This window comes from Hesperophylax consimilis, chromosome 8, assembly GCF_061612785.1.
Source record: "Hesperophylax consimilis isolate HC1 chromosome 8, BYU_Hcon_1.0, whole genome shotgun sequence".
NCBI classification, from domain to species: Eukaryota; Metazoa; Arthropoda; class Insecta; order Trichoptera; family Limnephilidae; genus Hesperophylax; species Hesperophylax consimilis.
Genome location: NC_142843.1, coordinates 30,874,409 through 31,132,576, shown reverse-complemented (window position 1 = coordinate 31,132,576; position 258,168 = coordinate 30,874,409). Strand labels below are relative to the sequence as shown.

The 258,168-nt window shown below is 33.8% G+C and overlaps 2 protein-coding genes and 3 non-coding genes across 5 annotated transcripts; all 5 read right to left on the bottom strand.

Annotated features, from left to right (window-relative positions):
- Positions 1–10,882: 10,882 nt before the first annotated feature.
- On the bottom strand, positions 10,883–12,392 carry LOC149421878 (uncharacterized). The gene is made up of 4 exons (XM_089634324.1): positions 12,387–12,392; positions 11,618–11,756; positions 11,298–11,474; positions 10,883–11,132 (listed from the first exon to the last, which is right to left on the bottom strand). The coding sequence occupies exons 1-4, from the start codon at positions 12,390–12,392 to the stop codon at positions 10,969–10,971; spliced, it is 486 nt and encodes a 161-aa protein (XP_089490450.1). The 3' UTR covers positions 10,883–10,968.
- Positions 12,393–70,526: 58,134 nt separating this feature from the next.
- On the bottom strand, positions 70,527–256,928 carry LOC149421874 (5-hydroxytryptamine receptor-like). The gene is made up of 4 exons (XM_089634123.1): positions 256,731–256,928; positions 232,793–233,134; positions 115,159–115,402; positions 70,527–75,286 (listed from the first exon to the last, which is right to left on the bottom strand). The coding sequence occupies exons 2-4, from the start codon at positions 232,989–232,991 to the stop codon at positions 74,401–74,403; spliced, it is 1,329 nt and encodes a 442-aa protein (XP_089490249.1). The 5' UTR covers positions 232,992–233,134; positions 256,731–256,928; the 3' UTR covers positions 70,527–74,400.
- On the bottom strand, positions 210,202–210,275 carry TRNAS-UGA (transfer RNA serine (anticodon UGA)). The gene has a single exon. It is a non-coding gene; the product is annotated as a tRNA-Ser (tRNA).
- TRNAS-UGA (transfer RNA serine (anticodon UGA)) lies at positions 210,349–210,422 on the bottom strand. Its single transcript has one exon. It is a non-coding gene; the product is annotated as a tRNA-Ser (tRNA).
- TRNAS-UGA (transfer RNA serine (anticodon UGA)) lies at positions 210,496–210,569 on the bottom strand. Its single transcript has one exon. It is a non-coding gene; the product is annotated as a tRNA-Ser (tRNA).
- Positions 256,929–258,168: the final 1,240 nt, after the last annotated feature.

Here is a 258,168-nt window from a genome sequence, read left to right as displayed (position 1 = left end):
GAACTTTGATTTGTATTTGTATTTGAACGTTGATATTTCGAACAACATTCATCTCCTTAGAATTTTAATACCGAGACAGAACTGAGATAGTCGTACAATGTAATAATAATGTACTATAAAACATTATTCCTATATAATAAATTATTGTAACTATCTGTGCGCGGTGATCCACTGGTAATCCCCTGAACATTTTTTCTCTCCGTAATATCTTTGCTTCACTTTATTTTTATTTATTCTGCAAATAATACGTATTTTTCGTATTTTATATTTTTCGAAAGTATCTTATCATTTCTCTAGCTAGTAATTAATTAGTATTATATTATTTTTTTAGTTTTATTACCTATAAATCGTCGTTTTAGGCGGTTTCATACAATAAGTAGACAGGGATAGAATTATGTGCTTACAGAGGAAATAAATCACAAAAGGAAGGGTATAGATAGGACCTTCCTTTTGTGTATATCGTAATTCTTCATAATACATCATTTTTGATAAGTAATTAATTAACTAATCGACATGCCGTTTCCCCGCAGGGCTAGGCAGAGAGGGCGGAGCGCAAAACATCTAGGTCTTGGAAAACTCTTCTATTATTCTAGCTCTTGACATGGCCCGACTCAAGTATCTGATTCACTTGAGTCTTCCTCGGACGTCCCCGACCTCTGCTACTATTCACATTTGCGTTATATATTCTCCTTACATTATTTTACTCGTTCATTCGCCCTACATGTACAAACCATCTAAGCGTCGCATTTTTATCCTTACTCATTACGCTTACATCAGCCTTGCCTTACATTCTTTGCGGATCCCCGCATTTCTCACACGATGGTTTTACCACACATATGCCTTAGGGATCTCATTTCTAGAGCATTCAGTCTATTTTCATCCTTCCTACCCGCAGTTTCATGCCTCACTGCCATTCATCAGGGTAGGTACCAGCACTACCATCATCATCAGTATCATCATAAATACACAAAATCATCCACCTGCTCCAAGTATTCATCATTCACAACTATATTACACACTGTTTTCGTACTCTCTCTTTCAAACACCATGACTTTAGACTTACATTCATCATTAACTCATTCTTCATACGAGTACATACTTTTTTCAATCTAGACTCGAGATACTGTAAATCTATCTTACTGTTAGCAATCATCGACATTAACAATCAACAGGCAACATTATAACATTAGAAAGAAAAACAAAACATTTGTATGAACACAATTATCCTGGGTAAACTACATAGGATAAGTACATACAATTTTTATAAAGTCAATACAATTTCATTTAATTTAAGTGAGTACAATTAAAATAGGTAAAATTTAATTTAATTGAAGTAAGTACAATTAAAGAAGGTAAAATTTCATTTAATTTAAGTAAGTACAATTAAAGTAGGTACAATTTCATTCAATTTAAGTGAGTTATTACTAAAATAGAGTCAACCGGCGTATGGCTGGCGATTGGCGATTTATCCCTGGCACACTGAGGAGTACTAACTGGATCGCGGGAGGATTGCATTTAAGGGTTATAATACGAAAATATTTGAGGCCTACGGCCTAATAATGGGGCCTAGAATCAAAAGTTATGACAATTTATGTTGGAAGTTATCGTAGTACATATTATTGTTGTGTTGATTAAATTTAACCTATTATATCTATGCACTTCAATAATTATTTAAGGTTTCCACTATATTCCTCTTACGAAGGTGTCAGATGTTCGAGACGGAACACAGTGGCCCCTCTAGTATGGAACGGCGGTGAAAAACCTATAAATTTTGATGTAGAAGGATTTTTAAAGACAGTAAATATCGAAGAAAGCAATCACTTTGTGGCTTGACATAATAATAAAAAGAGAAGTTACTTTGTTTTCAAACAGTTTATTATGTATACTTCATGTCAACTACTATGCTCTATTGTTTTCTAATAAATAGTTTTTTTCCACTTTACTGCTACATTTCTACCCTATAAAGTTGCCCTCCCTAAGCTGCTACTTTTATGACCACCTTAACTCCTGTTACTCCAGGCTTTCCGTTTCCCTGTTAATTTGCTACAATGCAACCTTATACCCTCTAGAATAGCTCACCTGCTACCTTAATAAGCTCACCAGCTACTGATACCATGCAATTTTGTTATCTTGCTTCCTTACTACTTTCCTACCCTGTTAATTTAATGGCATTTCAAACCCCCCTGCGACTCACCCTCCAAGGCCTATACATTTCCCTGTAAAATTATGCTGACACATTTGTAGCTTCCGCGCAAGCTGTTACCGGCTGAAACTGTCCTCCTCCACTTATCCACTACCCCAAAACATCTACCAACCACCCCTTTAACAGCAAACAACCACATGGCAGATGCTGTATTAACCTTGCAAATTGAAACGCCTTTTTATGCCATAATTGCCTTAAAAAGCAAAAAGAAAGAGCAAATATATATATATATTCGTATACCAATATTTTTTACATTATCTCCACACAGGTGGCCCTGATGAAAAGAATTTATCTATGGCTACCCCACGAGAAACTGTGGAGATTTTAGACTTAACCCAAAATAATCTCTATTTTAAAGGATTTAAAATTTTCAATGAACTACCTACAGATGTCAAAGAAGCTAAAAGCCTTACTGCTTTTCATGGGTTATGCCTAAATTCTATAAATAAAAAGTTTTAGCTGTAGTGTAAAGCGTACCTAAATGTTAAGGCGATGCCATACGTAGTAATGCAAAATCATGTGTTTTTGGTTTGAAAATTTGGTCGCCTAGAAATGTTTCAGATGCTTTAATTAAATACTGCAAGTGGAATACATCTTGGCCTTCGAAATAATCGTATATTTTTTAGATAAGTCTTTTTATAAGCCCAGAAAAAAATAATGTTTAAGGCCTATGAAAACTGCTCTAAAGTTCAAAATCTCCTACTTACGAACCCATTTTCGGTTATGATTTTATTGTATAATGTGGCAAATTAAGTTATTTATAAAATGATCGAAAAAAAATATTTATGCCTCAACATCCACAAAATAAAATAAAAGGCACTTTTTGGTCGTGTTTTTTTCTTGCATAAATCAAAACAGGCGGATGGTGTTAAGCGGGAATTTAAACCTTATCGCCATTTACGTAAGGGTTGTTATTGATAGCGGCTCAATTTAAAATATTACACAACGTAGTGCATCGCCTTGTGGTTATCGTGGTGTATAAATGAAAAGATCTCTCACTCAGGTATAGCGTTTATTGATAAGTTGTCAGCTGATTTTACAATCACAATATTTCACGTTTATTATGCACAAATACTATGAACGCTCGCGAAACTAGGCCGTAGTAAGTAGGTGCAGCCGACGATAGTAATTACTGAACACTGATAATATGCTCGCTGCGTCGGGCCTATTTATATTGTTCGGCCGGTGGCGACAGCAGGTAGTTAAATGGCAACTAAATCGAAGACACTCGCTTGATCTGGACCTTTCGCGAACTTTCGACGGCGTGGCAATTATGCCTAGGCCGTAGACTCGAACCTTCTGGCGAGTTCTCGCAATGTTTAAGACCGGCTTGCAATATTATTGTTGTCGTTAGACAAGTAGGTCTTGTAGTACGTAGATTACTTTGTTTACGATGCGATGCAGGTACATAATTCGAGAGTAGGTACTAAGTAGGTCGAGCGGTTTATTATTAATTATTTAATGTAGATTTTTCTCGACGCTACAGCCTTAAAGAAATAAGTTGTTAGTAAAGGTTTATACTAAATATAAAAAATGTAATTTTCTACAACTAAATAAAAGCACACGAAAAGGGCATTCGTCTTTGAGGATGCTTTGTGAAGGGGTTTTTTTAAGGAAAAGATCTGAGAAAGAAAAAGGTTTGAGGGGTGGTAGGAATCTATGGTCAATGTGTGCAGGAGTGAGAGGAGTGATTTGAATTCATCCCTATTACTGCGGTGCAAGGCGATGGTTTGAGAGTCCTGCTGAAGAGATAAAAAGATCTCCTACAACCAGACCGGTTTTAACAGTACTTCTGTATTTGATGGCATTATTTTTATAACAGTCCCGATGATGATACGGAGGTACCAAAACCGGTAGATAGTGAAAATATATCAATAAAGTTACTTAAAACCATGTGTTTTCAATTCATTTATTTAAAATGTCAAGTCACAATGTGTTTTCTTTTTTGAAAAAGAAAAAAAGTCTTACGTGCACTGAGCAGACATTCCCTAGACACACCTATTTGAAAAAAAACTACGCCAACGTACATAACTCGACTCATTGTTTGTAAAAAAATATTTTTTTTTGTTATTGGTGCCCTTTTTTACTCATTTAAAGTACGCTGTAGCGTGTTTAAATCGCACTTTATGGAACGCGCGTTTTTTAAAGTTACCATGGCAACATCAACAAATCAACAAAATGTGAAGTCCAAATGTCAATTGTGTTTTTCATTTCCATGACAACAAGATATTGTGATGTCACATCACGAATTCATTAATAGTTCTTATTTCCAAATTTTTAATAATAATATCAATATTTATGTTTTCAAAGTGTACCAATAAAAAAAAATAGCGTAAAGTATTCGTGGATAACTGGTCTTCAAAACACTTGCTTTATTTCGAGCACTCGGCTACGCCGTCGTGCTCAAAAAATCGCGCGTGTTTTAAAGACCTGTTTATCCACTTATACTTTAATATACTAATTTACCTTCTTAATTTTAAATAAACCTTGTTTATTGAATATTTGATAAACGAAATACTTTATTTACCTATATTATTTTAATATTTAATTTAAACAAACCTTTCTTGAATTTTTGTGAAAAAATTACCTATTATATACCCTTGCATGGTTTTATTTCACACGTTCATGTTGTTTTCTCCATGGTGACATTAGATAGTGATGGCATTCCTTTTAAAATTTTGGTAGAGGTACCGATTTTAGCTGGTGATCGGTCGGTGGCTGAATTTACATCGCGTTTGGGTCCCACCCAGGATTGGTGTGTTCAATTCCTCGGCTGGCTAAGTCGTGGTGGTATGAGTAAGGTGGTAGTAGGAGATTTTAAAATATCGTTAGGTTATTCGTAACCCCGGAATGTTTGTCTTTCTTTTAAAAAAGTAAAGTAAGTAAAAAAAGCTAAATTAAATGAAATTTTTAGATATTCATGAAAGTTACCGAATTTTTCCAAAAGCTACGGAAGTTGTCGAAAATCTAACTATATTACCGAAAATATAACCACTAGCCCCTGTAAACATTTGATGATCTACCGATTTTCTTTTGCAATTTTTTTTTTTATTTTGACAGCAGGGTATTGGACGTAGATGAAACTCGTCAGTGGGTGGCCCTCTAATATGGACCGTGTTCAAATGATTCAGGGCTAAAGGGAGTTTGCCGTGTATGTCCATCTTTAAAAACTGGGTTCCATGATAACTCAACACAGTGACATTTCAACACACTTTTAAAAAGTGATGTAAAGTCATTAGAAACGATGAAAAAAAAACTTTAACCAATCATCTTGAATGATGAGGCCCATTTCCACCTCGGTGGCTTCGTCAACAAGCAAAATCGTCGCATTTGGGGCTCGGAAAACCCAAGAGTTATTGTTGAAAAGCCTCTCTTTCCTCAACGTGTGGCTGTTTGGTGCAGTTTATGGTTCGGCGGAGTCATTGGACCTTACTTTTTCGAAAGTGAGGCTGGAGCAACAGTTACGGTGAATGGATGGATCGCTATCGACAGATGATTAATGATTTTTTATGGCCGGAATTGGATGGTATTGATCTGGACAACGTTTACTTTCAACAAAACGGCGCTACGTGCCACACAAGCAACGAAACCATTGATCTTTTACGATTGACTATCAAAATAACACCTCTTATTGGAAAACCCTGTATTTATATTTATATGCAACATGATATATAAGTACTGTACTGATAGTAGAATATATTAATAATGATAAAAAACAAAGATTTCTTTATTTAAAAGTGTTGAACAATTTCTCCAGAAGTTAGGAAAAATTAAACTTCTTCGGCCCACGGAGAAAATTGTGAAATCTCGTGTAACATTTTAAATCAGGCCGCAAACAGTAATACTCCTTATGTAGATGGCGATAAGGTTTAAACTCCCGCTTAATACCAACCGCCTGTTTTGATTTATGCAAGAAAAAAACAAAGCTAAAAGCGGTGGTCAAGCACCATAAAAAAATTTTCGGTTTTTTTCTTTTGAAAGTTCTGCGATCTTTTAAGGCTGGGAGCATGGTTATGTTTTGTTTTTTTTTGTTAGTTTATAATTTCTCATTTAAATAACTACCTCAAAGATTGTATTCATGCCTTTATGTATTAATAATGTGCACTAATCTAATAAGTACTTACCCGAATGCATGACAAATGATTTTAGTTTATGCTTCGAAAAATAGAACTACTTGTCATTTTGTGCCTTTTCGGTGTCTATTGTCAACGAAAGTTGTTTTGTTTGTTTTGAAACTTGGCATCCGTGAGTTTTTTTTTTTAAAACAATTTTGTTCTCGTCACAAATTAATTAAAGTGCCACTTGATGAGACAACAATCTGTGTGCATATTGCATGGGACAGACAAAAACCTTACGATTGCAGGAAGGGATCTACAACAGGTAAGTGCACATTTTTATAATACGTTTAGGCAATTATAGGCTATAATCTTTGAGGTGAGAATAATTTCTCAGTCATACTTTTTTGAGTATAAAGCCCGTTTTTGTTGGTGCTATTTACACGCTTTTGTTTTATTTTGCGGACGTTTAGGCACAAATATTTTCACGATTATTTTCTAAATCTGCCACATTATTTTTAATGTTTTACAATCATTTTCTAAAGAACTTAATTTGCCGTATTATACACTAAACCGTAAGCAGGAGACTGTGAACTTTGAAGCAGTTTTTATAAGCCGGATACTTAATTTTTTTTCTGGCCTTATGAAAAAACACTCGAATATATCAAAAATGTATTGTAATCGCAGTATTTATTTAAAGCATCTTAAAAATTTTCTAAGCGATCAAATTTTCTTACCAAAAATACATGATTTTGCATTACTAAGTAGTGCTTCGTCTTGAAATGAAAATAAAAACACTCGAGGATAAAAAATATGGCTCATGTAACGAAAAAAGTTTCATCTATAAGATGCTACAAAAAGAAAAAAAACATTAGCGGTCTTACTAAAAACGTAGTGAAAACTTTAATCAATTTATAAAAGACTGTGTATGTGAAAACCTTACTAATTGAAACGTAAAATAGAAACTGACATATAATATTTTATGGTACGATACATAAGATATATACATTGCTTTTCCAGTCACAGAGGTTTGTTTATCTGTTGTGTTAACTTCAAATAATAATAAGTTCTAATCGAATTTATGATTTTTTTCAAATTTTTTTAAATTACCCGTCAGATTTTTGTATTTGAAAAAAAAACTAATCACAAACATCTTTGAACAAAACGTAGAAAACTTTCGTACAAAATTCAAAAAAAAATCAAGAGTACAAAGGGTATAGCTTATAGGTTACCTCCTATTTCTTCCAGTTAACAACCCAACATACACATTATATTACATAACTCAACAATTACATGTTAACAAATGTATGTAAATAAAAAAACAGAGGTATTTAATTTATGTAAGGTATTCATTTAAGGTGTAGTGACATTTGTTTAAAATAAATGTATTTAGTGCTGATTTAAATTTAAGTATTTCGGTTATTTGTTTATTGCTACGTGGAAGGTTGTTATATACTTTAATGGCCATGTAGTGTGGTCCTTTTTGATATATGTTTTTGTTTGCTTTTGGGATTAATTAGTTTTCAGTGAACCTTGTAGTGTGTTTATTGTACAGTCCTATTATTTTAATTATTTGTAAGAAAATTGTCACTTGACTTTTTATCTCGTTCATAAAATTAAAAATTGTTAAGAATTATATCAATAATTTCCAGAGGATAATAAAAACAGGCATTTTTAATTCATTTTCGCACAATATAAACTTTGATTTTAAAATTTGTTTTAACATACATATGCAGAAGACATTAACGATATTAAAAAAACATTACTTTCGTTGAAGATTTAATTAATTCACGCGGTATAAAATAGTATGTAAAAAATAACCTAATTTTTCCGGTAACATGAAAACATATTCACAATATGACATCATTTCCCAAAATGGTTCAGTGGCGAGCTAATTAACCTAGTTATCTGTAAAAAAATTGCACACAAGAACTTTAAATAATCGAACTCTCTTAACGACTACAAGATATTTCACAACTATAGAACTCATGTAAAAAACTATCAAGAAATTCATATTTCAATTATATAAATGGAATCGAAAACTCTATTTCTTCTAATATACAATACTTTTTCACTCACGTTAACCCTCTTAGGGCCGTCTGTTTCAACGCTAGCTATAGTAAAAGTAAATGCTAAAGTTAAATTTCACCAAAATGCGTTTTTCAATCAATTTAACTCCTGGTTCTACGTCACTTTTAACTTTTGTTTTAACTTCCCGAAATCCGAGAGTTACTCGCGAGTTATTCGCGATTCTCGAGTTACTACGCCATTTTGACATATTTGACAGTTCTATGCGTATATAAGGTTCTTCTGTTGAGTGTTGTTACGAAACGATTATTAATCATGATTAATATTATCGAAGATGACAGTAGTGAAGATGAATTCGTCATGCAATATGTTTTACAGCGAAAGCCAAAAACATTTCGACCCCGTGTTAATAATATGGTCATTTGGGATGATTCCAAATTTTTGGCACGGTATCGCATGTCGAAAGAGCTTGCAAAATTTGTGACGGATCAAATTGAGGGAGATATTACGACTACTGGAAGGTAAATAATATTTTTTTCCGTGTAATATCGTATATATTATAACAGGTCGTCATTTATTTTTAAATACTCACAGAAATATTTTTCTAGGAACAAAGCTGTCAGCCCCATTGACCAAGTACTGATGACATTGAGATTTCTGTCCACTGGAAGTTTCCATATGAGCAATGGTGACTTATGCGGACTCAATAACTCAACCATCTCCAGAGTCGTGTGGCGGGTAATTAAAGCAATTGCTAGACTGAGGCAACAGTATATAAATATGCCAGTAAATGAGGCAGAGATGTCCGAGGTTGCATGTGCATTCTACACCATTGCAAAATTTCCCAGTGTGATAGGAGCCATCGATGGAACTCACATTCCTATCCAGTCTCCAGGAGGGGATGATGCTGAGGTGTTCCGCAACAGGAAATCAGTATTTTCATACAACGTGCAGGCTGTTGTGGACGCCAAACTAAAGGTTATGGATATAGTCGCACGCTGGCCGGGCTCTGCCCACGATAACACTATTTTTAACAATAGTGCTATCAAAGGGCGACTGATGGCCAAAGAATTTGGTGAACGTCACCTTTTAGGTGACAAGGGTTACGCAAACTGCGATTACCTGTTGACGCCACTTCGCCTCCCAGCGACCCCTGCAGAACTTCTTTACAATGAGAGCCATATAAGGACTCGAAACACAGTAGAGAGAGCGTTCGGGGTTTGGAAAAGGCGTTTTCCAGCTTTGTCGCTGTAACTGAGGATCAAAAAAGACAGAGTGCAGGACACAATTGTCGCAGCTGCTGTATTACACAACTTGTGCATACTTCATAAGGAGATGGAGCCCCCAGAAAATGGCCCAAATCCAGAAGAGCACCCTGACGAAGAAACGTTGGGCGGGCCTTCACTTGGTGGCGGTGGGAGAGGAGATAAGAGAAATAAATTAATTAATTGTTATTTTTCTAACCTTTGAGCAATTTATTATTTGTTGTGACTTTGCAAGAATTTTTTTTGTACATTTTGTTATTTATTCCCATAATACAATGTACACCTAGCACAGAATTATTAAATGCTAAAGAACTATGAGCTAATGACATGGTCAGGTAATTAACATACCCCCGCTTGAGATAGAATTCGAGCTGATGTGTTAATAATTGTGTATATTGTATATGGCATAATACCCCTAAAACAAATCACTATAAATCTTATTAAACCCTGTATATTAAAATGTTTCAATAAATATTTTATAATTGAAAAGAAACAATGTATGTAATAAAAATAAATCTTTTTTCATAAAGTTTGGTAATACAGAATAATAGCAATAATACAAAGGCAAAGAATACGTATACAGATAACACAGGCAATAACATCATAGGCATTCACACACTCAGAGGCACTCAAAATAATCAAAAACACAATATAATCTTACATGGCTGTATTGTGAAACGATGTCAGTACAAACAATCTTATTGAATATAGTAGGCATCTTATTGAATATAGTAGGTACAAGGTAATTGAAAGTATAAAACTTATTATTATATTAAACCCTGTATATAATGTTACTATATACATATTATAATTGAAAAGAAACAATGTAATAAAAGAATATCTTTTTTCATAAACTTTGGTATAAAACTTATTATTATATTAAACCGTGTATATAATGTTTCAATATACATATTATAATTGAAAAGAAACAATGTAATAAAAGTATATCTTTTGTTCATAAACTTTGGTATAAAACTTATTATTATATTAAACCCTGTATATAATGTTACTATATACATATTATAATTGAAAAGAAACAATGTAATAAAAGTATATCTTTTTTCATAAACTTTGGTATAAAACTTATTATATTAAACCCTGTATATAATGTTTCAATATACATATTATAATTGAAAAGAAACTATGTAATAAATATATAACTTTTTTCACAAAGTTTGGTTGGAATTATTTCAAAGGAAACTAGCCCCTCCAATACTCTCAAGAAATTATTCCTAAAACTATAAATCGATCTTCATCATGTAAGTAAAAATTAAATTCTGAAATAAAATTTCGAACACAATAACAAACAAGAAGTCAGAAGAAAGAAAAAGATAAAAAATGTACAAGTCATGATCATTTTTTATCTTTTTCTTCAACTCCTGTTTAGCTTTAGCAGCTAATCACTCAGCTTCAGCAGCTAAGCACTCAGCCTCAGGTGCCACTGGTGAAGCTCAGATTCTCGTACTTCCTTTCTCTTCAGGACGTCCTGACTCTCATCGAAGTACTCCAACTTCCTCTTAGTTATAGCGCTGAGGTTGTTTCTCAACATGGCCGGAGTGACTGCCGACTTCTTCTTTGAACCTGCAAATTCCAAATTTTTTAAAGTTTTGTCTCGGCGGTTCAACGATTCCACTATATAAAACAATATTAATTCCAATTTTCAAAATTGCATGGGGGTGAAATAATAGTAGATATACTGTAACATATTAGAGAGTAAGCCCCACAAATAATCATTATAGTTCAGACCTGTTATTAGTGGAGTGGCCATCTTTCTTTTGATAACGGGCTTTTCAGCGCTCATTACGTCTTCCTCCTCCTGATCAAAGCTTAAGGGTCCAGCTACAGATCCGCCTTCAGCTTCAGCTTCTTCCTCTTCCACCAGCTCGATGGTGGTCGTAGGGTTGCTCAACGTACCGGGGTACCCTACACAATGTATTATGTGTACATATTGTTAAAATTATAGTGTTTCAACATAAACATAGTGTCATTTTGCACACTCGCATGTTCCATATTTGGTTTTGTTTATATATAAATTATGATTGAGTTAAATATGTGTAAAATAATACCATCGCAATCCGAAGTACTGGCTTCCCCCACCATGGACGTCTGCAATAAGCCCTTGAGCCACAGTGTGGTCTCGGAAACGTCCGATGGAGGGGGGCCACCACCTGTCTTTCTCTGCTCCTGCACAACATTGCTCCATTCCTATTGCTGTTATTTGTGATAATTCAAAATAGAAATTGCACAGTGATTGTACAAAGTGTGACAGAAACACCGTTTAACGGTTGTGAAGTGATTGTTTATTACTAAGGCTGTATATGTCTACGGTTTCATTCGTTGTAACATTTTAAATACATTTAAACTGTACCACAGGGATTATAAGAGCTTCGTTCCTATCTATCAGGGGGTAAAATCTCATAACATGTTAAAAATCCATAAAAAACTTTACAATCATTAGTCCTGCTTGTCACTTTATTTATTTTTATTTGTTAAACTAGCTGTACCCCGCCACGCGTTGCTGCTATTCAATTTTTCTGTTCACATAGCGAAACAATAGCGCGTTTTACTTGTACGCCTTTTACTTTTTACTTGTAACAGATGGTGCTGTTTAAAAAAAAAACATATTTTTTCCTGTCACAGCTAAGATTTATATAATATAAAATAATTTCCAAATACTACTAGTGGGCCAGGGCAGACATTGTCCTGCCACAGACCGCCTTCTATGTAGACCGCATTTTATACAGACCTCATTTTATGTAGACTGTCTTTTATCTGTTTTCGCTGTTGTTGGATATATTATGCCTTTGAAACGCATAAAATACATGCGCAAGTCACATCCATCGTAGATATTATTTTGTCGTTTCATTTGATATCGATCATTTCAGCAGATTGTGATTATTATTCAGTACGATAGAAAATAATTAAAAATGCGACTGGTACCGTTCTATACTCTGAAATATATTTTTTTTATTTTTTTATTTTTTATTGTTTAACTTATAACATTGTTACATTGTACATAAAATTAGGTAATAATAGGTAATAGTGTAAAACATATGTAATTGAATTTCTACTCCAATGAAGAGTGCTAGCTCTTGAGCTTGGCGTAGGAGTTATTTGACAATTATTTCATGTTTATATTGTGATGTTTTGGACACTCACATAAAATAAACGAAACGAACGTGCTCAAAAAAAAAAAATTGTTTAGACAACGACGGGAGATTTATTGACAGACAGGCCTTAAGTGAACACATTCCACAGGAAGGGATAAAATACAGACAGTCGAGTTTTGAACTTGGGTGCATTGACAGCCCCGAGAAAGGGATACAAATCAGAAGTGTTGTTTGAAATTGCAGTTAATTATTGAATTCAAATGGTATTAGAGAATATTGCGGAATATTGAATTAAAGTGAAAGATTATTGATCCGGTGTTTGTGTGAAGTGAAAGTGGTTCGACTCAGTGGGAAAACAATTAATAATAATGACAATAATAATAATTGGATAATTTGTAGAGCGCCGTTTTGTAAAAACCCACCTCAGGGGCGCCAGGTGTTGTGCAATCGCGATTGTGTTATAAAGTTGTGTTGATTTAAACGTGATTTCGTATACAGTTCGAACTAGATTGCTTGTATTAAAAACATGAAAATAATAAAAATAATGATTGCGTTTTTAAAATAGAGTGAATGTACTTAAAGGCAGGAAGTGTTTAATCGGGCTAAGTTATTGATTTGGCGAGATGGCATTCTATCCACGGAGACCGAAAACCAGAGAATCAAATAGATTATTAACTGTGGGTTCGAATCCTAACAGATTAGGGAGGTACAATTTTATTTACAGGAATATTTAATTACCCTTTTATAAGCGTAGGGAGGAGGTCGAAAATTAAAGTGATTTAGCTATATAGTGTAACCAGGTAAGCTTCACGCTGAGAATGAGAGGTGCCTAACTGGGTGAGTTTTTTATATTATTTATTAAATTTCAGAGGACCTTTTTAAAAGACGGATACAACCGAGGTACAGGAACTAAGTTTACGACACCTGCCGCCCAAATAATGTTATCATTAACAGGGATGTGCTAGGCGAACCGTCAATCAGCTGTGAGCGAGAGACGAGTCAACGACCTTTTCATATATAGGACAAGGCGCGGTGTACAGTCAGTCAAAGGGGAAGTTTTGCTAGCGTATGCCGTCCCAAATTGAAAGCGATCGGATGCAACCAGACGGAACAAAATGAAAACTTTTCTTCCGTTATTTGACCTTCTAATTTAATACTTTTCATCTATTATTTGACTTTCTAAGTTACGAATTGGGATGCACAAAAACAAATCTAAAGTCGAAAGAGGGAGATGGTAATCTCCGAAATAAAACTACCAACCGAACAACTTTTCTCAACAGGTATCTTTCGAGAGGTAGGCAGCCTCTTTAAATTAAATGCAAAAAATCAAACCAATTATCCGTTTATACCTTACCTGAGAGGATAGGTATTCAGTAGAAGTTACCCATACCTAATACACGAGGATGCTAGTAACCTCATAAAATAAATACTGGAACCAAATATTAAAATACAGACAGTCCTCATCCCAAATTTGGCATTTCGAGTAGACCTTACATATATCTCACATGATAATTGGCTGAATGGGTAGGCACACAACCTATCGTTAATAAGCAGGCAAAATGTCGACAAGATCGTCGTGTGTTACCTATGTATTGACCTAGAAAGGGATGTAAATCCCCGACGGCGTGGGAGTTACAACGTTTTCTGGAGGTGGCACGTAACTTAGGACCTTGCGTGTCACATTTTCGCGACTAGATTCGTGACAAGGGATGTCATGGTTTTCCCCTTCTACACTCAGTAAAGTAGATTTTCCTGGAGGTGTTTGAGATTGGGGCAATTCTGAAATTGGTGATGAGACCTGGTTTTCTTTATTCTGGCGTGAAGGTTGCCGATTTGGAACAAGGGGAGACCCGGCCGGTTGTGATATCCAGACACGCAGATATCGATCGCCTTGCTCAAATTATCATCCATCAGTTTTGTTTGGTAAGAGGAGGAGTCAATCTTAGCTTGAAAAAAAATCATTTCCTTTCCTCTCCTTCCCCTCCCAAAATATATACATGGATGGCGCCGACAACTAACACCATAAACTTATCGTATGTATATCACATATATAAAATCTAACACTTTATTATATTCACATTACCCTACGATAGGTAGAATCGAGTAGCTAGTGGGGGGGGAGCAGGCGACTTAGAAGATAAGGTTTATAAAATGGTTTTAAAACACAGCGGTAATGGATTCAACTCACTCTATCTCAAAAGAACCAAGGGATACCACACATACATAAATAACTAGGTTTCTAAACCGAGAAACAAAAACCCAACACAACGTTCGGTGAAGCCTTTTTATACTGAACCGTCACGTGAAATGAGTACGTTCAAGGTCGTACGTCACGTAGACAAACTAGGATGTACACACTTGAAGGGGTGTGTAATAAAGAAAAGACGGCAGGGAGGACCTTCCTACCCCGGATATATATATAACCAAAGCCTTATGGAAAAGTTACCTACGGGACTTAAGGAAAATTATCGTAGAAAGAAGAGAAGGAAAAGTTTGAAGTAAAAAGGGCAGATCATTACAATATCAGTAATTAACATAATTACAGTACAATAAATATAAACTTAAAAGAGGATTGTGACGTTAATTTTGGTTGTAACATGAATTGAAGTTATAACATTTGATAGGTGATATTAATTTTTTTTAAAGATAAATTTGACCTTCTTTTTGAATAAAATAAAATATGGTATTTTTTTCACTTCTTCGGGAAGACTATTAAAATATCTTATGCCTTTGTAAATGTAGTTATTGTGCATTTGTTGTGTTGAAAATAGAGGAATTTGGATGTTAAAATTATGCCTTAAGGATGAGTTAAATTTAAGTTTTTTTACTACAGTTTCTTTATATATTTGTAATATTGCATCTTTTTTATAGAGGTCTTCAATTTTTGGTACTTCGAAAATTTTGAACAATGATGCTGAAGAGAAAGTTGGTTTTTTTTTCAAAATTACTTTGATAATTAGTTTTTGTACCACTTTAACAGAGCTTAAAAAATTTTCATATGCACCTCCCCACCCAATGATTCCATACTGAAGTAATGATTGGACTAGAGCGTAATAGACTTTTTTCAGGTTGTTTAGCTTGAGAACATTTCTTAATCTAATGAATATATAGATACATTTTCTAATGCGTTTAACAAGTTCACATATGTGTCTGTTCCATTTCATATGTTGGTCTACAATTACACCGAGGTATTTTATTTCAGTTGTTTGGTTTAGTATGGTACATGATTTATTACAAACATCTTTGTTACATTTTTTGTTGTGTATTATTATATGAATGTTGGGGTTAGTTTTGAATTTATTTATTGTGAATGGTATATAAACTGTTTTTTTTGCGTTAATTGTAAGTAGATTTGTATCGAACAAGATTTTTAGGATTTGGATGTCATTATTTGCATTTTCATTTACAATTTTCCAGTCATTACCCTTAATTATGATAATTGTATCATCTGCGTAAGATATAACTGTTCCACTGAGGTTTTGTTTGAAAATATCGTTTACGTACATGATAAAAAGTAAAGGACCCAAAACAGTACCTTGTGGTATCCCAAAATCACTTGTGAGTGATAGACTAGATGCGTGATTAATTTTTACAACTTGTTTTCTTTGGTGAAGATAACTTTTTAGCCAACTTAATGCTGTGTCATTAAAACCTACGATCTTTAATTTTTGTATTAGTTTGACATGAGATATGCTGTCGAAGGCTTTTTGAAGATCAACAAAAATACCAACACATTTTAATGATTTGTCTAAAGCGTCTTGTATGGTACTAGATAATTTAGCGATGGCGTCTTTTGTGCTTTTGTTTTCCATGAATCCAAACTGGTTTTCGTGAATTATATTATTAATCTTTATGAACTGAGTTATTCTTTTTTTGGCAATTTTTTCAAATATTTTTGCAATGTTTGATAGTAAAGAAATAGGGCGGTAATTGGTTGGTTCTTCCGGATTGCCGGTTTTAAATATTGGTATAATTACAGATTGTTTGTACATGGATGGAAAAACTCCGCTTTGAAAACTTGTATTGATTATATGAGTTAATGGTTTTGATACTTGTGATTTTATGCATTTCAGTGTTTGTATTGTGACCCCATCAAAACCAGGGGCAGAACCTCCTTTCATACCTGTAATAATTTGTTCAATTTCTTCTGGTGTTGTTGGTTGAAATAATTCAAATTTATGCTTATTATTTACTGTAGTATTTGGGTCATTTGGGGTAAGGCCTTGTTGGATTTTTTTAGCGAGGTTTTTTTCTACATTAGCAAAAAAATTGTTAAATACATTTGCGGCTTCTAGAGGTTTATCTTTACAGCAGATTTTTGAATCATTACGATTTACATTGATGATTGTTTTATTTTTTAAATGTTTTTTATCAACAATTTCATTTATGATGGACCAAATCCTTTTACTGTCATTTCCAGATAATTCAAGTTTTTGTTTGTAGTAGTCATCCTTTGTGTTTTTTATTAGATATGTAAGTTTTTTTTTATAAGCTTTGAAATGTTTTTGTAATGTTATATTTTCCGGTTGTTTTGTATATTGTTTGTAGAGTGTTTCTTTGTGTCTAATTGAGATGATTAATCCGTGAGTTATCCATGGTATGATTGGCTTTAGTTTTGAAGATGTTTTGTTAGATTTAATATTTCTACAAGCATTTATGTGAAAACTCAGTTTTTTATCAAATATTTTGCAGCATTCTTCTACATCGTTACATTGATATATTTCTTGCCATTCTTTTTCGTTACTTAATATTTTAGTGAGAGAATTTATATTAATACTATAGTTGTATTTATCAGTATTATTAACGGCCGTTGTGGTTGGTAATGAGAGGTTTTGATGTTTGTAGTCATATTTAAATATACATGCAAAATGATCCGTTACAGATGTTTTAATTACCGCAGATGATATATTTTGTATATCTTTGGTGTTTGTGAATATGTGATCGATACAAGATGGTCGTTGTCCGATAATGTTTCTGGTGTATGAATTTATACATGAAATGTAATTTAATTCTGCTAACATATTTAAATAGTTATCTTTATCGTTAGAGGAGTAGTCATTAGCGATATTTAAGTTAATATCTCCGATGAGTATTGTTTTTTTGTTTCTATGATGTTGTAATATTTTTTTTAATTCTTCTATGTATGTGGTTATAGCAGAAGAGTGTGTCCGATAAATAGCAATGATATTAAATGAATAATTCATAAAATTTATCTCCAAGTTTAATAAATTGACATTATTCACCATTATTTCATTTACACTTGTGACAGCGTAAATATTTGATACAAATATGGCGACGCCGCTATTTCTGTTAATTTTATATTTTGTTGCATAGTACGAGTAACCCGGTATATTATAATTAATTTCACTCGATGAATGCGTTTCTGATAATATTATACAGTCAAGTCTATTTAATTGTTTAATAGTTATTAGAAATTCTTCGAAATTTTTTTCCAAAGATCTAACGTTCATGTGTATTATTATTAGGCTGGCTGTAGGTTTTATATCTATAAAATCGTTTGTATTATTTACCGTGTCAAAAATCCTTTCGTCTATTTTAAATGAATTATCTATTGCGTTTATTACAAAGTCGTTCATTTTGAGGTAGTAATAAAATTAACAATAATGTTGGCGCTGGGAATACACTTCACATTTGCAATTATAATATTATATGTGTTGGCTTGTACATTATCACTGCGTGTTAACACTTTGCGGGCGGGCTTTTCGTAATATTTTTTTGAAATATTGTGCATATTATTTAGGTTTTCGTTACACTTGTAATTAATAATAATCATCATTAGTCGTAATCGATGCGATCTCTCGCAATTTTCAGCATTTTGTTTCTATAGTTGCACCTAATACTGTTGGCTGCGTGGTCCGTGGTGTTTTTTTCTCCATATTTAGAATTTTGTCTGGTGCAGTTTACACATGCTGGTACTGTTTTTTCTCTTCCCGGACATTTTGAAAGGATGTGATCGCCCATGCAGTGTGGGCAAATTGGAGGGCTGGTTCGGTGTAGGCATCTTTTAGCCGTATGCATGAACATACAGCAATGAAAACATTGAGTTAATGGATCGCAATCTTCAATTTTTACTCGTTGAAACTGTATATTTAGTTTACCGAGTGCAAGGAGACTTTTTCGCATTTTGCCACTAGTTTCCATGATGTAGCTAGTGAACTGGCGCTGCTTTTCGTTTATGTTTGTGTTTTTTATCTCCGTTATAAGTGTGATTTTGTTGTCTTCACTTTCCTTGTAAACATCTTCAATTCCTTCGTTCTGGGTAATTATTCCGCAAACTATTTCGTCTTCAGTAAGATTGGATTTTAATCCTTTTATTATTATTTTTGGTCTTTTCTTTTGAATTTCATTTACCACCAAATCGGTATTCAGTTTTTTTTATTTCGGCGGTTAAGGTATTTGCATATTCCTTTTTTGGGCATGATATTATTATTTTTTCTTCTTTTGTTTTTCTCAAACCATTTATTCCTATCTTTATGTTGCTTAAATTTATTTCTTTTTTTATTATCTTTTCAATTTCTTCTGCTTTAGCATTATTTTTGGTCGACGAAATGATGATTGAGAATCTCTCTTCTTCTCGAGGAGTGACTTTGGTTGTTGATAATGCCTGTGCATAGGATGGTGTTGATGCGCTTTTCATTATTTTTTCAAAGTTTCCCACCAGTTGGTCGTTTTTTTCGATAAGTTTGTCTTGTAGTTGAATTATTTGTTGTTGCATTTTTAATATTTCAGATTTCACTTCATTGTCAAGATCAATAATAATTTTTTCGATATTAGTTTTGGTTTTCGAGTCTTTAACGGTTTGTATTTTTTGAACTTCATTTTTTAGCGTACTCAACAACTCTTCTACCGTCATGAAAGTGTTACGTTGCGTTGTAACGAGAGCGCGAAGACAGTACCGTGCGGGCTGCCGTTACGAGCGTAAGATTATAACTGGTCCACATTAAAATATGCCTTTCACAGTTTGATAGATTGCCGTATTCATTTTTTTTATTTAATATTCAAGTGTAATAAATAAAATGAATCTCAATTTACAATGAATAAAAATTAAATGTCATAAATGAGATAAATAAAGGTTGATTTTTGAGTCTAAACAATATTGTTGTTTTAAATTATAGCAATGAATTTTAATTTAAAGTTGTGCGAGCGATTTGGTGAACAATATTTTTGTCAATCCGTCTTTTGCCAATATGAATACATAGATAAAGCTTACACAACTTAAGAATGAATTACGACTTAAGTCTTACTTACGAATTAGGATTTTGAACAAACGAACATTAACATTGTTAAAAAAAATTATTTTAAAGGTTATTCGTCATAGACAAAATGATAATTATATGTGTAAAGAAAAATATAATTTTCTTTAATGCAAGGCAATGCCAAGCTTGTCTCGTCATTGTGGCTATGTGTGTCGTGGACTGTCACTGGCTGGATTTGCGCCACAGTACCTACACAGTCGACTCGATATTTCGTAATCTATGGTTTAAGACATAGTAAAAATAATCCATGGGTCCGACAAGGCAGATTGATGGGAATAATTTCAATAATTTGTAATTGCTATCGTGATTGTGATTGAGGAATTGACATAACAATTAATAACATTAAATGTCGTTTCTTTCCTTACAGGTAATGTTTTGTTACTGAATGCTTTTCTTTATGTAAATCTTGTGAGATTAACAAAATAAACCTCTACTTTTCTTACAGAGAAACTCAATTGTGTTTTAATTGACTGTGTCGTTCAAATCACGAGGAAAATATCATTATATATGTATACATATTTGAGGCGATCCGACATCAATAAACGAATACAAATATTTTTTTATTTTTATACCTTTTCAAGGTTATACTTATCAATGTAATATATCATTGAAGGATAAGATTTTACTAATAAATCTAAACGAAATGTGAAACAGTACAAGATACAGAAAAATAAAAAGATAACTGTCACAACTAGGAATCCAACCCGGGACCTCTTGTCTTACCGTAAGATCTTCGGTTCGATTCCTAGTTGTGACCGATACAAAAAGAATAAAAAATTATCTTCAAGAAACAAACTACTAATTTAAAAAGACTACAAACCTTTCGAAATAAAGCCATTCGCATGGCCCTGGAGCTCCCAATTGGATGATGGTTTCTCAACTACACCGGGATTCTGAAGTTCCCCTCCAGATCATATCTTAAGTCTCGCGGAAAGATTTTATGCGGGCTTTCCCACCCATGAAAACACGTCTATCAACTGCCTCGCACAGTACGATGAAAATATAATAACGACTCATAAAAAACCTAAACAAATCTTTCGTATGTTTAAATCCCCCATATTGCAGCCATGTTGCCTAGCAAAAATAATCTCTAATAACTCAAAACTATACTAATACTAACAAAAATACTAACTGAAAAAAAAATAACTCAATTAAAATAAAATTTAGTTTTTGGACTGCTAATTCGTGGTGGAATTCCATTGTATTAGAATTGAAATTTAAACAATTAACAGTCCAAAAACTAGACTCATTAAAAGCAGCGAACACAGCAACACTGAAGAGACATACAAGAAACTCAATCTGAAGCGACGTATGGCAACACAACACCTTTATATAGAGACAGTGTTGTGTACCCCTGCCTTAGTTTGTATAAATTCCGTAGCGTAAGAATTTCAACTACCAGTCTGAAAATGTCCGTAGTAGGATCAAGCCGGTCAGGTGAAAATAAATAAGTGGAAAAAAGTACAAAAGTTGTTTAAATTTCAATTCCAAAATAAAACTATTTATCCTACAGCCAATATAAAAATCATGATGAAAGAAAAAGGGACCTTTTTGGCCCGGAGCTCTGTACGCCAATATTTCAAAAGTCAAAAGTAGTTGTGACCGTTATCTTTTTATTTTTTTGTGTCTTGTAGTGTTTCATGTTTCGTTTAGAAATATAAGTATTATCTTCTTCTTTAATGATATTTACATAGACTACATACACTCACAAACAACTTACCACGACGGCTACTAGACAGACTGAGTAAAGTTGGTTCAACCGTTCACCACGTTACAGGTTATTCAAATTGGTTGGCGGTTGGGTAGTTGGATGGTGATTGGATACTCTGTCTGTACAACAATTCAACTTGATAGTCACGTCCCCTTATCGCATACAAAGCATATCCACACGATTCAACTAAGCATTCAACTCAACCAGTTTGATAAAACCGCTTAACCAAATTGAGTGGTCTGTATCGCCCATTAATTATTATTACCTAATCTATTAACCATTTTATCTTTAAAGCAGTTTGCTCATTGTAAACCCGTCATAATAATTAGTTTTATTTTTTGTAAAAATAATTAACTCATTACATTTCTTTGATACGCGTAGAGCAGATCGACACTCTGATGTGTGTGTATTTAAAAACGGAGTGAATACCACACTAGAGCCCTAACAGTTTCCAACTGCCCGGAGCCACCAATACTATGTCATTCCTACTGAATAGACACACTAGAAATGTGTTCCATTTTGATTTGAATGGAAACTGGTGTGACTTAATGCGTTTTGGTTCTAGCCCGTTTAGAACGCACTCTGTCTCTCTTGTATTATCTGACACTAAATTTGAAATTAAAGCAAATAATTTAGAACTTTAAGATAACGAATCACAATTTCAAAAAAAAATAAAATTCCTAAAACTATTTGGAAAGCATTCTAAGTACCTACCTACAGCGTCTTTAGCAAGAATTAGTAAGGTCGTAAAATAAGAGTACTTTCACGAACAGATTTGTACTATAGATGCGCTAAAATGATTTTATTACCGACACTAATGCGAGGTAGGTACTTTTGAATGTCATATGAAAGTAATTTTTAGAAAATTATTATCTTCCATTTTTGCAGCGTTCCGTGTTTAAACTAAGGTCGAATTGTTGTATTGTCCCATTTTCCTGTCATAGGCAGCTGAGGCTGTTCGGAGTGCTGGGACAAGACACTGAAGATTATCCACCGCTTACCCACCCTGGTATAAGTAACAGATGGTAACTCCTTCAGGGCTCTTGCAAGGACTCTTTTTTAAATAAACTAAGCTACTTTTTTATTTATTGCTATCAAGTTCAATTTGTAGAACTCCATTTTAATTTTAACTTTTTATATATTCAATAATATTGTTATTGGGTTTATAAAAAAAGTTTATTATTATTATTATAAAAAAACTAAGCCACCTTTTGTTTTTTAATAACGAAACTAGACCTCCAAGGTTCCTGAACGGAAATAGCAATATAGTTTAAAACTTAGTCCCCGTGTGAACTCAGTTTTTTGCCTTACTATTATATTGTCTTTTTTTAAATATTTTTATTCTAGATAAAAGAAAATTATATTTTTCACTTATTTAACTAGAAATAACATATATATTACACATAAGTATATTACACAGCGATATTATTCACTTTCATTGTTTTGTCGATTGAGCATAAAACTGAACATTTTTTTTTTAAATGTACCTATACTTTTTTCATTTTTAATTTCGTCTGGGAGGCAATTATTTATGTTGTTCCCTCGTAACCAATGGATTGCTTGCCATAATTAGTATGATGGTGTTTAAATGTATTTTATCGTGTTGCCGTGTAAAGTGTGTGTGTACTTGGGACGTTTTAATGAGTTCTGTATTTTTATGTATGAGTTTATTATTTATTTTGTAAATAAGGAGACATGTATTATATTCATATAATTTTCTTAAATTTAATAGTTTTGTTGATGTTCTAGGTTTGAAATGAAATAGCTTTTTGATTACTTTGTTTTGTGTTACCTGTAGTTCATTTATATATGTTTCACATATATATTTTCACATATCTTGTTCCAGATCAGTACAGGACAGTGGGACAATGCAACATTACGACCGTAATTCAAACACAGAACGCTGATAAAATGGATACACGACGACGCGCGTTACGAGCGAATTCGTGAAAATATTATTCGTAGTTGTGTTCGCGGGACTCGCTATTGTCCTGTCCGTGGACACGACACAGGACAACGTGGCCGTCTGCGGTGGTGGGAGTAAGACACTGTCCTGCGTTATAGCCTGCCCATCTATCGCTAGGACAATGTTTTGGCCCATTGTCCTGTCCTCCTACCTTCTGCTAACATTAGGACAATAGGTCCAGTGCTGGGGCAATGGTATATGTTGTCATCGTGCGAACTATATATAATACGGGTTGTGACAAATTAGCTAATTCTAGCTCACTTCTCGTTTTATTTTTACTAGTAATTATAAATATTTTCTTATTTTTAGAGAAACTCTTCTTAAATTTCATCACAAAATCAATTTTAAATTTAATCGGGCTCTAAAAAAGAACTTCCATCTCTTTTTGGTCTGAGACCTATGGTTAAAACTCGTAACAATTTAGTTGGCATTCTAGGTACAGCGTCTTAGCTAATAATTAGTAAAGTTTCAAACCAATAGTAGTTTTACCACAGTACAGTTTCCAATATAAGTGTGCTAAAATGACTTCATTACCGACACTAATGCGAGGTATGTTTTTTGGGGAGTATTAATGTTATTTTTTTATATAAATATGTTTCACATTATTAGCATACACAACGATGTGAGCTAACTTAAAATAAATAAATAAGTCATTTTTAGAATATCATCCTATTCCACTTTAAACACAAACGGTCATACTAAAAAACGTGGAGAAGAATTTATTCAATTTATAAATTGATAAACTTACTAATAAACGAAACATAGAAATAATAAACGAAACATAGAAATAATAAACGAAACATAGAAACCGACATAAATAAGTTAATGGAAAGATCCATAAGATATATACAATGCTTATCCAGTCATAGGGGGTTGTTCATCTGTTGTACTAATAACTTGAAATAATAATAAATCTCATTGAATTTCGGAATTTTTCCAAGGTGTTTTAAATTTTCTATATTTTCCTTAATTTTAAAGATGTCGTAAAAACAAATTCTATTTTAGAAACTAGATAAAATTACCTTTACATATATGTTTTGATTTTCTAATTCTCTTGTTATTGATTTTTTCATAAATATCTTATCGCTGTGATTAATGTAAATTTTTTAGTTGACAAACTCCTCTTTCTTTTTTTTACATTAACCCCACGCAGGAGGCCCTGAGGAAAATAATTTCACTCAGGGCCTAGATCATCTTTTGGAATGCCTTGTGGGGGTCTTTTATAAGGGAAGGAAGGAGAGGAACTTATAAGAAGGTAAAAGGTATGAAGGTTGGGTAGGAATATAGAGATCAGTCTATCTAGGAGCGACGGATATATGAACATATCCCTCCCACTGCGGCGAAAGGCAATAGGTCGAGAGACCAGTTTGAGGGGTCAAAGGGTTTCTCTAAACCAGCTTCCCCCTCCCGATCTGGCACGCCACGCAGCTGGTGGTCAGGCTCCGCGGGTTTTTTGGGAATTTCACATTTTTCTTTCGGGAAAGACCAGTTGAGTGGGAAAATATTTAAAAGAGAGTTTATTAAAAAAAATCTTGTTAATTATATCTTCTTTTATATTAACATGTTTTCTAATTTCTAAGAATATAAATTATTTATTTGCGATGTTATCCTGTGTGAAGTATTTTAAGACCTGAAAAAACAAATTGCATATAACCATAAAACAATAAATTCATAAAACAAATATCATTTAATAACGGTTATTCTAATAAATTTATAGTTGAAATACTAAATAAAAAAATAAACATGATCTCTTCAAATGGTATATTTACCCTATTTCTAAAGATAGAAATAAACAATGGAGTAGAATTCTATTTGTGGATAACGATATTTCCAAAATTACCTATAAATAAAAACATTCCTGGTACTATTCAACCGGCGTTTTACACTACTAACAAAATAAAAATATATATTCATAATAAAGATAGCGATAATCAAACCAAAAAATCGGGAGTTTATAAACTCAAATGGGATGATTGTATTTTCTTTTACAAAGGTAGAACCAATAGAAACTTTGAAGTCAGAACTAAAGAACATCTCGGAGCTCTAAATGGAAATACTGAATCTGAGTTTGATCATCTATTGAAAAATGATCACACTTGTTAAAAATTCAGGTCTTAAAACACTTCACACAGGATATAAAGCATCGCAAATAAATAATTTTGAAACTGTAAAAATAAGAAAACATGTCAATATTAAATCAGATATAATTAATAAGCAAAAAAAAATTATAAACCCTCTTTTAAATATTTTCCCACTCAACTTGTCTTTACCGTCTAACGATATTGTAATTCCTAATTCTGATAAAATCCGCCCACACTTACCACCCCCCCTACTTCCACTTCTTCTTGCCAATTGTAATCTATATTTAATTTTTGACTTCAATGTATACTTACTCCTGATGAAGTGAACTTCGTTCATGTAACGTGTAGAGGTTGTATGTAATTGTGATGTAAACAAAGTTATTTATGTTTTAATAAAATAAATAATGCCATCAAAAAGTGATAAGCTTCAAGAAGAAATCTTCTTAAAACGCTTGTTAACACGTAATACCCGGAGGTTCAAAATAAAACACATGCGGCGATGGTGGGTCGAGATTGACCAGGCTGAAATTAAAAGGCTTTTTAAACAAAGTCACAAACAAAAATCACAATACTAGAAATGTGCCCGAATGGTTAACAACAGCTGCGCGGGACTGTGAGAGACAAAGACGGAAGGAAAGAGCAAGAGATATGCTGTTTCGTCGGTTGCTCGAATTCAACTGAGAAGAAATGGAATTTTTGGGTGTTTTTATACACAATTATTCTAATAAATTTTTTAAAACGTGTCCGATTTTAATCGTTTTTGAGTCGAAATGTGGGTAAATATTTGATGAAAGAATAGACAAAAGGAAATTAGCCTAAACGAGACATTTGCGGCAAAATCTTTTATTTAAAAAACACTGGGTCAAATCAGACCCATCACTGGAGTCGAGGTGTTAGTGGTCAAGTAATTTTGCGTATTGTTAGCTGCATATTTAAATATTCGCGCCAGTCATTTGGTTCGTTCTTATACTGCCAGAGGGGCAGAGTGGTCGAATTTTGCCTGCAGACCCCCCTTTCGGGATTTACCCGAAACATACGATTTGAATTCGACCAATCAGAGGGCCTACACTGTCCAGACGCTAGCGTAATAATACTATCAGATTGAATAATGTTTCTTTTTTAAATAATCATAAATATATTACATGGTGATTTTTTGTTCAGTTGAGTGGTTTCGGATTCAGTCTGTATTTGGTGTCAGTATATTATCTATTTCGGATCTCCCTATGTTTTGTATCCAGCTTTTTATTTGACATTTAAATGTTAAAATATTGTTGTGAGTTTTTAAAGAGTCGGATTTTGTTGTAGTTTTGTACCATAGTATAGGAAGCTTTTTTGCCCAAATGTTGTATTTGTAGTTGCTTGTTGGATATGTTTTTGACCTTGAGATCTAGTGTTTCTAATATATTTATTAGTTGATATTTCATGTGTTTAGTATTTATGAATGTAAAGGAGTATTGTTTTAGAATAGAGTTGTTTAAGTGACAGGTTTCGTCAGTGCTAGTTTTTACAGGAACTTTCATAATAATTTTCATTATAGCTAGCCAGGCCTAAAATAAGTCCTAAATATAAATAATAGGTATCCATTATGAAGAGTAAATAAATAAATGCTTCCCTTGAATCCAAATATGAACTCGGAACTATGCAAAGAATTAACAGAGAATAGATGTTGAAATACGTGGATGATTCTATTTCTCAATACGTTGTTTATTTTGTTCCGTAAAAAGGAAACAACATTAACCTTGTGTTACAAGATATTTTATTAAACAATTGTTTATAAATGGCTATAAAACAAACAAAGTTTTATTAAACAAAGCATTCAATTCTATTAAACTTTCAATCAATGGTCCATTTATCCTATAGGACGTGACAATAAAATTGTTTTCAAAATCTAAATTATTTTTTAGGTGCTTTGGAGTTAATAAATTGAAGAAATTGAATAGTTTTTATGTTGAAAAAGACCTAAACAGACTTATTTTGTATTTGAAATATACTTTAATGTTAGAATATTGCAATATTTTAATATCAAACACGAAAAAAGTGGAAAAAATTTAAACACAAACATTTTTAATCAAATCATCGAAAAATTTCAGAGAATTAAAAACTCAAAGAGCACAGTACTTTTATTTAAAGATTTTTCAAAATAACTGAACTATGACTTTACTTTTTATCTCGTTCATACAATTAAAAACTATTATTTTAATATAGATCATATGGGTTACATTAATATTAAATAAATAATAAACTCATACATACAAATACAGAACTCATTAAAACGTCCCAAGTACACACACACTTTACACCGCAACACGATAAAATACATTTAAACACCATACATACTCATTATGGCAAGCAATCCATTGGTTACGAGGGAAGCAACATATACAATTGCCTCCCAGATGAAATTAAAAATGAAAAAAGTATAGGTACATTTAAAAATAAATTGTTCAGTTTTATGCTCAATCAACAAAACAATGAAAGTGAATAATATCGGTGTGTAATATATTTATGTGTAATATATATGTTATTTCTAGAAGAAGTTTAAAATGTTATTATAATAATGTATATTATTCATAGACTTAATTCCTATGTCTGTGATACTATTATAATAACATTTTAAAAGGCCAAAATAGCTGCTACAATAACAAAGACCAAAAGATACTTGCAGAACTTAATAATTATATTATTAAATTTGATTTTAATGAAATTTTTGAAATGAAAAAAATAATAATAGTATTAATAAAATAAAATATACCACATTGTAAATCTATCACATTCAAATTTCATGTGTAAGGATGATAAGAGGAGTTAGAGTTTGTGAGTAACCCCAAAGACACAACATTTGTTAAAATAAATTAAATTGATTTCATTTTAGTCAAGGGCTTTTTACCTTTTTCATATTCTGAAGGAATGCAAACAAAAGGCAGAAGTTTTGTATTTTAGAGGTTTTTTTTTACTTCAATTCCAACTATTTTTATGAAAAACTTGTTCTTTTAGGCCGCGGGCTATTTCAAAAAGATATTTTTCTTGACGTTGAAAAATAATAAATTTGAAAGGAAAAACCTTTCCTTCAGAGTATAGAATTACCAATCAATTTTTTAACCAAAAAAATCGCGGGCATCGTATAAAAATACTTACAAGACAGTGCTTTCTCAACCGAATATTTTGACTACAGTAATTTTTAATGTTTTGATATTTTTTTTATTTTAGAGATATCTTAGTTTTATAGAGAAATAACTCAAAAACTGAATTTGAAAATATATCAAAATTACATCAATTCCATTTAAACTAATTTTGTACATTTATGGCATAATAGAAGACTTGCTAATAATGTATCAATCTAACATATAAACTAAAGTTTTTTTTAATTAGTTAAAAAGTAATCTCACTCTCACTTATTTTCACCCAAACTTTTCATTGAGATCCTTTCAATCCATTGAGTATCTCGCCCTTTAAAACTAATCTTTTTTCGTGAACAAGTGAGGAGTAGAACTGGCACAGGAAGGATGAAAATTGACTGAACGCTGTAGAAATGAGATCCCTGCGACGTTTGTCTAGGAAAACCATGTATGACCGTCTAAACAATGTGGAGATCAGGTAAATACTTGCAAGGCAGATTGATGAGAATAGAATTAAGACAGGGTCGCTTAAATGGTTTGCGCATGCATAAGAGGATGAACGAAAAAATGAGTTTAAGACAATATCCTAAAACAAGCCAGAATCTTAATGACGTAAGTGAAGCAGCCGTGCACAATAATATGCCACACGCAGCCCTGGACAGCCCTTGGACAGACCTGCGGTTGAATTTGCCCTGTCAAATCTCTAAAATCAAGTGGGAATCTTAAAACGACATAAGTTATGAAATCATGTAAAAACAATATTCGGAGCTCGGACCGGTGTAATCGACGGACCTACGGTCGACTTTGCCCTAGCAGACCTAGAAGATCGTTTTTTCCGTGAGATTTGTTTTAATTATTTCTGATGAACTTATTAATAAAATCTCAAGTGTTTGTAGAGGGTTTCCTCGGGAAGTTACTAATTCATCTTCTAGAAAAATAAAATCTGATGTTTACCGCTTATTTTACAATTAAAAACATTTTATAAATTTTTCAAACCGTTTTACATAAAATTTTTAATTGAAAGGTCTTTTTTTTATTTATTTTAAATATATATAACTTACATCCGTAGGGATTCCTCTAAAACAATTGAGATTTTAGTAATCATCGGAAATAATTAAAAAGTGAGCGTCGAGCAAACCCGATTAGAGTCTTATGTCACCTTAAGGAAATGATAGGATGTGAAAGGGAATGGTGGAATAAGTCAGTTACGTTCGACATGACAATTAGACATGGCACGATCGATTGAATCAAATATTTATGTGTGGTAAAGTTGGGCGCATGTATGACAGAGGCGGATCTAAGAATCAAAAGGCAGTCATCAAACGTATATAAGGGGCCCTTGGAGGGGGCTTTTTAATACCAAACTTAATTTTGGATTTAAGGTCAAAATATCTAAAGAAAACCTATGAACAGAACAGATTTGTTTGCAAATCAAAAGGTCTATGAATTATCTAATGCTTTCTGTGGACCTCGACCATGTTGTCGTAAAGCATTTCGCTAAATGACTTGCGTATTATGTAATGCGATGTGATGCACAGGGAGTGGAAAAAATGTTGTAACTCTCATTAAGACACGGAAAAGTAACGCTGCAGGTGAAATTATTTACATAGTAACCCCAATTGAGGTACGTATATGGTGTGGGCGAAGAGAATAAAAAAAATTGTTTTAACTCTCACGTCCACGAAACCTGTAAGGCCCAGCATACCGTATTTTGAATTGTAAATGGACAGCGCCCACCTCTTTTAGTTTTCACAAGTTCGTATAGGGATACCATAGTCATTTAAAGATAAGCGAATTTAAATTTATCATCTCTTGTATTCGCGACATTTGTCTGAATTATTGACAACTATTTACCAATGATTTAGAAAAAGTATCCATGTAACACGTAATTAACAAAAGTCGTCATTCATTTGACGGCTACACGAAGAAAGGGTCGATGGGCTGAGGCCGGTGGTTAGGTATTTGGCACTTGATAAATAAACTTTTATCTCGGTTGACGAATACTAGCGATGTGGATTTTGGCGCGCGGACCAGTAGTTAAAATGCCGATAATTCTCAACCTGTGGGATATTACAGAGTTAACAAATTATACATATTTTTTAAATATTATGTTAAAATTTAAGTCACTTATGTACATATTTTACTTTTATCAAATGAATACATATTTATTATCTACTTTCGTACATTTAAATAAATTATATACCCGTACATTATGTTTGCATATAATACATACCTATGATGATAATTTAAAACAACACGAAGATAATTTATAATGCTTTAAGGTTGTTTTCTATCAAAAGGGTTTGAGCCCCAGGTACAGCAAAACAGACAACGGAGTTTAAAGGCCTATTTAACTAACTTACAGAAATAGGGTTTATTTTATTTTATGACTTATTATGATTTATTCGCAACACATGTTATATTCAAACAATATTTTCGACATAAGGTCAACTCTTTGCTCTGACTTGAAAATAAGGTTTTCACATGCGCAACCAAAAGGCGAATGATCACATATAGATTTCAGTTGGTTAATAAGAAAGAAATGTTGATGATGCAACTTTCTTCTCCTCCTTCGACTGCATCATTTTTATCCAACCTATAAAAGCAAAAGCAGCATCAAAAGTGGAGAAGTATTAACTAATTAATAATTAATTAATTTCATTTTCTATTTAATTTTTAATTTATTAATCTCTTTATTTATTTTACTATATGTACAAATTATTTGTACTTATATCCTCTATGGGATGTGTGGGATTGCACTAACCTCCCCACATCCTGGAATAAAGAATTTATTATTATTATTATTAACTGAAAATATAAACACTAAAAAACATTTGGATGCCAATATAACTATTAAAGGTTGTAAAAATGTTTGTTATTGCCGAAGATAGATTTTTTTCATATGAAGCAGAAACTTCGTTATTATTTCCTCCCTTTTACAATACGGATCTCTTCAAGACCCAGTTTCATTATTTCCTTTCCTCAAAAATACCCTCGACTTAGCATACTTAAAGATGACACAGTGTTAAGTTACGTTAAAAAACATCATCATCATTCAAAGGCCAATACAAAACGAACTTATTCTGTTTTTCCAGTTACCAACGTGTTAAATAAATCTTCAAATGGACGTATTCTTAAAAAAATAAAGTATCTATATGTAACCATAAAATAATAACAAAACATAATTTTTACTAGAATAAGTTTTACACAATTTTTATACAGCGTTGTCCCCAAGCGACTTATTTCTAATACTGAGGTTTGTTTGTTAATTTATACAGAATTGTCCCTCAACATTTATTTGAAATACTGAGGTTTGTTTGTTGATTTATATAGAGTTTTCCTTTAAAGATAATTTCTTACACTGAGATTTGTTTTTTTTTCTTTGACTGTTTTTTTTTAAATTTAAGTAAAAAAAAATTAAGTTGAATTTAATAAATATATATGTAAATTATATAAAAGTATTCGTGAGAGGTACATTTTAATTAGTTAAATTATTAATATAAAAAAGAACTGCGTAATTCATCAAATCAATAATCTCCCCACAGTTTTAGAATTATCAGATACGCGGTGCGGTGTTGTGAAAAAAGATTATGCGAAAAACCCTTTTTACACATATTTAGAAATTCGGTTTTTTAAGTGGATATATTTCTGTAAAAGTTAATTCTTACGATTTAAAAACTCCACGTTGTATTTAAGGATTGGCATTGGAACAGCGGCAGATAATATTTATCGAAACTTCAAATAAAAAATAGTTTTCGTTGGAAAAAATACCAATCACGACCTAAAATATACCAACGATTGGAGCTTGTATATTGATGTGGGCGAGACCGTTTTTGTGGTACTTTTTCAGAATATAGAACAGTAGAACGTCCCATTTTATGTAGTGAAATTTACGCTTATGCAGGCTATTTCATTTCCATGATACTGGCAATCTGATACAGAAAATTTGCAACATAAACTTTCGTGTTTAATTAAAAAAATATGAGGTACTTATTTGGAGTAAAAAACGTATTGTAACATAATATGTAAAAATAATATCAAAATATAATAATAAATAAACGGGAATTATGTAAAATGGACTTGCACGCCCTCAGTAGAAAATGTCGCAAAAATCTAGCAGTTACCGTCCAGATAATAATAATAATATCTTTATTTAGGAAAGTTTAAACATTACAACTATACATACATATTATGGCGTACATTGATTTGTAACTTTTATATTTTAGGTTATAAAATTAACAAAAGATGAAGAACTATTAATACAAACATAATATTAATATACATTGCAACATGTGTGACTTTTGGAGATTTAATATTAATTTCTTAGAATTTATTTCCCAATTTTGAAAAACAATATTATTTTACCGACAAAATGCTATACACACGTAAAATAAATTATTCAAATATATGTATAATATGCGATATTCGCTGCCGTCATGAGCTTTCGCGGCTTGCGCGAAACTAGAACCCTTCAAATTCCGCCAAACCGTCTGGGTACGCGGTATCTCTTCGCTTGTTTTGCGAAGTAGGTAATATCGCTATCCATTTCAATAATAAGATTTTTGCACTGGTCTCGCACGATTACAGTGTACGTATTTATTCACAGACGGCACGAACGACTAGCGGAAATCAACAACGTTTCGCCACCCATAGCAGAAGCGAAATCCGCCTAAGTTTGAACCTAACAGAATGTATATTAGAATAACGCATACCCATTCGGTTTACACTATCCACAGCGTCAGCGAATATCGCCTATATGTGAATAGGCCTTTATGTACGTTAGCGAAGATTTGGAATCGCTAAACTTTAATAGTGAATTATAAAAAAGTAATTTATGTAGGGTGTAGTAAAACCGTTATTTATTTTAATATTACAGTTATAGTTCAGGAAACATTCATCTTCTCGCATAACAGGTAGGTCGTCCTTCTCGGAGTTATCCACTGAACTCGTATAATTTCTCAATATCCCGCTTTGACTTTTTCTTCGAGAAGGAGAATAATACAGAGCCGACTCGTTCCCTCTAGCAGCCTCCACCGGTATTTCACTATTAAGGTGACAGACGACCTCCACCTGAAGGCTGGTGATATATGACGCCAGGCCACGAGCTCCTACCCAGATCTTTCTTCTTCTTCTCACTCCCCTATTGCAGGCTTCTACCGCTCTTTGCGGGTAGCTAGCTACAAGCAACAAGCTACAAGTAGTATTAAACCGAATGTTGGTTTAATTATTGTTTTTTTTTGTATTACTTACAAATCTTCCTCTTCTCTTTGCAGAAACATCTTCCACTAAGAAATGTACAGAAAAAGTGAGGGATAGTTCTTTACGCCATATAACCTGTAGCTTCAGTTTTGAATTAAAGTATTAAATTAATCTGATTGCTAGTCCCAGAAAAACACTCGAATGGTGGGATCGGTGAAAAGAAATTAACGCAGATTTTACTAAATGGAATTTCGAAGATCACGTGAAATTATAAAAGCTCACGGCGTTTTATATCAGGTCTCATTATTTGTATTCGATGTTAATCACAGTATGCTAATAGTTATGCTATTTGTACTACAAAATAAATAAATACATCCATGTATCCTGTTATGCTTACATACTGTGATAAAGTGTCAATTTCTTTGTAGAAGCCCAATAGGGCGTTACTGAATAATAAATAAATTTTAATTAAATTTATTTGAGCCACTAACCGATTAAAAAATCAAATGAGTTATACACTCTGATTTAATTTAAAAATATATACCCAACCCAACCATATCAAAGAGGGCCAATAGTCAACAAATGGCAGTAATTTAATTGTAAATAGATACATCACACAATAACTTAGCGATGTAAATGTTAAATCTATTTAGTATTATGTATTCGTATCCAATTACAAATATAATTAGTCAAACATTCGAGTAGGGCTCACACCGAGGTGTCTTCATTGAACCACGTGTGAAGTAGGATGTAGGTAATCAGAAATCACCACTCCGAATGAAGACAGGAGTAGGGGTTTACCTTCCCGTTGTCTCCTTATCAATCTCTGACTAGTGGTCTAGTTATTGGCAGTTTCGCCAATGTGCGAATGTATATATTATAAGCAATGTACCCCCGGCAGTGGCCAGCGGCCACCCTTGTGCGTGTGTATATAAATATAGTGCCCCACCTGTCACAATCACTGAATGTGACAGGTCACGCCACGTGGGGTAGAATACACAATATAATATGTACAGTTGTACAGAACTCTGACAATTTATTATGGCTACCCTCATTGTTCCTCTAAAACTTAATTTCAGGCATGTTTTATTAAAAATAAGCAATGTTTCCGTCAAAAGTGTATTTACTAATACAACTTTATAAGCTGAATTAAATAAAAATGAACAATTAAATAAAAAAAATTAAATATATATATTTCCAAAACCTTAAAAAAATACTAGTAGTTCTGTGGACCGTTAGTGGACCAAACATTCAAAAAAGGATGTTTCCATATTACCATTATTTAATAAATCCAAATCAATATTTACTCCTAAATCGTAGGCTTTGTAAGTAGATACTTAAATGCCTACCTACTTAGGTATAGACCATATTGTAATTTATGTAACTTTAAAATAAATCAAAAAAGGAATTATACGATCTGTAACTTCTCTAATAATTTATCTCACTTGTTTAATATTTGCTTAAACTAAAACAATTTTCAATAAAATGATCTTTCGTATCAACAAAGGAAGGGCTTCCCTATAGGAGCCCCTACATCTCCCCTTATCGCAGACATATTCGTGGACAATTTAGAGAATAATATTTTAAACTGTAATTCACTCTTATTAAAATATCTATTATTATGGAAAAATATGTCGACGATGTTGCATGTATGCAACATTGCACGATGTTGCATATATATGTTGAAAAAAAAACGCGTAAACAAAGTTCACAGCTTAACTCTCTCAAATAAATAAACGCTGCTGTCGTACGTATAACTAAGTGCTGAGATGAGTAAAATTAAAATCAGTGATCAATTCACAATTTCGGTGTCAACACTAAGTTAGCCAACAGTCATTTTTTAAACTTAGTCAACAAAAAGTTTAAAAAATAAAAAAAAACATTGATAATACAAGTGCGGTAATAAATACGTAAACCTTAACACGCGTATATCATGTAACGTTAGCATGTAATTGTTGGTTTTTGTAACATAATGTGTATTTGTTGGGTTAGCTGGAAGAAATGAGATGTTACCCATAAGCTATACCCTATGTACTCTGTATTTTTGTGCAATAAATGTTTAATGGATTTTGAATTTTTAAATTTAGAATATATGGACCGAAAATAGGCGCCAATTAAACTCCTTCCTACACTAAAATATTTCCACAAACAAATGAAATTCACCATAGAAATAAGAACCAATTCTACCTTAAACTGTTTAGATCTTAGAATATCAATCATAAACAAAAAAAAAAGAATTTAAAACCGTAAATCTAATAACTCTAATATAACCATTCATAATTCCTCTAACCACCCCATCTCCCACAAACATTCCGCCTTCCATTTCATGATCAATAGGCTGATTACGGTCCGTTTATCATACACCAACTACATACTAGAATTATCTAATAAATCGCATTAAATGACGGTTATCAGATAAATTTAGTTAGTATAATTCGAAATCTAAAAAATTTGCGAGAAGTAAAATTCGTTTCAACAGCCCCCTAAATAATAATAATATAAAATAACCAACGCGTAGAATCTTGTACATCAATAATAATAATGTTTTTTCTCAAAAAAGCCTACAAAATGTCTCAACAGATATCAAACCAACTTTTTATACAACAAAAAAGTAGGTAAATTTTTAGTCAACAGAAAGGATAAAGAACATTCTCGTAGTGTAAGCAATTCAGGTTTTTATTCACTCCAATGCTGCGAATAATATCCGGGTCAAAGAGCACTTAAAATGCCCAAATAGTAACGGTTTCTCCGAATTTGCAAACCACCAAACCATCAATGAAACGGATCATAAATTTAATAAAAAAACCAGGAGTCACTTTACTTCGTAAAAATACAAAAGGGATCAGACGGGATAACTTTAAGCCAAAAACATTAATGGCCAAGACATCAATAATCAAATCAATCTAAATTGAAGCCCAATAAGTCGCCGTTCTACAAAGTCTATTCTCAAGCCTTAGAAAAGGTACAAAATAAATTTCTTCGGTACATCAATTTTAAAATGAATATTTCCATCGAATTTATAAATTATAATAACTTACGTACCAGATAGAAGAGTTTTAACTCATATATTATTTTTATTCAAAATTATCAAATCTCTAATTAACAGCCCTGAATTATTGGAATTAATTTATGTGGATGTACCTGCCAGACCAGTCCTGGATTTGTCAATAGGCCTTATAGGCCGCGGCCTAGGGGCGGCAGAGTTCAGGGGGCGGCACTCGCTCGCTTTGGTAAGCCGTGTATGTGATTATAAACAAAAAAAGTCCCTGTGGATAGACAGAGTTTTATAACTATTAGACGATAAATATCATTTTTTAAAGGCGCTAATTCCTAGTACTTTAGTTAGATAGTTAGGGCGGCAAGGGTGGCGGGCGGCGGATCGGGGGCGACACATAATATACCGTATCACGCTTTGCACTGCCGGGCCAGCCGGCAGTGCAAAGCGGCAGTTTCGTGTATATTTATGTCCATTTCGGAAACATCGCACTTGTCGCAACGTTTTCTTCGATTTGATATCCTATAAGATTGTAACGAGTCCGAATACATTTCACTTTTTGTACATTGTTTGTTGGCGAATTATAAGTTAAGTGGAAGTTCGTTCTTGATTACGCTCCAGTTTCTGTTCACAGGGGTGTGAAAGGTGAGTATGTTAACACAATAATCAATAATACTAATACATATTCTGGTTCTGCTGGGCTAGATAGATAACTCTAACTAAATGATTTCGGCTCGCTAACAAAAACAAAGATTACTCAAGTTTCAAAAACATTAAAATTCAGAGTGTCTATGACCTTTATTACAGCGTCATCTAGTCCAGAACCTTTAAAAGTCGGCAAAAATTTATGTAAAAACATATATATATTTTTTTAACAGATTTTTAAAATACTTCATATTCATATACTGACGAAAAATGAGTGATGGAAGGAAGCGACTGAGTGGTGCTGAGTACAGAAAGATATCAAAATTAAAAAAAGATGAACAACAACATGCTTTTCAGAAAATAATTTTTTTTTTTAAGTGAAAACAGCAACGATTAATTAAGTATTTCTCAAGAGAACTCGGAGAGTGGGAGTAGTAGTAATAAGGAAGATCAAGGTACTGGTATTCCAATTGAGCTGACGAGTATGCATCATCTCAATCAGTCAGATCAGCCATGTTTAGTAAAACCTGTTCGTCCTTCTGATTCCGACATTTCTGACAGTGAAATACCTTCAACAAGTGGCAGGAATTTGAAGTCACGCTGTGAAGAAGTGTCTCTTGTCGCGAAAACTACTGAAATACAATCAACCACAAAACTGAACAAAGATCCAGCCTTATGGGAAATAAACGATTCGACGAGAGACATTATTGCAAGAAATGGTTTCGAACAAAACAAGTCCTGTGATTTCACAAAAAGTGGGAGAATGTATTCCGATCATCGCCGTTATTTACAAAAAAATCTATTTTTCAGAAAAATGAAAAATAATGAAGTAAAAGAAAGGAATTGGCTTGTCTATTCGGAAAACTAAGGCTCCGTATTTGGCGGACCCTGTTTGGCATTTGGATCTACTGAGAACAGGACCCAATTTGACCAGCAAGGTTTCAATGATTGGAAAAATGCAGAAATTCGAGTAGCTCAACACGAAAACTCTCCAAATCATAAGTCCTGTATTCTCGCTTTAAGATCTAGAGGTTTGATTCACGGTTGTATTCGATCTTCACTAACTGCCCAACTAAACGAGGAAATTACTTATTGAAAGAACATTTTAAAGAGGGTCGTTGCTGTAACGAAAGGATTGGCATCAAGAGGTCTCGCTTTCAGAGGAAGTAATGAAAAATTTGGTGACCCGCACAGTGGGAATTACATAATGCTACTTGAACTAATAGCAGAGTTTGATCCATTTTTAGCCAAGCATATTGAAAGACATGCAAACCAAGGATCTGGAACTACTAGCTACCTATCAAAAACTGTCTGCGACGAGTTCATTTGCTTAATGGCTGAGAAAGTACTGAAATGCATTAGTGATGAGATAAAAGAAGCGAAATACTTTTCTTTAATTGTAGACTCTACACCGGATGCAGCACACGTAGATCAACTGACACTTGTGATTAGATATGTTTTAAATAATGGAGAGCCATGTGAGAGATTTTTTAAATTGTTACCTTCTGTAGGACACAAGGCTCAAGATATGTTTGATGCCATTACTTTAGAGCTAGAAAAGTTGAACATAAATCTAGAAGACTGCCGGGGTCAGTCATATGATAATGCCTCGAACATGTCAGGAATTTATAATGATTTACAAGCCAAAATTCAAGAACAAGCACCACTTGCCATGTTCGTCCCTTGTGCAGCTCATTCATTAAATTTGGTGGGAACCTCGGCCGCTGAGTCTTGTACAGAAGCCTGTCACTTCTTCATGTTGCTGGAAGAGGTATATACTTTCTTTGTGAAGTCAACCGATCGTTGGAAAAAATTGCCTAGTGAAATAGGAAAACGAAAGACGCTGAAGAGAGTAAACCTCACACGTTGGTCAGCAAGAGCAGATGCCTGTCAAAGTGTAAGAGATTCCTGGGATGAAGTACTTACGGTTTTAAAAATGTTTGAAAATGACGCTACACAGAAACCCATCCCACGAATTGTAGCAAAGGGAATTCCGCCTTAAATTGGAAAAACTGGAAACGGCATTTATGATCGTATTTTGGACAGATTAAATAAAGTGAGTGCTCAGATTCAGAACTCATCTGTTGATGTACTGACGGTATCTGATCTTTATGGATCTCTTCTCGAATTTACAATAGTAGAGCGAGAAAACTTTGATTTTTTCGAAAAAAGTGCAATTGAAATGAGCGCACTTAAGCAATATCAGGGCGACATTAAGAGTAAGAGGAATCCTAAGAGAAAAAACTTCATAGACGAAGCATCAAATGAGGAAATCGAAACAACCTCCAGAGACTCTTTCAGAGTCAACACCTTTTTGGTAATTCTGGACAGACTGAGAGCTGAATTAGAGAGAAGACATGGTGCATATATAATCTTTAAAGAAAATTTTTCATTTTTAACAAGAATGAGTGAACTTTCAACACAAAGAGTCTCAGAAAAAGCTCAGTCTCTTGTGCAATATTACTGTAATGATTTAGAAGACGATTTAGTTCAGGAATGTGTACACTTTTGTAGTCACATTTCCTCTAATAAGACGGCAGAGAAACCTGAATCGACATCATTACTGAATCTTTTTAAGTTTTTGAGGAAACAATCTCTGCGTAATGTTTATCCAAACTTGGATATAGCTCTCCGCATCGCACTTTGCACCCCGGCCACAAATTGTTCTGGAGAAAGGAGTTTTCCTGTTTAAAGCGTGTGAAAAATTACCAAAGGTCTTCACTGTCGCAAGAAAAACTTAACTCTTTGGCTCTTCTGAGCATTGAAGCAGACTTAATGAATACTATAAGCTATGAAGATATTGTAGATAATTTTGTCAATAAAAAACCAGAAAAATATTTTAATTCTTGTTATTAAATTTTACTAATTAAATTAAATTGTACTAATTCGTTTGTTTATTTTATTTTTGAATACCTACTTCCTACATTTAAATATTTATTTTGAAAATTGTGTGTCACCTAATGGCAGCCTAAAAGTGAGTGTTTATGTTTTTTTTTATTTTTTTTTTTATTTTATTTTTTTTAATGATATATATTATCGGTGGCAATTTCCAAGAAGGGGGTAGGGGGCGGCGCAAACGAAGTGGCCTATACTTGTGAAAAGTACAAATACGGCCCTGTGCCAGACAAACTCGAAGCAGACACTTTTAAATGTAACAATAACCTCAATACTAACTAGGTACTCTATTTATTCACCAATTCCAAGAATTCATCACCTTGCAAACAAACACTGTGAACTTATTGATATATTTGGCGTTAATAATTTGGTGAGTTTCAAAAGGCAACTTATTTCAGACCTATTTGCTAGTTATTAACTTGTATTATTTATTAGCTTTAAAAAAAGTCTTCTCTGTATCTCACATACTCCTTATCAAATCAAATCAAATCAAATATTATTTATTGTAAAATAAAAATTACAAAAGGTGTATAGTTAGTTTATTTGTTATTTTTTTAGACGCAATATGAATGGCTGTATGCATGTACGGTCATACTTGATACGTATATTATACTTTGATTTACTTTACCATTTCACTTTATTATTTAAATTCGATATTAATTACGGCGTTGGTATTTTGCCATAACTGATTAGTTTTTTTTTATAGATACAACATGCATTATTTTTCTTATTTTTTTAAACATTTGTTTTATAATTCAAATCAGTATATTATATATATATTTATTTTTTATATTCCTTACGAGTGAATTATTTTCCAGTTTTCAGTCTTACTGGTTTGCAACAAACATGAATAATTATATGCATATACGTATGTACGTACGTACTTATGTAGAATGTACGTACCTACTTACTTTTAATTTGAAACTTTGCTTTATTTACAATATTAGGTGTTATTATTTGGTTTTGATGTTAATCTTAGTATTAGCATTTGATTTTTTTTATATATAGTTAAGATAATATCAATGTATTATGTTACACTTAAACACATAAATTGTCAATTTCCTCTGTAAAAGCCCGATAGGGCGTTAATGAATGATAGATAAAAAATAATAAAAATACTTAAGATGTTCCCTATTGACAAAGACCACAATATTCCCAACCCCCTACCTACTCCTACAACCTCTTCCACTGGAACTCAATACAATTTTTTGCAACCCATATAAACTTCATATATTGATAACACATGTATTATACAGCCCCGATGAAGCTACGGTTGTAGCAAAACTCGGTCGGCATTAAGTATAAAAAATAAAAGCAATGTTTACTAAGTTATTGTTTTATTTTAAAAATAAATAACTATGCTTGTTCTTAGACTTCGTTTCTAATAAGGTAAGCTTAGCGCTTTATCATTTAATTAATACGCGGTATCTACTTTCCAGTTTGATTTAAAACAACAAATAATAAATATTATTTTTCTATTATTTTTTTTTGCAATTTTTCAACAAAAACCTGTCAAATTAGTATTTAAGAAATAAATAAATAAGGTAACATCACATTATTATATTCTTTAATAATATTTGGCAATGTTCGATGAAATGTTCACTATATCCAACCTCAATAGGGAATATGCTAGAAGGTAGTTAACAGATGACCGATGGAATCATAATATCACCAATTGGTGCCCTTGGTCGAGAGAAATAAATAAAGACATTGTCGACAATTGATATGAGCTGACGTCCTGAAGATAAATTCAGGATTCGGATTAAGTATTGAAAAACGCAGCCATTTTTCAAAGGGGATCTGAATCTATTGCATGGCACCAGAAAACCTTTGAAGAAGTAACAGGTAATAATTTTGAAAAAACACATCACCTACTAACATTAGGACAATGTCTAAGGACTTAGTTTTATTAATAGATACTATAAATATATGAACGGTGTCGGGAAACTCGTAGTACAAGGGGAAACTGGTGAATCTACAACACACTTGGAATCAATTTTGATTTGAGCTTTGGTTTTCGAGTAACTCCAGTTCGAATATAGATTATTTAAACCAAATTTTTAAAAAATCGATCGCTCCTGGGTTAATACCAACTGTTTAATGTCTTTTAAGCTTCTTCGAAACATAGACCCGGCTACAAAACTTTTTTACCCCAATTATAAGTTGACAAAAAATAGAAAATCGCTTTTGGGTCCTCTATGTGACGCAGATTTAACAGTTTCCAGCTTGTACTACAAGTTTCCGGACACAGTGTATTTACAGAAGAAAAGAAGTACCTATCTGACATGCTTTAAAACAGTGATTTATGAAGTTATTTAGAGTAAAAATGTACATGACGTTTTGGTGTTCAGTGATTTTTCTTTCAAATTAATTATACATTCAAAAAATTAGTAAGTATTGGACAGTTAGGTGTGGGGCTTTGGGCGGTTACTCGGCTGAGCGACCGATGACTACATGTGAAAGATATTTTTTGTTTTTAAGTAACAAAAGACAACCAAAAATATTTCCAGAGATAAAAAAATTGTTAAAATTTCTTAATCCAAATAATATCAGTAATCACATGTTAAAGTGGGTCAATTACGTCTCTTAATCTTTTCATTATCATCATTTAACGTAGGTAGGTACTTTTCCATTCGAATAATATTGATCGCTAGCCTTTACTATTAAAGAGATTTTTTCTCGACCTCAAAGTAGTGCCTACGTAACTATTATTTCGGAAAATAGACTTGGACGTAAGAGTGACGTAAGAACATTATCGATGTTTTAAAAGAGAAATATGTTTGTAAAAACTCCCGCGGCGCGACATTGACTTCCTCATCCCTTTAGTAACTTTCTTTGTTTGTCGCCAGGGACCGCCCGTCGCGCGTTCTTTCTCATCTTGACTCAGAAAAATATTACTACCAGTTTCTTTTGAAGGTACCTATCATCAACCTATCTACGGGAAATGCGTAGAAGTTGTAAAATTACTATCCACTATCCACCAGTTGGTTTGAGAATTAGTTTTCCAAGTAATTCTAACAAATATTTCTATTTTTGAAAGTGTTATTTTTTCCTGGAAGTTCTATGTGAAATTTTGATTTAAAAAGTTTACGAGTTTGTCAATATTGTAAATCGGTTTTATTTCGATTTAGACATCTCTTCTAGTAGACTGAACGGACTGGAGCTCAGAGTCGTAGCAGGGTAAAACCAGACCATTCTAAAATAAATATGGAAAACTAAATTAACATATCATGGTTTAATTTTTTTACTATTATTTATTGTTAATGTATTTAACCAAAACCTCCTAGATCACGAGGACGGGCCACTCATTCAAAGCAGCCTCCTAACATGTATGGGATTTTACAAAAATTTTCCTTTGTTTTTTTTTCAATTTATTCTTAATTAAAATCTTAGTTAATTAAAAAAAAGGAGTAAAAATAGATTTTTTATAGCTTCCCATACAAATTAGGAAGCTGATTTGATTGATCCCCGGCCTTGTGATCTAGAAGGTTTTGATTTAGCTCGTAGAACTCTATATTTTTTTTTTAAATTAAAAATAGTAATATTGGTGGTTTGTCTTTATGTCTGTGGGACTACGGATCGATGACCTCTAAAACTGGGAATTACTCTGATTTTCACGATTGGAACTGATTGTGGGAACCATTCATACAAGCTATAAAGTAGGTACCAAAATGATTTTATTAATTAAAAATTATAGTTTTGAAATTTGTATTTCTTTTGTTAAAAAGAAAATTTGTTTGACAGACGTCGTAGTTTTTAATTTTTATTAACGGTTACATTTCTGATCGTCTTTTAAACGGTAATGATCACGAAGGAGATATTTTTTTTATTAATACTTTCAGCTTTACAAACCTCACAATATCTCATGATTTTTCACTGGTCTGGTTTAAAATAAAACCAAATTTAATCATGTAATTAGTAGGTATGATTTGAGATTTTCACGGCCAAAAGTATTATAGTGATTTGTTTTTGGGGTATTATGCCGTGTTGCGCTACCTAATTTTTTAGCCAACGTTTCGGACATCAGGGCAGATGTGTAATTGTAAATCATGTAATTAGTAGGTTCTGTAAGTTTTTAGTTGTTTTTTTTTATTGTGTCAAATGTTACGGCGCTCATGGTCATTTTCAAACTGTGGTTATGCCATATTAAGAACATAATTAAATTTGATTTACTTTATTTAAAAAAAAACTTAATATAAGTTTCATTTCATCACTGACGGGTTTTTGATGTGGGTAGGTAAATACATTCTTTATGTATTATTGTGGGTTCCATGATAACTAATCAAAATGACAATTCAACACACCTATAAAAAGTGTAAAGTTATGAAAAGTGAGGAAACAATTTTTTTGTTGTTTCATCACTTTTAATGACTTTATAACACTTTTTATAGGTGTGTTGAATTGTCGTTTTGATGAGTTATGCGATCACCATTATTGTGATACCGTAGATACAAGAGTTTCTACTAGCCGAAGTTAGTACAAATAGTGGTATACGTAAGTGAAAGTATTTATGGAATAGGTATCTACCTCTCTATTTAGATATAAAAAATAACCTATAATATTAATAATACCTCCAACTTCTGACATTTCCCATGCATTCTGATGGCAACATGCTACACTAGCGCCTTCTAGCGGCATGAATTGTCCTTTTCTAGATCCCCTGATGCGAATAGCCAGGTACTTTCTCGACCTTTCTCTTCCTGTTTCTTAAATCTATTAACTGGGAATGCTGTATTATATTTATGGCTTTGGGCATTTGTAACTCGTGTGTTCTGTCACATGAAAGAAAAAATAAACTCATTTAAAGAGCAAGGTAAAAAAAGCGCTCAAAGCGAAAAAATGACAAACAAAATCCAAATGAGACATAAAATTTGATGGACAACACCAACTTGTGGAGAAAGTAATCGATCGATTGGTTATTTCTTAAGGTGTTCCCCCGGGAGATTCTTATGATTGATGGACGGGCGACTCCGGGGAAGGTGGGGACACCCCGCAGCTGTGACATCACGGGCACGGGTCCTAACCTAAGGAGGGGGTTCTCAATCAACGCTTGATCTCATTAGGATAAAGGTCCCGCCCATAATCCCCGTGAAATATGATTAATGGTTCAGCCACGGCTCAGAAGCGGTTATTGTGTTCGAATGTTTTGTGCGGCTAATTATATTATGGCGGTGTTGGCTTTCAATAGACTAACCGACACCTTCTAACGAACAGCGGCAGTCAAGCTTTATCTCTGACGGCGGATAAAAGACTCTGAAAATTTACCTGAAACTTTATGCGGATGGAACAACGTTTCCGAAAGTTATGACGCGATATAAAGAAACATTGTGTGATACTGGAAAACTGGGCGAACACGATTTAAATGGATCCTCGATAGAATGGTAACAAAACAGAACCATGAAGAAAAGTGAAGAAAAATAACAAAACCTGCCTAACCTAACCCAAATTAACCTAACCTAATCTAACCTAACCTAACCTAACCTAACCTAATCTAACCTAATCTAACCTAACCTAACCTAATATAACCTAACCTAACCTAACTACCACTCTGACCTAACCTATAATTCCATTGTGATCTGTTTTCTCCGGTTACCGGTTTAAATGGAAATAGGACTTTTTTTTAAATCCGTATAAACACTTTGCAACTCCATAACATGAAAATTTTTGGGTAGAAATTTTGAATGCAAAGGGTTTGGACTAATTCAGGGAAAATAATTACCAACCTAAAGGAAAACCATTCAAGTAAAAGGGTCATTCAACAAAGTAGATTACCTGTGATGTATTCAAATCTGAGTTTCAGATGTCAAGGGTCGAGATTTATTGATTCACGGAGCCCATAAAATGAAGTATTTTTTTAATGCATTGTTTTCCAAATAAACATAGCCCTTTTTAAATACAATACGGTACAACGATATTTAAAAAGGTGTTTCAAAAATAAATAAAAAGTATTTGCAGATATTTGTTTTCAATAAAGTCTTCTTATTATTTTGGTGCCATCTTCTATAAAAGGTTGGCTATTTTCACTCTGCAGCACATTTATAGTAAGTAATGAAAAAAAATCATCGCAATATGTGGTAGCACGTTACATAATGTGCTACAAACCCGTAGAAATTCAAATTATAGAGGAGCCAATCAAGTAAAAGGAGAACAAACCAACTTGCGCGAAGCAAGGGAGGCGGCGTGATACAAGTCCTTTTTTACAATGGAGCGCAAATTGCAAGGCTGTGTAAAAAAAAATAACTACATTTCCTAAATCGGTTAAAAAAAGTTCGGGCCTGTTTCCAAAATATAATATTTTATTACACCTTTAACAAATGTATTGTAACTCAGCCAAATCTCTCAAATTTATCAATCAGTAGTCACCACAAATTGAGATACAATATAAAATAAATAAAAATAATATATAATTAAAAAAAATAATGTATGGGTGAAGCAAAGACAAAAATAGGACATAGCATATAATTAAACATTAGAGAGAATTATTCAAGTAAAAGTCTGAATAAAGTTTGGTGGAGTCCACGATATCGCTCCTAAAAAGAGTATTAATAAATAAATGGCGATTTAAAAAATACATAATTGCGTCATGTTTATTTTCGTAAAGACCAATGAAAATCTTTTAGACTGGCACAAAAAATGTCAATGCACTGGCTTGAGTTAAGAAGTTATAATAAGTCTTATTATTATGGAGAGTGGAGAATGGTATCCATATGATTATGCAATAGAGTTATTATTACTTATTTAGGTTGATTGAGGAAAAGCAATTATTCCTGATTTCTGAGTTTACTATAAGGAATATTCTTACAACTTTTAAAGGTCACTTTTAACTGTATCATACTTAAACATATCACCTGTTGGTAGTTCTTATTCGAAGTATGATACAGTTAAAAGTGACCGAGGTGGATAGGGTCCCATTAGCTCAGTTGGTAGAGCGGTGTCCCGGAAAGCAAGGGTCTTGGGTTCGAGTCCTAGATGTGACCGTATTCTTTTCTGATTTTTCTGTTTCAGATTTTCGTTTAGAAATCGCTAATATTGTCTTCAATAATTAAATATTACAATTTGAGGTTTTACTCAATAAAGTTATTCCGAAAAAAAAAATTTTTAAAAATAATAATTTTAAACTTGCAAATGACACCAAAAATTTTCCTACTCTTACAAATAAAGACATTATTGGTTTGTTTAATTTCATAATATGAATAATCGCCTCTTACTTGCCCTATGTTCCGTGGAATTCCAAGTAATAAGCGATATTATGCGGACTCAATATCAAGACTATAGACATGATACCAAACGATACTAGTATAAAGCATAGACCACAGAAACCAAAATACGATGGGAGGGTATCTTTGTCTTGTACCATCTACCCTTACAAACGAACGGGTGCTTGGCAGGATGGATGCATGTTACCGCAGCTATTTAACATGTACATGGATGAACTAATCACCAAAGCATCTACCCAATGGAGCTAAGTTTGATGTTGCCTTTGTGATAAAACAGTGAACCATATAGGTTATGCAAATGACTTGACGGTATATTAGCACGATCCTTATAGACGTTACGATACTTTTTAAGCTTTTTTACATTAACTCCACACAGAAGGCTCCAAGGAAAATCATTTCCCCCAGGGTTCATGTCGTCTTTGTTGATGCTGTGTGGAGGATATTTGTAAGGAAAGGAAGCGGGAGAAGTCTTGGAAAGAAAACAGGTAAGAGATTAGGTGTTTCCTACCTGTGGCGTGCATTGTAATTAATTAATTTTAAAAACTAACAAAATTAATAATGCTATGATATATTCTTTAAAAAAACATGATGTTCCCTATCAATCTCCAGGATATAAAACAAGTATACTTACTATTAAAACTGAAAATTCTAAGAAATATTCAAAAATTATACTAACAATTAAAAAAAAAATGTCCATAATCAAACGAACTGTCAATATTACAAAAAAATACTTGCTCTCACGGAACAAAAACTGGAATATTGTTATAAATTTTAAAGATGTCTATAAAAATATTTCATATCTATTCTCAATGTCTTACAAATATGCATGTACTTTTGAATATCCACAAGCTATAGAAAATAATAATAATATAGTCTATACATTAAAAAACCGACAAATCTTTCATCATTCTACATACTTTAAAGTCAGGATATATGTATTTAAAACCAAAAAATTTAAATCATTCTCTATATTGAAGATAAAAAACCTAAATATTTTCTTCATGATAACACATCTCTACTTAATACACTTTTATGTTTATTTTTACAATTCATTACATCTACGTTCTACATTTGTATATTCCTACCAGAAAATAGAAAATACAATAACAATCCACAACTGCATTTATCGAATGCTAGTAAATTACAGAATACTAAAGTCTAATTATAGATATATTAATTTGTCAAAATTATTATTATATACATTACTAACCCATATACCATGCTGCCAATATTCTATAGGCAATAAATCTCTACACTATATGTTCACTTGTACTATTGATATATTCTTCCAAACGCTATTTTTTATTGTAATTATTATAAAAAGAAGAACGAATCAAATTAATTATTGCTGTCAATTAAACAAACACTCACTATGTCTCCGAGTATTATCTAAACATAAAATAAATCTTATAGAAAAAATCAAAACCCCACAATTTTAGATATGAACTGAAATCGAGCAAGAATAGTGTTACACTAATTATGAGCATTATTACTTATTCATTTACTCGTAGAATTTTATATACATATTTTATCACACCTAAATAAATACAATGGAAAATTTTAACTTAAGCGAAATTGATAAAAATCTAAATATAGAAGAATACGTATGTGAAGCAGCCAGTGAATGCAATAAGATCTATAACAATATAATAAATAGACTAACAATCTTGCACCTAAACATTAGAAGTATAAATAAAAACATGGATGAACTTTTGGTATCCCTAAATACATTATGTTCACAGCCAGATTTCATAATACTATCCGAGGCGCACATACATGCAAACATAAATATACCAATCATCCCAAACTACAAAAATTACAATACAAATTATCAGATTAATAAAAATAGTGGAATTGTAGTATACGCTAAAGAAAAATTTACTGATATCAATATTACCGAAATACACATATGCAAAGCAAACTGTTTGTCATTAAATTTTGTTTTAAATAATATGCCATTCAATATAATCGCAATATATCGAACACACAGTTCTGATGTACCTTTATTTATAGAAGAATTAAAAAAAATACTATGTAACAAAAACCATCTAAATTGTATCGTAATAGGTGATTTAAATATTAATATTGGTCCTAATAACCACTGTAAAAATAAATTAGATTATATAAATGCTATGAATGAAATGAACTTTATATCATGTGTAAATAATTTCACAAGAGAATTTGCAAACCAATCGCCATCATGCCTGGACCACATATGGAGCAATATTAAACACACAGAAAAAATTAAATCTATTATATGGAAAAATGATATAACAGATCACCATACAAATATTTTTATTTATGATTTCAATAAAAACTTAGGATTAAATGACTCTAGAAAAAATATTAACATAATTTCCAAATTGAACAATGTAAAATTAAACAATAAATTAAGTAACGAATCTTGGTCCTCAATACTAAATTGCCAAAACCCAGACATGTGCGCAAACTTCTTTGAAGAAACTTTAAATGCTCATATCGCAGACTGTACAACCTTTATAAATAATCAACCAAGTTCTAAATTAAGGCAAATCAAACCATGGATTACGCAAGGATTACTCATATCTATCCGGAAAAAAGAAAAACTTTTCATAGACACAAAAAAAAACCCTACCAATAGCCAAGTAAAAAACGAATACAAAATATTCCGGAACAAACTCATTAAAATTATCAAAGACACAAAAGAAAAATATTACAGGGAGAAAATAATCCTCACAAAAGAAAACCCTAAAAAAACATGGAACACTATAAATGAAATAATGAATAAAAATAATAAAAATAAGTCTACAATAAATGTCATAAACAATAATGGAACTAAAATAAATGCTATCCGTGAACCAAAAATGTGCGCAAATATTTTCAACAAATTTTTCGCTACCGTCGGTCAAAAACTTGCATATAAAATTGACCAAAATTATCAACCTGATGACATACATGAAGATAAAATAACAAATAGCAATCTTTTAATTTTTAAACCGACTTCAGAAAAAAATATTGAAAACATAATACAATCACTTAAAAATGGTAGTGCGCCAGGATACGACGGTATAACTACAGAAATCTTGAAAAAATACTGCAATTTTCTAACCAAACCGATTACGCATATAATTAATATAAGTAATAAATACGGAATATTCCCGTCTAACTACAAAAAAGCCATTATAATCCCAGTATATAAATCCGGAGATCCAAAAGAAGTAAACAATTACCGCCCAATATCCTTATTATCAAACATTGCAAAAATACACGAAAAAGTAATAAAAAAACAAATTACTGATTATACAGATAACCAAAAAAGTATTAACCCTAGTCAATACGGTTTTAGAGATAAACTTAGCACACAAGACGAAATTGCAGAATTAACTAAGCTTATTTACAAAACATTAGATAGAGGCAAAAAATGCTTAAGTATATTCATTGACCTCAGTAAAGCTTTTGATAGTGTCTCACATTCAAAATTAATTAATAAAGTAAATAATATAGGAATTACTGGCAAAGCTAAAACATGGTTAAAAAGTTATCTCTATCAAAGAACTCAACAGGTTAAAGTAAACAACGAATTAAGTGAAATAGAAAATATAGATTTTGGAATTCCACAAGGAACTGTTTTGGGACCTTTACTTTTTATATTATATGTTAATGAACTTTTTCAACTCCCAATCATTGGAAACATCATAATATCTTACGCAGATGATACAGTTATAACTATTGAAGGAAATTCATGGAATGAGGTCGTAGTATCAGCTAATAATGCAATAAATATCGTTAAACTATGGTTTGACGAAAATTTATTGACACTGAATGTCGAAAAAACCCATTTTATACCTTATAGCCTAACAGGGAATAACTCAAATGTAAATCTAAACATAAAAATTCACGAAAGAAATTGCCTCCTTAAATTCGCACCCTGTAATTCAAACTGTATAAACATTAGTAGTAAAAAAGAAATAAAATATCTTGGAATAATTATTGATAATAACATTAAATGGAAAAGTCAAATAAATTCCACAGTAGACAGAATGAGAAAACTAATCTATATATTTTTTAGACTAAGAAATATTGTATCATTAAAAATACTAAAAGATATTTATTATGTATTGGCGCACTCTGTCCTACAATATGGAATCGTGGCTTGGGGGGGTGCATATAAATCATCCCTACTCCCACTGGAAACTATTCAAAAAATACTAATAAAAATCATCTTAAAAAAGCCATATTACCACCCAACTATAAATGTTTTTCAAGATTTCCCGGTTCCCCCACTTACAAAAATTTATGACAAAATTGCACTTCTACAAATACATAAAGATTTCTTTAGTAAAAATAATTTACCACAATTGAAGCAAAAGAATAATATCTGTTGGAGGACTAACCGTGCCACTAGCACGAACCACAACAGCACAACATCACTATATATTCAAGGGTGTAAAATTATTTAATAAATTACCCCTTGATATACGATCGGAAGAAAACTACGAAAAATATAAAAAAAAAATTAAATTAAAATACTCTTGTACCACCTCATAACTTTACTTATTGTTTAGAAATATGTTTTTGTCTTTTAAATTCTTTGAATCATTTATTAACTAACCTATATTTTTATTACTTTTATTGTTATTTTTGTGTTATTTTTTGTTTTATTACTAATATTTTTTGTTTAATTTAAACAAATGTAAAAATATTTTTGTTGTCCTCTCCTAAACACAAGCAGCTGCTTTATTAGGAGAGTGATTGATATATTGGTGTTTATATTGTTAAAAAAATTGTAACCTTGTTTATATGTTTCAATAAATAAAAAAATAAAAAAATAAAAATAAAAATTGTAAACAGGAGTGACGAACGTATGAATCCAACTCTCCCACTGTGTACAGGAGTGACGGATGTATGAATCCACCCCTCCCACTGCGGTGCAAGGCGATGAGTCCTGAGAGTCCAGCTGGAGAGGTGAAAAGGTCTCGCTCAACCGGTTTCTCGCCCATATACAAACCCACCCCTCATTTTCCTTCCCAGAACTTCTTCTTCCTTTCCATAAAAAGACCCTCACACAGCATCCCAAAGATGACAGGGCCTCCTGTGCAGATGTAAACATCCTAATGTAAAAAAACCCATGACTATTTACAAAATAATTGAAATATTTTGATAATGAAACGATTAATTACCCTTGAGGTAATCTTTCCGATTTTATGTCCGGGTTAAATCTTCCCCATAGGAAATAACTAAAACCTTCCACACAATTTTCCACAAATGATAATCTAGTCAATCAACATTATGCAAGTGCATTATATAAGCAAAATAAATACAAAACAATACAAGAACAACACGTCAACTCACCAGAGATCAAATAGGAAAATAATTCACCGACTCCAGATATTTTCATATCAGAGGGTTCGGCTCGGTAAAACTCCTAACAGGGCCTATAAATCCTACTGATCCCTCAACATAAATATTTAAAAAAATCTTTCGTTATCCTACATGTATTTAAAATGACTAAATTACTTTTTATTAAATTACTAAATTACTTTTTTTTTGTTGAGTGGGCATAGCGCTTGGGTCTCACCCGAGCGTCGCGTGTTCGATTCCTCGGCTGGCTAAGTCCTCCATCACAACACAAGCAACATTTTCGGCTTTCTGTGGTGGTAATAGGAGATTTTCAAACATTGTTGGGTTATTCGTAACCTGGGAATGTTTGTCTTTCTTTTTAAAAAAAAAAAAATATATATATATATAAAGAAAACAATTTTAAACTTTTTCTATTTGTTTTTATTTGACCGTGACCGGTTTCAGCCTGTTAGGGCCATCTTCAGACTGGTACAATTTTTGTCTTAAACTAGGGTTTATATAGTAGGCAAATTACATTGAGGGGAGGGGTTAACATAATAGGTTGGTTTGAATTATGAGGGGTTTTTCGTGAAATATGATATTTCCCAAATAAGTATAATACTACCAATTTACGGATTTACCCATCGTAAGGTTATCAGCTAATTGTTAACTATTAAAATCAAATGAATTTATTAATAGAACTATGATTATTATGCCTATTAGGAATCTATTGTGTGGTTAGGTAAAAATATTTTCATGGATTTTATATAATTCAAATACATATTTAGGATAAGTGACATACTGATTATAATGGATATAGCAGCGGAGATTTAGCAACTGACCCTTATGGTTAACAATAAAATACACGCTACTTACTAAAGACAACTTAAAAAACTAACATATTGGACAGAAAAACAAGTCAAATTAACACTTACGGAAAAGACAGTAAATTCACTCACCCTATTATTTTACGATAAGGTAGTAAATACAACCGATGTAGAATTTAATGATACCGAAATTAAAATGCTTGAAAAAGGTTTAAAATACTGCCCAAACTTACCACTTCACTTAAAAGATCTCGAGAATCTCGCTATAGACACAGATATAGCAACGTCAGATTATGGCAATAAATACCTATGCGCTAAAATAATTAAAAAACGCAACGACTGAGGGTAAATTTTCAAGCGAAGCACACACAGTAAAATCATTAAAAAGTAAAATCAAACAAAACAACCTTATTATCTAAAAAGCAGATAATGGAATAGTACAGTAATCTTAAACAAATCAGATTACATAGAAAAAGTCCAAGATGTGCTGGACACTAGTAAAGTAACCCTATTGAAAAAGAACCCCACCTCGAAATTCGCATCAGATGTAAACTCAATCCTTAACTATAGCAAAGTCCTTATTAAGAATAAATTCCATAAAGATAGTCTGTCTGTTATGAACCCCCAATGCCCACGCCTTTATGCACAACCAAAAGTACATAAAAATAACATGCCAGTAAGACCAGTAGTATCGTATAATTCAGCTCCTGCCTATAAACTAGCAAAATTTGGAAATAAAATCATCAAAAACACTGTCAATTTTAAATCAAAATACGGCATAATAAATTCCCTACAATTTATAGACCTCATCAAAGACATAAACATACCTAACAATGCCACTCTGGTTTCGTTTGATGTTGTCAGTCGATTCTCTTAACATACCGACAAACGAATTAAAGATAATTATTAACAACTACATGGAAAAACAAAATACTAATTTGATAGAACGGAAAGAAATAACTGAAATACTAAAGACATGTATAGAACAAAACTTCTTTAGATTTAATGATAATTTTTATTTAAATATTGAAGACAATATTAGTGATTTTTAAACGCAAATCTGAAACAGAAAAATCAGAAAAGGAAACGGTCACATCTGGGACCGTTTCCTTTTCTGATTTTTCTGTTTCAGATTTGCGTTTAAAAATCACTAATATTGTCTTCAATATTTAAATATTATAATTTGAGGTTTTACTCAATAAGTTATTCCGAAAAATAATAATGATAATTTTTATATTCAATCTAATGGACTAGCCATGGGCAGCCCGATATCACCGGTGCTGGCCGAATTTTTCATGGATCACATGGAAGAACATATAGAAAAATTTAAATCATTTAAAAATGTTACCTTCTATCGTAGATACGTAGATGACATTTTAATTATCTGGACGGGAACTCACAGACAGTTAGATAATTTTCTAAAAGAAATTAATAAAATCAACAAAGCCATCCAATTTACAATGGAAATGGGGGGAACTAAAATTAATTTTTTAGGCATAGGTATCGAAATAATTCATACAAAATTAGAATTTACAATTTACAGAAAACCAACATACAGCGACAACATTATACATAACACATCTAGACACCACATTTCTCACAAGTTATCAGTATTTAACTCACTCATTCACAGACTCTTACATATACCCCTGAATTGTATAAATTATATTAATGAACTCAATATTATTAAAACCATAGCAAATAATAATGGATATAGTAGTGAACTTATTGATAGATTATTAAAGAAAAAGGATAAAAAACTCACACTGGCAATTTCATCGCAAGGTCTTACAATCAACAATGAAAATGATGTCACAAAAAAACAATGGGTTAAAATACCTTATGTTGGTGATATATCCACAAAAATGTCTAGAATAACCAATAAAGACAATTGTAAAACAGCATTCTATAATGTAAATTCATTAGGTAAAATCCTAATAAATAATAAAGATAAAAGGGATAAAATGGAAAACTCAGAAGTCCAAATCAACTGTGCCAATTGCCCGTCTTACTATATAGGCCAAACAGGTAGATCATTCAAAACCCGCATAAAAGAACATTTTTTCAAGCTGGGTTTTTTTTTATTTTTTTTATTTTTTTATTGAATAAATAGTTAATACATAATATCAAAAAACAAGTCCTGCTAAGCCGATTTAATTGGCTTGTCAACAGGTGCTTAAAGTTAGTTTCAAATACATTTTTTAAAGTTATAATTTACATCTTATATCTACAGAATTAACAATTTTTTCATACAATATTTCATACATATTAAAATAAATATTTTTTTCCGATAGCCAATTTTTCCCCATATATTTAACCTTATTCATAGATTTACATTGCTTTATAGTGTCAGGTAATAAATTAAATATCTTCGGTATGTTGTATTCAAACGTTCTCTGTCCGTATTTATTATTAAATTTCGGAACTATTAACCCGTCATTGCGCGTGAATCTAGTACTGTATTTATGTTCTAATTTTTCTTTATGCTGCGGGGTAAATATATACTGAATTATGATTTTTTGCCATAGTATAGCCTTAACAGGTAAAATTTTGGCACTCTGAAACAGCAACGGTGTATTATGTCTCTGTTTAAAAATATTAGGGACGACTAGTAATTTTACAATTGCGTTTTGTACAACTTGGACTTGTTTCAGATTGGTTATACTAGTATTTCCCCATATGGTTAATCCATATCTTATAATAGATTCTGCCATTGACATATAAATTATTTTAAGTGTTTCAATTGATAGGAAAAAATTTAATGTGTACATTCTGCCAGCAATTGATCTGAGTCTTTTACAGGTTTTTTTAATATGTTTGTCCCATTTGAAAAAGCAATCTACTGTAACACCAAGATAGACATATTCTGTAACTAATTCTAAGCTTTCACATTTACAGTTAGTCGGGATATTTTTATGGATGCAATTAAAACTATGAGAAATAATATTAGGATTAAATTGAAATCTGGCATTAGGTGATCTTATATGCAAAACTTTGGTTTTTTTAGCATTTATTAATAGTCCTGCATCATGTGACCATTTACAAAGTTGATTAAAGTCAATTTGCATGAGTTCAATTGCAATTTTTAGATCTTTATGTGATATGACCAATGCCGTATCATCTGCAAATACAAAATGTTTAACAAAAGAGAAAAGTTTTTTCATTATAGTTACATAAATTATATATAGTGTAGGTCCCAATATGGAACCTTGTGGAACTCCTGCAGATACATTCTTTGTTTTACTAAAAGTATTATTTATTTTGGTACATATTTTTCTATTTCTAAGATAATCTTTAAATAAATTTAACACATTTCCTCTTATTCCAATTTTTTCTAAGGTTTCTAGCAGTTTTTTAGAGTTAATTGTGTCAAAAGCTTTAGAGTTATCGATAAATAACACAATAACATGTAATTTATTATTTAATTGATTATTTATGTAATTGGAAAAATCTTGCAGTAATTTTTCAGTATTTTTTTTTCTTTGAAAGCCATATTGATTTGGATCTATGATAGCGAATTTTTCAATGTAATTATTTAATTTATTTGATAAAAATTTTTCGAGAATTTTTTCTAACGCAGGTAGTATACTAATAGGCCTATAATTTCCCAGTTCAATGTGTTTTCCACCTTTAAATATTGGTCTAGTAATGCTACATTTAAATTCTTGTGGAATTTTTGCTTGCTTTATTATCGTATTGATTAAATGAGTAATTATTGGCCCAAGAGTTTTTATATTTCTTTTTAAATCAAACATTCTTATATTGTCAATACCTGTGCTTTTAGAGTTTTTCATTTTTTTAACAATGTTTTCAATATCAGTTATAGTAGCTCTTGGTATAAATAAACTGTGAGGCAGTTCTTCCAGTACAATATTAGTAGCTTTGTGATTGCATTTATGTAACATGTTGCTGATGCTATCCGAGAAGTAATTCACAAAATCATTTGACACAGAATCCTCAGTTCTATCTTTTAACATATATCGTGTTATTGTTTCATCACAATCGTTTTTGGGTTTACGTCCTAAAATATTATTTATCACATCCCAGGTTTTTTTTGTATCATTAAAACAGTTTTTAAACTTATTATTATAGTAGTTAGTTTTATCTTTATTTATAATTTTATTGACAAGGTTTCGTGATTTTTTGTATTCTGTTTCATATGTTTTGTTTGTTGGTGTACTTTTCCATTTTTTATATGGTTTATCCCTTTTATTTATTTGACATAATAATTCACTGCTTACCCATTCATTTATTGCATAAGGTCGTGTTTTCGGGTTTTGCACTATCGTTTTAGAACTACTCTTGTAAAATTTATTAAATAAAGATTTTATTTTTTCATATAATGAAATACAATCCTTATCCTCTATAAGTTTACTCCAGTTATAATCTCTGATATGTCTATCAATATCCTTTTGTGAGATGATTTGAATATACTTATTTGCAAAGTCTACCTGACGTTTATGACATTTTATATTAATAGCAGTGATAAAATGATCGGCAATATTATTTTCACAGACGCAAGCTGTTATTTTCTTGCCTCTAAATTTGGCAAATATATGGTCAATACACGTGCGAGTAATTTGTCCATTTGATACAGCTTCTCTGGTTACTACATTGATGCATTTAGTTAAATAATGGTTAGTAAGTAAGTTTTCATACGAAGTTACAATATTATCTTGTTCATCAAGCAAATTAAGATTTATATCTCCAAGTAAGATAATATATTCCTTACTATTAATTGTCTCAAGATATGATGATAATTCCGTCAGAAATGAAGATTTACTGAAATTAGGAGGTCTATAGATAGCTATTATATTGACTTTAGTTTTGTCCTGGAGTATGAGCTTTCCTGATATATTTTCAAAATGTATTGATTTTAATGTTTTTAGTCTAAATTCAAATTTGTTTCTTATATACAATATAATTCCTCCTCCTGACTTATCAGTCCTGCAGTAGTTATATGCATTATATCCAGGAATATTGTAAATACACATACTTTCAGTTTGAATAGATGTTTCACATAGCATCAGAATGTCAATATGCTTCAAACAATTAATTAAATATATATGCAATACATCCCAATATTTTTGTATAGATCTAATATTTAATTGAATACAAACAAGATTATCAGACGAATTTATGTTTTGTTTTTTTATCCAATCTTCTAAATTATTTACTGTACTACTTTCTATTTCATTATCATTATCTATATAAGAAAAATTATTCTGCGCCATTTAATTCGTGATGGTAATTAATTGTTTTCTTGTTTTGTTTAACAGACATATTTTGAGTATAAATTGAAGAATTTAATGTTAAATATTTAACAAAATAAAAGTGATTGTATTTGAAGCTAATTGGTACAAGTAATTTTTGATAAAGGCTTAATAAATATAAAATAAACTGTATGTTCACATCTAGTGTTATTTCAGAATATTTTTCATATTTAAAAAAAAATTTATAAGCTGTTTTTATAATTATGAATGTGAAATATAGTACACAGTGAAAAAATGCATGTTTAAGTAAAAAAAAAATGTTTTTGAAGGTGACGTTATGATATTACTATTAAAAAAATAATGTAATATAATAATGTTATTTTTGTTAGTTAATTTGTGATTTTTTATAATTTTTATAACGATATTTATGTAATAAAATGTAATAACACTAAATCTATTTTGAGACAGGTTTAATCTTATTTCTAGTCAATATTCTATTTTTTCTTTTGCTAAAAAGCTCATTTTTTTATACACAATACATTTCGTTTTATCGTTTGCAGAATGCCTGATGTCAATATTCCAGTTCATTTTTTTATTTTTTTTATCACAATTTTTACATTTAGGTTCTTTATCTTTGTTAGCACAATCTTTGTATGAATGATCACCAGCACAGTGTGTACACAATGGTTTGTCCTTTTCTTTGTGAAGACACCTGACAGAAGTATGTCCAAAGCCCAGGCAGTGATAGCATTGCACTAGAGGATGGGCATCCTCTACTTGTATTCTCTGGTATCCCACATAGATTTTACCGGTATATACTAGCCTTCTTCTTATTTCAGTACTAACTTCTATTATGTAATTAGATGTGTTATTATATTTGTTTTTCAAGATCTTTTTTAACGTCACCTCAATTTCTGGTTTATCTATCATCACATTTTTTTTTTTTTTTTAATATTTTTATTTATTTTATAAAATACAGTATAATGTTTAAATTTACATAGTAAGAACATATTTCAATAAAAATTAACATGTTTACCTTTACAAGAGTCTAAAACTCGTGTGTAAAGGGAAAATAATAAAAACTTAACATACATATGTAAATAGAAGAAAAAAATAATCATAAAAACATATAAAGTGAAGAGATTTTAGTTTTTTTATACAATAATTTATAAAATAATATAGTGAGATATCATCGTCATTCTAATTCGTTAAATTATTTATTGTAGTGAAGTTAATTTTATTTTTAAATTTATTAAAGTCCGGTTCTAATCTCATCTCAGTCGTTAATTTATTAAACCATACCACTCCAGTGTACGTGTAATAGTGTTGTGCAAAACTGGTATGCATTAATGGAGTCCATAAGCGACCCATTGTATTTTGCCTATTGCTCTTGACACGAACCATGGCATGGTGTGACTTCTTATGCAGATCTTTGTGGATTTGAAGTAGCGTATTTTTCGTATATGTATTTTTTAGTGATGGGACTTGAAAATCTTGGAAAAGTTGTAAGGTTGGGTAGTCTGATGGTTTTTTTATTAAAATTTTTATTAACAGCCTTTGAGTGATTTCCAGCGGTAAAAGTGATGATTTGTAAGCTCCCCCCCACGCAACGATACCATACTGTATTATTGAATGGGCTAGAGCGTAGTAAATATTTTTAAGAATTTTTAAGTTAAGTATATTTCTTAGACTAATAAATATGTAAATGAGTTTTCTTAATCTATTTATGATATTGTTTATGTGAGTTTTCCACTTAAGTTGACTATCTATTATTACACCTAAATATTTAATTTCATTTTTATTTCCTATGGATAAACAGTCATTATTTTGGCAAGTAGATTTTTTTGATATGCATTTTTTTGAATGTATTTTAATATTTAATGTAATAAAAGGGTTTATTTTGTTTATACTAAAAATTATATAATATGTTTTTTCAATATTTAATGTTAATAAGTTTTTATCAAACCATTCTTTTAACGTATTGATATCATTGTTAGCAATTATTTCAAGTTCATTCAATGAATTCGCTTGAAATATAATTGCAGTATCATCTGCATATGAAATGAGTTTTCCTGTTAATGGTAATTTAAAGATATTATTAACATAAAATATGAATAGAAGAGGGCCCAATATGGTGCCTTGTGGTATTCCAAAGTCACTTGTGTTCGGTTCACTGAGAGTGTTATTTATTTTTACATATTGACTTCTAGAGTTCAGGAAACTTTCTATCCACATTTTGGCATTATCTATAATTCCTATTTTATTAAGCTTGTAGAGTAATTTTTTGTGACTTATGCTGTCGAAGGCTTTCTTTAGGTCTATGAATATTGCAAGAGATTTTTTGCCTTCGTCTAGTGCTTGATGTATTTTTGTTGTTAAATCTATGATTGCGTCCTGTGTGCTTATTTTTTCGCGAAATCCAAATTGTTGGTCACTCAATATATTATTAGTTTCAATAAATTTTAGCAGTTGCTTTTTTGCTACCTTTTCAAAAATTTTTGAGATATTTGATAATACTGATATAGGTCGGTAGTTATTAATTTCTTTAGTATCACCTGATTTAAAAATCGGTGAAATAATAGTTTTTTTGTAAATAGATGGAAAGATTCCTTTTTTAAGACTATTATTTATGATATGTGTAATAGGTTTTTTCAAAAAGTTAAGATTTTTTTTTCAGAATTTCAACGGTTATCCCATCAAAACCTGGTGCGGACTCAGTTTTTAGGTTTTGTATTATAACAACAGTTTCTTGTTCGGTTATCGTTTCGAATGTTTTTACCGTTTTATTTAATGAAGCTACTGGAATTCCTGATGTGGTGGTATCATCTATGTTGTTAGTTATTTCGTTTGCGAGATTTTTTCCGACATTTGAAAAAAAATTATTGAAAGCATTCGCACATAGTTTTGGGTTATCAGAAACTTGCATCATATTATTGTTAATGTGCAGCTTTAAAATGTCACTTGTCTTTCTTTTTTTATCAATTATTTCATTTATTGTTTTCCAAATTTTTTTACCACTGTTACCTGAATTTAACATCTTTTGTTTGTAGAATTCTTCTTTGGTCATTTTAATTAGTGCCGTTAGTTTATTTCTGTATTTTTTAAAGTGTAAAATAATCGAATTATTTAGTGGGAATTTTTTTTAAAGTTTAAATAATTTTTCTTTTTCTCTAATGGAAACCACTAGACCATGGGTAATCCATGGTTTAATTTTTTTGATTTTTTTTTTATATATTTTTTTGTGTATTTCACAGCTTGAATCTTTTATATGCTTTTGTAAGGTGTCATGAAATTTTAAAGCACTATTATTTACATCTTCTGTGCAGAGTATAGATTCCCATGTTTCGTGAGACAGTTTTTCATGAAGTATTTGTTGGTTTATCGATATTTTAGGCATGTTAGATTTATTACTATTATTAATGTTTTGTTTTTCTATGTTAAGGTTAAGAATACATGTATGATGGTCCGTTATGTTGTTTCTCCATATTATTGTTTGAAGATTATCAATGTAGTTGGAATTACACCATATGTGATCAATACATGATGGTATTTGATTATTAAATTCTCTAGTATATTTATTAATACAGGGTTTAAAATTTAAAGCGGTCATCATGTTAATATAATTGTCCTTTTCAATAGTGTGATTATTTTCAGCAATGTTAATATTAATATCGCCAATTAGAAAATTATTTGTACATTTATTATTTAAAATAATATTATTCAATTCTCCAATAAAACTGGATATAACAGCAGAGTGTGTCCTGTATATTGATATTATTTGTATAGGTAGTTTATTATTAATGCTCAGTCTTATAATAATACAGTTTGCATTAGTCATATTCGTTTCAGTAAAGAGTACGTCTTTAAATATCGTCTTCGTGTATATAACAATACCACTATTTTTGTTAATATAATGTGAGCTCTGAAAGTAGTTGTAATTGGGGAGAGTTGGGATGATTGAGTTGGTGTTTAAATGTGCTTCAGTCAGTATGATTATGTCAGGATATTTGTTTAATAAATTTAGGTTTACTAGAAAATGATCAAAATTTTTCTTTATAGATCGTATGTTTAGATGCATTACGGTAAATGAATCTGGAGTCGTTTGAAGTATTGTGTTACAGTCATTAGAGTTGTCACAAATTACATTTTTTACGTAAAATTTTTTTTCCAGATGTTGAATAATGTAGTCATCCATTTCTAGTTTTAGCAAAAGGATTAAATAATATATAAGCGTTTGATGCATTTTTGTTCAGTGAAGCGAAGGAATATATTTTAAAAATATTATGATATTGGTAATCGTATTGTATATAGTTTTTAAACGGTTGTGAAATGTTTTCTTTAAACACATTTAAAGTTTTGAAGAATTTAAACGACATTATAATTTGTAGTATACAATGAGAGTTTTTCGTAAATGGAAATAAATTGATATGTAAATTATTGGGAATTAATATACAGAATTTTATATAAAGTACTGAAGGTATATTATAGTTTTTATAATACAATCTAACTAGTAAATTAGTTTTATGATATAGTCAGAATTCTATTTTTTCCAAAGCTATTTTAAGCATTCTTTGATAATATGGGCAAGCTTTATTATTTGCTAGGTGATTTGTTGGTATTTTTAGATTGAATCTTTCATTTGTTGTGGCACAATTTTTACATTTTGGAGAAGTTTCCTTATTTTCACAGTCCTTGTAGGAGTGGTCTCCTGCACAGTGCATACACGACATTTTATTTGTTACCTTTTGTAGGCATCTGCTTGATGTGTGCCCAAATTTAAGGCAAAAATAGCATTGTACGACAGGATTTGTGTCTTCCACGTATATTCGCTGATACCCCAGGTTGATTTTTCCTTCTTTTATTATTTATTTTCTGACTTTGTTGTTGATTTCGACAATGTAGCTAACATTGTCATTAAATTTATTTTTTATTATTTTTTTAATTTCAAATAGGGTACTTCTGTTTAGACCTTGAGTTATTATTTTTATGCCTTCATTCTGGTTGATTATGTCCTCAACAAAGTCCTCTTTATTGTAGTCATTGGAAATTCCCTTGAAGATCATTGTAGGTTGTTTTTTCTTTATTTCTTCTGCATTTGCTTCCCTGACTTCGTTATTTATCATACTTGATAGTTTGTCTACATCTTTTTTTTCGGGACACTTTATGACGAGTCTGTTTGATGAAATCTGTTTTATAGCGTTGATACGAACACCTAATTTTCCCGGCTTGACCTTTTCTTGACCTCGATATCTTCATTCTGTTCGATTATATCTTGTATAATATCATCCTTATTATAGTCATTAGCAATGCCCTTAAGTATTATAGTTGGTCTTTTCTTTTTAATTTCTGTAGCGCTGATGTCTTTGAACTCGTCTCCAATAGCTTTACTCATTTTTTCCGCATTGTACTTTGTCGAACATTTTATAAGTATTCTATTTTTAGATATGGCATTAACACCAATCACTTTTGCACCAATCTTACTTAAGTTAATTTTCTTCCTGATTTTATTTTGTATATTTTCTGAAGATTCGTCAGCATTGTTCGATGAAACTATTAATTTGTAATCACTTTCCAATGTTTTATTTTGGTTTTCAGCTACTTTGCCGTATCCAAATGTTGGTTCGACTATTTTTCCCTTTGCTTCAGATAACTGAAGAGTTAGATGTCCCATCCAGTTAAATATAGCACTTGTTTTTGTTGTAATTAAGTTAATTTGTTCTTTATTAAATTTATTCACTTTATCTTGAACACAATTCAATAAATCATCAATTGCCTCCTTCGCAGAATCCATGAATTGATGTGGATTCATATTTTTTTTAAAGTAAAAAACACCGTTTTTTAATAAAAACCTTAATAGGTTCTAGATATGTAGGATAAACTTTAAATTTCGTTATGTTTCACTGTTTGTTAATTGTTTAATTCACTAAATTGTTGTGTCTTATTGTCCTTTTTTCACAAACAATGAAATAGAGCACAGATTCACTTTTTTAAAGTTTGAAAACACACAAACAACACACGATCGTGAAATCAATGTATTCTGCACTTTTTTACTGCTTAAATATAGCTTTATTTGCGTTTATTTCTTTAAATTAGTATGAGCAAGGATGAAACGTCAAGTCTGTAGGTAGATAAAATTATTGATGAATGGTAATTGAATTGGTAAATGACAAAGGCAAAATGTCGAATGTTGCGGCACACTTACTTGAGAATAAACACTCGTTTGACAAGGATAGAGACGTAAAATTTTTACATACCTGCGACAAAGGTCATAAATTAGATAGGCTAGAGTCATTAGAGATAACCCGCCTAACTAAAAAAGTAAACTCCAACAATGTTATGAACACAAAATTAGAATCAGTTGCTAAATCTCCGCTGCTATATCCATTATAATCAGTATGTCACTTATCCTAAATATGTATTTGAATTATATAAAATCCATTAAAATATTTTTACGGAACCACACAATAGATTCCTAATAGGCATAATTATCATAGTTCTATAAATATATTCATTTGATTTTAATAGTTAACAATTAGCTGATAACCTTATGGTGGGTAAATCCTTAAATTGATAGTATAATACTTATTTGGGAAATATCATATTTCACGAAAAACCCCTCATAATTCAAACCAACCTATTATGTTAACCCCTCCCCTCAATGTAATTTGCCTATTATATTAACCCTAGTTTAAGACTAAAATTGTACCAGTCTGAAGATGGCTCTAACAGGCTGAAACCGGTCACGGTCAAATAAAAACAAATAGAAAAAGTTTAAAATTGTTTTCTTTATATATATTTATAATGGAATTCCACCACGAAATAACAGTTTCATATATTAAAATACTTTTTATTATTATTATTACCATCAGTGTTGTTTGGGATGGCTCGATATAGCAATGCTTAGACCATCTTTTTAAAGCTTAAATTCTTCCTAAAATACCTGGTGCTGTTTCACGTATCATTAGATACTTCTGAGTATCATCTGGATCAAATAACAAGGAATGGCAACGTTTCAACTGAATTAGGTAAATATTATCAAATATACCTACTAAATATAAAATATATTTAGCCCCTTCTATCATTTACGTATATTAACCCCTCAGGCTAATTTGTTCGCTTTTGGGAACAGCTCATAATGGTATCATAAAAGTCGTTCTCTCTCTTACTGTCGTTGTGAGAAATATTATATAAATGGTATTAGAAAAAGAAAATACCACGCTTTATATTCTAATCTGGAATTAACCACAGAATAATTCAAATGTACACCTCTATAAAATCAAAGGATCGGCCGCAAGTTTGAGAAAAAATTATAAAACTTTATGAGTAGGGTTTATAGTAAATTTTCCTAAAAAAACGTCTGTGTGTTTGTCTCAACTTATCATTGCAAACGTATAAAATTTATCTATTAAAATCATGCAAAGAAAGAAGCCTAAAATCTGGTCGAAACGTATTCGACTGGCGATAATAAATTGGGGCGCAATTTGGTGGTTTGCGTTGTTAGCTTTGGGAGCGTTGTAGGTCAAATCGGACTAATTGGACGGACAAAATTTTATTCTATTTTTACACTTCATATCTCATCTAAATATAATACACCAATGCAAAAAACACGGTTTCTTCACAGAGCACTAAGTGTGTATTCCAAAATATTATCCAATAACTCAATTTTAACTTTCACCTTTCAAATTAATATTTATTCGTGACAAGGCATTATTAATGCGGTGGATCCACTTATTTATTTTGGAATTCCTTTGAAATTCCTTTGAAATTATTTTTAAAATCAGTCAATCAACATGTTAAATTCACTTAACAATTGGTAATCCGAACTTTATAGTAATGGTATTAGTGTGCAGTGTGTTAAAAATGAATATTCAAAAATTCTGCTAAAAAACATTCGAAATTCACTGAGGTTGAGGATCAGTAACTGTCGGTACGCCAGATGTTTTCAAAGGAATTCTTAGAAATTCTGAAGGCTGAAACTCTAAGAAATATTTCGTTAAGCTCAGGGTAATTTATTGTCCCGACCGTCGCTTTTTATTGCGGCCACAATGCACCAGTAACACAATCACCAGGAACAAGATTACATGGAGATAAATGATGGAATTGCCAAACGTCACAGCGGTGCTGCCAAGTTCTGTTATCGATGTGAGGATACTGCGTCAGCGCTTAATTAGCAGCAGACACATACCTGGACGGATGACGAACCTCGTGCTGGCACTGTTGGTGGACGCGGCGGACTCTTTCGTTGCAGCAGCTGGTCCAGTTTACTCACCTCATTCTTGCTGCAGAGTCTCAAACTCCATTTTCTATCTTCGTGTCACCTGTTCCTGTATTTCATCACCTCTTCATGTACTTCATTTTATTCAACTTAATTCCACTTATTTTTGTAATATTTATATTTTTGTAATACCTGCATCAACTGTAAAGCGCCTCTGAAGTGATATCTCACAAAAGCGGCGCTATACAAATTGTCCAATAAATAAATAAATAAATATCTATAGATTTTTCTATAAAAATAGACGGTTTGTTAGATGATTCACCACCGGTTGAAAATGCCTCCGGAAGGCGAAGCATGCCACGCGTAAGAATAAATACCTAGTTTGAAAATCCTAACCCAAATATTTTCTAGAAATTATTTTTAGTGCAATAAGTCGATATAAAATTTGTAAAAGTGCATCATTTCAAAGCTTTGTGCCGTTGCATACTTACTCCATCTACACCATGTCTACGTCACATAATAATCATTTATTTTTATACAGCTGAAATCCCCGGCGTTGTACGGATTTTTTCGAAATCCGATGTAGGCAGTAATTTACCTTTTATTTTGAACGCCAAGTTTTACTTAATTTCCCTATGAAGTATCAACATTCTTCTTTAAGAAGTTGGAAAATAGATGACGTGTTTTTTAGAAATTTCATATAGAAAGAGACCTTCCTATGCTGAAGTCAAGTGTACAAAATTTCATCAATCTCAGTGTCCACCAAGCGGTCACCCACCACAGACACTCTTCTTTACCTTTCTTCACCAAAAATCGAGTCTCGAAACTGCAACTCCAATGTGTGAGTTGGTGTTAGAAGGTGCTGCTGGGATAATCCCTTTGCAACACGCTCGAAGGACCAGTACAAAACTATGTCAACTGCGATTATATTATATTAGTCAATGTGTAGGACAGATAATTTTCTACGCATCCGCTGAACTCGATGGTCAGTATTCCTCTATATTATAAATCTGTGCTTCTGGAACATGATATAAGCCTAAATTACATAAATTATTATTATTATAATGTAATGAGCAGGCAGCATTCTGCTGATGCGCTCATATCTGATTTCACAACAAGTTTGTAAATAGAGGTATAGTGAACCCACCATTATATTATATGGTCTACCCACCATTATATTTTTATTTAAAGCGACGATTGAATGTTTCAAACTCTTATGAAGAAAATATGTAATTTTGACATATTTAACATAAAAGTACATAGGTATACCAAGACCTATTATAGGTGTGAAGGTATATCTAGAACACAATATTGCTATAATTTAAAATAAAAATACAAGTTTGACAAACAACTAATTAAGAACCAGATGGTTTACGAAGCAACATCTATAATATTCGAATGATTAAATTTAATTCCAGAACTTTGTCGAATGTCGGCATCAGTCAGGTGAGTGACGGACCTCCCTACTCCCCACTCTCAACTTTCATCTCCCAACCCCCCAACTCTCATCTCCCAACTCCCATCTCTCGGCTCGCATCTCTCAGTATCCCTGCCGATAACTTCTGTGTGTCGTGTAACATGTAAGAGGTATTATTATAAGAGATAGATACTATTATAGAACTCGGCCAACAGAAGGTAAATATTGCTATTCCCTTCCCAATCTCCACCAGCCATTTCGGTAGAGGTTCGTAAAAGGTCAACAATAATACTGATTACTATTATTCCCTGAATTAAATAAGAGGACTTGTTCCGTTCTACCCGGGTGCCTGTCTCAGCTAAATAGGGAGGGTGGGGCAGAACTTCCGGCCCAGAAGCCTATGGACCCCTAAAGCACCCTCCCCGATATCATTGGCCAAAATTTAAGTCACGTATTGCAATCAATAATTGATGAACCATTTTCCGGTGGGACTACTTCTGTAAGAGGGCTAAAATAGCGAGTGTTTTTTGAATCGGCAAGTTACGTCATAACGTCGGGGGTTTATTGATTCAATTATTTTTACGCCATTTTTTATGGATTTATTTATGTAGCTTCTATAAACGGATATTGCATACATTTTAACATGACGAGGTAGCTAACCCTTGTATAATATACCTACTGATAAAAAACAATCCCAAATTTTACAATCCAGTGGAAAATAAATAAATTATTGAAGACAATATTAGCGATTTCTTAACGAAAATCTGAAACAGAAAAATCAGAAAAGGATACGGTCACATTTAGGACTTGAACCCAGGACCCTTGTCTTTCGGGGACACAAGGTCCAAGTGTCCCGGAAAGACAAGGGTCCTGGGTTCGAGTCCTAGATGTGACCGTATCGTTTTCTGATTTTTCTGTTTTAGATTTTCGTTAAGAAATCGCTAATATTGTCTTCAATAATTAAATATTACAATTTGAGGTTTTACTCAATAAAGTTATTCCGAAAAATGATAATAAATTAAATAAGTGAAAAAAGAATTACTTTCGTTAAATTTTTGTTGGCATTTTCGCAAAATTTTAGTATAAATGAAACACGCAACTTTGAACACATAAAGTTATTTTTAATATACAACCAACCGGTTTCGCCAGGTCAGATATTATACAGTGAATATCTGCTCCATTCTATATATACTTTATTGCTTTGCTGAAATTAACTCACTTTATCAACTCTGCCACAAATATTTGTTGGGTTCCTACCCAGGCGTCGTGGGTTCAATTCTCCTACTGGCTACGACATCATTATTGCACAAGCAAATATTAAAAGTATCTCTCGATAGCATGATCATTTTCAGTTGCTGGGTACATCCTTCGTCATACAGTGTGTTGCGTAGAGCAATATTAAGCCATGTCTCACACTGGACACAGGTACCTACAAAATAGAAAGTATTACCAGAATAAAATGAGGAAAGCAACGATCTGATGAGATTGTAGCCCAAATATATATTTACAGTCCACGCTATTTGAATTCCTTAATGTGACAGTGTCCTACTCTTCAAACAATGTGAAAGTTAGTTGTACAAGATAAGTTTAGCCATCTGTCTGCTAGTTTCCTGCTAAATGGATCGGCGACAAATCATTCTGGACATTCACTATTATATAGGTATAGTGAAATATTGCTTAGGGACAGGATCGGTAATCAAAATGAAATGCTTGTAATTTGTAAAGAATAGTTTTTAATATCCTTAACAGTTTAATACGCAATCAACGTCCTTCGTAAAAAGATTGATCGTTTCCTTCATTCGTTAATCAAAAATGTACTAAAAATGTTTGATATTAGATCAATAAAAATCCTGACGAGACCCGTATTGTATCACAAAGGCTGAAGAAGTACAAGTTCATTTCAAATAAAATATAATTACCATAGAGTGATTCGCTACTAAAATATGTAAATATTCAGGTTAATTTGTGTTTCAAGTCTTCTGGTAGATGAAAACCCCAGATTATAATTTCTGACTTTGAGCGTATTCTCAGATAATGGGAAAATATCGGAAGATTGTTGATCTAATGATTGATTGATTTACACGTAGCTTGGACTACCATGTTTACAACCAGTGTGTGTGAAAATGAATGAATGCATTGCCTCTTAATATCGGCTGTTCAGTGATCTTACACGAATCTTGTTCTAACGTGTTTACACTAGTTGTACATACATGGTAGTATGGATTGTCCCACTTCCATAAAGCTTTGGTCAAAATGTTACATGCTTACAATACTGAGTGTTTGTGGGCACGGAAATGTGTATAATATGTCCCAGTGCTGGATGTTTGCCGATCTCACACGAATCTTGTTCTAACGTGTTTACACTAGTTGTAGATACATGGTAGAATGAATTGTCCCATTTACACAGAGCTTTGGTCAAAATGTTACATGCTTACAATACTGAGTGTTTGTGGGCACGGAAATGTGTATAATATGTCCCAGTGCTGGATGTTTGCCGATCTCACACGAATCTTGTTCTAACGTTTTTACACTAGTTGTAGATACATGGTAGTATGAATTGTCCCATTTACACAGAGCTTTGGTCAAAATGTTACATGCTTACAATACTGAGTGTTTGTGGGCACGGAAATGTGTATAATATGTCCCAGTGCTGGATGTTTGCCGATCTCACACGAATCTTGTTCTAACGTGTTTACACTAGTTGTAGATACATGGTAGTATGAATTGTCCCATTTACACAGAGCTTTGGTCAAAATGTTACATGCTTACAATACTGAGTGTTTGTGGGCACGGAAATGTGTATAATATGTCCCAATGTTGGATGTTTGCTGATCTTACACGAATCTTGTTCTAACATGTTTACACTAGTTGTACATACATGGTAGTATGGAATGTTCCACTTACACAAAGCTTTAGTCAAAATGTTACATGCTTACAATACCGAGTGTTTGTGGATACGGAAATGTGTATAATATGTCCCAATATTGGATGTTTGCCGATCTTACACAAAGCTTGGTCTAACATTTTTTTAAACACTGGGTGGACAAGGAAGTATAGATTGTCTGTCAATATCGACATACTGCTAATCTTACACACAGCGTGGACCAACGTATTTATATGACTGAATTATGGAACATAAAACATCGGCTGATTGCTGATCTTACATGATGCTTTGGCAAACATGTTTACAACACCAAGTGTGAATATGTAGTTATATCTGACAGCATCGGTGTACAATATTGAGTGTAAGTTTTATGGAATATGGCCCAATTTAGGCTGATTTATAATCACACAGAAATATACAAAATGAATAATAAACAAATATATACAAAAAAATACACAACATCTGAATACATCTAAATATTGCGCAAACATAGTTTTATCACGAAGGAATTAACTACTCCTAAGGGTTGGTTCCACTGGGAGAGGGGATGAGGGCAAAGGGAAACTAGGGGGGGGGGTTGATTCACATTTGATTGTACATCACATATACATTATATCATCTTTTAAATCTAACGGGAAGGTCTGAATATTGATTTACTTGCCATCAAACCCACATTTAGATTGTATATTTTCTTGTAAATTCGTTGCTTCGACATTCGACTATCTAATTATACGGCAATACTGACGTTATAATAAATTAATGTTTGGAAAGCTAATTGAATCCTTAAAATCACAGAAGAATGTTTTTGAAATCTTTACGAATCACAAGCTTCAAGACTCAGACAAGATAAATGTGGAGATCTTTGCGATAATTCGTCAAATGTGTATAAAATTCTATAAAACTAATGCTTTAAAACCTTGTTAAACAAGGCAAAAATTTACACTCAACAAAAATTAAGATATTCAAATCCAACCCAAATGCCACAATTGAAATAAATATGAACTTGCCTAGGCAGTTTTAGCATAGCAAGAATAATATATTTGACACAAAAGAGCTAAGGCTTCGACTAACGCAAATATCTTCAATTCGCTGTGCAAAACAAAAAGTTTGATATTCTCAAAAGGTCTGACAAAGAGCCCGAAGAGACAAGGCAAATCGACAAATACTTTGGTAAATAGAAACAAAGCAAATTCCTCTAAAATTCATTGGTATAATACGCACCAAAATTATTAACTAAAACTCAAAATAACATTCAACTCTGTCTTGGCACATACTTGAGTATTATTTATTTCACATTCACATTTATGCAACGTCAAGTGTAAGCAACACAATATGTAATGCAATAAAATAACATAGTGTGTACCTACGTTGCTTTGCGCACGAACCGCCCAACGAACGGACATAAACATTTGTTGCATTGCACAACATGTTGCTTATATTTGTACGCGGCTTTACATAGATACTATTATGTTGTTCTGACTCAAAGTACATGATTACTTGATCCACCCATATCATCTCATCACACTTTTATTCCAACCTACTATCTACTCTATATATGTCATAACTTATTGTAATAACGATCATACATGGTTTTACCATGCACAAGTAACTTCCTAGAATTCACGACATAACTGGGCAACTCGACACACGATGGAGAATTAATGTCAAAGTGATCGTTCTAATAATACTTTGCATCTGCATATACCCGTATTTTATCTGCCAATTCACCACGCTAGCTACATTCTAGACGATTAATCCATTTCCAATAAAGTTTAGCTGTGAATCATTATGTTCACGTATAGCGCTGTAGGAAGGAACGGCTTTCATATAATTCTACGGCGGCTGGGGAGGGTTCCACACACTCTGGATGTTGACAATAGAAATAATCACCATTCCAAAGGCTTCAAGAAGAATAGACAAACCTTAAAGCATTCTATCCTTTAAGGATCTCATTAGGGTTTCGTAATAAGAAAGTACTCACTCTTTTCTATAAGTAGTGTTTTCACATTGTAGATAAACCTTTTTCTCTATATTGTGCTTCGGGTGTACAGAATATTAAAGAAAAGAATTATTTTTTAATTGTGTACAAAATATCAACACAATAATGTAAGTTCGATGGACGAGGAGAAGAGGATTTAATTAGAATTAATTACAATACCAATGCAACTTAAAGTCGAATCGCTACAGGATTTACATTTTAATGAAAATAGCTCGGATATATATTTGATGGCAAGTAACAGTCAACACAAATACTTTCGTTTCCTACATTAGATTCGTACTATGCTAAGAATATTTTAACGGGTGATATTACATTCTGGTAAGTACGTACTTTTAATAAAGTAATATAACATTAAAATATCTGTAAGTCTCATAGAATGTATTGCTCTCCTCTCGAACCCAGAAAGGTCGGAAGGTGGACGCTTATCGCTAACAACTAAACTCTATCATCATTCAGTAACAAATGTATACTATCTTATTTCTTGTTTTGCAAACATATCCTTCGCAACCATTAACGGTATTATTTACATTTAGTTATATCGAAGGATCACGAGGTGGGGAGGGGGCGGGGGATTTTATGCTACACAAATAGACTTAAAAAGTGTACATGGTTCATTCATAATCAATGTATTCACTGAGATATTCACCAGAGCGAAATAGTCAAACACAGCGCGTCGGTCCAGCCGCACAGCGCACAGCAGTACAACGCACGAAGCACAGCACACGACACACAGCGGCACTAGGCATACGTCGCGGGGCCGAGCTCACTGGAAGTGCCGGGCTGCGAGCCTCCGGCGTCGGCGCAGCGCCCCCCGCCGGCCGCACAGCAGCCGCTGGAAGGCGTGGCGGAACTCCGGGCTGAAAACCGTGTAGATAATAGGGTTCAGCGTGGAGTTGAAGTAGCCCAGCCACAGTGAGAACGACACCAGGTAGGGGCTTATGTGGCAGTCACAAGTGGGCAGCAAGATGGCCAGGATGAAAAACGGCAGCCAGCACACGACGAACGCTCCCGTGATGATTGCAAGTGTCTTTGCGGCCTTTTTCTCTCTCTTCGAATCGACTGCCTCCTTGGGCTTACGGCGCGCGGCGTACTTGCAAGGCGGCGGCGGGTACGAGCTCATGCAGTCGGCCGTGGGCGGGTCCGCCTCCACGCCATTGGCGAAGGACGCCTTCTCGGGGCTGGTGTTCGCCGAGGACACGGTGGTGAAGGCCGTGGTGGTGGTCTCGGATATGGTAGGCAGCGGACGGCCGATGACGGCCACCACGGCTGCCGCGATGCCTCCGCTACTGCCCGCGGCCGCCAGCGCGCCTTGCCCGGCAACCGGGCCCTTGCCACCGCGAGCGCCTGCCGTCTGCTGGCGCCGCCGAATCCGCTTACGCGCCGTCTGGAAGATGCGCCAGTACAGTACGAGGATAACGAACAGCGGCAGGTAGAAGGAGGACACGGTGGCAAAGATTTGGTACCCCAGGTCCTGGCTCACGATGCACTGCAGGTCCCGCGACACGCGCAGGTGCCAATCGGGGTCCTTCCAACCCAGCACGGGCGCCACGCACACCGTGAAGGACACGCTCCACACCACGAGGATCATGGCCCCGATGCGACGCGCCGTGCGATGGTGGATGTAATCGATGTTGGTCACCGCCCAGTACCTGAAAGGATAGCCTGATTTAGTGTGTTGTAGAAATCTAAAGCATATGTAGTAGGTCTTACCCTCACTAAAAATGAATTAAACACAAGACACAACAAGGTATAAAATAAAAAATGGGCTCATTTTTAAATAATTTTATACAATTAACGGACGTAACATGTACTAGGTAGATGTTGTTGTCTCTTATAGACCATTCAATAAAATTTTCATCACGACTCAATAAACAATTTCTAATGTTGGAATAAAGATCCGCGTATTATCAAATAAAGCCTGTATTCGAGAAAAAAATTGAAATAACTTTTATAGTTGTAGACTTGACCCTCGACCTAACTCCCGGTTTTCTACTAAGTAAATCTACTAAGAAGTAACAGCAGGGCAAGTGAGACTAGAATGAACAAAATAATCATGAAGTGTTATTAATAGTCGATTCAAAAAACTGGAATACAACCTGAACGTCTCCTCAAATAACCCATGACAATTAAACTATTAATAGAGTTAAATTTTGTAATATTATTTGATTTCAGCACCAGTTTACTGACAGCATAATAATATAGGCAAATAAATACAAAATGTCTGGATGATACATTTGACAAGAGATGGCCATTATACGATTCCGCATTCTTGGCCAGACTGGTTTCCCGTGTGCCAATAAACGAGGATTGCGCAAATTCAATTACCAACATGCATGACGACGTGTCCAGCCATTCTGTCACTAGTGGACGTGGTTCCGCCATAGGCTCCGACACTTCAAAGGTAGACTCGTTATAAGATTAATTTTTTACAAGTTTGTTTCTTGGAATTACGGTTTTGAAAACACAAAATTTGTAGAAATTATACAAAATTCACACTCTGTCATCAAATTATTAGTATAATAATGTTTTCAGTATAATAACTAGCATGAAAAATCATGGGAAATTATAATTATAGGATTTGTGAAACTGAAAGTACGTATTCATAATCAAATTACTTATCTCAGGATCATTGCTTTTCAAAACCAAATATTGTCAATTTTCTTTACAATATAATTACATTTTTCTGTTGACAAATAAAATTAGACACGATCAGAAAATTACCATTCGAATAACACCGTAAATAAACTTTAATAATAATTAGTAAACATTTCAAATATAGAATTATAAATGAATTAATTCAATTAAAATAATTTTCTGATTCTGTAAGGTACTTTACTACCGGTACTAAACTACTTAAGTACTAAGCTACCTTAAAGTTTGTCTGAAGAATCAGTTCCAATTTTTAAAAATTGGAAATGAAATGACATTGAATTCAAACCAAACTTGATTATATTTCACTTCACGCACCGACAACCGAAATCAGTATTTAATATGTCAACACATGAATTGTCGACAATATGTTACATAAATAAAGCAGAAAATAAGTGTGATCATTCGCTGCCTACCATTCCATCATGAGTTGTTGTAATGGAGCTATGAAAAATAGATTTAACTGTCAACATAAAAGACAGCACGCCATATTCTTAATTCCACATTTTCAATAGAAGTCAGTTTATCTGAACATAAAAAAATATAAAGCAAGGTGGAAGAGTGATGTTGGCCCCAGCTGGACAAGCCTCGGATGGGGTAGTTAAGTGGGACATCTGGGACCGCTTTATGTCTGTCACCGTTTGATGCAAACGATGCTTTTACTACCTTCGACATGTTCAGTGATTCAACGAATGACCACCATTAACCTATACCTGAGGTGTATAAATTGGCGTTCCAAAAATCATTTCACCGTAATAATAGTAACTCAGTAATTTATACAACGCTTTTGTGAAAATAGCACCTCGAGAGCGCATAACAACTTAATTAATCAAACCAAGACTTAATATTATATAATAACTGAAAACAAAACTCATGACGAGTGATACGTCACGATCCATTTTTCCATCTAGTCATAACCTACGAACGTTGTTATGTGAAAAATGTGTACAATCCGTAACCAGTGAACAATGTTTGTTATTCAATGTTTGCGTGTGAAGGATAAAGGGTGCAAGTTTGGAAATTGTAGGTAAAAATTCAAAACTTGCAAAAAGTATTATTATAATTATTATTAAAATACCATCAGAACCGAGTGGAATCATAGCAGAACGCAGTACGCACAAACTATAGCCATGAAAGCTCATATACCCTAGAATTCGCATAAAACCCGTGCAAACTACTTGTTGACTGGTATTTTCTCCAAATGCCCATTGTCGTCTTTTCTCAACACGTCCACACTGAGAGCCGTTCCTTGACATTGAGCATTCGCTGCTAAAATTCAAATTCTCACGTTCTGTTCTGTATTTCCAACAAGATATTGAAATGATTTTTGTACCCTTACAGCTAGCCATCTGCTGGCATCTTTCCCGGCGTTATGTAAACAAACAGATGTTACCTAAGGCTGTTAACATAATGTTATTCCCGATACAAGGGAAAGACCCTCTTCTAGCGGATAAATATCCACTCTCCTGGCTTGCAAAGGTAAATAAGAGTACAATCTTCTATAAACAGTGAAATCTAGGTGGATTCATTGCAAGCAGCAATGTTTTCAAATTAATATTTTGAGGAATGATATTATTATAAAGAGAGAGATGATATATTTAAATATAGAGAGGAGAGAGAGAGTAGTTTGAATGGTACTCAAAGTCGGGGACTCCCGAGGAATACTTAACAAGATATTTCTGCACCGGAATGAGATACGGAGTCGAATTATAGTCAATGTAATGTAGTTTTTTAACAGTTACATTGTGGTATACAGTAGTGAATAGTGGAAGAAGTTGGAGACCCCCGAGAAATACATTAGCAATAGCGAAGCATTGCGGGGTCCACTTTGTAGAAAATAAAATCATTTCTCAATTCAAAGCTGCGTTTTCAGCGGACTTTTTTTCTCTCCACCCACCAAAGTAAACAAAACAAAAGTAACACGGATTTTACATTAAAACACACACATTTTTTAATGTTTCTCTCCATCCAACTATCGATACAGTATGGCTCAACACAATCGCTAGCAAATAAATATTATAGTCCTTGACCAAGTTTACCCAGCAGCAGCGGATCATGTAAACATATCTACAAATCAATATGGTTTTTATAGAAAACAATCGGCGAGTAAAACCTTCCAGAATATGCCGACTAGATTTTCATATCCTTGGGGAATAAAATGAACCCCATCTACGCAGATTTCACTACATGAAAATGAACAAAACTATGAACGGGCAAGGATTTAGAAAGCTTATAATGAACACAAATGTGGAGATGCCTTTTAGATGTAGAATGAAAATAACCCCGAGAACACCTAGCAGTCTATATCTGTTCTGAAAAATAAAAGGAAAGCCGTTGTGTGAGCCATTTAATAAAGCTTGCTTGTGCAAAGTTTCAAGCCGTGGTGTGAGCCATTTAATAAAGCTTGCTTGTGCAAAATTTCAAGCCGAGGTGTGAGCCATTTAATAAAGCTTGCTTGTGCAATGCTTAAAGCCGTAGCGTGAGCCATTTAATTAAGCTTGCTTGTGTAAAGTTTAAGGCCGTGGTGAGAGCCATTTATTAATGCTATGCAAAGTTTAAAAATGACTGCGTGGAATGAAGATAGACGGAGAAAAATGAGCATGACTTTTTTTAAAGATACTGTTAAAAAGGCGACTGCGTGACCATTTCCTAATAAAATAATAGTCATTCATAATATTTTTGAGCACGTGTTCAACTCAGGTAAAATATTATTATTTTGAACAACACCTGTTCCGACTTCCTCATAACATATTTGTGCTTTACTGATAGTTTGTATGAAATATTAAAATAATTTTTTATAGGCCTCTAGTCCTGATTTTAACAGGAAAGTGAATAATTTGAGCGGATTTTTAATAAATTAAAAATATTTCAAATCAGTAAATTATCTCCGTGTACGAGATACCTGCCTCAGATGAAATTAATAAAAGGCATGGATGAATTATTTGTGTCACGAGATGGACATTGGACGTAGTTCTAGTCCAACTTAAGTTCATACACCTTAGATATAGAAATGGTCATTACAACATGTGAGCCGAAGAATATAAATGCCTCCAGTCAGATTGCGTATTTTAGGAAAAGAAAAAGAAAAAGCAATTGGTAAGCAGCAATAATGTAAGCCATTTAATGGAGAAATTCCTATTCAGACTTAAGCCTAGATAATGAATAAGAGCCATGGATGTAAGTGAGCCGTGGAATGAAGATTCCCAAAGGAAAATAAATTTCCAGAACACTTTTACGTCGGCCGGCATTTTTGTTTTGGGATTTGGGCATCCCCCAAGCGGCCGGGCGGGTTGATGGGGTGAGGGGGTTGGGGTGAGGAATCAACTCCAACAATATGTTCCCCAGAGTCCCTACTTCCACTACTTCCGCCTCGTCGACAGCGAGGAAACTGGAAGCGAATTTTCCAAGGACCCCTGCAGCGTGGCATGAAGTATTCTCTTGACAGATTTTAAAGTGTTTTTTTTTTTAAATAATCATCTAATAACACACGAAACAGGCGCTTGCTGTGGATCTCTTCTAACCGATATACGTGATTTTAAAAATATAGCAACACCGGCTCTGGATTCAAAGTAATCTGCTCCCTGAAGCGGATATTAAAAATAAGGCGTATTAAAATACCAAACACAAAATTGGAAAACAAGTCACGGCACGATTCGCAACTGATCCCCTAGTACTTACTCACAGGTCGTGCTTGTGTGTAAAGTTATATTAAATTGCTTTTTATCAAAACATATTTTTGTTTCCAAAAATACTAAGCAAAGCCATTTATTAAAGAATATCTACAAAAAATATATTTTATTAACATTTTTTGTTTGTTTTGTTGAATACAAATTTATTTGCTTTGTAATTTATATATAATGTTATGGAAGTTCTGCTAGGTCAGCATCATTGTGTGTCGCTTATATGGTATTATCAGACTTCAAAGGGTGAAACTGCTCTCACGCGTAAAATTAATACCAAGCTAGCAGAAATCATTTTTGTTAGAAGTTATTTTATTTCAAAAGTAATCACACTTTTCTACGAACTAATGTACGTGGTAATGATTTGCAGTCTATTCAAGTAAAAACATATTTCATCGTGGTTTCGAACACAAACGAAGTAATGAATTCTAAAGTCGAAACTAAAGTTCGAGGCACACAGTTTGAACCCGCGCTTTTCAAGGGGGTTCACTCACACTGATGTACTGGCATCAAACCAACCTTTACAAACAGTAAAGAAAGGCATACCGCTGATAGATCAGTTGAAACCTCTCCCCTTCTCTCTCATAAACTATGATGTGATCTAAATCCAAGACATTCAAAACGGAACCCTACAACATGTGTTTTGTTTGCTGTGGGATAGGGTAGGTACACACTTCGAAAACATATTCAGAAATTCTCAAATTCTTCGCATCAAAATGTTTCCAACCTTTGATGTAATGAATTACTCTTTCATTCAGGGGTGGGGAAACTTTTCGCCGTCTGTTTGTTTGTAGTAGTTTATCAGTTTTTTCGCGAGCCGCACCAAGATTTTGTGTTGGAGGTGTCGGAATTTTCATTCGGAACTGGAATTTTAAACACCATTCGGAAAACAAAACTGCCTTTAACTCATTTTTTTTTCTATGGAATATCCAATTTTATTTTTCGGAGTGTCAGTATCCCAAAATTTTTAAGACGAAAATTGTTTAGTATTTTCTTAAACGGAAGTATTTTAGTATTGTATAAAACTGAAAACTTTAAAACATATCAGCTTTACTGGCTAAAAGCCGAGTAGAAAAATGCGTCGGATTCCCATCCAGGCGTAGCGACTTCAAACCATTGCAGTCCTTCATCATTACAAAATTTTCTACTTAGACAATGTGTAATCGTTGGGACCCTATGGAAAATCCGATACAGTACTCTCCGAGTACTGTGTCCTCAATGTGTACCATTTTCACAGCATCCCCGAAGATGACACAGTAAGCGTTAAGGAACTTTTTCCCATCGGGGCTGGATTTAACATTTAAAAGACAATTAAGTGCTCGCGGGTCACACTAAAAAGCATCGCGGGCCGCTTGTTCACCACCCCTGACAACATCCAAAAATATTCAGCACACTTTAATTCGGGAACTCTATTGTAATAACATATGTAGAGTTGTAGAGACATTGATATTAAGATCTGACGTCTATTTAATATATGGTCTCTTTATTTTAGTACACTTACTAAAAAGATTTATTATTTTAAGCCTTTTTAAAAGAATACTGCACAAGAGTCCCAACTGCTCCGAACCATTTGAAGACAGCGAGATCCCTAATTGAGTATGTTGTGAGACTGAAGGTAGCGGGGAGGGGAAGGAGATGGGGAAGAGGAAGGTAGGTATCCAGATCTGATCAATAAACATGGCTAAAGCCATTTCAATCAACGTTTCGATTCTGAACGGTGGTCTTACACAGGGTGATACTGAAAGTATCTTCCACTGTCTATTGATCAGTCCTGAAAACTCCTGGATTTTCAATATTTCTAAATATAATATACTATGTACCAGCTATTTATTTTATACCTTTATTTATTTGTGTATATTATCAATTGGAATATGTAATCTGATAATATTATTACTCCAGCGTCTGGACGGTGTAGGCCCTGTGATTGGTCAAATTCAAATTGTGTTTAAATAAGACTTTAAAGATTAAGACACCATTTCATACTGAAATAGAATCGCCACATGTAATACGATATTTCTTAAAAAATATCGTTTCTGCTCATACAATTTTTGGATAATATCGAAGAAAATATGTCTTAGAAAGTTCATAATCCATTGGATTAATTACATTACAGTGAAAATTATCCACAATTACGTGATTACGTTTGACGTTTGACGAAAAAAGCAGGCGTTAATTCAATATGGCCGATTCCCGATACGCATCGCGGCTAGGTGGCCGACAGAGCGCCCCTCTGGCGGTGAAGAAACGAATCAAATGACTGGCGCGTATATTTAAATATGCAAAATTACTTGAACATCAAGCATTTAATAATAAGATTTCTTCTGGAAGTTTAGTTCTACTTTGCAATGGCATTTTTCATTATTATTTATAATTTTTTTTTTGCTTATTCATTACATCTGATTTTATATTGACATGTTTTCTAATTTCTAAAATTTCTAAATTATTTATTTGCGATGCTTTAATCCTGAGTGAAGTATTTTAAGACCTGAATTTTTATCGAAAGTGTGATTCAAAAGATGATTTGCAAACTCATATTCACTATTTCCATTTAGAACCCTGAGATATTTTTTAGTTCTGACTTCAAAGTTTCTATTGGTTCTACCTTTGTAAAATAAATTACAAATCCAGCCCAATTGAGTTTATAAACTCCTGATTTTTTTGTTTGATTTTCGCAATCTATATTATTGAGAATATATTTATTCATTCTGTTATTAGTGTAAAACGCCGGTTGAATAGTACCAGGAATGTTTATATATATCATTTTAGAAGTGTCGTTATCCACAAACAGAATTCTACGCCATTGTTTATTTATATCTTAAGAACTAGGGTAAAAATACCGTTTGAAGATAATATGTTTAATTATTTTATTTAGTATTTCAACTATCAATTTATTAGAATAACCGTTATTAAATGTTATTTGTCTTATGAATATATTGTTTTATGGTTATATGCAAAAAAAAATTTCAGGTCTTAAAATACTTCACACAGGATATAAAGCATCACAAATAAATAATTTCGAAATTTTAGAAATAAGAGAACATGTTTATAAAAGTAGATGTAATTAACAAGAATTTTTTTTTATACACTCTCTTTTAAATATTTTCCCACTTAACTGGTCTTTCATATTGTAATTCATAATTCTTATAAACCCAGCCTACTCTTACCCCTCCCCCCTCCTTCCACTTCTTTTTTCCAATTGTAATCTATATTTAATTTTTGACTTCGGTGTATACTTCGTTCATGAAACATGTATTGGTTGTATATAATAAAGTGAAGTTAAAAAAGTTATTTGTTTTTTAATAAAATAAAGTTTAATCGGATAACATTATTTTATCTATTTCCATTGTATATCAATGCATACGTACATAATAAAATGTAAACATTATATTTATTTATTAATTGGACAATTTGCATGGCGCCGCTTTTGTGAGATATTACCTCAGGGGCGCTATATTGTAATAATCTACCTTTATATACAGATTTTTACTCTCCTGATGAAGGTGTATATATAATCTAACTTTAAACTTTATTAGATACAGTAACAGTTTTAGGAAAAGAATTACCACCAGTTGGAGTAAAATTCACACCTTTTAATTAAACCGACTGCTAATCACATTGCACCATTACCCTCCTTTTATCCATAAACACGGGTACAATTAATCAATATGTAATAATGTATTATTTCAGTCAACTTTGTTGTAACTATCTTTAATTGTTGTGACAAACTATACGATATTGATTCAACTTATAGACATTGACGGTTGTAACACATATTTAAGCACTGCAAGTCTCCTATGAGCAAATTATATTAGGTACCATAACAGTTAATATCAGTTGTAGACATGTAGTCAATAATAGTGTTTCATTTGAAATAATCCATCACAAATACGTAAAATTTCATTTATTCAAACAACTGTCATTCTTATTATGCCTAAATTGAGCATGTTATTATTCATTAACTCCTTCCTGTTCCGTGTTTTAACAATATATACTCACCCTCTCTCTGTGAATGACCTAATATCTATCTATTAAATGTAACTGTTGTTAATATCACTTAAACTGGGCGCAGCCCAACCAAGTGCCGCCCGCAGGGCCTAGCAGCAAAAACCCGCGGAGCGGGTTTTTAACTGCTAGTATTGAATAATGTCTTAAAAAATGTTAAAGTAAAAATTGTGTAAAGGTGACCAGAGAGAGACATGAATGCTTCTGCCTAGCGATAGGTACAACATTTTGAGTGTATTAATGTCAAAGATATTTCTAATATCTTTGATTAATGTACATTAGACATTTGTACGATCTTAATATAAAACCGGGACATTTAAGTGCTTTATTTGTAATTATATCAATGTGGGGTACGAATTTCATCAAAAACGACGATAAAAAAGATAAATAAAACGAAGTTATCAAAAAGAGGTTGTCAGACAATTTCATGAAGTTAATTTATCGAATTTGATTAGCAATCTAGAATCGATTAAATCTTCTAAATGTCATGCTACCAGTCAGCAACAACTGCGAAATTTTAACGAGCATCTGATAATTGTTATTGAGACAGAACTCCAAAAGTGATGAGTCATTTTCAGACATCAGCCCGAATGCCAAAAGATGTTCGTGATAAGTAATTGATTGTAGCCTCGTTTCCACGTCTTGCCTCCACAAACCATATTTCCCCGTGAACACGGGGAGGTTTCGTTGACTCAGTGAACATATAAACGGAGCATCGCTGTTTCCGGGCAACACATTAGGCCTGAGTTATAACGAGCGCGTGATGTGAAATCGATGATCGCCACACATCAACGTCGGTTTGTCTAATATCATTATAGTTTAGAGTCTACGGCCTCGAGTCCCCAATATTGGCCGTGAATCGGTTAGCCGCCGCAGAACTGTTTTGGAGGTATACACAATACATTTTAACTACAATACATTAGACAATCGTTTCTCAATATAAGGCCGCGACCCCCTTGGAAGTCGCGATCAGATATAGGGGGTCGCAATGTGTCAAAAAAATAAGTCTCATATATAAATAAATCATTTAGTTAAATAACGAATTTAAAGTTGTAATAAAGTGTTAAATAATAGCTTATCTTCCCAATAAAGTACACTATAAAAATGCATGAATGCGAAGGTTGAGTTTATTTTTTACTTAAAAGTTCATACGTGGATCTTACGTGTGAAACACACATGTAAATTATTTTCAAGTGATAATAGACGATTTTTTTATTTGGTTTTAATAGCCTTCATAGACGACAAGACGTTTTTGGCATAAGTAAAAAGTGGCAAAAAGGATCAAAGCATCCTTTACTAAGCTTCCGTATTTTTCATATCGTCGTGCATGCCAAACCTTATCGAAGTCTTGAGTCAAAAATTACAGTTGTAGGGTTTGATCCGCCGATATTTCAATTAGTTGGTTATGAGTCTCAAGTAAAACTTAGTTCACAAACGTTAAAATATATCTATCTCAGAGGGTTGCAAGGTTTTTTTTAAACTTTTTTTTACTTTTCCAGGGGGGTCGTGACCCTAAAAAGGTTGAGAAACGATGCATTAGACTGTGGTGTATACTGATTGACATTGCCCCCCAGTGGAGAGCCATGGCTAGACTTGAAGGTCTCTCTAGCCAAGTCTTTGATAAAGGGGTCATGATAAATGAGATCCGTAGACAAGGTCAGAGTTTGATGATACCCCTATTACCGCGAATCTTAATACAATAGAGAATACAGAACCCCTTCGAACGAATACAGATATGGTTACATGACTTTAATATGTATATTGAACTTAAAAACCTTTTGATCGTTAACTGCCTGTAAACAATGGGATGATGACATCCCTTGTTAGTGGAAGATTGTGACTCTGAATAAAGTGGGAGAAAAAGTTCTAGGAAGGAGTTATGTGGGAGAAAGAGGAAAGCAGGATTATCTGTATGTTCTGATCATATCTACACCCACTTCAAGGTGATATCTCATCAGACTTAGAATATCTGCAACCGTGTACCACTACGGGAAGCCGAATAAAACAAATATGGTTCTGGATAGAGCAGCGTACAAAAAATTGTACTTGTTGGATCGCGACTCCCGAGAGGCGAGGTTTTTTTTTATTAAGTACTCGGCAAGTATGCATATGCACTATATAAATTACCACATATCCATAGCGAAGGGGAGTTGAGATCCCATCGTTCAGGGTTCAGACCCTGCAACAGTCACAAGTTAAGATGTTAACTACATGGCACTGGATAAAATTCATTATTTTATATTACTCCGTTAAATGCCCCTAACATCCAATAATGCATAAATAAATAAGAAAAAGGACAATCAGATAAAGGACCCTTCAGTCCTCTAGATACATTTAGGATCAAACCAACCTCTAATTGTATATGACATAAGTGACTTTAGATAACCCTGTAGAAGGACCCAATGGGTAAATCATCCATGTCACTGAGTTTCGGAACACCACGCCACTTTGATGAGCTGATTAGCCTATTCAACAGAAATTTTTGATTAGAGCAATCATTCTACCTACTCGACACTATTTTTTGCCATTGATTCATTCATAGTACTGCATAAAAACAGTCTTAGGCCATTTAAAATTGACTTGACTTTATATTTAACCTTTACACTTATATACTTTATACATTATACGATATACTTTTAACTTTATATTTATATTAATGTTAGTAGCACATATTGTGCCGTTTTTATATAAATAAATTAGTAAACAGAGATACTTACAAGCGATTTGAGTTTTACGCGCGTAGCATACGCGCCGCTCGTATCCGCAATACTAATTTAGTTCGCTACGCGAATTGCATTCGCATCTCATACTCGTTTGACAGAAATGGGCTCCGAACATGAATTGAATGCAATTTTTTTCTAGAGGTGAGAAAATATTTAAGTTTATAGAACTATAATTTACCGGAATACGTAAGAGAGGATTTAAATGAGAAGGCATGGATTGAGGTTGGAAAAAAGTCAATTTGACATCATTCCCATGTAGTACAAATAATTTATATGGTTTTATTAGGTTATTTGGAAAAATTAGTATACATAGATCCCAATTTGGTCTCAGAACTAAAAACTACGAATTACATAATTTTTACACGATCCAAATGAGCTCAAGAAACACTGGTTACAGTTCGCCGGTTACGTACGGTTATACAACCTAAATTAAGGAAAATTTTGTATTTGGTCTAAAAAAATTACATAGTTGATTGATTAAAACTTGAAAGACCGCCGGCATGATGAAATAAAGTAGATTATAGCGAAGGTCTAACTAATATTGACCAAAGAATTCTCAATTTACCACTTATGAAACATCACGGATCATATTGTGTGTGACAGTCGTGTAGGGGAGGGAAAAAACCTCATATGTGGTAAAATGGCGTTCACAGGGTTCTTTTTTTGTTTAAATTAGTGCTCGGCACGAATACGTTTAATAACAAATGTTTATCTTTAATTTACAAATGAAAAATACACACGCACGTCATGAAGTGATAATCTAAAATACAAGGCGGTGCAAAAGAAGTGTAATAATGTGAATGTGTCATTATTTTTGCAAATGTCATTGTGCTTTGACAATTATGTTGTAGACAGATAGAGTATTAGTTGACCATACGCAATGGAGCGATACAAACCTGAGGAACGCGGAATTATTGTTACTGCTTATTTGACCAATTTCCGGTCTGTTCTTTAATAGAAAAGTAATATCACAATATGAATTGGCTACTACATATTTTGTTAGAAACGAGAAAAAATTGGCTTTCTTTTCACGGAAAGTTTATTTGAAGGTTTGCACGAGAAGCTCAGCCAAACGCTTAATTGTTTGCGGACATGGTGCAGGACGACGAGGAAAACGACGACGAAATTCATGCTGCGTCAAAACAACAGACCGGAAATTGGTCAAATAAGCAGTAACGATAATTCCGCGTTCTTCAGGTGTGTATGGTTAATAGTTCCGAAATTTAATAATAAGTACGGACGGAGAACGTTTGAATACAACATACCGAAGATATTTAATTTATTACCTTACACTATAAAGCAATGTAACTGTATGAATAAGGTTACATATATGGTGAAAAATTGGCTATGGGAAAAAAATTTTTTTTACTTTAAAATGTATGAAAAAATGTTAAATCTGTAGATATAAGATTAAATTATAACTTTCAAAATGTACATGTAACTAAACTTTAAGCACCTGTTAACAAGCCAATTTAATTGGCTAAGCAGGACTTGTTTTTTGATATGTATTAACTATTCATTCAATAAAAAATAAAAACAATACTTTTGCCCCGCCTGTTATGAATAAATTAACACAAATTGTAATTCTGGAACATGTGTTTTTTTTTTCATTCGGGATGTTTATTAGATTTGGTGAACCGTGGCAGGGTATAATTTATTCTATTCGCCGTGCAATTGGTAGTGGTCGTGCTGGACACGACGTGACTTGATTGTGGGAATAATATTACCCTAACCTACGGTCTTATAATTAGTTATTGCGAAATTTAATTACTACCCAAACAAATCTTTCGAACAGCTTTCAAAATGGTGAACACGGGTAGGTTAATCCTTAGTATAGTAAATGAGATTATGTACAAAGCGGAGAATGTGTTTGTGTGCAGCCCTAAAAAGAAATTTAAAAATTCCGCCCAATGGTAAAACTCAATTACTTATTGTTTTGTTTGAATTAATTCTGACTCGATTAAAAGACAAAAATAAGATATAATATTGTATTATTAATTGAGCAGTGAGCTCTGAAGTAAATAAATTCGCGCAAATTGTATTTACTGTCAGAAATATAAAAGTTATTACAACTATTTAATAATAACGTTTTTTACGCTACGAGCTAAATGGTTTTAAATTGCATGTAAGTGTCAAAAAATAGGACAAGCGGCCAATGTTCTTGTTCGATATAATTTTACAATAATTTCTTTATAAAATAAAAAATAAATATTTTAAATAAATCGTGATGAAATTCGGGTGAAGCCGGGTAGTAACTACAAGTACCTTCGTAAAGTACTTACCTACACATCATACAGACATTTAATTGAAAATATTCATTCGTAAACTAGAGAATATTATATAGTCTGTCTATATTCCCTAAATACTTTTATTTTTTGATCCAAACATTCCCAAGCAGAGAACATATGAATTTTTCCTTACAATAATAAGTGAAAATGTTGTTCGTGTAATGATAAGGGACTTAACCAGCAGAGAATTTAACCCACGACGACTGAGTGGTAACTTGCAGCTTGGACCGCACGAACAACTAACCGACTAATTCTGATTCTGTAAAACAGAACCTTCTGCTGCTTATTTAATAATAATCATAAGCATTTTCAGGAAACGTTATGTCTATTTACAGCTATGAACCTTCAATATAACTAACTAACTAACCATAACGCCGCTTCCCCGCAGGGGTAGGCAGAGAGGACGAACCTCTAAACAACTCGGTTTGTCACACACTCCTTGCCTCATTCACTACCATACATCGTCTCATGTAATAGTGATTAATTGCATATAATCTACCCCATTTTTAAGTTCATTAGAACGTTAATTAAAAGCGTAAAAGTCAGTTTTACTACAAAAAACTTTTAAATAGGCAATCTTTTGAAGATGAAAATAGATAGTGTAAATATTAAGTAACTCGCTACTCAAGAAAATATTTATAACACGTAACGAAAAATAAATTTCAATTACAAAAGAATCCTGTTTTTAAAGCCATATTTTTAGGAATGTTATCATTTCAAAATGCTCTATGAAAAGAAATACCGAAGACAAAGGAATACACATTTTAAAATGTTCACAATACAAAATTTTCAAGGCCAGTCACTCAATTAGAAATTGTTTTGACATGACGAATGATTTTACTGTGTTTTTTTTATTTTATATCGCAATTATATAAATTATCTAAAAGCCGAAAAGTGCTGATACATAGAAAAATATTAATTTTAAACTTTGCACACAATAATAGTGATAATAACATCAACAACAAAAACAATATTTTGTTATTTGTATAGCGTCGTTTTTGTGAAAAATCACCATAGGTATGGTCAATAGGTCAAGTATATAGGCATACGGTCAAAAATGGTACAAGAAAATTTGGAAAGTAGGAAAAAAACTTGGAAAATGTTGGGTAATTTCAAATATTTACTGCCCTACTATGCTTGCGTTTCAACACTTTGACCGCATTTAGCAAAAAAAAATGATGACGTTTACTATTTTCGACGGTTAAGTGGATTTGGTTTAAATGATCTATGGCTCATGACGGAAATGAAGCTGAAAGCTGGAATAGTTTCTATCTAGATATGTAGTCGAAAAAATTAACCGTGAAAGTTTTACGACGCCAGTGCTCGTAGTTCGAGAGGTTTTAGAGGGACACACAAACAGATTTTCCATATAATTGTATGGGATAAGAAAGTAGCCAAGTTAAAAGATAGTAAAATTGATCTATGGCTTGAGTAATTTTCTTAGGACGGGTTGTTTCACAGAAATATTACAATTCGTCAAATTTCAAAGTTCCGTTAGTAGTTCATCATGGGCCAATTGTCTGTCTCACAGTACTTGGACAATGGACAGTAACAGAACTTGAATAGGACTTTCACAGAACTTGAATATTTCCTGTGAAATTTGATGAATTGTTCAAATCAAAAAAAAAGCGGCCTTGAGTAGATATTATTTCACCAATTTTCTATTTGTAGAAGTACGCATGTGCCAGTTTCCATGTTCACCCGTTATAATAAGTTACTTACTCAGCATAATTTTCTCGGAACAGACAAAACTCCAGAATGTATTGGCGTTTCCACGCTGTTCAAAGTTAGCCGGCATGTTTGTACGTCCAAAACTTTCATCCAAACGAATTGACATTGACAATACTGATATTTTCTTGGAAGTATAATCAGTAATAATGTATCCGTAATTTCCACGTTAACCTTCCCGTTGGCAACATGGGTAGTCAAACTATTCAAATTTAGTATCCTCCATGTGTAATTTATTTTAAATGAAGCCCTTATAGTTTCGGTATTTTTCGGAAATGTAAGAGATTAAAACAGATTAAAAAATATATATGTAGATAGAATTCCTTGACTAAAATAATATTTTCTGCGCGGTCGAACCATGTAAAACTGAAACCACACGCCACACCCAGTAGTGGGTGATTGCGGGCGTGTCACTCGCTCGCGCTATAAAGATACCCAAGTAGGCGTCAAATGCTCATACCACGCGGTAAGTCAGCAAAATCCGGCCGTACGTCAGTAGGTTCGTTGATGAATGAAGAGTTTTTTTATTAAATTAAATAAATTTTAATTATTGATTCACGAAAACACATTAAACGTCACAAGAATAATATGCAATAAAATTTATGAATAAACCACATTAAAGTGATAAAATGAGTGGGGTAACTGGGTACCCCACATGGCAACACAAATTTTGTTTAGCATCTTGGCACGCCGAAGGTTAAGAAAGCTTTTGCCTATGTAAAACCTAATGGCTTAAACTTTTACATACAATTTTGGTTCTTTAGGAAAAATTATTTAAACATTATATATATATATATATATATATATATATATACTAATATAATGATTTGTTCAGTAGAAAACTTATTTTCTTTAGTAAAAACGTCGATTACGGTAGGTATAGTATCAATATTGTACTCACTTTGTACTTTAATAATACTTTGGTGTTAATAACTTTGAGAGTTTCAAAAGGCAACTAATTTTAGACCTTTTTGCTAAGTATTAACTTGTAGTATTTATTAGCTTTAAAAAAAAAGGTCTAGCCTTCATACTTTTTTATACCTTCATACATTTACTTTACCATATTATTTTCTAATTACCTTATGAATAAATTATATTTAGCTATTTTATCCATGTACATGTTACACTTATATACATATACTGTCAACTTATTATGTAAAAGCCCAATAGGGCGTTAATAAATAATAAATAAATCAAAATAAATAAATAAATACTCCCTTTATAAAAGGCTAGCCCATTGAATAGCCCATTAATTAATTTATTCGTCGTCATTGGGCTCGCCTACCAGCAGCGTCTTTGACTGTATGCATTGGCATTTTGTTCGCAATTTGTAAATAACAATTCAAATTTGCATACGATTAATCGCAGACGCGCTCCCGTTCGGCCTACTCTGTTTTATATCAAACTAGCTGACGTGTACCCGGCATTGCTTGGGGACTTATGAATGGTTCGGGGAAAAGTTTTGTGGTTCAAAATTCTATTGTATATGTAAATAAGGATGCACTATTCCTGTATAAAGTAGTAACAATAAAGTAATAACAATAATACTCAATGCCCAGAGTTGCTAAATAAGAGTCAATTCAATTTACCTGCGCGTTCAACACGCTATTTTGCCCTGTTCAGGGTGGATTAATGCAAAACGAAATCGAAGCAGAATTTCTGCCTGAAAAGACTATTTTTTATTTTTATTTTTTTTTATTTTTGTTTATTGCAGAAACAAACAGTACATAATTACATAGATGACAATAGTTACAAAATTATAAAAGTTAGTACAATAATTGGTACCAATGACATGTCGCTGACATATATGCATATGAGGTATATTATACATTTTACGGTTAAGTTACATTTTTAAGTTAAGTTAAATTAGTGTGCTGGGGAAGGAGAGAGGTGTGTGTGAGTGTTTGTGTGTGTGTGTACGTGTGCATGTGTGTCTGTGTGTGGTTGTATGTGTTATGTGGGCGAATTCAGTGTGCTAAAAAAGTTTTTCTTAAATAGAGGGAGAGAATCAAAAAATATATCGGTATTTGTGTTTGTTTGAATTGAGTTGAATGTTTGAAGGATGCGAGAAATAGGGGAATTGGCTGAATTAGCTTATGCAATAATTACAATAGCGTATTATCCAAGGTAGATATTTTCAGTTGCGAACTTACCAAATGCATGAAGTCCATAAGAGAATATTTCTCAGATGGTTTGTGAATAATGTTATGTCTCTATTGTTTATATTTTTATTTTTATTTGATTTATATCTACAACCTCTCTCCATGGCTATAAATGTAATGATAAAAGTTTTGTTTTGTACATTTTTCGTTTTATTTTGTATAAATTTTTGATTTCATATTCCATTCTTACAAATTTAATTTACTTATTCTTTACTATGCTGTCTCAGTAGAGGTAAAGTCACAAGGAGGAAATCAATAATTGGTTTATTTGGCTATATAATACTTACGTACAAATTGAAATAAATGTAACCTTTCGATTTCCCGAAAATTAATAAATAAACTGGTGGCATTTTTAAGGTGGAAATAATGTTATTGTACTGTAGTAAGAATTTGTTTCACCTGATCGTGACATATCTTCTTCGGGCGTCGACGACTTTTCTACCATTGCTACTGGATACCACATGGTTACTGTTAAAACTTCATTATATAGTCTAATTATATAATTCAACTCCATATCTTATTCCAATTCATAGATAATGCGTCAAGTTTTCCTCGGGTATCCCCGACTTATTCTACCAAACCACTATTTAAACACTCCTTACCAATAAAAACAAACTTTAAAATTTTATATATATATAGATGTGTGACACATCTTCGGATCTACCGGATCTGCCCTGATGATGGACACTGCAACGCTGTCCGAAACGTCGGCTAAAGAAGGAATTAGCGCAACACGGCATAACACCCCAAAAACAAACAACAAAAAAAACGAGGAACTCATTATAGATTAATTGAAATTTAATTTTTAGTGTCAATAATTTTGCATCAAATGACGTCACATGCTTGTTAAAATCTACGTGATGGGACGAATAACGGCAGAGCCGACCCGGAGCGTTCAGTTTACATGATTTTTAAACATTTTCAAAATCAATTTTTTCTTAACATAACATTTAATTATTATAAAACTTTCGTTTATTTTTAAATTCGCTCAAGTGAGTAAATATTTACAATGTTTTCGGAATAGTTTGTATGCGTTGTGTGTAGAATAGCGAATAGAATTGTCGCATTTTTGGGCTTAAATACTGTATTGTGGTGTTTTCTTTTCTGAATGCGAATACTTTTCTGTGATAAGAATAAACATAGCCATTTAGGCTGTCAGTGGTGGGGTTTTTCTATAGGGAGTACTGACAGTATCAGCGCATCATTGTAGCCGAATTGCTGAAGAGAAAACCCTCTAGAAACGTGTTGGCGTGTTTAGGAGGTAAGCTCACTTTGTTATAATTCTGCCGAAATTGATCAAACTGTTCAGACTTCGTAATTTTTCCGTCAAAAAACAATTGATTTTTTTGAGATCTACACCGAGAAAACGTACTGATATGAAATATTGTTAATTTATTAAATCTGGACAAAATATTCGTTTCAATGTTAAAAACGGGACTGGAGGCATAAAACGAATGAATTAACAAAGTTTGTAAAAAGAAAACACGAATATTTCGTGATGATGTCGAAACACATGTTCTTGAAAATAATAATATTTTGAATGACTAATATTTTATTAGAAAATAACCATGCAGTCACATTTTTAACAGTATTATAATTTTTAAAAATGATGTACTCATTTTTCTCCATGTACGAGTAAAAAAGTCTTATGCATTATTTCAGTTTATTTTTAAATTTTTATTTCATCTGAATATGTTGTTTGTTTACAGAGACTGTATATTGTCCTCCACGATAGGAGTTCATTTGTGTTGTGGAAGACATGTTTAAAGGGACTTCTTTCAGTATAGTGGAAGACTCACTATTTATAAGAATGAAAAACAATTTAAAAATATGAAATATAAGAGCCGTACAACTTCGACACAATAAAATACGATATTTTTATCGTGAATAGTTAGATTCAAGTCAGTGGAAGACCTAAAAATGATTTTATAATAAAAATATTGAAGCTTTATAAACAATGGCTTCAGTACGGGTAAGCCACCCAGTAAGGCCAACATTACTGGATAACTCTGAAATGTAAAAAAATTTGGACCAAAATAAAAAATAAAATTTTAACAATATAAAAGATCAAAAATTTTTAAAGGTAAATAGATTATATAAAATAATAACATTGAAAAAAAAAACAGTTTAAAAACAAAAAATACAATCGATTTAAACAGATTTCAAAGTGAGGGGCTCTCTTGTGCGTGTCACATAAAACAAAAACAAATTCAACACTCGGAAGATAAAGGAAACAAAAATAATAATTTTGAGAGGATTGCAGCCAGTTCAATATACAAGGTGTCCGGTGATAAGGTGCATAAAGTTTGAGAGATGATTCTACATGATGGTAGAAGTAACAAAAATAAATAACTTTATTCGAAATTCCATTGTTTTTTTACAAGAACAGTATTAATTTTTCCATCCAAACAATTAATATTTTTTACACGAAAACTACCTTATAACGTTGGAATTTCGAAAAAAGTTTTATTTTTACTTCTACACGGAGAACAATGAGTATAGTTAATTTTATAATAATCTCTTTAATTTTTTTGTAATCCGGTTAAAAACGGATGTTCTTATATCAGAACATGTGTATTTGGCTTGTTAATATATCACGACGAAATGCGAACATATTCGGATTTTCATGAACACGTGTTCCGACATAGTGAAAATATATTTGTAATTTACTAAAAGCTTACCAGGAAACCTTTCAATTCATTCGTAAGGTTTGCAATCATGTAATTAACCGGATTACCCACAATTTCAAGAGATTGTTAATAAATTAGCATTACTAATTTTTCTCCGATCATGTAATCACCTTCCGAAGGTTGTGCGCTTTACCCCCGGATATCTCGTATTATTTTTTTTCATTGTGTAATATTTTGACGAAATATGACACTTCTAGGGATATTCTTTCTGTTCAGTGAGTTGAACGAAACTTGACTGCCATCAGAACGTGATTGACGGTAGCCTGAAGTATAGAATTCTGTTTTGGCAATCCACCATTGGTGTAGTAGTCAGATAAAGAATTTTCCTGTGATTTTTTTATTTTTTAAATTTTCAGCCTATTACGTACAACCGTAACCGGTCGAAAAAAATAACTAAAACGATTTTTTTGACGTTCGTTCAACGTTGTCCTTTTTTATATCATGCAGAAGGCAGTGAAGAGACATGCAGTATTAAGTTGTTAGCCTCAACTCGTGTTGTGCTGCCTATAACATCTTTGCTCTGTAACAACTTTGGAGAATGAAAAGACAGCGAAGATGTTATTTTGCCCCCTGCTTTAAAGATTTCAATTCATTTTTTTGGAATCTGTGGATAGATTTAGAAAAAATTACGGATTATGGGACATAGATTGCTACTGTAGCAATATGTAAAAAGCAACATATCCCGGAAAATGATTGTCAATAATAATATATAGCCATTGAAAACTCTTTGTTTATGTTTGTGAATATAAACATTTACGAAAAAAAAAACAGAAGGTACAGTAAAATCCATATATAAAAAATACCTCGATTCTGAATAAAGGAACAGGATTTATTAATTAATTAAAATTGTCTTTAATTGGCCGGCGATAATTCTGGGTACGAAAGCTATCAAAATAATTCATTAAAATTAATAGGAAAACCAAAAAATATTTGTATGGATTCTTGGAACTTGAATAAAATATAAGCACAAAGAACAACTTTATGATAAAAAATTTCGTTGTTTATTTATTTATTTATTTATACATTTTAGGAAAAGTTGACAGCAAATTTTTAATCATACAATAATAATATAGTTAATTATGCCAATTATGAACTTTCCACTGATGAATAGTTAATGGTAAGGTGTACAATGTCATAGAGATGTTCTCTTAAATTAATTTCTTCTTTAGTTAGAAAATATTAAAATAAAAGAGGGTGAGGGGTGAGGGGGAGGAAATATAGGATAAGGATTAAGGACGGGAATATATAGGAATTGAACTTCTAGTTTGAGTTTTGTTGATTATTGAGTTTTTGTTTTATGTCGCGTAAAGTAGAGTTAAAAATGTCAATATGGTAATAATTTAAGTTAAATGAATGTGTGGATCTGTAGATAAATGAGTTTTGTTTGGAATTGGTCTTACAATGAGGGAGATTAAAAGTAAGCGACTGTCTGCTGTTGCGATTGGGAACATGGAATAATAGGCGTTGAAGAAGATCAGGACTATCGATTAAATTGTGTGTAATTTTAAATAACATTACCGAATCTGCTATATTTCTTCGGAAAGTTAACGTCAGTATATTGAAGAACTTTGGAGAGTCTTCATTACTAATATGAGATCGAAAAGAGCGGAAATTAAGGTATCTTAGAAATCTATTTTGAACACTTTCAATTCTATTTTTATGTATTGCATAGCCTGGGTTCCACACCTGTGATGCGTATTCAAGGATACTACGAACGTATGAGAAATACAGTGTTATAAGGTATGTTATGTAATAGGCATTGCCTGTAATAGATTCAATGCGTAAAATTACCTAATGCTCTTTTAATCGTGATGAGCCAAATCAATTCGCCTTTCATACACGTAATGTGAATTAATTATTATGATTGGCCGGACGTGTGGGCGGCAAATTGCGACTCGTCAATTAAAGGGGTAACTCATCGATAAAAATACCACTTGCCTTATTTGTCCACAAAAATGATGCTCAATTTTTCACATTTTAGCGTGCTATATTCACCACTTTTTATGGTCAAAAGCGTAAAAAAGGTAGTAGGTACCTATACACTTAAAATAACAGATAATAGAAAATTGGAGAGGGGCCTTCTACCATTATTAGTATTAAACGAGAAACAAGAAAGGTTTGCTAATATCGTTCACACATACTAATGCATATCGCACGTGCCAACATCGGCGCCCCACCTTTTTCTACAAAACGTAACTTTAATTGGCTCCGCCACTCTGATGACTCTGAAGTCAGTGCAGCTTGGACGTTGCTCGGCAACAGTCAGCACGTTTTCGTACCATGTCTCCTCTTATCAAATAATTAAATAAGTTTAAATAAACGAAAAAAATAAACGATCCCCTTTCTATTGATAGATTCTCAAATATGTATTTTTTTATCTCTCTTCCTAATATTATGTATAATTACTTAATACGGGGTGTGTCAGCACGAACCTGAATGATTTTAGCTTGCGATTCCTGAGCATGTTCGGAGTTAAAAATCTACATGTTTTTTTGCTGTCCGATGATATTTATTAAGAAAAAAAATTATCACCACACGTCGCAACAGATCGCGAGACGGAGAGCGTATCACGTGACCCGCTAGACTGTATCCACATTAGTACGAAACGATATATGAATGTGCATGAATAATCAGACTATCTATCCACCCTCGAAGATAAACGGTATGGTTCAACAATACTGTATAGAGTGTATAGCCTGGTTTAGCTTACTGACTAACATACCTAAGTGGTTAGATTATTTAGTAGTGTCAGATGTTACAGAATCTTGAAACTTTTGAAGCGTTATGATAGTTTAACACAAATACTGACAGAGATGACACGTCATATAAAGTTGGTTGAACACATATATAAGTTTTAAAGGTATCTAAATTGTTTGTTATATACCTAAAAATTAATATTATATATGTGTAGGTAATTTCATTTAGGGCTAGTTGTATAACCGAACGTTACATTTGACATCGTCATAAAACGGCAATCAGAAACATTTCGATAATTTTGGAATTAAACAGTGCCCATTAACCATCGATTCTCAACCCGAAGCAGTTAATTTAGCCGCCAAGCAAAACGCTCAAAAATTTAGAAAACAGATCAGAATTAATCAGTATAATCGTTGACGGTCGATTTGTGACAATGTCAAATGTGACGTCGGCCGAATATGTAATATGTGCCTAGTGTAGTGGTAGGTACTAGGAAAACCTTCCTAAATTTATCAGTATCGATTGAGACCTTTTAGGGAATCAATCAGACCACGAACGTATGAATTGTGGGAGATAAGTAACGGGTCAGCAAAATAATCATCGTGAGTTTTATATCACAGTATCTGCAGCTATCACTAGTTGACTGACATGAGGAAATGAAAGTTAAAGAGTACAAAAATGTTATCATAAAAAAATTATTAATATTTTGGATAAAGTCGCCGACTCTCTATCCCACTAATAACCAAATTTAACTATTGGGCAATATATGATTCATTCGAAGATTTCTGCAAAAAATAGCATAATAAACTGAAATGCAGCTCTGACACCTTAACATGAATAAATTTTCTATCAATTTCTAGTTTATTATTTATATAGGCTAAATATCGTTGATGAACTTCTTCTTATAACATATTTCAGTCGGTAAAAGTGTTAACTCTAAATATGACCATGCAATGAAAATAATTTAACCAAAAAAACTTTTTTTACATAAAGACCGGATTTCACTACAACATTAGGATCTTCATGGCAGTAAAATACTCTACTAAAATCTAAAATCTACAAGTGACATGTATTACAAACATAGTAAGCTTTCACATAAGGTTGCAAAACATTGGGCTGTACTCCGGTAGAGGGGGAAGTGGGATAGTAAATAAGTAAATGTTAAATGAACGGAAAGGAGAAAGAGGATAGTATAAGCCACTGACGTATTTTCTTACTTCAATGCAGGGATTGTCCATCGTTTTAAATAGGTAAAACGTTGCGTAATATTAATATCCATGTCAAAGAGTTCTTAGATGTCTAAATAATGACTTTTCGGAATTTGCTAACCATCTCACTGTAACAGACCGCATATTTAATAAAAATACAGGCGTCAGCTTACTACATGGAATAGAAATAGAGATTAGGCAGGATAACTTAGAGGCATTAGAGTTACGGAAAGCCAAAAACATTAATAGCAAAGTCACCAACAACCAAATAAACCTTAATAAAAGTCCGATACTCAGATTGTTCACTATTGATAAAGAGAACTCTCTTCTCAATCCTTCACATACTCCAGCTACCTCCTCCACTGGAGCTCAACCCAATTTTTTGCAACCCCATGTGAAAGCTTAATACATTTTGTAACACACGTTACTTGTAGATTTTTGATTTTAGTAGAGTATTGTGCTGCCATGAAGAAGCTATGGCTGTAGCGAAACCCGGTCAGCATTAAGTTTAAAAAAATTAAAGTGGTATTAAGTTATTGTTTTAAAAAAAATGTTGGTTCAAGCAAACAATATTTGTTTTTATATACATATCTATCTATCTATTCTGTTCTTCTCACAAACAAATACGTGAACTTTCACTTGAAATAAATAAAGAGAAGGTGTTCGAATAATATATTAAATTTTATTTACGACAGCGTTATACTAACTAAGTTATAAAAATACACGTATTACGTTGGTAAATATAATTACCGTAATGAGGGAGACAGAACAAAAGGAAGGGAGAGAGAGCAAAGGAGAATGGGTGGGGTAAATAAGGGGATGGTAATTCAGGAAGACACTGAAAAGATAAACTTATAGAAAAGTGTGGTAGGCGTACCTATGTGCCTGAATCAAGCCCAATTTTTCGTTAATTTTGTTGAAATTGATAAACTATTTTAAAGTATTGAAATTCATTCCTTAGGTTCCTTAGAGGATATAGCAATTTCTTTACAAATGTGTTTTGGTCGTGTGCGAGTATCCGAGATACGCTCAATTTTTCCGTACTTCTGTTGATATTGACAAAATATTTTTTAATTTCAAATTTTTTTTTAAGCAGATAAACAATTTGATTTACCCGTCTGGAGCCTAGTAGTGGAAAGTTTTAATTAAATCGGTGACATCAGTTTTTTTTCAAATTGGTGTAGATTTTAGATCTCCCTTCTAGGCATTATGGGTTCAGTGCAGTGGGATTAACCAGGAACATATTTAAAAAATGCGTAAAGTTTTTTTACTAATATTATTTTTTTACAGCTTTTAAAATTTTTATTGCTTCTGAATAATTATGACGGCAGAAACCTGTTTGGTTTTAATGGGAAAAGCTTATTTTTGTATTTTAATCAAAGGTAAAGTTGAATTCTGAAAGGTCATCATTAAAACCATAATTTTTTTTTAGTTCGTATAATATTAACAAAGCGAGATTTATTTGTATATTTACAATAACTACCTAACGTGTACCCGGCGTTGCTAGGAGTTATCCTTAGGATATAAACATATTCCATCGCGGACTTTGCTGTAGGCCTTGTTAAGATATTTAATTCCCTAGTACGTTTGATGTATCTCATAAGGTTTAGCCAGTGTTGGCAGTGTAAGCACCATAAAATATTTTTTTACGATTTGAAAATATTTTTTAGGGTCAAAAAAATATCCAATAAGCAACTACTAATACAACATTTGGGCAAAAAAGCTTCATATTCTTTGGTACTAAACTCTATAGCAAAATTCCACTCTCATTTAAAAACCACAATAATATTAAAACATTGAGATCTGGATACAAAACGTAGGGAATACAGAATACAGACTGAAACAGAAAACACCCGACTGCACTAAAAAATACCATATTATAATGTTATGCCACGTATACATGCGCGATCCGAACTGCCGAACTGAACCTCAACTTATGGGAAAAGAACGAAGCAACCGCGAATGGCGCGAATCACCGCTTGCATTTGCTTTGTTCCTTTCCCGTAATTCGTGGCTCGGTTCGCGTATACGTACCATTAGAGTAGCAAGCATGTTACTCTAACCATGTAATACATTTATAATTATTTCAGAAAAAATACCATGTAATACGTTAAAAATATGTTTAAAATTACTTCTTACTAATTCATACTGCTAAATTTTAATAATATCTAAAGCACGCGAGATCCCAATGAGGATATCATTATATTTATTTGTTTAAAAAAGGAAGATAATGAAACGTTCTTATTGTGAAAAAGCTTTTAAGTTATTTTCCTACATTTTCACCTTTATGAATGAACAGACCACTTAATATGAATGAGACGATGCATGAATGCGAATGAAGCAAATAGTGTGTGACAAGACAGAGTTGTGTGGTGGTCAATCCCATCTGCCCACTCGTGACGGAACGGTCTGATGGTTGATTTCTGTTAAAAAAATAAGCAACTTACACTTCTCGCATGACGGCGTCACCTGTTGCCCGCGAATTAAAATATTTATTTTAACTCCCGCTCTTTATTTTTCGTCGAATAGAGATCATAAAATTGTCAAGCTATCGTTCACAAATCTTCGCAAATTTTTCGTTAGATGTCGAACATTGTCTCTTTTACACAATTCAACATGAATGAACTCAGTAATGAACCTACAAGAACCGAGGGTCAGTGGACCACGACAATATCCATGTGAACTATGAACTTACATACAATATAACTAATTACTATTGACAGACAGAGCTAATCCCAAATCCTAATGGCGATATTGCATATTACAAAATAAAGTGATTTAAACAACCACTTTTGTAATCACCTAATTTACAACATCAAATTGCAAAGTGTTTGCTTTCTACGGAAATTTCCGTATAAATGTTATTATTAACACTGACATGTTTTATTCCACTGAGATAATGTGTAATTTATAGCGCTTGAATCTCTCAAACCATGTCAGAGTGAAGAGATTTCCCTAAATGCCAACGACATGGGTTGACAAGGAAGCTAACCAAATAAAATCTAATTAGATCGTTAGCGAACATGCTTTGCCACTCCCTGCATCGACAGCTCTCCGTACACGGTGTACTACAGGGTACGCAATACGTACCGTTTGTAATAATGTTTTCGTTTAATTTACAAATTAAACCGAAAGTCTTCGTGAGTATGCCTTGTTCCTTGTGCCTGATATAGCGTGGCGGGTTCATTAGAAAGGGTTGAGCGGAGGAATCTAATTATATCTGAAATTTTGGTTTTTCCGGAAACACGACCGCTCCTCGCAGTGTTGGGGGAACTTTTGTGAGCTAACGTTTGTGAGATATTGTCACTTCTTCTTTAATTAATGACACGAGACTTTTATCTCATTTACTGTATGATCTAACTTACTAATTATAATGCTTTTCTCAGCTGGGGTAGATACAGAGGATTGACATACCTTTTTTAATATTAACTCCACTCAGGAGGCCTCTCCTGTTGCTCGGGGGCTTTGCCATCTTTGTGGATGATACTCAGAGGGTATTTTCAAGTGCAGAGGAAACCACGAACTGGGAGAGACTTACTAGTCTTTATTCAGTAGTCCCGGTTCGATCCATAATTTTACACAACACATCACATTAAGAGAATTTGGTCCATCACGACCCACTGATGAAGTGAGCGGGTCAAAAATACGAAATTTTGAATGATGATTTGAATAGTGCCGTTCTTGTTCAAAATCACTTCAAGGGCGCTGTACAAATATATAATACATTTCTACAAATGTACATATATTATTATTCTTATTTATTTATTTATATTTTTTAGATTCAGATACTATACAGTATCATACTTCCCTGGTAAGTTACTTGAGATTAACACTGTTTAATGTTTATTAGAGATTTTTCGATACGGTTCGCAGCACAGGACATAATTGGACTTTCCGGTATTAATTTTAATAATATGTATTTAAGTTCTTTAATGAGCGTGTTGAGCAAAAGAAAAGCAAATTTTATGCTGGGCGGTACTATAGTACAAGGTTTTGATCAGAATTCTTAAAATTCGTAAACAATAAAAATTTCTAATAATTTAAATCCAATAAGAAACGTTTGATTAGGATGTACTACATGCAAAATAAGAATGCTTCCTTCAGGCAGGTATATTTAATTTAAAGGTATGAGAGTTTAAAGGGGTAAGTTTTTAGTTTAGATCTGAATTCTATGGGACTCGTTTAGCATCTTAGTTCCGGGGTTAGTTTATTCCAAGCCTTCGGCCCAGATACTCCGAAAGCGCGATCACGAAACTTAGTATTTGGCTTGCGCTTAGGTTCCACCAGTCTGCCTACAGCTGATGATGTTGCTGATCTAAGAGTAGACTGCCTCAGACCAGTTTTTACTTGGAAGTATAGTTCAGAGATGTTGGGTGGAGTCAATTCATTGATGGATTTAAACACCATCCAGCACAATTTGTTTTGGCATTTTCCAGGGCACTTGAGCCAGTGAAGGTTATGAAGTTCTTCTGAAGTGTGCGAATATTTAGAGACACTCTCTGCCTCTGTAGGAAGGTTTTTTCGGAAAGACTTGAATTGTCTTAGTTGAAAAAAAAAACAGTGCTTACAGTACTATGGAAACTTTTTCTAATGATATTTAATCTTTCATCAATTGAATTCTTGGCATTTACGCGTCTGTCAATATTCTTATCGGCATTTCCGTCTCTCGCGAACATTCTTCTCAAATATACCAACTCATTTATTAATTGGACATAATATTTATTTAAATAACATTTGTAAGGTTAAGGTTATTTGATATATTTAGTTATTGCCTGAAGCCAGGGAAAAATAATTAGAAGTGTTTTTACGAGCGCCTACCCACCAGTGGCGGGTGACTTTTCTGGTATTCTTGCTGAAATAATTATAAATGTGTTAAATGGTGTTTCTTCCTGAAATGATTATAAATGTACTACATGATGTTTTTTTCTGAAATAATTATAAAGAGTGCTAAGTTCGAAAAATTTGACATTATTGATGATGTTTAACACAGAAAGATTTTTTTTTGGAAAATTCTGTTTTTTGCATGAAGATTTTCAAAAAATTTCAATTTGTACCTACATATTATTAAATCGTTTTTTAAGAAATATTACATGGAAAGCAGATAAACTTATTGATTGGTTTGGATAGGAGTGTAATTAAATAATATAAACGGTTGTGTTTCGAAGTGCGTACGTAATATTCTAAAATTAAAAATAACGTAATTTTTATTTTCATTAGGTACATATTGTAATGATTTTATGCCGCCGTTCTTAAAATAGTTAAGTGGTGTAATAGCCAGCATAGTTGCCTTCCAAACAGTTGGTCGGGGTTTCTATTCTCGACCGTGGCATTTAAAAAAAACATACATTATTATATTTTAATTTTATTTTAAATTATACATTTATTTTAAAGTAAACTTTTAAATACTGACACACATAAAGATTAGATTACAATAAAACTGTTCTTGAGTAACGATACCCTCTTATAAAAGACAATTTATTATACCCCTGTAACCGGATAAAAGAGAACAGTGACAAAATAGAACCCGAAAAACTAATAGATTAGGTTAGGTTAGGTCTATATGTTTTTTTACTTTACCCTTTTCATAGCTTTTCTTCAATGACATGGAACCTGAAATTTCATCTTAGTTTGGTCGTAGCTCGGCGACAGTCAATCACATTTTGTTTCTATTATCTGTGTTCAAAGTTCAAAATTCAGACAATAGTATGTTTTTGTTTTAATTGAATTATGAATAGCTGGCGAGTTTTGAAACGCGATAGACAAGGGCGGTGACATTTGAATACGGCTGATACCTAATACAACTTATAGAATTCAGTTGGGTGGTTTTAAAAAACGAGAAGTTACTTATTTTCAGTTAAATCCATTACAATTAAACTTTCGTTTTATTGATTTACTGTGTAAATAAAATTAACCCAATTCCCGACAGCAAATAGAATTAAAACTCAGCAGACTCATAGACTTGTTATCGATGACAATGCATTCTAACAACTTTTAGTAGCAATCACGCATACACACGCGGATAAATACCCATTTGTCTTTTGTAGCAATCACGCATGCACACGCGAACACATACCCATTTCTCTTTTGTAGCAATCAAACAAAAAATATGTAAATATATTTTTATAACATCTATTAAAAAATGTATTATTTACAGCACAAAAACTTTTTTTTATAGGTTGATTTTTATTAAACAAGCTGGCTATGGGAAGGGGTAACCATTGTAAATTACCGATAAAGATTTACAAGGGTTACATTACAGACAGAAGGGTTACATTACAGACAAAGATCACATTTCAGACAAGATTACAGACAAAGATTGTGATATAATTCAATCACAGAACAACTTCAATTAAAAAATATGTGTTCAAGAGTAATTTAGCAAGTAGTAAGGGTTTACATTGAGACTGCAAGGAGAGTTTTCAAGAATACTTTTCAGAAACTGGAAACTAAGACTAAATTCAACAAGTGAGAATTATTCTTTTTCTGTTTTTTTTCATTATTCTCTAAGGCATAAAAAACGTAAATAATAAATCAAACATTGTTCCGGAAGGTGGAAGTATTTGAAATGTGGATTGTGGATAGATATGGTAGATACTCTCATTACCGCCCTGGTGAAGACCACCGTTCAGAATAACACGTTGTTTGATAGCCGTACTTTTTGACTAGATCTGAATATCCAGGTAATTTCTTCCCAACCTTCCTCTAGATCATCTCTTTCCCCTTGCCAAGTCCTTCACCTTACTACATACCCTAATTGGGGATGCCATAGTGTAGTGTTTGGTGATTTAGGTTCGGGCAGGTTCGGGTTCTACCGAACATAACCGAACGCTACCAACGGCCTCCGATTATATTGTCGGGTCGCGAGGAGCTCATTCTAGCGCTGGATTCCTGGTCTGGTCTTTGTTACCCAGAGCCACGTAATTATTTACTTCCCATTGTCTTTATTATACCCTGTTTATCTCCTTTAACCATTTATTGTCACCTTGACAATAAAATCCCGGAGATTTTCGCAAGTCACTGGTGTGAAATAGATCGACTTGCCGGCAATCCGAAAAAACTGTTTCCGTATACTCCTTAAGCTGCGCCACTGTAACGTATCGTTGTTTTATAGGATAGAATACTGGGCCCTTAATCTCCAGTATTCTAACGAGGATAGGATCTGGTAATATATTGAATAGTCGTAGATTCTTATATACGGACGTTGTTTAATTCGGAATATAATAAACTGACAATACAAGTAACAAGTTGCCTAAAGGCCGTCTAGCGAGAGAATGAGCTCCTCGCGACCCGACAATATAATCGGAGGCCGTTGGTAGCGTTCGGTTATGTTCGGTAAATCACCAAACATTACAGATAGTCCCACCGTAGGGTTATTCGGTGTGATGTCGACACAAAAAATATGAATCCCAATTTATAAAAAATTACACATTTACCGTCAATAACGTTTGTCAATAAAACACTAGGCGACCCATATGTTGATAACACAATATAAAAGTAATGGGGCTTAAACATTGTTTTCCAGGGAATTCCACGATCTGTGCCTTTCTTACTTCTTACCAGTGCTTACAGTCCAAGGAAAAAACTCTAATCTGTTGTTTAAATTTCTTTTAAATGCTGGAGAGCGGCTCTAAGTCAAACACGAGGGTGGGTGGGGTTAGGGGGAGTTGGGAGGTTCTCTAGGGAGCGGCTAGCCCCCTCTTGAGAGAACAAACTCCAGAATTGCACCATTCAAAGTTAAGCAAAGAACTTTCCTACTACTGGAGCCTCGCGCGCTCCGTTCGGAGACGCTCTCAATAGATCTGGTAAAAAGGTTGTTCCTCTCTTGTTCTAAAGTTGAACGTAATATTTTGTTAGCTTCAAAAACGTAATGTAAACTTAAAAGATAAATTATCTCATTAATTCGTATTATTCTTCTTCTTGTGTCGTTTCTTATCTAATGTTGCCTATCATTTTCACCCTGGTAACTGTAGCCTAGAAGAACTCATCGAAACGGCAATAATACCGGCCATACAGGTTTCGAAGCGAAGGTCAGCTGTAATTTTCCACTAGGTCGATAATATTGTATTTGTCGGTTGTAATAAAGGAGTTTTATCTTTATTAACATATATTTGATTTAACAATACATTCCTTGCGTATTTTTGTTGTGTCTAGTCTAATGTCATATCTTATGTCAAATATTATGTCATGTATTATGTCTCGTATTATGTCATGTCTTATGTCATGTCTTATGTCATGTCTTATTGCATGTCTTATGTCATGTCTTACGTCATGTCTTGTTTCATGTCTTGTGTCATGTCTAATGTCATATCTTATGTCATGTCGTATGACATTTCAATTTCAGACTCAATTTTCAAGTTCTGTGAAAGTTCCATTTAAGTTCTGATCTTAGTTCAGTTCTTTAAAACAACTGGCCCATAATAAAATAATAACAGAACGTTCACAGAACTTTCATGGAACTTGAAGATTTACTTTGAAATTTTATGAATTATTAAAATTCTGTGAAACAATTGGCCCTTAGTCTTTTGCTCTAAACACTGTTCTTATACGAGAATGGTGTTATTCTATATTGCTTATATCATAAGTTGTCGTTTCGCTCTGCGAAACCGTTGTTAAACTTTAATAAATCATAAATTATATGGTGTTCCACAAACTAACCACAAAACTATGAACATATTATTTCTAAAATGATTAATAGAATAATGAAAGCTTCTCCCCACTCTCTATCAACACAAAAACGCTTTTCGTTACTCGTTTAAAACACACAATGTAGTCAAAGTAAATAATACGATATTATCTGGTTCGCTTTAAAGCACACAGAAGTCCTGAATAAAAACTGTACGGAGCCAATAAATAAAACATAATTTCATAGAAACCGTATGTAACAACTGAAAAAAAACGTAAATACACTAATCGTTTTAATGTAGAAAAGATTGCTCAGTTAATCGACGATGAAATAAAATAAACATTAACTCGTATCGCGCGGAAAGGGAGCGGACGGGGTGGGAAAGGAGTGCGGGGGAAGGGGACGCCACATTTTCCGGGCAGTGCTCTAATAAATTTAATAACTCAGAGACACAAAACTGCTCCGAACTTCCGTCCCCTTTCCTCGTGCAAAGTATCGCGTAGCCCCCTCTTTCTCCCGCATCTTGGCCAAGCTCTTACAAATAGGGACAATTATAATTATTTTGCTTCGAATAAGTTCGAGGAACTGCTAATAGAATATTAGCACGCATTGATACAGAGGCTAAAAGACCGCTCATCGGAATAAGTCAGACAGAAAATAACTAGTCTCGTACCTTAACACGAGTGGCGCCTGCTTCATACTAAATTTATTTATCAAATTCAAATTCAAATATATATCTTCAGACTTCTCTTTTTTAAATTCAAAAGTAAGTCTAAGGTCATGGTGTTTAAAAGAGAGAGTATGAAAACAGTGTGCAATATAGTTGTGAGTGATGAATCCTTGGAGCAGGCGAATGAGTTTGTGTATTTGGAAAGTATCTTAACTAGGAATGCGAAGGCTGAGAGAGATATTGAAAGAAGGATAAATGTAGGTAATTCCATTCGGAGGGCTGAACGCTGTTGCCGCTAGCAAAAAAATTTCCCAAAGAAGCGAAACTATCAGTCCACAATGGAGTGCAGGTATCTATCCTGATGTATGGCAGTTAAGCATGGAACTAGCAGAGGTAGTATGAAAGTAGACTGAATGCTGTAGAAATGAGATTCCTGACGCATACGTGTGGTAAAACCATTTATGATCGTATGAGAAATGTTGAGATCCGCAAAGAAAGCTAAATGAGTAAGATTAAGAAAAGGACACTTTGACGGTAAGTAGAGAGAATGAACTAACTTCTTTCGACTATTGTGTATAAGTTTAAGGTAAAAAATATCTATATATCTTTATACCTATTTAATTATTATTCTATCGTAGCACACCACACAAGCCGAGGGCCCATTATTTATCTGGTAATATTGGAAAATGTTAGAATATGTAATTAGTTAGGTACCTATTTGGGTTCGTGCGGTACAAATAATGAACATGTTATGTACGAGTATTTGCAACGGTCCAGATGTCTAAAATAACGCCTTTAGGGAAATCGGACAAACTTTGCTTCAGTAAAAAGTTTTGCTTGTTTTAGGGTTTATACCGCAATTTACGTCCCATAATGTACTTTTCTTTGAAAATTCTTGAACAAGCTTAGCCTAACGTGTTAATAATAGGTTTCACCTGTGTTAGCAAGCGCATGTTGGTGTATTTCTTAGAAGTTTGGAAAATTTATTTAACAATCTTACTAACTAATAATCATCACGTCATTTCTCCTCAGGGGTTAGCAGATAGGAATATTTACGATTTGGGAGGCGGGTATGGGTACCACCGCCCGGGGAACCATTTATTGGATAACCAACACCTCTGCAATAGTTCATTTCGCATGGTTCGCTACGTTTGGTAACTTAGCAAGGGTGCCCGGGTTCTTGAGATGAGGTTTATCTAGGTCTTGGCGGCGGATGTATTTGCCTATCTACTGCGTAGCGGGCCGGATCGGTAGAGATTAGCTGCGGGAGATATTTTGACCTCTCCAGCAGGACTCTCTTGACCCATTACTTATGTTCTCAAATACACTTTTTGAATAATCTGTCAATAAATAATCACTAATTGAACGGTTCATTTACAAGAATCTAACAATGATGTACATACCTACGACTTATTTTATTTCATTATGAAATTTTTAATTTTATTTCTCTGACCCCCATTTCAGCCTTTTACCGCCCCCTTGAAGCCTTTCACCGCCCCGTTTGTTCTCGATGCCACCACCGCCCTTGGACCTCGTAAAAACATTTGTTCAGTCATCAATATTAATAGGGATTTTTTTGGTTTATGGTGAACAGAGGAGTTATAATTTCAAAATCATTTGGTATTTATTTGTAAGTTCATAATTTTTTATATATATTGCAAAACTTTACTAAAAACTAAGAAACTAATTTAGAACTTTATTTAGGTTCCTACTTACGAAAAATTCAAATCGAAATAAACAAAAAAAATTATTGGGAATAAATTATACTTAAATACAGGGTTTTCCAATAAAATGTGTTATTTTCATATTCAATCGTAAAAGATCAATGGTTGCTTGTGTAACACGTAGCACCGTTTTGTTGAAAGTAAACTTTGTCCAGATTAATACCATCCAATTCCGGCCATGGAAAATCATTAATCATCTCTCGATAGCGCAATCTATTCAACTGTTGCTCCAGCCTCATTTTCGAAAAAGTAAGGTCTAATGACTTCGCCGGACCATAAACTGCACCAAACAGTCACACGTCGAGGATAGAGAGACTTTTCAACAATAACTCTTGGGTTTTCCGAGCCCCAGATGCGACAATTTTGCTTGTTGACGAAGCCACCGAGGTGGAAATGGGCCTCACCACTCAAGATGATTTGCATTTGATTCACTAAAGTGAATTTTCAGTAATTTTAATGCGTTGTTGAAGCGTGTATCGTTCCATTTTTATCAATGGCGTAGTTTCTACTTGTCAAATGTCAAAAAATGACAGCTTCAAATTCAAAAGTAACATCTACTGAAACAGCGGGCTATTAAAAATAACACCTCTTATTGGAAAACCCTATATTATTCTTGTTAAAACTGCACACAACATTTTAATTGTATTAATATTTATTTCACCACACTGAATATTATATTTTCTAAATCTCAAAGACACGTAATTTATTAGAGCAAAAATAAATTGTATAAGTAATGTCAATTGCACCCGCAATAAATTATTTTATATTTTCTTTCCCAGACGGTGCACGTTTTGCGTAGGTAGTTACCGTTTATTTATAGGTTAGGATTACTGTTTGCAACGACACCCAGAGTTACACGTGCATTATTTATTATTCACAAAACGGTCCCTTTTCCGTATTAAAGTGTACAATACACATACAGTATATGTACGACCCTTTGTGGTGGCGTTTTAGTTCTAATGGTTGATCGTTTACCCCGACCATAAAATCCATCAACGAAGAAATAATAAATTTTGCTCCAGCTCTTCTATGCAGGCTGTCAGAAGAGAAACAATGCAACGTTTTTTGTTATTCGCTTGTAGTTTCCTCTTAATTTTAAAAAGTCATCATATCCCAATCTGGAAATCGCGATAGGTAGGGTCAAAATCTGCCACAAAAAAGGCCACACATACGAAAAAAAATTCTTAACCCCTCAGGCATATTTGTTCGCTATTCGGGACAGCTCTTATGGTCTCATGGAAATCGCTGTGTCTCTCTTACTGTCATTGTTAGGATATGTGATCTAAGCGGTGTTAGAAAGAGAAAACACCACGCCTTATATTCAACTAATTAATTCTAGAAGTTAACCAAAAGTTAACCAAAAGTAACCATAGAAGAATTAAAATATACACATCTTTGAAATCAAAGGAAAAAAAAATTACACATTTTAAACATTTTTTTATTTGAAAATAAATTATTTATTTTTTCTTAATTAGTTTTATATGAAACAAAAAAGGAGGTGACGGTAATGTTTCTAAGAGATTCATACAAAAAAGTGTGTTTTCTTTATCAGTAATTTTAGTTCAGCGTTAAGTGAATAAAAGTAAGGTGAACCATTTTTCAATTTTTTTCATGTTTACATTTTAATATTTCAAAAATGATGTGATTATTTCTAATGTTTAAAATTGTTTTTCATAACTTTTCAAAAGCAGTTTTCAGTTTTCGGATACATTAAGAATCATTCCGTTTCTTTGGATTTTGTTGCAAAGCGGAAATACTCCAAACTTGACAGAATATTTATTTATTAATTAGTACCCCGCCATGCGTTGCTGTGGCTCAATCTGTGTGTGCAGATATAGTAACAATAGGGCGTCTTACAATTACGTCCAATAGATGGCACTGTTTAAAAAAAAGCGTGTTTGTCCAACGGATGGTGCTGTTTTTCAGCATAAGCATGTTTTCATCCGTTACAGGTGACATCTATATAATACAAGTGGATCCCCCGCAATACTTCGTTATTTCTAATGTTTACATAATATTATATATATTTATAATGTTTCTTTAAATATTTTAGATTTAAACACATTTAATTACAAACAAAACATTAATATTTTATGTGGACATTTCTGAATTCGTTTTTAATACGTACATTATTTTTTATTTCCTTATTTAATTCTGTTTTACTACATATGCCTGAAAGGTTAAATATTTGGTACTGGATTGATATTTGAAACACACATACACTAGTCCCAGAGAGAGGTCGTACGTGACGTCATCATTCTAGGAACTTCTGTCTTTTTCGTTTTCAAACAAGACGCTTGAGAAGTAAAAGGGCGTACGTCTCGCTGGGACTAATTTAATTAAATTATTTTCAATTGATTATATACGATTTCTGTATTTAATTTTAAAAGCCACCATAGACGAGCCTTTTCGCAAAAGTAAGAAGTGGCAAATACGTTTAATGTTTCCGAAGCATTCGTTACTAAGCTCCGCATTCACATCGTAGTGTAAGCCAAAACTCTAAATCTCGAGATAAAAATTCTTTCACATTATTTTCACCTAAGTAATGTAAAACTTTGCCAAACGTTAAATCATTATATAGTTAGGGGGTCGTTAGTTTTTTTTTTACATTTTATTTTTTACTTTTATGTGGTCGTGACACTAAAAAGGTTGAGAAACAGTGGGTTAAGTATTCAACATTGACAACTATTTATATCGCAGGAAAACTGTTTTCGTACTCTACTTTTCACAGAAATAATATATATATATATTGGTAGATCTTGAGATAATATATAGATGTAGATCTACAGATAATATATATAGATCTATATGTAGATCTTCCAAAGTCCAAAGGGTTCAAAATCTGCACCGCATTAACTTCATATAAACGTAACAAGCTTTAAGATTGTTCATTATCGCGCCCGCACCTTTCAATTCATGCATACAATTATTCAAGTACAGATTGAGTAACCACGGTAAAATTACACAGCCTTGCTTCGTCCTGTATTTCAATTAAGCTTTTATTTGTATACTGATGATGTGCCATGATACGTACCTTTACATTTAAAATTTAAAACTCTAAATTAAAACAGTATATTCAGATTATAGGGGGATTTATTTTGCGCCGGTATTCCCAATATATTGGCAAATCCACCTTTTGCAAAGTTAACAGTGCCGTGGTGTGGTCGTAATGTAACCGTAGATAATTCTATAATATATGTGAACAGTTTTCCAGTGCGAGCTCGTATTTAAAGCAACCAGATAAATTAACGAAATTATAAGTAAAACAGTGATCACTGGCGCCCGCACGAGAAAGGCGCAAAACTCCATTTAATCTACATAAAGTAAAGGCATTTAAGCGAGTAATAGTGGCGAAACTCAAATAGGGCTAAATTGCGGTTTTTTTATGTGTAGCCATTAATGCCACAATGAGACTTTTAAATTATAGTCGAGAGCACGAGAGGGAAGGATTCCCCCAGAAAAGGTTGAATCACTTGGTGCGAGTTTAGGCGGAAGTGGCCTCGGGGCCAAAAAAGGTGAGATGAGATGAGATGTTAGGTCGGAGGCAGCATCTAGCCGTGTGCCGAATAGCCGAACAGCCAGCACTATAGCCAATAGCCACAGTCAATAGCCACAGCCCGCAGGTTATAGCCACAGCTCACAGCTCTCTGCCCGGGAATATTGTATAATGTATCTCGGCGTTAATGAAATTTGTGAGGTAGTTAATGTACGCATTTCCTCTGCCGCTGCTATTGGCGGGCCATTAGCCCACCTTATATAATACATAATATACCTTTGGGATGCCCTTGTTAGCGATCAATACGGGTATATCAACTCGTCAAACGGTCAAATGATCGATTTGTCAACCGGTCGAACGGTCACACGGTCAGCTGGTATACCGATGAACCGATCTATCAATCAATCTATCAACCAGTCAGCAGGCTAACCGGTTAATTGGATATTATAGTTTAACAATATTTTAGTCAGTCGAACTCTCAAGTAGTCAAACGGCTCATTGGTTAATGATACAACGGTGTATTAGTCAATCAGACCTGTATTAGTACTGTACCGGTGTATTAGTCCCTGAACGTCCACATATGGGCAAGCCTACTAACCTTGGCATTTTTTCATCTATCCAGCGCGATGGCCAATAGATGTAGTGTGCTGGCCGTGCAGCAGAGCACTTCGCTGAACGTCTACATATCGCAATAGTCGGGGCCCAGATAATATTGCTATTTATGAATTGGGATTACCTATCCAGCGCGATGGCCACTAGATGTAGTGTGCTGGCCGTGCAGCAGAGCACTTCGCTGAACGTCTACATATCGCAATGGTCGGGACCCAGATAATATTGCTATTTATGAAGTGGGATTACCTATCCAGCGCGATGGCCACTAGATGCAGCAAAGCACGTTGCTGAACGTCCACATATCGCAACGCTCTGGGGCCCAGATAAACTTGCTATATATGAAGTGGGATTACCTATCCAGCGCGATGGCCACTAGATGCAGCAAAGCACGTCGCTGAACGTCCACATATCGCAACGCTCTGGGGCCCAGATAAACTTGCTATATATGAAGTGGAATTACCTATCCAGCGCGATGGCCACTAGATGCAGCAAAGCACGTCGCTGAATGTCTACATATCGCAATGGTCGGGGCCCAGATAAACTTGCTATATAGTATGAAGTGGGATTACCTATCCAGCGCGATGGCCACCAGATGCAGTATGCTGGCCGTACAGCAGAGCACGTCGCTGGATGTCCACATGTCACAGAGCTCGGGGCCCAGCGTCCAGCGCTGCGCCACCTCGTACACGGCACCCAGCGGCATGACCAGGCAGGCCACCAACAGGTCGGCCACCGCCAGCGACAGGATCAGGTGGTTGGCCACCTGCTGCAGGTGTCGCTCAAGCAGGATGGCCGCTATCACAAACACGTTCCCTGCAACAACATACACAAACCTTTAATTCACTCAAATTACGTGATATTATTTTTTAATAATAACAACTTTCTTTTGAATTTCTTCAACTTGCTTTGAAAAATCTCGAAATATTTTAGATCTCCCTATTTTCTTTACATATGCTGAAATTGTTATTACTACGACGAAGGAAATGGTTATAGAATATACTGAAATTAAATTTCTTTATTATTGTACGGTTGATACCGAAAAATTGTAACTAACATATTATTCCAAATAATATAATAGGATATTGGATATGTGCATAAAGACATATAATAAAATGAAAAGTACAACATTAGTCAATTAGTTCTCATTAGCTCAGTTAACATCAGTTTCTAACTAGACAGTGCCTAACAAAAATCAAAAAATACTTTGCAGAACTTAATAATTATGTTATTAAATTTAATTTTAATTAAGTTTAAAAAAAAATTAAATGGAGTTCTACGTATTAAACACAAAATGAATAAAAAGACAGTGCCTGTTTTAAGAAACTAATCATGGCTTTCATTTTAAAAATTAAATGGAGTTCTACGAATTAAACACAAAATCAATAAAAAGACAGTGCCTGTTTTAAGAAACTAATCATGGCTTTCATTTTAAAAATTAAATGGAGTTCTACGAATTAAACACAAAATCAATAAAAAGACAGTGCCTGTTTTAAGAAACTAATCATGGCTTTAATTTTTAAATTGCGTACCTAATTATGTTGTTGAGTTTCACAGTTAATAATGAACTCAATGTGTTATTGCGATTTTGTAATTGTCTTGAATAGGGAAATTGGGAATATTTATGTTTTGAGTTGTTCGTTATTGTAGTTTTCATGTTTGATTTGATGTTCTCTGTAATAGAGTCAGGGTCATATTATAAATAAATATACTATTTACTCTTTATCAACCGCGAGTCCCAGATACATCGGAAAGTGTACAGAGCAGCCAAGCCGAGGAGAGAATAATGAATCTTCACCCTATTTTTGTTCTTTATCAAAATAAATAGACCATTTGTTTTTACGAGGAAAAATCAGTGAAAATTATGAGAGACAAAACAGTTTGGCTGTCGACAGTCGACGGTGGGACATTCCTGAATAATCATTGAATATTAAATTTATCCGGCTCGACGGACCAACAGTAATAATCATAGCAGATGACCACTGGCGCTATCCATTCTCTTGCTTCAAGATAGTGGAAAAGGGTTTGATTTAGACCTTTTTAAGTTCATTGCATCCAAAAACATTCTTGGAAAATGATTGACATTTAAGTAATTCACCACTTTGATGTGAAAATTGAATGGCCGTATTAGTTTCGCACTAAATATAGTGACGATTATATAAAAGCAATTGAATTAACTTTTATAGTTGGAATATTAATAACCTAACATTAATTTATTATTATTCTTCTTCTGTTGAATGGAATGAACATTGGCCATTGGACACAGGTAGGATAGAAATAGAGTTCATAACTGCAGTGCTAACAACTTAACCTTTCAGTGACCAGAATATCATTTCACTCTTCGGCTCGCTTAATAAACAACTAAAAATAGTTATTACGACGACGCATATTCTGAAGTGACCACAAACAAAATTTGCTGGTCATGAGATGGTTGAAATTGCTCGTCTCGAGTTTTGGAAATGAATATTACAGGAGACGTTAAATATTAGGTTACAACGAAGACAATGATTAAATTATAACGAGATACATTAATCATCGTAAATTATGACAAGAAACATTTCATTTCGTTGTGATAACATACATCCATTTATTGTACACCTTAGCATAATATATCAGGATTCACAATGATAATAAAAATTGAATGGTATCAACTCCTATTATACGGAGGCTGAAGTAATGTTCGAGCACAAGCATAACACGAACATTGATAACTCGGCGTTTTCAGGCCTTTCCCCTTTCTTCTCGCTGGAGGACGGGAGTAGTGTGTAGTATAGGGGATTTGTCTCCAGAAGCGGTCCAGCTCCGAGAGCTCCACTACCCACTCCCCAACCACTTAACCACCCCCTTTCCAACCCAGTTTCCCACCCTATTCTGGTTCACGGTTCAGCGCACAATCAGTAAAGTAAAGTGATCAATAGATTAGCGAAAGAGTTTTTATACCTCATTTTAATTAGTCGGGAAGTTTTCCACTTACACAGTATGGAGCGGCGGATACCGGAGTTTATGGATGTGGGGGGAGGTGACAGGTGACGATGAGAGAGACGGCCGATCAAAGGAGTCCATCTCTTACCAAAACATCGGCTGAGTGTTTATGATAATATTATGTAAACACATACGCCGTTGTACCTCAAGTCATCGACACTTTCTGATAGAAATATCTACAATAATTCAACACTCGCTCTGTCGAGTAAACACGCGATCAGTTATTTACTCTGCAGAATTCATAAATAATTCTTTCATCAATATTATAGATCGTGGTTGCAACAAGACTTGGTGAGAAAGATTTTTTTTTGCGAGTATTTTGTTAATCCGTTTAAGAATAATTCAGAGACAAAAAAATAAAACGTTTTATTTCCCAGAAGAAGTCTAGAATGTTTTATTTCATATTATCTAACTAGAAGTGACTACTCGGCTTTGCCTGAGATTAAATCCTCTTTTTTAGAAATCCTTATCGAACAATTGAAAGATATGGAACAAACTATATTACGGAATCTTGTCTTATTTTGTTACAGATAAATAGATATTTCGAAGCTTAAAGCTTCGTATTTTGTGATGGAAACGCGAGCTGAAAAGAACCCATTGACCTGGAAATTTCAGACAGAAAAACTTTTTTAATGTGATTTCCGTACAAGAGTCCCAACTACACCCAACTGTCCGTAGCCAGTGGACTATGGCAACTCCAATTAGGCTATTTTGTGAGGATGATGGGTGTGGGGAAGGGAAGGAGATGAGTAGAAGTAAGATTAGTAATGATCGCTAATGAATAAATGACCTCGCCAAGATTTTGCTGCTTCTGGTAGCACACAAACAGAATTTCTTCTTTATACACAAGATACTCAAAAGAACTTGAAAGCGAGTCATAAAATTTATTAAATGACTTATAATGTGTTTTAGAAACGGCTTTTGATACTAATTAAAAAATATTTTGAAGTTCAGGAATAAATACTAAAACTTAAATAAATTAATTTGCCACATTATACAATAAAATCAAATCCGAAAAAAAGTTCGTAAGTAAGAGAGTTTATACATCAAACATTTTTTAGGAGCTTGATACTATAATATGTTCTGATTTTTTTATTGAGATACTCAAACAAGTGTTATGATTGGAGACAGCTTTAATCATGGTCCAAAGTAATACTTACATAATAATAATCTGTACACTGTCTGTGTCAATAAAACCCTTTTAATACCAGAGTTCTTTCTCAAATAGTCTCGTATATCTTTCACGAGCGATTCGAAAAATACGAAACAAATAGTCACGTATTTTGCGAATCTCCTGTGGAAAATATTCCTTACGGCGCCTATTTTTTTCTTCTAGGTTGCAATTCCATTTACAAATAAATAGTACTGCAAATATAGTGACCGATTCCGATTTTGCGGTGTTGCTTGTTCTGGGATCCATTATTTTTATTTTTTATTATTAATTTACTAATGCCCTTTTAAGGGACTTTTACATACAAATAATAAATATTGTATATTTATTTAGTACATATTTATTTTACATTACTAAAGTTCTTCAATAATGATCTTTTGTAATTGTTAAGTGGTAAATTAAAGATTTCCATTGACCCGGTTAATTAAGGATTCCCGGCCTCTTTGAGGATTCTGGGAAATGAGCAATGCATATTTATTTTGTTTGTTTCCTCCGATACTCATCTCACAAGGGAATTCGTGTATCGAGATGAGTAAATTATATATTTTATGGGTATACTTCTAGTTTTACGTAGTGGAATCCGAAAGCTAATCAATAATAGCAATTCTGGACTATCGAATGCATTATTTGGAATTTTACAAAGAAATACTATAATAAATAAATAGTATATGTTTTTTCTTAATAATAATAAAAGTCTTTTGATATACAGGATGTATCGGCACGTACCCGACAAACTTTTACCAGCTATTCCTTAGCACATTTGGAGTTTAAAATGTTATGGGCACTTTGCTGTCCGGTAACATTTTTTTTAATAAAAAATTTACTATTCATATTTTCACCACATGTCACCAAAGTTTTATCCTTTGTCAAAGTTTGAAAACCCATCTGGCAATATTTTGTTCGAGTTTCGTTGAATAATGTAAGTACGTACCTACGTTGGCGCGCTTTTACAATCACAACGAAATGGCACGGCACCATTCGTCTCATTTTTAGCTATTATTATTTAGTGTGTACGAAAGAGCGAGGACACTTTTTGACACACTTGCTAATAACAGCTGTTGAACACGAGAAACAATGCAAATGACAGTGACGGAGTGTGGATTTTTTTTATTTATTTTTTGTTTTTAATGGAAAAAAAATGTTACCGGACAGCAAAACGCCCATAACATTTTTTACTCCAAATGTGCTGAGGAATAGCTGGTTAAAGTTTGTCGGGTACTTGCCGATACACCCTGTATTATTAAATAATTAAAATCAAATTACAAATTTAAAAAAAAAAATTACAAGCAAACTTTTTATTTTATAATTAAGTTAGGTTATTATCTAAGGTGTTATCAAGCAGAAAATAGCATCTATATGTGAAAACAAAAGTGCGGTGTTGAAGGGGTAGTGAATTCGAGCTTGCCAGCAGATTGCAATCTCCGGCCTCTGGAGTCTAGAGGTTGGGGCGAGCGCAACTGACTAGCATTTCTAATTCAAGATGCTATTTGACGCGTACAATATTGTTAATTGCCCGCCGCTCTATAACTCAATACCAAACTTTAATATAATCCTCTGGGACTAGCACTGATTCTGAACAGAAAATCTTGTTGTTTAAGTTTGTATAAAAAATATTTTAAATAAAGATATTTTTTGTAAGAAAAATACACGAAATAATACAAAAAAATATAATATGTAGCAATGCAGGAGTTGGTTACGATTGATTACGATTAAAAATCTGGCACTTTTTCTATCATGGCTTTGATGTTGAGAGGTCGTTAAGCTTCCAGAGTGAAATAAACTCTCAGTATAGTCCTGATGAAAGACAACCCCGTTCATAATCGAAATGTTTCTTTAAATGGCATTAGCCGTGTTTGGTGATCAGATCTGAATGGCCTGGTACTTCCCCACCTTTCCCTTTTCCATCTCCTTCCATTCCCCACTACCTTTATCGTCGTGACATTGGGGACGGCGTAGTCCCTATGACTCCAGACGGTTCGAAGCATTTCGAATTAATGTGCGGTGTTAGCATAAAAGAGGTCATTTGAAGAGCAACGTCATTATTACCAGAGATGCTTCGGAGATTGTTGTTCTCCCACGCTTTAATACTCCATCATTTTATTTTTCTTGATTTTGCCTTTTTGTACTTGACGTTGAATTTTGTATAGCCAGCAATCAAAACAACTTTTTAACCATTTGACAGAATCAATAAAAACAATACTGTAGCATTAAGTGACGTCGAAATAAGTCGAAAAAGCTTTTCTGACACTTTGAAATCAAAACCATTCCGACCTTCAAAGTGTCAAACAATTACTGAAGTTGGATTCGATCTACGACATACGCGACGATTATTTGTAATTGCGCCTGAGAGAAATTCTGTTAACTCGCTGTCACAAGGTGAGACGGTGACTGGTATTTTATAAAACAAATCAAACTGAACATAATTTTTCCTTTGTATAGATGGAACATTCGAGTATGTAATGCAATATTTGTATTAATTTTTTTATCGATTTAAAGAGTAGTACGTACAAAGTTATAGGCGTATTCGACTCTACATCAATATCCCGAAATAAAGCATGCCAAGTATACACAAAAAATCTTTATTAGCTTTTCGTATTGTCAACAGAAAATCTCTTGTTTGTACTGACAACACATTAAAAAGTAGCTATACTTAGATCGTAGGAGTTCTTAGCGGCATTGATCCCCTTTGTTACATCGAAAAACTTGGCAGATAAGGCGGGCCTCTTCAAGAATCGCATTAACAAAACCCTTCTTTCAGCCCTTTCCAGAAACCCGCCTTACACTGTCGTATAACCAGTGGGGATATAATTCCCCTGGTTAGACACAGTACTGATCATAGTTTATATAAACAAAGGAGATGAGCCATGAACCATTATCAGCATAAAACCGCACGCACAAAAGTGGCGTCAACATATTTCACCTACTGCAAATTAAATATGTGCACCAAACGTATAACTTTTTTAGGCTCCAACTCTTTGATATTCCGTGCAATTTGATCGTAACTCAGCGACAATCGGCACGCTTCCAAGCTATATATTTAGGCCGAGCCTGAAGACAAATGTAGACAGCTTTTCATTACTCTAACCCACTAAAATTAAGGATTTTCCAATCATTGATTGTTTGGTATTGTGAAGAGAAAGAACATTGAATTTGGCAGTGAAACTCAAGAAACTCACTTATAAAAGCGAGGAACAAACACGTTTGATCTTGAATTAGCTAATAGATTCTCGGTATTCCAATGAGGAAACCATATTGTATATATCCACAGTAAAGTCAGATATTGAAAGCTATTCGAAAAAATTTTTTGTTTTACTCTATTCTTCATTCTTTTCACACTTCTGTCTTTCAATAGTTGATGCCAACCATAGACATGAGAAACCATAAAAATACCGATAAGGGTGAGGGAAACACACTATGATGCGAGGAGAGGAGAGGTATCGAAGGTGTCACCCTTTCAATGACTGGTCAATAAATAAATTCGACAGTTTACAGTCAACTCGCTTTGTACAATCACTTTTAAGACTTGGAAAATAAAATCTGCTTACTGGTCCTTTTACAACAGCGCTCAAATTTATAGCAGCAGTAATGAACGTCAATGCAGAATTCTAAATGTCACCAAAAAGTTCACCTTGTTTCCGAAATCGAATATTTTGTTATATTTGGTTAAACACTTTTAGAAATAAGTTATAATTTACTTACAGCATTAACGAACATGTGAATGCTGAGTGGACGCTTTATATGATAAATATCTTCGGTCGGTGGCCGAGTTGACATCGCGTTTGGGTCCCACCCAGGCATAGTATTTAGGGTTGTCACACAAAATCTACTTTCACAAAAACAAAACAATCATTTAATTTAATTATTTTATGTTAAGGCGATGCCATACGTAGTAATGCAAAATCATGTGTTTTCGGTTTGAAAATTTGGTCGGCTAGAAATGTTTCAGATGCTTTAATTAAATACTACGAGTATAATACATCTTGGCCTTTGAAATAATCGAGTATTTTTTAGATAAGTCTTTTTATAAGCCCAGAAAAAAATAATGTAAAGGCCTATGAAAACTGCTTTAAAGTTCAAAATCTCCTACTTACGAACCCATTTTCGGTTATGATTTTATTGTATAATGTGGCAAATTAAGTTATTTATAAAATGATCGAAAAAAAAAGAAATATTTATGCCTGAACATCCACAAAATAAAATAATAGGCACTTTTTGGCCATGTTTTTTTCTTGCATAAATCAAAACAGGCGGATGGTGTTGAATGGGAATTTAAACCTTATCGCCATCTACGTAAGGGTTTTTATTGATAGCGGCTCAATTTAAAATATTACACGACGTAGTGCATCGCCTTAAGTAATTTGATATACATAATGCAACGGTAAATTATTATTTGAGCCTAGTTGTAGTAGATATCGGAAATATCAGTATCGTCCTGATTGTTTGAATTAATTTTAATCGTGTTTAGTGACCAGATATTCTTAGCCAGGTACTTTTCACCACTACAGTCACACAACATGGCCGGTAGTGGTGATGATATAGTCCAAAACGACTAAAATATAATTAATTTATGTTTATCATTTCACGCATAATTTAATATAAATAATACGTAAACACCAAGCGCTTACCACAATTTTATAAAAAACTCAATTGTTTTGTATTTTTTAAAAGACTTTTAAATATACTTATGTTTCTTTACCTCCACCTATTGTGTCAGAAGGTCCAGGAAGAAAAATCGAAATAAATGGAATATTTCTGAACCTATCCGAAAACTGTTTTTGAAATGTCATAGAATAAGCTTTCAAATTTGATCATTGGATTTTTTTTAATCTTAAAATTTTGAATGCAAACATCATTTTTTTAAATCTTACACGTTACGTTTATTGTAACAAAAATTGCTGAAAACGAAAAAATATATAAATTTCTTATAAACTTTAATGTCATCTCACTATTTTGTCGTTTCATATTAAAATAATTCATAAAAAACTCATGAAGTCTCATAGGTTTTTTTTTAAATTGTGGACGGAACTTTTGGTTTCTTGAAAGTGCACATTTTGATTCTACTGTAGTTTATTTCTAGATTTGTAAATAAATGGTGATTTTTTTTCTTTTTAACACTGCTTAAATCATATTTTTCACCACACCAGTAAGGGAAATACAACGATTCTTGTGAGCAAACATCATATAACTTGTTCCCAAAAGTGAACAAGTTATATAAATAAATAAAAAAAAAAAAAATATTAAAACTAAGCAATATAAAGTATATTATACCACGGAGGAACATATATATATATGAAAGCAAAAGAAACAATTATCTGTGTAATTTATTAAAGTGCATGAGGCACATCCCTGATTCTGTAGTAATATATTTTATTAAAGTGCACAAGGCACATCCCTGGTTCTCTAGGAATATATTTGTATTTTTGTATCGCTATGTAACCCGCTATGATAGTCAGCTCGGTTAAAAACATACCTACATCCAGAAAAGTCTCACAATGAACGGCGCAACAAACTGTTACCTTACTTTAGCGAACTGTACTTTTCTGTGCAAGGTCTGGTTACTTGTCTGGCAATGTTCGCTTGCCCGCGGAAAATGTACAAATGATGTCGTATTTTATTCAAGATATGCTGGAACCCTCCTGGTGCCAAAATGATTGTCTGGTGGTTTGCCTCCAGCTCGTCAAAATGATTGTCTGGTGGTTTGCCTCCAGCTCGTCAAAATGATTGTCTGGTGGTTTGCCTCCAGCTCGTCAAAATGATACTCAGATTTTGTATAAGGGCATGCCTATTGTTTTTTAATGAACCAAAGAACCAAGTTCCTTCCATGCAACTCGATATTTCATTAACTTTTATTTCTTCAGCCGTAACATTATAACCTTTTCTTAGTCATCTCATCCACACTCGCCTCCCTTAAATTGGCATTATGTGACAGTTAAACTTTATCTCTCAACCTATTCCCACTTTCAAATGATAAATGATATTTATTTTATTATTCTTCTTTTTCATGGTCTAGTAAGATTCATATAACATTATTAGATAGGGGAAATTTAATGTGAGTACTATAAAGCACCAATCACCAAAAAATATTGATTAAATTTAAATTGGAAACTGAGAACTTGAAAGGAATTGGAAGTTCAATCGATTATATATTATAATTTAACGAGGAAATTTAATGATTAAACCGAAATTCTCAAAATTCAGCAGCATAATCACGAAAGAAAGGTGGGATAAATGTTTTTAAGTCTGTGAACAGATTGTACAGTTACCTTATATAAAATTAACATACAAGTACCGACAATTCTTGAAATGTCACATAGGTAGTTACGAAGGTATCTTGTCGTTGTCGAGTTATTTTACTGTGGTAGCATGCGTCTGCAAATTGGAGTGCTGCGTCAGACATTGTCTTCTTCATTTATAATGTTTTGTCTGCCTGAATCTTTTGAAAGATCCTAAGCCAGCCAAGAGCGAAAAACAAGCAGCTACTCGGAACTTTTCCGCACCATGCAACCCCCCACCTAAGTAGAGTGAAGACAAATTTTCAAGAATTTTGAATAACGTATAAGTACAACTTAGATAAATTACAAACCAAAGAGTACTGAAAAAGTTGAGACAATATTAATGAAATTGAAGATACCCTAGATCACAGTTGATTTTAAATTTGTAAGTTTTGGATCAGAGGTCAAAACCCGAACAGAAATATTCACGTGCTGAATTAAAATAAATTGAAATATGCTACATTCACTTTGTTGACTAGTAGAATATACCTTTAGTATTGCACTGGTAAAATTCCACCTAGCATTCAAATTGACAAATGACACATGAATCAGTGAATCCCCACTCTCTAAAAAGACATTCAGAATCGAAACATCTCTTGAAATAACTTTGATGACCAGATCTGATAAGCGGGTATTTCCCCACCTTCTTCTTCATCATGTTCCCCTGTCCACTCCCTTAGCCTACTTATATAACAGAAGAGATGTATAAGATTATTACTGATAGTCTTGTTCTCTCAAAACAGGAATATGAAGAAAGACAAAGTGTGAAATTCCTCTTTGAAATCAGAATTTTTATATTTGTAACTGCAATTGTCCGTTTGTAATATTCAAATCTGAAAGAGTCTTTCATCTGCTTAGAAAGAAAATAAGAAAAAAACATGACGCTTAATATTAGCATCTAAACACTTAACATACATTTCCAAATAATTATAATCTATTCTAAAAATATCAACCGAAAAACTTTACATGTTTGCGAAAGATTTGTCAAAGTTTGTGAATTTTTTATTAACTGTTTAAAAAAAAGTGGCAATAACCTTTATAATTTATCTGTGTAATTAAATATGATTTTTCAGTTTCGTATAAAGTGGTATTTTTACAGTTTACAAGAAAAAAACAATAGGTAAGCTACCAAACAATCTTAAAAACAGTCTTATCTATCTTCAAAATCAGATTTTTTATAATTCGAACTGAATTTGTCCGTTTGTAATATTCAAATCTGAAATAGTCCTTCATTTGCTTTCAAACCCAGTAATTTATTTTGATTTACATTAAAAAAAGCGTATCAATTAGATTCACAAATTTCTGAAAATGAAACCTAAATTTTTTCATACAATACGCACGGTGTGGCGAAAAGGTGTTTTTGCGAACATGGTCTGCAACTGTTTGGTATTTTTTCATGAAAATTTTTACAATCCTTCATGATAAATGTAGCATTAAAAAAAACAAAATTGGATTCCGTGGAACATTAAGGTTAAGGTAATGAAAATAAAACCAGGAACACGGAATTGTGTTACTTCAGTGATTTATAGGTGTACTATTAATAATTAAAAATATTTTAAGTTTTTCATCCTTTGTAATACTTTTGAGATTATGGTAGCACTAAAAAGTTTTTGAAATACTGAAAAAACATGAAACATTGAAATCCGGTAAATTTAATTATTTAAAAATAGTTTTATCCTTTTTTTTGTACATTATATTCTAAAGAAAGCAAAGGTAAAAATAGGCGAACAAAAATAAGACGTAGGTACTAAATTGAACGGAAACATCTCTCTCGGAAACAAAGCTGACTCTACAAAAAAACTATTTTTTATAATTTGTTCACCTTCTATTTCCCTAGATACTCGTGGGACGAAAATTAGACCATTCAAACACTCACCCTTTTCTCGTGAGGTCTTCAGGGAACCAAGGAAGAGTAGAAAAGAGATCTGATACCTCCATGAACTCTTCTCTTGAGTGGCCTTCAGGGAACCTAAAGGGAGTGGAGAGGAGAGATAAGGCTCTCTTCCTTCGTGTGGCTTTCAGGGAACAAATGAGAAGTGTACTCTTCTTTCGTGGGATCCTCTTAAAATCAAGGGGTAGTGGACTCTTTTTTCGTGGTGCCTTCAGAGAACCAACGGGGAGTGGACTCTTCCCCCAAGAGGGATGAAGCCCTCTTCCCTCGTGGGACATTTAGGGAACCAAAAAGGAGTGAGAAGAGAGATTAGGCCACCTCCGTAAACCTTTTCCTTCCAAATCAGATATCAGGCTCTCTTCCCTTGTGGGGCTTTCAGAAAACCAAGGAGGATTGGAGAGGAGAGATGAGACCTGGGAAGACACATTGTGGAACAAGAAGACATAGCCAAATATACTATGACAACCCTGGTGAACTTTATAAAAGGGACCGGGTGACTTTTAAAGGAACGAGGTAAAATGGTAGAGACAATCGGAATATGGCCTAAGTGCTTACGAGAACTATAGGTATGTAAACCGTCTCCGCTCTATAAATTAAAATAAAAATATTATTTTTTAATTCACTCTTTGTAAATTTTAATACTTGTAGAATTTAAAGTAAAAAAAAATGAATCATCAAAATAATAAAGAGGTATGTTAGATACCTAGATACTAAAAACAAAACTTGAGAAATATAAATTTGGTGTATTCAAATTTTATGTAATTTTACCCACTAAAATATTTTTAAAAAGAGACAGAGTATAGGAAAATATCTAACTAATGAAAATTAGTAGACATAAATAATAATAATCTACTTCACGGTACAGCTCTCTGAAGTCTCAAAAAAAATATCTCTCCAAAGGAGCAAAAAAACGTAACTTCCCGCAAATATCCGCAGCTGAAATATTGCAACCCGTTACCACAATAATTATAATAAGAGACGAGGCCTTCTTCCCTCGAGGGGCCTTCAGAGAACCTAGGGGGGGTGGACTCTCCCGTCATGGGGTTTTCAGAGAACCAAAGAGGAGTAGACTCCTCCGTCGCGGGACCTACGAGTGGCGAGGAAAGACGAAGCCTTCTTCCACCGTGGAGCCTTTGGGAAACCGAGGAGTGGAGAGTGGTAACGAGAGCTGAGGCCACCTCCATCAGGGCCTGTCATCTTTTGGGATGCTGTGTGGAAAATTTTTTAAGGAAAGAAAAATGAGGATTTTTTGGGAAGGTAAAAGATTTGAGGGTTGGGTAGGAATCTAGGGATAGTGTGTATAGGAATGACGGACATATATCCCACCACTGAGGCGCAAGGCGATGGGTCGAGAGACCAATTGGAGAAGTCAGAGGGTCTTCCCTTCAGTCCTCCTTTGTTCCTTGCTGGGGTGCTCTAGGAAACCAAACCAATATATAGAAAATATATAATAACTAATGTAGTAAGAGATTGCAATATTTCAGCTGCGGATATTTGCGGGAAGTTAGGTGTTTTTGCTCCTATCGAGATAATTTCTACTATTTATTTAATTTTATTTCAAGACTTCGGAGAGCTGTATCGTGAATATGGATTATTATTATTTATGTCTACTAACATTTATTATTTACATATTTTCCTATACTCTGTCTCTTTCCAAAAAGATTTTAGTAGGTACCTACTATAAAATTAAATAAAACACAACAATTTTAAATTACTAATGATTATTTTAGTACCTAGGTACCTACATATATTACTTTTTTCTAAAAATGTAACTATATAATTTTCCAAAGAGTGGATTAAAAAATTATAAAAAAACATTTTTTGTAGAGTCAGTTTTAGATGTTTCCTTTCAATTTAGTACCTACGCCTTTCTTATGCACCTATTTTTACCTTTGCTTCTCTATCCAGAATATATGTAAAAAAACTATTAAAATATTTTTTATGATTTCAGTGTTTCAGGATTTTTTTTCAGTATTTCAACCTTAATTTCAAAAACTTTTTAGTGCCACTATAATCTCAAACGTTTATTACAAATGATGAAAAACTTATAAAAAAATAAATTTTATTAATAATTTTCCTACAAATCACTAAAATAACACAATTTCGTGTTCCAGAATTTTTTCCATTACCTTAACCTTAATGTTAGGAATTTAAGTTTATGTTAGAGATTTATTTAGAAGAATTGTAAGAATTTTCATGAAAAAATACCAAACAGTTGCAGACCATGTTCGCAAAAACACCTTTTAGCAGATCTTCGCGGGTTTTAAATTCTCGTATTGTATGAAAAATTTCATGTTTTCAGAAATTTGTGAATCTAATTGATTCTCTATTTTTGAATGTAAACCAAAATTAATTACTGGTTTTGAAAGCAGATGAAAGACTCTCTCAGATTTGAATATTACAAACGGACAAATACAGTTACAAATATTAAAAAAAATCTGATTTAAAAGATAGAGGAATTTTTTACGATTGTTTGGTCACTTACCTTTATTTTTTTCTTGTAAAATGTAGAAATACCACATATAAATCTGAAAAATATATTTAATTATGCAAATGTATTATAGAGGTTATTGTCACTACACTTTTTTTAAATAATATATCAAAAAATCTTTAATCGCCCGCTAAGTTGTTTCCTTCTCACCCCCACCATACGAAAGAAGAAGAAGTACCCTATTGCATTATATGAGGATGTTCAAGTGTATATTATGAATGTGATTGCAATAAGAAATACGTAGGCTACAGATATACGTGCAGCCATCTAATATACCTGCTCACGTGCGTTACGTTTTCATACTGGTCGTCTTTTCACAAATATGGGGGACGTGGTCTAATTTGGTACCGGTTACTTTTATGAATATCTGTCTGGTAATTTTTTAAACAGTCTTTAATAATAAAAATATTAATAGTAATCTAAATCTAAATTAATAGTAACCTCGCTGAGTTGACATCGCTTTTGGGTCCCACCCAGGCGGAGTGTGTTCAATTCCTCGGTTGGCTAAGTCCTCCATCAGGAGATTTTCAAATATTGTCAGGTTATTCGTAACCCGGGAATATATTTTTCCTTTTTAAAAAATAATTATAATAATATTATTAAAGCTTTACAACGCTGCGCTAAATTGACAGCAACAGACCAGTGTGACTTGGAATCTTAGGAAAACGACGTCAAAGCTGAATACGGAATAAATTTATTAATTCCTTGAATAAGTGAAAGAGAGTTTGGTGGAGGCTTATCACTTGGGCTGGGGACTTGACCATCTACGGGTTTTATGGGTTGTATGGGGATTATTTACATGATAGAGTGCACAATACCTCCAGCAACCGTCCATATAATAATATTTAAATACGTACAAAACATTATATTTGTCAAAACGTTTTCAGTACAAATCGTTCTTACTTTAATGTAACATTACTGATGGAAATGATTTATCTGTTAAATAGAAATTAAAAATTTATGGTGCCATTGAAAATCGTAGGATATAAGGCCAAAGGTACAGAAAAAAGAATCGATTCCGTTTGAAAATTAGAATCAGATTTAGCGTGTCACAAGATTGTAAGTTTTTTTTCAAATTTATTTTCTTACATCAATATTTATGTCTCCAGAGAGCACGGTGATAATTAAAACTATTTTGTACTGCAAACTTAGAAATTGCCGGTATGATTCAATCGGATAAGTCTAATTTTGTGTACAGGGTGTTAAGATACGTAATTGATTTATTTTAACCTGCTTTTACTTACTTATTCCTGATATTATTTGGAATAAAAAAAATAATAATTTTGGTCTCTGGTGACATTTTTTGTTGATGTTTTTTTTAAATCTTTCACATGTCCTCACTGGTCACTCAATCGAGAAACCGTCCAGCATCATGCCGAGCCAAACCGTCCAATACCTACTGATTTTTTATGTATTTACATAAACACAAAATCACCGGAGACTAAAATCTCATCTGCATGCATTTTTAATTCAAATAACTGAAAAACCGAGGGTGGGCATACATTTTCTCATTTATACTCTTCTATCATTTTGACTCTTGACATGGCCCGATTCATTTATCTGTTTTACTTAATCGTGCTATTTCTTCCTCGGGCGTCCCCGACTTATGCTACCATTCACATTTGCGTCATATTTACTTGCATTCCTATCTTCGATCATTAGCTCTATATGCTCAAACCATCTGAGTGTCCTTTTCTTAATCATCAGCCTTGCGTTCTTTGCAGATTTCCATATTTCTCACACAATCATACATGGTTTTACCACACATATGCCTCAGCGTTCTCATTTCTACAGCATTCAGCCTACTTTCATCCTTCTTCTGCCAGTTCCTTGCTTCACTGCCATACATCAGTATGCACCACCACTCTATTCTGGACAGCTAGCAACGGTTCTCGATCATACATGGTTTTACAACACGTATGCCTCAGAGATTTAATTTCAACAGCATTCAGCATTCAATCCCAGGAAATACTGATTAATGTAAGTCATATACGTATCTTAATGCTCTGTATAAAATACCAGAAAAAAATTAAAGCCGTGTTAACAAATCACTTAAAGGAAGGGTTTCCGAAAGCTCTTGCAAATCCTCTAAATGAAAGCCTTGACTATACTAAAATGGATGCGGGGTGTAGAGTACAGTACTACACATTACCGGGGCAGATCCCATCAGCAATAGATCTCGCAGATGAATGCGAGCCCCTTTGCCCTCAGCCCCTAGCTTTCTCCACCTGCGCAGGTAAAATGTCCCTTCCCCTACTAAGCCTTATAGCCCGGGCCTCGTTTTACGTGTCTATTTGCAAAGTTAATTTGGTAGCTATTCAATACGATATCTATATCAATTTCTACACCTTTTAACATTTTATCGTGTATACGCAGGGCCCAGGAGTGGACTTTGCTTGGAAACTGCTCGAATTTCCCGTGGGCCAGAAGACATGAATAAAATAAGTCACATTTTGGTCGGCTTTAAATTCGTACGCGTTTACGTTCCTTTCTCATGTTTTTATGTGTTCATCGCACAAAAGTTCCAATTGCCCGAAGCAAGTGGGAAAATGGTATCCCCAATTGTGGAATGTTGTGAGAAATTTTCTCCTTTTAGGTTAAATTATTTTTAATTATATAATTGTAAAATGGTCAAAAATATATTAAATAAAATTTATTTGCATACTCCAGGGTTTGAAGCCGCGATCTCTGAATTATTAAAGGATATTAGTTTGTTTATTGTTGTCTATTGTAAATAATGCTGGGTGATTTACAAAGATATAAGTACGATCAAATAAAGTAGGCTTTTAATTTAAAAAAAATAATTTTGTTTGTTCTTAAGAAAATATTTAAAATTTATAATGTATAAGAAATTAATTATCATTATTTAAATTCACGGCAGTGTGTACTCGTAGTGAAAGTAGATAAACCATACCGGATTTGATCAAATTGAATTGCTTTGAATTCGTATCATGTTACAAATAATTGATTTAACTTTACCAAAATTAAATTACGTATCTTTTTATGGGTTTCTCTGCCTTTACCTCTCGAATAAACCAATCAACATTGACGTTTAAATCCGAACCGGTATTTAATAGATTGGGTTTAATATTTTATATTTCGTTAAGTAATTTGACCTCGCTAGGGGAAATTTCATAACGCTGCTCTATAAAGTTAATGTGGCGTGGATCCTGTAGTTGTTAAAGACAGCTGTGACGTCACAATAATCCACCCTTTATCCCCAACCCTCTACTATACACCCCAAATATCCCAACGGCAACCACTTTGGCTTAACACATCACCCAGGGTTGTAATTTAGATAAACGTTTATTAAAAAAATAACAACTGGCTTTCAGTTATTACTGTATTAGGTGAAAAAGATGCTAAGCTTGTTAACACGAGTGGGTTCATTTAATACGACCTTCTTTGGCTTTAAATATCTGACAATGAATCTGAAGATCGTCCATGTTTTTATAAAAGTTGTATCTACTTTGGGTTTTTGCCTGATTTCCAAGGTGAAAAGTTTTATTCATTATCTCCCACGTTTTTTCACGTGCAATGAAAATTCTGCATTACTAACTTACTAATAGTTATTGAAGCTCCATTAATACATATATTTGAAGAAAGGAGTCCTTCAACCATTCCCTTACACTGTTATGATGCAGGGCTAGACTCCTTCTGTTTTAATATTTTATTCATTAATTTATTCTGCATCATCACATTTATCCTCGCCGATTCTCTAACCTAGTTAGGAACTGGGCGATTGTCGCTGGTATTAGTTTTAGTAAAATTTCGAATTTTAATTTAAAATTTAACATCTGAACCCGGGCGGAAACAAAAAAGAAAAAAAGACTTCTTAGCTGGGCAGTCAACGGGTGGGATCGTGAACTGCACAGCTGACAGTCACGGTGATTTTTATTTCGGAGTAATTAGTTGTATGGATGGATTCCATTCTTTCTTTTGTACCGTAAAAAGCGAGTTTGCTTCGGGCACGACGGGATTCTTTTCCGCAACCTGTTAAACAACCATTCCCGATGTGGGTAATGGTGATTTCTTTGAAAGAAATGGTGTACGAGCGAACCACGCGACAATCGTAATCCGGTAATCAGCCGACAGCGGTAATCCGTAAATAATTGTCCCATCCGGCGTGAGATGAAATTATATTCAATCCTAAATTCGGCTTACGCAAAACCGTCAAGCGGGAGCCTCGTTATTTTGGACGTGTGATGTTTGGGAATACTAACCGCACGTGGCCGGCGGCCGAGAGAAAGCTACTGGCCTAAGTTGCAGCATCCTCAGAACCCGGATACATCCGCGTTATTAGCTGGAGATCGTGGATGTGGCCGGGAGATATATTCCTGCCCCTTTCGGAGGCCCGATCCACGCTTCACGGGGTCACGTCAGCCGCTGGATGGAGTCCGGGGGACGTTCCGTCGCTTCGCCAATAAGAAGTCACAGTGTTCAGTAATAGGAGACGTAGTGATTCGCTCTCGTAGAGTAGATTATGATTACGGATACAGGTCGGTCTTGGGGTAAGTCCAAAATGTATAATTTTATAAATGTTTCTCAATACATGTAATAACATACTATGCACCGCTTTTTATTTTATTTACTATGTAAGACCATCCCTAAGAACAAAACAGGATTCTGACACGCGACCTTGGTTGCGAACCTTCACACCTGAGATCATTAAGTATAAACATTCTAGGTGATTAATTTTAACCTAGATTGGCGCGTTCTACCGAACAAAGTTTATACAATTATTATTTGTACCCTAGGTCAAACCTACTTAACAATTGGCTGCCCGCGTTTTTAATAAAAATACGGCGTAAGTCGTGTGTCAGAATAATGTAGTCGAAAGATACAACCAAACTCTTGGCACCGCGTTGTCAATCCTGGTGGAATCAGACCACCGTAAATGGGCTAAATTTCTGCCACAGGTTCAGTCCGCAATGAACAACACTGTTAATTGCGCGACAAATTATACACCGTACTTCCTTATGCACGGCAGGGAGCAAATTCTCGACGGAGATTTGCACCGTATACCTATAGATAATGGGGAAATTAACTCGGAAAGAGGAGCTTCGCCCTCCGCTTATGCTCAAAGGCTACAGGGTCTAGCAAACATATACAAGCAGGTTTCAGACGCTTTGTTCAAAGCCTACAAGACGGGAGCGAATCGTTATAACTTACGCAGAAGAAACGTCACATTTCAAGTAGGGGACGTCGTGTGGAGACGAAACTTTGTTCAGTCAAACGCATTAAATTACTTCTCTCAAAAATTGTCCCCACGCTTCGTGCAAAATGTTATAATAAAAAAGAAATCGGATTTAGTGTATACCCTGGCAGACCTTACAGGAAAAGTATCTGGCGATTTCCATGTAAAGGATATCGTCAAGACGGACAATGTTCCGGTATAAATTCTTTTCGAACATCAGTGCCTCCGAAGGTAATTAAGAACTTCGGTTCCTTATTAGAATTTCTGAGCACGGAAAACTTCACCGGCCTGATCAACCGAGTTGAAGAATTCCCATGCCATCTGACAGACTTTGGTCCTGTCATAATTTCATTTCGGAAGAAATGTTTAAATACCTCGCGAGGGCGTTTTTTTTTTATATATATCTGTTATTGTTAATTATAAGCTACTTGCTTAAAACAATTAACCATCAACTCCGGTATGAATGCTCGAATTGAATGGACTAGAAATAAACCTTATTAGAATTAGTAATAATTAATGTAGTATTTATTTATTAGCAATAATTTATTTATTTACTTAAACTTAAGTACACAACAGACTCCAAGTGAACAAATGAACACTAATTAAAAAATATTATGAATTTTGTATAATGAAATTGGCTAATATACCTTAACATGTAGTATGTGTTAGGATATAACATCTTGAAATGTAAGGAGTTACATTCCCACTGTCTCTTTCGTTTCATGATGGTGAAAACAAAGAAGCATTGTCTACAAATTACGTGCTTGAACACTGGTTGTTCTCGTTTCATCATTAATATGTAAACGGATATTTTTGTTATTGTTTAACAGTAAATGTCTTGATCGGTCATGAAAATATATTAAAGACTGCACCAAGCGGTGCACTGAACATTTAATCTCCTAGTGATAAAATGGAGCTGTTCGCTTTATTGCTGATGAAACGAGACATAACTTACTTGTTTTCCTTTATAAGTACGGTTCTGACTTATAATGTGGAACGATATCCCACCACCGATCCTTCCACATTTTAAGCCACTTCTTTCATATTTAATTCTTTCATATATTATTATGATTATTGAACCTGATTTTTCTGTATTTTGTCAAGATCAGAACATACGAAGATGTATTGAAACCTTCCGTAGGTTCTGACCTAGGTTTAATCTATAAATGTTAATTTTGTTTGTTACTGATTCTTTGACTTCTCAACAGTCATTTCTGTGTACACACTTGTTGTACTTGTTACAAATAATTTTTTTTTTAATTTTAAAAATTGAATTGCATTAAATCTTGCTACCATGTAAGTAACCTGGGATGTTCCTTTCCTATTGTTTTAGAATTTTTATTATAAACTCTAAGTTTATTATACATAATTGTTGTTACAGTCCTGCGAGACTTATTATTAACAACTTTTTTTTTGAACAACTGTTTACAGAGAAAACCATAAGTTGTTTCATAAAAATATCGATTACGCCTTCGTTACTGTTGGACGTATACCTAGATCACTGCACTAATAATAGTTGCATATCACTTAACCCGATTGCACCTTCTATATTGATGGCTGTATACTGTATTAATTTGGCTCCATTCTTATGCGATGGTTGTTGACTGCTTAACACTCTTGTTGAATTAAGATTGTGTATTTTCATTAACTGCTCTGTTCTCTTATGGATACCCCCATACGACCTAGTTAGGTAGATTAGGTAGAAACATCGACAAAGTGTTTTCTTATCTCCTAAGGAGAAGTAGAGTCAGTGATAAGTGAGGGTTGCTATGCTCCCTAAAAAGTGTTGCCTGACGGGCTTATAACCCTATTTTGGGTTAGTGATGCATTTTTACATTTGGTTGTGTAAAATGAATGTGATAGACACTCAGGTATTATGTAATTTTTATAAATGTAACGTCAACGGTTGTCCATGACGCTAAGTCAATTAGTCTTCACCCAGCATATTCAAGCTGTGGGTGTTGGCGGATCCCGTTCACGTAACATTGGTTGTTATGTTTAGATTAAGTTTTTTAAGTTTAGTTCCTACAATATTATAGTTATTTAAGTAAGAATGGCTGCACCGCAAACATGTTCATCCTGCCTTACGTTCGATGAAGTGCGACCGGAGTTGCGGCACGCACATTCGCTATTCTCACATTGGTTTAATTTTCGTTCTTTGAATACTTCCTATTGATGATTATTATCTACTGTTGATATTTATTGTTAACTTTGTTCTTCTGTTGTAGTAGACCCTTGGACCGACCTGGAAAGAATAGGGTTAGGTTATTTAGACAATTTTATATGTTTGAGGGCAAACATTTGGTGGCGAGGGGGGTAATGTTATGATGCAGGGCTAGACTCCTTCTGTTTTAATATTTTATTCATTAATTTATTCTGCATCATCACATTTATCCTCGCCGATTCTCTAACCTAGTTAGGAACTGGGCGATTGTCGCTGGTATTAGTTTTAGTAAAATTTCGAATTTTAATTTAAAATTTAACATCTGAACCCGGGCGGAAACAAAAAAGAAAAAAAGACTTCTTAGCTGGGCAGTCAACGGGTGGGATCGTGAACTGCACAGCTGACAGTCACGGTGATTTTTATTTCGGAGTAATTAGTTGTATGGATGGATTCCATTCTTTCTTTTGTACCGTAAAAAGCGAGTTTGCTTCGGGCACGACGGGATTCTTTTCCGCAACCTGTTAAACAACCATTCCCGATGTGGGTAATGGTGATTTCTTTGAAAGAAATGGTGTACGAGCGAACCACGCGACAATCGTAATCCGGTAATCAGCCGACAGCGGTAATCCGTAAATAATTGTCCCATCCGGCGTGAGATGAAATTATATTCAATCCTAAATTCGGCTTACGCAAAACCGTCAAGCGGGAGCCTCGTTATTTTGGACGTGTGATGTTTGGGAATACTAACCGCACGTGGCCGGCGGCCGAGAGAAAGCTACTGGCCTAAGTTGCAGCATCCTCAGAACCCGGATACATCCGCGTTATTAGCTGGAGATCGTGGATGTGGCCGGGAGATATATTCCTGCCCCTTTCGGAGGCCCGATCCACGCTTCACGGGGTCACGTCAGCCGCTGGATGGAGTCCGGGGGACGTTCCGTCGCTTCGCCAATAAGAAGTCACAGTGTTCAGTAATAGGAGACGTAGTGATTCGCTCTCGTAGAGTAGATTATGATTACGGATACAGGTCGGTCTTGGGGTAAGTCCAAAATGTATAATTTTATAAATGTTTCTCAATACATGTAATAACATACTATGCACCGCTTTTTATTTTATTTACTATGTAAGACCATCCCTAAGAACAAAACAGGATTCTGACACGCGACCTTGGTTGCGAACCTTCACACCTGAGATCATTAAGTATAAACATTCTAGGTGATTAATTTTAACCTAGATTGGCGCGTTCTACCGAACAAAGTTTATACAATTATTATTTGTACCCTAGGTCAAACCTACTTAACAACACCTCCCGGGATTAATTTATTACGGCCAGAAAAATATTGTTGGATTCTTTTTTTAAACATCAAGTGAATGTATCCATCACAGTTTACGTCTCGTTGTATTTAAGGAGTAGTGAGTGTTTTAAACGATACTTTTTTAATACCGATCCCCATATGCAAACCGTTTCAAGGACCATATTAAACATCTTTGATATACGCAATCTTTATTATTGTACGATTTCATACAGATAGTTGCCATTAGATGAGAAATAATATTTTGGGATGGTACAATGGCGCAACCTTGAAAATAACAATATATTACATAAAAGTATCTGTCATTTGCCATTGCAATAACAAATAATGACGTAAATTTAGAAAATTACTGGGTGATATTTTCCATTTGCAAACATATCAACAATCAACTAAATAATGACAGTAATTTCACTGTATTCTAGGCATCTCCCAATAATTTTGGCATAAGATTTTGACTCGACTGCGTATCTACTGTTTTAACTTATTTTTGTTATTGAATTTGCAATATAATTTGATAAGTATGTGCATAAGGGTTATACGAATGTGCTCTTGTTGAATAACCGAGTATGTGTATAAGACGTTTTTGTTTGCGTCTACAGAGAGGGGGAATAAATATGGTTGTCCCACGAAAACCATTAACGAAGTTAACCACCGATGTTCAAAAGTAAAATGATAGTCTGTATGTAACGTAGTACCTATATGAAACGAGGCCTTGTAACATTGAACACATGTAATGTCGTCAACCGATGTTTTCTTTATTCGGCTACTTACGATATTACAAAACGTACAAAAATACACACTTTTTAGAGTGTAAGCCAATACATTGATTGATTATTATTTTACAGTTTCCACTCTCTCTTGAATAATTCCGACGATTTATTTCTGACGTAAAGAAAAATAATATTATAACACCTGATGAAAATTTAGATTGTTGTATCTAAAACGTATAAATATTGATTAAAAAACGTATTTGTTATGGATAGAACCAACAGATAATATATTAAAACAATAAACAAAGGCTGTACTATTCAATAGCGATAAAGTAAGTGTTTTTACCACGAAAGATTTCCATCAATACTTCCCTGAGTAAGTGGAACTATGGTATCCGAAGGTGACAACTTTAAAGAGTGTGCATCCAAGTGCAAACTTAGTCATATGGCTGGAGCTCGAACCGGACCGTCTTGCCACAGAGTGTACTCGGTGCCCGCTAACATTCGTCATGCATTGGTGCAACAAGGTCGTGTATTCGTGGACTGGACCGTTTGCGGTGTGCGTGACTTTGTAGGACTTACAGTGTATCTGAACTGTCAAATGGTTGGACATTCTCACAAGTACTGCAAAGATACAAAGAGATGCTCTCACTGCGGTGTAGAAGGACACGCGCGCGAGGCCTGCCCCGCTGCTGCTGCAGCACCCAGTTGCGCAACATGCGCACGTTTTGGAAAGCCTGCAGTTTCCCGGGCCCACCCCACTGGAGATAAGGACTGCCCGGCGTACAAAGCGGCTTTATTGAAGGATCTCTCCACCATCGACTATGGCGTTTAATCATACGGAAAAAGATGACGAGGCAGTTGCTGTTGATGCATTAAATATACTATATCAAAACGTGAGGGGAATTCGAACAAAGACCGTAAGTGTGCGCAATGAAATTTTAATCAATAATTATGACATTATTTGTTTTTTCTGAAACATGGCTGAACTCAACAGTGTTTAGTGAAGAACTGTTTGATGACAGATATATAGTATTTAGGAGAGATCGTGAGTCAACCAAATCTGCGTCTAAAGAAGGTGGCGGAGTTCTAGCCGCCGTTTCTAAAAAACTGCTTGTGTCCAGAAAAACGGAATGGGAGAGTGACAATGAAGATTTGTGGCTTGTAATTAAATCTCGTTCCAACTCGCTCATCTTTATTTGCATCCTCTATATTCCTCCTAGTGTAACTGTAGACAATTATTGTAATCAGATTGAAAAATTACAAGATCTGTTTTTAAAGTATTCAATTTCCAATTCACAGTTTATTATTATTGGTGATTTCAATTTGCCCGAAATAAAATGGTTACCTGACAATTCATTTAAAAATAATGTACTTTCACCTTCTAATTATAAAAGCATGAAAGCACACAGTCTTGTCAACCTTTCATCAATTTGCAACTTGTATCAATTCAATAATGTACTAAATACAAATGAAAATTTATTGGATCTTGTTTTCTCTGATAAAGTTAACATAGATATACATATAGCACCAGGTTTAACCAAATTGGATCAATATCACCCTTCATTTGAAATAATGGTGAAACAGAATAAAGATCAATTTTTAGAAATCAATAGAAGTGACTCAAAATATAACTTCAGGAGGGAAACATTCATGAATGTCGACAGGATCTATTATCTGTTAATTGGATAACTCTTTTTAAAAATGAAAATGTGAATAGTATGGTGATCTTGTTCTATGAAAAATTATGGGAAATAATTGACAAACACTTTAAAAAATATATTACTAAAACAAAAAATGAATATCCTGTCTGGTTTAATCAGCATTTGATTGCTCTTCTTAAGAAAAAAACAGCATTAGACTTAAGGTAAAAAAACATGGTAATGAGTCAGATTATAGAGAATTTTCTTATTTAAGGAAAGTTACAAAAAAAATACAAAGCGAATGTTATAAATCATACATCAACTCTGTCGAAAGTGGTCTGCAAGGTAACATAAAAGTGTTCTGGTCATACTCAAAATCATTACGAAAAACCAATTGTATTCCTAAAGTAATGCATCTTGACGATATTTCCGCAAATGACGGTGAACACATAGCAAACATATTTTCTAAATATTTTTCATCTGTTTATACCAATTCGGAATCATCCACTAATGGTTCAATGCCAAACATAACTGAACACAATCAAAGCAATTTGGGTAAAATACATATTGGTGCAGATGAAATAAAATGTTTTTTGAGTAAAATAGATTCCAACAAGGGTCCAGGCCCAGATAATATTCCTCCTTTCTTTGTCAGTTGCTTTGCAGACTCTTTATGTTTACCGCTTTTTATAATTCTTAATACATCCCTAACCACGGGAACTTTTCCTGATCTGTGGAAAAAAGCACATGTGGTACCAGTATTAAAATCGGGAGACCAATCTTTAGTAAAAAATTATAGACCAATCAGTATATTATCCTGTTTTGCTAAGGTTTTTGAATCTTTGATATATAAAAATATTTTTTCGCATTTTAAGCCCCTTCTCTGCACTAGGCAACATGGGTTTGTTCCTCAAAGATCTATTAACTCAAATCTTTTGGAATTTTGTAATTATGTATGTAATTCTTTTAATGAAAGATTACAAGTAGATGCAATTTATACTGATTTCCAAAAAGCTTTTGATAAAGTTAATCACTCCATCTTATTAAAAAAACTTGAACAAATAGGAATACATGGAGATCTACTTCGCTGGGTGAAATCATATTTGTATAACAGAACTCAATTAGTTCTTATTAATGGATACAAATCATCCCCTATAATTGTAACTTCCGGTGTACCACAGGGTTCAAATCTTGGCCCCCTGCTTTTTCTTATATTCATAAATGACCTTGGCTCGAAATTAAATTGTGATTATGCTTTTTTCGCCGATGATCTTAAAATTTTTCGTAAAATCAAGTCTGTTTCCGATCATCAACTGCTTCAAAACGACCTCCACACACTTAATAACTGGTGTACTGTCAATGATATGCACTTAAATGTTGAAAAATGTTACATTTTAAACTTCACTAGAAATAGAATTATAAAGGATTTTTCCTATGTTAAATATAATTAGAAGGTGAAAGTACATTATTTTTAAATGAATTGTCAGGTAACCATTTTATTTCGGGCAAATTGAAATCACCAATAATAATAAACTGTGAATTGGAAATTGAATATTAATAATATTATTCTCAAAAAAGTATCTTCAATAAGAGATCTAGGAATCACTCTTGATTCTAAATTCATATTTGATGTACACATTAACGACATTAAGTGCAAATCATCAAAAATGATGGGATTTATTCATAGAATATGTAAACCTTTCCAAGATCCTCAATCAATTCTAACTCTTTACAATGCCTTAATTAGAAGTAAACTTGAATATGGAAGCTCTATTTGGAATCCACATTACTGCAAATATGAAAATATTGTAGAATCCATTCAAAAAAAAATGCTAAGAATGTTATCCTTCAAATGTGGATTACATGACCATCTAAGATCATATGACGTACGTCGTCATTACTTCAAGATTGATACACTTAAAACTAGAAGGCAATTGACTGATCTCATATGTTTACATAAAATTATTCACGGTCAACTTGATACTACATTATGTCTTAGCAATATTAAAATAAATGTCCCCAATTCGCATTGTTTAAGGCGCCATAATATTTTTCACCTGAATACATTTATAAATAATATCGCCTATTTTAGCCCTCTGACCCAGATGTGTCGACTATATAACAAGATAGAGTGTGCTGAAATAGATATTTTCGTCGATAATTTGTACGGATTCAGAAAAAAAGTTCTGGCGCTATTAAAAAATATTAGCTAATTCATTGTGTCAATTTTCTCTCTATGCATACCTCTCGTATTTCTTATGCCTCTTACCACTTGTAATAATGTATAATGTAATGTGTTACTTGAGCGAGCTTGTATATGATTGTGTATTTTATTTTTATTTTTTGATGTTTTTTTTTCTAATTGCATGTATCTGTATTTAATTGTATGTATCTGTATTTAATTTATTGTATCTTTATTTAATTGTAGATTTTTGTAATTGTACAATAACTGAGTTTTTATAAGTGGATTGTTCTCACGTAAGTGTGATCATCTGTAAAACCCAGTATAAATAAATAAATCCCTAATTTGAGAGAATTTCTTGCCGAATGATGAAGTATGAGGAAAGGAAATGGAGACACGAGGAAGGTTAATTTGATTACTAAACATCAGTGATAGCCAGTTGTTCTTATTTTGGATTGAGCGCATACCAGTGCAGATACCTACTTCTCACTAAATATACTAACAATAAACATACACGATCTTCCTTGTGGAAGTATTGAAATATGACGAGCAAATATTTTTTCAATTTTCATTAGTTTGTATTTCAATTTCAATTGGAGCGTTATTCCGTTATTTGGCCAATATCAAAAGAATTCAGTAAATGTTGTTACAATTTACTAATTTAAATTAAATACACCCTAAGAACAACTACATGCATCATCCCGAGATACCAAATTAACAAATTGCAATCCGTTTTCAATGTTGCGGCAAGAGTAATCACTGGCGTATCTAAATATTACCACATTTTAGGGCATCACAAAAATCTTCACTGACTCAAATATCCTGAAAGAATCCAGTTCAAGCTCTGCTGGATGGTATTTAAATCACTTAACGGAATGACTCCGGTTATCTTTATCGTTACCTTATTACTTATCGGAATTGTGTATTCTGGAAAATACTAATTGCAACCCTTAGGTCAACAGCGTCATCGGCTATCGGAAGGTCGAAGGAACCAAAACGCACACAAAAAAGTTCAGTGAGCGTGCTTTCGGAGTATAAAGATACAAAGCCTGGAATGGACCGCCACGCATGATTTAAGAATGATAACAGACTCAACAGAGTTCAGAGCTAAACTCAAACTCGTCTCTTCAGAGAGTCATTTCCATAGAGTCAGAAACTAAATGTGCAAAAACTATAAATATTTTTTGTAAGATTTGTAAGCTATTTAAGGTAATTTGATTAAAACTCTCCATTCCTAAATTCTCCTGTCTTTTAAAAGAAATATCAAATATTTTCTTATAAATGTAATATCATTAGTAACTGAGGGCAAAATAGCAAGTGTTAAATCAATTTCCAGTTTATTGTTAAAGTTTAATTTGTAGAACTCCATTTTATTATTTTATTTTTTATATATTCAATAATATTGTTATTGAATATATAAAAAAATAATCTTATTGTTATCAAACTGTCAGACAGTTTGATAATGCCTTCAGAGGGCGAAACAGCTGTCACGCGTAATAATAAAAACACAGCAGAACTTGTTTAAAAATAAACTGTTTTTATAAACCCAATAACAATATTATTCAATTTCCAGTGTTTTTACTAAAGTGTCCTCTGCGTGCAAAGTCGTAAACTTTTTAATAAAAGTATGTTTATCTGAAGTGACCAGCCAGGTAAGTATGTTTTTCTGTATCTGTTTGTAAATAATAACATTAGATAGAGAAAAGGAATTCGTAATAAATTCTACAGCACCCGTGAGGTGATTTTTCACCAAAACAGTGCTAAACAATTTATCTAATTATTATTATTATTAATTCACATTAGATGCCGGTATTATTCTTTGTTGCAAACTTGTCAAATGATGTCAATAGTCAACAGTAGGCAATAATTTAATTGGAAATCATACATCAAGCGATAACTTTGGCGTGTGAATATTGACTCAATTAGTGATGTTGTTCGCGGTATTAAATTATACATATGAGTAATTCATTTGAATTGTGTGTTCATTCTAAATAAACCAGTTGGTCAAACATTGTTACATTGACTCATTGACTTTTTTTTCGAACAAAACTTAATTTAGGATTTGAGGCGAAAGTACTCGAATAAACCGAAATTTTATTTAAAGTTTATCTTATTTTATTGATACATGATTTAGAGAGTTCATGTGGTTTTTTTTTATATTTCACCCTCCATGCTAGGGATGACCTTGTGTTGTGGCAAATATTTTCGATGGATATGAGATTTTTTTATTTTTTTGCGACATGAATTAAAAAATAGAGGCCATCAAAGATTTATATTTTTCATAATGCATTGTAAATAGGCAAAACAAATAGCTCATATCCGTACAAGAGTTGCAAGTCGAGAGCCTTACCCCTCGAGATTTGAATGAAACTTTAGTACATTGAAATTCCGAATATTTTTTCATTTCTTCACGATATTTTTATGCGATTTCCCTGTTCTGACATCATGATGATTAAATTTTTCAGGAAACCTGTAAATTCATTCGTAAGACCTGCACTATCGTTTCTAACCGGAATTACCAATAAAATTAAGAAGTTTTCTCTTTGTGCTTTTTGCATTGTTATTCTTATCGACATCGCCAAGGAAATAAATTTGAAATCTCCTTACAATGGCAACACCCAAGGCCAGCCCTGAGCCAAATGGCGCCCGGCGCGAGTAAAATTTTGGCGCCCCTTTTCAAAACCAGTAGACGCCTGGGTAGGTGATCGTTGTAATTAATGCTATTCGGATGCTATTTTTTTGATACAGCGCCGTTTTTATAAAAAAAATCTCGAAAGTGTAAGGATTATTAGGTATTATAAATTCGGCGTACGGAGCGAAATGCTCCAATTGCGCCGGTATTGGGCCGGCCTTGGCAACACTGACGCATTCCATCTATAAACTTTCAAAGCTGCGCTAAATTATAGAGCTCAGCTTTGTAAAGGTTCGCCTAAGGTGTGATTTACACTATATAACCTAACCCAACATGAAGCTAAAATAACAACTATTATGACGCTATACCTATGTACGCAAAGAATATAAAATATTCATGTGCAGCAGTCTGACTAACATGAACACATTTTCTTATAATAAAAACTGTCCCGGATAAGATGATATATGATATCTGGTGACCGGATCACGATGATAATTCATCACATCTTTAAAAAGTTATATAAAGTCATGGAAAGTGATGAAACAAAAACTTTATTAACTGGGTTAAGTAGGTTAGGTTAGGTTAGGTTAGGTTAGGTGAGGTATAATTTTTTTTTTTTTGTTATTTGTTTTTGGGGTGTTATGCCGTGTTGCGCTAACTCCTTCTTTAGCCAACGTTTCGGACAACATTGCAGTGTCCATCTAATAGTGTCCATCATATAATTTTTTTTTTCATCGTTTGTAATGACTTTATATCACTTTTTAAAAATGTGTTGAATTATAACTGTGTTAAGTTATCATGGAACCATGATATCTGCTAGTGCACGTTATTGCACTAACACAATTTTCAATAAAAAGTCTCCTATTTGTGAATTGAAGGAACGAATAAAATGAATCAATTCACAATGAAATCAGACTGAACCGATTCACTACTGTGAATAAATCTGCCCATATCCATATCACATGTCACCACTGACAAAAGCTTAATGCCAGCACGCTTTTACTACGTGATACCCTCCGTTCCGTTTCCACGGCGATCTGGTGCTATGGAAATTTGTTGTAAGCTGAAAATACCACGAACTCCTGGCAGAAAAGGTTCTGAAAATTAAATTATGTCTGAGAGTTTATCCGAGCACAAAGGTTTCGAGAGATAATTATATATAATTATAATATTATTTAGGCATGTAATCGAAAATAGTAAAACCTTCAACATTAATGAGATGTGAAGACATCTAATTAATTGAGTTTGCAAAAGCTTTTTGTAATTATTATGAACGGTACCCAAATTAATTTGATTGGAAACTGTTTTTTTTTAATCAAAACCGGAAATTGGACGACATCTCTGCGTGTAACCTTTTGGGTGTGTAAGGTTATAACTAGTAGCTAGCGACCTCTCTTAAGTAACGAGTAACATAATCCCCAACCTACTTCCTTTGCCAACCTGACACCTCGTCGTGAAACAGGATACGTCAGCGAACAGCGAATAACGCCTTCGTTCTTCAATCCATTAGGCATATTCTTCACTTGGTAACTAGTAGCTAGGCCAACTATGGTAAACCCATCCTTATCCGATTTTCAAAATCAAAATGTTACACGATATCAATTTAGTTAGCGTATCCAGGGAATTTGACATCTCACTCCCGACGTAACGTATCAATTTCCCGTTTCAATGTTGTTAGAAATAATGATATGAGAATTTATTGCGTATATTAATAATAGTGTGTGACTACATGTGTGTGGTTACAGATACAGACCATATATGGAATGCGTCAGTGTTGCCAGGGCCGGCCCTATGCGGGCGCAATTAGAGCATTTCGCTCCGTGCGCCGAATTTATAATACCTAATAATCCTAACAATTTTGAGATTATTTTTTTATAAAAACGGCGCTGTAACGAAATTTCATAGCATCCCAATAGCATTGATTACAACGATCACCCGTCTACTGGTTTTGAAAAGGGGCGCCAAAAATTTTACTCGCGCCGGGCGCCATTTGGCTCCGGACTGGCCTTGGGTGTTGCCATTGTAAAGTGATTTCATATTTATTTCCTTGGCGATCTCGATAAGAATAACAATGCAAAAAGCACATGGAGAAAAATTCTTCAAATTATTGGTAATTCCGGTTAGAAACGGTAGTGCAGGTCTTACCAATGAATTTACAGGTTTCCTGAAAAATTAAATCATCATGATGTCAGAACACGGAAATCGCATAAACATATCGTGAAGAAATGCAAAAATATTCGGAATTTCAATGTAATAAAGTTTCATTAAAAACTCGGGGGGTAAGGCTCTCGACTAGCAAGCCGAATATCGCGGGTTGTTTGTTATCCCGTAGTGCGCAAATAAATTATATTTGATTAATTTGTGTTATTTCACAAATTATTCATTAAAAATAATATATAGTGTACTTGCGGCACGTTCCAGAGTAGAAAATACTCTCAGTATCGCCCTGGTGTAAGACAACCATTTAGAATTGAAACGTTGCTTGAAATAAATAATAAAGAAATAAAGTAAAAAATAAATAATAAAATAATAAAGAATAAAACATAATATATACGCAACACAAAAAAAATATATAAAACACGCAACACGCACAAACACATAAATCATTATAAATGCCGATTTCCATTCTTTTTTATTTTTCTTTTAGTGTGATAATTAGATTTTAATTTCTAATCTTTATTTTTAGTTTAAATTTATCTTTATTTTAATGTTGTTTTTTGTTTAAATGTATAAATTCTTATATTATAAAATGGGGGCCTCAGCACGGGTAAACAACCCAGTGAGGCCAACATTACTGAATTAAAATATGAAATACTGTAAAATAATGTATCAATAATAAAAAAATAAATAAAAAAATGGATTTAGCCGTGTTTGGTGACCAGATCTGAATAGCCAGGTACTTCCCCACCTTCCTCTTCCCCATCTCCTTCCCCTCCCAACTACCTTCAGCCTCACAACACACCCCAATTGGGGATGCCATATTCTCACTAGCTCCAGACGGTTGGGAGCAGTTGAGACTCTTGTAGAGATAGGAGCTATTTGATTTGTCTATTTACAATGCATCATGAAAAATATAAATCTTGAATGGCCTCTATTTTATATTTCATATCGCAAATAAAAAACATCTCAAATCCGTCGAAAATATTTGCCACAACCTTTGATTTTAAATAAAATTGTTACTTTCGAGTACTTTCGCCTCAAATCCTAAATTAAGTTTTGTACGAAAAAAAGTCGCGCAGCGTTCCTCACGGCTGTAACAATGTTTAAACAACTGGTTTATTTAGAATGAACACACAATTCAAATGAATTACTCCTATGTATAATTTAATACCGCGAACAACATCACTAATTGAGTCAATATTCACACGCCAAAGTTATCGCTTGATGGCTTGATGTATGATTGCCAATTAAATTATTGCCTAGTGTTGACTATTGACATCATTTGAAAAGTTTGCAAACAAAGAATAACACCGCCGGCATCTAATGTTTGTTAATAATAATACTTATTAGATAAATTTTATAGCACTGTTTTGGTGAAAAATCACCCCATGGATGAATTCCTTGTCTCTATCTAATGTTATTATTTACAAACAGATACAGAAAAACTTACTTACCTGGTTGGTCACTTCAGATGAACATACTTTTATTAAAAAGTTTTCGACTTTGCACGCAGAAGACACTATTGTAAAAACACTGGAAATCGCTTTAAAATTTGCTCTTTTACTCTCCGTTACTAATGATATTACATTTATTAGAAAATATTTGATTTGACAACATTTGCAGAATTCTTTGACATTGACCATATAACGGAATTCCGCTCTAATTGATTGAAATACAAACTAATGAAAATTGAACGAATATTTGCTCGTCATATTTCATTGGTACTTCCACAAGGAAGATCGTATATGTTTATTGTTAGTATATTTAGTGAGAAGAAGGTATCGGCACTGGTATGCGCTCAATCCAAAATCAGAGTAACTGACTATCACTGATATTTAGTAATCAAATTAACCTTCCTCGTGTCTCCATTTCCTTCCCTCATTCATTCTTCTGAAAGAAATTCTCTCGAATTAGGGATGCCATAGTTCCACTTGCCTAGGGCAGTTTTGATGGTAATCTTGCGTAGTAAAAACATATATTTTATCGCTATTGAATAGTACAGCCTTTGTTTATTGTTTACATATATTATCTGTTGGTTCTATCCACAATCAATACGTATTTCAATCAATATTTAGACATTTTAGATACAACAATCAAAAATTTTATCATGTGTTACAATATTATTTTTCTTTACGTCAGAAATAAATCGTCGGTGTTTTTCAAGAGAGAGGAAACTGTAAAATAATAATCAATCAATATATTGGCTTACACTCTAAAAAATCTGTATTTTTGTTCGTTTTGTAATATCGTAAGTAGCCGAATAAAGAAAACGTCGGTTGACGATATTACATGTATTCAATTTTACAAGGACATGTTTCATATACTCCGCTACATACACACTATCATTTTACTTCTGAACATCGGTGGTTAACTTCGTTAATGGTTTTCGTGGGACAACCATCTTTATTCCTCCTCTCTGTCGACGCAAACAAAAGCGTCTTATACACATAATCGGTTATTCAACAAGAGCACTTTGGTATAACCCTTATTCATATACTTATCAAATTATATTGCTAATTCAATAAGAAAAATAAGTGAAAACAGTAGGTACGCAGTCGAGTCATAATTTTATGCCAAAATTATTGGGAGATGCCTAGAATACAGCGAAATTACTGTCATTATTTAGTTGATTGTTGATATGTTTGCAAATGGAAAATATCACCCTTTAATTTTCTATATTTACATCATTATTTGTTATTGAATCACTCCAAGTCGGCTCTGCGCGGTTATTTTAGTACGTAAGTTGTAGAAAATATGTTTTTGCTACTCTAAAAGACTACATATTGTTAAACATTTTGAGTCCGCCGGGCGAGTGTTATTGTATGTCGCTTTTATGTAGTCCTACGAACAAAGCGATAATTGTTTTTAATGCTCTGATCGCGTTACAACGGAAGATAAGAAAGGGCTTAGTAAGAATAAGTTTAGTATGATAATTCTAATTTACCCGACCTGGGGCGAAGTTTTTGTAATTGCCAAAAGAATGGTAAGAGTAATAATAATAATAATTGCTGCTTTGTGAGATAATTAAAGCGTTAATGAATTAAGGAAATACAATAGCTACTAGAACACCAAGAAAAATAGGGAGTGCTTAAGAAAAGAGAATTACTACGGCCCGTTTTAAGCCCGGATAATGTTATTGGATTATCTTAAAAAGAATATACTAATTAGTCAGTTAAAAATTGTTGCCAATGGTTTCCATCTTTGCCACAATACATTGGATAGCGGTGGCTTTTCGACCATCACGTAAAGAGAGTCCCGAACGACACAAGTTCTAAGAAAGTTTTATAGAATTCGTAAAATAAATATTACTAATCTACTCAAAGCGATAGGAATTTTAAAATCTTATGAAAAGAAATTAAATATATGTGATATAAAACAATCACTTTAAATGTTCGCCTAGTTAGTTGTTTTCACAAAGTGATTGAGAGTGCTATCTCCAAAAATATTGTAATATCATTTTTTGTGTGAATGCCGAACAAATGGCTCAACAGCTTCCAACCTTCTGGAGCCAGTGAGACTATGATATCATCTATTAGGGTATTTTGTGGAGGCTGGAATTAGTGGGGAGTGGAAGAGACTGGGAAGAGGAAGATGAGGGAGTACCTTGCTATTCAGATCTGGTCACCAAACACGGCTAAGGCCAGTTCAAGCAACGTTTCTATACTGAATGGTGGTCTTACACCAGGGTGATACTGAGAGTATCTGCCACCCTATAACGCGCCGCAAGTATACTATACGTTATTTTAAAATTGATAATTTGTAAATTAACACAAATTAATCAAATAAAATTGAATTGCGCACGCCGAGATTTGAACCCCCGATCTTAGACTTGCTAGCCGATAGCCTTACAGTGATGTCTAATCCGGTTTAAAAATAATCTTGGTAAAAATGAATGAATGCCTGTTTCAACTGATTGATTGCAGAATTAAAATTTCATTTAAATGAACATGAAAGCGCCTAAAGTAACCGATTGACTGGTCGGTGGCTGAGTTGACATCGCGTTTGGGTCCCACCCAGTCCAATACACTTTCACCGCGTTTCTTGTTTACCTGCTGTTACCCTCAAATCCCGCAGAGAAAATTAAATTAATAAAACAATCTATTCCCAGAACAATTTCTGCATAGTGACAATTCGCTGTAGAACAAAAAAACTGTGGATTAACAGGGGATACGTTAGGAAGAGATTGAAAATCGCTTTTGAAATTAGCTTTGTTCTTCCGATTACGGAACTGATGAGACACACAAATACAACGGATCTTTATTTAAATGGCAACATCATGTAATATCTTCTAACCGTTTGAGGAACTGATTAAATCACTGAACCATTTTATGCCGGATTACCCGGTCATGAAAACCCAACGATTAATTCGCTATTTAGCTGTGATTCAAATTCTACATTCAATTATAAGAGACTGATAACGGTCCTCCGATCAAAGTAAATACTGTAGCATCAAGACATTTTTCCCATCTCCACAATTTCAAAAAAATATCCAAAACGTAAAGGAAAATCTAAAAAAAAAATCATTTAAGTAAATTAGAAGACGATAATTTATCATAATAATGGTATTCCGAATTAAAATTAGACCAAAGGCTCTGTGATTGCAATAGGCGAATGAAGAGTGGAGTGTAAAATATTAATTGTGAACTTTGAAGTTGACACAACTATGGTTGGAGACGGTAAACATGGAGTAAGGAAGGAATCCGAGATACCCCTTTGATATTGTTCAAAGATGATGATGGTATAATTTCACTCACAGGCGATATGATTTCACGCATAAGCTTCCATAACATCTAGGTTGGATACGAATCACACTGAGGGAACCGAATATGTTCACTGCACAGGCCTTGAGTTTACCCTGAGTTGACATAATAACAGCACTGACAACAAATAGATGTTCATCAAACAGGCTCCATCAATAAACTGGTTAGACAGTCACTTTTATTGTTGAAAAATGTTACACACACGTGTACTTGTAGATAAATAGGATGGAAAATGCAAGGACAATGTTAAAGGAAAAAAATAGTTGCTTCAGCAGTGTATCGAACGTCATCAGCATCATCAATATAAAATGTACATCAATTATAAAAAACACAACAAAATGCCATCATATTTACCACTGTCGAAAACTATGTAAAACCTTCCATAAAACTAATGTTGATAAACCTGCCTTACATATAGGTAACTCATGTTTAAAAACCTGCCCTGCCGTTTAACGGTAAATTTTATCGCTCGGACCTAAAAGGCAGTTGTCTCGCTTCAACTCAAGCAACCATCTTACTCTGGCTAGGCAGCCGCTGATTGGCTAAGCACAAAACCTGCTTGAACGGCCCACGTGTATCCAAGAGATTTGTAAAAAAATACAAATTTGCAAGCCCTTCCTGTAATAATAGGAAACAATGTTAACTAAATAATTATATACAAAGATACTTATATGTTAATTAAATAAGCTCGAATAGAAATAAAATATGTTACACGTAAGATAATTATGTAATCAGCGAAACTCTGAAAATGTTACAGAGATTTGACCACTTATCTTGTAGAATATGTCTTATTATAACTAAATAAACAATATTGCGACGATGTGGTTTTGGCAGGGCGACAGAGGCAGATAAGGTCTAATATTATAAAATATTCCTATATTTCTGAGATAAACAGATTTTATCCTACAAACGTGGCGAGCTTCATAGCAAGAAAAAAGCAAGCTCGTTACGGGAATTTCATAATACAATCAAGGGTCGGAGGCGCGGTCCTATAGAATCTTATAAAGGCGCCGCAAAAACCGGTCCCTGCCCATTCCGCCATAAGCCCTGGACCGAGCAACATCTACCGCTGTCCGCTCTGCCTGACCCGCTTCGCTACCTGAGAGCAACACGCTGTGTTTGATTTCAACCCGGTTCCCCCCCCCCGCTCCACTTCCGCTGTCTACTGCAACTGCCTGCTGCTGAGCTCGCTGCTCACCGACAAGCCAACGATGCCCCGACGTCGCGGCGCCTCTGCCTCGGGCTTCACTGAGCCTTCCCAACAGCCAGCCTCGGAGAGAGGATCTGCCATTGCCTACTGAACCAGCCAGCGCCCCGCAGAGCCGTTACCGACTGAGCCTGGAGGGATACAAGAAGTTGCACCCGCAATAAAAACCAACCGCTTTTATAAAAGCGTTCTTTTCAATATGCAAATTAAAAATGTCGAATATATCGTCTTTCTCAAGACGCATTCATTTATGCAAACATACAAGAGTCGATATTCCCTGGATCGAGGGGACTGAACGTTGCCGACTGAGCCAGCCCGCCTGCCAGCCCGCCTGCCAGCCAGTCCCGGAGAGCCTTCCCTCCAGCGTGCGGTCCTGCTCACTGGCCCCGATGTCACAGAGCCGTTACTGACTGACCTTGGACGAATACAAGGAGTTTTATCCGCAATAAAAACAACCGCCTTTATAAAGGCGTTCTTTTCAAAAGCAAATTACAAATTTTGAATATATCGTCTTTCTCAAGACGCATTCATTGAGGCAAACATATTACAATAGTCGATATTCCCTGCATTTTTATGATATTTTAAATAACTCTGTAATGATTCAAATGAAATACCTCAAGTGCTTTATTTGAATCATTACACAGGACAAAGGCAAATGTGTGCCGGTGCTTATATTTTACAGTTTTTTTTTTCTTGTGCAGGCAAACACGTCCCGTACAAGCAGGCTCTCTTCATGATGTGTTAAGTCTCGGTCAGTACCTACATTTCGTACACGGCAATCGTCTCATTTTCACTAAGTAGCCATTGTTTTTCATGTTCAATTTGTTCACCAGTCTCCATCATGCATTTCATCTGTGATCCATAAACTATTTGCCTTTGGTAGTACGTTGTTTGGTATCTGGCTCTTTAGTTTACCAACTCCTGCTTCTTTCGTCAACTTGTTTTTCAATATTGTTGGTATATATTCCTTGAAAAGTCTTTGTCACCACCAGGTTACGCCTTCATCATTGCCGGTCTACTGTTGTTTTCATCCATTTCCTTATACACAATGCGGTGTTCACACCTTAATAGCGAACAATCACCTAATTTTAAATAGTTCATATTATTTTATATTAGTCTTATTATAAAGAAGCATCTTTGATGGTCGGCTAACTTCCGTTCTTGTTACATATGCTGCCCAGCTGAACCGTCTCCGTTTTATGACTTTTGTTACGGCTGTTCAAACATTCATTACGTATATGTATATTTCAAGTCTTTGTTCTCAACATTGACTGACAAAGAAATAAGTAGTTAATTTCCTCGCTTACAACGTAAAAAGCCATATCCCCAAATAATCAGTATTATTTATTTTAGGAATTGTAGCAACAATACTAATAACAATTTAGAACATTTTATAAAATTTCTGACTTGTAAATAATGCTTCCTTGTAGCTTTTTCCAAAATAGAAACTAAATAAATAAAAACCATAAGATCTGGCAATATGCTCGCACATAGGTGTGAGATAACGCAGACATATATATCTAACGGAAAATACGAAATTGTTGAGTCGTATTTTTCTGATGTATTTTGATGTGAAAGAAACTACGGGAGTCAGAAATAAATTAAAGGGTGTTAACACGAGTCAAGTGAAATAAGCGTGTTATTTTGAAATTTCCATACAGCAATAAAATATTGAAATTCGATTTGTTTTAAAACATCACTGAATCACATGGGTTAATAAATTGTTATTGTCAACAGATGTTGAGACACTTTTAAATTATTAAGGACAGATTGTTTCAGAGAATTGGAACAATTTTTCAAATTTAAAAATTAATTTTAAGTTCTATGAAAGTTCTTTTGAAGTTTTGTTATTTTTTTCAGTTCTTTTAAGTAATTGGTCTATAATGATATAATAACAGTACTTGAATAGGACTTTCACAGAACCCGAAAATGAACGTTGAAATTTGATGAATTGTTCAAATTCAAATTAAACAACCCATACTTAGTCCAGCAAACAATCAAAATCAGAAAAAAAGGCATTGTTTTGTTATGATATTTTTAGTTCTGTATCATAATTTGACGCGTATGTGCGTCGAAATACGGAATTTAGGATTTGGGCAATGTTTACAAAGATGCTGTTGATATATTTAACGATATATAAACATTTTTCTGTTGAATTCTTTTCGGCAGGAATAACTAGGTTAAAAATATGAAGAAACTAGTTCCGCTTCGTAAATATTTTCACTATTATTTCACAACTGGCAAATATATGTATTTGGTTTTCTATTTCTGAACCTTTTCTGTATTTTTAGTTTTTCAAAGCATGTTTATTGTTGTACGAGTATGTATATCCCCAATCTTTGAAATAATAATACAACTGTTTTGTTGAATGCATAAAAGTATCATTTATAATTGCATCTACTTACAGCACTTGACTAGGCTTCAAATTAATAACACCATCAAAGATATTAGAAGAACACCATATTATGTGCTAAAATGAGGCGTACATGAAGAGCGAATAAAAGGGTGTAAGGAGAATGTATGACGTGGAAGAAAATAGTAAAACAAGTCGGGGACGCCCGAGGAAGACATGGCACGATCAAGTGAAAAAAATACCTAAGTATGGTAAAATAAGCCGTATGTGATTTACGAAGAAGGGAAATAAATGACGTGGAAGTGAAGAAGTCGAGAAAATAATTTCCACCTTAAAATGCACCCAGTTATCAGGTACACAAAAGTTCATAACCTCAAAACTTTAATCCAAACCATTTATAAACCCAAACAACGCCAGGTACACGGCAGTTGGTAATAAAACACTAAGACTGGTAGCCGTCTAAAGAAATTTAATTAAAATACATACCTACATTGGAAACGCACCCAAAATCTTGTAGAGTTAATAAGTACATACACTAGTGGCATTAATTATGGACACTTTTAATAAATTTGATAAATGTTACGTTATTTCATAAAATTTTCACTATATTGTTTTATAGTTTTTTTTTCACCTGCAATATTATTTGCACGAAGGGCTCAAATTCAGGAAATTCTCTTTTACCAATTTGGGAGGCGGATATGAGGTACCGCCGCCCCGAGAACCATTTATTGGATAACCGACATCTCTGCCATAGGTCACCCCAAGTGGTTTGCTACCTTTGGTGATGTAGCAGGGGTGCCTGGGTTCATGGGTTGAGGTTTCTCCAGTCTTAGTGGTGAATGCGTTCGCCCACCAACTGCGTGGTGGGCCGGATCGGAAGGGGCTAATTGATGGAGACCCTTTGATCTCTCCAGCCGGACTTTCTCTACTCATCGCATTGCACCTCAGCTTAAGGGATAGATTCATACGTATGTCACTCCCAAACACACTGACTTTCAGATTCCTACCCACTTTTATACCCTTTTTCTTTCCAGAACTTCCCCTCTTTCTTCTAATTAAAAAAACCCTCCAAACAGCATCCTTTGAGATGACATAGGCCCCAAGGGAGATGATACCTATACGTACAACGTAAAAAAAAAAACAAAAAATTTGAGAATTTCAATCTAAGTAGAGTTTAAGTAAGTTTTTAAGGACAAATTGAGCTATAGTTTTATCAAGCTTTGGTAAGCACCCTTGAGGTTAAATTTCATCAAAATTGCGCTATAAAAAGTATCGGTGTTAATATTATCAAGAAAGAAGTTTGCTTTCCTGATCAGCAAAGTCTCACAGCCCTGTGAGTGTTGTGTAGTAATATGATTTGTAAGAAGTTGTTTGTTTTCCTCAGAAACGTGAGATTTCATCTGCAGGCAATGTCGGTGTTCGTGCCCAGAATTTAATGACACAGGAATTAAATACCAACCGTGTCCGTGCGCCAACATTATTCTATCGTACCGTAGTAATAATAATATATGGATTATTTGTACAACGAAGCTTTTGTGAAAAATCACCTAACGGGCGATTTGTTTCCATCACGTTATGTAGTGGGGGGAGGAAGAAAATAAGTGGGAAAAAAGTATGTGGGAAATGATTAAATGAGTTTGAACATTATGAGATAGCTGTGTTTGCCAGTCCCTGAATATGCCGCGTACAGGCACGCCCTGCTCACATACTTACGGCGAGCCTGGATACTTATGTTGTGTACTCACGTCGTAAACAACTTGTCGCACACATTCCGTATTCATCACTACTGAAATCACGAAACCCGTGTCACCATAAATCATTATTGAATTCTTGAAACGTTAAACTAGAATGCTTTCATCACACTCACAACCATACTGTTGCCGTAGCTTTCATATTTATAATATACTATCATTCTTATTTGACTATTTAGTTCCTGGAATTGATCTAAAGCACAAGTACTGTTACAAAATGTCTGAGGCAAGTGACGACAAGTCTCATGTAAGTGGCGATAATTTCGCCGCCTAATTTGTCACTGGAGACTGGCGTCGCCGACGTGTTAAAAAAATGTCGACAGCGCGTGCCTGTGTACGAACCTCCGTGCAGATGTATTGCAGTAGTCGCCAAGATACTTAAATCATCGAGTATCGAATACTTGCGTATCTCCGTGAAGCAGTTCTTAAATGAAGCCGCACGGAGAAAACTTACCGATATAATTGGTAATTTACAAAAAACTGGTCAAATCATTCGTATTCCTGTTAAAAACGGGACTGCATGCCTTCAACGAATAAATTGACAGGTTTCTTAACAAACTGTGTGTAAGACACGAATATGTAATTAGTATGTAGGAACATGTATTCATAAAAATTACAATATTTATCAGGAAAAGCATAAATGCATGAACACGTGTTCCGATATATTCTGAATGGACTAATATTTTACTAGAAAATGCATTGCAACCGCTTTTTATTAATATATATTTTACAAAATCAGTGATACTCATATTTCTCCGTGTGATCAGAATATACTCGGAATACCCCAAGCATGGTCCTGCCGCTGAGAGATCCGGTGTAACTTCAATTTTTGATACATTGCTTCGTTTACGAGAAAGAGAGAAAGGTTATAACGGAGCTATCAGTTGAATGCCTTTAGGAAAGTAGTAACTCCCTGTTTATGCCCTGTGGGCTCGCTCCGAGACATGACGCACATGGTCCCAAGTGCACGTTGGTGTAACAAAAAATAATAACTTCTACGTTCTTGAAACAAAATGGTTTAAAATATTCCATCAAACCATTTTCACATACATGTTTTCATTTAAATTCTGTACTTTTTCTAGGGGCATGAGCGGTGTGATCGAAACGTGTTGGCTTAAGTGGAAACTACAAGCCAAACATGTGTATATTCTTGATATACCTTATATTGTAGCAATAGGCATTAAAATCGCTTGACAAACGGAGTCTAGAAACGTTCGATTTCAAGCACAAAACTGGTTTTTATTTATTTTGTAAATAATTTTATTAGAAAGCATAAAAGTTAATCAAGTGAAACTGTCACAGATGATCTTAGCTATAATATTGTATCTTTTTAAAGTTGTTTCATTTACGCATTCATACATTTCTATTGAAAAATATTATTTTTTGTAATTTATTTTCTTATTTGTATTCTACTAGATAGGAAAACCTTCAATTTATCTAAAACATATTTATTGTTATTAATAATGTACACCAATTCGTTATAAAGATTAATCAAAATAGTGATTTAGCACTAAGCTTCGCCTTAATGCGAGCGCATAATCCTTCAATACTATTGCCGATTGATACGGGTAACACATTTTAACTTATTTTCCATGTTTATTTCAGTTACATGTAGATTACTTTAAAATAAAATCAGTACAATTTCGCGACAAAGTGTTTAAAAAAGTATACGGTCGGTATTTTATGCGAGCACTTACAATAATAGCCGTCAGGAATATTGACGATTGATATTATGGATAAAATTTGGACACCAAGCTACAATTAATTTGCACACGTCATGTGTATACATTTCTATTTTCTATGCTCTTAAGTTGAATCAGTACTTTTCTACTGGAATAATGATCCGAGAGTTGTGGAAACTTAATTCAAGAACTTATTCTCGAAGCTATTGCTGATTGATCTGGGTCAAACTTGGACTCTATACATATCATTGAACCTGCATTGTTACACCAAGTTCGGTAACCTGGAGAAACAGAACAATGACAACACAGAACATGATATAATAATAGGTTAGGTTAGGTTAAATTAAGATGGAGCTTTAAACAAAAATGTGTCTATTATTGGTATGCCGTATATCGTCACTAATAAAGGTAATAGACATTAAAATCGCTTGGCAAACGCTCGATTTACAAGCGCATGCATTGTTTTTATTTAAATTGTAAAAAAAATTGTGAGAAAGCAAGAAAGTTGATCAAAGGAAAGTGTCACAGAAAATCTTACCCATAATATTGTATTTTTTAAAGTTGTTTCATTTATGATTTCATACATTTCTATTGAAAAAAATACTTTTTTTAGTAGATTACATTTATTTTTTATATTGAGTAATTAAATTTTTTATTTGAATTCTACTTAAAGGAAATGATGTGAAAAGCTTCAATTTATTAAAAGCATTTTTTTGCATTAATAATGTTTTCCAATTCGTCATAAAGATTAATCAAACATAGTGATTTAGCATTTACGCTTCGCCGATCTTTTGTGTACTATTTTATGATGGAACCACAAAGTTCGCGAATTATTGCACTATCATACAATTACAATTACACTGTTCCTTTGCGCAGCGCCAGATACAGGTACTATAATTAGGACTTTTCATATTTTCTCTTCAATCATTTTTTTTTTCAATTTTTATCCTTTTTTTTCGCCCGCCATGCAAAAGATGTCCGTTGTCCCCATTTCATAGCGGACGAAGTACAGTATATCTATTGCACAAAGAAAATAGTGGTAAGTTTTGCGCACTTATATAAACAATTAAGTAGTTTAGAAAATAACATGTACTTCAATTTTCATTAAAAACTCGTGTTAACTCAACCGAGGATGTATAAAATATAGTGAAGGAAGTTTACCTAATTGATTGTATCTGTGGGTAATAAAATATTTTCAGCGACAACTCCATTGCTTTGATTATCATAGCTTTTGTTGTCAATATTTGATCACCAATTTTTAAAGTTATTTGGCTTTTTACTGGCAGTTAATGGACAGAAGATATTTTTGGCTAAGTCAGGTGACATAAAATAAAAAGCGGAAAACATTTTTGAAAGAAAACCAAATAAAAATGACAGATCCCAAACTAACAGGTTAGTAAAATAAACCAAACTTAAGTCTTCTTAGACAAACTTTTTGTTTGTTTTGATTCTGGTAAACTGTAGGTACACAGATATTTAGTGTTCTGTAAACTAGAAAATATAATTGTTTACAATTTCTAAATGAAATACACGTCTAAAAATGTTGATTATTTTTTACATGAGGAGGAAGACGAAATTGTGGAAATTAAAAAGGTATGAGGGGTGAGTAGGAATCTAGGGATAAGGATGTCCAAGAGTGACGGAATGGGAGACCACATAGAGAGGTCAAAGGGTCTCCCCAAACCAGCCTCTCTCAAACTGGCACGCCACGCAGCTGGTGGGCAAGCGCATCTTGAACACACCTCCCTCGATAAACCCGGGCACCTCTGCTAAGTCACTAAACGTAGTGAACCACTTAGGGTGACCTATTGCAGAGGTGTTGGTTATCCAATTAATGGTTCCACGGGCGGCGGTACTCAAACCCGCCTCCCAAATTGCATGAAGTTAAGGCACTTCTGAAACCGGTAGAAATGTGCTATAAATAAAGTGATTTAAAACAAATTTATATTCTATTAACTCAGTTTGACTTATTTTGCCTTGCGGCAGCGTAGCGGCGGTGTGGGATTTATGCTTTCCGTACGGGGCGATAAACATTGTTGGTTCTGCCCTTCCATTTCAGGTGAGATTTCACAAACTACGACAAATGTTTACTGTGCAAGTAGTTGCGTAGATCTTTCATCAGGGGTGTCTATTACACATAGCACCAAATTCACTTAAATTCATAGGGGTGAAGTTATCTCACCGTTGTGGATTTTCTCAAAGAGAGGGCTGAACACAAGTGATTCTGATGGCGTAAGGCAAAGGGTGTCGAATTTCAACAGGAAACAGACATTTGCGGTCTGCTGTGTGTTCATGACGAGTGTCATCGATTACAAGGTCGGTTAGACCTGTTAGTACCTATGTTGGTAATGGATCAGACGCTCACTGTGTATCTGTTGCCGTCAGAGTACTTGTAGAGGCGACTAGACCGACTGCGGCGGACTTACCCTCCACTTGAGACGTCTGGCCCTGGTGGGTCTTGACAGGGCCGTATTCCTGCGCAAGCTATCAAGGCTGCAGCCTATGGGCCCGCACTACAAATTATGGTTGTGAAAACATTATAAACTATAAGTAGTAGCTTCATCAGTATACGAATAGTTAAGAGTGCTAAGATGAACTGCAAATGTCTCATACAAAAACGTCCACCTCATAAAATACTCAACTCTTTTTCTTTGTATTACTAAAAATATTTTGAGGTTGTCAGGTGTTTGTGTATTGGCATTACATTACTACTTAAATTTCGTGTTTACTACATTTTTGTGTTGGAGCCTATTCATCCCTACAATATTCTCAGGATTTTTCTTCTCCAAAATTCCCTAGCCACCCCCAGATACACACGTCACACACCTCACAGTTCACCTAAATACCTCGTTTCAGTATTTGAGCACCTCATACAAACTCATTCCGAAATAGTTTCCTACCCAACACTATGCAGCACAAGATAGGTCGATAAATCCTAAATACGGCTCTGGGTCTTGATGAGTGTCGCCACTCGCTGATTGACCGTGGCCTTGGCAGAGTTAGAGAATTGTATACTGTACGCACGTAAAACACGTAAACTCTGGGATAAAATTAATGGAAAGCATTCAGGTATAGGGATAGAGTACTGTAGATTCGGCACTGCACAGAGAAAAAATACTTACATAAAATACTGTTATTTGTTAAAAATCTGGTCAAATGATTTGTTTTCCTATTGAAAACGGGACTGCAGGGCTTTAACGAATAAATTGACAAAGTTCCCAACAAACCATCAGTTAAAAGCGAACGTTTTATGAGGACGGGGGAACATGTGTTCAAACAATAATACTGATATTGTCGCATTCCGTCATGATATTTATTAGGAAAAGAACACAAGTTTTTGATTTATTCTTAATGACTAATATCATGAAATTGGAATCAGGAAAATTATCATGAAAATAGCACGATGTCGCTTTTTAATAGGATCATTGTAATACTTTTTGATAGTTCTAAGTGCTGATGTATAATAATTGATGATTTGTTTCACCTGTATTCGAATAGTGCCAGATAATTGGAGACTACAGAAAACATCCACAGTCCCATTTTATTTAAACTGTCGTAGAGCTGTGCTGATTTTTTTTTTTATATTAACTCCACACAAGTGGCCCGGAAGAAAATAATTTACCTCAGGGCCTATGTCATCTTTGGGGATGCTGTGTGGAGGGTCTTTTTGTGGAGAGGAAGGAGTGAACATGGGTCTTGAAGAGTCCCATGTTGTAGGAGGGAGGAAACACAGAGGCCGGCAGTTCGTTCCACAGCCGAGCTGTTGAACTTAAATTGATTGATTGATTGCTGGTGTTCAATAATTTATGATTTTCTTCTCGGTTTTTTCGGTATTCGATTAGTGCCAGATGATATGGGGACTACGGAAGTCTTCGCCAGTTTCATTTGTATTTTGACTTTAGTGTGGACTGAAGGAACTTATTCAAGTATAATTGAATTATTTTATTAATAGTGTCAGACACACGGATTAAAATGAGTATAGCTTATTTATTAAGAATCTTTATTTATTTTTGAATAACTTAATGAGAATCGATTCAGTTAAATATGACCCGAGGAAATTGGGTCCAATTAGCTCAGTTTCTTTGGTTTAAGTCCTAGATGCAACTGTAACTTTTTCTGATATTTCCTTTTCAAATTTTCGTCAAAAAATCGCTAATATTGTCGTCAAAAATTAAATATTAAAAATCTTTTCAATTTACAGGAATATCGTTTAAAAACGGAATTGCACGCCGTTACCTGATAAACTTTTAGTAAATTCCTAACGTATCGGAACACGTGTTCATGCACTTGCATTTGCCTTGTTAATATATTATGCCGTAGCGAAAATATTAGGATTTTTATGAACACGTGTTCCGGCATTGTGATTATCTATAAGTAATTTACTAACAGGTTATCGTGAAACATATTAAGTCAAATATTGAAGACAATATTAGTGATTTCTAAACGAAAATCTGAAACAGAAAAATCAGAAAAGGAAACGGTCACATCATGTCCCAGTTGTGACCGTTTCCTTTACTGATTTTTCTGTTTCAGATTTTCGTTTAGAAATCACTAATATTGTCTTCAATATTTAAATATTACAATTTGAGGTTTTACTCAATAAAGTTATTCCGAAAAATACATATTAAGTCATTCGTTAAGGGCCTGCAATCCCGTTTTTAACCGGATTGCCAATCATTTGATTTGAAGATTCTTAATAAATTAGCAATACTCGTTTTTCTCCGCGCACCATAACATTATTATCTTCGTCTTTCTGTAATGATATCTCAACCTTTTTGATATCAGCTATAATAATACCAAATTCTGTACCTACATTATTAAATTACATCTGTAGAATCCTAAAAAAAACACGTCTATTTTCATACGAGTATGACAGATTCCCGCGTTTCATCATTTTAGGTTGGTCTGAATCTGACAAAATAATTAAACCGACCTTTAAGATAATTTTTTTTTCTTTCGGTAAACAACCAAATCGAATGAGTTTTGACATTTCTCAATATTTAAAGAGATCGCTGGATATAGCTACGTTGTATGTACAGAATACGCAAATAACGCGAGTGAAAACAAGATCAGAGAAAATGTGTTATCTTTTGTTGGGAAAGTTTGTGTTGGTATATTGTTCGCCTGCTTCTAGAGTCTTCGTAATGGGAAAGATGTATTTAATATTATATTTCTATTGTGTTTTTTCAATAATAGCAATAAAATCACATATTAATAGCTTTTACCCGAAATACCAACAACAAGGCATGTTTCTCAATAGTATGAAAAGGCCACCAAGAACATGTACATTACAGTATACAATAATGTACACTGTTGCACTGCCGGTGGCGGCCCGAACCCAAAGCCACATGGGAAATAAATTATATCTCCAAGACTTGAACGTCGACTTACTTATGTTGGGTTTAGACCTTTGTAGTATTTCGTAAAATATTAAATTGTGCTCTTTATAAACCAATACAGAATAAAATGTAGTTTTCCTTCGGGCTTTCTCGAAACTAGTTGGAGATTTTAGTGCCTATCCCCTTGGTGAAAGGGAGTAATATTAAATTTCCACTGTATAACCGATCATCTCAAATAATGAGCGAATCCTTGGAATTCCGACACGCCACTCTAAATCATTCCCGTTTTCTTTCAAATTACAAGTACCACTCACTAGAAAGAAACTGCCACTACACCTCAAAAGCCACATTTCAGATAGAAATATTGGTGTGGAGCTTCCACAAACCTCAATAAATTAATATATTTTCCTTTTGCAATATTTTTTCCAATTACATATAACATTTGCATATTTCCACTTGCATATTAAACAATAAATAAAGAGGAAATAATTATTTTATATCAACTTTCGTGGCATAGGCCCTGGGGAAATAGTTTCCCCCGGGGCCTATGTCACCTTCGAGGATGCTGTGCGGATGCTCTTCGAAGAAAAAAAGGAGTGAATCTAGTCATGAACCATATTGCAGGAGGTAGAAAACACAGTATTCGCCAAATCTTTCCACAGCCGAGCTATTAAAGGCATGAAAGAGTCGTAAAAGCGACCCGTTCTCGTGTAATAAACTGTGTTGAACCGCCCGTTTGTATCGTTGCCAATGATCAAAGGATGTCTAAGAACATCTTCCAATGAAATACCACTAAAATAAGGATACAAATACGATACAACTAACTAACTAACAATCACGTCGTTTCCCCGCAGGGGTAGGCAGAGAGGACGGACCGCCAAACAACTCGGTCTTGGCACACACTTCTTGCCTTATTCACATTCATACATTGTCTCATACATACTCTTCTCTTATTCTGACTCTTGACATGGCCCGACTCGAGTATCTGATTCACTCGATCGTGCCATGTCTACCTCGGGCGTCTTCGACTTCTGCTATCATTCGCATTTGCATCAAATATCCTCCTTACACTCTTATCTTCGCACATTCGCTCTACATGCCCAAACCATCTAAGCGTCCCTTCCTAATCTTACTAATTACGCTTAGATCAGTCTTGCACTCTTTGCGGATCTCCACATTCCTCAGACGATCAAACATAAATAAATACGATACAGATGTAAATAAATATATCTTGTGTCAAAAGTAAGTTGTCTTAAGTAGTCATATCAATAGGATTATCAAAAGGAAATCTAATTCAATTTTCAAATCAAACTGTACATTTAAATGACTTTCAAAAACTGAAATGTCTTTACTGGATGAAGAAACACTATTTTCTGAATATAACCTTTTTTATATTAGCTCATCACAGGATGTTTTCTCAGGTTTGCCGTGGACTTTGAGGATGCTGTGAGGGAGAAATGAAGGATTGTGCCTGGGATTTGAAAAGAAAACCAAATAACCATGTTTTAGGGGGTAGAAATAACAAAAGCCGACAAGTCGTTCCACAGCCGAGCTGTCGAGCACGAAAATCAGTCATAAAACAACATTTTCTCATATGGAAAATTTCAAAGGTGGTTTTCTAAAACCGTTAAATGTTAATATTTTTAGAAACATGTCATCTTTTTTTATAACTAGTGGCGTAGGTGTACAAAGTTAGTTATTTTATTTAAATGTAATTTATTATTATTAAAGGGCCTTTAATCAAAATTCGCGTCATTCACTTTCAATGAGAAGTGTCAAATGGAAATCTCTCCGATTTACTCAATTGTCGTATCAATGAGCATCGTCGACGTAAACATAGACAGTCTCTGGGGTACTTTAAGAAAATGAAATGTTATCAAGCGGAAATGTCAACCGTGCAAAAATGCTTAACAAAACAAGAACAGAACAACATTTTTAATAGTTGTATACTTAAACATGTTTGGTGTTGTGATTTGTATGATGTAAGCATTTCTATGAATATACCATATTTATTCCAACCACTTGAAAGCTAACGCTTCCATGGAAAAGAAGTATTCAAATCTCATAACACCACAGACATATGAATATATAGACTAGAAATTAAAGGTGAGGGGTAAAATCAACTGTTGAAGAACGAAGGGGGTAAAGCTGACTGTGATTCGTCAATAAATCAATCTGACAGTATATAGGCATCTCGCATTATAATATCACCATTTAGTTCTTAAAAGTAAAATCTGCTTTTGAATGAATAGACATTTTTACATGGGAGCGCAAATTACTCGCCACGTTATGAACAAATTTGCGAAGTCCAAATTTGGCAAAAAAAAAATTCTTCTATTTTCAGAGTCGAATATTTTGTTTACGTATTTAGTTAAGACACTTTTATAAGTGTTCATAATTTACTTCCCAGTAACAACGATGCGCACACTTGAGAATCGCTATATTCGACCAATGTTGGCTCGATGTGATAGTATATGTTTCTACAACTGATTCATATTATACGACGTGAATAAGCTTAAAATTATGCTTATATATGGAATGTAATACGACAATTGGGTTTATTCTCTTTTTCACATCTATTTTTACAAGTTTTCATATCACAAGCCACTATTTTGCCGTGTTATTTCATAAAATGCCTCGACCATAGCTCGACGCTAGTTCGAACAAGAATGATGACGTCACATTCTCAAGATTCACGGGAAGCCATACGCGAGCCCAGCTGGCTCCAATGGAACCGGTATGGGGAGTGGGGAATAATACGCTTTTAATCACTTAGGGCAGGTCTACTAATATTCATATGTCTATGCATAACACGTATAAATCTATTGTTAATTGATCGGTCAGTGGCTGAGTTGACAACGCGTTTGGGTCCCACCCAAGCGTCATGCGTTCAATTTCTCGGTCGGCTAATTCCTCAATTTTGGTGTTAGTAGGAGATTTTCAAATATTGTAAGGTTATTCGTAACCCGGAAATGTTTTTCTTTATTTAACAAAAATACCATTTTATTTTATTGAATAAAATTACTAATAATTATTACTGTATACTTAAGTAATAATTTGTACCCTGAAAATGCTTGAGTAAAGCGAAACCGGTCGGTTCTAAAAATTATTAAAAACTCATGGTTTTAAAACAAAAAGTATTTTATTTTATTTTATTGAATATGTCAAACCACAAAGTGATTGCTTTCTACAATAATACTATTATACTCGTTACCATATCTACTATTTTCGTTATTTCTTTAAGAAAAAATAACATTTACACATTATATCAAGTATTTTTTGCGCATTTACGGGCGTTTCACATTTCCCAAATGGGTGGTCTTTTCATACGGATTTGCGATGAATAAAAGGATATATTCTATTTTGTTTTTCTGCGATTTTCGAAGAAATTGATTTTTCAAAAGTACTGTTATATGAAATTTTTTATTAGAATAACTATTCTTTTAACTTTTGATGGTAATACCCATCAATGCAATATATCACTGAATAATAAGATAATACTGATAAATCTAAATGAAACATGAAACAGAACCAGAAAAATTAAATTACAAATCAATAGGTGTCCCATATAAATAAAAAAACGGATATGATCATCTGAGACACTATCTAGGTTACAGAAAAATTCTTTAGAAATTTCTATTCATTAAAAAATATAGCAACAAAAAATATTTGAAAAATCAGCTTAGGATAATATTGCTAATTCTGAATTTGAAATATAAGAACCAAAATGCCATAAAATTATTAGGTCCCAATGGTCGAGTGGTTAGAGGCATTTGCCGGGTAAGACGGGTTCGATTTCCAAGTGAGCCAAATTAAAAAAAAAAATTGTGTCTTATTCTTTTTCAAGTTTCGTTTAGATTTATCAGCCCTGACAACCCCCCCCATTGACAACCCTGAAATTCTCACCAAAATAAAATTTTACGTACCGACTAGAAATACGAGGCAAAGTGCTACATTTTTCTGTGACAAATTTTAAAACCAACTATGAAGCTCATACACCTTTAAATAGACTACATCATTTTGGCAATACATTTGGGAATATTGTAGACGTGTTTAAAGATTCCGTATTAGTTATAAAACGAAATCTTTTTTATCATTTTACTGAGATGTATGAATTCACAACTCCGTAGTTAATACACTTTTGTTTTTTATATTTATATGTTCCTTAATACATATTTAGCTTTCCGTAATCCACACTATTAATTTAAATTTACCTTAATTTAATCAAAAATCATAATTTATTGTAAACTATGTAACACAACTGTATTACTTGTTAACTACTTTTGTAAATGCCCATTAGGGCGTAAATAAAAAAAAAAAAAAAAAAAAAAAAATACTAAAATATATTATAATAAAAACACATAAATTTTTTTTTGACCACGATAGTTTTATTTTCACTCTACCGGTTTCGGAAGAACCCTTCCTTCGTCAGGAGAATATTTAAAACTAATAATATATAAAAAAACAGTTTTAAATATTCTCCTGACGAAGGAAGGGTTCTTCCGAAACCGGTAGAGTGAAAATAAAACTATCGTGGTCAAAAACAAATTTATGTGTTTTTATTATAAATTATGATGAGCCACAAAGTGAATGCTTTTTACAATTACTAAAATATATATTTATAACAGATTGTGTTCCGAATTTCGCGTGCATTTTTATTAATTTGTCGACGGCTGAGGCAAACAAAATATGCTTTCATGTGATCTGTGGTTACGTTAAGTTATTCTATTTTGACGATTGCCATTTTTTGACGATTTAGTAGCGTCCCAACATATTATTTGTTCTTTAATGATAACTTAACTGCGTACATATAAATAAGTATGAAAACAACGATCGTGTAAGCTAAAGACTTTTCATACTGGTATCGGTATGGTTTCCATGGGGATATATCGCTATATCGGTATGAAAAAAAGTATCGTGCGAAACACCCATAACGTGTGGTTTTGTACATTACGTAGATACGAGTATGGTTCTGCCGCTAAAAGCACCTCTATATTCTCTCATTCCATGACTTGCGTTTATGAGAAAGAGGGAGAGACTACAAGGGAGCTATCGCTGGTATTCCTATAGCAAATAGGTACATCGATAGACAACACAGCTCCGCGGAAGTGAGGAATGTTGACGGATTAGTGGGGGAACACGATCTGGCTTCTCCGTGGGGAGGTTCACCCATTCTCTTTTCAATCTCTGCACGAATACTTTCCTTTACAAGTTTTTCATTCTCTTCTTTCCCAACTCTAAACATCTAAAGCATCAGAAGCAGAGTCGGACTTTAAAATTCAACAGGAAGTTTTGAATATAGAACAGCGATTGAAAAGATATCTACACAAAACATAAGATTAACCAATGACGAATTTCAGTTATTATTTTTTTCAATGAATGTTTTATTTATTTATTTATTAATCTTAAGTTAGCTCACATCTTCGTGTGTGCTAATAGTTTTATAAACATATAAACATGTACATTGTTTGGCAAACATAATCTTTCTTTAAATATTTCAATAAAGTCACAAAAAAGAAACATTAATAATTGAGATAGACATATTTTCTTAATTCATTTTGAACTTATTAATATTTTCTATCACAGCAATTTCCTTCGGGATTTTGTTATAGAGTTGAACGGCCTGGTACATCAGAGATTTTTGGGTGCTTGTTTTTTTTCTTGTTGGCAATCTAATTTGCTTAGAATTTCTCGTTCCGTGTCCGTGTATCTCGTTATTGTAATTTATTTTTCTTTTCAGTTCCTTAGACATCATCCCTATGTTAATTTTATGTATAAAAATAAGTACATTCAAATACACAGTTTGCTTCACCGTCAAAATATTCAGCTCCTTTAACATGTCTCTTATCCGTGTGTATATGTTGCGCTTAAGTATTATACGCATTGCTTTATTTTGCAGTATTTGCATTTTTTTCATTTTCTTTATTGCAGAGAAAAAGAATACTTGAACAGTAATTAAAGTGTGGTGATATAATTGTATTGTATATTATCTGGTATGTTTCTTTATTTACTTTGTTTCTGATTCTACCAAGAAATGATATTTTTTTTGCAATTTTTTTAATTGTATAGTCTGCATTTTTTGAGAAGTTCAATTTTGAGTCTATAATAACACCTAGATATTTAATTTCTTCCACTTTTTTTATGATTTCTCCATTTATAGAAACCTTTGGTTCCTCATGCGTATTTGTTCTGCCTATATGCATATTTTCATATGTTCACATTCTAACTACATGGCCTAGTGGTTAGAGGCGTTGTCCCGGTAAGACAGAGATCCTAGTTCGATTCCCACTTAAGACCGTTACCTTTTTGTTCTGTGACTTGTTCTGTTTCATTAACGAGTACTTATAAATATTTTTTACTATTACTTTTCAGATGTTATTTTTTTTACTAAATTTTTTGTAAAATATTTGAGTATATATTTTTTTAAATTCTCTTTATTATTGATTACAGTATGAACTAATGACATTTTATTTCATCTTTCAATACTTTGTTGTTTTATAAATGTTGTTTTCGTGATTAAAATAATTGTTTTTAGTTGAATTATTGAAGACAATATTAGCGATTATTAAACGAAAATTTTAAACAATTTAAAGAATCAGAATTTTTTTTCAATTTTCGTTCATAATTAAACATTATCATTTAAGGTTTTACTCGTTAAGTTATTCAAAAAAATAAATATTCATCCAAAACTTGCAGAAAAGTCAATAGATGTCACACATAAAAATATAAATGGGATATATGTATCCAAGACGCTTTCTAGATTGCATTTAGTTCAAGTTGAAAATTGCGATCAACCATAAAGATAGCAGCCAATAAAAATGTGCGAAAAGGAAATGAAGATAATGTTGGTAGTCCTTATTCGAAGTATGATTCAGTTGATTATGACCGAAGAAGAAAGGGACCCATTAGCTCAGTCGGTAGAGCGGCGTCCCGGCAAAAGGAGGCTCCTGGGTTCAAGTCCTCGATGTGATCGTATATTTTTGTTTCAAATTTTCGTTTAAGAATCGCTAATATTGTCTTCAATAATTAAATATTACAATTTGAAGTTTTACTCAAAGTTATGTATTCCGAAAACTAAATATAAAATTTATTTTGTTTTTTTCAAAGCCCGCCAGTTAAGCAGTTCAGACACTGGTCAGTATGAAATCAACAAAAAAACTAAATAAAATAAAAAGATTTAAACAAATAAAAAATTTCCGCATTTCTTAAAGTACGCAGCCGACTAAACCGTGATGGAGCGGTCTAAGTACTTCAACCTACTGGATAAAGATTTCTCCGGTGATAGCCAGCCAACCGTAGGACAGGGCATATAAGAAAGAAGAACATATCATGAACCCCAAAAAAAAATATTTAAAGAGGGCTCATTCAATGATGCTCCTGGTATGTAAGTTAAGAACAACAAAATCAGAAGATTTTATTAATAAATTCACCCTGTATTAAAATTACAATTTTGTAGATCGGTGCGGAATTCACTAATTGTCTAAGTTGATGCTGCGAAGCGGGTGGCGACCAAGACCAGTGCAAGCGAATATCAAGCAGTACTTGAACAATAATGCGATAGCCGGAAATCTTATTAAGCCACAAATAGTAAAAATGATTTTGTTTGCCCTTTTAACTGCATATTTTTTGTTGCTTGCGAGTTGCCTCTAGGAGCACGCTGTGTGGACGTATATTTGCATGTTTAAGGCAATTGGTGTTCTTGTATTGTAAAAATGGTTGTAAGAATTATAATTTTTTTTTGTATTTCGGTTCCGATTTTTTTTTTTAGAAGGCTACACTCCGTTATGAATACCCGGATAATATTTGAAAATCTCCTACTATCACCATAGTAAGCGGAAAATATTGCTCGTGTTGTAATGGAGACTAGCCGAGGAATTCAACTCACTACGCCTGAGTGGGAACCAAATGCGATGCCAACTCAACCACTGATCGGTCGTGAATTTATGTGTCATTTTCAAAATCGGAACTTACATAACAAATCAAGAAAAAAACCGTACATTTATGTCCGTACATTTACAAAAATGTCGTACATTACAACAAAATGTTGCAATTAAAGAGTTGCGCCAGTGTGTAATAGTAATTATAGATTGTGATTTGCCAATATCTTCTATACATGTTGTGGTTCAAATAATAGAACATATGTACCTACTCTTTAGTTCATAAAGGGCACGTTTATCCTAATGATCATTGATGTAGATCTACAGAGATAGCATAGATAAATTTAAGTAAACTACACTCTGATATTTATGCTTTGTGTTGAATTAAAAAGACGTGATTTTCAACAGTTTTTACAATTTCCGCCCTGGTATTAGGTTACACGTTTACCTATCGTACATTCAGCGCTGGTCTGAAGCGTTGATTTAAAAAACACATCGCGTTCCCAAACGTTACGAATCCGCGGTTATTTCCTGTATTTTGTTATATTCTTCAACTTGTTCCGTAGCATTACAATAATTGCCTTCAAAGAGACTAGCACATCATGGAAAGGGTGGGTATGCTGGTAGGGGTGAGATTTGGGAGATGCCTTACAATAAAGGAGTCGCTCATTCTACATATCAGCACGTACATTGTATATTATTTCATTTACATCATAAATGTAAGAATGTTATTTACGATACTTCGTGACTGTTTCTACCACGCTACTACGAAATTCATGATTTGTACCAAGTAGAAACGACATACTAAAATGAAGTATAGCTTGACGCCCTTAACTTTGCAGTCGGTCAAAGGAGGAACCCACAAACGAATATTCCTAAAAATTATAGTTTTTTAAACGTAAATTGTACACGTACACTGTAAAGTTAAACACTTCAAGCCATAAAATAATGTGAAAAAATGTTAAAATTTCGACACTTTTCTCATATAAATTTCGACAGCCTCCGTGGTCGAAGGGTAGCAACCTGAAAGTCGCGGGTTCAAATCCTGGAGCATGTTCCAGAGTGGAAAATACTCCGAGTATCTCCCTAGTGTAAGACAACCATTCAGAATTGAAACGTTGCTTGAATTGGCTTTAGGCGTGTTTGGTGACCAGATCTAAATAGACAGGTACACTCCCACCTTCATCCTTCCCATCTGCTTCCCCTCCTGACTACCTTTATCCTCTCAACATACCATAGTCTCACTGGCTCCAGACGGATGGGAGCCGTTGGGACTCTTGTGTAGTATTCACGAAAAAAAAATTGTGTAAATTATCTTTATTTATTCGATAAATATATCTCATCAAGCACCAGTCGCCCCTTTGTTTAACGAAAGCTTATTTCAGATTTTCAGATTAACAGATACAGAAGATCCGGCTAACAACAAACGAAAGGCATATTTTAATATTAAATTATTAACGAGCAGCGTCATATCGTATAGAAGAAAAGCTTAATTAACGCAATACTTTGTATCTGGGAAAGCAAAGTTGTTGAAGAGGGTTATAAACTGTAGCTTACAAACAAACGTCGAGAAAGATTAAGTCTTTGAACCACAAACTCTGGGATTATCGCGAATTCTCCAGAGGAGGGCTAATACAAATTAAAAAATAAAATTCCATTTGCATAACGTACATTTATTATCGAGGCGCGTAGGACCTACGTTGAATGTTTAATTTTTTTTTTAACTTTTCGCGCGGTGAATTTACAAATAAAGTTTGAGAGATAAATTCTCATTTATTATTTAGCAGAACGAGTTGCGAGAGATGGGGATCGTTGCGGTGGAAGGCGTGACGCTGGGTGTTGGGGAATTCAACGGGGTAGAGAGTTTACCCCCAAGTTATCAGCCCAGACCCCGCGGGAGTGGAGAGGGGATATAATGGCGCAATAAAAAACCCGGCGCATTCCCAATTAGGGTAAAATCTGGAAAATGAGAATGTGACGCTGAAATGAATTAATTGCCAGACCTTTATTATCTCTTGTGCAAGGGATGATATCGTTCTGAATTTGCGTCACGGCGCTTAGAGTTCACGTACACGCACATACGTCATCCACCCTCCCCTCCCTCCCTGGAGCTCTCCGTCTATATCCGATGTTCACGGCAAGGCCTTCATTATTAATAGCCACATTATAATAGAATAAATTTTTTGGTAAAGTGCGTCTACAAATCTTTTTTTTATCAAAATGGTTTTATTTAAAATATTATAGATAATAAATTTTAATTGAAATAAAATGGTAAATAATTTATTTATATAAAAATACTAGCTGACGTTTACCCAGCGTTGCTCGGGGTTACGAATGGTTTGGATTAAAGTTTTGAGATATGAATTATAGTGTACCTGAAAACTGGGTCTATTTTTTGAGTGGAAATAATATTATTCTAAACAATTGGAATAGTTTACTTTCTATGAGTTTTTGGTTCACTAGATCGTGCCATGTCAGCGGCGTCCCCGACTTCCACCATTCACAACTGGATACCACATTGTTACTTTTAAAAAAGCTACATCATATCGACTTTTATTTGACTCCGTATCTCAATCCAGTGCAGAGATAATGAGTTACGTTAAGTCAGATAATGAGTTAAGTTAAGTTAGATAAAGAGTAAAGTTAGATAATTAGTTAAGTTAAGTCGGATAATGAGTTTAGTTAAGTTAGATAAAGAGTAAAGTTAGATAATTAGTTAAGTTAAGTCGGATAATGAGTTAAGTTAAGTTAGATTATGAGTTAAGTTAAGTTAGATAATGAGTTAAGTTAAGTCAAATAATGAGTTAAGTTAAGTTAGATAATGAGTTAAGTTAAGTTAGATAATGAGTTAAGTTTAGTCAGATAATGAGTTAAGTTAAGTTAGATAATGAGTTAGGTTTAGTCAGATAATGAGTTAAGTTAAGTTAGATAATGAGTTTAGTTAAGTCAGATAATGAGTTAAGTTAAGTTAGATAATGAGTTAAGTTAAGTTAGATAATGAGTTAAGTTAAGTCAAATAATGAGTTAAGTTAAGTTAGATAATGAGTTTAGTTAAGTTATATAATTAGTTAAGTTAAGTCGGATAATGAGTTAAGTTAAGTTAGATAATGAGTTAAGTTAAATTAAATAATGAGTTAAGTTAAGTTAGAAAGTGAGTAAGTCTTCCTCGGGCGTCCCCGACTTCTTCTATCATTCAAACCACTCTCTTAACACTCTCGACAATAATAAAAATAAACCTTTTTCAGCGAAATCGGCCTCTCTATTGGGGACAAACAAAGAAACAATATTTTTATATATCATAATAGAATACCGACAATATTTCCTTCCCTATACACGAGATATTCTTAATTAGAGTGGTATTAATTAACAGCTTCAAACATGTATTATATATTTACTCTTACGCAGATCATTTGAAATAAAATACCGTTGTACACCATTATTGGACCTTTAATATATAGGTACTCTGTAATTTTCTTAATGTTTACCCTCTGTCTGCAACAGCATCTTACTTATTTATTGTTATTAAGTTTAATTTGTAGAACTCCATTTTATTTTTTTATTTTTTATATATACAATAATATTATTATTGGGTTTATAAAAACAGTTTATTTTTAAACAAGTTCTGCTGTGTAATTATTATTACGCGTGACAGCTGTTTCGCCCTCTGAAGGCATTATCAAACTGTGACAGTTTGATAATGCCTTCAGAGGGCGAAACAGCTGTCACGCGTAATAATAATTACACAGCAGAACTTGTTTAAAAATAAACTGTTTTTATAAACCCAATAATAATATTATTGTATATATAAAAAATAAAAAAAGCATCTTACTTACTGATCTTACTTACTTCAATCAATATGTATTATTTTTATCTATCGTTAATAAAAATAAGTAAATTCAAAGGTTTACACGAATTTGCTAGTTTACTGACTTTAGACTTTTGAAATTTAAAACTAAATATCTTCTCATTATTTTAAATTACACCGTTCAAATGTACATTACAAATCTTGTTAAAAATGTAACCTCATTATTATTTTTTTAACCTTATTATATAGTAATAATAATAGTAATCGGATGATTTGTATAGCGCCGTTTTTGTGCAAAATCAACTCAAGGGCTCGGTGTACATTAAATGTTTATACAGAACACAATATGTAAATGATGTTTATTACATTTTTGCGCAAATTCGATATAAATAGGTTTAAAACTAATACTTTTGACGTCATTATAATACTGTTCAAATGGGTACATTTATTTATTTTTTTGAAGAAAGTTATACAAATTTACAAGTTAAGAAAACATAAGCTAACATTTTGAATTTGTCTTAATATTATCATCATAACCGGTAAATGTTACTTTTGCAAAGTTTTAGAACTCCGAGTGGTAAATACTCTCAGTAACGCACTGGTAAAATACCACACGGAAAATTGCACTTTAATTAAGAAACTCTTTAAATTATTGATAATTCTGGTTAAAACAGATTTGCAGATCTTACGAATGAATTAACAGTTTCGTTATCATGACGTCAGAAGACGTGTTAATTAAAATCCAAATATTTCTGCATTTCGTAATGAGATATTATCAAGACAAATCGCCTTGATGATATTTTATATAAAATAAAATATGTTTGATAAAAATCGAAACGAAGAATAAAAGATTCAAAACCCGCGATGCCTGGGTCCAAGCCCGAGGCTTTGGACTACTCAGTCACAAACAAGGTATACAAAAATTGTTTCGAGCTTTCACATCAGGGAAAATTCTAACATTTATCGCAATTACTGTATTCTATTTAGTTTTTCATTTACTATGTTAACGTGTAAATTGAGAATTATGTGTGCACTCGTACGAGTACATTACAATTTATTAATGCATTGCACCCCGGAGCACAAAGCAGTAAGCTTAGCAGACATACATATCATTCTAGTACACATGACAAATGAAACTAGTGCTCCCATAGTAATAAAATAAATAACATTAGTTGGCGTACGGGATAAAGTAGTGTACGTATGGGAAGATGGAAAGGAATACAAACCGTGGGAACAATACTAAGTCAAGTCTTGAATTATTCTTGAATGTCATGCAAGTGTCTTCTGTATGTTTTTTTGCGTATTGTTGAATTTTGTAATGCAGTATATAATTAGTAAGGTATACCGAAAAATATTTTTTTGGGAAAGCATAATTTCAAGTTGTCTCTGTAGACCTTAGTGTACCCAAAAAAATTGACCGATTGAAAGGCATTTAGGTCTCCCGCAAGATGTTAAAAGTTTATAATTTTCTTCAAAAAATTTAATATTTATGAAGTAATTTTGTCCAAGTTGAAAAATTTAAACAAGGTGTGAAATGAAAATAATCTTAATCTGAGAATTGTTTTTTTCAAGTGACAAACTTTAACATATTTTGATATTTTTTTGTAATGACAAAAAAATTGTTTTGGAGAAAATTATACAGTTTTAGCCCTCTTATGGGAGATCTAAATGTTTTTCTTTTAAATAAGGCCATTTTTGTGGTACATATGTGTGTTTCCGTAGATACAACTTTTCGTAAACTTTTTTTTTTCATTTCAAAAAAGGAAAAATGAGTACGACTAAGAAATAACTGTTTCTTTAAACATAAAATGCTTTCATTGGGAGTAGACATTTAGGTAGGTAAATAATTCTATGGCTCGGTACGTCAGTCTGTCCGTATCCTCGCTCAAATTTAAGCGGACTAAATCAGTTACTTAGGCAATTGTAAGTAATCAAATATGACGTTTACGTAAGTAATTACGTAATTCCGTCTCACTAAGAGTAACGTTAATTGTCTAATATTATTAGTATGGACTATTATATTTATCGAGAGCTGAGGGATGTTGATGTTATAATTTGATAATCAATCTAAAATAGACAGCCTGGTAAGGTATTATATGAGGGATTTTTCGATATGAGGAGAGCGTTTTTAGCCGTTTGTTCATAATATTATCATGAATAGTGCAATGACTCCAGAAAAATAAAAATTTTAAAATTTAAACTTAGTATCCTCACATGTAAGGATCATGGTGTTAATTAAAAAATCACCTCGTAAATTAAACCCGCCTAAAGTAATTGAAAGCTCTTGATTTCCCGATAACATCAGATAGCATAGATATACTACTCACGTAGACAGCAATTTAATTTTACACAGAAAAATATGAACATTATTCTAGTAAAATCATAGACAATATTTGCAAATTATTATTATTATTAATATTGTTGATATCTATGCTTACGACGTATATACAGATTATGTTCCAGGTTATTACATTCCAGCCAAGCCGAGTTTAAAATCAACTGATATGCCGGGCCGATTAATCGTTTATTTTATGTCCAACGAAAATAAACTTGCAAATGGTGCACTACGTCGTCCTAAAATTCGTGCACCATTTTCTATCTCAAATTTCAAAGTCATCGCAACTATAAACACACGTACTACGTCAATTCAGTCATGAACTATGGAGTTTTGAAGTGTCTTAAACCGTTAAAGAAAAATGATCATCCATATTTTTAAATTGTTTTACAAGATAAAAGATTTGTTTTAAAAAATTCCGAAAGAAAGAAGTGTTGAAACTCGAATGAAACTGAGTAGTAACATTAAATTTAATGTAGCATAATTATCGTCCGATTATTAGCTGAGTTGAAAAATGCGTCCCAAGTTCTCAAGATTTTCCTTAAACCCTATAATTCCACAAGCAGAGTTTTCAACTTATAATGACAAAAGCAGACTTTTTTAAATATCGTTAGGTTATTCGTGAGCCAGGAATGTTTGTCTTTCTTTTAAAAGAATAAAAAATAATGGTTAAATAAAATTTATTTTAAAACGAACCAAGAATTATATCGCTTTGTTCACAGTGAACTATATCACGATATTACCAACTTAAAAGATTACTCCGCCGTTGTTTCTGACCTTTCATGAACTAAGAACAATGGAATGAAGCATAGTAGATCTGCTTTATCTTTAATTTTTTTTTCATTCTTGACAGTTTATCTCGCAAACCTAAACCTTTTAACCGCTTACAATCATCTCATCTGACATCTGTAAATACCACTTTTCGTTTATTTTAAAAGCCCGCTTTATTTTAATCTATGTGCCAAGGGAAAGTATTTTTAAGGCACTTTAACTACGGTCTACGTTATTTGCCAGCGCCGTAAAACGCCCTTGGGGTCATATTTTACAAACACTACGCTATAAAAATAGTTAAGTGTTATTATTTTTTCTGCATTTCGTTTGAACGGTCATTAACCTTTTTTAGGGTGAATTGACTAATACAAAAAAAACCTTTTAATTTATTTTACATATAAAACTTGAGCTTACGTATTTAATATATTGCCTAATACAAAAAAAAACCTTTTAATTTATTTTACATATAAAACTTGAGCTTACGTATTTAATATATATATATATATATATATATTATAAGAGAATGTACACAATAGCATTATTGGTATAAAAACAATATCATGATAATGAGTAATTTAAAAATCATCTCACGGCAAGAGGCAGGGAGTTCGTAATTAATCTTGTGATTTAATTTGTTTTACTACGCATTTGGTTTATTGTCCTAAGAATAAATGGAAGATATGAGAATCTGAAAATATATTATTATATTTTGTAATTTAATGTGACACTATTCGTTTGGGTAAATTGTGCGTAAAATTCAAATATGGATGGATAAAAATGGGCAACACGAAGCTTAAAGCTAGCTTTTGATAATAATAATATTTTTATTGGATAATTATATTTGTATAGCGCACTTATTGGGAAAACGTCGCTCTAGTTCGTTTTTGTCCAACGTACCATTTTTTGCGAAATTGAGTTTTTTTTTATTTTTTTTTTTTATTTTTTTATTGAAACATATAAACAAGGTTACAATTTTTTTAACAATATAAACACCAATATATCAATCACTCTCCTAATAAAGCAGCTGCTTGTGTTTAGGAGAGGACAACAAAAATATTTTAACATTTGTTTAAATTAAACAAAAAATATTAGTAATAAAACAAAAAATAACACAAAAAATAACAATAAAAGTAATAAAAATATAGGTTAGTTAATAAATGATTCAAAGAATTTAAAAGGCAAAAACATATTTCTAAACAATAAGTAAAGTTATGTGGTGGTACAAGAGTATTTTAATTTAATTTTTTTTTATATTTTTCGTAGTTTTCTTCCGATCGTATATCAAGGGGTAATTTATTAAATAATTTTACACCCTTGAATGTATAGTGATGTTGTGCTGTTGTGGTTCGTGCTAGTGGCACGGTTAGTCCTCCAACAGATATTATTCTTTTGCTAATATTCAATTGTGGTAAATTATTTTTACTAAAGAAATCTTTATGTATTTGTAGAAGTGCAATTTTGTCATAAATTTTTGTAAGTGGGGGAACCGGGAAATCTTGAAAAACATTTATAGTTGGGTAGTAAATGTAGTAATATGGCTTTTTTAAGATGATTTTTATTAGTATTTTTTGAATAGTTTCCAGTGGGAGTAGGGATGATTTATATGCACCCCCCCAAGCCACGATTCCATATTGTAGGACAGAGTGCGCCAGTGCATAATAAATATCTTTTAGTATTTTTAATGATACAATATTTCTTAGTCTAAAAAATATATAGATTAGTTAATTCATATTAGATTAGTCAATTCGTTATAATTATATCATAAAAAAAATATTTTTTCTTAATTTGTATGCCACCGTTTAAGTGTAAAATCACATTTAACACGTTTTACAATAATAATGAATACAAAGGCTTAAGTAAGATGTATTTAACGATTGATGACCTGCTTGATACACTAATTGCATTTATTAGCTGCTGCTCATCAATCAACAACAACAAATGCAATGAATCGCCCGATAAATGCAATGCCGCCAGATATATTATTTTTTGGACGTAATTGTCTGAAAAGGTAAGTTTTCTGTTATAATTTTTTTTTTATTATTTTTATTGTGAATACCTCACAAGAGTCCCAACTGCTCCCGTCTGGAGCCAGTGAGACTATGGCATCCCCAATTGGGGGATGTTGTGAGGCTGAAGGTAGGTGGGGAAAGGAAAGAGGAAGGTGGGGAAGTACCTGGCTATTCAGATCTAGTCACTAAACACGGCTAAAGCCATTTGGAGCAACGTTTCAATTCTGAATGGTGGTCTTACACCAGGGCGATACTGGTAGTATCTTCCACTCTGGAACGTGCCGCAAATATACTATATATTATTTTAATTAATTAATTGTGAAATAACACAAATTAATCAAATAAAATTTATTTGCGCACGCCGGGTTCGAACCCGCGACCTTCGGAATGGCAGTCCAATGCGTTACCACTGGACTATGCCGGCCGTCGATATGACGTTATTATTGAATAAAGCTCACTCTTAATATTTGATTACCAATCAAGAAATGAAACATTTAAAAAATGTCACAAAAAATTATTTAACAATCACATCTGAATTTTTTCGGTCTCACCTCCAAAATATAACTAATAAGTTAATATTATTGAACGCAAATCATGTAAGTATCATCGTTCAATGACCGACCTATATTGAGTTTATTTAATAATAATATTATTTTGAAATGCTTTCCGATCTTCCTGTAATACCAAACACGTTGAATAAAGCAAAAATCACGCTTTATCCAATATCCAACTTTAACACACAAGATTTCGTCACTTTGTCCTACATCCAAATAAAAAATATGTTTTCTGCGTAACTTTAATCATTTGGAAAGAATTTTACTTCAAAATAATAATTTCCTTCACTTTAAATCATTTTAGTAAGCTTACAATTGTGCTAATTTCATTTTATATGCGTTTTTCGTAAAAAAAAATTTGAAGGGCTATTTCTCCCGATTTACGTTTTGGTCTGTTGGGTAAAAACGAACTAGAGCGATGAAAAATCACGTCGGAAGCGATAAAAGAAATATATTAAGACTAACGTACGTGTGCTATTTTGTTTATTGTGTTTAAAATATTGAAATATGGGCAGTTAAAAAATTCAATTTTTTTGATCTTAGAAATAACTTGGATAACTGGATTTTGTTTGTGAGTTAATTGTAATTATAAAAAATAATAATCTTTCCTTACATAGTAAATAAAATAAAAATTCTTAAAAATGGCGTTTGTTTGGGGATAAATTTTAATTTATAACCAAAAATGTCGTTTGTGATTTAAATTTACAGCCATGAAAAAGTTTTTTTTTAATCATATGTTTTTATTTATTTTATATTTCACCATATTAGTTAAGTAAAAGAAGATTTTTTTAAATAATCGCCATTAACTGAAAATGAATTGCCAATATCGCTTTTAAAATCACAAAAAATGTAAATAATTAAGTTTTTGTACAATTTAAAACACAAATTAATAAAAAAACACATATACGTACTAGATATTTGCTATAACTTTGGATTAACAAAAAATAATTGTTGACCATTAAATAAATCATTTTTTCAGGCAACTTTGGCAATTATTTGTGAGTTAATCATACACATTGCTCTATCTGCTATGCAAATATGATTGAATATTTAGTAAAAATATTTTCATGAGCAATTTGATAGGTTTAAATTTAAACCATCAACTACCAATTTAGTGAGAATCCATTTCTGGTATATAAATTAAAATTTTGACTCAAAAAACGCTTTATTCAACAAGCTTGATGTTTTAATTTTATATATCATTATATTACTATAGTGTGTTAGTTATGATTTTTTTAATAATTAATTTTAACTAACAAAAAAATTCTTAAATCGTCTCTAAAATCCTGAAATATGACATTCTTAAATGGTTGATATTATATAATTTAAAATACAAATTAATAAAAGTGTCATGATACGTATTAGGTATTTGCGAATTCTTTTGTTTGGTTAGGATTTTTTGCCTCAAATCCAGTTTTTAAAAACGCCTCTCAGCCATTAAAATAAATACAAAGACGCGTTATGTTCATACTAATCGAACAAAAAATATATCACGTCCAGATTGAAATCGAATAACGGAACGGAAAAGAAAAGAATAAACCCAACGAAAAGGTGTGACTGAATGAAATTACTACATATAACAGCTTACTGACTCATTACTTACTGGCTTACTGACGGCGAGCATGTTCGTGCAAGTATGATATTATAAATCGCGTGAAGTAATACTAAACTGCTCGCCGCGAACATGCTCGCCTGCCGGTGGGCTGATTTTCCACTGCTTCTCAACGAACAAACGAGCGAGCAGAGTAGTAGAATACGGCGTACGTACTGTCACTAGGTTGTCCTTACATTTAAATTTTTTGGGTAGCAAAAAGCGTATTGAATAATTGTACACGTTTAAATAATTAATGATCATAGATACATGTGAAAGGAATGAAACTCCGTCAGGTTTGGTTTTAGCCCAATAATGATTTGAGCACATCTCAAAAGCCCAGGAAGGCATTTTTTCATTTAAAAGAGTATAGAGCGATATGTTTGCTGGCAGCCGGTGACGGCTTGTCTGACCGACGCGACCGCGACGATTTAAATCATAAGTTTGTCCACTGTACGCATTGAGGTCATAGACATATGAATATTAGTAGACCTGCCCTAAGTGATTAAAAGCGTATTATCCCCACTCCCCATACCGGTTCCATTGAGCCGGCTGGGCTCGCATATGGCCTCAAGTGAAATTTGAAAACGTGACGTCATCATTCTTGTGCGAACTATGGTCGAGGCATCATCGGTTCATTTTACGAAATAACACGGCAAAATGTTGACTTGTACTATGAAAACTTGTAAAAATAGATGTGAAAAAGAGAATAAACCCAATTGTCGTATTACATTCCATAAGTAAGCATTATTTTACTTTATTTTAAGCTTATTCACACCGTATTATATGGATCAGTTTTAGAAACATATAGTATCACATCACAATGTAGCGATTCTCAAGTGTGCTCATCGTTGTTTACTGGGGTAAGTAAATTATGAGACATTTGTAAAAGTGTCTTAACTAAATACTCTGAAACTAAATACGACTCTGAAAATAGAAGGTGCCTTACTTTGCCGAATTTGGACTTCGCAAATTAGTTCATAACGTGGCGAGTAATTTGCGCTCCCATGTAGAAATGTCTATTCATTCAAAAGCAGATTTTACTTTTAAGAACTAAATGGTGATATTATAATGCGAGATGCCTATTTACTGTCAGATTGATTTATTGACGAATCACAGTCAGCCTTACTCCCTTCGTTCTTCAACAGTTGATTTTACCCCTCGCCCTTATCTTCTCGTCTATTAATTCCTATGTCTGTGATTGAGGTGTATATACATCAATGACTGTACGTTGTTCCACGCGCGTTGTCTTAGTTACCTATCTTCCCATTTAACGCATCTAAGCTCGCTATTGTTCCTTTTAAAGTATGTAATAAGTTTGAAGAGAAAAAAATAAATGTCAAGAAAATTAACTGACTAAAGAATAAATGATTAGGTACATAAAATTTTCGGTGTCGTCTTTGATCTGTAATATACCCATCATTTAATGTATTTCAATTCTACATACGTGAAGAAACGGGTATATTTTTAACGCCATGCTTTTAAACTGGGACCCCTAGAAATCTAGTAAAGAATTCATGGCAAACTTTCGTTACGAAATAATGAAATTGCTGGTTTACCATTCAGCGTTGCTATTTCCGAGTAGGTAGAAATAAACTTTGAGAAGCGTGACGTAAACGAAATACGTAAACTTTACTTCCCGAATCGACTGATTTCATCGTTAGATATTATTAATGCGAAGATTACACATTTCATCGATAGAATGGCATTACATTTAAATAATAGAAACAAAGGGAAATACATTTTTTAATAATTAAAAATACAAACAAAATATTTACATGGAAGCATCAAACAAAATATATCACGTACAATCGCCGTGTATAAAGTGTTTACACGCCGCATACAACAAACAACAATGTTTATTTTTCTAACTGAAACTCGCATGTTTCAACAATGTTTCCTGTCAAAATATTCCCAGTAAAAATGTCCCCAGTAAAAATGTTCCTTGCCGAAATATTTCCAGTCAGAATTAATAAAAAAATAAAAAATTGATACATTAACTGCTAATGTGCTCCTGACTCGGTGCTTTCCTCACCCCCATTTTCAATATAATAAAATTCAATAAAAATATTAAAGTAAATAACAAATTTAAATGAAACAATTTAAAAGTTGGATGAAATAAAATAAAGGCGGTAATGAAAAAAAAAAGAAAAATCGGCAAATATAAATAATAAAGTGTTTATTGTAATGGTATTTTGTATTACGGTATTATTTTACTTTATACATTTTTTGTTATATTTCCTTTTTTGTCCATTAGTCTATCTTTTAGTATCAGATTTTTTTTTATTTTCCCCATTTTTTGTATCGAGCGAAAGATTGTTGAATGCTTTTATTGGCTGGTATTTTATTGGTACACTCACAATGAATTCCAATAATGTTCAAAAAGTGTGAACCTAACCTCACCTGAATAGCCAATTTTATTATTTATTACTGTGTTATCTATTTGAGTTCTTTTCACTGTGCGACTATAAATTAGGAACATTTTGGAGGTGAACGTTTTGACCGGAGACACTTTGGTGAGGAACATTTTAACTGGGGACATTTTAAAGGGTAACATTTTGACAGAGGACATTATTACCGACCACAATAAGATGGCCAAGCAAACGAAGAAGTTTAAATGTTGAAGTCAGAATAAAGTCACATCACAACAGAGGGAAATTAATTTTAGTTATATGTTAATTATGAAGAAAATCATAAGCTACCAAGCTTAAAATTTTCTATTGTGACGGCTTTCAAATTCAAAATAGGGTCTCTTGTGAAAGCCATGCATATTGTACATTTAGCGCGGTTATTCATGATTAATAATGGTGAATCATCTATTTCTATATCTATAGTATTACACGACGTAGACACCAGCTTTTTGCAGGGAGAAAGGGAAACAGGGATTTTTTTTATATTAACTCCAGACAGGAGGCCCTGAGGAAAATAATTTCCCTCAGGGCCTATGTCATCTTTGGGGATGCTGTGTGGAGGGTCTTTTTGTGGAGAGGAAGGAGTGAACATGGGTCTTGAAGATTCCCATGTTGTAGGAGGGAGGAAACACAGAGGCCGGCAGAAAGGAAAAAGAAAGGAAACACAGGGATGGGTTAAAAATACTCTGGCCGAACAGGTCATTTATATGTACATGAATAATATATGTTACACATATGTTACAGCTGGATTACTTGTCTCTGTTGAAGGCCAAAATTGGAATTAAGGAAATCTAGTGTTTTATCACGTTTATCACTGTCAACAGATTTGGATTAATAATTTTTTGGTAATGTAAAGCGATATTATTGTGGAAAACATTTGAGAAGTGATGCATGGAGCATTTGGTTTTGACGTACAAAACTTATATAAAATTCCGAAAAACCTAGTAATAATAGAAATAAAATATGGTAATAATTGACGCCAGTTCATCAATGAAAAGACATAATGTTTAAAACATTTTTTATTCATATTAATTATAAAATATACCGTTAAAATTTAATTTTATATTAATAATTTATAATTATTCTTGGTCCAAAAAAAATTTGTAAGGTTTATTAATTCAGAAGTGGTACCCGGATGGGTTGTTTCATAGAATTTGAACAATTCATCAAATTTCAACGTTAATTTACGAGTTATGTGAATGTCCTATTCAAGTTATGTTATTATATCACTACAGGCCAGTTACTTGACAGAACTAATATACTAACATAACTTTAAAATAACTTTCACAGAACATGAAAATTAACATTAAAATTTGAAGAATTGTTCAAATTCTCGGAAACAACCCGTCAATGTACAACGCTAACGCCACCGACTACAAAGATAAATATAAATCTATATCCACCTGATTGGATATATTTTTAATTTGATTCGATTCAACTTCCCAAAGGGAAAATAAGAACCTGACCCGCATATTTCCAAAATTGATTCGATTTTTATGTTGGAAAAAAAAAGAAAAAAATGGTTGAACTCACTGCGGGTTTTCGCCTAATCAGGCGCGTGTCGTGACATTTGATATTGGAAATCTCCAGTCTTTTTATGACACTTCAAAATTATGAAGCGAGTGACTTTATTAGCTGAAAGTCCGTCAATGAAGCCGAGAGATTTTTTAAAATAAAAATTTGGTTATTGTCACTGTTTTTTTTTCAGTTGTCGAAAAAATGTTTATAGTGGCAATTTTTACAGTGACAAATATTACATTTTCAATAACGATTTGAAAGTTAACATTTTTTTGATTTGCTGCCAAAATCATATGTTTGTGTGAAAGGCGCTTGAGATGTCGGCCTACGTTGGTAGGTTCCCGGTAAAACCTGCTTAGTAGTCACTAGTGTTGCTTACGTGCGTCGTATGAAGGCGTAGCCGGTTCGAACGGTTTGAGATAGTATAATGATCAGAATCAAAACCATAAGCATTTGATTTTCTACACAGGTTCCCTATAGTTTGTGAAAATAACCAGTACCTACTAGTCCTAAGGAGGAGTTTTCAATTAGGGAGGCGGGTTTGGGTACCGCAACCCCGGTAATCATTTATTGGATAACCAATACCCCTGCCATAGGTCACCTCAAGTAATTTGCTACGTTTGGTGACTTAGCATAGGTTACTAGGTTTGTCTAGGTTTTGGAGGCGGATGCGTTTGCCCACTTGCTGCGTAGTGGGCTAGATTGGGAGGACCTTTTGATCTCTCCAGTGGGACTTTCTCGACCCATTGCCTTGCACCTCAGTGGGAGGGATGAATTCATACGGCCGTCACTCTTGAACACATTGACCCCCAGATTTCAAACCACCCATTCACACCTTCTTCCTTCCCAGAACTACATCTCCCTCCTTTTCTTAAAAAGACCATCCACACAGCATCCTTAAAGATGACATTGGCCCTGAGGGAATTTTTTCCCCGGGGTCTCCTGCGTGGAGTAATAAAAAAAAGAAAATAGAAACAAGTTTTCCCTACTGTCAGGGATTTGTCAAGAGTCTGTCTGAATGACAGAGGAGAATGTATGAGACGATATATTTATTTATTGTTTATTGTGGTATTTTAAGTAGGTACATAGTTATCTATGTCCTAATACAATCCTTGTATACATATACATATAATTATAGTAACACATTTAAAATGAATCAATCACATATTTTCTTAATTTAATTTTAAATGTTTTTATGTTTTCTTCTTATTTTATTTCTTCTGGTAGCTCTCCAAATATCTTCAACGCTCCGTACATCAATGACTTTTGACTCTGTGTTTTTTTCCTGAAGGGGAGTCTCAATTCATTTCTTTTCCTCGTCTCATGTGTGTGTTTGTTTTGTTGTTTATCAATTTGTCATAGGAATTCACTAGACGTATGGCCATTGATTATCTTGTAGATTAAAAATATGGTATTAAAGTAAATAATTTGTTTAAATGACAAGATATTTAACTCCTTCAACATGTTCTTAATTTTTGTGTACCTATTTTTCTTCAATATGGTTCTCATTGCTCTATTTTGTAGAATTGTCATTTGTTTCATTAAACCTTATAAACATTATAAATGAGAATGAAGCAAAAAAAGTGTGCAATATTGGATTTTGCGGCTATTATTCCTCGCTGCCTACCCCTGCTGAGAAATGGCGTGATGGTTAGTTAGTTATAACCCAGGGGAAAACTTAGTAAAGAAAGATTCCACACATCATCGCTCACGAGTACGAGACTTTAATATTTAAAAAAAGTTTTATTATTAATGTGTTTGTACAAGAAAAATAACTCGAAAGACCGAGATCTGATATATATTTTTTATTTAATCATTTTTTTCGATAAAATATAATTATGAAATAAACGATACCAAAAAATTTTTTTTCGAGAAAAGTTATAAAATGTATTTTGGATTGTGTGTTAAATATATAAAATGTATGCTGTTTGTTTTGAGAAACAAAACTATTTGAACACTCACAGACACACAAAACTTTTTTTTTAATTCTAATGGATTACATTATAAAGTTAAGATGTTCCAGTTACTAAACAAATAATTTAAAAAATATTTTTTATTTAGTTATAAAATTTAACATTTTATATCCACTATATAGGGTTTTGTAATAAGAGGTGTTATTTTGAATAGCCCGCTATTTCGGTAGATGTTACTTTTTAAGCTGTCATTTTTTGACATTTGACAAGTAGAAATTACGTCATTAATAAAAATGGAACGATACATGCTTCGATTGCGTACTTGAAATGCGTGAAAATGATCCGGAATTCCATCGAAAAATCATCTTGAGTGATGAGGCCCATTTCCACCTCGGTGTCTTCGTCAACAAGCAAAATTGTCGCATCTGGGGCTCGGAAAACCCAAGAGTTATTGTTAAAAAGCCTCTCTATCCTCAACGTGTCACTGTTTGGTGCGGTTTATGGTCGGCGGAGTCATTGGACCTTACTTTTTCGAAAATGAGGCAGGAGCAACAGTTACGGTGAATGGATTGCGCTATCGAGAGATGATTAATGATTTTTTATGGCCGGAATCGGATGGTATTGATCTAGACAACGTTTAATTTCAAGATTGCGCTACGTGCCACACAACCAACGAAACCATTGATCTTTTACGGGAAAAATATCAAAATAACACCTCTTATTGGAAAACCCTGAGTTGATAGTAGCAGATGATTTCCATATCTTCTCTGTGAAAGACACTATTCAGAATCGAAATGTTGCTAGAAATAGCTTCACCCGCATTTCATAGCCAGATCTAAATAGCCAGGTACTTCCCCACCCTCATCCTCATCATCTCCTTACCCTCCCCACTGCCTTCAAACTCACAGTATACTTACCCCAATTGGGGATTCCATAGCTCCAAACGGTTGGGATAAGTTGATACTTGTGTGTATTACTCACTAAAAACATATTTGTTTAAATCTGACGAAGGTTTTTAGTGTCATAAAAAAACTATGCTAAAAATAAGCATTTTGGTGTCAGTAAACTTGTTATATTAAATTGAACCAATGGCATTAACCGTTCCCTTTCTCCCGTAAAATCCTCTCACCCCGAGGCGTCGTGACGTCCTACGTCGCATGGCGAGTGGCGTGCCGCCTTGTCCGTGGCGTTCGGCGCGTGGTGCGTGGGACGCCAAACACGATGCCACGCTCCTTTTCCCAGAGACACTTTGTGTAGAAACGAAATGTACTTGTTGCTTTACTCTGTTCAAAATAAGTTTTAAATCAGATAGCGTCGGCGTTATCAGCTTGTTGTATCTCGGACTCGAGTGACAACATTAATCCAGAATCCGCTTGGCCTTTTTACTTGTTGTGAGACTTATTTAATTAGTGTTATTATACATTAAGCTGGAACTTTAGCCCCGACTTGTATATTTATTTATTATACGGTACATGGGTACCAAGAAAATACAAATACATCGCATTACTTAAAATCTGATTTTTCTCTACACAATAAAAATATGATTAACTATTAGCCAAAACGTCAAAGATATTCTGTGTGTTTTTGTAAATAGTATTTTTGAAACCGAAAATTTTTGTTCGAGATCGTAAAAATAATAATAGTATATTTTGTCATCCAAAACACCGTAGAAGTGTCGTAAAACAACGTTTGCAGGGTGAAAACACAAATTAGTTCATGTCAAATGCCAACCTAAAACAAACTGACGCAAATCTTTGTGTTGCCATATTTAAAAAAATATCAAAGTGAAAATTTATAAAAAGAAGTACAAGAAATCATGGGTAATGATATTGCGGATGCCTTGGCAAAACAAGGAGCGTCCAACCCTGTTGTTACCCTCGTAAACCACATTCCCTTATCTGACATTTTTTCCATCATCAAAGAAAGATCCCGCAATGTTTGGTCAGAGTATTGGCACATTGCTAGTCAATCCAAGGGAGCCTGCTATGCCTCAATACAAAGGACTATACCATCAAAACCGTGGTTTCAGCAATTCCCTCATTTTTCCAAAAAAGAAATTTCTTCACTCATTCGAATGAGGATCGGTCATTGTTCCGTTCCTTCCCATCTTTTTAAAATTCACGTCCTTGACTCCCCAGATTGTACATTCTGTGGTCTAGAAGTGGGAACTTTAGATCACATATTTTTTGGTTGTCCCTCTCTAAACAAATATCCTCTCTTCTATCAAGCCTTAACTAAAATTGCCTCCCCTCCATTCAACATTTCATCTCTTTTAAGTCTGAACTCGACTCCAATTTTCATTATAATTTTGAAATTTGCCTATTTAAATAAAATTAATATTTAAATTCACCTTTCAATACACCTTTCTCAATAATTTTAAATGATGGCCAAGAACACCCTTGAAGGGTGAAAGCCAGAAATAATGGAAAAAAAAAAAAAAAAAAAAAAGTACAAGAAAATCGGAGACCGGACATTTTAAAATAACAATACATTTCAAATGTTTGTTAATAACATTTTCGAAGTCTTAAGTAGAACCATGTATTCATAAGTGAAAGTCATTATTCCATCCAGTTGATAATCCAGGGGAAGATTAGTGGAAGACGTGACAGAGGAAGACTTTACACTGCTTTAAAATCTGCGTGAAGAAAAAATTCTTGCCGCACTTTCGGGAACAAACACGCCAGTTATAGTGGGTAGGTAAATAAATACCTCTGTTATGATATTGTTTTGCAATTAAATTATATTATTTTACGTAAATTTTACACGAGAATATCTAATGGTAAATGATTTATTGAAGTAATTTAAGGCTGAACATAATACATTTAGGCTTTTGAAAGTCAAATATAAGTCTTCCATCTGACAGATTTATTAAATAAACTTTTTGATTGAACAATAATTGTGATTTATGTTTTCAATGGGAAGTTCAAGTTTGTAATTAATTCGGATATTTGTGGACTAATGGTTCTCAACGATGACCAATATAATGTGTGGGCGGTTCTACATAGATAATAAGGTTCCTGGTAACAATGTTCCCGGTCAAAACGTTCCCAGTAATAATGTTCCTTGCCAAAATGTTCCCAATATAATGGGTTTTCCAATAAGAGGTGTTATTTTTATATTCAAAGAAAAATGCCATTTTTTAATATAAATGATCGAATGTTTATTTCATTATAAAGAGAAAGGTATGCCGTAATAATGAAAAATAACATCTGTCAAATGTTCACCACGATCACGCCTACAGGACCATATCCTTTTCATGAAATTTTCCATAACCAAATCGCAAAGTGGCTGCCTTATATCCACGATAGCCTCACGAATTCCATGTTTGAGGTCTTGAATCGACGCTGGGCTGTTGACGTAGATCTTCTCTTTCACGTGGCCTCAAAGAAAGAAGTCGCAAGGTGTTAAATCACAAGATCTCGGTGGCCAATTGTGATCACCTCTTCGAGAGATAACACGGTCCGGAAACTTTTCCCGTAAAAGATCAATGGTTTCGTTGCTTGTGTGGCACGTAGTGCCGTCTTGTTGAAAGTAAACGTTGTCAAGATCAATATCATCCAATTCCGGCCATAAAAAATCATTGATCATCTCTCGATAGCTCTTTGAATATAAAAAAAAACTCTTATTGGAAAACCCTGTATTAGAAATAGGTATACTTTCATTATATTGGCATAGTCAGTCAGCATGTTCTAACCTAACCTAACCGATTGTGCGATAATTAACTTGGAACATTTTGGCAGGAACGTTTTGACCCGGGAAATTTTGTAGGAAATATTTTAACTGGGAAAATGGGTATTTTGATGGGGAACATTTTAACCGGGAACATTATTACCGCGCACGGTGATAAGTAAACCCATCGCCGTCGTTATTTCTCTGGTCGTACTGTAGACCTGGCGGGAACAAAATTTCACAGGTAAAGAAACCTATTTACCTAAGAAGGCAAGTAGTAAAAACAATATTCCAGCCTCGATTTTAAGGATTTAAATAAACAATCTTGTTGAATTTTACTACGAATTTAAACTACATATTTTTAACAATATGGAATTGAAATATTACAGAAACGTTATGAAAAACGTTAACTAAATTATTTGATTCATTCGCACAAATTCTGGTCTCTTGCAAAATTCAACTAAACCCATAGAAAAAACGGTTTAGTGAAGTCCGTAAATAGGTCTGTTTAATTGTCTGTGCATTTCCTACAACGCCGCTTGAGAAATAAAGATGGCGGTGGTAAACCCCATTAGGGGTTACATAGAATACACAATTAACTTTACAGGTAACAAGGCGCTAAGTGGTTGGGTAATCTACTTCTAACCGATTCAGTCAATTCAGTCACCAAACTATCCATATCGCTTACCGCAAAACAAGGTTCATAGAAAGTGTATTTGACAAGGTTAGCTCATCCAGGGGGTCGAGCGGTGATTGGCTAGATAGTCGTGACGTAGCTAGAAGCCCATTTTCCACTGAGCGATTTGAATTTACTGCAATACAAGTGATAGAATGCATTTGCAATTATTTGTTTATAGTGCGTTGATCATATTATACTAATTATTTTTTTATATTTTGGTACAATATTTGTTACATTTCCGAGTAATCCAGTAATGTTGGTTTCACTGGGTGGCTTACCCGTGCTGAGGCCTTCATTTTATAATATAAAAATATAATCTACATAGTACATTTAAAGAGAAAATCATACATTTAAAATATAATCTTGTGTGTTTGTGAGTGATGTGTGTTTTATATTGGTTTTGTGTGTTACTTGTAGGTCTTTTTTTATTTTATGTTATAAAATTTTGGGTAATATTGTCTTTTTTGTTCCTTAATCCATTTTGTAATTTTGTGTATGAATTTATTTTTGTTTTGCTCAATTTTATTTTCAACTGTTGAATGCTTTTATATCATGGTATTGGTAGTGTCTTTGTCCAAAGCTTGCTTATTTACTGTCGGAGTTTTTATTTTTTCTATGTAATCTTATCAAACTGGTCTGTTAGTGATATTTTGTCTATGTTTTTTTGTCAAAAATGTAGTTTAGTAGTGTTTTAGTGTTATTAAAACTAATTTTCTGAATAAAAGGATAAAATCACAGGAAAATGTTCAGCATTACTTATGCATTGATGGTATATACAATCGAAGTGATTTATTAGCGCCTTGTACGTATTGCCTTCGAAAACATTCAAATTTTCAAATCGAAAATCTCATTTAGCAAACTATCATGGCAAGGATATGACAGGGAAAATGTTTATACTAATTGTATCTATACAAAGAGTCGCACAAGATGGTAGATACTTGCCTTGGTGAAAGTCGTGAAAGACCACCCTTGTTTGTTAAACGAAGCGTTGCTTGAAATGGCTATAAGCCACAGACATATGAATATATAGACTAGAAATTAAAGGTGAGGGGTAAAATCAACTGTTGAAGAACGAAGGGGGTAAAGCTGACTGTGATTCGTCAATAAATCAATCTGACAGTATATAGGCATCTCGCATTATAATATCACCATTTAGTTCTTAAAAGTTAAATCTGCTTTTGAATGAATAGACATTTTTACATGGGAGCGCAAATTACTCGCCACGTTATGAACAAATTTGCGAAGTCCAAATTCAGCAAAAAAAATTCTTCTATTTTCAGAGTCGAATATTTTGTTTACGTATTTAGTTAAGACACTTTTATAAGTGTTCATAATTTACTTCCCAGTAACAACGATTCGCACACTTGAGAATCGCCACATTCGACCAATGTTGGCTCGATGTGATAGTATATGTTTCTACAACTGATTCATATTATACGACGTGAATAAGCTTAAAATTATGCTTATATATGGAATGTAATACGACAATTGGGTTTATTCTCTTTTTCACATCTATTTTTACAAGTTTTCATATCACAAGCCACTATTTTGCCGTGTTATTTCATAAAATGCCTCGACCATAGCTCGACGCTAGTTCGAACAAGAATGATGACGTCACATTCTCAAGATTCACGGGAAGCCATACGCGAGCCCAGCCGGCTCCAATGGAACCGGTATGGGGAGTGGGGAATAATACGCTTTTAATCACTTAGGGCAGGTCTACTAATATTCATATGTCTATGCTATAAGCGTATTTGGTCACCATATGTGAATAGCCAGGTACTACCCCACTTTCCTCCCGATTTCCTTCCCCTCCCCATAAGAAAATAGCATAAACTCTTTTCATCACAGCTAAATTTAATAATAATATTTATTAGTAACACAACATAATTAAACTAAAATAAGCCAAATTTCAACATGGATAAAGATTTTTTAACATAAGTATTATTTTAACATAACTCCACACAGAAAGTCCCCGAGGAAAATAGATTCCTCGGGGCCTATATCATCTTTGGGGATTCAGTGCGGAGGGTCTTTTTGAGAAGATGAGGTTGTAAAAATTTGTCTTGAAGAGACCCATGTTGGAGGAGGGAAGGAAAATGAAAATATTTCCACAGCCGACCTGTTGAACTCAAGAACGTTACCTAGAAACAACCCGTTATCGTGAGATAAACGATTTCAACACGCTATTGTGTCCTGTTCAGTGTTGATCAAAGCAAAATGAACTCTAAGCAGAATTTTTGCCTGAACAGACTATGCAATAATTACAATAGCGTATTATCTAAGGTTGATATTTTCAGTTGCGAACTTACCAAATACAAGAGGTCCATAAAATATTTTTTCTCTGATGGTTTGTGAATAATGTTTATGTCTCTATTGTTTATATCTCTATTATGATTTGATTTATACCTACAACCTCTCTCCATGGCTATAAATGTATCGTATTGTACATTTTTCGTTTTATATAATCTTTTGTTTTATACATATATTTTTTTAATTCATATTCCTTTCTCACAAATTTGAATAACTTATTCCATATTATGATGTTTCAGTTCAAGTCACAAGGAGGAAATCCATAATTGGTTTTATTTTACTAATTAATACTTATGTACAAACTGATTATATGTAAACTGTCGATTTCCCGAAAATGAATAAATAAATAATTTTTTTTTTTTTTTGGTAAACTAATGTTTAAGACAAGATTTTTTATGCATAGCACAAAGGGGTAACAATTATTTTACAAGCAATAATTATTCGCCTGAAACACTCATCCACATTGAAAAATCTCCTGATAAAAGATACATGACGCCAACGGGACTCTAACTAAAAAATCTTCTCTTAAACATTAGTTTACCAAAAAAATAATAATTAATATTTGACAAGTTCAAGTATTCCACCTAAAAAATGTAGACAATTTGTCTCGACGCCATCTAGTGAGAGAGTTAGCACTTACAATGCCTTTCTCATATAAAATAAAGTTGGTTGTTTTCAGGTGAAAAAATGTAACAAGCAGTAATTGTTGAATGAAACACTAGTATATATTGAATTATTTCGTGGATAAGAAATAAACCGCCATAGCTCAGTGGTCAGAGCTGTCGACCGGAAATCGAAGGGACACGGGTTCGAGTCCTGTTGGCGTCATGTATCTTTTATCAGGAGATTTTTCAATGAGGATGAGTGTTTCAGGCGAATAATTATTGCTTGTAAAATAAATAAATAAATAATGACAACCAAGTATTTAGGTTGGGCGCGTGTTTTTTTCATGTTTCCTGACTATGCACCGGTGCCGAAGGGATATATGATACTAGTTTCCCGGAGCATCTCCCATTGTAATGCAGGTAGAACAAGGACAGCATTCCTACCTGACAACTCTAAAGCTCTAAATAATGCAATCCGTTTGTTAAGACAGAGGAAACCATTAAAATGACCGCCCGTTGATGTACGTTGATGAGTCAAAGTTTTTTTTAACTATTTTGGGGTTCCAGACCAGAGGTGGCTGCCAAATTCAAAATTGGTTAAAATTTGGAATGGTGATATATGTACTAATCTACAGTGCGTGGAAAGACACACCAAACATTAAATTTAATAGCTGACGTTTACCCGGCGTTGCTCGGGGTTATGAATGATTTGGAGTAAAGTTTTGAGGTTGTGAATTCTAGTTTTGAGGTTGTGAATTCTAGTTTTGAGGTTGTGAATTCTAGTTTTGAGGTTGTGAATTCTAGTTTTGAGGTTGTGAATTCTAGTTTTGAGGTTGTGAATTCTAGTTTTGAGGTTGTGAATTCTAGTTTTGAGGTTGTGAATTCTAGTTTTGAGGTTGTGAATTCTAGTTTTGAGGTTGTGAGTTCTAGTGAAACTGAAAACTGAAGGTAGTTTAGGTGGAAATACATAATATTATTGAAAAAATTGAAAAAACCTTTTTTAAATTTTTTGTTTGTTTTACTTGATCGCGCCATGTCTTCCTCGGGCGTCCCTTCTTTTCTACCTTTCACTACTGTACACCATATTGTTACTGTTAAAAGAAAACATTATATCGTCTTTATTTCGGCCCCGTATATCATTTCAGTCAGAGATAATGCTTTAAGTCTTCCTTGGGCGTCCACGACCTTTTCTACCATTCACTACATTTTTGTTGTTAAAAACAATATTTAATCAACTTTAATTCGACTCATATGTAGAATCTTAAATACGGGGAAATTAAATAAGATTTACCGAAAAATAATATTACATATACCTAGTGAAAGGTGAAAGAGATCGTTCCTCTCGGACTCCAAACAGGTCTTCGAGTGACGTCACGAGTTTGCGGGCACCGATGTGTATTTTTTCGAAAGTGCCTGTCTGAGCCAACCTTGTTAAATACATTTTCTACAAACATTGACCCCAAAATCAATAAAAACAGTGTTAGTCTTGCAATCAATAAATTAAAGGTTAATTCTAAATTTAAGTCCAATCTCCTTATTTAAGCGTTGTTCTAAGAATAATTTGAGAATGAGCTACAAAACTAGTCTGATTCCTATGTAAAACAGAACATTAAAAAACGCACAAAATAATTCAGAATGTGTGTTTTGTTCCACCAATAAATCTGGAAAGACTTATCAACTTATGTCGGAAAATGATACTAGATTTGAATGAATATTTTAACGTTTAAAATTTCTCAGTTTGCATGTAAAACACTACCATATCTCTCCTTAGAATATATCTAGCTATAGAGACAAAGATACATTATTTATAAATCAATAACACTTCAGTGGTAAAATGAAGACATTTAACTTTAGTGAAATAGTAATTTCAAACAACTATTAAATGTGAATAGAAGACTTCGTATCCAAAAAATGATAACAAATTATTATAAGCAATAATTAATTAGTCGCCTGTCTTTTTTTTACAAAACAGGAGGGGCGGGTTCAATTCCCGGTCGGTGGCATTTAGTTTTACTCGGGAGATATTTTCAATTTGTATGGATATTTTAGGCAAGTAATTAATGCTTATAATAATTTGGTATCCTTTGTGCTCTGCATAAGAAACCTTGTCTTATAAACTTTTATCTATTATTATTAGTTTATCTTTAAAAAAATAACAAAAAAGGATGTTTGTAATTTTGCTTTAATAAATCAAAAAAGATTGACCGGTCGGTGGCTGAGTTGACATCGCGTTTGGGTGCCACCCAGGCATAGTGTATTCAATTCATAGGCTGGATAAGTCCTCCATCACAACACAAGCAACATTTTCCGCTTACTGTGGTGGTAGTAGGAGATTTTCAAATATTTGTCAGGTTATCCGTAACCCGGGAATGTTTGTCTTTCTCAAACAAAATTTCCTCTGAACACATAAGATTTGTGAGTACATAGAGAAAAATATGGCTGATTTATTAAAATCCTGTTAAAAACGTGATGGCATTTGCTTATAAAATATTGGTCTATTCAGAATATATCGGAACACGTGTTCATACAGCTGCGCTTTTCCTTGTAAATATAATGACGGAATGCGACAATGTTAGATTTTTTATGGACACGTGTTCCGACATCCTCTTAACACATTCGTGTTTTACTGATAGTTTGTTAGGTAATCTGTCAATTCATTCTTTAAAGGCCTACAGTCCCGTTTTTAACAGGAATACGAATAATTTCACCAGATTTATAATAAATTAGCCATATTTTATATCAGTAAGCTTTCTTACTTAAATACTTCTACAATTATAAACTATAAATATTTTAGGCAACTTTATTTTTAGTTTCAAACTATTTGTACCTCGTCACGCATTGCTGTGGCTCAGTCTGTCTATGCAGATCGAGAAACTTTTTGTTTTGACGTCCAACCGATGTCGCTGTTTTTCAAAAAAACATGTTTTTTACCTGTCACAGGTTACATCTATATAATGTAGGTATATAAAAACATGTTTTTTACCTGTCACAGGTTACATCTATATAATGTAGGTATATAAAAACATGTTTTTTACCTGTCACAGGTTACATCTATATAATGTAGGTATATAAAAACATGTTTTTTACCTGTCACAGGTTACATCTATATAATGTAGGTATATAAAAACATGTTTTTTACCTGTCACAGGTTACATCTATATAATGTAGGTATATAAAAACATGTTTTTTACCTGTCACAGGTTTCATCTATATAATGTAGGTATATAAAAACATATTTTTTACCTATCACAGGTTACATCTATATAATGTAGGTATATAAAAACATGTTTTTTACCTGTCACATGTTACATCTATATAATGTAGGTATATAAAAACATGTTTTTTACCTGTCACAGGTTACATCTATATAATGTAGGTATATAAAAACATGTTTTTTACCTGTCACAGGTTACATCTATATAATGTAGGTATATAAAAACATGTTTTTTACCTGTCACAGGTTACATCTATATAATGTAGGTATATAAAAACATGTATTTTACCTGTCACAGGTTACATCTATATAATGTAGGTATATAAAAACATGTATTTTACCTGTCACAGGTTACATCTATATAATGTAGGTATATAAAAACATGTATTTTACCTGTCACAGGTTACATCTATATAATGTAGGTATATAAAAACATGTATTTTACCTGTCACAGGTTACATCTATATAATGTAGGTATATAAAAACATGTATTTTACCTGTCACAGGTTACATCTATATAATGTAGGTATATAAAAACATGTATTTTACCTGTCACAGGTTACATCTATATAATGTAGGTATATAAAAACATGTATTTTACCTGTCACAGGTTACATCTATATAATGTAGGTATATAAAAACATGTATTTTACCTGTCACAGGTTACATCTATATAATGTAGGTATATAAAAACATGTATTTTACCTGTCACAGGTTACATCTATATAATGTAGGTATATAAAAATATGTATTTTACCTGTCACAGGTTACATCTATATAATGTAGGTATATAAAAATATGTATTTTACCTGTCACAGGTTACATCTATATAATGTAGGTATATAAAAACATGTATTTTACATGTCACAGGTTACATCTATATAATGTAGGTATATAAAAACATGTATTTTACCTGTCACAGGTTACATCTATATAATGTAGGTATATAAAAACATGTATTTTACCTGTCACAGGTTACATCTATATAATGTAGGTATATAAAAACATGTATTTTACCTGTCACAGGTTACATCTATATAATGTAGGTATATAAAAACATGTATTTTACCTGTCACAGGTTACATCTATATAATGTAGGTATATAAAAACATGTATTTTACCTGTCACAGGTTACATCTATATAATGTAGGTATATAAAAACATATATTTTACCTGTCACAGGTTACATCTATATAATGTAGGTATATAAAAACATGTTTTTTACCTGTCACAGGTTACATCTATATAATGTAGGTATATAAAAACATGTATTTTACCTGTCACAGGTTACATCTATATAATGTAGGTATATAAAAACATGTATTTTACCTGTCACAGGTTACATCTATATAATGTAGGTATATAAAAACATGTATTTTACCTGTCACAGGTTACATCTATATAATGTAGGTATATAAAAACATGTATTTTACCTGTCACAGGTTACATCTATATAATGTAGGTATATAAAAACATGTATTTTACCTGTCACAGGTTACATCTATATAATGTAGGTATATAAAAACACCCGCGTATTTGAATGCAACGTTGTGTTAAAATTTCAAAGCAATTAGGAAGAACTTTCGGAGACTTAAGATTTTGAGCAAACGAACATTTTCATTTTTATTTATTTGGATTAGAAATTATACAATTTGTGCAAATAAATAATGTCACCTTCTCAAAGACGATTATTATTTTTTCAAACTTTATTCAGATCAGTAGGTAGTCGAGAGTCCTACCCTACACATCGGGAATCCACAATAGTGTATCTATATGTAAAGTCGTTTCTTCAGGTCAGTAGGTAGTCGAGAGTCCTACCCTACACATCGGGAATCCACAATAGTGTATCTATATGTAAAGTCGTTTCTTCAGGTCAGTAGGTAGTCGAGAGTCCTAAACATCGGGAATCCACAATAGTGTATCTATATGTAAAGTCGTTTCTTCAGGTCAGTAGGTAGTCGAGAGTCCTACCCTACACATCGGGAATCCACAATAGTGTATCTAAAGTCGTTTCTTCAGGTCAGTAGGTAGTCGAGAGTCCTACCCTACACACCCTACGGATTAGAGCAATTGGTTCAGGAGCCTACAAGGGTTCCTGATGTCCAGACTCACCGCTCCAATCTGTTAGACCTATTCTTAACTACTGTGCCACACGGTTATAAGATTGACGTCACAGCGCCTCTGGGATCATCTGACCACTGCCTAGTGACGACATCAATTCCCGTTAGCCTCAGACCAACCAATGAGAGGCTGAGGAGAAAAGTGTGGCACTATAGGTCAGCAGATTGGTTCGGTATGCGGGCCCATTTCAATGCTTTTCCGTGGTCAGCTGTTTGTTTTCGGACTTCGGACCCTTCAAGATGTGCCCAGGAGATTGGTGAAGTCATCAAATCGGCGATGGATGGCTTCATACAATCGACTACTAAAGAAACTGGTGTGGGCTCAAAGCCGTGGTTCAGTCGACAATGCTCCGAAGCAGTTCGACGAAAAAACGCGGCTTACCGAGCCTACAACACATCTCGAACGCCCGAAAGCAGATCAGCATACAACAAATCGGCAAAGGAATGCAAGAGAATCATCAATAGGTCAAAATTCGAACACGACCTGCAGATCAGCAAAAAGCTGGCTGCCTGCCCGCATGGCAGCAGAGCATTCTGGTCGCTTGCGGGCTCAATAGGTCGAAATTTTTGCAAACCCAGTTTGCCACCTCTTACCAGACCTGACGGCTCACTAGCAAACACCGCCACCGAAAAGGCAAACCTTTTAGGGAAAATGTTTGCGGAAAACTCGACCCTCGACGACGGGGGTGCTGTTCCGCCGTCGGTTCCTCACTGCGGCTTCTATATGAAAAAGCTGAGGATCCGGCATCGGGATGTACTCCACGTCATACGGGGGCTCGATGTTAACAAAGCTAGTGGACCTGATGGAATACCTGCCCTGGTATTGCAGAGGTGTGCTGCGGAAATAGTTCCAGTTTTGACAAAGCTCTTCAAAATGTCCCTGAAGTGTGGCACTGTGCCCTCTGGTTGGAAAAAAGCGGTAATTCACCCTATTTCCAAGAAAGGTGACCGCTCCAACCCGGCCAACTACCGCCCCATAGCGATCACATCAGTTCTGTCCAAAGTGATGGAACGTGTGATCAACGACAAACTGCTCATATACCTCGAGAAGAACAAAATTATCAACGACCGTCAATACGGATTCCGGCGGAACCGCTCGTGCGGTGATCTTCTCGCGTATGTGACGCATGTTTGGGGGCGGTGCCTGGAACGTCACGGTGAGACCCAAACGGTCGCACTAGACATATCCAAGGCCTTTGACCGGGTCTGGCACCGAGGACTTGTCAACAAATTGCATTCTTACGGACTTCCCGCATCCCTGTGTACGTGGATTGCTGACTTTTTAAGGGATAGGTCGATTCAGGCGGTTGCTGACGGTTTCACCTCTTCCTCGCACTCCATAAATGCTGGCGTCCCACAGGGATCGGTTCTGTCTCCGACTTTGTTTTTGTTGCACATCAATGACCTTTTGACATGTGCACCGATTCATTGTTACGCGGATGACAGTACAGTTCATGATAGCTTTTTGTTTGACAAGCCCCCAAAGGGCACACAAACTCCAACGGCTCGGAGGGCTTTGAAGCAGAGAATGGACGGTTATCTCGAGAGTATTTCCTCCTGGGGTAAAAATAATCTCGTCGAATTTAATGTTTCAAAGACCCAATCCTGTCTGATTACGTCTAAAAGGGATCCAAATGATAATCTAGTCTCCTTCAACGGAAGCAATCTTCCGAACAGGCCTTCCATTGATATGCTTGGTGTAACTATAAGTGACCAGCTCAGGTACGGGGGCTCCATCGAAGCTAGAGTAAAGTTGGCCTCTCAGAAGCTGGGCGTACTGTACAGGGCCCGCAGATACTTTAATAGTACACAACTGCTCACCCTGTACAAATCGCAAGTGCGCCCTACTGTCGAATTTGGCAGCCATCTCTGGTCTGGAGCCCCAAAATACCTGAAAAAAACTCTTGACTCTGTGCAGAAACGGGCGGTCCGTTTGATAGATTCCCCAATCTTAACAAACGGACTGCAATCTTTAGAGCACAGGCGTCAGGTAGGTATGCTGTCCTTGTTCTATCGGTATTACAATGGAAGATGCTCTGAGGAACTAGCGTCATTGATCCCTTCGGCACCGGTGCGTAGTCGGGATACACGCCAAACGCGCGCCCAACATTTGTACACAGTTGACACTTGTCACATGAGAACGGGTCGCTTCTACGATTCGTTCTTAAGTTCAACAGCTCGGCTGTGGAACGAACTGCCGGCCTCTGTGTTTCCTCCCTCCTACAACATGGGACTCTTCAAGACCCATGTTCACTCCTTCCTCTCCACAAAAAGACCCTCCACACAGCATCCCCAAAGATGACATAGGCCCTGAGGGAAATTATTTTCTTCAGGGCCTCCTGTGTGGAGTAAATATAAAAAAAAAAAATAAAAAAAAAAACATCGGGAATCCACAATAGTGTATCTATATGTAAAGTCGTTTCTTCAGGTCAGTAGGTAGTCGAGAGTCCTACCCTACACATCGGGAATCCACAATAGTGTATCTACATGTAAAGTCGTTTCTTCAGGTCAATAGGTAGTCGAGAGTCCTACCCTACACATCGGGAATCCACAATAGTGTATCTATATGTAAAGTCGTTTCTTCAAGTCAGTAGGTCGACTAGAGTCCTACCCACCGGCTATCCACAATAGTGTATTTATATGTAAAGTCGTTTCTTCACGTCAGTAGGTAGCCGAGAGTCCTACCCATCGTGATTCCTCAATATTGTATCTGTATGTAAAGACGTTTTCTATACACAAACAAAAGCTCTATATACATAAAAAAGAATTAGATCTCTCGCTGCAGTGTTCTTACTCCACATAACCCATAAATATATTTTAAAGATCTAACGGAATGACTTGGAGAAACAGGTACCTAATCAATTTGATCCATCTAGCTACTGAAGTATGAATGTGTTTTCATGTAATTATTATTCGCTAAACAAGCGTAAAACTTCCAATAGAACAATGGGTACAATCATATACTATGGGGTGTCTAAAGCAGTGACGCATAACCTTTTGTACACTAAGAACATTTTATCAATCTTTTAAACGATCCCCTGCCGCACTGGGTACGAGTCAAACGCCTAATCAAGACAACACAAGCTGAGATAAGCCGAGATAAGCCGATATGAGTCGAGAAAAGCCGCGACGAGTCGTGAGAAGTTGAGACAAGTCGGGAAAAGTCGAGACAAATCGAGACAGATCGAGATAAGAAGAGACAGGTCGAGACAGGTCAAGACAAGTTGAGACGATACAAGTCGAGAGAAATCGCGACAGGTCGAAACAAAGTAATGTTTAAAACAGGATTAGGTATATTTACCTTTTATTTATAAGTTCTCAGACTTATCTATACCTATCTCACCGCCCACATATTTTCTTCAAACATAACACATATATATATATATTTTAAGTATATTTTCTATATTTTATATAATTTATATATATTTTAAGTACCCGAGCTCAATTGCGGAGTATCGCAGATATTTTCGGGTATTAGCAGATATTTAAAAACATAACATTTAGGTCGCGGACCGTGGGTTGTGTACCACTTAAAAGCTAGTCAGAGATAGCCACCGCTTCCAGGATTCGTCCCGCCAACAAACATATTTCACATTTCACATGTTGACCCGCCATAGCCAATGGGAGAAAGCGGATAATCAATATTGCCTATCCTGAACTCCAATATAAACTGTGCTTTTGTGTACACATCCAGTAAAATACAATAATTGTCCGTTTCTAATACTAGAAAAAATGCTTAAATGATCGAGAATTTTTTTTTGTAATAATCCGGTTGTTTTTGTAGAACCTTTATTGTGAAAACCATCTAATGATGATTAAAAAAATAATTAAATAGACAAAGAAGGCCCTTACGGAAATAACTTTACTCAAAACGTATGTCATCATTGGAGATGCGTAGATGCGAGGTGGGTCTTTTTGAAGAGTGAACCTGGACCTTGCAAAGATCCGTGCGGTAGACGAGAGGAATACAAAGTTCGACAGTCATTCCACAGCCGATCTGTTGAACACAAAAACGAGTTGTAGAGGCTATCCGTTATCACTTGTACCAGTGACACTAATTTACATAGATTCAAAACCATGTTAATTTTAACCGGTGTTTTCACCGATTGAAAAATCTTGTGCAATGTTTTGCCACAAAGCTTTTGTGTGTTTTTCTGGTAGTAGGTACTTTAATTCATTTGTTTTGCCCCCTCCTACTGGAGGTCAGCTAGTAGCTACCATCAGGACAATGTTCACAGTTCACGCTACAGACTGCAGCTTGGAACAACTCGTAACTGCACTTGTACGTCACTTTAAATCGTCATAAAAAAGGTTATCTAAATCTCTTACGCTGCGTAAACATTTGCCAGCCGGAACGCGAGCTCAGCCTCGAATTATGGGAAAGGAACGAAGCAACCGCAAGCGGCATTACGCGCCATTTGCTGTTGCTTTGTTCCTTTCTCATAATTCGAGGTTCCCTTATTGGAGGTTGGCTGTCATCGTTGCGACCTAAAACCCCACAAACTGTATTCAAGAAATGCACTCGTACCAGTCACGTCAGTTAAGAAGTCATAATGTTCTGCCCCTGTCTCTACCTCGTAATTTTATTTCAGTACCTACATAAAACAGGCATGATGATATGTCTTTAAATAAAGGACTTCATAAAAATAATATTTAGCTAATTTATATTGCGCGTTTTCGTGATAAACACTTCATGGGCGCTATTCAGCTTGGTATGGTTAATGGTGAAAATCTTTTTAAAGTGATAAAATTGATCATTGAAAGTGTATGTTTTATTAATATAGCAGTGTATAGTCTTATAGTATCTTAATGTTCGTGGTACAGCGAAGAAATATCCTGTATTTATGTGGTAGGCTTTAATATTAAAAATGTATTTTATCCTCCTTGTTGATTTTCTTGATGGTGTGTTGATGTTAATTTGGGTTCAAATGTTTGGTGTTTTTTTTTTTTTTTTTTTTTTTTTTTTTATTTATTCTTTAATATATTTGTTAAACAATGGTATAGTATATTGTCCTCCACGCTAGGAGTTCACCTGTGTTGTGGAGCTGATTTAACTGATGCAATCACGCTTCCGCATATAATTGTATGCAGAGGCGATAAATCAGAAATTTTACGTCTGCCTGTCAGGGAATATAGTTTGTAGTGCAAAATTTGTGTCATTATACGTTCCAAATTGTTCAGATAAACCTTCACGTTAAGCGATTATACTAGTTAATTTTCTTTCTATGGATTCGATCCTATAATTATGAATCTCATAATTGGGAGAAAAAATAGTGGATGCGCATTCGACAGTACTTCGCACAATTGATTTATTTAAAGCTAAAGTTATTTCTTCACTTTACTTTTGGCTGCGCGCGCAATTCACGTGATACCACTGAAGGCAGACCCACTATGAAAGCTTTCATGAGGAGAGCATCCGACGTCACACCCGCTAGCCTTGCCAACCTCCTCAGGTCCGTCATATAGACGTCGAACGGCTCATCACGCCATGTGCGCCTCACGAACTCCTCATAGGCCAGAAACGGGTTTGTTGCGAAGGCACAAATCAACGCATTTTTGATGGCGTCACCATTGCCCTTATCCTCTGCACTCAGCTCATTGTAGACAGCAAATGCAGGTCCCTCCAGAAACATCGGGATGATAGCGCACACATCTTTTACTTCTTTAATTTTTAAAACCAACTCGACTTTTGTTATCCACTGAATAACATCGCCCTCGCCATTAAAACACCTAATAAATCTCCGAGCTTAATATTTGACATCTTGCCGAAATAGCTTGTATTCTAACTGGCGTTCTAATTGAATGTCAACTGTCTTTCACATCGCAGAACGGTTGCGTTTGCTGCCACTGCTTTTGCAGTACTTGCATATCACCACAGTTTAGCGATTTCCGCAAGAAATATTTAAATAATAATCTCACCTTGTATCCTTTACGCCACGGGTATATTGGACTATTTGAGGTAAAGGGATTAAATTATAATAACGTGTTAACTAATCAGAGTAAAGATGAATGATGATTTCTGGGGGAATCTGCTCAGTGTTGTGGTCCGATGGATCATGGGTTTCTCCTGCGCGACAACAAATACAAATAAACGCCCAATGGAAATGGAAACAAATAATATTAAGCCAAGTAAGATAATGAAGTTGGATTATAATATTGAAGAACTTCATACAGAAATAAAGCACCCAACAAAATTATGAAGCTGGACGATGATGAACGTCTTGCACCAATAATAGAATCTATCGATGCGAATTCTAAAGCGGTGCATATTGAGAGTATTGCAGGGCTTCCTTCACCTCTCTTCAGAAATCTTTGACCGCAAAACACTGCGCGAGCTTTACATTATTTCATAGCCTGTCTCCAGAAATGATGGAATTCTCCAATGACCAACTGACGGAAATTTATAGCAAAGATTTTACCATTACATCTAGTCATTTTAAAAGGTCTTCAAAGATATATCTGTTATTATCTTATTTTAGGTCAGTTGAATTCCTTCACCAAACGCAAGAGCTTCGTCTCTTTATCATGAGAAAAAACTTTTTTTTTTCTTTATCACAGTGTAACATATAATAAATTGTATGTTTATTGAAAATAATACAATAGTTAATAATACAAACGTTTGCTAAAAAAGGAGGTAATGCAACACGGCATAATATAAAAATAAATCACTATAATTGATGAATTACTGCCCAATTTCTGTGAAACGTCCCTTGTAAAAATAATCTTCAAGTCGTTAAAGGTTTTGGCACATGATTACAATCATTGACATGAATTTCTAACACTGATTTAATGTAAGGTTTTTTACATGCAGGACATCTTGAAGTACACATTTCCACGATTTTTGATCCTTTTAACCAATGTTTGGTGTTCTTTGAAGACCTTTTAAAATGACTAGATGTAAGGGTAAAATCTTTGCCATAAATTTCCGTCAGTTGGTCATTGGAGAATTCCATCATTTCTGGAGACAGGCTATGAAATAATGTAAAGCTTGCGCAGTGTTTTGCGGTCAAAGATTTCTGAAGAGAGGTGAAGGAAGCCCTGCAATACTCTCAATATGCACCGCTTTAGAATTCGCATCGATAGATTCTATTATTGGTGCAAGACGTTCATCATCGTCCAGCTTCACAATTTTGTTGGGTACTTTATTTCTGTATGAAGTTCTTCAATATTATAATCCAACTTCATTATCTTACTTGGCTTAATATTATTTGTTTCCATTTCCATTGGGCGTTTATTTGTATTTGTTGTCGCGCAGGAGAACCCCATGATCCATCGGACCACAACACTGAGCAGATTCCCCCAGAAATCATCATTCATCTTTACTCTGATTAGTTAACACGTTATTATAATTTAATCCCTTTACCTCAGTCCAATATACCCGTGGCATATTAAGGATACAAGGTGAGATTATTATTTAAATATTTCTTGCGGAAATCGCTAAACCAACACGAAAATATTTTTTTTAACTTTGAAAACCGTTTGCATCGAATGACAGTAGTTGTTATTGGATTTTTGTTTTTGGAACATTAACAAGTTTCAAAATTTAAAAAATATAATGGTGATTATTCGGGATCTTGCTAGCAACACTTAATATGATTTTTTTTAAATAAAACCTTAATTACTATAAAAGGAAACTACCTGCATTTGGAAAATTATTAATTTAAGCATTCTAATTTTTAATTACGTAAAATGAACATTCGCTTTTGATACTATACAAGTAGCTAGAAGAGATTATATTACCATTTACTCTATTCAAATCAGTAGGTACTATTTTGGCGGAACTTGGCATTAAAATAAAATTAAATAAAGATTTTTATTTATTTATTACATACTAAAAATAAATTTCTGTTCTATTGAGTTTTATATTCCAATGTAATATATGTCATTTAAATTTTATTTACTTTGCTACCGGATTCGACACAACCCTGTCATTAACTAGCAATCTTTAAACTTGCTTAAACATTATACAAGTACAGGGAAGACTATTTCGATTTTATCAGGTGGTGGTAGTGGGCGGGGTGATTTGGGGGGTGGGGGAAGGGGGGAAGAAAAGTGGGAGGAGTCAACAAAACAGGGAAACATTGTCAATAAAGGTGACTCATAGGGTGATATTATTTTGTTTACTTGATTAATTTAAAAAAAAAATAATATCTAAGTTTTCTAAAGCGCACGAATAGAACGTGAAGTATTAACGTTTAAATTTATTTCTTTGTTGAAGTCATGGCCTGTCTCTATTAAATGGTTGGCAAACTTGGAATAACAAATAATTATAAGCAATAATTAGTCATCCGAAATACTAATACAAATTGAAAATATCTCCAGAGTAAAAATAAATGCCGCCAACGGGAATTGAACCCGTGCCTTCTGATGTCAGGTCAGGTGCTCTGTATCCACTGAGCTATGTCGGCTTATTTCCAAATGATTCAATATGTCATCCGAAATACTAATACAAATTGAAAATATCTCCAGAGTAAAAATAAATGCCGCCAACGGGAATTGAACCCGTGCCTTCTGATGTCAGGTCAGGTGCTCTGTATCCACTGAGCTATGTCGGCTTATTTCCAAATGATTCAATATGTCATCCGAAATACTAATACAAATTGAAAATATCTCCAGAGTAAAAATAAATGCCGCCAACGGGAATTGAACCCGTGCCTTCTGATGTCAGGTCAGGTGCTCTGTATCCACTGAGCTATGTCGGCTTATTTCCAAATGATTCAATATGTACTAGTACCTCAATCAACAATTACTGCTTATTATATTTTTTTCACCTGTAAACAACCAACTTTATTTTTGTAGGAGAGATATTTTCAATTTGTATTAGTATTTCGGATGACTAATTATTGCTTATAATTATTTGTTATCCTTTATGCTATGCATAAAACCTTGTCTTATAAACGTTAGTTTATCATTAAAAAAATAATAACTTGGAATAGTTTTTTTTTTGTATTAGGCAATTCACCCTAAAAAGAGTCTTGGAATAGTTATTGTTTCGAAAACTGAGTTCATGTTCTGTGATACTTATTTTGTAACTTGTCTAAATTTTTTTATATATTTTTATATATAATATTACAGAATAATGAAATTTCGACATTCCAACTGAGAAGGTTTCTCGTTTCAGAACTATCAAATTGATAGGCTTAGTTCATAAGAAGTAGGTAATGTAACACAAATACGTAACAATAAATATATATAATTGATAGGCTTAGTTCATAAGAAGTAGGTAATGTAACACAAATACGTAACAATAAATATATATAATTGATAGGCTTAGTTCATAAGAAGTAGGTAATGTAACACAAATTCGTTACAATAAATATATATAATTGATAGGCTTAGTTCATAAGAAGTAGGTAATGTAACACAAATACGTAACAATAAATATATATAATTGGAGACATTACGTTTTACATAACATTGTAGAAATTACATTCATGTTTACAATATAAGAGATAAGTTAGGTAAGCATCTCTTTTTCATTGTTTCTATGTATAATGATGCAGTACTAGCAGTTAAAAACCCGCTCCGCGGGTTTTTGCTGCCAGGCCCTGCGGGCGGCACTTGCTTGGGCTTCGCCCAGTTTACTAACAACAGTTACATTTAATAAGTAGATATTAGATCAATTGGTAGATATAAAATAGTAAGACATTATGTAGTAGCCCGAGCGCGGACAATGAAAGGAACACCCTTCACCCCAACATAAATCTCGTCAATGAGAAAAATGTTTCCTCTCCCATACCACCGAAATGATTTCATTTTTAAATCGAAGTTAAATTGAAAAAAATATATATATATATATACACGGTGTCCGGAAACTCGTAGTACAAGCGGGAAACTGGAGAATCTACACCACATGGGGAACCCAAAAAACATAAAGTTTTTTGATTTGAGCATTTTCAAAAAAAAAAAAAAACCAAAAAAATATATTTTTCGGCTATTTTAGGGTTAAAGTTTTTTCTGGTGTTTAGGGTTGAATAACAGATGTTTTAACCCTGCAGAGCAGAAATATTTTATGATTACACCGGGTTAAATGAAGGGTGATTTCAAAATAATGCTTCAAATCCGAGTTTCTTCATTTGTTTTACTTTCAAATAATTTTAATTAGTTGGGTACTTTGATCTTCAGTAATAATTTATAAGAATTTGATTAAAAAAAAAAAAAAAAAAATCAACTTCAAACTCGATTTACTCGATAACGAAAGCTCAAATAAAAAAAAATATACTACAAAATCGACTCCAAATGTGATGTAGATTCACCAGTTTCCCGCTTGTACTACGAGTTTCCGGACACCCTGTATATATGTAATTCGGAAATAAAAAATATCAACATATATTACAATATTAAAAATAACTTTGCTGAAATAATAAACTCCCACCAAAAGATTGTCAAAGTAAATACTTTTTTTTTTAAATATATTAAGGATTATTTTATTGGGATAATTCCTAAAAATCTACACATTTGGATGAAATAGTATTACGCTCTTACCAAAAGATTTTCAAAGTAAATACTCATACAACAAAAAATCTCTTAAAAATTTTTCAAACAAAAAATTCTTAGGCGGAAAAACCTTACATGTGGGATAAATTGACCTGAAAAACCAAACTTTTGTAAGCAAGTACCTACCTACAATTTATTATACTTTTATTTTTTACAATTTACAACATAATATTATATACTTTCATTAGGAAAAAATCTCTTTATAAACAATACTGTCCGTATACCAATCAGTCAGAATTTGCCCTTGTCTGGAACCGTCAATAATCTGTATAAATAACGATGACTGCGTTCGTACTCTGAAACAGGCAACGTACAACTGTCCATGAGAAAATACTGGTTCAGGAAGTAACAGTCTAACCCGTTCAAAAGTTTGTCCTTGAGATTTATTGATGGTCATTGCATAAGCTGATTTGACTGGAAACTGTTTCCTGCACATTTTGAATTGTATTGTAACATCTGACAAAGTGTTTAAGTAAATTCTAGGAATGAAATTTACTGTACCTTTTCTGTTCCCTGTAATGATTTCGGCTTGAATTAAGTTACAGCTGACATTTTTAACAACCATTCTTGTTCCATTGCAAAGGCCATCACCAACAGATAAATTTCTAAGTAACATAATGATGGCACCAATTTTAAGATTTAATATGTGTGGTGGAAAGCCATTTGGGTTTATAGAATTTAAATATTCAACAGGAAAGTTAGCCTGCTCATTATAATCTAAATTTCCTTCTTCAATAATGATGGTATCAACAGAATGAAAAGTCTTCATTTGTCCTTCTAATCGTTGAAGTACATCCTCATTGATTGCACAAACATGACTATTTTTGGGGCACAAAATGGTACGTTGACTCATCACTAAGGCATCAGCAGTTGTATGTGTCTCACCATATATACATTGAATAATATCTTGGCAAATATTTACATTGGGAATAAGCACAGATGACTCTAATGTTCCTTCTACGGGAGGAAGTTTTCCATCTCCCAAGTCCAAAAGCCATTTAGAAAATATGTTTTCACTTTATAAAGCTCTGAAATTTGTTTTTAATTGAAAAGTTTTAAAATGGTACCAAAGTATGCTGCTTTTTATGCAAACGGCAATTAATTGTCCTCGTGAAGCACGTCGATACACTGGAAGGATCTGACGAAAGTCTCCGCCCAAAACAATAACTTTGTTACCAAAGACAGAATCACTTCCCATGATATCACGTATAGTACGCTCAATTACTTCTAAAGCTACACCTGGGGCCATCGGTGCTTCATCCCATATTATAATATCTGTTTCTGTTATAATTTTCCGGTTCTTTGATGTGACCTTACATGTTGTATTGTCCTGTAAGCTGAGGGGTAAATTAAAATCAGTATGACACGTTACCCCACCTGGAAGCAAGATAGCTGCAATGCCTGTCCAAGCGACTGATAAAACTTTTTTACCTTTTCCTCTTAGAGTGTGAATTAAAGTTTCGTAAAGGTATGTTTTCCCTTTTCCTCCTGGGCCATCAATGAAGAAACATTTATTGTCATCATTTTCATCTGAAAAAAACTTATTCAAAATAGAATTATATGCTTGAAGTTGTTCGTCATTGAGTTTGGCAACCATCAATTCATCTAAAGTGTTTTCAAAAATTACATTAAAATCAGTCACTTGTCCGAAACTGCAACTTTCATCAGGTTCAGGTAAGCCCTGCATTCTGCAAGATAAATTCTCCTTCATAAGCATATCCTGTATGTTTAAAAGACAAAGATTAATAGCTGTTTCTACAGCAACACCATGATGAAAAAAAATTTCAGACATACATTTGTTGAAATCATTCCACAGCTGCAACGGGTCCGAAGGGATACATTGTATTAAAATTAAAACAAATAGATGTCGAAGAGTTTTAGGCATCAAATACAATGAAGCCTCCGTCATGCACTGCGTCCATTCTCCTATGTCATCAATGAGCTTCAGTTCACGCGCCGCATCACAAAAAGTAGCTAGTAAATTACCATCAACAGTTCGCAAAGATTCAAAGGATCTAGCTCCAGCCACCTTTATAAGAATCAGCCGTAAATGATACAGTTCTATATTTCTAGGAGAAATTAAAGGTATTCGTCCAATGATGTTGCCACCTCCCCGCTCTCGCCTCGTCCACTTTTTACCAGCTGAAAAGACATCATTATTTGGTACATCTTGATACAGAATAGAGCGTCCCTCAATATCTTGAAGATTCAATTGGAACCACGCTGTTAAACATGTGTTCCTTGTAGATGCTTCCCTGAGAGCCTGTTCCTCCCGCCCCTCTACAAAATAAACAGATTGGCTGTCGGGTAAATGTAAAGCCAGAAGTAAAATTGAGTGAGATTGATCATGTATAGGATTTTCCATAATTTTCCAGACAGCTTCAGGGGCACTTACATATCGACAATTGATATATTGCTTAATTTCATCATATTGAATAACCGCACTCTCCAAATTTCCGGCTTCTTGTCTTATTTCGATTCTAGCACAATCAAAACCTTTAGATATATATTTATGAATATATTTAATACTGGCCACAGAGGAATAAATTTCAACATTAATATGATCATCATATTTTTTGCTAAGGAATGCATTTTATGGAACAACAAATCGATTGTCGATAAGTATATACCGAACAACATGATTTTCAGGAAAATTATCACGTCTCCTGTACTCTGGGTAGCCTGCGGAATTATTATCAGTAGAATCTTTAAATGATTTGGGGATTTTTTTAGAGCACTTACCGTCTACCATGCAGACCGACCTTGGATTAAGTACGCCACATGGTCCATGAATGTTATTTTTTTAAATAATACGGTACAAAGCCGAATTCTTCGGATGGAGTAGTTCTTCAGATACGGCATTATCAATATCAGAAGCTGTATACAACTTATCTTGACTGCAAAGTGTAAACACACCATGTAGATGAGGGAGTCCTCTTTTTTGCTGTTTAATTGTATAAACCCAACAAATTACCTTTCCAAAAACATGTTTCTCAGTCATATCATGAATAAATTCCTTGACTTTTAGATGGAAAACCTTAGCTACTATATCAAGCCTGTCCGCGGCCGATTGATAATGTTCCAATTCGGTTTGTATTTCTGGCCATTTGGGATTGCATGTAAAAGTTATGAATTGATCAGGACGACCAAATTTACGTACCATTGCCATTGAATCTTGATAAAGTTTATTCATATGGCGTGGTCCACCAGTAAATGAAGATGGAAGAATGACTATATTACCTGCACGTACTCCTCTATCAGTGGCTAAATTTCTTACATGGTCTTGCAAACCTTGGTAGCATTCCATTCTGAGTTGTCGTTGGTTTTTCCTAATGTAATCTAGGCGACCAGATTCATAAATAATGTAAGCATGAATTAAATACTGTTGAAAAAATTTACCCGCATAATGGATTGGATTAAATATGTTTCTTCGCACTGCTAATTTACTTGCATAAAACTGCATAGCAGTTACAGTATGACGTTGAGCAGTACAGAAATCAGCATAATGCTGAAAGCCTGGGGTCCAACCACATTCACCTGATGGAAACAGTAGTGGGAAAACCATATGATCTAAATGCTTTGATAAAGTTGCCGCCCTTTGAAGTCCTTCAACATTTTTAGGATAAACAGCGATATCTATACCCGATGGTAAATTACCGTCTCTGTCTGCTACGTATACCATGGCGATATCGTTAGAACTGGTTGAAGCATTGTACCTCCGTTGGTCATCAGCTGATGAACGTGTAAATAATAGATGTATATCTCTCACCTGCCCACCGTCAGCCGCAATTCGTAATTCTTCTTCCTCGACAGCTTCTTTTAGTTTCTTATACTGATGAGCATAAGAGCTTATTTGGCGTATTTCGCTATCAATTATTTGTTTTATATTTTGATAGCAATCGGCATTAGATGTATGACTCATTCGCACTCTAACAGCCTCATCAGGATCATATATACATAAAGCTGAGCATAGGAAGGTATTTCACCTTCAACATGTATACTTCTGGAAATCATATGATAAACCTCACCAGAAATTTTTAAACAATATGGACCATTACCTGGGATATTAGCTGGGATATTTGACGGCCGGCATAGTCCAGTGGTAACGCATTGGACTGCTATTCCGAAGGTCGCGGGTTCGAACCCGGCGTGCGCAAATAAATTTTATTTGATTAATTTGTGTTATTTCACAATTAATTAATTAAAATAATATATAGTATATTTGCGGCACGTTCCAGAGTGGAAGATACTACCAGTATCGCCCTGGTGTAAGACCACCATTCAGAATTGAAACGTTGCTCAAAATTGAATAGCCAGGTACTTCCCCACCTTCCTCTTTCCCTTCCCCACTTACCTTCAGCCTCACAACATCCCCCAATTGGGGATGCCATAGTCTCACTGGCTCCAGACGGGAGCAGTTGGGACTCTTGTGAGGTTTTCACTAAAAAAAAAAAAAAATCTGCGCTCCAAATGAGGCAAATCCATTAGCACTGTTATATTGACGAATAAAATTCCTAAAGTTTTTTATGTTGACTGCAATCTCCTGTCAATAATGCGTTGAGTACTGGAGGATAAGCTAAAATTTGTGGTATTATTTTTCCATTATGACAGCAAGAATGTAACAGTTTACCTTTTTCAACTTCAAAATGAAGCGCCTTGCAATGCTCGATTGTACATTCTTTTGACATGACGCCGAAATAATTCTGTTCTGGAAACACATAATTAGGATTATTGATAGCACATTGATCCTTGGTAAACTTCCCTCTCTCATTCGAACATTCCGAAATTCGTCCAATAAGGAAGTTGAGTGAAAAATATTTTGTCTAATAAAAAATATGTTCATGTAGATCAAAAAATATCGATTCTAAATATATAAATATATTTCTATATTATTATTCTTAGAATTAGTTAAACGTTTTTGAAAAAGCATTAAATAGCAATAAACTGAATACGCTCCACGATTGGTCGAAATAATTCTGACGTCACATGTGTCGTGGCTTGTATATCACCGCAATGTCTATGGTGCATCTCTTTCTATTACATGAGAGATCGGTTTAGATGTGAGAGGTGTATGGGCCAAACGTTTATTTGGACCAAATCGCAGCCGGTCGTAGAGTTAAAGCTTCCAAGTAAGTATATCAAATTATTAATTATGTTCATTTATACGTTACGATAAATATAATACATTTTTACAGTATAATAATCATTGCGTATCTACCCATCTGACATTTCGCCATAACCACTAGTTTTGTGCAGGTATATTTATTGTTTTCGCATGACATGATAAATATTCTCTACTCATTATAATATATATTATAATGTGGTGATGGCTTTTAAATATTTCATCTTTTGTTTACCATATAATAAGGCACTGCTGAAAACCAGCTGCATTTCCGGAGAAACCGCTTTATCAATAGGATCTATGTGAAAAAAATAGTTCCCATCTATTGTCAAATATATGTAGGTATTTGTTGTTATTATTATATGAAATGGATTTCTAAAGATACATATTCGTATAGTGCTTTATAATAATATGTTGTTTACTGCATCGCTTAGAAGTTTTTATTATTATACATGTCACATTACATGTGATTACACTTCAGGCCGCCGCGCAGATAAGTCTCACAGTAAACTGGGCTGTAAACCGTTATTTTTCTGCGCGGCGGTCAACAAATAGCGTCTTCAATACCGTGCTGGGCGGGAAAAGCAAATATTCTAACTTAAAATATTAATTTAACTATGAAATCTTAATCATTTTTTTTAATAACATCAATTCTAATAGACGGTTAACATTGGTAAAAAAATTACTGGAATTCCTTATTGAAGAATTAAATTTTTTTCCATACAAAATGTTTAAGCGACGTGGTTCTCACAGTTTGAATGACGTCACACCCACACCCCGCCTCTTACCGCTCGGATTCCACTCGTTTTGGCGGGCTTAGTGAAATTTAAACTTTGAGAATTAATTTAATTATGAAAAGAGACTTTAAAAAAAAATACTCGTATTTAAGTTTGAATGCGAACATTGATAAAAAAATAAATAAAAAAATGGACTCAACTTCCTTATTCTGATAAAATATTGTCCACATTCCTTTTAGCCATAGTTATTAAATTGAAATAATAATCTGAAAACAAAATATTTCTTTTTAGCAATTCACAGGTAGTTTTTAAAACAAATATCTAGGTTATCAACGTCAATAATTCCGCAATAATCACATATTAAACATGGCAGCGCATGGGGTCGGTGTTGTAATATCATAAAATAATTAATTACGTATTTAAGTATCGAGTGGAACTGGCTATTTTTGCAGGCGGCTTTATAATGGTGGATTTATAATTTTATATTATATTTATTATTTAAAATTATAATATATCTCACATTAAATAATCACACTGACATTGTACATTGCTTGACACTAACTGGCTATAAAAGTTTTTTACATTGATTGGAAATCCATATACGCTGGCAACACCGAACAATCTGTCTTTCGCTTGAATAATGATAAACGTCAAATTTTAATACGTAATTGTGGATAATTTTTACCGTAATGTAATGAATCCAATGGATTGTTATTTCTTCGATATTATCCAAAAATTATATGAGCAGAAACGATGCTTTTGAAGAAATCTGGTGATCCCATTTTATTATGAAATTGTGTCTTAATTTTCAAGTTAGCGGAATTTAACCGAAACAGACAATTTAAATTTGACCAATCAGAGGGCCTACGTCGTCCAGACACAAGGGTATTAATACTATCAGATACATTTTTTGAAAATCAGTTCATTGAAGCTAAGTAACGAGTCAAACGTCACGTCCAAGTATTTAATTGAAGTTGTGAATTCAATAAAGTAACATTGTTAATGTGATATGTGTTTTAAAATTTACTAATGATCTTTGTGAAGGAAATGATGGCACATTTGTTTTCATTGAAATATAAATCTTTTGGTTTGCACCATTCATGAAGTGATTATAAATCTTCTTGCAAATCGATGCAATCTTCTAAAGATGTATTTTTTTGTACAACTTAAGGTCATCAGCAAACAGAAAATATTTTGAGGTTTTAATTCTTAATACCATATCGTTGATATAGATTAAAAACAGAAAGGGTCCAAGATGCGAGCTCTGCGGAATTACCGACGCGACGTTAGAGTAAAAAATTCGGCGGAGTATCCTTTTTTTTTCAGTAATATAACTCTTGAACCATGTCAGAGTATTTCCATTTATGCCAATCTTTTCCAGCTTCTTGATGAGTACTGATTTAACTGGTGTAAATACATTGCAAAAATCCGTGTTCCACTTCCACTTGTAAACGCTTTTCAATTGTATTGCGGAAGAATTGGGGGCATTCAAAAAAATGTGCTGTTGTGGAACGCCAAGGGAAAAATCCGTGTTGCTCAATGATAATGATATTTACGTGAGTCATATATTACTGACTAAAATAACTTTCCTATGCAGTGAAATTTAGAGATGGTTCGATATTTGTTTATATTGCTTTAGCAACCTTTATTAAAGGTGGGAGTTAAAAAAATCAGTTTTCCATTTGACTGGAAAAACACCATCTTGTGGTGATGTGTTAAAAAGTAGGCTAAGTGGTCTAGCCAGGACATCTCTGCACGCTTTTAAAAAATAGGTAGAATTGTTGGTTCTCAAATTCTTACATTTACTTAATATCGTTGAAGGCGATACATTGATTGTATCGAAGCTTTCATTAAAGAAATCTTCGGATATTTGTGGTAAATAGTTTGTTGTGTATAGTTTGTAAACAGATTAAAAGTGCTTCAAAAAGCCGGCAAATAACTTGACCTTGGGTAGTCTTTATATCATTTAGTTGCATCTCATTTGATATATTGGTGCCAGAAATCTTTCGGGTTAGCTTGATGAGTCTCTGTAAAACCGATGAATTCAAACTGATTAACGGATTGATATGTATTACCCTGATAAATGAATTCCCAATCGATCTTATGAAGCAAGGTAATAATTGAGTCATAGTCGGCTTTTTAAAAGTTTGGTCTTGATTTGATAAAGGATTTTAAAGAAAAAAATATTTCTAGAGCAGGTTAATCCAGCGTCCCCTAAATTACCAGTTGGATTTTGTTTTTGTGAAAAATCTTTTAGGGTTTTTTTTAATATTTCTGAAGGTTGATGCTAAATCTACCTATGTGAGTTTTTGGTAATATGATTAAGATGCCGGAGAGTACTCAAAAACATCCCTTATTTTAATGAATCGACTAAATATGTCTAGGGCTCTAGATTAATGAAATTGTGACCTATCTTTTTTTTTTTTTATAGTGAATACCTCACAAGAGTCCCAACTGCTCCCGTCTGGAGCCAGTGAGACTATGGCATCCCCAATTGGGGGATGTTGTGAGGCTGAAGGTAAGTGGGGAAGGGAAAGAGGAAGGTGGGGAAGTATCTAATGTAGAATTCAAAATATTTTTTCAGATTTTTCGGGTCAAGAAATCGATAAACTACTTCATTCCTAAATAGTTAACAAATTTGACGTAGGCACTTTTAAGGATGCTAGAAGTAAAAGTTAATGCATTAAGCCCCGGATTTATAATTATTTATTTATAAACTACAATTCCGTAATATTATGGCCATTGATAAAAGTGAAAAAATATGAGTAAAATTGTATATCTCGTAAATTACCTCTCTAATTATAAATTACTTTGCAAAACTTTAATTGATTTTAAGTCCTTAGATTTTACAAGAACGCTCTATATTTCATTGGTTAGAAGTCAAATGGAATATAATTCAACTATTTGGCCCCCTTTGTATAAAGTTCACTCTAACAATACAGAACAAGTTCACCACAACTTTCTTAGATATATAAATTTTAAGCTTGAAATTCCGATTCCATATATTAATTATCTCAGTTTGATTAATCAATTGCATCTCATTAATCAATTGCATGTCTGACAGGATAATTATGTCAGAAATTGTTGAATTACACAAAGTCACTGACAACTTATTGACAACCCTGCCATCGTCGCCACTATTAAATTCCACGTACCGACTAGGAATACAGGACACAACCAACTATCAGACATATTAACTAACCAATAGGATGCATGACTGGGCAACTAGTATAGGCGGTACTATTGATATATTTACTGACATTTATCGCAAATCATAATCTATTCATACAAATTATAGTAACGTTGTTAATGTGGTTATAGTGATTTATCTTGTATGATGTATTGTTTTGGTTTATATTTTATTTTATGTTACTGTTACATACTTTAATAATATTGTTACATATTTAGTTTATCAGTTTAACTTTATTTCAGTCTTTAAAAACTTTATGTTTAATTTCCGATAGCTCACTAGCTATATTCTGTTTTGATCTATGTAAAAGCCCAGCTGGGCGTAAAACAAAGTAAACTAAGTGATTTTTTCTTCAATGGTACCACAATTGATAACATAAACGAACAAATAAAATGATCATTTTACAATATGAAAAAGAAAAGGTTTTGAGAATAAAGTTAAAGAAATTCAATAGTATTCTCTTGAATTATTTACTGCGCACCGTTTGGCACGATTTCACGCTAGACGGTCTATTGGTTTCCTACTTACAATCATTTATTACAGATCTGTATCAAGGGTAAGCTCCCTGTAAGGTAGACTCTTTAAGGCATCTGATGGAGATTATTCAAAACAATAATGGCTTTGGGCTATCTGGGAAACATTAAATGGAGGTAGTTTGAGGGTACTGAGCTAAATGGTGCCTGGGGCAGTTAAATTAGGCCCCTTTTGTTCTACTTTTTCGGTTTAAAAAGTTCTGCTTTTAACAATGGTAACATTTTTTAAACGGTGTAAAATTCTACTTTCATCATTTACGTTTATCTGTATTTTTTTATTTTAGTTTATTGGGGAGACAAATAATTACATAAACATGTATTAATTGTAAAAATTACATGTTATATGGTTGCACAAACAATTGAATAATATTAATATTATACACAAAAAACATAAATAATTAAAGAAAACATAAAATGAAATTAATTGAAAAGAAAATCAAAAAGAAACATAAATTAATAGTATGTAGGTATATAATGTAAAATTGAAAAATAATACGTACATTATAAAATGATCAAAGATAAACTAAATAAAGAAAGAAAGCAGACTTCTCAGCAATCGCCTTATAGCGTAGAGGTCTATCAAAAAACTGTTTATTTTTTGGTGAATATGTATTCTGGCTTTTGGTTGGGAGCTTAATAATAATAATAATAATCATAATAATAATTGTATGACTTGTATAGTACCGTTTTTGTGCAAAATCACCTTAAGGGCGCTGTACAAACTTATAATAGATTTCTACAGTGATCTATGTTATTACTTAACTATTTATGGAGATAATATACAGTACAATACTTACCCGGTAGGTCACTTTATTACGATTAACACTTAATTAAAATTATCTAATTGTTTATTGGCGAAATGTAGATACAAGATTTAGGACTTAATTGGAAAATTGAATATAATTGGGCTTTTTCTTAGGAATGGTATATTTAATTTAAGGGTACGACAGCTTAAAAAGGTAAGTTTTTAGTTTAGACCTAAATTCTGTTAGACTTGTTATGCTTATACTCCGAAAGCGCGATCACCAAACTTAGTATTTGGCTTGCGCTTAGGTTCTATCAGTCTTCCTGCAGCTGATGATGTTGCTGATCTAAGAGTTGACTGCCCCAGACCGGGGTTTTCCGGGACGCATGGTTCAGAGATGTAGGGTGGGGCCATTTCATTGTTGGATTTAAACACCATCCAGCACAGTTTGTACTGGATTCTTTCAGGGCACTTGAGCCAGTGAAGGTTACGAAGGTGTTCTGAAATGTGCGAATATTTTGAAACCCCGGTTATCATCCGTGCTGCTGCATTAAACACTGATTGAATTTTGTCAATTTGATATTTTGGAAGGCTGGCATAAATGCCGCTTGCAGTAATTGAGACGTGAGACTACGTAAGAGTTGATAAGTAGTTTTGTTGTTTCTGTAGGAAGGTTTCTTCCGACAGACTGGAGTTGTCTTAGGTGAAAAAAAAACGGTGCTTACAGTCCTATTTATTTGACTTCTAAACGAAAAATCTGAATCTAAATTGACACCGAGAAGTTTGACTGTTGTTTTTGGAATGATATCACTGCCGAAAATAGTAATAGGTGAATCGTCTATGAAATGTTGACTTTTGTTTGTGGCTGCCCAGAGAAACTCAGTCTTAGATGGATTGAGCTTCAGCTTGTTTGAAGACATCCAACGAGTTATTGCTTCTAGACATTCAGTTATACGGATCTTGAGACTATTGATTTCATTTGGAGCGCAGTAAAAATAAACTTGCTGACCATCAGCGTAGCAGTGAGGCAAGAGATCAAATGACTCGATTATTTTGGCGACATCATTTGTAAAAAGGATGAAGAGAAGTGGACCCAAAACGGATTCCTGGGGTACCCCTGAAGAAAGTGTTGCGAAGTTGGACAATTTATTTCCAACCCTCACGGCTTGTAAGCAATTGGATAAATAGGATACCAGCCAATTTTTTATGTCGGAATTCAAACCAAATTTTTCCTCTTATCTCCTAATGAAGAATTCATGATCAATCGTGTCAAACGCTGCACTCATGTCGAGAAGTGAGATAAATGATAACTTACATGACTCTACTGCAAGAGTTATGTCTGATAGCATACGAAGTAGCCCGGTTTCAGTTGAGTGAAACTTTCTGTACGCAGATTGACGTTTTGCGAATAATTTATTTGAATTCAAGTGACTGGTTATTTGTGCGGCAGCAATTTTCTCCAGGATTTTTGAAATAAATGGTAAGTTTGAAACGGGTCGATAATTACCTAAGTTATCGGCGTCTAGTTGTAAATTTCACTGTAGTTATTTGATATGTAAAACATGTTAACATAATATGCCTCGGAAACGCGTAACTCGGAGCGACCTGTTCCAACATATGATTTTTAAATTTATTTATTCATAAGATTATAAATTAAATCGAAAAAACAGTATAACATAAAAAAAATTTGCATGAAATACAACATAATAAAGAACTTCAAGGGTTAAGAAAAATTGAAAAAAATTAAAAAAGATATTGCGAATACTTAAGCTTAACCTTAAGCATTAACCTTATATTTACAAAAAAGTGCTGAACTAATTTGGCTTAAAATGTGTCAAAATTTAAAACGAACATATCAGCGACATAATTAATTAATTGCTGTGTATTCTCTCCATGCAGAATTGAACACGGTGTTATTGTTGTGAAATAATAATATTCCATCTGGTATGACACCAGATGTATAGCGTCAGGCCAGTCAATTCTTGAATTAACAATTTTATGCAATAAAATTGATCTAATATTTTTCGCCTTTCAGATAATTTCGATAAATTTTCTAAGAATTTACTTCGTAAATTCATATGGTTTCATTTATGGGAATACCAATTTCGTAAATCAAATGCATGACTTATATTTTCCCTTCTTACCAGAGTTGTGTTTAAAAATTTTATGGTTTTTAAGATATTAAAGTCTTGTTTGTTAATTAATTTATTACATCCACCTCCTAAATAATATAAAATTACTTTATGAAGATTATTAAAACCTTTCTCTATTAAAAGTAGTGTTTCATTTTAGTACTAATTAAAAATGTTACATGAAATATGATCACAAAGGTCAAAAGAGGAAGTTTTCCCTAAATTTCGCGTTTAATAATCAGAAAATGTTATTATTAATAAATCAGATCTCCGTGTTTGAGAGTTAACGCTATTTTACAGAATAAGGACCATATAATTTCCGTTGTCTGAGAACTTGATTCGCGTTTACAATAAAAACCATAATACTAATGGACTGAGCGTAGGGAAATCTTATTTCAATTCGGCCTCTTTGCATTTCGTCTTCTGTAAATATGTTTGTGTGTTTCGGGTCTCGTCAACCTTGTAAAGATGGTAGCGGTGTTTGACAGTACCTTTTTATTCCGCCAGAGCGCGCTAATGCACTTTGGCGCACAAGCTTTCTAGTCGGAAAAATCAACATTACGCGAAGTCTACGGTTTTACAGAACTACTAGTAAAAATTACTCTAGTGCAATGTAATTTATTCACTCGCTAAACAAAAAATCCATAAAAGTACGATCTATTACTGACTTATAACTAAAATAAAACGGATGTCACAAATTTACATAATTGAATCTTAGACGGTATGTAGGCCAAAGATAGAACTTCGGTATTGGAAATAGTTAAATTATTTTATCCAAAGTAAGGGAAAATTTCCCTTGGTACGGATACGCCAGACATTCCTACAACATAGTTATCTCTGTTTACCTCGTGATTACATAAATGACAATAATCATCTTTGAAAAAAATCAATCAATCAACAATTAGCAACTGAACAACAGGCTGCAATGCTCCTATTTCTATGTTGTAATAATTATAAACCTACACATTTTCAAACTTGAGTAATGGAATTCTCATCTGCATTATTCAAAAAAATACGAAAATAATGTGTATATATTTTAATAATAGGTCGACGAATAAATTTTCTACATCGATTAATATGAATGTTTTTTGTTTGTCGCCAAAACAATTTGTTGGAAGGCGTCTGTGACGTCACCGGCCGGCATTTGCAGACAGTTCCGGGTGCCGAGGCCACTTGACTGTGTTAGCAACCAATAGCGGCGCCAACGTCATTGTCTTATTCGAACCGTTTTTAAATCGCGAAAGAACCTATTAGGAACAAGCGATGTTGGTCCATTTTTAAAATCCATTATTATTTACGAAAATTTTACATTTTAGTGGGGCGATCAGGACCATATAAGTTTTTAATGGTTTCACACGTTTTTAATTTGTGAAAATACTCACAAATGATGTTGGTAAACTCTTACGTTGTTTCACGACTCGACTATTACCAATGCCATATATGCAAGTCTCAGTAAAATATACACTGACATACTTCAGTCAGTTGTGAATGCTGCAGCAAGGCTGATAACCGGTGTTTCCAAATATTCTCACATCTCACAACATCTGGGGAACTTTCATTGGCTTAAATGACCTGAGAGAATCCAATTCCAACTCTGCTGGATAGTTTTCAAAGCAATATATTACATGACGCTATATTACACCCTACTTATCAGAACTCTGCATTCCATACGATGTTTATACTAGGCAAGCAACCCTTCGATCATCATCTTCAACAACCATGGGTAGATTCTCAGTACCTATGCGCAATCTCAATACCAATTTTGGAGACCGGGCTTTTGCAGTAGCAGGCCCAACAGCTTTGAACAAACTCCCTTCACATTTGTGAAAAATCGACAGCTCATCTGAGTTCAGCGCAAAACTAAAAACTGACTTTTTCAACTTGTATGACCGCATTTTTTCAGTAGTATTTCAATGCTCAGTCCAGGAGATTTACCTTCTTCCAAGACTACCCACTTTAATGTAATAACCATATATTACGCGTAAACTTTTTTTTATAATATTTTTTATATCTTTCCACAGAGAAATTATAACTCTAGTAAATCTCTAGTTTAACTCGTACTTGTAAGTCTGTTAGCAGTATTTTGTAAATACCTACTCGGTCATAAAAATATTTATAGTTTTAAGGCATTAATTAAAAGTATTAGTTGTAAATCACTAGACATCAATCGTAGTTATAAACTACTAGTTATAAGTCACTAGCTATCAAACTTATTTATAAGCAACTAGTAATAAGTTATGTATCGTGTTTGAGTTTAATTCGCAGAATTCCATTTTTTTTTTTTTTAATTTAATTAAATAAATAAATAGCTACCACGTCATTATTAAACAATTAAGATAACATTAATCTAGGGAAAACAGACTTCAAAATACCCCCACAGAATATGAAATCTATTGTCACAATTATTTTATTAGTAAATCAGTTTAACTGGTAATAAATTATTTTTAATTGGGAGGGGGTAAAATCGAATCATATAAATAAGTCGTCTAAACTTGGTTAGAACCACAGTTTGAAAATGGCATTGAAAACCGAAACAACTGAAACAATAACAAAAACCAAAAAATACTTGCAGAACTTAATAATTATATTATTAAATTTTATTTTAATTAAATTTAAAAAATAGTAATCCGTTATTAGTCTAAGTGATGGGAATAGATTAAATGCATAAATTAAGTTGTTAAGCGCCCTTGGGGTGATTTTCTCACGAAAACGGCGCTATACAAATAATCCAATCATTATTATTACTATTACTCCATTTTAACGTGACAGAACGTCACTTACGTATACCTACGATAAAAATAAATGATTTCTAAAATTAAATTGAGTTCGTTGCATAATGTTCACACGAATGAAATAATTTTGAAAGTAAAAGCCGTAACAAATTGCTTTTGTATTTGGAAGCTTTTAGGACGACATTTTAACGGGGAAATGGATAAAATTTTACGCTGTAATGGAAATTTGATGAGCTTTTCATGAAATGGTAGGTGCATTTTGACATTCACAACCCATTTTATACATGGCTTAAAATCAGAGTGTTTGGTGATAGGTATGCAAATTATCATTATTACAAAAGAGACGAAAGAAAATAGGTCACAGTGGCAGTTACCTTTTTATTTTCTACGTCTCATTCCGTTTCATGTTTTATTAGTATTATTTTCTTCCTCAATGACTAAGTATTATAAAGTCCCGCTAAGCCACCCAAACATACATATTTTTTGTAATGGCTAACATTTTTTAATTTTTTTTTTTACTGATTATTTTACTACCTTTTATTCTTTAACTACCTATTATTTCTTATATTCTTTTTTATGACTTTGAATGTTGTCATACGAATAATGAAGGAGGAGGAAGTGTGGCCATATATTTTCTGGATTCTATGAAGTGCTCTATCATTAAAAAATTTTCCAACGAAAATTCATTTTTAGGTATTAGTGTTTGCAGCAGTAATAGGAAACCAGTCAAAATTTATGCCATTTATCGAAAACCTAACCCAAACAACATGCACGATTTCCTAACACATTTTGAAAAAATACTGAACAAAAGCAGACAAGATACATTAATACTCGGAGATTTCAACATTGACACTTCCATAAACATACCTTCTTCTTGAAATTTTATCAACACCTTATTAAAATACAATTTCTCAATACAAAATAAATCATATCCCACGAGAGTCACTGATACAAGCAGCACTATTATAGATCACGTTATATCAAACAGACAAAACATTTTAACAACCATATCGAATATAGATGACCCGCTTAGTGACCATAATATACTAATTGTTGACTTTAAGAATAATTTGAAAAAATTGTTTAATAATAGAACTAAACCACACTTTACTAAACCTATCATCAACAGTATGGCGGGGAAATCTTATATTGCGACTAAAAAATTTGCAACCAAACCCGAAGACGGTTACAAATTTTTTAATAATTATGTCGAAAATGCATTAGACGCAGGTAAAACTACACCAAACGTAAAAACAGGAAAGCGGCAACATCTAAATACACCTTGGTTTGATTCTAAACTGAATTTTCTAATCAAGGAACGAAACCAGCTTCACAAGCAGTGGAAACAAGACCAAGGTAATATTACTCTTGCAATACGTAAAAATAAACTAAAAACATAATAACTTATTATAGGAGAAGTTTGAAAAACAAATATTACATCAATAGCATTCAACAAAGCCTAACTAACCCAAGAAAAACTTGGAAAACCATTAACTCAATTCTGTCTAACCGTGTACATAAACCAACCAACACAATTGAATCTCTCATCGTAAATAATTGTGAAATTAGGGAACACAGTGAAATAGCGTTGGCATTTAATGAGTTTCTCCTGTCAGTCGGAGAAAAATTGGCAGCTGCCATTCCATCATTCCCGGATGACTGTAATACAATATATGTAGAACCAAAGGCACGAAAATCCTTATATATGACTAGGACGATTAAGGATGAGGTAATAAAGGTCATCTCGAAGCTTAGGTCGAATGCAGCGGCAGGAATCGATAGAGTAACACCGTGCATTCTTAAAACCTGTAAAGAAGAACTAGCGGGGCACCTAACCCAACTTATCAACTTCTCCATAGGCTCGGAATATTTTCAAACCAGTTAAAGCTAGCAAAATTATACCAATTTGTAAAGAAGACTGCTAGAAGTGTTTTCTAACTATCGTCCAATATCGATTTTATCGGTATTTTCAAAGGTGTTCGAGTCAATTATCAAAGATAGACTGATAAAATACATCTCTAGCAACGATATCCTAACACCACAGCAATATGGCTTTTGAAAAAACTCCAATACCCAATGTGCCACCTTCGATTTCATTTCTAACATTCAGCAGTACATAGACCAGGGCGAATATGTGGCAGCTATATTTATAGATCTGAAAAAAGCCTTTGATACGGTAGATCATGAAATACTTCTACAGAAAATGGAACATTTGGGAATAGTCGGGAAATCTTTAAATTTGCTCCGAAGTTACCTAGCTGATAGGTTTTGCCTTGTCGATAACGGAGGGAACCTAAGCGGCTTTGGAAAAATCACATGTGAAGTGCCACAGGGCTCGATTCTCGGACCTCTACTTTTCTTACTATATACATCAATGATATAACTAAATGTGGCATCTCGGGAAAACTTCAACATTACGCTGATGATACTGTGATTTACTACCATTGTAAAAATCTGAAGGAACTTGAAGCTCTAATGAATAAAGATCTCGCGAATCTGGCTAAATAGCTTCGATGCAACAAATTAAGCCTCAATGTTAAAAAAACCCATTACCTTACTTTCGGAAAAAAAGATAAAATGGGTATGAATATCATTCTTGGAAATGAAAAGCTACAACATGTTCAAGTAACGAAATATTTGGGGTTACTCATAGACTCTAACCTTTCGTGGAACTCCCATGTTGAGAATATAAAATCCAAAATTTCCCCGATAACCGGTGTACTTTATCGACTCCAAGGTGTGCTCCCCACATCTTTACTGCGTGCAACATATTATGCTATGATCCACTCCCACCTGAGTTATCTAGTTAGTATCTGGGGCACCATTACCAAAAAAAAGTTCCGAAATACAAGTAATTCAAAATAGAGCTGTACGTAATATATATAATCTGCCATGGAATACACATGTCAAAGATATATACTCACAGACACAAATACTTCCTTTTACAGTCCTGCCAAAGTATAACATCACAACTGCCATTCTACAAATAATTCAACACTCCTCACACACCAACACTAAACCAGTCTTTAATTCTGATATACACCAGCACAAAACACGATCACAAAATCAAATACATTTATCGTCATCTACTTACATGACCAAATTTGGAATTAACTCCTTACAATACATTGCACATAAACAATATAACGCGTTACCTAGTAATTTAAAACTTCCGGCAACGAACAAAAAAACATTGGCAAAAGCTTTTAAAAGCTATTTCCTTAGCAGTTTCATTAATGACTAACACAATCTTTCTCTGGAACTCCATAATAACATCTACGTTTATTTATTTTAATGTATTTTATTTATTTGCCTTGTCCTTTCTAATGTTGTTTTTCCCGAAATGAGTTTTATAAACTCACTGGGAATAATACATTATTACTTGGTTATCATTTTGTAATGTATTATCATGTAATAAAAAAAAAATATATATGAGATTTTTGAAAAATTTATTTTAAAATAAAAAGGATTTTGTATTTGTATGGTATTATTCAGTGGCGGCGTTGATATTTGGATCATTGAACCATATTGCTGAAAACCCAAAAAAACATATTTTTTTGTTTTCAATTATTTTTTTTACTTGTGAATTACATAAATGGGCAGCAACTTCAAGGGCTATGCGAATAGAGGCCGGGCCGCTGACGAAAGGGACGTCTGGGGGCGCATTGTTGAATCAATGATGTCATGCTATTGTAGAACATATTCATTTGCTCAGGTTCACTTGTAAATAATTATTAAGTGTAAATATTAGACATTCACGCATTAGTCTACTTCATTATTCGGTTCCCTTGTACATATTAATTACTTATACTTGAAATCCACTCGCTTAGTGGATTGTGCCATGCTCTGTAAATAATTAGTTGTTGAGTTTCAAGCTCAGGAGCAGCGAATAGCGTATCGGGTGTCGGGTTTCAGCGGGGAGGCGGGTGCTATCGACCGGAGGAGGTTCACCGCCGTTCCTCGCGCAGCCTCCGCGGGGGAGATAGACACCATGGGGGATAAAAGCTGTACACACGGTGCGGTGGGGAGAGTGAGCGCGACCAGGAGTATGGTCTTGAGCGCGACGTGCGGTAGGCGCGCGGTGCCCCACATGGCGCCGAATTAGAGAGACACGGAGAGATAATCACATGTAGGGACACTCACAGGGAGGTAAACACAAATAGGCAGACTCACCAAGTGAGATACACGAGAGATAGAGATTTGGAGGCACTTACAGTAAAGTGAATGAGCGTGTTCAGGAGCACCACCCCGATCACGGGATGCAGTAGGTGTGCGGTTCCCCATATGCTATCGACACAAATAGAAACACTCACTAGGCGAGATGTAGGGAGAGACATTTTGACATGAGATATAGATGGAGACACTCGCCGAGAGAGATAGGCAAATTGGAGAGGCCCCACCACTTTATTAACGACGGTATAAGGAAACTGATTGTTTACCTCCTTCATCATACATGTTGAATAGAGATAGATATCTATTATTATGTTGTGAGGCTAAAGGTTGTGGGGAGGGGGAAGAGATGAGAAGAGGAATGTGGGGAGTACCTGGCTAATCAGTATCTGGTCACCAAACACAACTAAAGCCATTTCAAGCAACGTTTCAATTCTTAATGATGGCCTTACACCAGGGTGATATTGAGAGTATCTTCCACTTTGGAATGTGCCGCAAGTATACTATGTATTATATTACATAGTATACTATGTAAATGAATAAATTCTTAAATAACACAAATCAATCAAATAAAATTCACTTGCGCACGCCAGGATTTAAACCCGCGACCTTCGGCTTGCAAGTTGAGAGCGTTACCCCTCGACCACGAATACTGTCCATACAGACAAAAGAAGATACATACAGACGGAAAGTGGCCCGTGGGATTTGCACAGATAAAGACTCTCACCTAGTGATATAGACAAATAGAGACAGACTGAAAGTGGCAGCTGTGATAGACTCAGATAAAGACACTCCCTCAGTCATATAGACAAAAGAAGAAAGACACAAATTGAGAGTCCAATAGAGATAGATATATATAAAGACTGACGCAGTGATATAAACTAACGGAGATAGACATACATATATAGACGGACGGTGACTGGCGAGTGAGGTAGAGACAGATAAAGACGGTCACCTAGTGATATAGAAAAGGAGATAGACATAGCTAAATATGCTTACCTAGTGATATAGACAAAAGGAGACAGACAGATATTGATAGACAGATTGATACACAGATGTTGACTCACCGATCACAGTGGAGAGAATGAGCACGCCCAGGAGCACCGCCTTGAGCACGGCGTGCAGCAGACGCGCGGTGCCCTCATCCGACGGGCCCCCGGGCTCCGCCCCCTGCGAGGAGTTGGTGCCGTTGGGCTCCGGGAGCCCCCAGGGCTCGCAGCCGACCCACGAGCAGTTGGCCGCCCAGCCCCACTCCCCGCCATCCATCCCGCCGCTAGCCGCCGCTCATGGCCGCATACATCGCACACCCGTCTCACACCTTACACTAGCAGCACAAGCGTGTCTCTGCTCACATCACGCCTACCCTTGTTTTACTCGTATTCACTTCTCACGCACCCGCTGCTTTTCATCTGAAAAAAAAGATTGTTCAATATTATTGTAACAATTCTATATCAACGTCCCAATATCACACTCCTATGCGACGGATTCAACAGCTAGGAAACAAATACTCCGATGTTGTTGATATATTTAGTACATCAATTTCATTATATAAGCATACCTTATTCAAGTTTTTTGCATCAAGTAGGGGAATATTTTGATAAGGCTATTTAAATTGACAGTAGTACAGTATTTTGCACGTTAACAGTATTTTTTCGGCTGAAAGAAAAAAATTATATTGGATTTTTTTATATTTTTAATTTGTACCTACATACTGTGTGGATCAAATTCAATATTTGTTTTATATATGTGTTTTAAATAGTCATTTCCTGCACTATTTATAAGTATAATTTCTTAAATATTGTTATACATGTATGTAAAAGCCTTAATAGGCGTTAATAAATAAATAAATAATTATTATACCTTTACTAGAGAGAAAACCCATGTACAGGGTGTTAACGAATGAACTTGACTTACTTTAACCATGATTCCTTACATTATTTGAAGTAAAATATCAAACGAAATTTTGGTCTCCGGTGACTATTTTTTTTTTTTTTTTTTTCACAAAACTATTTTTTTATATTTATTCCGCATGTCGTCACTGATCACTCAAACAAGTAACCGCCAAACCCCTCAAATCTTTCCGTGCTATCGAATACCTACTGATTTTCTATGTTTTTTGTTTTAAAAAAAGTATGTCCCTTGACACTCTGTATAATAGAAACAAAGTAAGATGTGGTATGGAAGGGTGCCGACTTGTCGACAGTGATAGAGCTGCGATCAAACAGCATGGACTATCAAAAGTGGGCAGCCATTAATACATTTTTATGCGTTTGGAGTGGGTAGAAACAGTAGATAGATATTTATAGACCCATGCTACTACAATTCACAGATGCGTATATCAGATAAAGTTAGATTGTATTGTCTATGGTTTAACGATGTTGGTGGAACGCGTTGTGAGCGCGGTTTCACACTAATGATGGTTCATGGCCAATCTCCTCTGTTACTATTATTGATGACTCAAATGGGTCACACTTTAGGGTCTGTTTAGTGAAATTACATAGAGGTACATACATTTTCAATTTATTGGGTTAACTTATTGAAGCTTACAAACCTCATTTGAATTTTATCATCAGAATTCTAATTTGAACAAAACATGAAAAAACATGAAATAAAAAATAAAAAGATAACGGTCCCAACTTTTTTCTTACCGGGACAATTATTTTATTTATTTTAACTGCCGGCAACCCGGGCGTTTATTGCAATAACATAATCAAAATTACTAACACGAAAGTAACCCACCTCACTAGAAGATTTTTGTTCTGAGGCGGCTACAATGGCCGCACAGTTGAGTATTTTACCCCGAAAGTTGGCCAAAACTACTGAATAAGTTTTTCGAGTTTAATCATCATTGTCAAACTATTTTAGATACATAAATCACACATAAAATTCAACAAATGCAACTTTTATATGAATTTTTGAAAAAACTGTTATTGCCCCAATATTTCAAAGACAATTTCAATGTTCATTTTTGGGTTCTGTGAAAGTCATATTCAAGTTCTGTTATTATATCGTCATAGGCTAGTTGTTTGACAGATCTGAACTAATAACAAAACTTGAAAAAATCTTTCACAGAACTTGAAAATTAACTTTGAAATTTGAAGAATTGTTCAAATTCTCTGAAACAACCCGTCCTTATTATGTGGAAGTGTTAAGTCATTATTAATTTATTTTTACAAATTACGTATTTTCTATTGTTAGTGGTTAATTTTTTTTAAAGTTTACCTAAATTATTAAAAGGGTCTTACTAAAAAACGTGGTGAAAATTTTATTCAATTGATCGCGTATGTGAAAACCTTACTAATTGAAACGTAAAATATCACCTGACATAAAATAGTCCATGGAAAGATACATAAGATATATACTTTGATTATCCAGTCAAAGGGGATAGTTATCGTTGTGTAATCTTAAAATAATAATAATGCATCATCTAATTTCCAAGGTATTTCAAATGTTCTATATATTTCTTCATCTTGTAAAAGTCGTAAAAACAAATACCGTTTTAGAAACTAGATAGAATTGCCTATTAGATTTTTATATTCGAAATATATTTAATATTTATTCAATGCGTGCATAATTTATTGTTTAAAATCTTTTGTTTATTGGTGCTATGATATAAAAATATACGACTCCTTATATTCATATCAATAGAACAAAATAATGTAGCACCACCATACGAGTATAAGGACAGCCACTCAAAAAATACGTGTGTACGAATGAAATACCTACATGAACGGCCCGCTAAAGTATGTCCACCGAGCTCAGTTCGGTGAATCCACGCATCTTCCTCTAATAATTAATTTAAGGTCATCAATCATAGAAACGAGGGAGATAGGCCATAACCCATTATTAGTACGAAACAGTGCGTACAACTCGTGTCGCCAACATTGTTCACATCTACTGATTTTTTCTACACACCAAACGTCATTACTAGTTCGCGCTGACTGCTTTGATAATACCTAACATGACATTTGAAACCAGGTGGGAAAGTAGGTGGGTACTATGGTAGACGCTCATTACGAAATATGTATTTATATTGCTCTTGGGGCTTGGGTCCCACTCGGGCGTAGTGTGTTCAATTCCTCGGCTGGCTAAGTCCTCCATCACAACACAAGCAACATTTTCAGCTTACTGTGGTGGTAGTAGGAGATTTTCAAATATTGTGAGGTTATTCGTTACCCGGGAATGTTTGTCTTTCTTTTAAAAAATATATATATACATATATCAGCAAAAAAAAACAACGAAAAAAGTAATACCAAATCTAAAAGAGTACCGGTATATCATATTTTATTAAACAGAATGTTTCAACATTATAAAAAGCTGAATTACTTGATATCTCAAATATCAACAATGGAGAAAGTAAAGATGTAATAAGTACGAGGAACGAAATAATGTTTATACTACCCCATACAATATATTATTACGAGAATGTACACTATAGGTAGATACTCACATTGTAGCTGACATAAGAATTCGATTAATATTATATTACTTGTCATAAAAGAAATAATTGGTCGCGTATGTAATTAATTTAAAAATAGCGTTGGCAATAGTTGGACATTTATCTAAAAATTATTGGCTCTTTTGCTCAACGGCCGGTAATAAATAAAACGGAAATAAAATTCAGTATTTTATGTGGACACAACGGAGAGAGAGGAAGATTAATACAAATAAAACAAAATATAAAAATAACCGTAGGAGCGATTTTTGGCATATTATGCCAAGTTTGCAAACATATTTTGAGCGTTGGCTCGTCATAATGTGCAAAATATATATATAACCTAAAAATGTGCGATAAACGGTGAAATCTAGATGGATTTATTGGCTATAAACCGCAGTAATCAGTTTCTTATGTTTACGTATTAATATTTTGAGGAATGGTTTAAATTAAATAATATGGTAAATTTATGTGACACCAATCGCACGAGTGGATCACGGTTTTCAAAGCTTAGCTCTTAGAAATACAAAATGTTTAAGAAGCCAGGATTTTACTATCGGATAGTATTAGTATCTCAAAGCCTAAATCTTAATTAAACCGGAAATCTGCTCGTGTGACATCTGAAGAAGTAAAATCTATCCTACTGGCTTTTAACTTGTAACGTTAATTTTTTTTCCATATTGAATTTTAATATTTTTTTTATTGTATAGGATGTTCCAAAACTCTACACAGAGAAAACTTCTGATAAAAATTTATTGCTAATTTCTTAAGAATCTCTTAATTTTTTTTATTCCGGTTACACATGGGATGCAGGCTTTTAATGAATGAATGGACAGGTTTCTTAATAAACTATCATTAAAACATTAATTTGAGATTTCGACGTAAGAAAATTCTAATATTTTCGCATTTTGTCATTGTGTATCAAAAGGAAATTCTAATTCTAAAAATTCATATATTCGCATCTTGTCATTGTGTATTAACAGGAAAAATACAGGTGCATTAACTCGTTTTCCGATATATTATGAATGTACTGAAAGTTTATTAGGAAACGTGTTACACACTTTTAACTGAGAAAAATAAAACAAGACGCTCCATATTACGTGTTCCACACTTTTCAAATCTTAAAAAAAACCTTTAAAAAAATCCGGTAGTAGGTAGCTACAATTGACGTAATATTCATTAATTGCATGTGTGAAGTATACTTCAATACCCATCCGCTTTTTGATTTCCCGGTATTGAAAACCATTGCGATGTAATAATTGAATCCATTCAAAGAACATTAACCGGAATGATGGCATATCATGGAATATCTGATCAATTAGAGTCATACAAAGACCGCAGCTCCGGCACTGATTCAAAGGCGCCCGGAGCAGATAAAATATTGGCGCCTCTTGAAAAAAAAATGTTATGATACCTGTTCAATGCTATGCATTATAATTCTTTACGTGACCCAATACGATAATTTGGCTGTGAGCCAAATGGCACACGGAGCTACTGAAAAAAGGCCCCTTTTGAAAAAAAATAGTTTGGTTACAAAATGGAAGGAAAATGATTTTGTGGTCCAAGAAAGTTATCTTGTCAGTTGGAAACAAATAAATCATAACCGCAGTTCCGGCCTCAAACAAATGGCGGATGGAGCAGATTAAGAAAGGCGCATTTACAACATAAGTTATTTTCATCATTACAGAAGAAGATAATAATCATAAATCTAAACGAAACATGAAACAGAACAAGACACAGAAAAAAAGGAAACGGTATAAAATGGGAATCGAACCCAGGATCTTTGTCTTACTGAGAAAACGCCCCTGACATTAAATAATTAAGTCCCAATGGTCAAGTGGTTAGAGGTAGTAGTTAGGCGTTCTCCCGGTAAGACAGAGAATGTGAATTTTAAATGAGTTCATCGTTTGCATCATCAAACAATACAATAAAGTATTTTTAAAAGACAATAGAAAGACAAATATTAGAATATTTAGATTTTTATGAAACTTCAACTGGAATAACTTTTGATATATTTTTATGAACCTTTGACTGGAATCACTATTGATATATTTTTATGACTGGAATCACTATTTAAATATACATATATTTTATTTATTTTTTATTTAATAACCAATAATGTTAACAAAGATAATTCATACAATTATTTCATTAAGTTTTCACTGCTTTTGATTTTTTAATGTTTCTCTTCTATAGAAGCTGGCGCTTGTGTCTAAAAGTGGATATATTTTTGTGTCTAAGACTGGAATCACCATTGATTTATTTTTATGAACTTTTGACTGGAATTACTATTTATATATTTTTATGAACCTTTAATGGAATAACTATTGTTTTTTTTTTATGAAACTTTGACTAAAATCACTATTGATATATTTTTATGAACCTTTGAATGGAATCACTATTGATATATTTTCATGAACATGACTGGAATCACTCTTAATATATTTTTCAGTAAAGTAATTCCATAAATCCTAAAAAATGATATCTACAATTGCGTAAATAAAATTCCACAACTCACAAATCCAACATTTAGTCGATTTGTTTGTAAACACCGTCTTTCGAAGCTGTCAGTCAGGTAGGAATTATCATAAATAAAGAAACGTCTCGTGTTTTATTTATTTTTAATACCATAGGTACCTTTGGGCAATTTGGATCTTCTTTCAAGTTCACTTTGTGTCTCTTGAAATAACTTACTGCTTTTGCATTTCCTGACATTGATTTGTAACAAAATTTTGTACAACTACAACAAAATAAATAAGGAATTTCAGTGAAAGATATTACAGCTTAAAAACATATATTCACACAGATGACGTGTACCTGGCATTGGTCGGGATTGTGAATGGTTTGGATTAAAGTTTTGAGGTTGGTAATTCTAGTGTAGGTACCTGAAAACTTTTTTATTTAATATTTTTAAGGGGGAAATAATATTATTCTAAAAAATTGAAAAGTTTAATTTGTATACGTTTTTGTTTCACTTGATCGTGCCACGTCTTCCTCTGGCGTCCCCAACTTTTTATACTGCATTGTTACTATTAAAAAACAACAATATATCGACTTTTATTCTACTCCGTATCTCATTCAATTGCAAAGGTAATGCGTTAAGTCTTCCTCGGACATTGTAACATAGTTACTCTAATGTGTGGATGCGCCTTTACATTACGCAAAGTCAAAGCAGTTGGCAACACTGATCGAACGGAAACGAAGAACTGTCAAGATGGCAGCGGATGTGCTTTGACGTTTTGGGACCGTGGAGAGTTTTTGGGGGAGGATTTTGGAATTCGTATTGATTGGAGTTTAAGTAATTAATTTTGTTTTGCCCAAAGTTGGATGAATTGTTTTTTGTGATTAATCGCGTGATCGCTGCATTGCTGTAGAGTTACGTGGATTGTAACTAGGTCTTAATGTCGAAAGAAACGTGCGTGTTTTGAAACAAGGATGACGAAGGAGTATTGATGGATTCCACTTTGACGAAGGGAAGGAATCTCTTACCACAGTTGCGACTGATCGTTTAACAAGCGATGCATGTTTGTGGGACCTTTGAATCACAGGAGATAATTCTGTGATCTCATGAAGACAAGTTACGGGACCGAATTTTGAGGCGAATGTATATTGGCGCACTGTCTCTGAAAGACTTCATTGAGGGACCTTTTTCTGGATGGATATAGAATAGGACCCATCGTCGAGGAAGGGATCAGACATCTTACTTTGGGAGGGAAGAAGACAATACATCCTACGCATTAGAAAAACAAGTGTTCACAGAAAAAAATCTCTTTCTCTCGCCTAAATTTTACCTTCCCTTTGTTATGTAACACTTTAGTTTGACAAGAACTCCACTTTGGAATTGTGGTTCGTGTTGCTTATTTTTTTTAAACTAAAAATAAGATTTATGGACATTAGTGCTTTTTTTATTTTTTCATCCATAAAAAAACACTACACATGCAGACCACTCTAAAAATAAATAAATATCCAATATCCATAATAATATCCCTAGAAAGAAAATTCTGGTTTCATTTTCCGACTGAGCTGGAAAGCACCCTTACAATTTCCCTGACTTTTTCTGCCATTGAAACCACTCTCTAAACACTTCTGACACTAATAAGAACAAACTTTGAAATTTTCAGCGAAATCGGACCATTCGTTTTTGAGTCTACAGAGGACATAAAAACAAACATTCATTTTTGTATATGTAGATAAATAACACGTAGAATTATTAAAATGACATTTAAAAAACGATTGAAACCGTGATACACTTAAATGGCTACCTCACGTTGGCTGGCCGTATTCATTAAGAATGTGGACATTTTTGTGCCAACTTGCGCTGCGTATATTAATTACATTAAAATGCGCACATGGGTCACTACTGCAGTTTACAAATTATTTCACAAGACTCATTGTATTTTACAAATTTTACTAATTATTTTAATTGTATGTTTTTCTTACCGACCCAAGTGGGATTGACCTTCTAGTTAACCGACAAACTCGAGGTACGTGTGACGTCACGCGTACTCAGTAGAATTTCGATCGTTTTGGCGGGCTTTGAAAATGCAAACTTTGATCATTATTTTAACTGATAAATATGATATTTAACTTAGAAGATGAACATTCACAACGTAAAAAATTAAAAAATTACTGGAATTCCTCATCACCGTTATTTTTATATGCTTTATTTTGAAGATTTAAAAGCCTTCTTCGTCTGACGTTCTTTTTTATCGGATATTAGCAAATATAATGAAATCTTTATCCTGCAAGTTGGATTCCGGAATTGAAAGCATTTTTCATTTGTTTTTTTTTTCATAACGATCTCCATATGAAAACTACATTGGGATCCATTTGAAAAATCTTTGCTTTATACGATAATTATTTTCATACAGATATTTTTTTTTTTTTTTTTTTTTTTTTTTTTACAGTATTACCGCACAAGAGTCCCAACTGCTCCCGTCTGGAGCCAGTGAGACTATGGCATCCCCAATTGGGGTATGTTGTGAGGCTGAGGGTATTGGGGAGGGGAGGGAGATGGGAAAGAGGAAGGTGGGGAAGTACCTGGCTATTCAGATCTGGTCACCAAACACGGCTAAAGCCATTTCAAGCAACGTTTCAATTCTGAATGGTGGTCTTACACCAGGGCGATACTGAGAGTATCTTCCACTCTGGAACGTGCCGCAAATATACTATATATTATTTTAATTAATTAATTGTGAAATAACACAAATTAATCAAATAAAATTTATTTGCGCACGCCGGGTTCGAACCCGCGACCTTCGGATCTGTAGTCAAAAGCGTATTCCACTAGACCACGCCGGCCGTCAAACGATAGTTGCCATTAGAAAAGAAATAATATTTTGGGACAGTCTAAATCATCAAAAAATGGCAACACCTACTAGAATATACCAAGACATTACGTGAAAGAATCTATCTTGCCTTTGCCATTGCTTGTTGATGATCGAATTGCTAAATGTACTTACAATAATGAATGTTTAAATAATATTAAAATCCTAGTAATATGTTAATAATAAAGTAAAATAATTGCCATTTACGTGGGATTTTTATTAACCTCTGCTACAGGTTAAAACATTAATCATAGTTGGCTTTGAATACAAAGACAAAATGTTATGATTTCATTGAATCGCGGAGAAATTTCACTGGATGATCAGAAATGATGGAAATGCAAGTTTATCCGGAAAATTGCATTCTGTCTAGAATGTAGCTTCCACCGCTAGCTAAACTAGAGCATTCATTGAAATTTATGCAATATAGTCGAACATTCTCTATTAATATACATTATTTAATTTAATAGCCCACCAGTGCCGGATTTGACGCAGTTCTAAAAGGGTTTTAGCCCAGGGCCCTCAAAACATAGGCACACAGAAAAAGAATTGTGAAAATCCATAAATAAACACCCTAATACAACGCGTTACAGGAAGTAGCAGCCTCCGGGAACATAAATGTGGTGTCCCAAAGGGTCGGCACAAATAGAGAGGTATTTTCAAGAAAATACACTTTTGAAATACATGGCATTGGAAGAAATGATTTTCTGTTTACAAACAACATGGCCGATCCTTTTTGGGACCCTAAGTGTCACGTGCTCGAAAGCAAGAAAAAAAAAACAAAAAACAGAGGCAGCTCGTGATTTTGTGCTAGATTGAAATAATATGCAAATGAAACATTGGATTGTATTGTGTGCAATAACATTTATTTATTTAATATATTATTTATTTATATAGATCGCTATACAAGAAGTCGAGAGACGAAGATTTGCCACATTTATTTTAAATACCAGAAAACTTTACTGAAATAATTATCCATTATTTTCGGTTACAATACAATTTTTAATCTAAGCACTCCAACAGTCATGAGCCACCACAGGCAGAAAACAGATCTGAATTAAACAGGACAAGCAGTTGTTAAAATCTACGTATTTATTTACGGAACAACAGCGATCAAAGTCGACCAAATTTATTTTATATTCTAATGTTAATAGAGGTTAAAATCATTGTATTTTGTAAATTAACAAAACGATTTTGCTAAGAAAAGGGCAGGCAAGGTACCAATTATACAAAAACCTTTTATTGGTCCCGGAGTCCACATTCTGGTCAAATTTATACTAAGTACTTAAAAACGGAGTCAAGTAAAATAGGGCAGCCAGATCTAGATAACCCTTCACAACCAAACAGAGTGGTTCGTCAAATGAGCCTCCGGCCGAAGGGTGTTGAGCATTTAATTTATACGGGTTTTCTGCCTATTCCATTCTCAACACACATATCGAGAAGTACCTAGTACCTACCTACTTGCTGCTAACAGTTAGATTAATTTCCAAATTAAATAACCCACCGCTGTGGCCCTCGTAAAACCATTTAAGCGATTTCATCTTACTTACTAAATAACAAACCCTTAAGCCATTTTCCAGTTGGGGTAGGAAGAGTATGGAAAGCTTAACATTTAACTTGGCTTCACTTTTTGCATAACGACTAAAATACACTTTTCTGGTATTTCAACTCATGATTTGACCCGATTCAAGTTTGTGATTCGCTCGATGGTGCCATGTCTTCATGAGGCGTCTTCGACATATTTTTTCATCAATCGCATCATATATTGACGGCCGGCATAGTCCAGTGGTAACGCATTGGACTGCCATTCCGAAGGTCGCGGGTTCGAACCCGGCGTGCGCAAATAAATTTTATTTGATTAATTTGTGTTATTTCACAATTAAATAATTAAAATAATATATAGTATATTTGCGGCACGTTCCAGAGTGGAAGATACTACCAGTATCGCCCTGGTGTAAGACCACCATTCAGAATTGAAACGTTGCTCCAAATGGCTTTAGCCGTGTTTAGTGACTAGATCTGAATAGCCAGGTACTTCCCCACCTTCCTCTTTCCCTTCCCCACTTACCTTCAGTCTCACAACATCCCCCAATCGGGGATGCCATAGTCTCACTGGCTCCAGACGGGAGCAGTTGGGACTCTTGTGAGGTAATCACTATAAAATATATTTTGTTGACACTCGAAGTCATCTAAGCCTTCCATTTGGGATCGGGTGAAATCGTGCACTACTTACGCAGGTAACGATGTGGTTTATTTATTTATTGAATTCAATTTGTATAGTTTTGTGGTTGAAATTCCCGTTCAACACCGGCCGCCTGTTTTGATTTGTACAAAAAAAAACATCGTGAAAATTCAAGTTTTATTTTATTTCGTGAAGATCGGACAAAAGACATTAAAATGTTTTCCGATCATAATCCAAATACAGGGTGCGGCAAAATAGAGTGCGAAAAAGACAAATAAGTTTTGAAAGGCTATTAAAAAACGGCGAAACTTTCTGAAATGGGGTTAATTTTATTCTATTCGGTGCATTTTGACGTTTTATGCATCAAGTCCTGACGATGCTTCAGAAAGATGATGCCCCCCTGCAGCAATACATTAATGAAGGCGATTTCTGAAGTTTTCAGCCGCATTTTAGCACATGTCAAAAATATTTTCCTTCAGGTAGCCCCAAGAAGTCTCAAATTGCAGCCGGAAGACTCGCTGGTTGGCGACGGAAAGACGTGTGGATGGAAGTCCCGATGTTGTCCGGACCAAACCATGACAACAACTGAAAACGGCACGACCCTCCCGTCACAATGAGACCACTTCTAGGTTCCTGGAGGGGACCACATGGGATTACTGGCCCTTCAAAGCTGGACTGGCTGTTTTGCTTCATCTTGTATGTTAATTTGCCACGTCATGAAATTAAACCATATACGAAAAGGGGTTGGATTTTAGGAGATTTTACTAAATAAAGCATTTTTTATAGGCATGATACTTCATTTTTTCCCAGGCTCATAAAAAATGCTCTAAAATCAAAAGGTAAAGATTTGTTGTAATCTCAGTATTTAATTTAAAGAACTCTGTCTTTTTGTTGTAAAGTTATACATGGTGTCCGAGGGGTAATGTGCACTAACTTTGGGATGTGATTCTACATCATAGTACAAGTAAAAAATTATGAATAATTTTTTTAGAAATTTCAATGTTTCGAGTTAGTTTTCACGTACAATATTTGAATTTTTTGTATGGAGAAAATTATAATCTAAAGTTGAAAACTATTTTTGTAGGGAAAAAAACAACAGAATTTAAGAAATCAGTTATTTTATGTTTTTACTTCTACTATCATATAGAATCACCTCCCTAATTTTGTAGACTTTACCCCAAAAAGTAACAAAAAAATAACTACATTATGTCCATCAAATCGGAAAAAGAACTGACTAGAATTTTAAAAACATTGTTACTGAAAAAACTTCATCTAAACCATGAAATGAAAGTCACTGAAAACCCCCTATCCTAAACCTAGTTCCCTTCCGCGTAAATCTCCTAATGAGAAGAACTAAAAACATTATAGATATAATTTAGTAAAAACATTAAAATTATTAATATTTCTAGGCGATCAAAATTTCAATCTAAAAACATCTTTCTCATCAACAAGATTTTGTATTAGGTACTTCGCATTGCATCGCCATCTTGTTCAATAAGCTCACGGCAGCTGTGCTCTGATTTCCTCATTTGAAATGCTGCCCTGCGTAGTTTTACCATACATTCATCTTAAGATTTATTTTATATTGTACTCAGTTTACTTCCGACCTTCCTCTGTCACTTCTAAGTCTCAATGTCACACATCATTGTAGGTTTAAGAACCCTTTTGTGAACTGCTGGAACTTAACAGTCAACATAAAAGTGGTGAATAGTGGATTCCAATTTTATTATTTGAATAGGATCAAAAAGGGGAAATGATAGTAAACCCGCCGTTAGATTCATATTCACCGATACGGAAAGCTTAATCTACAATATATATATTTGCAATGAAACCAGTTCCGGATTCAACGTAGGGGCAGATTGAATTTGTGACCAGGGCGCAAAATCGAGAGGGGAGTTGGAAGTTGCACACAATTCCGACGATCAGTGCAGAAATAATGGCGTTAACTCAGAAACAAACAGCTAAAGGATTTTTCCAAGAGTCCCCCAACTGTCTCGAGCCAGTGAGACTGGCATCCACAATAATTTATTTATTTATTCAAACGCCATAAAATGGCTTTTACAATACGGTGATAATCGAATTACAAGCGTACAGTGGTAAGCAGGAAAATAATAGCAATAAATTAAAGAACAATTAATGTGTACACAAAAACACTATTGCAAGTTATGCAGTTAATAATATAAGAGCAGTAAGATAATGCATAATTCAAAATAAATATATACCAGTGTAATAAGACATTACATTAATATTGTTAGAATCCTCAATTAGGGTATGTTGTGGGGCTGAAGGTAGTGGGAAAGGGAAAGAGTTGAGAAAGAGGAAATTGAAGGAAGAATATTAGATATTCAGATCTGCTAAACAAGGCTAAAGCCATTTAAAGCAACGTTTCAATTCCGAAAGGCGGTCTTTCACCAGGACAATACTGAGAAAATCTTTCAATCTGGAATGAGTTTCAAATATACTAAATATTTGAAAGGAGTTAAATTTTTTAACTCATTACCAGAAAAAATTAGAAACATGAATGCAAATATAAACGAATTCAAAAGCCACCTTAAAAGTATTCCGAACAGTTGAACTGAATCGTACCAAATATAAACAAATATAACAACACCCCCATACACACAAGCCCTGCTTATTTATGGGGGTACATCGAATACTTATATTATGTAATTAATAACCTACTATATTGTGTAATTATATGATGTAATTGTTATATTATGTAATTCGTGTATCTTTTTTTTACTAATAAAAAAAACTAAAAAACTAAAAAAAAAAAAATTACTTTATATGTGTAATTCGTGAAATAACACAAATTAATCAAATAAAATTTACCCTCCACATTACAGTTAAAAACCCCTTAAAACACTATTTAGGTTTATTATTTTATTCATATCATTAATATTCGTCATGAACACTTATAAACATATATATTGTTGTATATTGCATTATATAGGTTAACTACATTTGTTCTACGTCCATTTTTATATATTTTTTATACTTGTTACTTAGTTTGGCTTTTATATTTGCAATTAGTTCTGCTTTTTATATTTTAGTATACATTCACTAAACACCATCTTTGAACATTTATAATTGGTCTGTTTCTTTTCCATCATCCGCCGAATATTAAATTAATATTAATACTGTTTATGGTCTATAAAATAACTAAATAAAAAATTGCAACCAATAGCACGAACAGGGTGATTCTGAACTACAAATAATTATATAATAATACGTATTATTATCTCAATTGTTTGAGCTTTATTCACATGGTCATAAATACAAAAATTGAGATCATAAACAGATTGATCAAAATTGGAAAATTATACTTTTTCTCGCCAAAATGTGAAGCATTTTCATACAAGTGTTTTAATTCATAAAAAGTTATATTTGAACGGAATCCCATTTCATACATTTCTTAGTAAATATAAACTGACCTAGCCACTTATAATAAACTACATAATATATTATTATTCTACTTTGAGTGTGAAATATCGTAACTCTGGCCGTGCCAGAAGCCTTCAAGCCGAAATGAAACGGCGTACGATATTATTTGGATTGGTTTGTGGGCTTAATGATGTTCTACCGCAAATAATTAATTTAGAAAATATAGTTAGGGGCCTAATGTTTGTGTACGATAGGAATGAGTATGATATTGAGTGGCTGCCGGCTGCTGTGGTGTAGTTGCTGGTTGCTAGTGTAGTGGTGTGACAGGCGATCGACTATCCGCTACGAGCTTTCCACTATTCGCTACCGAGCAACATGCTACATGCTACGTGCTACGTGCTACGGGCTACGGGCTACGGGCTACGATAATAATGATTGGCTACAAGCCGCCATCTCCGTGGAGTAATATCTACGCGTTTGAACAACACCTCGATTTATGTTGAAGGTTTGATTTGGGTCACGAGGTTTTCTGTTCGATTCTCGCCTCGGCGATAGATACATTATATTAAATGTGAATACCACACAAGAGTTTCAACTAAGGCTTTAAAAATATAATGTTATACAATTTGGGAGGCGGGAATGGATACCGCCATCCCGGGAACCATTCTTTGAATAACCAACACTTCTACCATAGTCGGTCGATACGTTTGGTAACTTAGCAAGGGTACCTAGGTTCATAGGGTGAGGTTTGTCCAGGTCTTGGTAGCGGGTACATCTGCCCACGAGGGATGAATTCATAATATGTCACTCCTGGACACAGTGGTCCCAGATTCCTACCCACCCCTCATACTTTTTTCCTTCCCAGAACTTACTCTCTTCCTTTTCTTAAGGCGAAGCTTAATGATTAATCTTTATAACGAATTGGTGTACATTATGAATACTAAAAAATATGCTTTAGATAAATTGAAGGTTCTCCTATCATTTCGCTTGAGTATACAAATAAAAAAATAAATTACTCAATAAAAAATATAAATGTAAACTACTAAAAAAAATTTTTTTTCAATAGAAATGTATGAACATGTAAAGGAAATAACTTAAAAAAAATATTGCATTATAGCTAAGATTATCTGTGACAGTTTCACTTGATTAACTTTATTGCTTTCTTTTACAAAATAAATAAAAAACAGTTTTGTGCTTGAAATCGAACGTTTCTTGACTCCGTTTGTCAAGCGATTTGAATGCCTATTACCTACAATATAAGGTATACCAAGAATATACACATTTTAGGCTTGTAGCTTCTCTTTAACAGGCCCTCCATACAGGATATCAAAGGACGACGTAGGCCCTAAGACAAATTATTTTCATGAGGACATCCAAAAATTATAAACATAAATTTTTTATGTGAGACCGAACAACAGTTATAACTGCTCCCAACCGTCGGGAGCCAGTCAGTCTATGGCATCCAAATTGAGGTATTTTTTGAGGCTGGAGGTAGTGTGGAGGGGAAGGAGACAGTAAAAAGGAAGGTTGGGAAGTACCTAGTTGTTCAGATCTGGTCACCAAACACGACCAAAGTCATTTCAAGTATCGTTTCAATTCTGAATAATGGTCTGACACCAGGGCGAAACTGGGAGTATCTTGCATTCTGAAACGTGCCGTAAATATACTACATACTATTTTAAATGAGTAATTTGTTAAATAACACAAATTAATCAAATAAAATTTACTTGAGCGCGCCGGGATTTCAACCCGCGACTTCCACCGCCGTCATTCGTACAAAATATAACGTTTCTTTTCGTTACAGAAAGAAATGCTATAAACCCATAGATTAGTAGTTATTACAGACCTTGTCACAAAACATAACATGTGTTGAAAAGGGATTAAGTTGGTTTTCCGCTCTGAGTATCAAACTAAATCCGTTAAAATGCTAAATGAGCCCACCGGGCTGTTGTCAGACCCTTATTTTGTATTTGGGTTTTTCCACTGGGTGTGATACCTACCGATTTATTCAAAATATCATTATTGTACATAAAATATATTCTGAACAAAGGGTTTAGCTTAAAGGATTTTCCTATTTCTTACAGGTATGCTAGAAAATCAGATGAATTGAAAATTTCATGAAAACACGCGCAGAGTAATACAAATAAAAGACGGTAAATAAGAACATAAAAGAGACAATAAGTAAACTCGACAAAAGAACAAAAACACATTGATATATGTAAATGACTTAATAAAAAAATAAGCAATAAAAAAGTAATTTTAATGAATCAACAACCGTTTATTACCTATCCAGTTTCAACTGTACAACAAAAGTTGTTACGCTTCTCGTATTTATATTCATCTTACGCATACAGTGATATCCAAGTTTTATTACCTTTAATGTCTCTAATCTCCAAATAGTATAAAATAAAGTCACTATCCGCGTCTGTCTGTTTGCGCGCTAAGTTCTTTTAAATTTCGCAATGGATTTCGATAGTGTTTTTATTATCATTTAGAGAATTTCTTCTGGAAGGTTTGTATAGAAAAGAAAGTAGAGAAAATTCGAGCAAAGCTGGGTTCATGTCATCTAGTTTTAGGTACAACTATCGGACGTGCCTCCGGCATTGCTCGGGGACTTATAAATGTTTTAGGGTACAGTATTAAGGTTGTGAGGCCTCTTTAATATATACAATTCTGTAGTACGTTACTTTGGTGTATCTTATAAGGTTTGGCCAGCGTTAGCAATATATGCACCCGAAAAGATTTTTTTACGACTTGATTACAAAACGTCAACTTTCTATAAATATAATATGCATCTTTTAAATAAATAAATCTTTCGGAAGAAATTCTCTAAATGATAGTTAAAACTTTATCAAAATCTGTTGTTTACTTTAGAAGAACAAGCGCACTAACAGACAGACGCAGATAGCGACTTTATTTTAGTATAGTAATAAAGTTAGAGAAAAAGAAAAACAAATTGTCTTGAAAAATAAATTAAGTTCCAGCGTAATTTTGAGTTTTGTAAAATTACTCCTTTGGATTGACTTTACTGAATTTAAACTGATCTGGTCAATAAACACGGCTAAAGACATACACCAGGGCGATATTGTCAGTATCTTCAACTTTGAAACATGCGGCAAATATACTTCATTTAATTTTAAATGATTAAATAGTGAAATAACTTAAATAAATCACATAAAAAATAACAACCTGCGTCCTTTGGATTGCTAAACAAGATACTTAACCCTTCAATCACGAAGGTCATCAAATACCGAATATTATTGCAGGATATCGTTTTATTGACTTATACATATGTTACAGCCGAAGTAATAAATCCGGATATTATATATACTATCCAGCCATTTATAATGCCTATCCAATTTAGACAAAGTAATAATTGACACAGAATTAATCACATTAACTAGCAATTTTATATAATGTCTTCGAGGACTTGCATAAAGTAATAAAACAAGTAGATATAGGTTAAGATTATAAAATTATATTTCAATTTGCCTTTAATTTATAAAGTGAATTTAAACTAGGTTGGGTTATTGTAGCTTAGGTTAGGTTAGGTTGGGTTATGATAGGTTAGGTTAGGTTCGGTTATCATAGGTTAGGTTAGGTTAGGTTTGAATAGGTTAGGTAAGGTTATGATAGGTTAGGTTAGGTTAAGTTATTAGGTTAGGTAAGGATAGGGGGGTAACAAGTTAGTTGGACCGTATTTATTACTATCGCTAACTTTGACCCGATATTATGAATAATATCCGGAAGAAGGTATCATAAAGTGATTAATTTATTACATTGACTAAACAATTTTGTTATTATTTATAATGACCAGTCATTATGTATAGTGGCTATTTAAACACTATGACTGTAACATATATACTAAGGCAATCTTGACCGGACACAGGTCTATTGACGGCTTGCACCTTGCCTGGCAAGACTATTGACGGGCAAGACAATTGTTCGGCAATTTACAATAACAGGCGATTTATCTTGTTCGTTTAGCAACACTTTTATAAAACGTATTAAATTTTTTTTGGGTTGAAATAATTTTGCATGGCAACCGTTTTACTATTCAAGAACATTATTTTATCTAGGAGTGATTTTACCATGTTTATTGGAATGAAATATAATTGAAATAAAATATTCTTGTTTCTTGAGTATTGGATTACGGGTTGGTGTTTTCCTGCAACCTTTGAAGAAATTATATACATTAAAAAGATCAGTGAGAAAGCGGTTAGAAACATAATACATTTTAACTTAAAGGTTACCATTTCTTCTGTAACAGATTGCTTCATCTTATAAGATTTGACAAAAATATTTCAGATACTCCTTGCGATGGCGGCGATAATATTAAAATTGACACAACGATTTATGAAAAAAAAAAACATTTCCAAAAAGCTTTTTCTATTATGTTTTTGAAACACGAGCACAAATCTTCAAATGTTTTTCGGTCTTGCTTATTTTTCCAGATTACACAATAAAAGTAAATCTCAAAAAGGTTAGTAAGTAGAAGATTGTACGCACACGGAGAAAACTTACTGTGATATGAAATACTGTTAATTTTTTAAAAATCTGCTCAAATTATCTTGATTAAAATGGAATTACGGGCCTATTACGAATAAATTGAAAGTGTTCGTAACAAAGTTGATACTTTTCTGATGTCAACAGCAATCTTTTATGCGGACAGCGGAACACATGTTCATACAAATACTGATATACTTATATTGTAACATGTCGTCATGATATATAATAGGAAAAGAAAACGTATTCTCGATACATTTCGAATGACTAATGTTTTATCGGGAACTTAGCACGCTGTCACTTTTTTAACAGGACCATTTTTCTTCGTGCATCAAAACATTATACCGGCATGATTTGGTCTGTTCGAAGTATTTCGCATCTATAATATTTCCAGCCAAATAAATTTTCTAATCAAAAACACAAGCTTTTTTATATCACTTTAATAAGTAGTAATGAAAATTAGCACAGAAACTATTACTTAGTAATTTTTCTGTTTAGAAGAAAAACTGTATCGAAAAATACGTTATTAATTCATTTAGGTAGGTACCGTACATTAAAAAATACAGTCGGTACAAAATTACACATATTTCACGAAAGCAGTGACGTTAATTGTGCGCCGACCGTAAATTTATTAGACTTAATATCCTAAAAATAATACACCGATATAATTAGTGACTCTCTTTCGTATTGCGAGACTTAATCCCCCCCTTCTCCCTTTTCGTTTCCAAGACATAATGGATACGATTAGCGTTACGAGCTATTTTCCATCGGCCATAGGAGACGGGATAACTATAACACTCAGCCAGTTATAATAGGCCATCTGCTACGGAATCAGAAAGGCGGCTTTGTACTACATGAGATTCACTCTATGCTGTAGGCCACCTAATACAGCCTGCGAACTTCCGTAGACTAAATCTAAATACCGTAGACCATCTGATACAGTTTTAAAAGCGAACTTCTGCAGGTAACTAGACAACTTGCCATAGGAACATGATATAATCTACATGCTACAGACAACAAGCTGCTGGCTGAAGGCATGGACCACTCCCCATAAGACATAATTCTGGCCGTGTGCTGAAAGCAACTTCCTGCCATCTGACAGACTAAAGGCAAACTTCAGAAGGTTTCTGGTCACTTGCTACAGTCTAAAGGCAAAGCTCAACTATTCAAGGAACACCCGGACACAAGATCACGGTACAGACTTCGTTGCGTACTACGGGCAATAACTTGCCGATTTTAGGACAGCCGATTTTTATTTTTATTTTATGTAAATACTGTACAAGATTCCCAATTGCTCCCAACCGTCTGGATCCAGTGAGACTAGGACATGCCCAATTTGTTGGGGTATCTCGTGAGACGGAAGTACGGAGGTAAAAAGATGTGGTAGAAGAAGGTGGAGATTTACCTAACTATTCAGAACTGGGCGCCAAACATACCATTTAAAGTAATGTTTCAATTCTGAATAGTGTTCTTTCACGAGGGTGATACTGAGAGTGTCTTCCACTCTGTAACATGCAACAAATATAAGAGCACATATTATTTTTATTGAAATAATTGTGAAACAACACAATTTAATTGAATAGAATTTACTTTGCAAACATTCATATCCTTCAGATCCGTAGTCGAGAGCCTTAACCCTATAAGGCTAAAGGCAAACTTAGAAGGCTCTAGGGCACTTACTACAGACTAAAGGCAAACTTCCGCAATTCATGGACCACCTGATACAGGATCAAAATACAGACTGCGTGCTGCAGCTGTGCACACTATGAACCACCCAGTACAGCTACATTGTTGAATTTCATTTGCCAGCGCCTCCGATCTCTGACCTTTTCAAACATCATTTCAATTTCTAATTCAATCAAGTGAATTTAATGGACAATTTTGATAACCGGAACGTTTCAATTATTTTCACCCTACAATTTTTGTAATCAGAATAATGCGAGTGAATTCCATTGTTATAAAAAGAAAAATGCTTTGATTGGTAAGAGCTTAAGGATTTGGTCATATAAATATTTCTATAAAAAAGATCATTTGTAAATGGGTATTATTCGGACAATACAAATCATAATCTAAAATAATACCTGACTTAGAAGCTTTACTTTATAAGATCTGAAATAATATTAATTTAATAGAATCTCAGGACAATAATTTCTCAAATTTGAGTTTTTTGTATTGATAATGTTATTCTATTGTTATTTGAAAAATATTTGGGTCTCAAAGGGTACAAAATGGGTTAGACAAAATGTAGTTAAAATCACTCACTTAAAAAAAAACACAAAGGATTAAGGGTCGACGTGAGCGAGTGCATAGACTTAATGTATAAGTTTGTGTATGTAAAAGTGGATAAGTGTGGGGATGTGTGTTTGCAGAGCCGGCTCTGAGCGAAACGATGTCTGGCGCGAGTAAAATGTTGACGCCCATTGACAAAACCAGTAGACGCCTAATAATATTCGAATAATTTGTATATTTGTGTAGCGCTGTTTTTGCAAAAAAAATAATTTCAAGGGCGACGTGTTAAAACTATTAGGTGTCAGGTATTATCAGCGCCTCGGCGCCTTTACAATTCGGCGTCCGGAGCGGACTGCTCCAATTCCGCCCGCATAGGGTCAGCCCTGTGTGTGTGTGTGAAAGTGGGTAAGGGTGTGTGAGTGTGAAAGTGGGTAAGTGAGTGTGTTGTGAAAGGGTTCAATACCAATAGAGGGTTAATACGCGCACATCCATTACCGACCCAACGGGGGTTGGGGGATGAAATATGCAGTTTCAGAAGTTTGCCGAGTAAAGAGATTACGGCAGCTTGGAAACTAAATAACACGCTGCAATTTCTGGAACGAAGATTTATCTTTGCCTACTAATTACGAGAGTTTTTTTGATACTGCTTCGTCCAAGCTTTCAAGAATCTCTCTTTTCTTATTTAAGTCACTACTAAAAACAAAACTTATTTTTGGTTCGAAAATTATGTGATAACTTGGAAATATTTCAGATGAACTATTACATACAATGAAAATTGCTTTTATGATCAAAATCTCCTACTTTTTCTATAAACCATATTAAACAATAAAACCAAAACCATTTTTGGTTATGGTTTTAGTGTATAATATGTCAAATTAAGTTTTTTTTTAAATGATCGCGAAACGTTTACATATGTATGCCTGAATTGCGCTAAATAAAATAAAGCACCTTTTTGGGTAATGGTTTTTTTTTTGGTTCACTTTTAAAAAGTGATATAAAATCATTAGAAACGATGAAAAAAAAATTAACCTAACCTAACCTAACCTACTTAACCCAGTTAATAAAGTTTTTTTTCATCACTTTCCATGACTTTATATAACTTTTTTAAAGATGTGATGATTTATCCGGTCACCGTTTATTTCCTGCGTAAATCAAAACAGGCGGCTGGAATCAAACGGGAATTTAAACCTTATTGCTATCTACGTGAGGAGTGTTATTGTTAGCGGTCCGATTCTAAACGTTGCGGGACGTGGTGTTTTAAAGTATAATATCTGATGATGAAATTTTATAAGTTTTAGAGAGAAATCTGTCTAAACTTCATGACGTAAGAGTTTTCATTCGGCTCGTCAGTAATTATTATTACTGTTACGCGAAATGCACGTTGTCTCAGTATATTAATCCACAAGCATTTCCTTTATGATTTTCCCGCCTTTCAAAGTTTTCAATTTTTAACGAGAAGGTATTTCTCAATACCTTTTAGTCATATATAAAAAATATCACGCAACAAAGGAAAATGATTAAAATAATTATTCACACAGGAGAATTTACAATCATAAAGTTAGATAAAAAGAATACAAGTTTAAAGAATAAACATTCAGAGATATATCTAATGCAATTATTAAAAACATTTGGATAAAAACTTATTATGTGTTATCAAGATAAAAATATTTAAAAATTTTTTACTCTCAATGATTTCTTTAAATATGTTTGTTTGTATTTCGATTTTGTTGTCTTGATGAATGTATGAATGAAATGAAAGTGGAAATTAACTCACTTCCCGAAATTAGATCGAGCTGAAACTCAGCTGAAAAACTCGTCGTCGATGATGATGAGTTCTATCAATCACACAAACACACGCGGACATGTATGATTTTATGATATTACAGCAGATAAAGTGCAAAATAAATGTTGATCCTTCAAAATTTGGATTAGGCTCAGTTGTTAGCGAGGTTGACTCCAGGCCCTGGAGAGGAATGTTCAATCCTCAGTCAATCCAAAATATTTCAAAACACTAATAAAAATCGATGCATTATTGTAAAAAACATTTTTTTTTAAGTTATTTTTTTTCATTGCTATTTGGAGTAAGTCGAAAGTAAACATGTAGTTTTATATATAAATATATATAAGGGTTATAAACAGTGGAAAATAATTTCTAATATTATTTTGGTTATCAACAATAAAAAATAATTTCTTAATTTTCAGTGGTTTACAATTGGATAAAATAAAGTTAAAAATTATAAACTGAAATTATCAGGAATAATATCTTCACATAAAAAAATGTTTAGGTATGCTTTAAACATAGAATATGTTATAAAATGTTGATATCATTGGTATTTATTCATTTGCTATTATTACAATAGAATAATTTCTCATCTTAATGTTAAAGTAATAATATGATGAAATGCTTGAATGCATTCACAACACTGTTGCATAGTATGAATAAATTACACCTTGGATTATTATGAAATTTGATCAGTATTACAATGTGTTTACTTGCATTGAAATCAATGTACAGGTGTAATTGAATATAGTGCAAATATTCACCGTATAAGTACAAACATCAATTAGGTCAATACTATAAAATGTAGCCTGTGAAAGTTGTGGAAATACTGGAGATTTAAAAAAACATTTTTCCTGGCGGTTTTCTCCGCTACCTTCCTTTCAGGGAGGGGAGGTACCTTCCCCACTTCAACAACAAAGTCCTGCACGAGGAGCAAACTCGAAAACCTCTTCCTACTTAAAATTCCCGCCGTTACACTAATATAAGCAGTGGAAGAGTAGCTACCTTACTCGAACCATAACATTAATATGTATTATTATTTAGATAAATAAAAATTATAATTTGGAAAGTTTTTTTTTGAGACTGTTGGTTCATGTAGAGAAAATGATGAAGGGAAATGTAGCAGGAGTCAGGAGCCAGGAGTTAGAAGCCAGGAGGTACTCACCGTGCACGGATCGCAGAAAGCGGCAGGAGATGAGCTGACAGGTAATTCGCGGAAGACCTGTAGCCACGGTTAGTTCTAGTTCTCTCCAACACTACACACACTTCTCACGTTAACAGACGTTTTCACTCGTGTTTACTTTGTGGCTCGCGCAGTCGATGGTCTAGGAGTGTTGGGAGCGGGCGGGAACCGTCTACCCCCGGAGTCAGGTCCGGCGAACTGGCAACTGGCGGATTGGCAGCCGGCGGGCGGGGCGGGCGGGGCGGGCGGGTGGAGGGCGGCGTGACGTCAGCGGGCGGGCTGCGCGCGTCGCCCTGAACTCCTTCAGGCCCGTCCCGAGCAGCGGGAACTGTTGCTACCGTTTAGACGAGTATACCTACTAGCGGGATGTACGAATATCATCCCTTTAACCGTTATATTCAATTCTACTCACATTGGTTCGCGTTGGTTACATTCAAATCGACCTCAGACCGTTGATTACCGCGTTGGCGCGCATTTTGGGTTTTGAATCAAAATGATGGTGATCAAAAACATGGAATATTTCAGATGCTTCATTTGCCAAATAGAATGAGGCTGCCTTTACAATATAGAATTTTTATTAATCTTGTCCAATTCCGCTGTACGCTTAATAAGCAAATAATAAAAAATAAATAAACAGCAGTTTCAACTTAATTACTAAAAGAATTTCCATTTTTTTCTCAATGAAAGTTAAGTTGGAATAATAATATTACCGAGTTTTTTTTACTTATATTCTAAACTAGAGATAACTTGTAGTTTGTAAACATTAGACCTCGCATAAAAAGTTAAGTTTCTAATGTTATTTTATTCAATAAATCAAAACTAAAATTTCCCATGAAATCTTAAGATTTGTAAGTAGGTATTTAAATACCATAGAAGCGTCGCAATATCAGTGACAATTCTTTTTTCAAACTTTCTTCAAGGTACAATAATATTGAAAAAATGTCCAAATGAACACGACGATTTCACAATAAACTTTTTATGAGACTTGATTCTAAATGCACGAGTAAATGGAAATAACACAAATGAATTAAATAAAATTCACTTGCGCTTGCGGGAATTTGAACCCGTCACCTCCGGATTCTTTGCCGAGGATCGTAACTACTTAACCACAAAGGCGTCAAAGGCGTTAAATGATAGCTGGTCAAAAATTAATCAAACACTGAAACGGGCCGACTTGAGAACCGGTTAACGTCAAAAGCGGTTAACGGTGACCATTCAAATGACGACTTGTGCCTAATTCAAATGTTACAACTGGACCTTTAATTGTTGTGAAGATAACTTCAATTTACTGCCAACAATCTCAGTTGGTAAAATCTCAATAGTGATAATATGAAATATATAAATAATAAAAATAAAATACATAAATGGAGCCAACTTCCACATGTCATCGATTCTAATCACATAAAGCAATTTGAGGCTC

What these genes read in the sequence shown, in the direction of transcription:
- LOC149421874 (XM_089634123.1), bottom strand. Translation starts at nt 232,991, where the DNA reads ATGGATGGCGGGGAGTGGGGCTGGGCGGCCAACTGCTCGTGGGTCGGC. An exon ending in CATTCTCTCCACTGTGATCG is followed by an intron (nt 115,403 to 232,792) that starts GTGAGTCAACAT and finishes ATGTTGTTGCAG; the next exon opens with GGAACGTGTTTGTGATAGCG. An exon ending in GTGGCCATCGCGCTGGATAG is followed by an intron (nt 75,287 to 115,158) that starts GTAATCCCACTT and finishes CTATCCTTTCAG; the next exon opens with GTACTGGGCGGTGACCAACA.
- LOC149421878 (XM_089634324.1), bottom strand. An exon ending in CAGTACTTCGGATTGCGATG is followed by an intron (nt 11,475 to 11,617) that starts GTATTATTTTAC and finishes TACATTGTGTAG; the next exon opens with GGTACCCCGGTACGTTGAGC. An exon ending in GGCCACTCCACTAATAACAG is followed by an intron (nt 11,133 to 11,297) that starts GTCTGAACTATA and finishes TGGAATTTGCAG; the next exon opens with GTTCAAAGAAGAAGTCGGCA.